This window comes from Phalacrocorax aristotelis, chromosome 1 (genome assembly GCF_949628215.1).
Source record: "Phalacrocorax aristotelis chromosome 1, bGulAri2.1, whole genome shotgun sequence".
NCBI lineage: Eukaryota > Metazoa > Chordata > Aves > Suliformes > Phalacrocoracidae > Phalacrocorax > Phalacrocorax aristotelis.
Window position 1 is genome coordinate 124,204,999 of NC_134276.1, and position 243,793 is coordinate 124,448,791.

At 43.0% G+C, this 243,793-nt stretch overlaps 10 protein-coding genes and 1 long non-coding RNA gene across 64 annotated transcripts; 4 read left to right on the top strand and 7 right to left on the bottom strand.

Moving 5' to 3' along the window:
* Nucleotides 1-49,612: 49,612 nt before the first annotated feature.
* LOC142062352 (uncharacterized) lies at nucleotides 49,613-60,393 on the bottom strand. 3 transcript variants are annotated; one of them, XR_012662431.1, is made up of 5 exons: nucleotides 60,191-60,393; nucleotides 54,714-59,191; nucleotides 53,180-53,358; nucleotides 51,687-51,863; nucleotides 49,613-50,739 (listed from the first exon to the last, which is right to left on the bottom strand). It is a non-coding gene; the product is annotated as an uncharacterized LOC142062352 (long non-coding RNA). The 3 variants fall into 3 exon arrangements; XR_012662432.1 differs by having other exon boundaries at nucleotides 53,495-59,191; XR_012662430.1 differs by having other exon boundaries at nucleotides 53,180-59,191.
* Nucleotides 60,394-71,428: 11,035 nt separating this feature from the next.
* On the bottom strand, nucleotides 71,429-79,906 carry NFKBIZ (NFKB inhibitor zeta). 4 transcript variants are annotated; one of them, XM_075104637.1, is made up of 12 exons: nucleotides 79,579-79,906; nucleotides 78,967-79,106; nucleotides 78,014-78,050; nucleotides 77,811-77,914; nucleotides 76,922-77,685; nucleotides 76,371-76,476; nucleotides 75,887-76,033; nucleotides 75,473-75,536; nucleotides 74,651-74,820; nucleotides 73,888-73,998; nucleotides 73,605-73,772; nucleotides 71,429-72,945 (listed from the first exon to the last, which is right to left on the bottom strand). In XM_075104637.1, the coding sequence occupies exons 1-12, from the start codon at nucleotides 79,808-79,810 to the stop codon at nucleotides 72,892-72,894; spliced, it is 2,097 nt and encodes a 698-aa protein (XP_074960738.1). In that variant the 5' UTR covers nucleotides 79,811-79,906; the 3' UTR covers nucleotides 71,429-72,891. The 4 variants fall into 4 exon arrangements, with proteins under 4 accessions (XP_074960738.1, XP_074960729.1, XP_074960754.1 ...); XM_075104628.1 differs by having other exon boundaries at nucleotides 77,811-77,917; XM_075104653.1 differs by having other exon boundaries at nucleotides 79,640-79,813.
* Nucleotides 79,907-92,604: 12,698 nt separating this feature from the next.
* On the bottom strand, nucleotides 92,605-120,737 carry NXPE3 (neurexophilin and PC-esterase domain family member 3). 3 transcript variants are annotated; one of them, XM_075104707.1, is made up of 7 exons: nucleotides 120,597-120,737; nucleotides 115,210-115,261; nucleotides 113,021-113,233; nucleotides 105,127-105,887; nucleotides 103,055-103,128; nucleotides 97,621-97,827; nucleotides 92,605-96,683 (listed from the first exon to the last, which is right to left on the bottom strand). In XM_075104707.1, the coding sequence occupies exons 3-7, from the start codon at nucleotides 113,111-113,113 to the stop codon at nucleotides 96,133-96,135; spliced, it is 1,686 nt and encodes a 561-aa protein (XP_074960808.1). In that variant the 5' UTR covers nucleotides 113,114-113,233; nucleotides 115,210-115,261; nucleotides 120,597-120,737; the 3' UTR covers nucleotides 92,605-96,132. The 3 variants fall into 3 exon arrangements, with proteins under 3 accessions (XP_074960808.1, XP_074960800.1, XP_074960792.1); XM_075104699.1 differs by lacking the exon at nucleotides 120,597-120,737 and adding an exon at nucleotides 116,561-116,653; XM_075104691.1 differs by lacking the exon at nucleotides 120,597-120,737 and adding an exon at nucleotides 116,554-116,646.
* A 4,769-nt stretch (nucleotides 120,738-125,506) lies between these two features.
* Nucleotides 125,507-143,959, bottom strand: CEP97 (centrosomal protein 97). Its single transcript, XM_075104678.1, has 11 exons — nucleotides 143,663-143,959; nucleotides 138,340-138,482; nucleotides 136,852-137,010; nucleotides 136,358-136,459; nucleotides 135,643-135,756; nucleotides 134,476-134,642; nucleotides 133,209-133,373; nucleotides 131,366-131,499; nucleotides 130,114-130,846; nucleotides 128,956-129,031; nucleotides 125,507-128,366 (listed from the first exon to the last, which is right to left on the bottom strand). Exons 1-11 carry the CDS (start codon nucleotides 143,718-143,720, stop codon nucleotides 127,650-127,652), a joined length of 2,568 nt encoding a protein of 855 aa, XP_074960779.1. The 5' UTR covers nucleotides 143,721-143,959; the 3' UTR covers nucleotides 125,507-127,649.
* A 1-nt stretch (nucleotide 143,960) lies between these two features.
* RPL24 (ribosomal protein L24) lies at nucleotides 143,961-148,216 on the top strand. The gene is made up of 6 exons (XM_075104777.1): nucleotides 143,961-144,068; nucleotides 144,208-144,283; nucleotides 145,757-145,867; nucleotides 146,886-147,022; nucleotides 147,448-147,511; nucleotides 148,086-148,216. Exons 1-6 carry the CDS (start codon nucleotides 144,064-144,066, stop codon nucleotides 148,164-148,166), a joined length of 474 nt encoding a protein of 157 aa, XP_074960878.1. The 5' UTR covers nucleotides 143,961-144,063; the 3' UTR covers nucleotides 148,167-148,216.
* Nucleotides 148,217-151,446: 3,230 nt separating this feature from the next.
* Nucleotides 151,447-170,088, top strand: ZBTB11 (zinc finger and BTB domain containing 11). Its single transcript, XM_075104664.1, has 11 exons — nucleotides 151,447-151,883; nucleotides 154,308-154,543; nucleotides 155,214-155,445; nucleotides 156,623-157,437; nucleotides 159,796-159,975; nucleotides 160,463-160,699; nucleotides 161,087-161,231; nucleotides 162,305-162,422; nucleotides 164,480-164,638; nucleotides 165,121-165,296; nucleotides 166,663-170,088. Exons 1-11 carry the CDS (start codon nucleotides 151,574-151,576, stop codon nucleotides 167,196-167,198), a joined length of 3,144 nt encoding a protein of 1,047 aa, XP_074960765.1. The 5' UTR covers nucleotides 151,447-151,573; the 3' UTR covers nucleotides 167,199-170,088.
* Nucleotides 170,089-174,356: 4,268 nt separating this feature from the next.
* On the bottom strand, nucleotides 174,357-183,560 carry PCNP (PEST proteolytic signal containing nuclear protein). Of its 2 annotated transcripts, none has more exons than XM_075104756.1 (5): nucleotides 183,452-183,560; nucleotides 179,743-179,963; nucleotides 177,666-177,740; nucleotides 177,098-177,153; nucleotides 174,357-176,184 (listed from the first exon to the last, which is right to left on the bottom strand). In XM_075104756.1, exons 1-5 carry the CDS (start codon nucleotides 183,504-183,506, stop codon nucleotides 176,055-176,057), a joined length of 537 nt encoding a protein of 178 aa, XP_074960857.1. In that variant the 5' UTR covers nucleotides 183,507-183,560; the 3' UTR covers nucleotides 174,357-176,054. The 2 variants fall into 2 exon arrangements, with proteins under 2 accessions (XP_074960857.1, XP_074960867.1); XM_075104766.1 differs by lacking the exon at nucleotides 183,452-183,560 and adding an exon at nucleotides 179,987-180,180 and having other exon boundaries at nucleotides 179,743-179,911.
* Nucleotides 183,561-184,065: 505 nt separating this feature from the next.
* On the bottom strand, nucleotides 184,066-189,278 carry TRMT10C (tRNA methyltransferase 10C, mitochondrial RNase P subunit). Of its 2 annotated transcripts, none has more exons than XM_075104721.1 (2): nucleotides 189,072-189,278; nucleotides 184,066-186,747 (listed from the first exon to the last, which is right to left on the bottom strand). In XM_075104721.1, exon 2 carries the CDS (start codon nucleotides 186,714-186,716, stop codon nucleotides 185,469-185,471), a length of 1,248 nt encoding a protein of 415 aa, XP_074960822.1. In that variant the 5' UTR covers nucleotides 186,717-186,747; nucleotides 189,072-189,278; the 3' UTR covers nucleotides 184,066-185,468. The 2 variants fall into 2 exon arrangements, with proteins under 2 accessions (XP_074960822.1, XP_074960830.1); XM_075104729.1 differs by having other exon boundaries at nucleotides 188,921-189,138.
* Nucleotides 189,279-189,359: 81 nt separating this feature from the next.
* On the top strand, nucleotides 189,360-190,971 carry TXNL4B (thioredoxin like 4B). The gene is made up of 3 exons (XM_075104791.1): nucleotides 189,360-189,688; nucleotides 190,021-190,172; nucleotides 190,605-190,971. Exons 1-3 carry the CDS (start codon nucleotides 189,557-189,559, stop codon nucleotides 190,768-190,770), a joined length of 450 nt encoding a protein of 149 aa, XP_074960892.1. The 5' UTR covers nucleotides 189,360-189,556; the 3' UTR covers nucleotides 190,771-190,971.
* Nucleotides 190,972-192,029: 1,058 nt separating this feature from the next.
* Nucleotides 192,030-196,561, bottom strand: LOC142062417 (putative protein ARB2BP). Its single transcript, XM_075104742.1, has 3 exons — nucleotides 196,200-196,561; nucleotides 195,637-195,710; nucleotides 192,030-193,324 (listed from the first exon to the last, which is right to left on the bottom strand). The coding sequence occupies exons 2-3, from the start codon at nucleotides 195,667-195,669 to the stop codon at nucleotides 192,269-192,271; spliced, it is 1,089 nt and encodes a 362-aa protein (XP_074960843.1). The 5' UTR covers nucleotides 195,670-195,710; nucleotides 196,200-196,561; the 3' UTR covers nucleotides 192,030-192,268.
* A 76-nt stretch (nucleotides 196,562-196,637) lies between these two features.
* SENP7 (SUMO specific peptidase 7) lies at nucleotides 196,638-241,915 on the top strand. 45 transcript variants are annotated; one of them, XM_075104829.1, is made up of 25 exons: nucleotides 196,689-196,758; nucleotides 198,149-198,186; nucleotides 200,715-200,822; nucleotides 203,030-203,124; nucleotides 210,961-211,158; nucleotides 212,725-212,922; nucleotides 217,272-217,387; nucleotides 218,121-218,290; nucleotides 219,217-219,577; nucleotides 220,115-220,272; nucleotides 220,655-220,741; nucleotides 221,264-221,410; nucleotides 222,891-222,924; nucleotides 223,557-223,730; nucleotides 225,278-225,540; nucleotides 226,605-226,738; nucleotides 227,938-228,054; nucleotides 229,570-229,689; nucleotides 231,883-231,975; nucleotides 232,806-233,017; nucleotides 233,445-233,497; nucleotides 233,835-233,872; nucleotides 234,087-234,155; nucleotides 236,357-236,507; nucleotides 239,686-241,915. In XM_075104829.1, exons 2-25 carry the CDS (start codon nucleotides 198,157-198,159, stop codon nucleotides 239,821-239,823), a joined length of 3,264 nt encoding a protein of 1,087 aa, XP_074960930.1. In that variant the 5' UTR covers nucleotides 196,689-196,758; nucleotides 198,149-198,156; the 3' UTR covers nucleotides 239,824-241,915. The 45 variants fall into 45 exon arrangements, 42 of the variants coding, with proteins under 42 accessions (XP_074961003.1, XP_074961094.1, XP_074961131.1 ...); XM_075105185.1 differs by having other exon boundaries at nucleotides 196,699-196,758; nucleotides 198,146-198,186; XM_075105009.1 differs by having other exon boundaries at nucleotides 196,721-196,758; nucleotides 198,146-198,186; nucleotides 200,715-200,763.
* Nucleotides 241,916-243,793: the final 1,878 nt, after the last annotated feature.

Sequence of the window (243,793 nt, forward strand, 5' to 3'; positions counted from 1 at the left end):
TGCGTGACACATAGGCCGGTTCTCTACTGCATGTCCCTGTCCTCATGTCAGCTCCTCACCACAAAACTCCTGGCATGCCTCCCATCACACAGCCCAGCTGGTGAAACCCTGAAACCTGGGGAAGGTCTGGGAACAGGGAAGCAGGCACGCACAGCAACGGTTGACAGAAAGCCAAGGACACTTTGATTTTGCTTCCAGTGTTACTTTCTTCAGTTTAGTTTAAACACTGACACAGTCATTAACAGTACAGTAGTGGAAACTCCCTCTTGGGTCATCTTGTCCACTCTCCTGGAAGCCAGCTCAGGAGATCAGCACTGCTCATCTAACAGTTGTTGTATAGGTCTCATATGCAATGCCAAATTGGCACTGTTAATACTCTCTAGTCACTTGTCCAGTCTTCTGTGAAAATCCCGACAAAAGGGAGTTCTTCCACCGGGGCTTTGCCCTCCAGGCTGCCTGCAGCTGCCTCATACTCTAAGATTTCCTTGAAGTATTTCATTATTCCCAGTTGCACACTTATTTACTTTACAATGTTAATCATTTACCAATGAACCATGACTTCGATAGACATTTCCGTAAACATAAATTTTGTTATTTGTGGTGGTGGGGATTACCTGTGTTTGCATATAATCTTCTAGGCTCCCAAGCACCTCTGAGCTCTGTCTTTCATGTCAAAGCATAGAGCTGCTGCCATCAATAGCTTTTGGTTATCTGGACCAGAGGAAATGGAATAACCCAGATAAAGCAGACCAACAGATAATATAAACCCTAAACCTATTATGTTTAGAATAGTGACCTGCTTTTGCCAAAAATAAAGGAGAAAAAAATCGTGTTGGAGATGCAGAACTCGAACAGTTGTATTTCTGCCTGGGAGATCTCAGCTGTGAGAGAGCATCAGCAGTAGGGCTGGTCAGCCTGGACGTCTCAGTCTGAGCTGCTCTGTGCAGGCAAAGTGGGCACCTCTGGGATTTTGGGACACCCAGAAGCTCTGGCAGAGCAGCTGCAACTCCTCCCCACGCTGCGCTGCCAGATGTCAGGAAACCCATGGCAGATGCACAAACTTACCACATTTTGGGGAGTCAAAAGCAATATGTCCTCTTGTTGCAGAAGGGGACCATAGATGAGAAGCATTTTAGGGTGGCAGTTTGAATCTGCCACCCAATTCACACGGAGCAAAGACAGCCATTGCTCCTTGGGGCGACAGCAGCAAAGACACACTGTGAGAGTAACACACCTCTACATGACAAGACTGCTGGGCTCTGTTACCACTGTCTTATCACAAAACTCATAGCACTGTCCTTATGTCCCATATGGTGCTACACTGGTGTCCCAGAAGAGTGCTGAAGGAGTGCGGGTGCATGCAGGAATCACAGCACCCGCAAGCAGCACGAAGTGGGGGAAGAAAAGGACCCCACACAGCCTTGCAGGATCAGAGCAGGATTTAGTGTGTGGCTTGCCCTGCTTTTTCTGGGGCTTAAGCATGCGTGCCATCAGGGACAGCACGCAGAGGTCAGCCCTGCAGGGCACAGTCAGCCGCAGTGCCAGCTGGCACGACCTTGCACAGTGAGGCAGCAGCACAGGAACCCAACCCTGGGGGACATCTCCTTTCCTCGCGCCCGTGGCAGGCAGGAATGCTGGCAGTAAAGCACCCATCTCCTGCCTGTCAGGGTCAGCAGGGCAGCTCAGCAGAAGCGGGGTTAATTCATCCCTCCGAGCCATGTTTGGAGGATGCAGTGAAAAACCAAGCAGGATCGGCACCCCTACATCCCTGTTTATTTTGGACACCAGTGACTGAGGTTCAGAGTTTGTTTTCATTTCATTCCCATGTAACGCTGAGAAGTCCCAGTGCAGGGACAAGCCATGCCAAAATGGGACGATGTTTTCCAAGTCTCTAGCTCTGCCTCCACCGGATTAATGACATATTTGGGAAGGCAATAGAGCTGAGCCTTTTCCTTGGCCAAGCACAGACGGGAAGTGGCCTCCAGCACCCAGCCCTGCCACCGGTTGTGGGCACCCATGCCTCCCACCCACTGAGCCCATCTTCCCCCAGCGCCCAGCCTGATGCAGGGAAGTGGTGTTTCTTGTGCAACCGAAGACTGGCAGCCCATGCAGTCCACAGCCCTGGCCCTCAATGCCAGGCATTGCCTTCTCCATCCACAGGGACTGCCAGGTCGGCAGTGCCATGTTGGTGAGAGCTGGATTTTGGATGAGACTCCTCAGGGATGTCCAAGACCATCCCCAGCCAGAGTTTGCTCACTCAGGAAGAGAACCAGCTGTGTTTCATGCAACACCAGCTGCAAGCAAACTTCAACAGTGAGCAGCAGGCTTAATTACCCAATCTGACAAATCCCACACAGGCAAACTCAGGCTAAGAGAAGGAGAGGTGTGGGACAATTATTTTCTCCATATGTCTTAGTAATAAAAGGCATAATGCCCAGGGAGAGGGATTGTGCTAGTAAGCTAGCACTTATGAAAACAAGATTTTATCATCTTGCACTGTGAGAAACTGGGTTCAAAATATTGATGTTTTTCAAGCTTCTCTCCAGAAGTAAACAAAGCAAGCGTGTTAGTGGTCTCACATACAGTCACAGGGATGGAAACTCTACTTCTGAACACACCCAAATTTTCAGAAAGCTTGGGATTTTATGACTCAGATACTTTTTTCCACCCCCCATCCTGAAATGAATAAACACCGCTTGCAGTTGCTATTTGAGACTGTGTTTCCTTCACACATTGTGGATAAAATCCACATGCCGAGAGGCTGGGAAACGTGCAGTTGAGGACATCACCCTTGCTCTAACTGGCCATAACTCCACACCATTTTGTAAATTCAAAGTAACAATATTCTAAGCCAAATACTGTACTCATGATTCCAGTGTACACATTTGCAGCAGATTAATAAATACTTTCTGAAATTTTAATAAGTAGTAAATCAGCAACAGAAGATACAGAGACCAGCATAACAACAGCTTGTTATGTGTGTCATGTTACAAAAATTACTTCACTGTGGTCTGGATCACTTTGTAAAGGAGATGAATGGATGGGAATACACTGCTTTCCATTGCTGGCAGTAATAAGCAACACTACAAACTCAAATATAAAATGCTACATTGTGGTAAAGGTGGCAAATTAACAGAAAACAAAGAAAAGTCTTCTTGGTCCAATACCCTCAATCCCGTTCCTTTTAATTTCTGAAGGTATCTACACTAAAATGAGGCCTGAATTTATTTTTGTTTCTTTTTTTTTTAGATCAACCAGTCACCCACACAGATTTTGAGCCTCTCCTTATTTCATGGTAGAGCCGTTTGAACTGTGGTCCTTACTGCGAGTGGAGCAGTATGCTGATAATTTACCTCCACCTTCAAAATCGAAGGCTCTCCCAAACTTTGTGAAAGCAAAAATAAAAATCTGCATAGATCATCTTGCACACTGTTGATACCAGTGCTTTCATCTAAAGCCAAACGAAACTAGGGTTAAAGTTTAATAGTGGCTATTGCCCACATTCCCCCATCCCTGTTTCATGGTGTCCCTGCTCAGATGCAGATAGCGTGCATTATTCTCCTGGGTTTGTCAGAGATTTGCCAATATTATGGTCATGACTCAGATCACCTCCTTATGTCTGCTGTATATGCCATCAACTAATCACCACATTGTAGACTGAGACTTTTTATGATCTGTTATGAGAAGATTTTGCACATTATTGTCTTTTCCTTATCCTGGTCTTATTGACTAATTTCTTGCTGCATAATCATTACTCAGAAATACAAAGCAATAATAATCCCGGTACAAAATATTTACAGTCTTTGGGCTGTATAAATTTTGATTAATGGCACAGAGACGGTTCACATCATGACCCGGTTATCTAAATTGCCCAGTAGTGCTTGGCTTTCCCGATTGAATGCCATTCATGTGAATGGGAGATGTTCATAGACGTGCTGCGAGGCACCACCACTAGTACAGGACAGTTACCCAAACATGAACAAACAAGGAAATATCTTTGCAAGAGGGCAAAGCAGATGATTCTGCAGTATATGATGATCTCACTGATGTCTTCTACACACCAACATAACTGTTGACCTGCAGGCAGCCAGGTGACAGCAGCTGTGCCCAGCACATGGTTGCTGCACACGGAGGCTGTAGCTGTGGGACAGCAGGAGGTACTTGGGCACCCCCAGTCTTTCAAAATTGGGCCAAATTGCACAAAATCCTGAAGTGACCAGGAGAGACATATGCGCAAGATGAGTATACACCTACCACAGGACAAACAAGAAGAGTTTAAGGGAGAAAGCAACTGGCAAGGGACACTGGGACCAGGACACCAGTGATGCCTGTGCGTGGGACAGCCAAGCACGTTTGAGGCACGTTTAAGATGCTGGTTCAAACAGGGCCATGCTAGAGAAGTGAGGTGTCACTTGTGGTGCTGGCACGCGTCTGTGCTTACAAGGGGAGAGTCATGCAGACAGGCACCCCAGCTTCCAGCCCACAGTCTCCACAAAACCCAGTAGGGACCCAGAGAGGGGAAAGCAGAAGGTTTTAGCTCCCCTCTTTGCTTCCAGCCCTCCGAGAGCTGGCCCTGGCACCAGGTGACACGGCTTCACAGCCACCCTGCCTCCTCACCTTGTCCTGCCCCGCATTGCCACCACCCTGCTCCTGCCGCTGTTCCCCACAGGCGGTGGAAGATGGAAGCAGTCACCCTCCTCTGGCTCAGAGCAGTTGAAGGGCTATGAAGGGAGGGGGCAGAGGTCTTCCTTCCTTCCCTCTCACCCCGGAACTAGGTCACACCACATCAGCAGTTAAAGGAGAAAAACAAAAGGGGTCTGGGACCGAAGGTACTGTCTGGGACTCAGCAATGCTATCTGGATTCTGGCTGAGACCTTCTGTTTATTTAGTTTATCTGATACTTTGGTTGTCTTTGGTTTGTCTTGTTTATCATTCTAACCTATATAAACAACATTCTAACTTACATTATTCAGAGTCACAGGCCTGATCATGCCCTGGGTAAGCCCTTTGTTATTCGTGTCTAAGTGCAATAATTTTTTTTTTTCTTGGCCAAAACCATAAACGCTATAAACGCTATCCACCCAACTACTGCAAAGGGGAAACTACGGCTTAGCAAAAAGGAGTATAACACAAACAAACAGAATCACAGAGTCGTATATGGTGGAAAAGACCTTTAAGGTCATTGAGTCCAGCCGTAAACCTAACACTGCCAGTTCACCACTAAACCATGTCCCTAAGCACCAGATCCAAATGTCTTTTAAATACCTCCAGGAATGTTGATTCAACCACTTCCCTGGGCAGCCTCTTCCAATCCCTGACAACTGTTCCAGTGAAGTAATATTTGCTAATATCCAATTTAAACCTTCCCTGGCACAGCTTGAAGCCATTTCATGTCATCCTATCACTCATTACTTGGGAATAGAGACCAACCCACACCTTGCTACCACCTCTTTTCAGGTAGTTGTAGAGAGAAATAAGGTCTCCCCTCAGCCTCCTCTTCTCCAGGCTAAACAACCCCAGCTCCCTCAACTTTTCCTCATAAGACTTGCTCTCCAGACCTTTCACTAGCTTCGTTGCTCTTTGGACACACTCCAGCATCTCAATGTCTTTCTTGTAGCGAGGGGCCCAAAACTAAACACAATATTCAAGGTGTGGCCTCACCAGTGCTGAGTACAGGGGCACGATCACTTCCTTAGTCCTGCTGGCCATGCTATTCCTGATACAAGCCAGGAAGCTGCTGGCCGCCTTGGCCACCTGGGCACACTGCTCGTTCATGTTCAGCTGACTGTCAACCAACACCCCCTTTTCTACCAGGCAGCTTTCCAGTCATTTGTCCCCAAGCCTGTGGCGTTGCATGGGGTTGTTGAGGTCTAAGTGCAGGACTTGACACTTAGCCTTGTTGAACTCCATATGGTTGGCCTCAGCCCATTGATCCAGCCTGTCCGGATCCCTCTGTAGAGCCTTCCTTCCCTCAAGCAGGTCAATACTCCTCACAACTGGGTGTTGTCTGCAAACTTACTAAGGATGCACTTGGCCCCCCTGTCCAGATCATTGATAAAGATATTAAACAAAACTGGCCCCAACACTGAGCCAACAAGGAACCCCGCTTGTGACCAGCCACCAACTGGATTTAGCTCCACTCACCACAATTCTTTGGGCCCGGCCATCCAGACAGTTTTTAACCCAACAAAGAGTACACCCATCCAAGCCATGAGGACAAACAAAGCAACCAAAATGATCCTGTCCGTTGTAACAGCACCTCTAACTCCAGAACCAGAAGAGGAGGTCCCATTTAGGAGTCAGCAGGGGACTTGGACTCTGTTGTGATCCCCAGCATCTATCCCAAACCAGGAGTCTGTAAGGAGCCTGCCTGTCCTAAGTCCAAGCACACGGGGGTGTTTCCGGAGCCAGAGCTCAGACACAGACGTGGGAGCTGACCCAGTTTTGCAGGGGCACCAAAACCTGCAGGGCCAACACCACAGATCTCTGAGGGCCCATGTGAGTACCTGCCTGTAGCTCTCGGCCCCATCAGGGCGCCAGGCTGAGACAGAAGAAAAGTGATACAGTCACCTGGAAAGTACCCAACACCCCAGATTGCTAAAGGCCCAGTTCAGGCATTTTGGTCACTATCACCTGTTGACATAAAGGTCTGCTGCACTGTTAGGAAAATTATATACCTGAAAGCTGAAAGAACCAGGGGGAAGTGACTGAAGTTATACATGGCTCTCAGACGGCAGGGTTTCCCAACTGCACTGGGTCTGCTGATTGCTAGCATGTGGCCATTATTCGCCCTCTCACAGGAGCCAGCAGAAATGTTAGCCCCAAATGTGGCAAGTTTTGAGGGGAAGGCTTATGCAAAGAGACGCGAGATCACTGGCGGAGGCACCATGCCGAGGAGACAGAGTGTGTGTGAGTTTGGAAAGGCTGGGTCCCAATCCCCCCCAATGGCACAGTAACTGGTAGCATGGTGCTTTGAGGCATCTATGCCCCATCATCAGGTGGGTTTTCCCTAACAAAACACATTCTCTCTTCTCACCACCTCGCCCACAGCTGGCAGGTTTACCACTGAACATGCCTCCAACAAAGTAAAGCTCTCCCTTTTCCCTCTGAAATGCACCCAAGGAGTGTAAAAGTGGCTTGTCAGATGAGTAGGTACCATCAGAGTCGACAAGATCATTCAAACACAGCTTTGATCCAATCTCTTCCTATCTTTTTCATCAGCATATGTCATGCAGCGAGGTTTGCTGTAGGCCAGCTGCCAGGGCTAACAGAAAGAGTAGGAGACATGCTGCTCCAGCCGCAGCTGAGCGGAGAGCAGAGCATGTCTCCTCTGCCCTGCCAACACAACAGCCCATGGAGCCAGGACCTAACCCACTGCTACCAAAATGGTCCAGATTAACGTCTGTTACACTTGGGTTTGTTTTTTAAAGCAGATCTTTCATCTGAACTAGATTGCAGAGTCTAGATATCTATTTACCTGGCACGTAAGATAACAAAGGCAAGAGGCTGGGCTGATTAATTCTTCACGCCATGTGTACTTTAGTCCAAAAAGTGCATTGGGCAGTGGCTCAATAGGAAGAAAGGTGAGAAGTCATGGCTGAAAACACAGCAAAACAAGTATAATTTTTACCCCCACTGCCTGCCTGGTCTGTGTTTGCAACAAACATAGAAATCCCTTGGCAAGGAAGTCCATGAAAACAGTTATAAATAGAAACTTGCTTCATCTGTTAACAGCGGGAAGCAAAAAGGAAGGCTGCAAGTTTTACAGGAGTTGTAATTAACTGAAATCGAGAGCCAGCAGGTCACAACCTGGTTAGATCGGCCCTGCCAGAGCAGTGCCAGAGCCTCCTCTGTGGGCAGCAGAGGGTGGCTGCTCGCTCACTTGCCCTCCTCCAGGTCACTGACTCCAGGGCTGCGAGCTGCCAGCACAGAGGCAGCCCAGCGCTGCACGGGCACACAGGCATGCTGGCTGATTTGGTGTAAGTGCAGCCACCGCAGGGTTTACAAGGGCATGAGAGGCCACATTGGGATCCCATCTACTGCAGCAGCCCCTTGCCTGAGCCTCAGGAGCAGCCTACAAGCGGCGCCCACCTGTAGTCTTGTCTCCCATACCCACCCTCCCAACATGGGTGACTGGCAGCCCAGAAACATCCTGGGTGGGAACACCCCTTCTGCTTTCATGCCTTCTTAAACTAGTAGGACAGGAGCTAATAGGGCATGAAGTGACAGTGACAGTACTTTGCTAAACAGTATTTTACTGAGCTTTCCAAGTGCTCAGAATGCATCTCATTGTTCTCCACATACAGCTCTCCTGCTCAACCACAGAAGGCTTCACCGAGATAGTTTTTGCCTTGTCTCTTTCTGCTCCCTGCTTCAAGAGCTTAGGGAGTGTTAGTTCACACACACCCAGGTTATTACACAATGGCTGTGTTGTTTCAAAAGCAATCAAAACAGTGAAATCAATTTGATGCAATTATAGGTGGAAGTTGGAAGATTAGATGATCTTGTGACGAACAGCAGATAGGTCTGTGTCAAACTGAAATCTCTCTCACGTTATTATAACCTTCACTGCAATGCTTGCTTTGCAATTTAGCTTCCAGATCAGAGTGTAAAGCTCCAGTAAGGGCATAAATCAACTTAATCCTGATAACAGTGTTTTATTTTGAGGATACTAATGGTGGAGCACAGGCTGCCTTAGCCGCACTAACTGTGAGAGAAGCCAGACAGACTGAGATAACAAAAAGAATAATTTCTCAGTAAAGATCTCTCCAGAGGAAAGGGATGTGTTTTCTCAACCTGTATCCTAATTTAAAGAAGGAGGGGATTTTTGAAGGCAAGCAGTTTCCTGACACAAGAGGCTCACCCCAGGCAGAAGGGCTTTGACATACGTCTGGATGGGCTGAGCAGCTGAAGGGCACCAGGCAAAACCATGCCTCTGAAGAGCAGCAGCATCCTAACTTGACAGGCATTCAGGTTTTGTTTCTCCCAGCTGCGTAACTCTCCAGAAGCTCTGTTGTAAGCCTGGGTCCCCCCGCTTTCTGCCACCGTGTTGCTGAAGAGTTGAACAGGAGCCCAGACCTCCCTCAGCCAAGTGGAAATTTTGGGGGGAAATAACCTAGGCAGGAGGCCTGAGAAAGGGGTGGCATTGCCACTGGTGCCCAGGGTGGCTGAAGGCGAAGCTGGCGCAGGAGACCACATCTCCCTGACAGGTGAAAGGCCACACAGTTAGAAACTGCTGATGCGTGCTCCAGGTGGGACGGCTCAGCCGTGCTGTCCCAAAGAGCGTGCAACAGTTGCTTCCTGGAGACGTGCACGGTTTTCCATCTTACTTCCACAAAAAAATCAGCTGAAGGAATGGATTTGATCCTAACTTCAAGTTGTACTGGCTGAATGTAGTTCTGCTAACAACAACAGCTGTAACCAGTGGTGGCTGTGGCTATAAATCAAGGCTGAGTTTTTGTTTTAACATATCAGTTAAGCTGGGGTTGAAACTTTGCTTTTCTCCCGCTCCACCCACCTTTTACCCGGCTGAGGCCCCCATGATCCAGTTCAAACACATTCAGACACTGTGGATGGAGCTGTCAGTCAGCAAAGCCAAGAGAGTAATTTCTCTGGGGAAATGACTGGCACCTCTCCAGCTTAAGAATTGAGTTCATTCACAGATGTAGATTGTTTATAAAGGCAGGTTACTCCTTCCTACTTTGGCAGGCTGTATTACATAAAACAAAACAAGTGTACTAAAATAAGGAAATGTTTTCTGGTAGAAGAGAACAGTTTTGTAGCTGGGCAGAAGCATGATCCCTCACACTTGCCCAGACAAACCCATACACGGTGCCACTCGAGACTATTCCACATTTGCTGCCTTGCCTCCAAACAGAAGTGAGTGATAAGCCAGTCTGTGCTCCCCGTTCACAAGTTCACATCTAACCTAATGATTGACTAAGGCCACTTTCTGCCAGCTTCCTAATAGTGCAGCTTACTGCTATTCCAGAAGAGATAGGAGACTAACACAAAAAGGCAAGGAAAGAACCTCGAGAGGCTTTAATTCGTAAGGTTCCAGGTTGCTTTAATTCATAATTCTATCACAGTGCTGTAATTGAGATATAAATAACCTCCTTGTTCCCAGTCCAGTTACCTTCAACCTCACTGATGCCAGAACACATTCTTGAATGTCTCAGGTACCTCAGAAAGTTATTGCACCAGAAGACAAAGGTGGTTTTAAAAATAATTTCCACATCAGTTCAAGTGATAATGCAGTTGCATGGGTGTTATATAACTGTTAGTATATTCTTAGTAGCTTACTTTTTAGAAGAGAAGTATAAACATTTCCAGCATACATACTTACAAGAAATATGCTTGCAAAGCAAGATTACTTCCGATGAGAAAAAAACCCCAACACTCTCCTCTTGAAATGGGCAAACAAAATACATTTCCTCTTCCCATACCACAGTAAAGGCTTACACATGCATGTCACGTACACACAAATAAACAATCCCATGTGTAAGAACCACCACAGTCTAAAAAGGAAAGTGCCGTAAAAGGACCCTGTAGTAATTGGGCATCACATCGTGATGTAAATGAGTGTATCTCAGGAAAGCTGCAAGCATTTTTGTCTTGTTTTGCAATGCTAACCACATGCAGACACGCACACAGAGCAAACTACTTTCATGTTAGCTCAGTTCTCCTTCCATAAAGGTTGGTGGTAAAGCCCTCCCTGACATCCAACAGTCAGGGACTGATGAGGTGAGAGCTGATGAAAAGTTTTGAATAGCCAAGGAAACTGATGATTCGAAGAACTTAATTCCTCCCATCTTAAACAAACGCTTGTTTCCCTGGGAACTCATCAGAGCAGCTATTCTGAGAAAAAAACACCTTTCTTCTCCTTGCCATACCCTGTCCTCAGGACAAAAGGATTCTTCTGGCATGTAACTACTCATCTCGACTCCCAGTATGGGCAACAAAAAGGGATATGTAGTTTTGGGGCATTGTCTGTCTCATCCCAAAGTAAATATGCAAAATAGGTCAGATAAGTCACTCCCCAAAAATGCATCTTTCTCTCTATGGGTGGTAGAAGGAGGCTACCACGACAACCTTCCATGCAGACCTTGGAAGTGGACCATGCCCTGCCCCCACGGGCTGAGGATAGGAAGGAAGCACTGCACGCTTGGCTTGTAGGAAATTTCCTGTTCAGCTCTAAATCCAGAGACTAAACCCAAGGACACAAACAGGGTGCACCATTCCTCCGTTAGAGACCTGAACAGGACCACTTTTTTTACTTCGCCGTACATCCTGCCACTATCTATCCGTAGCCAACCTCCAGGGTGCTGTCATGGGAAGAGGAAAGGGTTTCCTCCCTGGTTCCTACATCCCAGCTGCAGAGGCATCTGAGTACAGGGTTTAATACAGGGCGATGTACAGTGACCTAGTCTCCTTTCCAATCCCTTTGGACGTGCTGGTTCATGGTTATCTGGGGACATGTCTTGTTTATTACTAAGAATCAGCTCAATAACTCAGGACATTCCTCTTGAAAAAGGATTTAGGTCCTTTCCCTCTGATGAGCTAGAGCCCTCTGGACTGATCCAGAACTTCAGTCTTTGAATGGTTTTACTAATTTCAAACATAAACTCCCTCATGACCAATTTCTAGCCAATTGGGTTTGTGCCAGTAGTGTCATTTAACTTAAATACTTCTTCTTCCTCTGCAATTTTGGCCCTCTCCTTGTTCCAAAAATGTATTTACAAAGAGCCATCATTAATGTCTCCAGCTCCAGAAGCCAGCTTCTTTTCATCATTCTTCCAAAGGAAGACATACCGTTCTTCTCAAACGAGTAGCAACTGTTCACATTTGATTAATCCTTCTAGAGCATGGGTAACCAAAGCTATATAAAATATTTCATTGAAGAATGGTTGTAGAAATGTACCGATACTTCACTGTCTTTATTCAGAAAAAACCCTCACCCGGTAATCAAATTTGTCATTGCCTTTTTCCTCCAGCTCAGTGGCATAATGGTGGTTATGGCATCCTTTCACTGATAAATAAACCTAAGCTGCTTTCTTCCTTCAGCTCACCCCTTCACAACAGCAGTTGCTGTGAAAGAAAAGCTGGACCTAGAGCATTGTCACCGCTGAGCACTAACTGCAAAGCAAGGACAAAAGAGACTTAAAGGCCTGAAAGGTTGGACACCAGAGGTGATGCCTGCATTAGCTGTTGGGAGAGGTGCTGTGAGATCTTGGGCTCCAGAAGTACATCTCCCTCTGCCAGCCCCACACAGACCCACGCTCCTTTCACTCCCCACTTCCCAGCCCAGTTTTATCTCCCAACAAAGGCATGGCCACAGCTGAATGGACCCTCTTCTCCCTGCTCCCCAGGTGGATGCCATGTTGGTGGGGGAGCCAGCAGCAAGCCCTCCAGCCATGCCATGCATCCCTTCCAGGCAGACAGGCCTTGGAGGAGACATGACCTCATGCCACCTCCTCCCACACCTTCCCATGGGTTTCCCCAGGAAAAAGGATGAATTTAGCATGTGTTGTGATAAATCAAATAAACGCGCATTTAAAATAGAGCCTCGCTCCCTTCTTGTTTCCTCACAAGCCAGTGTGATTCAGCCCTCAGTACCTTATTTATTTTTCACATCGAGAGGCCTTTCTCTCCTCTGTGATGAATGAGGAAAGCACAGGGCATGGCTCAGCCTTTCCAGCACGTCTGCTCCTCCCTGCAATGCTGGAGGTGTTGCAATATCTGCTGCTGGAGCAGTGCATCTCCTGCCCTCAGCCCTGTGCAGAAATGCTGCTGGGGCACCCAAGGCAAATGTATGGTTATAAGGTCCAAAACCAGCCTCCCTCTTGGGACTTTTATTTAGCCTGAGAACAAAGAGTACTTTTGTTTTATGGACTGGATTCTCATCAGGAGAAAGGAGAAGGAGGGTCTGAGAGGCTTCTCCAACTGCTTTCCCCAAAACCATCTGATTTTATTCCCCTCCATGGAAAGTATTTGTGGGATTTATGCTGAGGAACACACTCACCATTTCTCCTCAATACAACTCATGACGATGTGATTGGAAGTTGCTGGGGTTTTTTTCTGAAGGGGAACAGAAATGTGAAAAATGAAAATATCTAAATCTAGTTATAACTGCAGGAGTGTTGCAATGTCATTCATTTTCCTAAGTAATATCCAAATATTTTTTCTTGCTGTGCTCCGTCCAATATCCACTTGAGCTTTCATATGAGGAAAATAAAATAGATATGAATTATGCAAAGCTAAAAAACCCAAATCAACCACTATACAAGCTTAATGTTGCATACAGCCAATCTCATACAAAAGTATCTAACCTTTGCCATCATCCCCTGTTAAAAGGTAATGAGGTGAGGGAAAGAGGGAAAAGAACCACAATGAGATTATTCATAGAATTGGGTATCTCACAGGAGGTTAGATTAGCCCACAACATAGGCATCAGCAGTGTGAATTAATGGGATTATTGTTCCACTGAAGAAAGACCCCCACAACTGATCCTCGGCTAGATTAGTGCTTCTCCATGTACATCAAAGGAATCATATCCAATACACAGTGCTAGCAATTCCAGCTCCCTCAAACTTTCTCTAGTTTACAAGAAAACCAAATGCATTTAGAGCAAGCTACCAACCTTGTTCCAGGCTACTCTGTTCCACCCCACACCAGTCCTAATTCCATTAATTAAGGCAGGGACAGCTGGACAAGGTGGCCTTTGTTATACAGCCCAACAGCCTGGACAACTGCCTTCCAGAGGGAAAAAAGGGCAAGGAAGGTTTGCGATTAGATGAGGCATTGTGAAATAACTTACAACTATCGATACATAAAATTTACGCATTTCATACCTACCACTGGTGAAGCACAGCTGGTGACAGTGCTCCACACGCTGGTGGTGTTTTGGTAGCTGAAATATGCTGGTGGGCAGGCCTTCCAGCAGCATCCGTAGCAGAGAAAAGCTTGTTAACATCACATTGTGTGCAGCCTCGGTCACTCAGCAAAGGCTTTCAGCAAGGGCTTTGAATTAAAGCATGCAGGTTGTCCCCCTCAACAACATGCTCAAGAGGATGAGTGAACCTGGAAGACAGACAAAGGTATTTTTTTCCATCAGAATGTATTATTTTATTCTACTTGAACCTTCTGTCTCTTAAGACAGAGAAATGAGAATAGCCCTTTGGATATTTTTCTGGAAACATGGAAATGAAGGTGCAAAGACCTCCTTCCTTGCTGAACGCATTGTGCTAAACTATTTCTCTGCCTCCAGTGGCAAACTTCACATGGTGCTGCAGAGTCTATGGCGTAGGTAACTGCTGGATGAGGACTGTAGCTTTACTGATACTGTTAAACAACAGCCGGTGTAGGAGCTGTTGTGGTGGTAAAGGCACCATTACACAAGCCCTAGGCACCATGCTAAGTGACCAAGCCACATGAAATACACCTTTTGGTTCTTTTGCTAAAATAGCATCATAGGCTCCCAAGCCACTTGCATCATTTAAAAAATTCCTTTAAAAGTACTATTGGAGTTCAGGTCACAGCTGTTGTATGAAGCAGAGACTTTTGAAATGAATTCTTGAAAAGAATGAAAGGAAATATTTTGCAAATATTTTGCTGTTTGCAGTTCATTTGTGGGGCAGTCTTGATTCCCAAGAATGCATTAGTCATTAAGTTTCTTCCACCACAGAGGTGTCAAAACAGCTTGTAGCCCTACAGTTGTTTGCAAACAGTTGTTCAACTGTTTATAATTCATTAAAATTGTTTTGTCATGCCAGGATTATTTCTGCTTTTGTAATCTCTGACTGAGGCATTCTGAAAAGAAAAATATGAATAATGATCAATAAATAATAGCCCACTGACTATGGAAATAAATGCTTGCAGCCACACACAGATTCAGGCATTTGTCTGAATGAAAGACGGCTTGCTGAACACGCAGGCGAGCAACACCCGACCTGCCTGGAGCAACTACCTCTCCCTGTAAGCCTGGCCTCTTCTGCACCCCTGCCCCTTCCCAGCGGCACCACCGGCACCACAACAGCACAGCGGCGCATGGGGACACCGTGGCTGAGTCCCCACTGACTTTTCAGCACTGTCTTGCCATTGGTCCAACGGCAGGAGCTTTGCTATTGAAATACTGTCAGGGCTAAAGATCACCACCTCTTAGGTATGCGAAGTGACGTGGTCAAACAAGCATGATGAGGGCTGGGCAGCAAGGAAGCTTTAAAGGCTTGCCTACCTATCAGCTCCTGGGTGCTTTGTGGAGCGGTGGAGCAAAGTTTGGTTTTGCTCAAGCACGGTATCTGTATCCACTTGGTCGCTGGAGGCTCCGTCCCTCTCCATCCACCTGGCACGCGGGTGACCGTGCTGTAGGATGCTGGCATGAGGACTTTCTGCAGCATGGAGGGGAGCCAGCCCTGGCTCGCAAGGCTGCCACATCTCCCTTCTCTGAAACCCAGGTGGCGGCCACCTGCTTGCTGAAAGTGGCTCCCTGGACAGACTCTCATTGCTGAAAAATTCCTGGTTAGCAGCTTACAAATTCAGATCGTGCTGGTAGGGACAGAATTGAGTGCTTTTATAAATGGAGATGACCTGCACAGTGGGAAAAAACAAACAGGAACAACAAAAAAATAAAACCACCCAACAGAAAACATTCCTATTGTGTTTAGCTCATTTTTAATTTAATTTTCTAAGAAAATGACGTTTATGCAACCGTGAGCTGTCCCTGGGCCTCTTTACACATCTGTTCCCATCCATCCTCTTAATGCCCCATCACCAAACGCAGACAAATTTCACCAACACCGAGCTTTCAAAGACAGCAGTTTCCTAGAAGTTTCTCAAGGAGGCAACCAGCGACACGAGGAAGACCAGCATCCCCCATGTGCCCCCAGCAGAGGGAAGTGGCACGGAGCCATCCCTGGCCAGGCAGCAGATCTCCAGGATGCTTCTCTCCAGTGCAGGAGCCACATCAGCCAGCACCTGCTCCATCCTGGGCCACAGCGCAGCAAACCACAAGACGCAAAGTTGTAGGAAACCAGGTTTCACCCACTCTGGAAGTGGGTTACAGAGAAGCGTGTCATGACCCGGTTGCAAGCGCAGAGTAGGTACGTGCCTGTACGTCAGCGTGGGCCAGTGGCAGGAACTGCTGAGAGTACACACTGCCTGGGTTTCCACTGCAACAAAGACTAGGTCTGCTTCATGATCAGGGGGCTTGGTTTCCTGCTGCTGCTGACCAAATGCTCGAGAGAGGGGGATGGCAGGGTGCTTTTGAGAACAACACAGCTGTATCTATATTCTGTGGTGCCCGGTCATTTTGGCAAGGAAAAAAAAAGCATGGGGATGGGGGGGAAGGAGAAGAAGTACTTACCAAGAAGCACAACAAAAGCTGTCAAGTGCCTTGCACTTATTGAACAGCCACTTCCAGTCTGCTGCTCTTCAGGCCCATCAGACATAAAGAGTCAGCCAAGGGGACGGCAGGCCAGGGTAAGCACTCCTGCAAACAGACAGACCTGCACAGAGGAAAATTACTTTGGAAAATGTTTTGGAGGAAGCTCAGTGACTGCCATACACAGTACAACACTGCATTGAACTGTCCACAAAAAGAATCCCTAATTACAGGTTAAAATCTCCTAGGAGCTGCTTAGAGTAGCAGATGGAGCTATTTTCCAGTAATTTTTATGGATCTGAGTGACTTTGGCAGTGGGATACAGTTATTATGGAGTTGCATTGGGTTATAAAGAAAAGCAGGAAAAGATTTGTTCTGCAGGAGGTTTTTTGTTACTGGGGGTTTGAGGGCTACGACACAGTCATGGCTGAGCTTCTGCCTCCACGCCTGGGAGCAGAGTTATCTAACAGGGAGGGCAAAAAGTATAACCAAGACAGTGGAAGGACCTGAACATGCTCCTGAGCACATCAAATCTATGGGTAGGGTCTGAAGCCATGGGCAGTCCTTCTGCCTTGCAGGGAACTGGTCTGCTTTTAGATTAGTTTTGTCCAAAGAGCATTTTTTTCTGAACAGGCCATTGCTACCACCAGGATGCTGAGGGGTGCATCAGTGCCGTAGATCACAGAGAAGATACAGCTGAGTGTTGGAGCCTACCTCAGACTAATGTCATCCCTATCATGCCTGGCAGCTGCAGCACAATGATCAGTCTTAATGTGAGAACCATATGATTTCTCTCCTCCACATCCATCCCCTAGAAAAATAATGGCTGAAAACTTGAGCCAGAGGTACTTGTATATGTCAGGCAAAAGAAATTGCATCCAGTGTCAAACCTTAAAAAAACCCAAACAAAAACCCAAAAATTTTCTTAAAAATTAATTTCTGTGCTAAGTCCACACCATCCATATGTTTTTTCAAACCGGTGCTAACATTTGCATTGCAATAAAAGACTGGGTTCCCTGGTAACACAGGACAGCCCTTGGCAGATAAAGAGGCCTGAGTATCTACCATGTAAAGCTAAGGGAGCTATATTCCTTTACAACCAGCCAGTTAGTGAAAACTGAAGTACTCAGCTGGGGGTGGGGGAGAAACGAGACTCAGTAGGAGTCTCAAGTAAGCAGTTTTTGTTGATCTGATGTGAAGCCGAATGTTCTTCTCCGTTTCAGCTGATGCATGCTTTCCACTGTTGTCTGAAAGTTTTCATTTTCCATTTTCAAAGGCTATAGATTTCCATCTTGTACCCTAACAACTGTTTCAGTTGTTTATTATTTTTCCAGACCCTCCTGATTTGCTCAGAAAACACAGATAGGCCAGCTATAATAAACTGTCACAATAGGTGCAAAATCTTCACAAGAAAGAAACACCTCCAGCCTCTTGCTGCGCCCACACACAATAGAATCACAATGAAACATTAAACAGAAACCAGTCTGCTGTGTGCGGGAGAGACCTGATTTCAAATCTAAACATCCTTTAAGCTTTCTGAGCTCTGTTGAGAAGTACATCAGTTGGCCTCGTCTAGGGATAAAATGCCACTCAGAGGTATAGCATTGTTCTGAAATGACCAAAACCTTCAAAGGATGATGTCTTGCCTGTCAAAACAAAGTTGTGATGAACCAAGAGTACAAATTGTGTATTCTATTTTAAGAAGGGTGCATGGTCTTCGTTTTTCAACGCTTACTCATCATTATTTCTAAATTCCCAGAAAGAAACGCTGAAGCCATATTCATCAGCTCATTACATATCCTGAAACAGCCCTAGGCAGCCATTCCCTCTGGCCACTCTCCTGGGAGTCACCACTTCATTTGGCAGCAGAACCCATCCTGACCTGTCACTCCGATGTTCAGCAGACTTCTCATTATACAAATTATCTGTCATTACCAAGCAGATACAAAGCTCCAGCCAAATGTTAATAAAAGGCTTCATAAAAAAGCAAAATATTCCAAACAGACCAATGTCGCACTGTTGTCCACCTTTTTGCAACCATTGGTGCCAATGCAAAAGGATCAGATGGTGTTTTACATGCACAGCACTTTAAAAAACCTTTTTTGTTTTTTTTAACAACTACACAGAAAAGCGCCCCTGTGATTTGGATGGTAAGAGAAGTTGAGAAACATTACTAGTGGCTTTGATTTAAGAAATTTTAACCCCATAAGGCTCAGCCACACAAGGGAAAGTGTGACGCTCACCCAAAACTGCCAAGCGCCATGTTTTCTGCTGGCAAAACCATAGCACATTCAATCAGAGGTGCCTGTAGGAAACTCAGTAAGTTCTGCTGAAAGAAAAAGAAAGATCAAATTGTCTGTTCCGCTGACCTATTTAAATTGAACCTGGCAGATGGGCTGATCCTCAGCAGACACTTCTCCAGAAATCACCTTGGTAACTTCCAAGGTATTGCCAGCCTGGCCATGGCAAAAGGCAACGACTGTGGCATTACGAATGACAATAAGGCATGCCTGAAATCCTCCTAGTTTCTGCTACTTGCCATGTTTTGGACATAACTGTTCAGAGGGGCTTCAATAATTCACAGAGCTTCCAGGAGGCAATGCAACTTTGACGGACAGGCTAATATTTATAAAAGGAGGAGCAGTCAAGGTTAATGGCCCTTTTCTCTAGAAGAAGCTTTGAACAATAAAAAAACCTCATGATCATCCAATAAATTCTCCATATGGTTTCTCACAGACAAATAATTCTTGAAGCAAAACATTTTCAGCATAGGAGCTGAACATAAAAGTAGGAGTGAAAGATTGGCAAATATTCTTAAGGAAGCTCTTTCTTTCCCATTTATCTGCCAGAAAGTAAAACCAGTGCAGCCCTCCCTGTCCTCTCCCTCCATGAGGAGTCCATAACTCTTTTAGATAGAAAGGCGGGCCATGATCATTGCTCAGGTCTGTTCAAAGTAAAGCTAAGAAACCGCTGGAGAGACACCCAGAAGACTGATTATTTTTTTTTTAACCCCTGTCTATTAAAAAAGAAAACCTGCTGGTTTGCTAGGGAACTATGTAAACTGTGGTGTTAGAGTGACGGCAGCCCAAAGAAAGAGCAGGTAGATTAACTAACTGCTTGGCCCAAGGAAAATAGCCTCAGAGTGTGATGTGGAGAGACTGAAAAAAAAAAAACCAAAACCCAAAACCAAAACCCATCATAATCTTCTAAGTAAGAAACTTAACTGGGAATGCCTAGGTTCAATTTCCAGCTTGGTTTCTCATGTCACCTTCAGAACATCACTTAGTTGTCGCATCTGTTACCAGCCATAAGACCTCTGAAACAAGGCCCAGCAATAACCAATGCGGAGAAATGATTGTGGAAGTCAGGTAACTCCCAGAAACAAAGCCTCTAGTGCAGGAGGAGTTGGTGGGGGAGGATTGAAAGAGAACATAGAAACAAGCTAGTTACTGAGTGTTAGCAAGCCCGTAGTAAAATCATAAAGGAGATAAAGTGGCTGTGTTTTTTACCACAAGATAACTAAATGAGGACGACTTGCCTCACTCCACCCATGACTAACCTTGCTACCTTCTTCGCTTTACTGTACTTATGATATTTGCAGTGAGTAAACCACATGTAAACTGCAGATAGCATGTCCCTAATAGGCTGCCACGATGTGCATGCTCTTTAAATCAATTATATTAATCTTTTAATTAATGTAAAAGGTCTTAACTGATGGTTTTGAAAGCTTCTTTTCAAAAGGCTTCATTTTCCTAGGTGTGGATTGGCTTGCTTCTTCCATAGACAGAGACATCCAAAATCAGAGCCAGCCTTTGAAACGGCAGACCTCTTTTCCACACACATGCTTCCTTAAAAAAGCAAAAACCAGGGGCCGAGCATGGTCATTCACAGCCATGGCTCCACAGCAGTTTTTCCATGCTCTTTAGTCAGTAAAGTCTCAAGGGGAAGATGGTGTGAAAAGGTCATATACCACCATCTGTCTGTATATGGAAGTGTCACAGGCTATGGGGTTTCCCTGTCGGGGCTTGAGAACAGCTGTGCCAATAAGGGTTTGGGGTTTTTTTTTTTTAATTTAAAAAAATCAAAAGTAAGAGCCCACCATTATCAGTTGTTTTATTTAACGGGGCCTACTGTGTCCTCTTGTGCTTGAAACCTGAGGGACAGAAGCAGAGCAGGGTCCCTGGGTGGGACCAGGCCCAGAAGTGAGGACAGCCACCCAGGCTCAGCTTGCACACCCCCCCCCAGCTCTGCCTCTGCTCCTACCTCTCCTGCAGGGACCACCTGGCTTTGTCTCTTCTGGCAGGGAAAGCAGTCTGGACCACTGAGGCAATGAGAAAAAGAGGTTAATCACAATATCATGACTTTTTCAGGCATTAAGAAACCTTTCAAGAGCCCACTGTGTTTCAGCGTGGGTGGGGAAGGAGCGCTGTGCACTGCAGCACCCAGGACGGACTTTCCTGTCCCACGGTGGGTCCAGCGGAAGGACAGAACAGAAGTTAGGGGTGCCAAGAGCTTCCAGCTCCCCCCGTCTATGGGGGCTTCCTTGGAGAGCCAGTCCCCAGACCTCAATGGATGTACCAAGCTGAATTAAAAGGGGGTGGAAAAAAGTTGCTATCGTTCAGATTTGCAGAGAAAAACTCAGGAATAGGAACAGCATAAGAGCATTTGTAATTTCTAAAACCTTTTGCAGTACTTTGCTATTTTTGAGTCGTGGGACTGGTTACATGGGACGTGCAATTTGCATCACAGATCCTGATGCTGCTTCTGATGTCCAACAAGACACTATGACAGCACAGGGGACCAGAGCCCTGCAAGCTGCATCTCCCTCTGTGACCTGCATCTCACGCAGCTCCCCGGCACTGTGTTCAGCCGCTCAGGCTAGGAAGCAACACAAGCTTGTCCTCTCAGAAAGACCCAAACAGATTTGGAAACATTGTGTGCAGCCTGTCATCACAGCTGAGAAGGAAGCTTTGCTGGGAGTACTGCTCTTTGCATAGAGTAGCCGAGTTTGGGTCTGTCTGGGCCAAACTGGCTACTACCATGAGAGCCAGGTCCCTGATTATTTGCTAAAGCTTGCCTGGAGCACACGCTGCTCCCTCTCCCATCAGCAGCCCTGCCTGTACCTGAGTCAAGGAGCACCTCCTCCTCCTCCTCTCTCTTCCTGTTCCCATCCCCATCGGGCAATCCCCACGGGCTCCTGGCCCTTGGCAAGGCAGGTGGCAAGGGCAGAGGAGAGGGATGGCACCAACCCACAAGTGCCTTGGTGTGTCCACTTGCCTTCAGCAACACATGTCCAGGGGCTGTTGGGGTTGGAGGTGGAGACCTGGCCACGTGGGGCATTCAGCAGTGGGCTCTGCTGGGCCATATATGGCCACTCAGCGCAGCCACCATGTGCTGGAAAACAACAGAAGTTGATGCTGGAAGTGTTCAGCCAGAGCACTGCCAGGACTTCCCCACCGCGACCGGAGCTGGGCTGACCTGGCGCTGCTCTCAGTCATGCCAAGGTAGAGGACACGCTGCAGTTTCCCTGGAAGTGACAGAGCGAGTGACCAACTGTGATGAGAAACACTGCGTCACCCTTGGGAGGGGAAAACATTTATTTTCTCACTGCTGAGGTCACGCTGAGTTGAAGAAGGTGCCATATTTACTGACTTCCCTGTTGGAAAAGTATAAACCATATGTGATTTACCAGAATTCCTATTTAATATACCCAGTATACATAAACTGGAAACTCTGCCTTGCTGCAGCTCCTAGCTGTGGAACAGTAGCTGCCGCTTCTGTAATTAAGAGAAAAGCAGAGCGGTTTATTAAGCACGGTTGTGGGAACATAGCTTCTGTCTTCAGTGAGTTCATCTGAATATTTTTCCATTTCAGTTCATGTAAGTTCACGCCCTTTGTGTTTCACATAAAGCCGTAGGGTCTGAACAACACAAAATCTCAAAATCAAAATGTCAAGTTGAAACGAAACCATAAAAGGTATTTGGATTTGCATGAAAACGGGCCCAGATTTGCTTCAGGAGTTCCTTAAGCCTGGTAAAGCTTTTGAAGAGCCTAATCTGAGTTTTGTGGTTTCAGTGCAGACTGAAACCAGTGCAAGAGAGCAGATGGGCTCCTTTCAGGAAGCCAAGGCAGAAGAGAACGATTAAGAAGCTATGAGAACAAGAACCACAGGGGGGGGGAAATTTTTTAAAAATCTCCAAAACCAGATTTTCAAGTGCTGAACACTGCATATTAGGAACTGAAAGGACACGGGTCATGTTTAAGCACTACAAGAAAGCAACTCTTTCTGAGGATAAGGCCCTGAATGGGGATATAGCAGTCTGGAGGGAAGTCCGGTCATAAAGTGCCATACACCCTTCTGCCCGTATTCTGAAAATCCTTACTGTTGCATCGCATAATGCATACCCTGAGAAACACAAATCCTGCAAAACTCTTGTTTTCATGGGGATCTTGTCACCTTACAAATAGTCCTCTTCCCACAGTACTCCAGCCACACATGAGGTACGAAAGCAAAAGAAAAGAATAATCTAACAGTTTTATGCTCTCTGGTTAACATCTATAAACCTGTCCCGACATTAAATATTTTAAATTCTGGCTTTGATCTATTTTTTGAAAGAGTTCTTTTCATTTCACATGCTCTATAGTTATTCTTGTTGCATTTTTTTCATGACATAAAAAACCAGTTCAGAATGACAAGTCAGTTTAGTAGCTCACTTGAAAAGAAGCAAACACTAGAATAAATTTAACAGAAAAATTAAGTTTTCTTTCCATTAACAGTCTATACATTGCCCTCGATTACACTTTTTATGTTAACATCACTTACATTGACAGGATGCAGAGGAGGCAACTTCCTGAGTAGGCACTCATTGATTACTTCAGATTTAGCCTCCTGGCTGAGCAACTGCGTGCCTTAAACACAATAATATCGCGTCATGACTGACACAATATGGGTACAAAATGTTATGAACAACATCAGCAAAAACTGTGAAACTCACAAGTATCTTGCTTTGAGAGCATTTTGCCTCCTAACCATGCAAAAATTTAACTTCTAATCTGCAAATTAAACTTTCAATCCCTTCTTTATGCCTTTTCTAAAAAAAAAAAAAAAAAGGAAAGACTAATAAATTTGGCTGAAATGCTGGGGGTTTTTCCCCGTCAAAAGGATATTTACTTTCACATCTGCTCAAGAGTTCATCTTGCCAGAAAAAAATCAAATGGTTTCCCATAGCTTCAGCATTTGCTTGAATTCACGGGAACTTGGAGTGCTACTCAAACGCCATGTTATCCTCCCAGGAATACGCACTGGGGAGTTATGACACTCCCTGCTGATGTTCTCATGCAGCACCGCTGCGGATCAGCCAGTGTGCTGATTTCCAGCATTTCATGTCTATGGTTGGCAGAACAGGATAAATCAGTAGTTTAGTGTCCAGATTTCATCTTGCACCAACATTTTATGCTCTCAGAGGTTTCCTTTTCTGTGTTAAACTCATTTAATCTATCAAGCCATCGACTTTTCTCACCCTTTCAGCAGCATCTTTTGCTATTTAAACAACTTCCCATTAGTGTGACCTGATGGCACAGGCTCTCGCCTTGGCCACATCTTCTGCTTGAGAGGCCATAACAAGAGCTGTAGTATACTGCAGCTATGCCTTGGCTGCAGTCCTTCATCAGAGAAGATGATTAGTTCCTTGCAACCTTGAAAGCTTTCTGAATCCTGTTAGCTAAGATCAGGCCCTGGCATTCAAAGGATGCTGAATCACCACTTCCACTGAAATCAGTGGGGGTTAAGTGCTTAAGCAGGCTTACAGGCCGGGTCAAACAGTCTCTGCGCCTCATCTGTTGGATATAATGACAAATAATCTGTCCCATATTCCTGCATTGAAAAGATAACTGCTAGGTTTGTTTGGAAAACTGGAATGGGGCTGCCTTGCCATCTGACAGCTCAGCTTCAATGTTTCCAGTTACCCTGGGTCAGGGTAAAAATGACTTGAGGGGCAAAAGTTCCTGTACTCCAGTTGCAGCCAACCAAACTGCTAAGGGATCTTCCTCTTTCCAAATGATGATGTTTCAATATGTTTTCATTTAATTTTGTAGAAATAGGCTATTGTAAAATATACAATCTTAAGATGTAAACCAAAACCACAACAATTTTCTCCATTTAAACAAAACTAAAGAGCTTAATTTTCTCTCTTGGCAGGAAAGGTTGCAGAGGGTAGTCTGAAGTCCTATTTTTCAGACATCTTAGACCTTTGGGGAGCAGTTTCAGAAAGAAACCCCAAACAATCCAAATTCTCACACCTTCTATAAGCAGGATTTGAGTGTCCAGCCTGGCCCCAGGCAGGGATTGCAGAGCATGTAGGAGGCGAGCGTAGGCAGCTCTCCATCCCTTGCTCCTGGCATCCCAAACAGCTCAGTGTCTTGTAGGGTTACTGATCCTTTTATGGTCACCTTTTGTTTTTTTTTAAAAGAAACATCATCTTCAAAGTACCAGCTGCTGTGGCAGCCAGGCAAACTTTTTAATAGCTTCCACGTGGACTTCAGCCTTCTCCTCAGAGAAGAGAAATAAAAAGATGCCCAAAAAGCCAAGCACCTCTCCCTGGGTCTGTGGGCAGCTTGCAAGGTAGCACAGGCACCACTGCAGGTGTTTCTCACCTTGCGGACATGTATGGTCTGTGTTAGTGTTGTTGCTGTATCAGGGGCAGAGGGGGGCCGTAAGGAGGGTCTTGTAGCTGCAATCATAACTGAATTACAGCTTCAGAAACTGGAAAGCCATTAAACGTGTTACCACATGGTAGTGAGCAGCTGGTTCTGGCAACATCTCTGCCAGTTTCACAGAGTCTCAAGAAGCCATCGCCACCATCCAGATCTCAGCTTCACTGTAGATCATTTAGCAGTCCTTAAGTAAAAGAAGTGGTAGAGGGAAAAGAAAATCTTTAAACTGCATTAAAAACAAAAACAAACAAACAACCAAAACCAACAGAGAAGGAATCTTTGCATTATCCATCCAAGAACAACGCCTAAAGGTCACAGCAGAAAAAGGGGGAAATGGGAAATAAAAACGATACGGGAAAGGGAAGTCACTGTAGGCCAAAGCTGTGACCTGAAGGGTAGCTAATCCCCACCACGTGGCTGCATGCATGAAGCAGAGTCTCACCCGCTTGCTTGCTGGTTGTTGGCATGGAGAACGCTGCCAACAGCCCACTGGACTTACAGTACTTGCTCTGAAATTTGTCTCTGCTACTGCATCTTGTCCATGGCCTAAGGCAAACCCGAAAAACAAACAAACATAAAGCAAACAGAAAAGTAGTGAAAATGTTACACCTCAATATTATACAAAAAGAGAAGCAGAGCTGGAATCATTTTGAGAAGATTTGGGGTTTGCCCTATGACAGCTTCATCTCTGTGGTTTTTCTTGGTATCGATGCAGTGAGGAAAGCGTACGGCTATATTTCCCTTTTTAAAAATAAACACACCATCCTAAGCAGAAATAATTCGGTATGCGAGGGAGCTGATTCTGCCTGATCTCACCTAGCTGAATGGGCAGGAACTTCCCCAGGGGCACCATGTTGGTCCCCAGGAGAGCCACATGTCATTGCACAGCCCTGGAGCAGGTCCACAGGGGCACTGAAGTCTGTCCCACTTCATCACCACTCTCTGAAATGGGCCAGGCGCCCGTTTGGGAAGAGCACACGAACAGCGCAAACATACAGCAATGCCTCCCCTGAATCCATTCCCAGCCTCCAGTAATTTCCGGCTCAGGGACTTCCTGAGCCAGAAGTAGTTTCTGTGCACTTAATAACCTCCATTAGATTTTTTTTATTCCACAGCAAGGACCCACCTTTTTCTATTAATTTTAAATATGCCACTGGCAATGCCTGGCTCTCCTCAGGTTTTGCAGAGTGCAGGAACAGCCTCGTCTCCCCTTGAAGAGGCCCAGAGAGCTGCAAAGGCCAGCCAGGGCCAAGGGCTGGCACTTTGCCTCTCCAGGAACGTGGCTGGCTGTAGTCGTCAAAGATGACATGCTGGGAGAACATGATCCCACCCTGAGCTGGGCATTGTACCAAAGGATGCAGCAAAGGGCCAGGAAGGCTAGGCTCAAGGCTGAGCAGAAGACATGAGCCATGGTACCCAAGGAAATGCAGCTCCTGTAGCAAGGCACCAAAATTCCTCAGGAGCTCAGTGCTCCAGCAGACACCTAAATATGGGGCCGGTTTTTCCCAGAGCTCAGCACATCAGGCACGGGCTCTTTGGAAAACCTGACTCACAACATTACAAGCAACATCAGCAGCTCAAACCCTGTTATTTATCTGTAGGACAACAACGTCTAGAGGCCCCAGGCATGGCGTAGCATTGCGCCGTCCAGGCACTGTGCAATTCCACTGGCTGTGAGCAGTAGCTCCAGGAGAGCTGACCTGGCATCAGCACCTACTCTCAGCTTCTCGGGACGCTCTTAAGCAGACACAGCTTCCTGCCGGCCACAAGCCATCCCATTTCTCTTTTCTGATCAACCACATCACTGCAGAGAATATTTAGATTTGAAACGACAGCACCAGCCTCCAGCAGTTCTGTTACTGTTAGTGAGGCATCCCAAGCGCATATCACTCAGCTTAATTTCACCCCGAGCAGACTTATCGCCACTGCGTTTGCGTCACAGGCAAGACAGACACAGGCAACCAGCATCCCTTTCTGTGGGTCATGTATGCACTCCTAATCCTCTATCAGCCTTTGGGGAAGAAGCTGCCGCTCCCTCCCTGAGCTCATGCTTTGCTTCAGCACATCAGGGGTTTTTGCCAGCATCCACTGTGGGTAGGCAGTGTGGCATTTTCCCCCTCTTGCTCTCCAAGACCTCCTGAAAAGATCCAGCTGTGACTTCTCCCATGTACACACAGTCGGGGGGTATAGTAAAATAAAATTCATGCCAATAGGGAAACAGAATTCAGCTGGCATCAGTTTCACCATAAAAAGGACATGGAGCAAAACTGGGGGGCTGCTCAGCCTTCTGGCCAACATGAGGAGAGAAGAGAGAGCTCACGGGCAGACTCTCCCAGGGGATAGGCACTGCTTAGTGACCTGCATCAGTGATCCCATGGTTTCAGAAGCCCTGTGCAGAAGGAAACGCTTGACAGCTGCAGAGAGGGACATTTTGAAATGCAAAGGAAATAGGGGTCTTCCTCGAGCAGAGGAAAGAGAGGAGGAAGGCAGGTCTGGCAGATGGGGAACCAGTGTAGCACATCAAGATCTAGATATACTTCTTTTTTTGCCTGACCTTCCTTGTGACCTTGGGCAACCTGTCATCATTTTCTTTGCAGAAGTTTTGAGTAGTTTCTGCATGAGCTGGAAGGGCCAGTGCTCAGCACCGCGGCAGGCAGGCTGCATGCCCACCTGGTCCCCATTTGCCATGCTGGGAATGGCATCATCTCACAGGGACATGGAGAGGAAGGAGCCCTGGCTGGGGCAGGGCCACAGGCAGAGACACCTTTTGTTTGCAACGCTTTACTAAACAAGAAACATCCTGTCCTCCCAGAACATGTTGCCATCAAGAGGACTATAGTCAGCTCCAAAAAGGCCTAGGAGCCTTTTGCTGGAAGTCAAACTGTTCTTCACCATCCTCCCAATCCTAAAGTACAAGGCAAGAGAGGGGACCACTACCACTGCTACAAGACATTCTAAGTCTCTCCTACCTATCTGGCCCACAGCAAAGTAGACCACAAGAAGAAAACCCCTTACTGAACCATAACAAATGGTACAGCATGCTCCCTCTGACTCAGACCAGGTCTAGCAGCCCTTCCACCAAAATTATGGGACATCTCCTTACCCTATATGAGTCAGCAGGAACACATGGGTTTACGTGGAAAGGAGGAATGGTTCCCACAGATACATAATAAGACATACCTGTATGCTTTTGGTACCCAAACAGGTACCCATAGTAACCCATTAACCAGAAACATGTGCTTCAGCAAGATATCTGAAGAAACGGACCTGCAGATTAACTTTTGGCAGAGAACGAGCAATAGGATAGGTCCTTGTTTCAAACCTACGCCTCTAAGACAGGCCTTGGAGATTTGTTACTGAAGGTGAAACTATTAGCTCAAGCTGAACAATAGAATCAGGAAAGTAATTTGAAGAATCATTTGTTAAATAAATACTCAAGTTTCAGAATACACAGTTGAGAACAGATGCATCTCTGAGGGCTCCAACACATGGGTAGAAATACCAAGTCAGTATTAGCTGTATGCTGCACACCACCATCAGCCTGCTTATGTTTGCCTTGCTCACTTCCCAATTTCATATGAGCTGGAGCGTGAGAATAAGCCCTAACTATTAGATGGATAGCAGCAAACAGACATTTGGATTCTGCTTTTGCATCACAAACAGGAATGGCTCTGAGCTGATTCATGCTAAAAGCAACAGGGGACTTTTGGTATTATCACAACACAAGACGTCATCTTCCTGTGCCGGCAAGAGTGATTGAAAATGACCAACCTGACTTCATAAAAACATCAGCGTGTGTGTGTGGTGTGTGGTCTGTTGCTCTTCTACACTCAAGCTCCCTGTGGTTTCTGGCCACACAGCAGTAGTCTGCCTGCTACAGACTAAACTAAAATATAGGTTGGGAAACCAAAAAGGTAGGAGAGGATCCATGCGTGCATAGATACAAGATTTCACAAGGACAAAAAGAGAAATGCCTGGACAGATCTGCATCCAGCTGAGGCCAGCTAACATTTGTGGCTGAATCAGTACAAAAGAAGAAAATGAATAGGGAAATAATAATAATTTTTTTCCCTCTAGTACACATGCTCTCATATTTAGATTTTCAAATAAATGTCAGATGAAATGACATCAAAGGAGGGATGGAAAAAGCCTGGGAAAGACCTATTTTTTTGTTTGTTTTTCCTTTGCTTTCTTCGCATAAAGGCAAAAGTTTGCCTTATTTCCACATTTGCATTTTCACTGAAATAGTTTCAGTGGTACCCGAAATTCAGAGTACATCACTACAAATTATTCAGCAACACGGTAGGAAAATATTTGCACAGGTTGAAACCACAGGTTACTTCAAATGAAAGACTGTTATCTCATTAGAAGGATTTCACCAAGAGGAAAAAAGTGACAGGAGCCAGTGCATAGGAATTACTTTCTCCAGAAAGAACATAAAAATAGTTTTTTAAAAAGTTGGTTTTCCTTACATAATCCATCCCCTGTCTTCTGCACATAGCTCATTTTCTACACTACTGGACGTGGTGGCACCTTTCAAAGCTTCTTCACTGCTTTAAAGCGTTCCTATCAAATTTAACAGGCTTGGTGCAAGCAAAGGCAATCTTATTTGTTTCTACATTGCTCCTTTATTTCTCTTCAGTTTCTGATTCAGCCTTGGGTGGCTTCCATTTCTTTTCACTCTAATGTATTCCTGAGTATCATTTCAAATCTACCCTTTAAAGGCAGCTTGTACAGACCCAGTGACCCCTATCCACTCCACTGATGGGCTGGGGGGAGAAGCAGAGCCCTCTGGCTGAGAAGGATCCAGCCTTGGGGATGGAAGACAGTGAATCAGAGGTAGACTCCTTCCCAGAATTTCACACTGAGCAGCAGCCGCTGGAAAGTTTCTGTTTCATGGACTTGCTTCTCAGGGATGCTCTAATCCCACCAGGTCCCAGGGCTAATACTGAAAAACCCCACTTTGGCACAGAGAGGCACAATAAAACACCTTGCAGATAGCTAAGGTTGTGACATACGCTACCAGAAACCAGAGATAATCTGAATTCCTCCACTCTGCTCAACCTCGGTCTGATAGCCAGTGTGCACCAAGTGCTCACACTGACAAGCGGTAGAAAACATAGGTACAAAAATGGTAGCTTTGATGATACAGTCCTGCAAGTCAGGTCTTGTGTGTAGAGATTTGGCACTGCACAAGAGGCAGCAGCAGCTTGAAGTAAATATCCAGCAGCATCTTGCTCCCTATATGGTCTTCTCCCCAGAGCACCACGTTAGGGACCAATGATGAAATACAGCTTTAAAGGACTCACACCCCAAACTAGCCTCTATCCTGAAAACTAAAACCAAACTCTGCCCAAGTTCACTTTTTGAAGAGCAGAAGAGGGCATTGGTCAGGCCCATGGACCACAGTCCCAGAGGCTTTTTTCTGGAGAGTCCTTCTCCCTGCCAGGCTGGGGTGGCGTCTGTACTGACAGCAGCCTGCCCACATGCTGCGGGATTTTTCTATCAAAGGATCCCTCTTCGCTGTGTTTGCTCCCTAGCCAGTGCTGAAACACTATCAGCTTCTTTGCATCCATGAGATGGCAGAGGTATTACTAGCTTTAAAACAGTGAGCACAACCTCTGCAAGATTACAGCCACAGAAGTTCAATCTGGCTCAGCCAGAGCAAGGTCTGAGCAAAGCAAGCAGCCTTCCATCAGCAGCCCCGAGAAGCAGAGTAACTCATCCCTAGGGAAACCCTGATTAATTTACCAGCTCTTTTTAAATCATGGTGCAGACCCGTTTTGCTTTTAGGAAGCAGCCAAAATGTGCATATGTCTCAACCTATTTCAAGGGAGCTTTTGCTGAGTAATTCTTCATCAGATTAGTTTGCAGCAAAATGGCTCAACGGGGCCTCCCACATTATGTAATTGCGTGTAGTGATCCTCTTTGTCAAACTGCACTTTCTGTTTTTAGAGGAAGAGAGAAACTGAGAAGATCACTCTCATTTTTCTAAGACACATTTGTTGTAAGTGTTTTCAGCAATGTAGGAAGTTAACTTCAGAAAGGCAGGTTGTATGATTCAACTGAGCCAAGCATCTTGGTAGTCACTGGTTTCCCCTTTGCTCTTGTCACTTCCTCTTTTGGTGGCATTTATTCATTTTAAAAGTGTAGCATAATGCCTATTTTTTAAAAGGTAGAAAACCACATGGATTTGTATTTTTCTTTCTCTTCCTTGAAACCAGAGCAGTGGGTACTGGTATCGGAGAAGCCAGTGGAGCTGGGGGAAGAGAAGCACCTTCAGGTGACCTGAACACCCTGAAATAAGAGGTGCAACCTGCCTGCACACGCAGCACTTCTCCGGCTCTTCGGAGAGAAACACAAGAGTAAAAGTGAGATGAAAAGGCAGTGGAAAGGGCAATACTAAACAAATATCCTTGAACAAGCCTGCTTCAGGGTTTAATGCACAGCATCCAAAGCAGGGTAGCTGGTGTATAGGTAAGAGGCTGCAGGGTCTGAGCCCCGTCCTTCTCATGCAGGAGCTCCACTGAACCCTTTAATGCTTGGCAATGCCCATGCTGGCACTTCACACTTAGCCTATTCCTCCTCCTCCCTGCGCCTGTCTGTGTGTCATGCCAGTCTCCTGCCCTCAAGCAGAGGCTCACCAGCAGTCAAGCACTGCAAATGGGACTGACTCAACAGATCTGCGGGAATTGCTCTGCACACCCACACGAGAAGATGGCAAGGTTCATTCCATTGCCAAATCCTCACTCATCTCCATGGCACAAAGAAGGAAGCGCCTCTCATGAGTCAGCAGCCATCACCTCCAGCCCTGGTGCAGCTACACGAGCTGTGAGGGAGGATTTGCCACCTCTGATCAAGGCTGAAGGTCCTACTTGCTGCCCATGATGCACCTTGCCAATGCTCTTTCTAAGAGGGGAGAAAAAAAAAACCCTTCCCATGTAAGAAAGGAGGAAGGGAGAAGCCTCAGGGTGAGCTGGTAGGTTGAAGCAGGACCCGAAAGGAGCCCCCAGCATGCCCGGTCCAGGGGCAGCTCCGGTGCCAGGCAAAGAGCCAGCTGGCAATGGGGGACGGCACTCCCTCCTCCCACACTGTGCAGAGAGACAGGGCTCCTGGAGAAACACCGGGCACGCATGGGGCTCAGTTGGCTGCTACTAAAGCAAATCAGAAAGAAAAACAAATAGGAGCTGCCTGCAATGCTTTGGTTCCTGGGTTTGGCTTGGGTTTTTGCTTCATGTTGCAGATGTGTGGTGCCTCTCCCCTGCACACCTCCCTGGTGACACTGTCCTAGCCCCACCGAGAGCAGCTGCTGCAGCTGCTGCTCCATGTTTCCCTTCCCTTTCCAGTTACACAATCAGCAACGCTCTTGTTAGAGTGAGAAAACATCTATCATCTGCCAGACTACCCAGATGTATCAGATGCAATGCTTAAATATTTTGCAAGACCTGATCCTGTTTCTGTGTAAATCTGGTTTAGACAAGAGCAGTTTTCACCACCTCTGGAGGTCAAGCAGAACATTTATAGAAATGGTTTCTCAAGTCAGGGCGAAGTCTTCCTGCCTTGCTTTAACCAGTGGCTCCTGCAAATCACATTATCCATGTCAGGAGAAAGATGTGGGGTCCTTCAACAACCCCACAAACACCATCCCTGTCAGAAACGGTGGAGGGATGAGCTTGGTTTCCCACTGGGCTTCCTCTTCTCTTTCCGTTCCCTGATGCTGCCAGATCCTGCTCCTCCCTCTCTGCCATGCTGCAAGTGTTTCAGCACAGCCCCATGCCTCACATGCATGTTAGAGCCACTGAAAGGGCTGGTGAGGGGAATCGGGCCCTGGTCACAGTTTCAAGGCAGATCTGCACCTGGAGCAGCGCACCGAATTGCAACCTCTCCACGTGCCACATTCACAGTCATGTTTGCGGATATGTGTGTTTTGGAGGGAAAGTTCATCCTCAAGCCAGAAATTCATTAGGGCAGTGTCAAGCTAGTTAGGATGACAGCAGCCCGCTTTGGCCAGCTCATCCTCTTCCTCAGATGCAGTCAGCCATGAAGGGTTTTGATTTGAATTCAGTTAGCAAGCAGGATCTTTTTCTGCAGTGGTAATGATTACCTTTAATCAAAGTGTGCTTCAAAAGTTTGCATACTGGCCAGCTGCTGAAACGGAAACCCATTGAGACATGACTTTTAAGTAGAGGACAACGGATTCCAATCATGACATCTTCTGCTAGTTGGAAAGGGCTCCAGGAGCCTCCCACTGAAAGGTTAATTGCAGGTGTGCAAGGACACCACTGGTTCCCGATCAGTTACTTGCCGAGGGAAATTCTAGCATTTTTCCCTCCTTTCCTCCTGCTAAAACCTAACAGTGAAAGCCTCACTGAGAACACCAGTTGGGGGAAAAATGCTAGCTTTGGCCATGGTAGCTCCCCAAGTGCTTTAGTCAGAGAGACTCAAAGATCAACACCAGAAATGATGCATCTGATAATGAGAAACTACAAACTCCTTGCTCTCCAGCAACAGAATCGCTGCTTTCATCACATATGAGATAAGCGGATCTCTGAGCTGTGAAATGTCTTTTTTGACGCTAAAGCAAGGAGTCACCGTAATACATAAAGATCACAGGCAAGAGTTGAAATGTCTTTGGTTGTCTTTCCCCATAGCCTTTTCACATAGCCCATGGAATTCCAAACACAGACACCAGTGTTTCTTCCCATCAGTCGCAATATCATTCTGCAACTTAAAATATCTGAGAGCTCAGGTTCCATTTTAACCACAACAGGCATGCAAAGATTTGCTGCCCTTTCCCTCCTCCACCATTTAGAAATACCATTGGGCACCTTCCCATTGCTGGGGTTACAACCAGCCTCTCTTGCTCCCAGCCCAGCACTGCCTGGGGTTCATTTTACTGCTACACACCACAGCCAGCTCTAACTCTGGAGTCACATCTTGCTGTGTCAGCTCACCAGCTTAGCATCCCGACATGCCCATAGCCTGCTTTCCTCCCCAATGTACCTCAGACACAATGTGCTCATTCAAAGAGTTTAAATAGGTAAACGGGGCTCCTTTCATCTCCAGTGGGTTACAGATAACAGGCGGTTTTGCTGGCAGATCGAGTCAGGGCTTCATGTTGTCTTCCTGCCCAGTAGCCCTGTGCACTCATGCTGAGGGCAAACCCTCAAACCACCAGAGCCAGCTGCTTGCTCTAGGCAGGGGGATTGTGCCTGGGAAACGCTCACAGGGATCCCACCGTGACACACGGAGAGGGCTGTCACTCCTGCAGCTGCCTCCCTCTGGCACAGAAGCAGTAACCAGCAGACAGGCAATGGTAATATCTTCCTTTAGCACAGCTGGTTTAGAGTGAACTGGCCTTAAATTATAGCTGAGCAAGCAATATTGCTTAGCCAGGTATTTAAAGGAAAAAAAAGCCGCCTCTGAAGAAGTAACTAATTTATAGTCCATCTGTTGCTTATACAACTTAATTTTGAGGTTATTAATTTTGATGTTATAGATTCCTTTGTGCAAGACTCGGATGGGAAGTTCACTTCTAACATGATAATACCTTTGAGCTATGAAGCAGATATTTTATCTACGCCAGGCAAGGCATTGATAGATATCTAAGAGGAAGGGGCTTTTGGCAAGGAGGATTTATCTTTTTCCACTGATGCAACAGAAACTGTATTTTTAAATACTGTCTAATATCAACCAAACGGAACAGGCATCTCGGACCACAATCTTGAGGCACACAAAGAATACATGAGCCCTCATTTCAGGCTCCAACAAATACTTGCAGAACAATGTTCAGCTTGGTGCAGTTACACAGGAACAGGCCACTTCGCAACACTGACTGTATGTAAAAAGGCCTTTGGGTGGAAATGGAGGGACATATAGAAATGTGAATGTGGGTAAAAAATGTGTATCTGGAGGAGGGATAAGGAGGATCATCACACTATCTTAGGTTAATTTTAGGCATCTAACTTTGGTGCTTATACCAGCCCTAGGCAGTCAGCAGAGAATCCAGAAGGCGACTCAGATCCTCAGAGCCCAAGTCTGGACTGTGCCTCCCCAGGTGGGCTGCCCACGTGTGCCCCTGGCACCACAGACACCACAGGTACCTGTGGTTCTGCAGAGTGAGGAGCAGAAGCCTGCTAGAAGAGCATCAAATCAAACCAAGGCTGAGGGAACAACAGGAAAATACATACATATCACCCAGGCCCAAAGAGCTTGCCATATAAGTAGACTAGTGGTTGCAGAAATAAAAGGCACATTGCTTTTATGACAGTGGAGGATCTGAAAGCAGAACCTGGAGCTGCCGAAACCCTGGTCTCTGCTCAGATGTCCTCCTGGGATGCCACTAGGAGATGTCCTGCTCTGCACCACCACCCACCCTTGCTTTGCTGAGGAAACAGTGCTACTCAACTCAAAAGTGGCCCCTGGCCGGTTTTGCCTTCCCTGACAAAGCACAAGTGCTCTCTGTGTGTCACAAGCTGGGACAAACACCTAAATACGGGCAGCTTTAGAGGACCACCAGCTACCTGGCACAACACCTCTTCCAGAGAGGTGAGGGTCTAGAGATGGAGCTCTACTCAGACCAGCATATGCTTCCTCCCCGCTTTACAGTAGCCACTTTTTGGGAGGAGGTGAGACTGAGCTATACCTTCAGCCAGCCACCGGAATCAGCTCCTCTCCAGGATGCACAGGTACCTATCCCAACTTAAGAAATGGATATCAGACATTGGACTGCAGCCAGAAAAGCATGCTGAAGAGCCTTCTTTTCAGGAATAAACATTATTCTCTCTAGGCCATGAGCTGGATTACGCCACCCAGTTACAAGGGAGAGATTCATTATCAATACTCAAATTACCTACTGACATGTGCAAGTTTCTTTTTCATCTCTGCTGTGTACACATACACACACAATCACAGTTCGTTTCCGCCACCCTCAGCAGCACCTGCAAGCGTAGTTCACAGGCCACAGGCACAAGTAACATTCACAGGGCCCACAGCTGATCACTGATGGCCACTGTGAAGCGTGGCATGCAAAGGTGCAACCCCACAGTCTCTGCCCCTCAGCGAGCTGTCACACTCTGCAAGGAGGCCATTTCAGAGATGTCAGTGCAGATGGTGAACTGGCCACCTCGTGAGCTGGACACAGCACCCACTGCCTGTGGGTGTGGCTGTGGGAGATGCTGCGTGGAACCCAGTGTGAAAGAGAGGACAGAAGAAGAATGCTTGAACTATCTGACCCGGAGACCTGGCGCTATAAGGCAAGAGAGGCTTTCCTGCCATAGCAAAGCTGGCTAATGCATGAAGGGCAGTGCTGCCATAGAAAAAAACCCTAGCAGAGATGCAACAAAAAGCTCAACATTTGGTATCACCATGGTGAGCCCCAGAGTCCCTGAGCCCAGAGGCAAACTGTAATCCTGAATATCCTGGACCAACTAAACACTAGGTGAATGTGAAGAGTGTGGAAATGCCACAGACCTGCTGCGACCCTCCCTTGGTGACAGAAAGGAAACTGTGGGGGAACGGTGCATTGATTTGCAAAAGTCGGCTTAATTCCCCAACAAACTGCTTAAGCAGTGAGAGCTTCCCTGGAGCACACGTTGGGCCTCCAAGTGTCTAAAGCCATTGCTGTTTCCCATGTCATTCAAGACTATGTTCCTGCTGTTGCTATAAAACAACAAGGACTGGCAGGAGTCAATGGAGATCCGCTGTTTTACATCAGCTGGAAGAGCACACTTGAGTTACTACAGTGCTGTTTCTCTCACATGACTACTCTGTATGACAAAACTTCTAATTAACTACATAGTAAATGCGATGGGAAGACTCTTCTGCTAATTATTTCTGTACATTTAGGCAACAGAATAAAATCAATCAGTAGCAAGAAAAAAATAATTTAAAAACTTTGGCAACTTGACTGTAGAAAATTAACAGCGTGGCAGCAGATGGGAATGCCATCACAAATCAGGGTGCCAATGAAACTGGGCTTCAGATGTGTGTCACCCACCAAAGCCACCTCTGCTTCCTTCGATACGGCCTCACAGCTCCCTGCAATGGGGTCCTACAGCCCCCTCCTTCACGGCTGCTCTAGGGAACGTACTTGAAGCAGAGTAGGATACCCTACGCATTCTTATATTGAAAAGTCTATGCTAAGAGTTACTTGCTTTAACTCTACTGGAACGGCCAAAAGTAGGGGAAATGACCTTAGCAGCCACGCAGCAGTACTGGTGTAACATTGCTTGTTATTTCTCACAGGGGAAAAAGTTGTTGGATTCAGTCACACTTGTATAAAACTAGGGCTTACCATGGTGTAATTCAATGACCTCTCATTAATAGTACCTTCTCCCACATGCAAGGAAAGACTAGATCTAAGTATTTAAACCCAAGAGATTTGTTATTTCAGACCCTATGTTTTGCTTTGCCCACTTTTATTCTCCTTGAGAGGATCTGCGCTTCCAAAAGTCGCTGAAAAGTTTGGTTAAAGTTGGGCACTCAAAACCTGAACCAAGCTAAGAGTCATGTATGTCTGAAAACCTTAGTACGTTAACCTTGTTTGTCAGCCGCGGAGTTAGTTTCATTGATCTGAAAGCAAGATAACAATTTACAAAACAAAACCACAACCACTTGTTAGCTGTAAGCATCTTCATATACGCTGCATTAATTCAAATGTGAATTAGACCGATTAGACATGGAAATGCAGCCAAAGCGCTCGGTGCTGGTGGAGCAGTGTTCGCTTCCAGACTCCTCGCATCAAGTCCCGTCCTGCCACGTTCCCATGCCAAGCTGGCAAGGGCCCACGCCCCGCCAGCAGATAAAGTTGGCTGCTGCACGAGAAGGCGCATGCAGAAGGCATGTCTAGCGAGTACGCTCTCATGACTAACATTTCATTTCTGTGATAACACGCTCGGCCACCTACACAACTAGCCCTCTGAATATATACTTTGCTGCACGGGTTCCCATGAGTAGCAGACCGATGGGAGAGCAAGATAAGCTTTTGCTGTCGCTCTCACAGGGGTTTGCTAGGTCTGGTCTATCTTCCAGATCTCACACACAGAGCTCTTGTAACTCCATTTTCTATCAGCATTAGTCATTTTGGTCAGGTCCACTTGTTCACTACGGAGGCGCTGGACCACTTCTTTTGTTCATACGTCACTGAGCACAAGTTGCAGTGCCGCAAACGGGATAGCACAGTAAAATCCCTTCCCATTAGATGACAGACAGACATCCATCGAGCCAGATGAGCTTTTCAGACCCAAAGCTTAACAGCTCCTACCTGGTAAAGGCACCCCCCCCACCTCCTTTCCACCTTTTCCCTCCCTCCACAATGTCCCAGACCAATGTATTTTGAAAGGCATATTCCATGGATCCATACTGTCATCACATACCCCAACAAAAGCCTTTGCAGCTTCCAGATCTTCAACAACAGAAGTTTCCTGGCTTTCATATATAAGATCACAGACTTGTTCATAGGAGTGAGTTTACATCAAAGCAAGTCATCAGCATAATTGTATTAACTGGTACAAAATAGGCATGTCCAAGAGTTGGCTTTTCTATCAGCAACAGTCATTGCTTCCATTTCCTCCATGTTACACTCTCAGCGCTGTGGGTAAAATAACCAACTCTTTGCTCCCAGGCCCTGAGCACCATGGCATCATCTCCACGACACAGGACGGGCTAGCTGGGAAAAGCCATGTAAAAATCACTGCATCCCACACCAGGGGTCACAGCTCTGCAGAAGGGGATTTGCACAAATCACCCTCAGCAGGCATCAGGGAATGAAAAGCAAGGGGACCCTGCAGAGAGTGGGGATGCAGCAGGGAGATCCAGGACCATGCCCACATAAATGGACAGAGCATTCCCACTGTCACTGGTGTGGAAGGAGTCCATCCACCAAAACACATCACACATTCGGGAAACCCCCTGGGAGTTTGGGGACAGTGGGATCCCAGCATGGGCTGAACAGATGGGCAGATAACCTAGGCAGGGAGTGACAAGTCCATGGGCAGAGTATACCCAGAGTGACCAGCCCAGAAAACAGATTGACTGGAACTGCTTTTAAGTTGGGTTTTCGGATGTCTGCCATTGCTGGGCAATGAGGGGTTGGTGCTGGGTGGAGGAGGTGAGACTGGCACAGGCAAGCCCACAAGCATCCCAGCCACTGGCGCTTACTGAGCCCAGGCTCTGTGCAGGAACCTGGGTGGACCACCATTACAATCGTAGGCAGCTTTATTTCTCAGGGCTTTTTAAACCTGAATCACATCACCTCTTTTTTTGGTTGTACGAGGAGCCTCCTTCCCCTGATATCTTTAATTAAGAGGCTTGTGTGTTGTTTTTCTTTTACTGTGTGGTAGCTTTTATCTAACACATATATGTAAAAAGTGTGCCTGAGGGAAATCATATTCATGGGAACAAACTTAGCAAAGCCACTCTAACCCGGCTGCTTTTTTAAGAAGCTCCTCAGGGCAATCCCTTGAAGATATTTATGCTCCTCTGGTGAGTTAGAGGCTTCTGAAAACTCCCACTAGTCCTGCTTCCCTTTATTCCCCTGGGTACAAGCAGTGGGAATCACCACTGTCCCTCTGCTCTCAGTCTACAGCATTCATGAGGATCTGCTTTAAAGCAAGGCAGCGAGCTCCACCCTGTAAACTGCTGAGGGCCCCAGCCCCTTCCAGCACCCAGGGAGCGCTCCAGCAGCCCAGAGGCTTCAAAAGAAATTGTGAAACTCATACAAATCTAAATATCTGCATAAACTACTGCTGACGAGATGCCTCATGGGTACATCACATAGGCCAGGTACACATCACAAACTTTTGTTTTGCCAGGGAAGTTGTCAGTCAGGGGTTGTGATGTCTAAACGGTACAACTTGTCCTGGCAAAACTCCAGGAGGAGGGGATGTTTTAGGTTAGGGCTGGAGACTGGAGAAACACAGGGTATTTTTGCAATTTTTCCTCATTCCTTTTGGATAATATCAATCTGCAATATCATTTCTAGATTAGACTTAATTTTTGTTAAAAGTCTATACCAGCTACCTTAAAAGCTTGATCCAGATCCTCCTGAAGTCCACATCAAAAGGATTTTCTGGAGGGGTCAGCTTCTTCCCAAGCAGCCCAGGAGCTCAGGCCCATGCTTTTGTGGAGGAGTGACCCACAGCAGAAGGAGGGGGAAATGCAGTCATGGTGAATAACACAGCCCTGTTGCTAATTTCACCAGCTTTAAGTATTCAGAAATTAAGGGCCAGCCCCTTCCCTCTCCCCCACATAGACCTTTCCCTACTGGTTGAAAAAAATCCCCACAAGGCTAGCTTGTAAATTCAGGACTTGAAGAAAAAAAAAAAACCAACCAAAAAACCAAACATTTGGGCGGTTTCCCTTCAGGTGCCTGAGCGAGGGGAGTTTTCCAGCCACAACTCCAAACGTTTTCACCGCAACCCCGGGGGCCAACGCAGCTCCCTTTCGACAGGCACAGAGGGGCAGGCGGCTGGGAAGTCAGTGGAGGCTCCTCGGCAGCTGAAACCCTGGGCTGCAGGGTGCGGGGGAGCAAGACAAGGGAAACTGGCCTGGTGCAGCTGCCATGAACCGTGACCCAATTGCAGAAGCTGGCACAGCTGTGCCAGACTCACCGGCATGTTTTCGCCATCTGCAGACAGGGTGCCCTGCGGGGAGAGGGAGGGAGAAGGGACCAATTGGGCATCTTTCCTCAGTGGAGGCTGGTGGAATTAAAACTTGCCAAAAACAGGCAAAAAATGGGGAGGGTTAGGCAACTTAAATTTAGGCTGCATCATCCAGCAGCCACAGAACAACCCTGTGCATGGAACTGCTGGTAGAGAGGGAGCCATGCTGTGAGGGCCCCACCGGCATTGCTGCTGTTGGGTTTTATTGCCTGCGCTGCACCCAAACAGCAACAGCCCTTGGGAGAAACAGTCTCAAAGCACTTCCAAAAATGCATGCAGGGCCTTGCTGCTGAGGAGGCTACAGCTCGCATGTCTGCTCCCCTGCCTGCGCCCAGGGCAGTGCCAGGGTTGGTGCTCCCTGTTCCTGGGGCACGATCCTGTTCCACATGTGCCCCACTAGGATTTGACGCACTAGCGCCTGGCCACAGAACCGGGAGCACAGGGGGACAGCGGTGGGGCACAGGCTGCTCCCCTCGAGCCAGGCACGCTGCAGGAGCGGAAAACTCCCACTCGCCATCCCCATCCCATGGCCGCTGCTGTGGGGCAGGGGCAGGACCCTGAGCCAGGCAGACCTTTGGCCTGATCCCTTGCATGTGTGTCTTGCATTCACGTCACTTATCCCATGTCTCTGGTCTAAAGCAAGCTCCAATTTTTACATCTCTGCTGAAAATGCAAACTGGGAACTCAACTGGTGGCTTCCAGCTGGCTCCCCTTGGTTGCCTTTTGACATTTCCTATCCTCTTCCTGGCCGGTTACTTCATCACAGCACTTTTTCAGCTCCTTTTCTGGTTGCAGCACAGTAAGACGTTGCATGAGAGGGAAGGAGCAGAAGCTGGGATCACTGCTGACAGAGGTGTTTTCAAACCCTCTCTGGCTGCTGTGGCAAGTTGAGATGGGTATTTGCTCAGCGCACAGCCGCCCTTGCTACCTCTGCAGCACCACCACCAACAGCCAAATCCCTGTGCACAGGCTATTTGTGGGAAAGTGAACACAGGAGTGTGAGCACGGTAAAATAAAAACCATTGAGCATTCACACAATTTTCTTGGGCCTCATTTACACTGCAAACATGAACAGCCAAGACTGGTCTCTTTAACTGTTGTTAAGCCCGGAAACAAAAGAGGCCAGGTCTGGAGGCCAAGTGTCACAGCACGGCTTGCTCCCCTGCAGCCAGCCTCTCTCTCCCTGGCCAGATTGGGACCTGCCTGTGCTGCCCTGGGGGACAGCCCACACAGACATGCTGCCCCTGCCCACCCCAGGGTCAGCGCTGGGCTCACCAAGGCACCACACTGGCAGCAAGATGGGATGGCTGCTCAGGGGGCATGCTCCTGAGCCTGCTCTGGTGCAGAAGTAATTGTTCTTTCTGTGTTTGCGCTGGGCATTTTACATGGGGGCCTCTGGGGACCACTTTGGGAGCCCTCTGCAGTCCAAATCCCTGTCTGGCAGCCCTGAGGCTGTTGGTCTCACCTTTGGGATGATACGCACATGCCTCTCACGCTCAGAGGCACAGCAAAACTATCCTATAGAGCCCCTTGCTTTGCCAACACCAAAGGTAACCTTGTGGCAACACAAACAGACTTACAAGAGGCCTGGAGCATCTGCTGATGCCAGCCTATCACCACTCCTCTGATGAAGATTGGGCAGGGAGTCTGCTGAGGTTTCCAAACTAGGATACCAAAATACAAGCATGTGCATATTGGCCAAGTTGGGCTTTTGACATAGAAAGTGGAACATTTTTTTTTTTTATTTTTTTTTTTTAATTACCTGTTTCCAGTCTTTCTCCGGTCTCTGCACATAATGATGTTCCACAGAACATCAGAAGGTTGTTCCTGTCCCAAAGAGCTCATCCCAGACCACAAACTAGCAGCCCAAGGTAGCACAGATAAAATCACAGCTGCATACTTTTATGTTCTACCACCAGCCTGGGCTGGCTGGAATGAGCATCACCGGACTAAATCTCCTAAAACAGGCACTGGAGCTCTACCTGAGCCATACTTTTACATGGGAACTGAAACACAGTGGTCTAAATCATGCATCCAGGCATTTTACACTGCAAAACACCTCTAGCCCAGGGTTATATGTTTAAATGTCAGTCTACGCTGTGCTTTTGTATCAAAGGGCAAATGCTGATGGGAGAGAGGCAGAGAAGTTCAGCAGAGGTAAGTAAAGGGAAAGGCCTTAAGAGGCTCCTAGCTGCCCTGGTATAAAAGAACCATCTTTCAAGCTGATAAAAATAATGTTACAACAGCCTGTGATAAGGATAATCTTCCAGGCTCTGATAAGAATATAAAGAGAACAAGCCTTTTACAACAAAGGATTAGTGAACCACAACCCCATCCTGCCCAGAAATACCCTTTCTAGGTGCCACTTCCTTTTGTTCTCCAGCAGCACAAGTACTGAAAAGAGCTACTTTAGCTTTCCTCCCCATCTAGCAAACTTGAGCATCGCAGCCAGGAAAGGACTCGATGGGCTCCTCCCTATTGAATATGGAGCAATTCTCACTCCAAAGCAACTAAAGCATGCAAATAATTGCATTGACTTCAAATGAAATTATTCCTATATTTAAGTGCTCTACTGAATCTGGGCCAGGGCTCAGCTCTCTGGAGTATCAAGTCTTAAATGTTTTGGAAGGCTTTAAGTGAGAGGGAATGGTTTGGGAAATAAGGGGGAGGAAAGTGGGCGGGAAAGGAGTTCTCCCACTGAATAACAGATGATTATTTCTGAAGTTTGTGATACAAATGGAGGAAAGAAGAATGGTGAAAGGTCTGTATCTGTTTGGACATTTGTGTTAACAGTGAGCTATCACCTCATATCCACACTGACCCAGCAATTGGACTGGCTATATGGTTAGGAAATTGCATTACAAAATACTCCTGTAATAGCCAATGCACACAATTTACCTGCTTTCTCTCCCTATTTTCACAGCAATACAAGAACGTGTTCAGCCAACCTGTTCTTCTTGAAGGGGTGGAATGACTTCCATGTCACTAAAAATGGCTGAAAATCTGCATGTCCCAAGCTGAAAAAAGTAAATGGGGGGGTGGGGGTGTTAAAGTCCATGAAGCTCCATGAAGCCATCTAAGCATAAACACCTACCCATGACCTTGGGGGTCATCTGTAATGCCAGGCGGCAGCTCAAAGGCCCAATACTAGGCACGGTGGTAATGCCAAACAGGACCTGCTTTGCTGGGTAGGTCACGTTCACAGTGGCGAGCACAGAAATGGTTCCCCCAGAGCCATTGGTTTGGCAGGACAGAACAACACAAAACCCCATGGAAACAACCTACTGAGCTGGGCCACAGCTGAGTGAAATACGGGTGTTTGGCTGCAGCCACCCAGGGGGCCTGCAGGAGAAGTTAAGGAAAATGAGAAGTGAGAACGTAAAGCCATAACCTCAGCTTCATGCCAAAAGACCAGGAGTATCCTTCGCCATGTTACTCTCTTAAAAGGTCTCATCCCAAGGACCTGGATGTACCGACCAGTTCATTCCCAACCTCTCCCAAGCACATCACTAGCTTCCTCCTGCCCTAACAGACATAGTTTGCACTTCTCACGTCTGATCCCAGTTTATTCCAAAAACAACAGATGAAAGCCAGCAAGCATTAAAGTAAATAGGAGTTTTGCTCTCAACCACATTTGGAGGAGAATTTGACCCAGAATTAAGAGGACACTTTCTACTGGGGATTCAGCAGGTTTCTGATGCTGTTCCAGTAGCTCCAGGAGGCACACCTGCTCTTGGATCTGCATGGCAATTTCTGTGGTTTGGCCACTGAGTATGGTTTTATATTATTTCTAAACATTACCATTAAAAACAAGAAGATTTTTTCTCTTTTCCCTCCACTTCACTTGTTTTGCAAAAAGGTTAGACAGAACTGAATAACCATACAGGTGACAAAACCATATAGAAAATATTCTCAGGGTTGTGCACAGAAAATATTCTACCACCGCTGTTCATGATACTTCACCCAGCCTCAGCCTCTCACCCAAGGCCCCTTCCCCCAGCCTCCCACCTGCCTCTTGGGACTGACCCCTAGCAAGCCAACCCTATCAGAAGTTGCACTACTGGTGTGTGTGGTGTGCTCCCAAGGGACCTCAGTACCTCTTCCTCGCTTCTCTCCCGCTAATCACAGGAGTTAACTGGCAGGTGATACCAGGCTGATAGACCCCGTAAGCTTTGCAATCCACCTGTGTTATTGTCCCATCTTACACACAGGGAGACTGAGGCACAGCTGCTGACTCACTCCACATCACAGAATCAGGCTGGGTAGGAGGCCAAGGCTGCGGTCTGGTTCTTCCCATCACTAATCCTCAGGATACGTCTTATGCTTTGACCATTGCATAAATAACCGCAGATGGCATTTGCTATAAATGACCAAATCAGCAGTGAAAACATTTATAAAAACATATAAAACTGCCTAAAGTGCTATTGAGCAACTGTTACAGAGGTTTTCCACAAGTATTGCCAGTGGTGCAGAGGACAATTCCAGTTCAATGCGGAGCACACAAGTCATGATGAAACAAGCTAAACTTCTACAATGTGCCTGCTCCAGGAGAGTTAGGCCAGGTACCTGAATGAAAAGGAGAGTCTTTAAGCCATTGAATATGATTTTAACAGTTTTGGATAATAACAAAAGTGTGTAGAGTAAGCATACATGAAATGACACTCAGACAAGCACCAGAAACAGTTTCTACGTATATTAGGAGTGGGGGGGGGGAAAAAACCCACACAGGTTTAAATCAGAGCAAAGGGCACAGGAAAGAGTATTTCACTCCAAGAGAAACAAAACGCACCTTTCAATACAGCCTACCTATGGCAGAAGCGCAGCACCTGGGGAATTTGCAGGCCTGACTGCCACCAGGATATGGAGAGCAATAATAGTCGAGCAGGTCATTCCTGCCCAGGAGCCGGCAGCAGGGCTGAAATTGGACCCCGGCATTTGCGTCATCACCAAACAATTAGTAATTGCTTCAGGTAACTCGGGCGACCAGCCAATGGTTTGAAAATGTCTGTGGCTGGATAAGGGCTGTCATATTCCTGATGTCAACACTGAGGCTTTGCAATGAACTCTACATGGTCACGTAAGAGCAGCCAGGCTGGCAGAGAAAAACGCCTCCCAAGGTAAGGAGCTGCGCAGGGTAATGGTAGGACGGATTTGGGACCGCACGGAAGGAGACTCGGGGCCAACTTGCTTCCCGCCAGCGTGCACAGGTCCGGTTACGACGGGGATTTCCACAGTTAAAGGCTTATAAAGACAGCTAACCACATTCACAGCTGAAATGCCCACAGCTTGCTGATGCTTACATTGGCCAATAGAATTTGAAACACAGGAGATGCTCCTTCAGCCAGCTTAATTTTTAGCACTTCGCTAGTCAAACTTGCCAAAAAGCCATAGCATAGCAAAACTGGGGCCATTATGGAAAACAATTTGACATCTTCTATAATGAGACATTTTCATGACTCAGCCTAGATCCAAAGAGAAACATTTCTATTATGTGCCGCAAGTTGGCCGATCCAAATAACATCTGTGAGATGTGGTGTCTCTCTCTCTGGCTCAGCAGCTCTCTGTTCTTCATTTCTCCATCATCAGGTAGATGTGTCAACAACCAGAAAAGGCTGTTGCCCTCTCAAAGAAACCTGCAGACCCCAGTTTTAGCCCTACCAAGGAGGCAAGTATTTTTTTTTAATCATGTACAGAGGCAATTTTTGGTGTAATTTCAAAAACAAAGAAGGAAAAGATAACATTACTGCCATTTCCAGATAGACTTGGACAGACCAAATCAGAAGTCACCATCTCCACTAGCAACAAACACTTACCTTTTTGCTGTGTTGCATTTTCAACTACTTTTGCACTTTCTGGGGTATCAGAGAATCCACACAGCCAGACAAGATAGGGATCAGTGATAGGGAGAGGTGTAGGGAAGACCTTGAGAGGATTTTAGACTTTTAGTGTGGTGGTGAGTTACCACACCAGATGCAGAGGCTTCCCTGTGCATCAAGGACACACGAGGAGCATGAGCAGGTGAGGCAGGCTAAGGACAGTGGCTCTCAGCAGGCTGAATGCAGCAGAATTTACAAATCAGAGATTTTCAGATTTTGCTTTTCTTCCTTCAACAACAAAACATCAAAAGTTGACTGGAGAACCAGCGGCAATTAATATAAAATTTCTTTCACTCCAAATCCACAGTTTCCCTTTAAAAACTATATAACATTATCATTCAAAAACACTTCAGGAGAAGAGAGGGAGCAAAGGATCAATTACCCCAGTCCATATGGATAAAAAGAGTAGTGAGAATTATTGCTGTAAATGTGTGGAAGAGTTAGTCGATATCTGTTTCAGGTCTTAAAATAATCCTATTATTAGCTTGTTAGTCTAGCCCAACTTTTAGCTTATTAGTCAGTTGAGCTCATAGGCAAGATAATCACTGACTTCCACATCTTTTGGATTAGATCTTTAATAGGGTTTAGACCCTGCATCTGCTGCCTTGTTTACAAGCAAAACCAGAAAAAAAAAGTCTTTATAAAACAATAAGAAAGGCAAAGAAATACAAATACTAAAGAGCTGGAAGGGACACCAACAGCTTAGCAACACCTCCATTTTCCAGTGATCACTACCAGAAAAAAAAATGTTATCAATATGCACATATTAATTCTATATAACATATATTCATATAACCCTTAGATGTTTTCTGTGGATTAAGTCCACTGCTGATGTAACAGTGTGGAGCTAAGCAGAGCTACACCTACCATCGTTTGGGTTCCACCTGTTTTTAGGTAAACCTGACTTCCTGCTGTTAGGCATATCCCTCTTCCAAGAGCCAGAATATGAAAACAAACTGTTTTGTCTTCATTGTTTTGCCATCACTGAGTTATGTTGTCATAAAATCCAGAGCCAGTTCCAACAGGCAGCAAAATTGTAGCACATAGCCAGGATGGAGGGCTATTGATGCTGACTGTGCCAAGCAGGCTTGGTGATCCATAGGGTGCATGTGCAAGTATTTGCTTTAACAGATAGAAAGGGCGTATTGTAAGGGTGCAAAAAATATTTCTGTGCCACATACGGAAGTCTTAGAGAGAGTAGGGGAGAGGAAGAGAGTAGGGAGCTGTCAGACTAAGCTATTAGTGCCTTTCTCGAGAGGACCTCGTATTACTGCTGTTCCTTTGCCATCACAAAAGCCTTTGTTTGGGGAACTCAGAGTATATATCCACATTACTTACCATCAAAAGAAAACTTCTATGCAGGTTAATGGTAACACTCACCTGCACACCCAGTCTTACAAGATACTGCATGTCCAAACATCAGTTATAACCCCTAGACCCCTTGTAGTAAAGTAACATGATAAAACCTAATCCAAAGCAAGTGGTAGGACTGAAGTCCACAACAGCCCTGCCATTACACTGGGGAACACTGCGCACATCCTAGGGGTCATAAATCAAGATATATATAGTAATCAGAGAATATCTATCCAACCATGGAGAGATCTATACTTAACAGGAAGGCTTAACCTGGGCTAGTGATGGGAAAATGCATGCCCGTTGGGAAGATCTCTTCAGTAGCAAGTAATGAAATCCATTTGATGCAAATGTAAGCCCCTATAAAGAAATACAAACCAGGCATTTTGCGTGCATTTCCAAACCAGCATAGGTGTTTTTATTTTCATTCTGCATATATCCCCACAGATTTTCAGAAGAGGTTTTCAGCTATCTGGATTTTACTAGTCGAGACATCCTCAGCATCTTGTCTTTTTATGCACAGAGTTGTTTAGTCTCATAAGCAGCGGTATGTGCACTTTGCCCCTTCAAGTATCCAACATTTCTATTTTCCGTAAGGAACAAGTCCTTTTCTACTCAGTTCAAGCAAATTCTCAAGGGAGATGATGATCTTCATGCACTCCCGATGCTTTTCTGTACTTTCACTGCTTGCTCTAAGCCTAAAGCTGAGGTCATTCTGGGCAAATATTTTTCCATCTGAGAAAATTATTTTTCCATTCTAGGGTTATAAACCATTAGCAAGCCATGTCTCAGTCAGGAATTAACCCCTGCTGGAAATGAAGAAGTGCATGAAATGCTGGGAAAAGGAAGTCTCTTATCATGAGAAAATCCCTCAAATTAAAAAAGGCAGGGAGAATGCAGAGCCTCTCATTAGCTTAAACTAACCAGAGCACCAGAGACCATTTGGTGCCTCCTCTTCTGCTAGATAAGTTTGCCTACCAGAAAATGGCCCATTAAAAATTGCTTCTTATCCATTTCATTTTCATAGCTTCTGGCCTCAGGGAGGTGGTGGGAGTGAAAAAGGGTGGCAGGGTTTTTGGACGTACCCGCAATCCATCATTTCTCATTTCAGTTTCCTGCGTTGGCACAGGGTCGAGCAGGTGGCAGCCACTGGAAGCCCCCACCACCCACACCAGGTAGTGAGCGCCCCGGGGCTCCCCTGGAAAAGAACAGGGAGCGGCGCCATGCCGAGGATTGGGAACAGATCCCACCCAGTGCTCCTCCAGCAGAACATGAAACACACCCTGGCCACCTAAACCCTCCCTGCATGCAGCCACAGGGCCCCGGGCTAGGCTCTGCCAAAAGCCAGGCTCCGTACGGCCAGGCTGTGCGCTGGTTCCCAGCTGAAGCCGCGCTCTGCCTCTGCCAGCTGTCACCTCCTCTCTCCCAGCATCAACTGACTTGTTGGTGGAGTTGAAGTTGCATATTTGCTAGCACTCCTTACTTCCCAAGAAAACCAGAAGCACAGCTGTACCAGAAGTTTGTATGCTTATATGGAGAAAAAAAGGCAATACAAAAAATAACCAAAAGTAGCACACTATGTCTTCAGGGAAGCAAATGCAAGGAGCTAAGTTGAAATCATTATATTTTTATTCAGCAAATAAAAGAGCAATTTATTCCACTTCAGTCCAAAGTTTATCAAGCAGCATGTCGCATGCAGCACAAGCTTCATCTGAAGAGTTAACTGTATAGATACACAGATATGTGTGTGTAAGTGTATATAAACACTCACATTAACCAAGATATGGGTGTAGCTTGGCTTTATAAATTGTATAATAACGTTACCTGCTCTCCGTTTCTTTGCTATTCCAGTTGTTATACAGAATCCAAATATTTAACTGGTTGCATGTTATTTCAACTGATAGAGGCATCCACCATAGAGCACAGACAGGGTTTATTAATAATCCATAAGAGGTTTCGGCTTACCCCAGCCAGATCCCGCATGCTGTCTAGCTGCAAACACAGACACTGAATATTAGTTTTGTAAGTGGATATGTAGCAAGTCAATGGTACATAAACGTCTAAGGCTACTAAGGATTTCTTCTGAATAGGCAGAAATTAGCTAGATTTACACCAGGATGAGAATATGTAAAAGGCACCAATTTGCTTTAAAAAAGGAGAATAAGGTCAAACCATCTGTGCTCTGGCATCCACATGATCATCCAGCAGCACTGATTTTGACAGACTGGAAAGAACCTGAGGCAAGATAACATCTGAGTCACTCAAAATGCAAGCTCGCCCTGCAAGACATGGCTGGAGCTCACACAGCTCCTGCAGCCCATGATTCACCCCAGCTACACAGAATTTTGTCTCCATCCAAATTATCCCAGTGCACCAAACACAACTGTGATGGGCAGCTAGTGGCAGAGCCAATATTGCAACACAACGAAATGGCCTGCCATTGCGCTGGTCGGCCTGCTATGATTTCTGACGCCTCATGCTGAAGCCTCTACCCTACCTGTATGCGGCATCTTTGCTGAGTTTTTTCCTGAAAAAGTAGAGAAAAGGAAGGCAGGCTGACTAAGCAAGAATCCTGCACCTGGGCTGTATGCAAGGATTAGAGCAGGAGATCCCTGAACCCTTAGAAAGCCAAGTCAGGTAGGATGCACAGCACACTGCCAGGCTGCTCCCTGTCATCCTCCCCGGTGATGCACTGGTGTAGCTGGAGACATCCAAACTCTCAGCCTCCACATGCCAGGAGCCAGCAGAAAGAGGAGCCCTGAGAAAGATGGGTTTCATACAGCGTCAGTATTGAAGGCAGGGAAATAACCAGTCTAGCAACAGGAACGTCACCCACCTACCAAGAGAAGGATGAATCACCTAGTACTAGTTCACAAACTATATGAAACCTTGATTTATTGGTAAATTACAACAAGCGGGCTCGGCGGTTTGTCTCCTAACGCACTCTGCTGTTCAGGTGGATACTCCTGACGTCATTTGCAGCATGGAAGAAGTGCCAGCACAGAGCTCCCGAGCTCATCAGTGGGAAAGACCCAGTTTCTTCAAGAGCAGTTTTGCTTTGAAGAGTGACTGCCTTGAAAAGTTACCTCCCCTACACAAGCTGTCTCTCTGCAGAGTGAGTCAGAGTTTAATAAACGCCTTTGGTGACCAAGATAAGTTTGCATGGCCAATCTGTACTGTACCCTGCATTCTGAGAACAGAGCCCAGCCATGGCTGGGGGTCAAGACCACTGCCCCTGGGACAGGCTCGCACCCAGTGATCCAGGTGACACAGCAAAAGCTACGCCTCATATAAGGAGCCTTTCATTTTCAACTGCTTTGTATTTATATTTAAAGTGCCTCCTTCTGTTGCCTCCAGATGCTTTTTACCTTGCAGTATTAAACACAAAAGCAGTCACAAAAAGCATGCCATTAAAATGCAGGAGACCCGATTTCTGCTTTACACAACACTAGTAAATTATAATAATACATCACCACCATTTCTTAATAAACTGGATGTTCAGTCCTCAAACGAGAGATGTGGCAGGTATGGAAACAAGTGCTTCCATTTTCTTTACCCTGCGTCTGCCACATCGCATAACCGGGTTACCGTGGATCACAAAATTTCCTCTGGAGTATTAGGTTTTTGTACCCCCAAGATCCACGTATGTGCAGTGGCCTGAAACAACAGATTACTATCACAAAAACATGTTGTGTTAAAAGTCACCTGGAAGAAGAGGGAAAACGCAAGTTCTCTGTTCTGCTGCTTTGACTTGGATGTCCTTGTTGCTCTTCCCCAGAAGAGGAGGCAGTGGGATTCTCCAGCTGGCTTTTGCTGTTAAGCACCAGTCTTGTCTGCCACGTTTTTCCCTGAAGGCACCAGAGCTAGCACAGAGAAGAAACCCTGAAAAATAGAAGAAAATGCTTGTTGGAGACCTTATTTTACCACATAGCTCAAATACCTGAAAATACTTAGATAAAAAGGTATTCTTGCTTGAAAAGAAAACCCTGCAAATTATCCATCAAGGCTCAAGGAAAACTAGTCACTGTGCTTAATTCTTCATTAAGCCCCTGAGCATTTTCCAAGGAAATATACAGACACACGCTGTGTTTTTAATGTAGCCAAGTTATTAAAATGGGGAACACTTCAGGTCTCAAGTCAGCAATCTCCTTCTTAAGACATAAAGTGCCAGAATCAGGCTGGAGCTTGAGAATGTCCTCTTTTATGTTTAATTTAAAAATCCTAATTAAAGTTTCTTCCCTTTAGAGTTTCTGAAAGGGAAAAAAAAATGCTTGAAAGTGGGACATGGGGATACCCTAAAACAGAGGGGAAAAAAGCGCCACTTCAAATTGCCTTCAAATTAAGTCGTTCTCCCAAGCCCAGGTTCAAGCTAATCCTGGGTTAATACTGGCTTGACAAGATCAGCACTCTGTGAAACCAGTCTCCACTTATGTATCAAGGTGAGGAAAAAGGAATGGGAAAAAAACATGAGCCTATGTATGAGGTCAGATCTGTCTTAAGAAACCAAGAAACACCTGATTTTTTTTCATCTTCCACCTTGCCTTTCTTTTCTTGGGTGCTGCTTTGGAGAATACATACAGGGTTACATTATCCACACTTATGGCCCACACTGGGGGCTCACAAAAATGAATGCAAGCTTTAGTCAATTCACAGAAACAGAGGAAAGCCAAAGCCCAGGCATGAGGGCTTTGATATGCTGAGATTTGATAGCAGGCTCCGTGGCAGAGACAGGCGCAGCTACTGAACACGCAGATTTCACGGCTGGGGAAACATCCCTGCCGGAGGGGCAGTAGGGGCTTCGGTCGGGGTTCGCACACAGTGCAGTGCGGGCAAGAGGAAGCCCTGTGAATCACAATGGGTGCTCTCCCAAGGCCTTCTTGGGAGATTTACAAATCTAATCCTAATCGTAGTTTTCTCAAGCATGGCCATTCATGGAGCTTCAGATATACCACCCCCTCCTGCTCCACCCTCACACTCCCCAGGCGGTCATCCTGGCTCCCAGCCATCTCGTGTTCCAGTACACCCATGTCCCAAGGCTCCAGCCCAGCACTCATATCCACCTCCACTGCCTGGGACCCTGCCCCATGCATGGCCTTTGGGAGCCAGGAGCTGCCCACACACTCCCTTCATCACCAGCCATGCCTCATCTCCACACTCTGCAAGCAGGGCTTTTACTGGAAAAACAAAACAAAAGCTACCCTCATTTTGCACGTGGTGGAAATCTCGTGGTTGGATCCGCCAGTTAGCATGTTGGTGGAGCTCTGTGAGGCACCCATGATGCTTCAACAGGTCTTGACCATGCTGCTGCCCTCTCCTCAGCAGGCCAGCTCGCCCAGGGCTGCATAACTCTCAGGAGATAATTCAGTGCCGTGCAGAACTGGGGACAGAGAAAAATATGAGCTCAGGACCACTGGTTTACATGAAGAAAGGCTGACAATGGTGGGGTGATCTGTACAAGGGACCCAGCCTCAGATGTGGGAGGCACAAGGAGAGGGAGAAGCCCAAACAAGTACCAGCATATCTACAGAGGAGGGAGGGATGGTACTGGGACCAAATGTCTACAGCTTCAGCCACAAACTGATCTCCATCGGCAGATTTCTGGGTAGGGAGGAAATATTGGTACAAAACATGCTGGTCAGAAAAAAAAAAATCACTCCAAGAATGTGGGCAGACTAGGTAGAGTATATGAATCTCTCTCTCTGAAAACACCATCAGTGTCATTGATAGAATAAATTGCCATCATTTAACAGTTTGCTCAGCCCTCCAGATTGTCACTGACAATTTCATTTTTTTCAGCAGAAATAGTCGTGCTGTATATCGTTACACTTGCCATGAGAACCACAATCACCAGATTATCTTCCATCTAATTAAAACAAGCCTAAGTATTTCACACTATATATATGATACAGCGTTCATGTGCCAAGCATCAAGATACAGAGTGCTTTGGAGTTTATATTGACATCAAATTTTTGCTTCAATCAACATATACCTTTTGGGTCAATACATTTTTATGTTTGCTATAACAGAAGCTAGAATCAACATGCTTATGCCTGTAATTATTACATTTAACTCTTTCTGTGTTTGAAAAAAACATTTGCAAGGAAAAGGGAAAGCTAAATACAAGCATGCAGTGGCTTTGCCTGGCCTTTCTCTCAGTTAAATCCAGAAAAATGCTATTGCAGGGCTGTTATCTGGAAGAATCGCCTTGCTCTTTGCCAGGGCTGGCACAGAATATATAACAACATTGCCAGTAATATTAAATACCAGTAATAGCCCACCTGAATAGCCGGGAGACAAACATTCAGTTATTAAAAGTGATGGTACAGAATTGCCTCATTAAGCCTGGTAGCTTGCTGTTTACAATGGGCTAGAGCCAAAAGAAGAACACGGTTTTATAGGTTTTATTGCTATTGTCTCAGTGCATTGAAAAAGTAGTCTGTCTTCAGATAACCTACAAAAAAACCCCGATTTTAATCAACATGAGGTATTTGAACTCTGTGGCCATCATTTGATTCAACGCTGCTGAGATAAGTAGAAGAATGAGTGTTCATCTGTTTGGTTTACACAAGAAGTAAGTCAACTGTTTGCTTTCGTTTACCACACTCTGCTTGCCAGCGTTGTACACACTGGCTCAAGCGCTGGTGGGGAAAACAACATCTGCCCAGGGATATATGGTCCATGCCATGTGCCACAAAGGCCAGTCGCAGGTAAACCACGGCTGCAGGTACTTACGCCTTTCTCAGCACCACCATCCCAGGCAACGATTTCATGTCCCCAGCCATTCAAGCCTAAAATGGGCTCAGGATGAGAAGAGTACAAAGAGATGGTATAAAATATGCAGGCACGGTCACATGTGCCCTGCCAAAAAAATACATGCACGCATTCACATGGTAGGCTTGTTGGCAGACTCTCCCTTGCTTTCTTTCTCATGTGTATCTGCATATATGCGTATATATGTGTATATCTACATATATATGTGTGTATATATATCTTTTCTGTTTTTTCTGGGCTGCAAGTCTTCCCTGCAAGCCTAGAATTGCCAAAAACCCCTTTCACTGGCCTTGCTCCAAATCGTTGACAAGACCAACAGCTGTTCTGCTCCAGCAATAACAGGGAAGTGAGGAAAAGGCACGCTCTACACACAGCGGGGAAGGAGGGACAGTAGTGGAGAGAAGAGGAAAAGCATGGAAGGGGTTTCACCCTTCACAGGTAAAGCACACCACCATGGAGGTGCAGTACCCTTTGAAGGGTGTAACCAGCACTTTCTAGGCATCTCCCTAATGCAGCCTCTCTCCATTTCCAGAGTGGGAACACTATCCCCAGTTTCTCTTTGGGATGTGGGCAGGGGTGTTTCAGTTGCTGCCTGTGTCCAGGGCAGAGCCCTGATGCTGATACTGGGGCTTCTCTTGTGCAGCACCAGTTTTGCACCTCCCTACACTCATCCCTATCCCAATCACAGCTCCTCAAAGCAGAAGAGAGAAGGAATGTCAGTGTGCTCCACTGCAGACTCAAAATAAAGATTAAAAAAAAAAAATGTAAAATTGTCTATTAGTGCATGAAAGACAAACACTGTTTCCCTCACTTTCCAGTAACTCACTACCTTAATGGCAGAAGATAGACTATTAATAGTGTGGCTTCCGTGTTAAATCACATTGGAGGCTATGGCTTAAACCCACTTTAAAGAAACTAGGCCAATCATTTTATGAGGCGTGGGAATTGTTAAATTGGGCTATCCCTTCTGCTTCATACAGTTGCATGAAGACTGATACTGTGGAGAGGTTTTTAATGAAGGCCTTATATAGCTTTAGGTCAGGACATTTGCATTTGTGAAGATTACATTGAAAGCACAAGAAGCAAAACAGCATGAACAAACAGCAGTGTTTTCATCTTAAAAAAAAAAAAACACACACACATTCCATCCGTGGGAATACGGTACGAGCAACTGGGAAACAATGGTTTCTATTTCCAGCTCTGCTGTCAGCTTACAAGAGTCTGACCTTAAGCAAATCATTTTACTCTGGAACCTCATTTATCTGCCTCGGGTGTGTAGAGGCTCATTAGTACCCTTACTAATGAGCTTCACATAATCATATGCAAAGCACAGCATTTTAGTAGATTTTGGAAGACTAAGATTTGTAAAGCCCTTTGAAATTCAAGATGATGTAGATATGTAAAGATCTCCCTCTTACTCACTCCCTCTCTCTCACACACACTCTCTCCATGTGATAAAGACAAATCCCATTTAAAAATTTGCAGTTCCCAAGCACAAACAGTGCAAACTCAAAGTCCAGTTTTTGAAGTTTTATTACTTCTTTGAAACAACAGTGCTAACACACACACTCAAAATCCAAACAGCAGCAAGTTACTGGAACAGTTGGTCCTGAGTGAGCAACAAAAGCCTAAACAAAGTTGAACTTTGGATTACACGCAATGTTGAGTTATTGAATTTGACAGGTTAATTTGTTCATTTCTTTGACCTGATTTATACACTCACTGTATACTTGCAGAACTCCTCCTGTTCAGGTGCTACTTTTATACTTCTTGCCCTGTTGTAGCTTCAATAGTACAGAGGCAGTCACCTGCTATGAGTGCACAATTGCAAGCCTGTGCCTTTTATTAAACAAATTGGTACAGGTGGAAAAAAAACTAGTTTTCATGCCTACAGCCCCAAAGCAAAGAATGACTCTGTTCCCAAAAGAGCGTCTTAATTTTTTGTACTTGTAACAGCTGGACTAATAAAGGCCTTTAGTTTTACCTACAGATCTAGTCCACCCAATGTCCTTTGAACAACGCACTTGTAACAAAATACCAGGATAAAAGCTCTGACTTATTACTCCTCTACACTGGAAACAACAGGTGCACAGGTTTTGGCTGGGATAGAGTTATTTTTCTTTAGAGCAGCTCATATGGTGCCATGTTTTGGATTTGTCACCAAAACAGTGTTGATAACCAAAGGGATGTTTTATTTACTGCTGAGCGGTGCTTACACGGAGTCAAGGCCTTTTCTGCTTCTCAGGCTGCCCTGCCCATGAATAGGCTGAGGGAGTGCAAGACGATGGGAGGGGGCACGGCTGGGACAGCTGACCCCAACTCACCAAAGGGATATCCCACACTGTATGGTGTTGTGCTTAAGAGTAAAAGCTGAGGGAAGAAGGAGGAAGGGGGAACATTCAGAGTGATGGCATTTGTCTTCCGAAGTCACTGTTATGCTTGATGGAGCCCTGCTTTCCTGGAGGTGGCTGAACACCTGCCTGCCCATGGGAAGTAGTGAGCTAATTCCGTGCTTTGCTTTGCTTGTGTGCATGGCTTTTGCTTTACCTATTAAACTGCCTTTATCTCAACCCACAAGTTTTTGAACTTTCACCAGTCCAATCTCTCCCCCATCCCAGCGGGGGGGGGAATGAGCGAGTGGCTAGCAGGGGCTGAGCTGCCCACCACGGCCAACCCACAGAAACAGGCTATTTCTAGCAACCTGTCTGTGTACATGCACAAAGGGCTGGAGTCCAGCAGTGCTGCTTTAACCAGAGCAAACTGTAGTTACTTACACTACTTTAAAAAGGTTGAAGTGGAAAGCTGAACATTTCCCACAATTTAATTTAACTGCTTAATGGGAAAATGGAAACTAAAATCAAGGGGGCTTTCTAGGAAGGGAACCAAAAATTGCCTTACAACCAAAACGCAATATCCTTGCACAAAGCAATGTCTCATTTCCCTTTCCATGCACAGGGTGCGAAAGGCATACCTCACTGATTTTTATTATCCTTGGGTCTAAACCAAGAATATGTCTACCTACGAACATTTCCAGTAGAGCATGCCGGTAAGTGTCCCCTGCGGAACCAGATGCATGGAATCACAGAATAAAATAACTCTTATGTGCAAGTGGAAAGCTGATTTGGACACTGGGCACTGTGGCAGGGCTTAAGCAATCCATCTGCTATGCTCACACAGCCTCTCCTCTCTCGCTCCTGAAGACCCCGGGGAAGGACCACGGCCATTTCACAGACATGAAGCTGAGGCCCCAGTGCCATGGTTTTTTTAGGATATGTAGGTACAATGTGGAGACTCCCCAATCTCCTTCAGGTGCCTAACCCTCACAGGTAGCAATTGCTTTCAGAGGTACAGCCAAGGCAGACTTTGGGCAAGCCTCCACATGTGGGCACAGAGGAGAGCCATGTGCCAGTTTCACCTCTGCTCTCCACCGGCACAGGCGAGTCCTCACTGCTCAGGGAGCCATGTGCCTGCACTAAAACTGGAGTGCTTTCCTGGGGGAGAAAGGAATGATTTGCTGTGGGAAAAGTGGCCAGAGCAGCCCTGTGTGATGCCTCAGGACTCCAGTGAGCCACAGCCTCCATGCAAGAGTATCCTGGCTATTTGAGAGCAAAGAATAGTGTTGGAGGATAATTACAGTGGTGGGGAATTCGTCCCAGTTTGTTTGGTGCAAGCTTTGCACACGCTAAATATTTGCTTGACTGGAGGCTTTAGGTGTTAAAATTAAAGGGGAATAATATTTTTGAATGATAGATGAGGCAAAGGTCCCCTTGGCAATTGAGGTTTTGCCAGGGTGAGGAAGTAGCAGAAAGACCACCATTTGACAGGAAATGAAATCAGATTCTTATCTCTGTTCAGTTTTCCACTATTTGTTTTTTCATTGAAACTAATTGCATTATTTTGCATTTATCCTTGGGTAAGGAAAAGGAAAGTAGATTTAAGGTTCAATTTAAGAGAAATTAGGTAAGGCAAGGAGGTCAGAAGGCTTTAATTATAGCCTCATCTCACCAACTGAATAGCTTTGCTCACCCTTTGCACTTGCCGTAACCCCTCAGAAACACAAGGAATGCCCTCCACACCTTTCTACAGCCAGCCCAAAACCTCACCTCCCTCCACATCCCAGAGGACCTGCAAGGCTCCCTCAGGCTTTCACCACATCAAGAGCAGATCTCAGACTATCCCCTGGATCCAGTGGGCTGCAGGGCTCCTCGAGTTGGCATCGCTTTGCCTCAATGGGCCGAGTGATCTCCAGTGCAATACCCTCACCCAGCAATTTGCAGAGAAGGTGGCTGCAGCACAGTAGCTGGCTTTCTCCTCCCATCACCTTCCTCCCCCCGCTGCTGCTCATCCATACCCGTGCTGCAGGGCTCATCTCTCTTAATGGCAGTTGTCGTCCATGGGACCAAATCTGACAGCAAAGGCACCCAGGTTAAAAATAATCCCTGAAAAAAATTATAAAAGCATGTGGGAGAAGTTACTGAGGCCATGCAACACCTTGCAGAGCCATGGAGTTGGCCATCAGTGGGAATGGACATGAAGAAGGATGGGGCACAACCCAGCATCTCAACACGTATCCCTGGAGGAGTCAGAGCTGGGGTCCATTCCCACCACTTTATGATGTCCCACATCCTGCAGAAGGAGGCACTGGTACTTGAAACCCTGGAGGGATCAGTACCAAGCTCCCCTTGGTGAAGACAAGGCTTTCCCTAAGGGCAGGGTGATCTGTTCAGAAAAACAGCCTTCAGGGAAATAAAATTTTTTTTTTCCCCAACCAGGGCTGGCAGTTTGCCACCGTGTCCCTCTCTGAAACAATCCCATTTAGCATTATTGACCCCCACTCCAAGCCAGCACCCACAAGAAGCTGCGTACAGCTGACACGGGGACAGAGCTGGAAGAGTCACCTGGACTGCTGCCAAGGGAAGCAGACAAGCCCGAGGGCCTAGCACCCAAGGGAGAGGGTGCTGCTGGTGCTCAGCACCTTGGCAGCCTTTCCCACAGTGGGAGAAGGGAGCTGGCAGAGCCTCTGCACCCCTCTTTCTGCCCTATACTGACCTACCCCCACTATGCATGATTTCTCCTGGGAGAGGATGCCCTTGGTGTCTTCATGCCATTAAGGCAATGGCTGATGTATTAAGAAATGTCAAGAAGAAAATGGGTTTAAGGCATGTTGTCCCCCAAACAGCTGTGCTAGAGCCACACATGCTGTAAACTGGACATGGGTCAAAACGGAGAGGAGACTGCAGTTCCCCTTCCTCTGCTGCAGAAAGATGTCCTTTTCCTTCCAGACAGGGATGAGCCAGTGTGAGGTAGGGCTGTCAAAAGTCCCTGTGCAGCTTGCAATTAGCAACATGGTTGTGTTGCCTACTTCTGGAGCCAGGACTGACGCTGGGGTGTTTCCTGCCTCTCAGGCCCAGACAACTAACAAGCCCACCCACTCTTACCTTAAGGGAAGGCTTGTTCCCTGCTGGGTGCATGAGCTGGCTCTACATGCATTTGCATGTCTTCTGATAGTGCCTGGAGAGTCACTCTTCCAAAATCCTTGCACTAGAAACACCATGAGTCTAATGTGATGTTATGAGGATTAACACCAAACTCAGTCCCCATCACGCAGACCTCTATCCCTGCGCATACCTCATGAGCTTGCACACAGCTCCAGGACAGGCTCTGTGTGATGATATGCTTTCTTTCGCAGGACAAACAGCACGTTTGTCCTTCAGCCCCAGCCTTTCCCACACACTCACACATGCATTTGCACAGACAGCTTTGGGAGTGGGGTCACCACCAGAGAACAACTTGGGGATCTGAGAGCACCCTCCTGGTGCCAGCATCCCAGGTAAGCTTCTGCATGGCCCTGGGATGCAGGAGGTGCTTTGCTGCTCCTCTAAAAGCAAGAAAGGGAGAGGCAAGAGAAGGCTTTAAGAACCATCCTCTGCTATCCTCACTGCTGAGGAACTCTTTCACTTGCACAAGTGTCCCTCCCTCTCTAAAACAAGGTTTAGCTCATCAGAAAGCAAAGAAAAGCAATGGAGAGAAGGAGAAATGGGGGCTGAGCCACAGGGAGAGCCAGGGCCACAGCCTGGCATAGCAGGGGAGAGCAAGCTGAGCCATGCTGCTGAGAGCTCCCAGGCTCACATCATCCCCCACCTGCTTCCACCGTTGCAGGCAGGGGCCACACTGCTCATGCTGCCATGGTGCCAAGGCGTATTCCCCCACACATACCCCTCCTACTCTTCACACATCCCAGTGCAGAGTATGCCAAGGCAGACAGGCATTGGGCTGTGACCAGATGCAGATTTTTTAACTTCATCCATTCATCTTCTATTCAGCAGCCCAGTGTCCACATCTGCAGCTTAACCATCAATGTCAGCACCACAAACCATCCTCACCCGAACCAGCCACAGGGCACAAGGGATCTGCAAGAAAGGGCACCCTACACTGTTGCTCCAGGGTTTTTTAAGGGAGTTATGTATCGTACAACAAAAATGACCAGATATTTCCAAAACTGTTCAGTGAGGCTTTCTTTTCTGGTTAGTGTGTCTCATGGAGAAAAATCAAAAGGTGGTCTTTAACAACACCGGAGAACAGAGCACTGTGGTGAAGACCAGGAATTCCTCCCCTACTGCCATGAGTACTGCCAAGGTGTTATCAAGTCATGCACCAAAAGAGGCTGGTGGTATCAGAAACTGGATGTGAAGATGGCTGCAAAAGCTGCAGCATTTCTCTACATTGCCTTTCCCCCAAGGCACTTCCACTTGGAAAGAAGTTCCCAGCTGGGCTGACAGACTTGGAAGCTGAACTTCTATTTAGCAAGAGAATAGGCCTAACACAGATTTCCCCATGGCTTTCTGATAAGGTCATGACAGTCAGGAACCACACCTAGGAGGGGGATCTTTCTGGGCTTGTTGCAGTTTGCAAGGGCTCTGCCAGCCTGGCCAAGGACGGTGCCCGTTGGGTGGAAGGGAGCTCCGCTGTCCCCTCTGCAGCAGCCCACCAGGATGCCCCTGGGCAGCAGCAGCCTCCCATCTGCTGGGGTATGGCCCAGGAAGAGCCAGGCACCACGCTCGCTCTCAGGCACGTTTCTTCACAGAGGGAGCAACTTCCACAGGGGCATTTTGAAAGTTTGCTAAGATTTATCATTAAGTCAACAACTTGTTTTGCAAGAGGCCCTGTGAGATGTAACAGGAGCTGGTAGCTGCTGTGGCACTACAAAAGCAGAGTCAGAAAGCTGCGAGATATCAGAGTGGTTTTATACCTTATGTCATGCACCTAATATGTTTCAAAGGGACAAACCACTGGGCTACATCCTGGCAACCCAAGATGTTAGCTCTTCATTAAGAGGGAGACCAAAGACAGACAGACAAGGACGTGCAGGGAATTCATTGCTAAAAAAAAAAAAAAAAAAAAGGAGAAAATATAACTTTCTATGGGAGACATAGTCTCCCCACAGGAAGAAGTAGAGGTTTGTTTTAAGTGGGTTTATTTTTTTTAACATTACAAGTATTTTGTTTTAAAGGAATGGCGTTTCACCTGCAAAACCAGAGTTCATTCTATCTCCACCCACTCCTCATTAATCAACCTCAAAGAGCATTTTTACAATAAAGAGATACAATATTAGTTAAACTAATGACTTACATAGGCAGAATCATTCCTGCAATCTCACCAAATGCTTGGAGCAAGCAGACAGGTCCTGAGAACTGACAGCGCTGGCCAGGGGGAATGAGGCTGTTGAACGAGGGTTGCACCACGGAGGACTCCCAGGTCCCAGCAAAAGCCCCCAGCCTCACCAGCCTCCATCAACAGCATCAATGAGGTACACGACCTAGGCCACAAAGACGTGGCAGAGCAAACCAAACACGCTGGGTGCATGCAGACAATAGCTGAAAGTGTCTATGTCCAAGCTTTGGGAAAGAAATGGCAATGCCAAGGCAATTTCTGGCCCCCATGTTGAGAGGGCAAAGCAAGTCAGAGGGGCTATTGTCAATAAAGTCCCACGTGCAGAGCGGGCAGGAGGGTGAGCTGCAGACTGTGGCCAGCCTACAGCATAGGTGAATGAAAAGGCACAAGGGCTGAGAGACTGCATGAGCACTGGGACCTTCACATGGGGGAGAGAAGCAGGCACTGGACATTTCAGCAATGGGTTATGACCAGAGGAATTTGAAGAGAAGTCTAAGATGGTAGAATAGGTTAAACAGCAACAAGGGTTGGCTGTTTCTAGCTTTGATCACTTTTCCTTCCTCTTCTAGTCTCCCTAAGTTTCAATTTGCCTTCTCCACAGCCAACACTTTGGTAGTAACAGACACAAAAGAAAACACGTCACTGATGCTAGAAAGCAAAGATTAAGCTGGTAGGATTTGCACAAGTGGGAAAATGGGCAGGGGAGAAGATGACTGGGAACAGATGCAACTCTGGGAACAGCAACACAGCACGACAGAGAGGGTGGTGATGGAAACCGAATGCTGTAAAAGCGCAGGAAGCCTGAGCTCCACAGAGGCGAATCACTCAAAGGCCCCAGGAGAGGCAGGATCTTACTGCGCGAGCACAGACACGGTGGGGAAAAGCAAGTACCAGAGCTAGACACGGTGGACTGAATACAACAGGATGGAGGCTCTTGGGAATTGCTCAAGAAAAGAGGCACCAAAGAGGCATCAGCACCAGTCTTGAGCAGAAAAGCAGGTCTCAAAATGAAGCTTGGCAGCAAAAGGGAAGAGGCAGTTGCAAAGTGTGTCCCACCAAAGCAACTGGGACAACAGCAGAAAAAATCCAAACCACTAGCAAAGCAAGAAATGTGGGAAATTGGACAGGCAGAGGACATCAGAGCATGCATAAAAGCAGAAAGAGAGAAGACAGAGCAAAAGAAATCCACCAACACCCCTCAGCCCCGAAATGGCAGATGTGACACAGGCTGTGGAGGAACAAGGCTGCACAGAACTGGTGGCACAGGATGAGCCAAGAGGGTTGCAGTAAAACCATAAAGGCTCACAGAAAAGGATGGGGATGATGCTCCATAGTATCAACACAAGACAAAAGGAGATGGGAAAGGAGGGGCAGGGAAAGATGAGAAAATGGCCAAAGCAAGCTGAAAGCAAAGCTAATGGATTTAACAAAGGGACGGAGGAGTCTCCTGTAGTATGGCAATACTAATTAAGGGGATGTGGCACCAAGATATGATGGCAGCAACTAATTAAAGGTTGGTAAGAGGCAGTAATTTAAGGCTAATAAGAGGCAGTAATTTATCAGGAGCCAACAAGAGTAAAGAGTCCAGGACCAATAAATTCAACAATGGAGTAAAAATAAACAGGCAGAGCAAGAACCAGAGCCACCAGCACAATAACAAGGGCAACGTCACAGCAGCATATAAACTCTGTACACAAGTGGAGAGCAGGTGATAGAGGCCCAGATGGAGTTGCAGGGCCTTCTCCCTCTCCTTATTCAAATCTTCCCCAAATACCTATCTGCTCCAAGAGGCCTTTGGGAAGACATCAAGCCAGTGACGGGGAAAGACATCTTTCTGAAGTAGGGCCCCTATTGCACTTGTCCCTGCACGTAGAATCTAGACCAAGAGCTCTTTGGGGCAGAAGCCGTCACAAGAGGCCCACCGTGCATGGGGTGGACAGGGTGGGGATGGATGCAGGGCTGGCAGGGGAGGCATTTCCAGGTGGATGACAGTGACCAGTAGATCCCTGCAGGAAGGTGCCATTGCTGGGTTTGTGAAGCACAGGCAGCACGAGGAAGGGCAAGAGGGCTTAATAAATAGTTGCAGCCCCAGCTAAGGAGCAACAACTAGGAAAGCAAAGGGCCTTCCTCCCATGGGAGTCGGGGAACAGGAGCCCAGGCATCAGCTGGGGAATGGGAGGGAAAGAGGAGCAGGCTGCCTTCCCCCACAGCTCTTTCCAGCACCTTCCTAGAAAGCACATAAAGCTCTTATTAGCCATGCTCCTGCTCCCTCCAGCCCAGAGTAATAGGGGACAATTGCCATTGTCCCTGCAGCAAGGATACCTCTCATTTGCTCATGCTCAAGGACCAAAGCCAGGCAACTGAAGGTATGCATCCACACCATGGCTCTCTGCATCTAAGCTTGAAAATCCCAATCCCCAGCTCAGGCTGTTCCAGAGCAGTTCAGTGCCCAGCAACAGTATGCCAGCAGTCAGGTTTGCTCCAGCACTCCCTCCCATCAGCTGTCCCAGGGCTCAGGCGCAGCCACCACAGCCCAGCCTGCGCTCACAGCTGGGGACACAAGGCGTGGAAAGAAAGGGCTGCCATGAACTCAAGAGCAGTGCCTTGAGACAGCAAAGTAGACAGCGTGGGAAAGAGGCTAACGACATTCATGTTCATCAGGAGACAGATAAAACCACTACAATAACAAAATTTCATTATGACAGCTACGGAAGAAGAAACAAAAATTCTTTGTTTACTGTGTCTATAAAGTACAAAGGTATCTGCCTCTGCACTACTGGTTGCACAGGCAGGTTTCAGCCCTGGGTGAGGGCTAGAAGTTTCTTTATGCACTGTATGTCATTTTCCAGGCAGCAGATCAGCCCTTTGCAGCGTTAAGTTAGCCCTCTGTGCCACAAGGTGCACACAAAACAGGTTTCCTGGGGTCCTTATGGGAACAGAGAGAGGAGACTGCAAGATTTACTAGTTCACACAGACTTACAGATTTCTAAATTTATTGAGAGAAATTGGGAGGGTCATTAGGGTCCTCACCGATGGATGAAGACTATGCTTCATCCTTACTATGCATGGGAGAGTCAATGTTGGCATCCATTCTCAGGATATAAAACCATTAGAAACCTAACTTCTATTCCCCATAGAGCTTTGTTTTTTACTGCAGGTCTTTACTAGTGCATTCCATTTGCAAATCCAAGGGAATAGTATGGGAAAAGTTGCTATTTTTAACAAAAGAAAGTAAAAACTTCTGAAGTAATAAACTACTGGATAAAAAGACTAATCTTCTTGAAAGAGTTTTGCTGCCTTATGTACTCCCACACAATACATTTTACATACTTATGTTTTGCATGCATATATACATACAATTCCCCTACAGAGTTGCAAAAATAAATTGATCCATATTATAAACTTACTCTACATATGCATGTTTTTTTATTCACAGACATGTGTGAGAAAGTTTGAGAAAATGAAAAACCATACCAGCCTGCGACTAGGGCCAGGGGCAAGGACAGAGCCAGATAAAAACTGTATATTCTCTGCAGTAAATCATCCTCTCCTGTCTGCTCACTTTTAAAGACAGTCTTTTCCCCCTCCTCTTCTTATTTTTGTTAAGAGAAGTCCATCTATCCTGAGCACCAGAGCAGCTGACCCAATGGTATAGTTAGCTCCTGGTGAGTCACCCCCATCCCAATAGGAAGATTTATTTTATATAGGTCCATCAGAGCATTCGTGGTAATGTCTTAAGCACCATTAAAAGCCCATACCAGTAAGACGAGTGTTTATTCCTCAGTTTGAATCACCCCCCTTCTTTTTTGAGAAATCCATTAATGACCAAGCATGTTTCACAACCAACTTTTTAAAATGTCTGTATATGAATTCACCTCACTTAAAAAAGGCCTTCATAGTTTTGCCTAAATGTTCACAAAATGCAATGAGACTAGAGATGTGGGTCTAGGTCAGAGTTCCCTGGAGTCACAGCGTACTGAATTTGCCTTAGTGTAATTTTTCTTAGTCTGGGTCTGCTTTTTTCTCATCTTGTTCCAGCAATCTTGACTTAGAAAGATGAAATTTTTCAAGGAAAAAGAGTTTGCAGCACATTTTTGAGTTTTTGTCTAATGGCTGATCTGAAAAGTCTGGCAATCCTAGCAGTGAGCAAAAGCAGTATTGCAGGTAGGGTCTCTGATCAAAGTGAGTGCACAAAAGACATGAACTAAACGTAAATGACCTACACATCAGTCCTTGCTCACTGCGTTATTCAGCAAATTGAGAAAGAGCAGGCAACTAGAAAGATAATTGCAAGCCTACAACTGCCTTTGGATGAAGTTCCTGTGGTTCCTTGAGTACCTTCAGACAAGCTTCTTTCTTTCTCCCTGCCTCTGGTTTCTTATCTAGCTGATGGGATTAGCTATTATTACTGGCTTTTGAAGCCACCTGGAAATCTACTGATGAATAATGATAATAGCACACTACTATCTTGGTGGCTTTCCTCAGATTGCTCCTAAAACACTTCCCTTAAAAATGTATATGGGCTGCCACTGGTGACCCAGTTCTTACACCTACACAGTACACCCAACTGCAGCAGAATGCAAAGGACAAGGTCATAGTAGCACCGTAAGCATCCCTCAAGATCTTTGATTGCTGTGACCTCAGATTTCCAATTCTTCTTACAATCCTTCTTTGCATCACTTACTGGGCTGGTTTTAGTGGAGTGAAAGTCCTTGGGAAAGGACCTATGGTCTGCCTGAGGATAATGCACCTGCTCAGCTCCGCAGGGTTTATTGGCTAGCCATGAACAGCAGTGTTTATGTAGTTCCAGGTCCCTTTTATGACAAGCCTGAGTTTGAAGCTTACAGAGCAGCTCAGGGCCTCCCCAGAAAGGCCTTGAGAGCCACATAAGCAATGATTGAAGCCCATCCCAAGGAGCCACGGACTGAAATGATCCAACTTCTGCCTCTCTCCCAGGTCAAGTCAACGGAAAGAGCTCAGCGCTGCTGAAGAGATCTTTAATTTGGGGCCTAAAAACCAGCCACAGGAAGCCAACACCAGCAGTAGGTCCCATGACCTACCATGGTACCAAATGATACCTACCATGGTACCAAAAGATCAGGTATGTGACCGAAGTCATCTGAACAGAGCTACAAGTTTTCATTAAACTTACGCAAAAGCATCTCTACACTGCATCCATGTGAAGACATTTCACTGATTCTTCACAGTCTGACTCACAGCCCAGACAAGTTTACAGAAGCCAGAAGCAAAGGGCAACTTCTTTCAATTGTCTGCTCCCCCTCCTAAATCTAAAGTACCACCTTAGTCATCTTTCCCTCAGGCTCTCTGACTAGCAAAGGGGGAGGGAGATATTTCACCAGTAACTAAGAGGAAAACCACGTGTGAACTATAGGTTAGTTAGTGTAGCAACCACTTTCTCAAAACAGCTTCGATTGAGTTTTCAGAGTTAAGAGTAAGATTTATCAGGTAAAACAAAGACTTATCGAGTCAGCCTCTTAATCATAAGATCTGAAAACAAATACACACTAAACAAACACAGCCCAAGATATATACCTCTCTCCAGCAAGACCAGGCACCTCAAGGAGAAACCAACGCCCAAATCCAACTGTTTGAAAAGAGACAACCTTTGGTGTAGCATCTCTGTACTAGTGCGGTTCACAATTTCATTAGCGCTGCCTTGAGTGTTTTGCTAACAGTGATCGGATCTAAAGAAATACTGTAAGATTAGACACTGGTCCATTAGCCAGCAACACTCGGGAAACTGCCATGAAACAGAGCTGCCCATATGGGCTTTGTGTACAGATGAGCATTCCCAGATAGCAAGGCCTCCTGTCAGGAACAACTTCATTTAGGGGCAAATTCTGCCTCAGTTTTAGAGGGGGAAATATCAGCAGTCCATCCCTGAGCAAACTAAACCTTTCTCCTCTCAAATTAGTATTTCATCTTCTAGAAGAAAGTCAAAGATGCTAAGAGAGGCTTTCTCGCAAAATGCTGCCAGGCAAGCCCTCACTGCAGCCCATGGGGCAGTGGGGAAGAGAAGTGGGATGCTGCTTGAAAGGTGCCCTGACTTCTGGGGGTGCTGCTTGCCTTTCTAAACCCAGGCACAGGCCAGTGTCTGCAGCAGCAATGCTGGGCCTTGTCCTAACCATGAAAAGTGAAAGGTAGCAGTATTGGAGGTTTGATGACACTTAACCAACTTAATGAGGAGTCAGTTGCATGAGTCTCCCAAGACATCAGTATCTCAGGCCAAGACCACCACCAAACACTCAAGAAAGGTAATGGATAACAATAGAAGGACTTGTTTTGAATGCACTGAAAGACTAGGTCAATTTTTGTCAGATGCTTAATTGCAGGAACATGTTCTTTAGCTTCCCATGGTTGCTGCGCTTTAATCATCCTCAGCTCTTCCCTTACACAGGCGAGCACATATATTTTTAAAAGAACAGCAACCAGATAAGCAAACTGTCAGGCGAGAACAAGCAGTTCATGCCGTGTCTTTGAAGTCACTTCTACCACACCCAACCTCTCTAAGAATGCACTTCCTGGATATGTTTTCTTTTTCTGATAAAAATATAACATGAGCAATAAATGTGGGAAGTGTACTTTTTCCATCCCCAGAAGCAGAACACATTTCTTGTAAATCATGGATTGCCACCTTCCACAACTCCAGCCAGATGAATAGCCCACAAAAATCAAAAAGCAACCCTTTCCTGAGGTTTGGCTTACTTAGACAAACAAATCATAAACATCCTAGGAACAAAGCTCCATGTGTCTTAATACCCTTACTTGGACCCAAGCCAGAGTCTCTTCTACCTCTACTCCAAGCAGAGAAATAAATGTGTCTGTATCTGCGTCAATAAAAGCTATTCAGCACTTTCCCGGCACCATAAGTTTTCAGCTAAACACTATTAGCCTTCTAAATATTTAGCATCACTTGTCCTTCAGTAAAAAGGGATTGTTTCTAATAACTAGTTATACCATGTCAGATATGCCAAAACTTCCCAATATCATAGGAGAGAAAAAAAATGAGTCAGCAGGGACGCTTTCTTGTGAAACCCCCCACTGAGCCCTTGAGACAATGAAGTTAGGCTCTAGGTAGATAAAATTAGCTTCAAACACTTCAGTCTCCCCTCAGGAATTTTCTAACTTGGAGTGCCCCTTCCAGAAGGGAACAAGTGCCACCAAAATCACCATGTCACTTGCTAAATGCCTTTCACCAGCAGCACCTACTTCATGCTCAAACACTGACTGAACACATGGTTATGCTCTGCCACACTTACAGGCCCAAGGTACTTTATCCCTTTGTGAGATGACTCAGTCAACACCACCCAAGAAAGGTGTGCCAGGCAGTTAGATCAGGCTGATCTGAAGGCCAGAATACCTCATCAGCAGTTTTTTCCCCCCTGTGTAAATACCTTTTACAAAGAAAATGGAAATGAAGCAGCAACAGTCCTATCAGGCCCCTTATACCAAAAAAAGAAAAGGACCCGAGACAGTGTCACTTGCAGTGAGAGATGCAGATGACAGCATCTTCAACTCAGTCTAGGACAGATTAGCTGTTCACATAAAGAGGTGCCATTTCATCTTTGCATGCCCTAACTAGAAACTCAACTCCATTTCCAGTCTCCATCATCATTTCCCACTCTTACCTGCAAAACAACATACAGCCTCCTCTCACCATCACCTTATCTCAGCAACAAAAGCCATTTTTGAGACTTCCAGGGACAAGTTTTTGCACACATGTCATGGAGCAGAGGATCTGTGAACACTCCCCTGAAGCACTCAACTAGCTACAAAATGATTTTCCTATTTTTTTCTTCTCATGAAAGGTGCAACCAGTGTCAGTGGAGCCAGACTGAACCCCTATAATTTAGTCTGGTATCAGGTCTGCCAGAGTGCGCCCACAGAAGAGATGAGAGCAGGGCAAGTCTGCAGTACAGTACTTCACCCTTCAACACAAAGAGGACTGCCTCACATAGTTAATCCCTTTAGTAACTCTCCACAAAAAGGTACTTCTAAGTATGTACCCAGGCCCTCCCCACATCAACAAATGTCATGTCTACCACATTTTTAACTATCTCAAGGAATTGTATCGTATTGTCTGTTGTATATTTGGTATCTATCTTCAATACCTCCATCTCTCATGGTGGAAGGGACAGTGAGTAGTTCATGCCAAGGCAGTTTCTCTGGCCCAACATGACTCTGCAGGCTTTTCATGCCTGCCATCAGCCATTGTATTTGCAGTTGAAGAGCCCTTGTCCGCTCTGTCTCCCCACAGGGGAGTGCTCCTCCACACCTCTGGGCCTCTTCTAATCCTAAAACACTTTTGCCTGAGGGGACAGCCCAACCGTACACAGCAGTAAGGCAGGGGTAGACAACAGCATACAATAGCATTGGTTTTCTTCAGTTCCTTTCCTACAGATCCCAACGCTTCATCTTCTTGACTGTTGCCACCTCACCAGCTCAGTGCTCAGCAAGCAGCGTCTGATGACAGCTCTTCCTCCTGAAAGGTCACAGCCAAGTCAGAGCCCATCTTTTTATCTGTGAAGCAAGGAGTCTTCCCCACATGTATAGCCTCATTTGCTCATGCAGACTTTCACCTGTGCTAAGGTGACTGCTTGTACCTGAGTTGTAAGAATTCAGGACCCTTGGTCATGAAATGCAGGAAGTCATGAGGGAAACCTGACATTGTCAGAACTGATATTCTTTCAAGTTACCTTGAACATTTGTCCCTGTATACAACCTGCAATCTGGACAACCCAGTGACTATTTACTCTATTTGGGCACATCTAAATACACAAGCAATACAACCGCAGGGTGCATGACCTAAAACACCCAAGCATCAGCTTCAAAAAGAACAAAAAAGAACACAAACAGCAGGATGGAAAGACTTAATTTCATCCTTAAAAAAAATGGACCTTCAACAGTCTCACAGTATTACCACGCTAAATCAGTTTTATCTCAAGCTTGATTTCATCATCATTTGTATCACAGACAGTAACCACCAAAATTTAATTAGCATGTTTATTCAAACACAAGTTACATGAGACCCTTCAAGAAATACACTGCAGCTAGGCCTCCACATACCAGATTTTTTCACTTAGCTTGTCTACAAGACATACTTTGTCAAAACAGCACAATCAGACTAATTACAGTTATGGCAGAGAATTGAGTGTGATGCAAAAACAGCTTAAGAGCAAAAGACCAAACAGAGAACACATTACTGGATTACAGTCCAGCATGGATCATTCAGAAAGCAACAGGAAGAAGTTCTCTCCAACAGAGCAGAAGTATACAGCATCATTCGTATACATTTTGCATTATTACCCATAATTATTAAAAAACAGAGAAATGTTAATTTCAAATATTACTTGGCTAGCCACTATACCTATAAGGTAAAACCATAAATGGACTAACTCTGCTCAGGAGGTGAAGAACACTAAGTCTCTAGAATTAACTAGAGCCCAGTTCAGCAAGCTACTTACACCTGTGCTGAAGTCCTACTGACACTAGTGGGGCTTACACATATTGAAGTTTTATAATTAACACAGAGAGACTTCAGCATACATCAACAGCCAAGTACACACTAAATACTTTCACTGAATCAGGACCATATTCCTTAAAGTACAACAAAGTTATATACACTATAAAAGCCATGACCTTTCTCCCTCAATCTATTGCCCCATCAAAAGAAAAACCTCTATGGGTATGAGAAAAACTGATACAGTCCCCTGAAGAAGCATGGCTTTCCATGTTTAATTAATAACTCCAAAAGCATGCACAAATCAGTGCCAGGGACAATGTATCTTAACTGTACTTTCAGTCTTTCAAAACAAGAAAATTTACCTGATTTGCACCAGTATAGTATTAAAACTCTATATGCAGATTGCAAGTTCGGGATCAAGGAACTTGTTTCTTCAGTTAATTCTTAGAACTATACAGCTGTACAATAACACCAGTGACTATATACAATCCTGCACAAGATACCGGAAGAAAGCTACAAAGTTGTATAAATAAATGTTCAACTTTAAAAATATTTGATTTCTCTTGCACTTAAGTGTTATTAAAAACACAACAAAAAAACCTCTGCAACGTTGACGTGTTTCAGCCCTCTCTAAATAAAAAGATTCCCTGTACAATTGTCCTTGTCCAGAAGTTATCTGTATGGCTGTTAAATAAAAGTCAGTCTTGCCGTAGCTACGAAATCCAGGTATCCAGGCAAGTGTTCCACATACTTGGGAATGAAATATTCCCATTTGCTTAGAGGAATTTGATTGTTGGGGGTTGGTTTTTGTTATTTTTTTTTTTAACTCTTACATAACCCACTATATGATAGTGAACAAGATACTTTTGTTTCATAGAAACAACTAACATTTGCCCACCCTGGGCAAATGGTCTATTTACAGATACATTAGGACTGCCTGACTGACAGTGAGTGTGAGTTGCTGAACTCCAAGAAACATGGAGCTTAAAACGGCGACACTCTCTGCTGAATCGCCTTCCCTTTCAGGATACGTCTTATCTGGAAAAGAGAAAAAACACAAAACATTAGTATTCATCATCCTAAAGTCATAATCTGAAAAAAAAGAAAGCCACAGATCCAGTTCTGCGTTCCTCATTTATCTGAGCCTAGGTTCTGAGTTCAGTTACACCAGAACTGATCCAATTTTACAGCATTTGAACCAATAAAGGTGACAGAATTACTCAGTTGCTTAAGTTATTAACTTCTTAGGTCAAGATCCGCCTCTTTCATCATCTATTTGTATAGCTCCTAGGAAAAAGGGATTTTCATCATCAGTTGCTTAGAATGGCTTAGAACTGCCATTGCTAATTATGACAAGAGAAACAAAAGCATGATCTCAGACCATACTGAGATAAACAAGAGAAGTGATATTACCTCCAGTATGTTGCAAGGTTACAAAGAAAAAACCTAGCTTGACAGGAAAAAGCTTTTGAGGTAGAAAAAATAAAACCTACCAGTGAAACCTACAATTTCAGGTCCTTGTATATTCTGCCTGATCCTGACATTAATACCAAAGATCCCTGAATAAAATGGCACTTCTTAATCTTTTCTTTACAAGCTGCAACCCCAAACCCAAAAGAAGCTTTTGGAAAGAAATAAGGCTTTTGTGTAGATGGGGACAGATGGGAGAAGAGGAGAGGGTCGTTTGCCTTTTTTACCTGTTCTCCTACAAGACCATCAGGAACCAGATGAACTGGCTGCTCATTCTCCAAGTTTCTGGCACTTGGATCTGCTCCCTTTCGCATTAGCAGGCGCACAGCATCCAGCTGACTCACCCGATACTGCAGGCTGGCAGCCACATGGAGTGCTGTGTTGCCATTGTAAGCCTGGAAAAGACAAAGCAACTCCATGAAGGAAAAGCAGGGGCACAAGTCTCAGAACACTCGTGGTGCCACACACGCACATCCTGGATTATATCTGCATTCTGGGAAATGATCGTACCTTTGCATTAACAAAAGAGAGACAGTTGGGCAGCTCCAAAAAGAGACGAATGAGCTCCAGGTTCGCTTCTTCTGCTGCCAAATGTAAAGCAGAGCGACCACTTTTGCAATCCTATTAAAAAAAGGAAACTGTTAGTCTTCCCTGAAGGTGCTTCACCTATCCAGGGTGAACATGCAGACAAATGAAACAGAAAGCAGAGTAACTGCAGAGTTTTGAACAAACATATTTGCACTACGGTTCACTGAAAGTCAATCTGAATATATATTTTAATATGAATATCTAATGAACAACAGACCAGATCTCATTTGGCAGTAAGCTTACATAGCCAAAATATCAAATGTTATACCAAGTAATGATCTGGCCCAGCACAAACCTCAATTGGACAGGGAAGCAGTTTTTAATTAAAATTTGCAGTTCAAGAACAAGGTATCACCAGCACTCTATTACTACGGATACCTCAGAGTGCTCCAGACATATTCTTACTTCTAAGACACAACCAGCTGCAGCCAGCATAGCACCATTCTTAGTCCAGAAAGCAGACTGTCACCTCCCTGTTTCCCCATGCTTCATTTGCACTGATAATATCTTGTTCTGAATAAATGTAACATTGTCATTACATTTGGGTAAATTAAGCTGTAGGGAAGCTTTCAAATTAGTCTACTTCCTTTGTAATAAAGCTGAGATATGGCATGGGAGAAAGGCACATGTTCTGTTTCCACATTCTGTCTGGATCTGGCACTTCAGACAAAGCTGTTGTACTTACTCTTGCTTCAACAGAGGCTCCCATTTGTATTAGAGTCTTGATGGTTTCTACCAGGCTCTTGTTTCTCAGCATAAGCTCCTGGACCTCAGGGGAGTGAGGTGGCTGACTGTTTTGTAGTTCATGCAGCACAGCATTATGGGCCAGAACAGCACAGTGCAACGCTGTCAAACCTTAGCATTAAAAAAAAATAATCATTAAGGAACAAGCAATACAAAAGTATTGATCAGCTGCTTGGCTTGAAGAATGGAAAGAGGAGCTTCTCTCCCTGTCAAGCCAGAGATAGTTCCACATTTGTAAGTGACAGTGATTGCTCTTGAATGGCTCGGGATTTGGGTTCTCCATTGCCAGAGGAGTCAAGTAACAACCTACTGGGAGCTCTCAGCCAGCAGAGAAGAGAATCTATTTCTGATTTTTCCTTTTTCTTTTTTTTTTTGTACAAGATGTACTTTAGAAAGAGCTATTTGGAAAGTGGTTCAATTAAAAGAGCTCTCTGGTGTGAAAGATTCTGGCTTCTGTATCCAACAACACATCACTGGCACTCACACATTTTTAACAACAGCCTATTACCACATACACTCTCTTTGCCTAACACAGCAGTCACATGTAAGAGGGAAGAGGTCCTGACAGGCACAGACTAACCATGGTTTAATCTGACAGATATGCCAACCGTAATGAAGTTACAATTGTAATTGTAAATTTCGACCTGGCAACGACATACTGCATTTTATGGCTTCTCAACCCAGGTTAACATTCACATCAGCAGCCATAAAACATTATAACATCCAGTAACTCTGTAAATTATAAACTCTTTTAACAACTCACCATCGTAGTTTGTTGCCTCAAGGTCCACATACTGATTGCTTCCCATGGCTCCCTTTTGGATCGCCTACAAAAGTGGGAACAGGTATGCATTTAGGTCTTATCCAAACCACATATTGTTTCCTCAAGCTTGTATACAGTCTTACTGCAACAAAGTTGCAATAAATAATGACATTAAGAAAAGACTTGTTTACTGTTTTTATAGACTAGAGGATTCCAAATGACTAAGACATTGGTGAAAACCTTAATGTGAACTCAGTCTCACTTTAAGCCATTGCTGTAGAGCCCCGAGACACACTGAAAAAGCTACACGGAGAAAGATAAAGGGAGAGGGGTGTTTTCAGGGTTCCCCAAGACAGCTAATATGAAGTGTAAGCATTAACGGTCACGGCAGAGCTACGCCTGCCTGGTTCTTACCTGAAGGACCTGGGCATGTCCCTTCTCTGCACAAACATGCAGTGGCGTTCTACCCCAGCAGTCTGTGGTGTTGACTTGAGCCCCCAAGCTAACCAAGTCCTGCACAATGAGATGCTGATTGGCAGCCACAGCAACCTGGAAAGCGCTCTGCAAACATTGAGAAGAAAATTCAAACTGTTAGTCATCTAATCTCTAACAGGAAAGAGCAACTAAAACAAATAAAAAGCCTAGCTACCTGGTATTATTTAAGCAGCGATTATGAATACCAGGAAGCCAGGACAAATGAAGCAGAGCACATAGTTTTACCAGCTCAAGGTGATCAGGTGATCCCAAGAAGTATTAATAGCTCAAGGTTAATATTAGTATGCAGGCTAAATCTCAGGGTTAATATTAAATAAGCATTTCACCACATCTTCCTGAAGGTCCAGACATGCAGAAGCACTCAGGTGTGCAAAGCAGGTGCAGAGATTTTTGAGAACCTCACCTGACCATTGTGCTCTTTAATATCCAGCATGTGCAGGGCAGCCATCTTCCTTGCAAGAACGTAGGAGAGAGCTCGTCGGCCCTGTGCAACCGCAATGTGAAGGAAGCTGCAGGAAAGAGGGGAACAGAGTTACACCACCATACAAAACAGGGCTCAAATCATTACAGAGATCCAGACATATGGGACTGGTGTTACGCTGCCAGCTTCAGACCTTCTCTGGGTGACTAAGACAGGAAGACTGGTACCTTCTTGCCAGGGCAATTTAAAGCATCTAAATTAGAATCTTTTTCTCCCCCATTTACTAGATAAAGGTCTAATGATAAGTACCTGAAATTAAGGTGATACTAACACCTTATCTACTCAGTGTGCTGCAACTCTGTGCATCACAGCCCATCAGCAAGACCACGCGTTTCACTTGATTAGCGAAACTGCACTTGTGACACAAACACTGCTAACGACCTGCTTCCATTACAAACCCATGGTCCACCAAAACCCAAACAAAACATTCCCCAGCCTTCCACATCAGAAACACCGAGATATGCAGCACTCACGTATCTCCATCCGAGTCTTTTGCAAGGAACTGGTCTTGAGAGATGTTAGCCAGTTTGTTTTCCTCCTGCTCCACTTGCCATTGAAAAAATGACTTGCCCAGCTGGGTTGTGCTTCTGGCAATGCTTTGGTCAGGTAGAGAGACATTCAAAGTAGCCAAAGAGGCACTGCGCTCCAGACTACCACAGATGTTATTGGAAAGCAAGCTGAAGTTCGGAGCATGGGGGCTGACATCAGCTTGCGGGTGGGCACTGGTTAGTGGCTGGAGGGGAGCAGAGATGCCCTCTGAGCTTTCAGAGTCATTCAAAAGGGAGGAGAAGCTCTGCGATGGACAGTACTGCAGTTCGTGGCTCTCAAAGGTATTCTGCTGGTAGCCAGGAGGCTGGTCATTGGCAGCAAATGGCCTGTACTCCAGGGAGACATCCGAAGGATAGCTCTGTGACAAATCCTGGTTCTGGGACGGAGGGAACTGGTAATGCTGCGGCGGATCAACCATATGCTGGGAGGTGTGATCTTGGAAGGCTTGGTACTTCTGGGATGGGGAGAAAGCCTGTGTTCCCAGGCTGTCCTGGTACTGCTCACCAGGCGAGCTGTGACTGGAGACAGTGTGCAACCAGCTAACCTGCACCGTGCTCAGAGAAACAGGGCTCGACTCATTCTTGATGTTTATAATGTTCTGAAGCAGATCAGAATTGCTGTCGTGCTTTGGGTCGTTTTTATGAGCCTCTTCCATGTTATCCATAGAAGTTGGTGTCTGGGGTGGTGTCTGCCAGGAAAAAAAACCCAAAATAAAATCAAAATAAGCTCCAGAAAGTTAAGAGATATTACTGTATCTAGCAGTTTCTGATTACACAAAGCAAACAACAATAAGGCATGGAAAAAGTTACTTACCAGGAGGTGTGGGTGAACATTAGCTTGGCGTTTGAAAGAAGGTCCATCAGAAAGGAGCTCGGGAGCCTTTCTTTTGCCACTGTGACCTAGTATGCTCTTCAGCTCTGCTGAAAAGAATATGAATTTAGAATCCATTTAGAGGTTACTCTTACAATCAACTTTTACACTCTTGTGGCAGGGTACTTAAAGAAAGGATTTTTTACCTGTATATTGCTCGTAGTTCACCAATCCTCCTTGTGCCTTTTGAGAAAAAGCCAATTATTCCATTAGTATAATGTCATTTCAGGAAAAAACAATTAAAAACAAAAGCCAAGAAGAAAGAAGCAGAGACTTGCTTCTCTAAACACAGAATATACCTTACAATAATTCTAGTACATGATTGTCTAACCCTAATTTAATTGCTTTTAATTAAGGTTAGAAAATGGAAGGACTTTTATGGAACTTAAGAAAAAACAGTGGTTTTCATTTAAGGCTTTTAAGTTATTTGTTGCAATACCACAGAACTCAAAGTCTAGAGAAAGACACTGCTCCTTACTAAGGTCCGAGGGTTTCTTTTTTTTTTTAAAAACATAAACATGCCAGCCATTTTTATACTACTTCAATGCCGTGAACTTTTCTATGCAAAAACTTTGCCGTGACAACACTTATCCAGGAAGCTCACAAACATACGCTCAGAAAAACTATTTTTAAAAGTCTCCTTTAATCATCCTAGAATTTGGTTTGGATTTTTTAATATCTTTTAAGACGGGAGGAATCTGCCTTTATACTGCATGCGCCACGCAGAGGAACGCAATAGCATGACAAATATTTCTCCTCTGAGAAGATTCCCCAACTCTTACAATGACCTCATTCAAGTTAACAGGGAGTTTCTGTGGTTTCGTAACACAAACATCTCTTTATCCAAACTCCATTTAGAAAATAAAGCTTAGTGAGAACACTTTTAAGTGCCTCCTTCTCCTGCAGTAAACCTTCTCACTAAGTTCCTCCCAGCTCTGTTCTTCCATTACATATGGAAAAGGAAATAACACCTACTCCATCCACATCAGGTAAAGCAGCAAGATCATTTCTAGCGTTATCGCACGCCTTTTTTTGTTTTTTAAACCCACTTCAGTAGCCACCAAAAGCGATTATGTCAGTGCTGAAAAATGCTGGTTACCTTGCCTTCCTCCGTGGCGGAGCCCGAGGACATCTGTTTGCTGCTCCTGAAGTGCAGCAGGAGCTCCTTCACGGAGTTCTTCACGCGGACCCCCTGGAAAGGTCCTCTGTGCTGCTTTCCCCCCGCCATGTGTTGTTCAACTGTTGAGACACGAAAACAAAACCCGATTTTCAGCCGCTAGACCCGTTTTCCATTAAAAAAAAAAAGAGAACAGACAAACGACCAAAAGAGTAAACCCGGCAACGCTTGCGGAGAACAGCCGAAATTCCTGGTTTGGCAGAGCAGAGCCGGGCCCAGGCGACGCCCGCACTCGCAACCCCCCGCCGCCGCCTCAGCCGAGCGGCTCCCGCCGCCGCCCCCTCACCCGGGGAGCCCCCGCAAGGCCGGCAGTACCCCGCGCCGCCGAAGGGCTCCCGCTTTCCACCGCTTCGGGTGTTTCTAAGCCCAGAAGGGTCCGCGGCCGGCTTCGGGGCGACTCGCCCGGAGGGGACGGAGCGGGACGCGCGGCTTCGCGCCCTCCTGCCCCCCGACACCGCCGCCGCCCGCCCCCCCACCCCGCCCGCCCCCCCGCCGGGCGCAGGGCGCCGGGACCGCCGCCGGGGCACGCCGTACCTTGCAGCGCGGGGCGGGCGCCGCCCCGGGGGTCCCTCCGGCCGCCGCCGCGGCTGCTCACCGAGAGGTCCGAGTCGGATCCCGGCGAGCCCGGGGCGGAGTGCGCCGGCGAGCAGCTGCCCTCGCTGGAGTGGGGCGAAGCCCCGTAGAAGTAGGCGAGGTTGATGGGGCTGCTGAGCGCGCCGCCGTCGCCGCCATCGGGCGCCGCGTCCCGGCTGCTCTCCACGATCATGGCGGTGCCGCGGGGCGGCGGCGGCGGCGGGCGGCGGCGGAGGGCGGTGGGCGACGGAGCGGGCGCGGGCACAGCCAGAGCTGGGCGAGCGGCGGCGACGGCGAGTGGGGCCGGGGGCGCTGGCGGCGCCCGTTATAACGGCTCCGCCCCCCGCGGGGGCGGGGCCGGGGCGGGGCCGCGCTTCCCGTAAGGGCGGTGGCAGGTGGCCGCGCCCGGGGCGGGGAGAGAGGCGGGGCTTGGAGACGCCCCGCCCCCGGGAGCGGAGAAATGGGAACTAGAGGGGGCGGCATCACCCCGCTCCCCCAGCCCGGGCATGGGGTGAGATGGGGATGGGTGCTACTTCGCACCCTGTCCTGCAAGTTTAACACCTGGAGGACCCCTGCACCTTTTGCAGCCCCCCCCCGCAACGCAACCCAACCCCACCCCACGTTTCCACCCTTTTGTGGAGCTGCAGAGATGGAACCCGGGCGCGTCGCTCCTCGGCCTCCCGCCGGTGCCGCTGCGGGCTCGCCTTGCTCGCCCCAGGTGAGGCGGCAGGGGAGCGTTCGCCCTGCTCCTGCCCGGCCTCGGCCCCCGGGACACGGGCTTGGGAATATGGGGATTTTTTTGTTGGCCGGGTGCATCAAGTGAGCTGCATCCCGAGATAAGGGGAACGTGAGCAGTTGCTCACAACAGAGGTGACTCATCTCTTTTCCTCTGTTATCGGAGAACGTAGTAGGCAGGGGGCAGGCACAGAAGTTATTTTGGTTTTAGGTTGCACCATACTGCAGTGGCAAAGCCTCTCGGTTGAGGCCGGCACAGAGAAGCGCGTAAGTAATACAATGCCGAAACGAAAAGTGGGCGAAACTGTGTGCCTGCAATTACTGTTAACAACCCTACTGAGTTATTACCAATATCCACAAGCGAAACTTCTCAGATTTCTACTTTTTAAACAAATACTTCTGCTTTTCTCGTTTCCGCTGAGGTCACCATCTTCTAAAGTACAAGCGTGCATTTATGTGCAAGGTTGCGATTACGAAGTTTTTAGCTCTGCAGCTGCCTCAAAAAATATGTAGTAAACCAACACAGTATTTCTAAAGTATGTTATGCAATTGGAGGTCTATAATTTAGATTATTACACATATTTTAACTGTATTAAAAAACATGGGGCAGGTGCAACATGAAATTAAATTAATCAGCCCATGAGGAGGCAGGAGGGAATTACTTTATATTATACAAATATTTCTTCCACTGCCAGGTGAAGGAAAGCATTCACTGGGAATAGAAACTAGGCAGTTTTCTATTCCAAAGGCTGTTGGTTTATGTCATAGATTGAACTTATGCTGTCACAGTAAAATTTGGAAATGTAACCCATAGAATGAAATCAGACATCAAGTAGAACCCAAAATAGCATCGTCTAATAAAGGTCAAAATTCACTTGCTCCCTAATCAGCAGCTATCTCCCAAGTGTGTGTTCTCACTGATTTCAGCAAACATCTTTATGCAAGTCAGGATTTGTGAAATCAGGCCGTATGTTTTAAACACGCAAGGAGATGGTTCTCTGTTGTTCCTCAAGCCTTAGATCTCAGTCACGACACCTTAGCGGTAGGTAGACATTTTAAGTGTTTCCCTGTTGAAAAGCACTTGTGGCTTAGCGATCCTTTAGCCCCCAAACGCTCTTTGTGCACTCAGTGGCTGATGGGAGGACCCCAACCCAGCTTTCCAAAAGCAGATCTGACTGATCAACCTTTGCATTTGCATCCCTGCCAGGTAGCCAGGAAAGCAAGTCATTTTAATCTAGCCGGGAGGGTCTCCAACTGTGGCAGCAAATGGATCTTGTCCTTCAACATGCAAATGGTAACAAGAATCTGAGAAGTCTATAATCCAGAAAATCAGATTTGTCACCATAGTTGCCTGTAATTCCCTTAAAAATGTCAAGATGAAAAGTAGATTTTAAACCAAAAGTGGATTTCTTTCATTGTAGTCCTACTGGGTCAGGGAAGGTCCCTAAACCACATGCAGGCAGGGACAGACAGCACCTTTGTCTTTGCTATTCAGTAATTGTTTGGGAATGGATTTAATTGAGGATTACCCACTGTGTATAAATGAAAACTATTCTATAAAACAATTTAATGAGGTTTTTGTCTTGAAGAAAGCATGGAATTTCTTTTTGTCTTCTACTCCAAAGCTCTTGCTCTACTGAAGACTGAATTGCTGACTTGCCGTCATCTTACCAAGCAAAATCCACTTCGGGCAACACTCTGATATCTCCACTCATACTTGTTTCATCAGGAACATCTTATTTATCAGGTCTTTTGGCATAAATCTACTCCCAGTCAAAGCAGATTAAGACAAGTCTAATTCCACCGAGCTCTGTAACAAAAGGCTCTTTCAAAAAATACACACACCCATCGGTTGCACAAGATGAGCCGGCTCCCAGCAGGCTTGTACTCTCAAAGTGCTTCCACGCAAGTTACTGTTAAATTATTGCTACATCTGCAAATTATAATTATTAATGGTGCAGACCTTGAGCATCTGTTTTTTGGCCCAAACACTATGTAACATCTGTGGCGATCCAAACCCCATGAGGCATCTTCAGCCGAAGAAAGTTCCTCCTGGGCAGGGGGGTGAGCAAAAGTGCTTGTCACCTCTTCTCCCGACAGGAAACCCTGCGCAGCCAGTACAGACAGCAGCTAACTGGGGAAAAGGGGGGTCAGCTGGGAAGGCATCACAGGGCTGCGGTGTCCAGGTGGTTTCATCTTGCTTTGGCCAGGCTGTAACACAGCACAACCCATCAACCTCCAGAGCTGGAGAAGGCTGTGAGGCAAGCATGGAGGAGGATGCCTCAGCTCCCCGAGCGCTGCCCCCAGGTTTTTATTGCACCGCCTCCATTTACTGGGATGTATCAATAATGCCAACTAGCGGCCAGTATTAGCAACATTTGTCCTGAAACCTTTCTTACATACATCAGGAAATAGTGAGATGTGCTTATCTTGGTATCTCAGACCACTACAAAAATAAGAAACAAAATGCATTTGTTTCTGAAAACTCTGCTCCTTCCCTCTCTTCAGAACACAGCCTGGACAAGTGTTGTGGAGTCAAAACTGATCAGCCTTGGTTTAGGATATACCGATATACTTGATCACTGAAACAGCTTTGACTACCTCTTCCGAGGGTGCGAGTTGTGCACACCTGTGAACTACTTTGAAGGGATCTGAAAATTCAGTTAAGAACAAAAGAAAATCCTGTTGTCTCAAAGCTTACACTCGCTGGGTAGAGGTCTCATTGCAAAAGTCAGAGTGGTTGAAAGCCAACACCTCAGACCTTCACCACCAACTGAACTTCTAGGCTAATCACAGCCATGTATCTCCCTCTTGGTACCCTAATCAGAACCAGCAGAGAGAAAAGATGCACCGGACCTGCTGTGCTGGGCTTCCCTCAGTAACTCTCTCCTTGTTACACAGAAACAACTGAGCCACTACCCTAAGTCAAAGCAAAATCAAGAAGCCTGCTCAGTGCTTGGGGGTTTTTCTGTTAAAAGAGACCTCTACATTTCAACACCCTTTTAAATTGTAACCATGAGATTTTCTTTCATATCTGGGCCCTCGTACTGATAGCAGCATTTCAGTAACGACAGCAGAAAGTCAGACTTAGCAAGAAATTTTACTGCCCAGCTTTCAGCCTTCTCTGGTTTATCCTTTCTGACACAAGCTTTGCAGTCTGAGCTGCAATACTGCGAGGCGGGGGACTTCTGGGCTGATGTGTGTAGTGGCAGCAAGGCAGCTGAAAGGAAACCTCCAGCAGAACCGCCTGTGATCAGCTCAGCAAAGCCCATGCACAGCATAAGGGAGCAGGGGGGTACCAGGCAGATGGGTTGAGGACTCTCAGCTCAGAAAAATCTGGGCTGCAAAGTTCAGGCAGAGATTTGCATGTGCTTGCGAAGACATCCTCCCAACATCCTATTCCATCCCCTATAGCTTCATACGTAAGTGATTGCTGCCAAGCTAACCCCTGATGTATCTAGTATCTACCTCTATATGGTCAAATGATGTGGCCCCACAGTTTACCCTCATGTCCTGGTCCCAGGATTGGTAACAGTGCTCTCTTAAGTGAGCTCAATTCTGGGATCTCTGGTAAGAGAGACTATCTCCTTTGGGTGAAGGCTAGGTATGGTTTGCTCCAGGGCTGCTCCCTAGAGACAGCATGAGCAAGACTCCACCAGTTGTCTCACTCTGTGTTAGCTTACTCTCCAAAAAGGCATCCTACCTCCTCTTCCCCCTCAGGAAATCCCTTGAAGCTGTGACTCCAAGTAACACATATAACAGTTGGAAAGAAAAAAAGCCCAAAAGAACAGAAGATGCGTCCTGGGGAGGCTACGTGGGGCTAAGAAGAGGCTGAGGCGGAGAAAGGGTTATTACAGTATATGGATGTGGCCAGTTGGCTGTAAGGAAAGGGCTAGCCTTTACAGCATCAGCGTGCCCACACTTCTCAGTCGCTGGGGCGTGTACTGGAGTGAACGCTATAGGGGATGTAGCCTTTAAATAAATAAATACATAAATAAATCAAACCCAGAAAGTGAAGCTTTGCCTTGACTGTAAAGCAGCACGTAGCCACTCTGCCGACCACGCAGTCCCTCCTAACTGAGACCAAGGAACATGCCAGATCTCAGACCAGCTCACAGTTCAGCAGGTATGGGAGCAGAATAAACACCTCTCTTCGGTCCATCCCCCAAGCAGCAGTGCAGGACAAGGGTCAGCCACTAGCTAAATTGGCAGAGCACAAACTACTAGTAGCAAGAAATTGGTTTTGCAACACAGCTCTGGAGCAGTATAACCTTTCTGGTATTTCTTAAATTGGAAATAAAAATGGTCATTTACAATCCAGTTGCTTAATGCAAGTGAATATTTGCTGTATGGATGTCAAATGTCCCTTATTCTCCAGCAGGTGTAATTAGCCTCCTGCTGCACACTGTGAGTTGAGGTGTGTGAACGCCACCGCCGCACCTCTATACCCTAGCAGTGTTTCCACACAGAACACAAACCCCAGGCCACCCAGCACAATGCTTGGTTTGCTTTTAGAATAACATCGAGAAAACCAGAGGTAAAAGCTGAGTAACTCTTCAACTCCTAGAGACAGATCAGGATCAATACCTGTGTTTGCTTTAACAGTTTAGGAGAACACACGTCAGCAGGTTGGAAATGGGCCACGACACGGTTTTTCTCTAAAAGCCAGCACAGAGGAGTCAGTGTTTCTTCTCTCTTTGCTATACTTGTATTGCTACATTTTTCCTGGACGTTGGTCTCCAAGACTGACATTCTGGGATTAGCCTGAACTTCAAAAGGGGGCATGTATAATTCTTCATATTAAAGGAAAACTCAGACAATTTATTTAGCATATGTCTTTTGGATCTTGCTCCTTTGATCCAAAGAATGCCCTCGATTCTGCTTTTTTCTCCCAGGCTGTTTGATATTTAAAGGGGGGAAAAAAAAAAAACAAAAAGTGGGGTTGCTCTTAAGTAGATCCTTTCACACTGTGTATACAAAGCAGCTGAAATCAGTACAGGGGAAAAAGAAACCCCAAACCCAGCAAGTGTTACAAAGCTGGCTAAGTGGATCTGATTTCTGCACAAGTAAACAGTTTCCCTGTTACCTGCATCTTGTGTTGTGGACATTCCTCTCAACGTACTCACTGCCCCGGTTAGTCATGTTTTCTTGTAAGCTTAAGTATCTCATAAGTTCATTAGCACCTTGCAGTAGGAACACATGGCTAAGAAATACACATACCACTGATGTCACAGTGTGTAAACAAGGAGCAGAAGGCTGTTTCCCCATAGCAAAGGGCAATATCATATGTCACCTGTAAAGGATGCTGTGTGTACATAGAAGAGGTACATAATGCGATTTCTTGCCTCAAAATATTTTCCTTGTTACAATACTCTGGTTTAGAAAGGGAGTTAGCACAGTTTCTCCATGCTGTTAGGGAGCCTAACAGGTCTGAAGGGCTAAGCATCAGTTTTCCTTGTGACTCATGCTGAAGACCTTTTTCCTCCTAACCCAGGTGACCAACCTGGGCCAAAACCTGTCATTCTGAGCCCACGTTAATTTTATTTTCTGCTGTCAGACGCAGAAGCCTGTGCTGTAAGCACAGCAGGTGAGTTAGGCTCTGGTGGATTTCAATTTCAGTGTTCCCACCTTCCACAAACAAGGACTGCTTCAAGAACCTGTGAAATGAAACCACTTTCTAGCAGGGACTAGACGGCTGTCCCAGTGCAGCATTACCACTCAGCATTTTAGTACAGGAACGGGAAGAAAAACTGCTTTATCTCAGTGAGATTTTAACCCAGAAAAATACAATTTTTCAAGCAGCAATCTATCCAGGACCCTACTTTCCTAGTCTCTCAGTTAATGTGTAGTAATGGGTAACCTAGCTAAGGTTAAGGTTGCCATACATCCAGGCTTCACAAATGTGTGTTTTTCTGCTCAAAAACGTTGTCCAGACAGATTTTGAAAATGTAGCCACTTCTTGGATGCGGCAAACCAGTCACATCTACTGGACAGCAGATCTAACTGGGTTGACTAGTCCAGAAATCCCAGGCACAGTGTCAGCACACATGCAGGTCACCTGTGCTGTGGTTGCATTGCAGAATCAACACCTGCAGGAAGCCTCAGCACTGATTTGCACAATCCTGAATAGCCTATGACCATACCATCAGCTCAAGGGTGCAGAGAAGCGTGCAGGAAAGCCCAGGCAGAAACAAGACAACCGCAGAAAAAGACACTTGTACCATGTTAACGCTGCAAAGATCATTGAAGGGAATGCCCTCGTCTTATGTCTTGATCTTATTTCATGTTTTCCAGTTTGTAGAGTTTAAATGCCTTCAGTTCAGGCTTCCATTCACTAGAGAAATCCCAGGTTTCAAAACACATGGCTGGCTGACCTTGGGAAAGTCCTGAAACTCAGCTGTACAGCTGCCCTCCATTAGTCAGACAAAAAGTCAATAAACAGGAAATTTTCTCATTTAAAAAAGCACCTAAGCCAAGGCAGCCAAATCAAATTTTATTATGGGAGGGAAAATGTTAGGTTGCTTCCAAGCAGCGGTACAAAAACCTTCCTGGTGCTAGGGATGAATTGCATATACTAGGGCAGGTTTTATCTTCAGTTAAATGTGTGCTGGGACAACATTGCTCCATCTATGGGTCAGAATTTGTTGCCACATAAGTCTCAACCACAGATGTCCCACATCTGCATAAAGGATATTAATATAATGGAAAGGACACTAATACCATGCTCCTTCTTGCTTCTACAGACTTAACAGCTAGTTGCTGCACATTTAGATAGAAATTCATGACAGCAATGACAAATTTACAGTAATACTTAAATCGTGCACGAGTTAGCATAAAACATCAAGAAACTTGGAAATAAACTCTTTGATTTGGTGGGGCATAGTGCAAAGCTCTGTTCCCAGGCATTGGCTCCCTCCTCCTGTTCTTAGCTGGGAAAAGACACTGACTGAAGGCAGACGCATCCTGTCTGACAGGATGCTGCTCCGCACAGAAGCTAGCCCATGGATGTTTAAGTTTCCTTTTAATTTCCTGCCAATTTCTTAAGAAGAAAGCAAGAGTAAAGGCAGCTGTTTCTGGCTTGCATGTTTTGTCTCAGGAGCTTGTCACTGGGAACATGAAAAGTCACACAGGGGTTTCTCAGCAGCACCATCAGGACTGTGTTTTGCTGCCCCTGAAAGCCTGGGGCTAGAAACAAAGCCAGGTCAGGCTGTCCGGGCTGTGGCAGGAGGCAGAGCCGAAAGGAGGGATGGGGCTGTGCCTGCCACCCCACTGCTCAGGGCAAGCCCAGGGGTGGGAAGGGAAGCTTCCCAGCACCCAGGAGAGCTCCTGGAAGCCTGTTTCCAACAGCTGGTTGATGATGATGATACCCTAACTGCTGCCTCCAGGGCGGCAGCAGGGATCTGGTGTAGGCAGGGCAGGGTGCAGGGCTGAGGCTGCTCGGCTGCCCCAGGCAGCCCAGGGCTCAGCTGGTGCCCAGCCCCCCCAGCACCCAGAGGCAGAGGGCATTTCCTCCACACACACACCCTCCTCCTATCCACTGCCATTACACACAATGGGAAACACGTGGCTTGCTGTAAATAAAGTCAATAAAAGGTCCTACTAGCCAAAAGGAGTCACTTGCCCCAGGAACCGAGCTGATACCGGAGTTTTGTTTGGAGCAGAAATATGGCTTTCTTCCCAATGTCCCTAGGTGACATTTGTCCCTGACCAGTGGTCACCCAGTCTGGCTGAGGGACAGCACACGGTATCACCCTTTCTCTGCCGGCTATGTGCCTCCAGGCAAGCCACAATGTCCCAGCTGAAAATACTTGGCTTTCATCTAAAGTACTTGCAAGCCACCCATCCGCAGCCATACGCTAGTCTCCAACGATACCGTGGCACAAACACTCCCCCAGATTTTGGGGGTCTAAAATCCAGACCGCATTTCCTCCTCTGCAAGCAGCTTAGTGGTGAGCTGTCCTCCCTGGCTGCCAGATACGGGCACTGGTAATAAACCGGGGTGCTGCATAATTGACCTCATGTGGGAAGCCAGAGAAACCCTCACCAGGCAATGAAAAGAAGTTTATGGTTTGGTTTAATAAACCCCTTAGCATAACAATTTTTAAAGTGAAGTTTACGTTCATTGAAGTTACTCTTTTTCTTTCCCACAGATTTTCTGCTACATTACAAGAAAATAGGTGCAGATCCCAATTTTTATATATGTTTCCCTGTGTTGTCTCACACTACACCACAACAGTTTACTCCTGTCCCACTGAAGCTGGCAGGCTTGTTTGCTGATGATGCTCTGCTATTCCAAAATTACTGATGAGCTGCCAGGAAGAAACTGTCATCAAGATTATACAAAACACCTGCTTCCACTAACAAAGCTTCTTCCATTCAGTGCTCTCAGAGCCTAGTTTCCCATCCATCCATCCATCCTAACTCTGCAAAGCTACTACATCCTCCCCTGAAAAAAGGAGATTGTTTCAGAGACAATTGCCCAAAACAGCTAAGCTATTTAGGGGTATATTGCCCCTAGATCCACTGTGGGCTTTCAAAAATCCAGCCATTCATTGTGGTTTCTTCACACTCGGTTATTACCCGTTAATTTCCTAAAAGCCAGCCTTTCTTCCCACCCGACCCCAAAACACACACAGACAATTATAGCACAAGCCACTTGCAAGGCTATTAGAAGTAAAAAAAAATAATGAGAAGACAATATTGTTCCAATCAACTACAGGTTTTAAGTAATAAAGCAAATAAAATTATAATAGTGTACCTTCATGCTGGAGGAGTGAAGTTAGAATTAGCTCTATGGAAAACAAGCCCGTTCTTTGCACCCCACTGGCAACTGATTGTTCCTTATGGCCACGTCTGTGTGAATGATTGAAAAGTTCCTCTGAGGTTTAACGGTATGAAACAGAGAAGCAACAGCGAGGAAACTTTTTTTCCCCTCCCTCACAAAAGTCCTGCTTACTCTGGCTTTCTGGTCACAGAGGAAAGTTATATTAAAAAAAAAAAAAAGACACCCTAAACAACCCACCCCACCCGCCAAGTTTATTATAGGTCCAGGCTGAGTACCCACAGGGCTCTTTTTATTGCAGAGGATCACGCACAGCTTATCTTTCAGCCCTGGTTAACTGGGGTGGGGAGGGGGGATGTTATGACATGTGAGAGGAAGCGGCAGGGTGGAGGAGGAGGGTGGTGTGAGAGTGGCTGCATGGACTTTTTCTGCGCGGTGGAATTTCCCAGGCCGGGTAAGCCCTGGTGGGGACATTCCCCTGCCAAACTGGCTAGCAGGAAACCCCGGGCTGGCGTAACGCTGCCAAAAAAGGGTCTAGAAGACACTGATGCGAGATTCACAGTGAGAACAATGAAAAGGGGCTGTACAACATTGGGGCGAAGAGAAACCTGCAGCATACAACTCAGCGGGGTTTCTTTCCTGACAGGGTCAGGCTCTTCTCCTCGCCCAGCTCCTGCCTGCGGTGCTGTCTGTATGGCCACAAGCAGTCACGCTGTGTCTCATAGCTCTTTTCTGCCTTGGCACTACAGGGTAACCTGGACAAGCTGGTGCCTGCGTAGCAGTCATGTAGGAAGCGAGAGAGATGCAGTGTGCCACAGATTAAAAAAAAAAACCCCACAGCTCCAGCCTTTGGGAAGTGGAGCATGGTAAACACTTCTCCTTGGCAACTGCCTGGATTTCAGTGGGATTTTGCCTTCAGAAAGGTCAGGATTAATTTCACGGAGGATAGTATCAGCGTGAAAGCTCCATACAGCCAAAAGGCTGATTAAAATGGGGGGGAGTGGGGAGCTATAATAAAAAAGGGGGAAGGAAAAATGTACTCCCCTTTGTCATAGGTGTATCAGATCTAAAATAGTCACCGGCTCCAGTAGATACGATAACCTTCAGCTCAGAAGTTTCTAGGATTTTCCTGAAAGATGAGCAGATCCATCTGAATCATACTCCCTTTTCTTCTGCTTTCAGCAGTGGCACGGGCCAGGATTCAGCATGTTTGTGCAACATGGTCAGCAAGGACAGGACGCGCAACTCTTCTCAGAGCAAAGACCCCCTGCTTCAGTGCCTTGCATTACCCCTTGCCCAGCACAGTTAATGCGGCAGCTGGCACCAATAAGGCAAAGAGCACTGAACCACTTATACCCCTGGTTGTTGCATCCCCAGTGCCTCCTGTACTGGAACATAGATGTTAAAAACAGACGAACACAAACCCATCAAGACTTCACTGCCACCCTCGCCCTGCCTCGGCAAGATGCAAGAGGGAGGTAGGAGAGAACACCTCCTTCCCAAAGGTGATCATTTTGAAACCTTCCCCCTGCAGGCAGGAAACACTGCGTGGGCTCCATCTTCCTGTTCGTAGCTGTATCATATCACTGGAACATGTTCAACTGATAATCTTGATGGGCTCAATACTTTTCTTTGAAACAAGGGTGGTTTGTTCCAGCCAAGGCTGCTATTGATTGCTTGCTCATCAAAGGCCTGCAGGGCCCTCAGTCTTGTCTAACGTATGGCAGGGCAGTGCCCCAGCCAGACCCTTGCCCTGCTCTCTCCCACAGCAACTGTGGAGCACAGCGTGCCAACTGTCAGGGTCCTGAGAGGCCTCTGGGTGCCTTCACAAGGTACCAAGATCTCTCTTTGCAAAGAGGGGAGGCTGCATCCCCAAGAGGGGCAGGGATGGCCCAACATCAGGGGCGGTGGCAGCAGCACCTGGAGCACCACTTAGCTTATCCAGCTTCTCCACCCCTTTCTCCCCAGGTGTCACTGCCTCTTGAATTAGGGCAGCTCAGGTGCTCTGCCTCCTAAAGCCATGGGGGCACTTGTGTATCAGCTGTAAATGCACCAGAGGTCAGTCCCCCTCCTGGGCACCGCTCACCCGTGCAAACAGGCAACCTCTGCCACAAAGAAAAGGAAAATCCAAATAGGACAAGAAAGAAACTGAGGCACATAACGGCAGTGTAATGCCGCCACAGCCAAACAGCTCATGTGTGGCAGGGCAGGATAAAAGTCATGACTTCAGCCAGAAATCAAAATGTCTACTTGTAGCAATATTTGTTGCGTAGAAAAACGGGGACAACAGGACATCAGGAAGAGATTTGTTGACATAGAGAACCTATGTTTCAAACAGTGGATATGAAATTGTTGGGATTGGAAGACACACATATACTGGGCACATTTTACATCAATGTAAAATAATTTTAATATCTGCTTGTTACTGGAGCTCTTAGGTTTTTTCATTGGATTTTTAAGACAGTAGCTTTTTTTCTGTATTTTTTTTCTATTTTTATTTACCAAAGCAAATGCAAAAATGAGACACAGCAGAAGCAAATAACAATAATAGACATACACAGGGCAAAAATGATAAAGGTGGAGCAGAAAGAGAAGAAACCATTAGAAGGAAGAAACAGCTAAAGACAGAACTAGTTGCCTTGCCAGCAGCAAGTGACAATTCCCTGAGAGAAGCTGATTCAGCCAGAGAAAGAGGACAGGCGGGACCAGAAAGCGTGACTCACCCAGCCCAGGGAAAACCAGAGGGTAAGGAGGAGTGGAAAGAACTGAGCACAGAATGGCGAGGGGGGAAAAAAAAACCCTGTGAATTTGTTGTGGTTCTTTCACTGCAGGTACTTTTGCCCTGCCTCTCACCTGCTGAGCTCCAACGGGCACGTCCCACCTGGAAGCTCTTTTTTGAAATCCTTCAGATCAGGCTGCCAGAGCCATAGGGCTTGTCATGTAAGTAGTCCTGATCATTGCAAACAACCTATGGTGGAGATTTAGGGTGAAAAGGGAGAGCCCTGTATCAAAAAAATTAACAGGTTTGTACAAAGGGCCCAAGCATGAGGGCACTGGGTGAAAAGAACTTGTCTTTTTTTCAGAGCTAGCCGGCGAAGGGAGAGAATACAAAGTGGAGAGCAGGACAAATGTCTAATGGATGGCTGCACCAGGGAACACTGATGGCCAGAGCTTGGACTTGCTGTCAGACCCCACAGTCTGCTAAATTTTCCATACTGCAGGAAGAAGTGACTTGAGATGGACTGTTCTATCCCAGTAAAGTTTAGTCGTCTGGATACTTTTGTGACTTCGGGGAAAAAAAAAAAAAAACCCAAACAAACAAAAAACAGATTTAAGAGATTATTTAGGGCAAAAAAATCAACTTCTGAAGGACAGTCGTAAGCCAATCTAAGAGTTATCAACGTCTATATCATCAACTGAATTTCATTCTAAAATGAACTCTAGGTAACAGAGCTTCATCCAGTAATGTTCATGCCATTTATTTTGAAAACACAACTACCCAGGAGTTAGAAAATAAACCATCACCAAGACTATTACATTGTGGCTTATGTTTTTCATTTGAGAGTCCTCCCAAGCTCTTTTTCCATGCCTCAAGGCCCTCTTCTGGCCATGTTCATTAAGGATCCACTGATCTGTTAAGCCCACACCAGCTGACACAGTCAGGATGTGGGGGAAGGAACATTGTACTTTCACTTGGTTTTAGTTGAGGTGCTCACTCTGCAACTGGGTCTCATACAAAGTAACTCCCCTGCTCTTAATTCTCTCACATCCTCCTACAAAATCCCTCTATCCCATTCAAGGCAGAGAAGCTCCTGTGCAATTCACCATGACAGAGCAGACCTGCTTATTTCACTCCAAAAAAGGGTATGGAATACACCCACAAAGGGCTAGTTAACACCAACCACCAGTCCTGTACTATAAGACAGCTAATGTTAGAAGTTATGTAATACCTTGCCAATGGGGGATGCGGCGCTACACCATGGGATGAGCACAAGAAGCCCCATTTCAACCAGATAAGAAACCACGTGGTCTCTGCCAGCCCCCGCAAGCCTCCTGTCCCTCTGTCTGGCAGCGTGAGGTGCAAGGCCTTTCCCTGCCAAGCACCTGTGCCCTCTCTGAGTCACCACAGGCTCTGAAGAGCACACAACACAGGATGAAAGCCTGCCTGTGCACTGCTCCTTATTCTGGTTATAAAAGCTTTGAGTTTGGGTTTTTTTGTTTGGTTGGTTTTTTGTGGTGTTTTGTTTTTTTTAAAAAAAATTCTCCACCTAAGATACCTGTCATGCCTACAAACATGTGAAAACCCAATATACATGGCTTCAAACCAACTGTAAGCAGGAAGTTTGGAACAGTACCTAACATATGATTGCTATGACATTACTGTCGGGGAGGGAGCAGAGGAAGAGGTGGGTGAGCAGCCTGGGAGGGAAGAACTGTTCCTTTTTTGACTGGTGCAACTGGTAACAAGATGAGAATAGAAATGAAAACTCATTTATAGTTCAACTGAATGACATACGGAAGCATAGCAACCTCAGTCTTCACCTTAAAACATGAGTAACTACTCAGTTTCTCCCTTTCTCGTCCCTGTCTATTCCAGAGCCCAAAGAAGTGAAATATTGGCCCTCATTCCAAATTAACTGGCAATTTCCCTCAAGTTCATGACCTAAAAGTTAATGTTATTAAAATATTAATCTAATTAATCTAAAAGGCAGAGGTTCTACCAGAAGGCGATTAGACACCTTTGCTAATAGCAGCCTTGTTTTCTTTCCCTCAATTGTCGCAACCTTTTAAAAAAAAAAATCGTTCCTCCATATCTGTTCTTGGTAGCTAACTGCGATGTAAGGTTCCTGTTGAAGAGCAGCGGTGAGCACAAGAAACGTGCCACCACAACTTTCACACATGATATAACTTTGTGAGGAAACCCAAATGGTTAGTCCGCAAATTAAGTAGTTTCCTTCAAAGTAAAAGTTTGAAGTCTTATTTTCATTAACACTATTTGGATAGATTTGTTATGCAGGATGAAAGCCTTACACTCTACCTATTTTAAAAAACACATCTGGAAAAGATGAAAGATCATTTTGCATTGTGGTTGTTTACCTTCCCAGACCTGAATTGGTGTGGTCCCTCTTTAGCAGAGGATAAACTTCCATTAACATATTAAAGTAAGAAATAGTTACCTAAAGCTAATGTATGGACAGACACTATGTGAGGCAGTTGTCAGAAGGAACTAGCAAACAGAATCTCCTTAAGCCTGACTAGAAAAGCTAAGAATAAATGGTATTTCAGTGTATGCGACTCCTCCAGTCATTTTTAAACATTTTAAAACTGTCCTTTAAAATGAACAAAACAAAAAACACTATTCCTGTAGCTGATAGCATTAGGTCTCTTGAGGCTCCAGGAATAAGAACACAATCTTTCTAACATAGCAGCAACCCTGAAAAGTAAAGCATTTCAAATATGAAGACATTTCCATTATTCCATTCTGTGCAAACTACCAATTTGTCTAATTAATCTTCTCAGTTTGCTCACAAAGACTCAACTTGCATATTCTCCTTGAGCATGATGAGCTGCTTCAGAAGCACTTCACTACTGTTCTGACAGGTACCTCAGTAAAGCCACTGGTAAAGACTACCTTTGGCCTGAGTGGGACCAGAAACAAGACAACACGGAACACTTCTCTGCTGTTTGATCTGGGGGCTGAATTTAATCAAAATTTTTTTCAAAGCACTACTCGTTAAAACTATAGACCAGCTTAATCAAATTAGCAGCAGAAAACACCATGCCAAGAAGCCCAAGAGCCACCAGCTTTCACACTGGCAAAACCACAAATATTTACCAAGCACCTGTATGAAGGGCAACCATGTGTTGTTTGGCTTTTGGGTGCAATTTTTTTGACCTTTTATATTGGCAGCAATGAAGCTCATCAATAAACTATAAAGCTGCCAAACACAGAAGGGGCATCATTGCACGGCCTTGACGCTAGGGTGTGCCAGTTACCATTACCCATTGCCGAACACCATCAAGTGCCTTCAGGTCACTTGGCTTCTCCAAACAGACACAGTGTAGGAATGATGTCCAGCAGCAACTATCAGAAGCCCAGCTTTGCAAGAGCATAACAGAATAGCTTTATCTTACAGGGAAGGGAAATACTTTAATTAGTAAATGCTTCAAGTGGGTGAGCCTGCAGCTTGCACTTGCAAAAACTGCCTGAGACAGTGTTTTCACTGAGGTCACAATATACACATTTCTCCATAATAGATAAATCAAGTAGTAGTATATCAACGCTCAGAAGAAATTCAGTAGTACAGGAAACCAAACTAAAATACTGGCTATTTGCATTATTTAGCAGCCATCTGTAAACACCAAGGGTGCCTAACTAGTATGCTCTATTAAATTTCAGCACATTCTTGATGACTTAATACTACAGATATTTTGACTGTGCTTCCTTGATTGATATTTGTGATTTTGGTACACTCCCTTCATACTTCTAATTAGGACTTTGAAACAAGAACGGACACTGCACTTCTCTGACATATAACTGGAAGAGATGTCCCTCAAACTCCGGAACATCGAGAGAAAGAATGGTCCCAACATCTTTCCCAGGCTTCACACACAGTTCTGAGCAGCAAGACTCTGTCAACAGAATCTGTGTCATATGGATTAAATTAAGCATACAGTGCAGACAACTAGTAAAGCTAATAACCCACATAATTTCTTATTGAATCCTGTCAATTTAACTTAAGGTGCTCTCTAATAATGTCAGATATGAGTGATAAGGCTGAAAGGAATCAACCTCACAGGAAGATATGGCCCAATCAATCAACTCCTCTTTACCACCCGTCACAGCTACCCAGAGTTAAGGCCACCACAGTTCGTACTTGCATGCCAAGTACAACAACCAGAGTTCTCCCATACCATCCAGTATGATTCGATAGCTCCAACAAAGAGCAACTTTACTTCGGCTACAGCAAAAGTTGACATAGGGAAACCCGCTTGTGCTAAGTTTGCAGAGGGCACACATAAGATAAAAATGCATCTATTTGATTCTTAACAATAACTTCTTTTGGGTGCAAGTTATGCGGCAAGTAATGAGCCAGAGACATCTCCCAAGCATCCACCAAGTGCACAGCAATTCCTGAGAACATTTTCCTCATGACAGAATCAAGCTGAAAGGAATACCAGTCACTGTTAAAGAGGCTCACTTCTGGCCCAAGCTCCTGAACATTAGCGGTTCTGATGATGATTACAGTCTTGGGGCTGCGATCCAGCAGTTGAATAATTGATCTCCGAATGTTCCTCAGCCGCCGGATATACACTTCCACAGGGAAAGTGCTGAAGTGGGACCATATAGTAATGGCTATCACCGTGTTTCTCCCACCCACTATGCCATTCAGTTCATTGGCAATGTAGCGCAGTTCACTGCTAAAGACTGTTGAAAAGCGAATGGGCGGCCCGTGACAGCGGAACTTCAGTAGGATATTGTGCTTCAGGTCCACAGACATGAATGGGCCCACGTTCTTAGGACTCCCCAGGTTAAATTCCACTAGATCTGAAAACCCAAGAGCAAGCATTAGTGAAAGTTGGCATAAAAGATTAAAACTATCAACAAGGGCAAAAGTAGCAGTAGGTAAGGAAATCTGAACATAATTCTAAGAACTCCAAAATGAAACAGATGATGTGTGTCATCCATGTGCTAGCTGTGTATTTCAGAGTGGAGTCCATGGGTGTTGAAATTTGCAAGACAGCATACTTCAACTTCACAAGGCTGTCAATGCCTTTTCCAAGTTTCCCAAAGTGTTTTCTTCCCCCTCTCATAAAAAAGAAATTTTCTTTTTTTAAGAAAAAGGAAATAGAATAGACCCCTTCAGTCCATTTTACCCTATGAATCCAGTGTTCATAGGAACCCTTCTGGCAGCTTTAAGACTCCATTAAATTTAAAGATTACTTCAACATATATGCAATGAGGAGTCTCAAAGTCTCTCTTCTAACACAACTTTACTGCGTTAGGGGTAAGGGGTGAGGAAGGAATATCTAATTTGCTACTGAAATTCTGTTATTTATGTTAAAAGAAGGGAAATGCAAGAAAGGGTCCAAACTAATCAACAGTAATGGAAGTAATTTCCTACTTCATTCCAAAATGATTTGTGTCACTGGGATGCTGCAAGGCCTTCCGCAGGCACCCTAAGTGACTTCTGCCGTGCCCGCAGGTGGCCACTTTAAGTCACAGCCACAGCAGTGGTCCTCATTCATGAAATGTTTTACAAGGACAGCTTTGCAGATACTTTGCGGCCCCACTTCCAAGGCCTACATGTTTCTCAAACATTTGACTAACTGCCTTTTTGCCAGCACTTCTGGTGATGTTTTGTCTTTCCCCTTCCTTTGTTCCATCATTGTCATTCAGTAAGATCAATTCTGTGTCTGACATGAGAGAAATAAAGCTTTGCAAAGGTCTTTAAGAACAAAATCAAATTAAAAAAAAAATTAACCTGGAACAAATGCTGTCAGATACTCAAACCACTGCCTTATTGTAGAGTCTCCAAACAAGTGGATTACTTTTCCTTGTAAGCACTTGGTTATATCATCCGACTCGTTAAAATGATGGATCCAGTGTGTTCTGGACCTCCACTGGTCTTCGTAATAATAACCAGAAGGAGAAACCATACGATCTTCAGCTCTGTCCATACTGCTTGAGTCTGGAAGAGAAAAATTCTTTGAAATTAACATACAACAAAACCAGCCTCTGTAATCTTCATGGACACATAGCCAGTGATGTATAAACATCTTTGCTAGTTTAAAGTGAAAGAATATGATGTATGGTGTAGGTTAAAAAGCTCGATGCATCACACTTTTGTAAGCCTGAGTATTTCACCTCCTACTTCTGCAGCAGAACCTGCAACCACTGACACAGTTGGTTGAACAATTATAGTTTAACTTGCTTGAAATTAAATGGTATCTCTGATGATAAAATAAAAAACAGTAAGTATCTGACATCTTTCACCCTTCAATAGAAATGCTTGATCATGGGTGCTGCAAAAGGCGCGGAAAGATCAGCAGAGCACCTGGGGCTGCCCGCGCCCGCCGCCCCCCAGCCAAAGCGCGCTGCTCCCCTCTAGCGGCCAGCCTGCCCCGCCAGCACAGGGCACCCGCCCTGGGGTGACACCGCACACCACTCGTGCCTGCTTCGAACAAACCAGCCCACCCACCCGCCAATGGAACAACACACATGCTGACACTCCTGCTCCAACCACGCGTGCTAGAAGAGTCAAGCCTGAATCATAACGACTCCAAAACTAGGAAATGCCAGAATTAAAGCTATGACCAAGAATTTTATATGTGCCTTTTGAACTACGAGGGTGTCTAATTCCATGGATTTCATACTTTCTCTCTGCTATCTAGACCCTTCCCTTTTTACTGCGGGGGACAGGCAGCCCTCTGAGGAGTTAGCAGCCCACAGCAGGGAAGCCCCATTCCGTAGGATACCTATTTACCTTGCAGAAGTTGGATGATATGTTGCAAGCAAAGGCCAGAGATTACTGGAAGAGAGGGTGCCACCTCATGGTCACGTCAGTCAACATTGCCATACTTCTCTTAGTATCCAGCGTGCTACTAGTCAATCCAACTTCCACGAGGTCATTACAGATTCTTCCTTTACCGCTTATGTATTCAAACACCTCAACTGAACAAGCACAGAGGTGTTCCCCGGCACCAGCACCAGCTGTGCAGAGCAGCCATGTCCAGCTGTTTTAACATTTCTACCCACCTTGGTGTGGAGACTATATGTTAAGAACACTCCCTGCCCTATCCTAACTTACAACTGTTTGGCAAAGCACACATTGACATGGCCAAAATCATGTTGGGGACCATTCCAACTATGTAGAAGTATAGGCAGTGGAATTCCAGTGCCCAGAAGCATCCTCTGGTAGATGCTTCGTTATAACAAAGGAAGAATCCCATGGGCTAGGGCTCTGGAAGGCAGGGGGGTCCAAGAGAGCTGGACAGTATTCAAGGACCACTTCTTCCAAGCTCAAGATCGGTGCGTCCCCAGGAGGAAGAAGTCAGGCAGAGGAGCCAGGAGACCTGCGTGGATGACCAAAGAGCTTCTAGAGAAATTCAAACAGAAGAAGGAGGTTCACAGTATGTGGAAAAAGGGACTGGCCACTTGGGAGGAATATAGGAATGTTGTCAGGGTATGCAGAGGTGCGACGAGGAAGGCCAAGGCCCACCTGGAATTAAATCTGGCAATGAGTGTCAAAGCTAACAAGAAGGGCTTCTTTCAACACATCGGCAGTAAAAGGAAGACTGGGGATACAGTGGGCCCACTGCTGAACAAGTAAGGGGCCCTGGTGACGCAGGATGCAGAGAAGGCGGAGTTACTGAATGCCTTCTTTGCCTCGGTCTTTACTGCTCAGGCTGGCCCTCAGGCATCTCAGCCCCCAGAGAAGAGAGGACAAACTGGGACAAAGGAAGACTTACCATTGGTTGAAAAAGACTGGGTCAGAGATCACCTATGCAAACTAGATCCTCACAAATCCACGGGCCCCAATGGGATGCACCCTCAAGTTCTGAGGGAGCTGGCAGATGTTCTTGCTGAGCCACTCTCCATCATCTTTGAAAGGTCGTGGAGGACAGGAGAGGTGCCCAAGGACTGGAGGACAGCAAAGGTCACTCCAAACTTCAAAAAGGGCAAGAAGGAGGGCCTGGGGAACTATAGGCCAGTCAGCCTCACCTCCATCCTTGGAAAGGTGATGGAACCGTTCAACCTGGAGGTCATCTCCAGGCATGTAGAGGACAATACGGTTATCAGAATTAGTCAACATGGATTCACCAAAGGAAGATCATGCTTGACCAACCTGATAGCCTTCTACGATGGCATGACTGGCTGGGTTGATGAAGGGAGAGGAGTGGATGTTGTCTATCTCAGCTTCAGTAAGGCATTCGACACTGTCTCCCATACCATCCTCACAGGCAAGCTAAGGAGGTGTGGGTTGGATAAGCGGACAGTGAGGTGGATTGAGAACTGGCTCAACAACAGAACTCAGAGGGTCATGGTCAATGGGGCAGAGTCTGGATGGAGGCCTGTCACTAACAGTGCTCCCCAGGGGTCTGTGCTGGGTCCAGTCCTGTTTAATATATTCATCAATGACCTTGATGATGGGATAGAGTGTAACCTCAGCAAGTTTGCTAATGATACCAAGCTGGGAGGAGTGGCTGATACACCAGAAGGCTGTGCTGCCATCCAGTGAGACCTGGACAGGCTGGAGAGCTGGGTCGAGGGCAACATGACAAAATTCAACAAGAGCAAGTGCAAGGTCCTGCACCTGGGGAGGAACAACCCCATGCACCAGGACAGGCTGGGGGCTGAACTACTCGAAAGCTGCTCTGCTGAGAAGGACCTGGGAGTGCTGGTGGACAAGCTGACCATGAGCCAACAATGTTCTCTTGTGGCCAAGAAGGCCAATGGTGTCCTGGGATGCATTAAAAGGAGGGTGGCCAGCAGATTGAGAGAGGTTATTGTCCCCCTCTACTCAGCCCTAGTGAGACCACATTTGGAGTACTGTGTCAAGTTTTGGGTCCCCCACTTTAAGAAGGATGTGGAAGTCCTTGAGCAAGTCCAGCAGAGAGCTACCAAGATGATCAGGGGACTGGAGCATCTCCCTTATGAGGAAAGGCTGAGAAACTTGCCTTTGTTTAGCCTGGAGAAGAGAAGACTGTTAGGCAATTTCATCAATACCTATAAATATCTAAAGGGTGGGTTGTCAGGAGGATGGGACTAGGCTCTTTTCATTAGTGCCCAATGACAGGACAAGGGGCAATGGGCACAAGGTCGAACACAGGAAGTTCCACCTCAATTTGAGAAAACACTTCTTTCCTGAAAGGGTGACAGAGCAGTGGCACAGGCTGCCCAGAGAGGCTGTGAAGTCTCCTTCCCTGGAGACATTCAAAACCCACCTGGATCCGTTCCTGTGCCCCCTGCTCTAGGTGTCCCTGCTCAAGCATGGGGGTTGGACAAGGTGATCTCCAGAGGTCCCTTCCAACCCCTACCAGTCTGTGATTCTGTGATAATAGAAGTGTAACCAAAATCTAAACACTCAAAAAAATCAGGCCATAAGCATCTTTAAACACCCATTCGTAATAGGCATTTTTGCCCTCCCTATTTCTATACTATATTCTCTGTGCCTTGCATTAGTAGGTGTAAACCTCCTTAGATCTCACAGGGATACCGTAAAAAGCAAACTACTACTACATTTGTGTAACACAAAGCCTATAATCATGAGTACCACAGAAGAAGCCATTAGAGAATTTAATCTTTGGATGAGTCTTTAAATCAGGCATCAGGGACAACAAAGAGAGAAAAAACCCAGCAAGAATGATGACTCATCCAATATGTATGAAACAGGAATCCTACAATGCAAAGGAAAAAACCCTTCATGTGGTCACATAATTAAAGACTAATTCATAATGTTAATTCACAACTTCAGTTCATTTGTTTAAGTTTTGATGTAAAAACATTTCCATTTTTAACCTCTTGAACTGATTCTTAGACTATGCATATATAAAATGGTACTAGAACAACTTTTTGGTTCTTCACACTAAACCTAACACCAGCATTTCAATATGTGTACAATATCATACCAGTTTTGCTCCAGAGTTCAGAAAGCAATGGCTTTTGAATTTTGTAGCAAAGAGTAAAAGCTCCAGTCTGAAGTTACAAAGCAAGAACAGAAATAAAAGCTTATATTTCAGACAGTTGTAAAAATCAACTTGATCTACATTTACCCTGAAACAGAAAGGCATGTGCAACACCAACAGCAGAACAATGAATTCAGGGGTGCCATGAATCCTAACAAATACATACATCCACGATCATTATACCAATATATTAAGTTTATTTATTCAGAGACTCTTGGTCTCAGAAGGAGTTTCCCTGGGGAATACTGTGCTACTCCTATCAATGCTTTCTGACCCAGCATTAATCACCATGAAATGCAGGCAGGCTTTGATCATCTGTAACTCCTGAAAGAATGGCGATATAATCAATTTTCCAGCAATTTCTACAAGGAAATATGTAAGATAAAAAAAGCACCAAAAAAACCATGACATCTAAAGGATCAGGAGAAAGAAAGAGGGGAAGGCGCCACTGGGCCTATTAGCAGCACTCTATTTTTTTAGGGAGCAGCAAAACTAAAAGCATGAAATGTTGTAGACTGTCTTCCGTTAAGACCTTATTGCTCAGGTCAGAAACTCTACCTTTGAAGCCCCCTGCAACCTCATAGAAAAGACATCTGAAAAGCTTTCAGTTAAGAAGTAATTTGCTGTGTATCACATTTTATGCAGGCTTTTTAGAGGCACAAAAAGTGCACACATGGGTATGAATGACATAAAAACTCTAAGTCTAACTTAGTACAGACTGTCTTTTTGTTCTGTTTTTAGACAGGGTACAGAACAGCTAGGTTCTGGTCCAAAACTGTAGGTTCTGATATCCTCTGGTAATAAAAATGACAGCAATACTTAAACGCAAATTTTTCAAAATCTGTTAGAATTCTTAACAAAGAAAGAAATCAAGAAACACAGCACAGCTGGTTAACTTGAGAGTTTGGTGAGCAGTTACTGTATGACTTATTACTTCTCTAAGTAAATGTTAGAAAAAAACCCCACACTTTTGGCAAGAGAACAAACTTTTTAAAATTATTTTTTGCTAAAAACCCATTTATATATGTAATTTTAGACAATTTTGTTATTAGTACTAAACTTATATTACAGTAACACCCAAAAGCCTTTACCTTCTCAATACAAATTCAAGTTAACTTCTATTCCATCCTATGTAAACAAACAAATCAATTATTACCTCATGCCTGTTGTTCTTTTTTTTATAAATTTAATTACAAATTACAAACAAGACTCTTATAAAGCTCACTTTACCTGTAAATGCCTTGGGCTTTACAATCACTGAATCGGGTCCACTGGAGAGTATCGGCCTTTTGATATTCACATCACTTCAACGAAAATTAATAATAATAATTAATAATTATAATAATATTATAGTAAGACTGTACAAGTTGACGGTAATATTTATCTCCTTTTTTCTTAATCCACTTCAAATAAGCGCATAGGACTCGCAATAAGAATTTTTTACTTTACGTTTACTCTACTTCCTATAGCTGAATTAATTGTGTATTAATTTCTTTGAGACCACAATCACTGTTCTCAGTCAGAACTCAGAATTTCATAGCACTAGGACACAAACCTTGTGCACCCTTTTACTGGCACAAACCTAGATAAAGCTATCAAGCTATCAGAGTACCGCAGGAAGCTTTGGGGGATTTACCACAAAGATGGGAAGATCCCAGCTTGTGGAACATGTACGACTGCCAGGAGACAAACCACTGAAAGTGTAGGCTGCAGCAGCAGCTCCCAGCTCTGCCGGCTCTCGATAGGTGCTTAACACCGCTTTCAGCCCCCCGCAATCCCACAGCCTGCTCCGCAGTACATAGCGGAGCTTGTGGCAGTCCAGCAACACCACCACCACCAGCAGTCCTAGATCTGGACGAGGCTAGCGGTGGTGCGTGCTGCCTCTGGGGCAGACAGTGGTACTAGCCAACGTCCAACCAACTTCAGAGATCTCCAGCAATAAGGTCTTCCAGTAGGACAGCAATTTGCTGAATACAGAAACAAAGCTCATCCCCCTGAACACCGAGAGACCTCATAAGTATTTGTTTGTGGACATCAATGAATTCTGATAATTTTGTGTTGGTCACGCATCACTATTGTACAGTTGTGACAGATGCAGAGATTTAATACTAAGCTCTTGTTCTGTCTTTTGTTGCTGTTTTAACGAGAATCCCCGTCTAATGTTTTTCTCCATTTAAGAAATAAATTTGCTCAGAGCTGAGCAAAACAAACAAAAACCAAAACAAGAGAAAAAAAAAAAAGATTTCCCACTCCCATCTGGAAACATCACCAATCAATATCAGCTGTATTTTACAGGTGAACTGCCTGAGTCACAGAAAGTCAAAAGACCCACTTACAGACTTGATAAGGAATAGCCAAAAACCATTTCCATTAATATTTACTTTTGACTCTGGTCTTCAGTTACAAACATGTGCGCATGCTAACCCAACTATGTGGAGCTGCTGTAAAATCTTTCCCAATTTAAGCCTGAAGTGGATATACTGCTGAAACACTTTCCTTCAACACTTTTTTTGGAGAGAAAGACAGCAGCCTACAACTACAATTCTGACACTACGCAGCAGCTAACTGTGTCTAATTTCAGCTGAGGGTAGAAGCAGTTCTCTCATGTCTACCCATGCACTAAGAGATTTTTTTTTTTTTAAACACTGAATGCAGAAGAAAAAGACGACTGTAAAATTAATTTAGTCTGACACTTTATATAACACGCAGAGATCTTTTCCATTGCACAGGTCTTGATCAGCAGTTTGTTCTAAAAGGTGTTTTCTTCATGGCTGGCTTAAACTTATTCCTAATATTTGAAAGTCATACTGAGCAACAAGGAACACATTACATTGCACGTAAGATGGCTTTTCCTGAGGATAAGAGCAATTGGTATTTTGTGTAAAAAATAAGCCTAAAACCTGGACCTTCTTTAGGTAGTTCAGACTTGGCCAAAAATATATCTCAAAGCATTGTTATTGATATTGAAAGTGTAGCTGTGGAAACAAAAAATGAGGAAACAGTCCCCCAAACCACCACCAGATTTAGACAGCAAGCTCTTGGGAAATTTAGCAGGTGCACCAGGGTTGAATTCAAAGCAGAGAGAAAGGACTACACTCCAAGTTTCTTTAGTTTAAGATTACTGTGTTCTTGCACAGCTGAATGGGGAGGAAAAGAACAGTCAACAACTCACATCAAACACCTGCTTCTGCTGATACACGCCTCCTCTAAGGCAATCTGTCATATTTTACCGATAACCTAGAGTTTGGCTTCAAAAAAATTATTACTTGACCGAGTATATATAAATTCAACGACAGACATACCTTTGGAAAAAGAGGCTTTCCTCTTGTGACAGAAGACCTTTTTGATATCCACCCTTGGCATGGCTGATTCGGCTGGCACAGGACAGTTTTCGAGGCTTGTAACAGAACCATGGCTCACCCGTGTAGAGATCTGTGAAGTTACATACCGGCAGATCTCCAGACAAGCAAACATTGCACTCAGTGGTCTCCGAATACCTCCCAGACTTGAACGAGCTTTTGAAATAGACCCTGTCTGGCCTTTCTTCTCGTAAACGCAGGAGGACTTGGATTGCTTCACTTGGATGGACAAGTGACACAGAAACTTTGACTTCTCCTGGCCAAAGCAAGGTAAAGAAAACTTTGTAAAGGCCATTATGGCAGTCTACAATCCTTCCTGTTGCTCCAGCTTTCAGCAGAGGAGAGTGAATTCGTGCCTGTAGGTAGTCTCCGCCATAGTGCTTGGGTTTTCCTTGGAAATCCTTCATACGAACAAGCACCTCTAACTGATCACCCACCTTGAAGAACCCGCTGGGTTTCACAATCACAAAGTCACTATGTGCAGGATCAGTGCTCTGTATAAAGTCAATTTTGCCATCTGACGGTTTTGGCCACTGTATTGCAGCAAGCAACGATTCCTGTTCCGCTTGTTCTCTTTTGGACAAAAGCTGCTGCTTATAACCACAGTAAGGCTTCCTGGTAGTTTTGGTTGTCTGTGATAGAGAATGCTGGACATTGTTTTCTGTTATCCAATTTGATCCTGAAACTGTGTCATGATCCAGGTGCTGGGGAGGAAAAAGATTACCTGAAACTGTGCTATTAAATGAAATGCTATGAACAACAGGTGCTTTGTCAGGAAACGATCCCAAGAACTGGGCTTTGCTTTACAGAGCTTTGAAGTTGACCAAATGAAGCAACTTTACTAGAAGACACAAATCTATTACTTTGACCATGGGCTTTCTAAGGAAGCAGGTAGGCAACCTGTGGTTCCCCTGCTCCGGCTAAGAGGTTTTTATATAAATCAGGCCAAATACTTTCTGTGGCAGTGTTTTAGCTACCAGTGTACTCTGTAAATATCATCAGTGTGAAAAAAAAATTACAAAATGTCTATGATTAAATAGTAAATTGTAACTCATGTTTAATTTTCTTACTGCAGTGACATTTTAGTCTTCAAGCACAATGAGGTCTAATAGCTGCCCAATATAATGCAAGGAAATAGGGTTTCTATGAGATATTACACTGCAGATGAATCTGATGTACCCCCTGCACAGGCCTGCTAGAGAAGTCTGCTGCATGTAGCAGCTGTGGTCATTTATCTGGTCACACTCACATTGCTTCTTATCTAATTATGTGAAATGTGGGTTTTCCTGTAACATACAAATAGAAAGAAATTGAAGAAAAGAAAGGAATGCTTCAGGGACAATGAATTAATGAACTGGTGGGTAAGTAAAGTAGTTTAGGACAAGCTAGGACTAAACAGGAAGTTATTATTATTATTATTTTTAAGATTTTTATTTTTTAAATCTATATACAACTTCTTCTAGAGCCATATGAAACACAACCAGAGCATCCCCTAATCCACACAAGAGTTTAAAAATTAAGTCTAAGACTTCAGGGCTACCTGTGAGATTTCTAATCAGCAAATCCAAACTTACACCTCAAATATGCACAAAATCAGCAGTTAATGAGAACTTAATTATCAGGTGTATGTAGTAGAATTTATCCATACTCGTATTTCATAAAGAAGCAAAATACATCAAATTGTTTTTCAAGCAAAGATTAAAATTATACAATGTACCATTTACACGGAATCAGAGAATATGCTAGTTTAGATTTGAAAGAATGCTAAAAAATAAGAACTATGCTATTTGAAATTTTTTAAAAGGTCATGGTGCTTAACAATATCCTAGTGTTTTCAGTTTACTTCCTCCATAATTAACTGCTCAGTAATTTACTAAAATTCCCAGTACTTACATTACAGCCTTATTTATTGCTATAAACCTTTCTTAGTCGATTGAAATATCACCTAGCGCACATGTAGATACTAAGTAGTTTTCCCCTGCTACATTTAATATACTGGCAAATTCAAATAAAAGTCATTTGAACAACACAGAGATTCAATATACTTTTTTAGAAGAAAGGTAAACCTAACAAGTGATAGAAATGCACAGGCTTTTGAAGCCCATTATGTAAGAAGTTACTTTTGACTGGCTTAAGAGTAAGAGGATAATGAGCATGCTAGGATGTAGGATGGATACACAGAATCTTCTCTTTTTGATACCCCTCTTAACTATAAAAATATGGAATTGTAAATTGTCACATTTAACTATAAAATGTAAATTGCCAGGTACCCACAGACACACAAAATGTTGTTATCACAATAGAAGCTTTTGCTTCTGTTTTACATTTCAACCCAGGATTTAACACATTTTCCCTGAAGGCCATATGAGGCAACTCATAATTATTTCTATTTTCTATCACAACAGGCAAAAATGCAAACGTATCGCTGCATGTTACTTTTATTAATCCAGTAAATTTCAGGCACATCTGAGAATGAATCGCAGGCACAGTTCTACTTTAAATCTTGCCTACATGTATTCTTGAATTAAGCAAAATTTCTACTTTTGTATAGCTTCACAACCTCCTTTCACTTGCTCATTCACAAACATAACACAGAAAATACTGCATGGAAGTATTTTTAAAACTTAGCTATATATTTTGATGCATCCAACAAGCTGGTAACTATGTTTCAGTCAGCAAAAATATTTAAGCATTTTCTTAAGGATGGGTGGAGAGAGAAAATACATGTGTTTGATTAATTCTTGTGTCCTCTAAGTTCTCAAGAGAAAGTTTCTTTCTTTCAGTTGGTTCTTCAATAGTTGGTACCTCAATGAGGTGGGGGGCAGGACATTGAAAAAAAAAAAATCCTTTCAAATGAAGAAGAGAGACAGCTATCTAAGAAGGTCTTAAAGACAGACCTGTCATTGTTTTTAACCTTCTAAAATTTCTGCAGGGTTTTTAAACCAGTCTTTTTGTCAGAGATGTAGATGATCTCGTTTATGGCCTAGCTAGCCTTTCTGAAGTCTTTCCAAGGGCATACCTATATCTTCCAGGGGAAATGGATGCAGAGGACACCAAGCCAATGAACATTCAGAAAACAGGGCAGAGAGCATAGTTTGATGTCTCTAAAGCAGCACACCTACACAGACTTTTTACCAAAGCACTAGGCCAAAGCTCTTCACTTGTATGCAGCTGAGGTCCTGGACAAGCACTGTCACTTAAACTCCAGCACCTCCAGGTTATGACCCATCAAGCAGAATAGATTATACCACAAATATTTTCTCAGTCTTCAAGGTGAGAAAAAAATAAATCTCTATGAAGGTAAAACCAGAGCTTGTTCAACATCCTGAAGGACCATTCTTTCTGCAACATCTTTGTTCATCTTTACAGGCCTCTCCCAAGCCCAGACAGGACCATGTATTGTTGCAGAATTGTAAGCTTACGTGTGAAAGTAAACTACATCATGTATGCTATTCACAGGAGAAAATGTCACAGAGATTCCATTTTCCAGTTAAAGCAGGGAAAGCTTCAGAGTCAATTAATATACTGAAGATCCTTGTCTGGAATAGAAAAGCTTTCCAAACCATCTTCTTTACTTAAGTGCTTCCCAGGCTTATCTCCAAACAAGTGCTCAAGCTCCCCTATCCCTGTGGATCCATATGGCTTGCCCTGAGGCAGATTAATAGCTTGGTCTGTCCCCACTCCATTCCCTACCCTCTCTTTCACTGGCATTTCCAAATCCCTCTGGCTCCTGTACGTTAAGAAGTCACACTGAGCCCCTGGAGAACTGTGGGCCAAAATAAAATGAAATTTCTTTAAGTAGGGCAGATAAAGAACATTTCTCAAAATTTCTCAAGTGCCCTCTTCCTTTAACTTATGACACAAGATTCTTTTAGTTATTAATACAATCTCCACATTGAATAACACTTGTCTTGCTTTCCTTATTTCCATATATACTCCATTCAAGGTGTCTTGATTTTGCATGCAATTCCCAAGGGGAGTTTTTGTTTGTGTGTGTGTTTTTTTCTTTTTTAGTTTGTGGGGGGAAGGGGGTGGGGGGTGTGGTGTAGGGGTGGGGGTATTTTTTGTTTGGGCTTTTTTTTTAATAATTATTTTTTATTTGCTGCATTCTGAAGTTAACCAGAACCCAAATGTGATCACAAAGTAATTTAATGGATGTCTGCCAAGTAACAGACAGGACAGAATGGAATACGTGTCAATTAAGCACAAACAAATCCACAAGATGTTTCTGGTGCATAAAAGATGTCATAAAAAAGGGAAAAATGAAGCAGTATTTTCAAGAGAACTAATGAAAGTTTCAATTCAACTACTCAGCTTTTAGCATGCCAACTAAGCAAAAGTTAGATTAACATACAACAACACCCAGGCAACCATGCTCTCAAAGATCCTCTAGAAGGGTCACAGGGTACTTAGTTAGGCCTGCAATGAACACTTATCCTCCATTAAACGCAATAATGTTGGTTGCTGATAAAAAAATGTTGAGTATTTAAATTGCTGCTGAAAAGGTGGAACTCCACCCCAAAGCCCCATATCTTCCACCAGCTCTAATGCTTAGCTTGGCCTAGTATGTTCAGAACAATAGCTGTAAACGTGCATATGCCACTAACATTAGAGCATGAAACATCACAGGAGATTCCCATGCGACAGGCATGGGGGGCAGGGGGGAAGTTCCAGTTTGCCCAATGGACGGTCTTAATTTATGCAGCAGACAATATTTGAAACTGAACAAATACCAATTACTGAAAGGTCAGTCATCTAATTTTCAGTAATTTTACACTCCAGGTACTTCATCCCTATTTGCTGCCTAAGACAGGCATCAGATAAATTCATGTTCTTTGCTGTCTCACAGCACTGAGTGGGTGCTGGGTTACTCTAAACGTCAGAGCCAATCCTCAAAAGCCACCACCTAACAGACAAACATTCCAGCAATAATCCGAATAAGATGATGCAGTTATCTTTTGTAGGCGCCTGCAGTTTAGAGGCAGATTTTATTTATTGTTGCATAGTTCTTTTGTTCAGTTTCAGCTGTTTGATTCCACACACCATTCCTTCATCCTTGCAAGAAACTTCCCCTCTCCCATACACTCTTTTCCAAGCACTTTTAAATAAAAGAATGCTCTCAACTGATCCTGAAATGGTTCTCTCAATCTGAAGACGACTGCTACAAATATACAAACTCTCCTGTATCATAAAGGTATGATGTTGTTTATTGGCAACAACCTGATACCTCATGGAAAATTATTGAATATTTTTTCTGGCTGTGTTTCTGTCTTCTGGAACTATAACGCAGTGGTCCACTGGGGACCTCAAGGGAGGAGCTGCTCCATGCTAAAAAGCAAATTAACCAATAAGCAGGCTATCAAATGTTTTGTGGACAGCTTGGGGCTTTGTTTGTTTGTTTTAACACAAAGTAAGAAAAGTAAAATACTGACATGGGCAAGACTGTTGAGAGGGTATCATTAGCAGCTTAAGAATTCAAGAGGGAAGATTCCAACATGAAAAAAATATAAAATCTGAAAGAGAAAACGCAGGGAGGCTAGGTGGGGTCAGCTGATAATTGCCTTAGCTCTTTAGCTTTAGCCGGATGGATTGGATGATTTGGGGATGAGAAGCATGTCTGATGCATTTACAAACACGTTTTCAACAGTAACCAACAATAAGCCCTCCTTCCAGAGCCTGAACAGATTTGCTTACAGATATTCTGTGAAAGCTTTCTAAGACTTTTTCTGGTTTTGGTCTCTGACTGAAAAAAATCAGCATAGATACCTAGACTGCCTGGAAAGCTGTGCCAAAGCCAGAAACCAATAGCAGAGCAGGTCCATTCAGAAAAGTCAAGACAACAAAAGGAGTTGCATGTTACAATGTAAAGATTTACCAGCAACACAATACTTAACTAAGTTTGAAATATCAGATAAGTAAGGGTCAAAGCCACACAGATACTCCTCATGAACAGTGATATGACAAAGCACAGTGTGAACACCCATACTGCATTTTTAATTTCACTCTTGAAGCTCTGCCAGAGCCCTTTTCTCTAAGAAATTTAATTTAAAAAAAAAAAAGAAAGAAAGAAAATAGTCTAAGATTCCTAAGATTCAAAATATCAAAACTGTTCTTCATGCAACATCCTAGGCCAAAAAACAACCCACAGAAAGAGACAAAAGAAGAGCTACCTTCTACGTTACACAACAAAGGTCCATCAAACACAGTATTTTGACTTCCAGTAGTTTCCAACAGCAGCTATATGGGAAAAGAATACGGGCCAAACATGTTGTAATACTACCTCCTGAAGACTTAATCCAGTTTCTAGCACTTTATGGGTTAGGGCCTTATTGAACACTAAGGTTGACATCTTTAAGATTTATTATCCCCTAATGGAATTTTCTTCTATTAATTCATCCAGACATTTTGAATATAAGCTTTTAGCAGCTACACAGTCTTACCGCAAGGACTTCTGCAGCTTTGCCGCAATCCATAAAAAACCACCCCTGCTTCCTTTGAATGCGGCATCTGCAGTTTTTATTTAATGTCTCCACTAGTACTGGAATAGGTAAAAAACATTCATTCTTTAGTTATTGATCCTATGCCACTTGTGATTTCAGACCTCTTAAACATCTTCCTTGCCCTTATTGGAACCTCTTCCAATTCAACTATATCTTTTTGGGAGCGAGAGGGGATTTTACAGCCCCTCTTTTGAATCGTTCCATTTGAGCATCACTAGCCAGAAGGAAAAAAACACTCTGCAAGCAGGATACACACAGCTTAAAAGCATAAAGCAGTTCTGGTTTTCCATTTGCTGATTCTGCCAATCAGCTAGCATGCATAAAAGATAGCTAGGATTTAACAAGGTATTAGGCTAAGCATTATTATCCTCCCCACCAAATGCCTCACTGGATAGCCTGGCCAGGCAGGCAGCCCATGGGCACGGCAGCCTCCAAGGCTCCCTAGAATGGATCCTTGGTGATTTTATCTGTCTTGACTTTAGTCTGGGGTTACTGACCAACCCAGTTTGAAAGCACCTCTGCACTGAAGTGGTAAGTAAAATGAAGAAACATGCAAGTCAGACATAGCAGAGGGAAAAAGCAAAAGGCAAAGAAAAGCTGCATCAGTACAGGCTGGAGAAGAACTAGCTAGCTAACAGCTCTGCAGAAAAAGACCTAGGGATTCTGGCAGACAGTGAACCGGCTTTGTGTCAACAGCAAAGCGTTGTGACAATGAATTAACAAGACCATAACCAGCTGACTGAGCAAAGTGATAATTCCCCTCGACTTCACCTTGGTGAAGCCCTGTCCAGAACAGCATGTCTGGTTTCTGGAGACACCAGCTAAGAACCCCTGAGATGATTAGGGGACTGGAATACATGACTGAAGAGAGACACTAAGGGAATCAGACTTTTTTTTTTTATTAAGTCTGGAGAAGACTGAGAGGGGATCTAACTGCATTCTTTCACTACCTAAAGGGGAGTTACAGAGGAACTGGAGTCAGAAGTACACACTAAGAGGACAAGAGGCAACTTCCACCTGCACATAAGAGAAACATTCTTCCCTATGAGTGGGGTGAAGCACTGCAACAGGCTGCCCAGGCAGGTTGTGAAACCTGATTGCCCTTGAAGGCTGTCAAAACTCAACTCAACAATACCCTGCGGAATCCAAGCTAACCTTGAAGTTAGCCCTCTGAGGAGGGTGTTGGATTAAATACCTCCAGACATCCCTTCCAGTCTGAATTTTCTGTGAATCCAAGTTGTAGCTAAGCACTGTCAGTCACAATTCTAACCTTACCCTCAAAGGAGAATAATGTTGCTCAAGCCCTCTTGGAGAAAAAAAAACCAAGTTCCACTTACCTCTAACTGAAAAAAATTATGGACCAGGACCACAATAGCCAGTACTGCCATAAGTAGGCAGAAGATTTGCAATCTGAACGAGTCACGCCACATTGTCCATTCATATCTTTCCCTCCCATGTTAGACGCTGACATGACTTCCATTCACCACAGATGTGAATGTCATTTCGTCTCAGTAGTGCACAAGAGAATTCAGCTGACTTCCACTTCATTCCTGCAAATGTATTTACAATAATTATATTAAGTCCCCAAAATATTATTAGAAGTAAAGTCAAGTTTAACGCGGAAAGCATGTAAATGGTGGAACTTCACACAGCAATAACTGGTACAATAGAACTGTTGAGACTGATTTTTGTGGCGTTAATCTGAACAGTACTATCTGTGATGTTACTTAGTTCTCTTGGGCATGTCAAGGCAAAATCTTATCATAAAGCCACTCTCATCTGTATTTGATAAAAAAAACAACAAACCAAAACCAAACAACAGAAGAGCATAAGATTTCTTTCTTAAAACCAGAACAAACAAAATCACTCTATTTATCCATTAGGCCACACTATCACCATCCAGCCATCACAAGCCCAAGGCTTTTAGCAGAAACTTATGTTTTTAGACATCTCCCTATTTACCTGGTTAGAGATTCCAATAAGTTGTTATTAAAGACTAAGGTCTGAAGCAAGTCTGGATAAGCAAGATAAAAGATACTTTCTCCAGTTTTCTGCTGGGGAGAGGGGGGAAAAATAGCTGTAACACCTATCAGTTAAACAGGAGATACCCAACAGAGTTGAATGTGCTAAAACTGAGCTTCAGGAATCTTCTATAACACCAGACTACATCCATCTTGTTGGGTTTATCATTCCTTTTACATCATGTACTCTTACACAGCTCTAACGGTAAAAAAAAGTAGACTTCTGGGAAAAAGGCAAGGGATTGGGTTTTGGTTTTGTTGTTTGTGATTTTTTTAAAAATAAAATATAGTAATAGTCATGTTTTTATTAAAATTTAATTTTTATGAAACATGTTGTTTCTTTGAGGTTGCTTGATAGCTGATCTGTTATAAAAATCACAGATTTAACAACCATTGATAAACGTTTCTCACAGCCTAATGCTTGTTCAGTTTGACTCTCATATCTTCCTTTTCTTTTAGAGGGACAATTCTGAGGCAGTCACTTTGCAAGCAAAAAGGGTACCGTTCTTGCAGAAGGAGAAGCTCTAAACTTGGAAACAGACAACAGATGGCAAGGAGAGACAGTCAAAAGACACCAGTCTCTTCAAGCCTAATATTCTCAAAGCAGCATTACTCATACAACCATCCACTAAGTGCAACAACATAATCAAATGAGTAGATAACCTTTGTGTGACTTTCTATAAATAGTAGTGTAACTGAGAAGTTATACTATTTATTAAGACTATATGAAGAATGCTGTGCAAATTTAAATTAAACATAATATGTTAAATATCAAAATTAGCTAACTAAATAATTCATTAAATGAACATAGACTAGAAAACTGAAATGTATTACTCGCATAACCAGAACAGTCTCAAAATAGACCACAGATGAAATTGCTTTACAAGGATTATAGGGATTATAACTTCAAACGCTTTGCTGAGAATGAGAGAGATTGCATTCCTGACTGATGAACAAGCACTGAAAGAGCAAGATGTCCATCAAAGTATCAAACTGACAAAATTCAACAAAAGCACAGCTTTGTGAGAACAGTCCTGTGCTAATATAAAGTGTTAAATCTGTATAAAATATCAACTAGGATTTTAAATGATAACTGAAAATGAATACACCTAAATATATAAAAATGATAGTTTAAGGCCATCTACGACCATTTGAGGAACAGAAACAAATACATTAGAGAAAAGGGGAATTTCCACTTTTGTCGCTAAGAATTGTCTTGAAATCACTGAAAAGCATGAGGCACTGAAAAATAACATAATTAATTTAATTGTCATTTCATATACCTAAAAAGGCCATGGAGGCTACTCTCACATATTTTTGTGCCAAATTTTCTGTATTTCTATGAACATCACATGTTCTAAGGCATTCAGGTGCACAGGTTTACTGCTTTCTTTATACTAAAGACCTTAACGTACTTCCAGTTTCACCATTCCTGAATAACTGACCTAGTTTGGTTTTTATATAATGGAAGCACATAAGTACGCCAAAAAGCCTTAGATTCTTACCCTATGCTTGGAGCATTCTCTGAAGCCATCCACGCAAAAGGCCAAAAATAACCTAGGAAACAATACAGAAAAAAACCACACACAAATATTAATAATAAAACCTCACGTATTGGTGGTTTGCTTGCAGCAACACAAAATAACATGGCAGTTAAGACTCCCTACCTGTAAAATTAATTTTGTTTCTAAAATAATCCAGGCATTTTTTTTTAAGTATTTTAATTCTTAACTTCAGTCCTGTACCTTTGAATTTTCTGCCATTTATTGTTAAAGTATTGGTCCTCTCAGCTTTGTTCCACATTATTACACACCCCATTTTGCCCGAGGTTAAAAACAAACAAACAAAAAAATCTTAGTGACATTTTTATGAAGATTCTTCAAGTTCTCTCACGCTCAGTTACAGGACCGGTTTTTTGTTTGTTCGGTCACTAAAGGTTGTCAGCTCTCTATCCCAATGCCTCTCGAAGTCAGCAGCGTTACAAAACCCGGTATTAGCGCAACTAACTACTTCCAAGAACCTTCACGCAAATCGCTAAGGCTGACGAGCCACTCAAAAACATTTCTCCGAGGCACAAAACGCTTGCGTTGCTGCGGTGACAGAAAATCACATTTGCTCCCGTTTCTCCCCTAATCCAGCCCCGCTCCCCGAGGAGCGGGGGTAACAGCCCCCACCCCGGCCCGCTGACATTCAGAGGTCACCACGGAGGGTTTGCGGGAGCTGGGCTTTGCTGCAGCTCCCTGCAGCAGCTCTGCTCCAGGCGAGCAAGCGGTCTGAGCGCTGCCCAGCCCGGCGGCTGAGGACCTGGCACCCGCAGACAAGGGACGGGGGGAGTCAAAAGCGAGCAGGAAGTACTGCTGCCGGCGATATAGACGGTAAAGCTGTCTTTTACTGCTTGGGTGGTACTTTTTATGGCGCTCATCCGCTCCGGAGCACGCCTTCCCCCGCGGCTCGGCAGCCCCACGCAGCACACGCCGCGGGGCCGGCCAGCCTGCGGCGCCCCCGGGGGGCAGCACAAGGGGCTGCCCCCGAGACCCGGCAGCCCCCGCACCGGCAGGAAGCGCTTTCGGCTGCCGCCGCCGGGACGAAACCCGAGGGAGGCAGGCGGCGCGCCCGCCCGGCAGGGGCGGGGGGGCAGGCGGGCCCAGCAGCGGGGCGCCGCAGCCCGGGAGGAGGACGGGGAGATCAAAGCAGGACACCCGCCAACCCCGGGCACCCCCACACCCCGCCACAGCTCCCCGAGGCCCCCGGGCCTCCCTACCGCCGCCCCGGCCCCGCTGCCGCCCCTCCGGCTTCCCCTGACAGAGCCGTGGCTCCCCTTCCGCCCCCGGCACCTCGCGCCCCCTCACCGCACACCCCGGCCGTGCCCCCGGGCCAGGCGGCGGCCTCACCCCCAGCCCGGAGGCGGCTCGCTGTATATCCCCCGGCCCCGCCGCCCCTCCTTACTCCCCGCCCCCGACGCGAACGGCTGCTGCCATGGCCCCGCCTCCCAGCCACGCCCTACCCGGCTAACGGCCGCCCGCGGCCACCTCCAGCGGCCCGCGGCTCGCCAGGGCTGCGGCCCCGGCCCGGGGCGGGGCGGGGGGGGGGAAGAGCAGGCCGCGGCTGAAGGCCCCGGCCGCTCCTGGCTGGACCTGGCCGTTTTTTGTGCTCAACTACAGGGACACAGGGATCCTGTGGGGAAGGAAAACCGTAAAACCACGTGCGCTTATTTCTGGGCACCCTCTTTGCTGAGAAGGGCCTCATAAGGGGGGGCCCTTTGTGTTCCCCTGTAATTTCTGAGTCACAGTAGGTGAAGGCAAAGAAACCAGGACAGAGGAGGCTGGTGCAGAGTTCGGGTTCACAGCCCAGGTGGTGTTACCATGGTCCTATCCAGGGCTACTGCCCCAGGCAAGACATAAGGCTCTGACAGGAACCATCATAGTTCAAACATTGCTGAGCCTGGGCATGAAGGTGAGTATGGGAGGGAGCTACAGCAGCAGGGGCTTGAACAGCAAGATGATGTTAGAAAATTGGAAAAAGAAATGAGGGGTGACCTTATTGCAGTCTACAACTTCCTCACAGAGGGGGGCAGCAGAGGGGGAGGTGGTCACCTCTGGTGACCAGCAACAGGAAGTAGAATGGAATGAAAGGAGCAAATAGAATGAAGCTGAAGTAGGGGAAGTTCAGACCAGACATTTGGAAAAGGTTCTTCACTGAGAGGATGGTCGGTCACTGGAACAGGCTCCCCAGAGAAGTCATCATGGCACCAAGCCCATCAGTTCAAGGAGTGTCTGGATGTCAGCCATGTGGTTTAGTTTTAGGTCATCCTGCAAGGACCAGGGAGTTGGGCTTGATGATCCTTATGGGTCCCTTCCAACTCGAGATATTCTATGATTCCAAGATTACAAAGGGGGGAGAGGCTGGCCCGTAGGCCAGCTGCAGGGGCTGAGCTAGGGAGAGAGGAACAGGACAGCATAACTGCGCAAAACCAGCAGCCTTAAAGGCAGGACTTCAAAATGCTTGGAGACGCATGCAGTCAGTGTTGAGTTTAGCACCCTGCACCAGAGCTGTGTGGCACTTTCAATCTGGTAGCAGGACATCCATAATCAGATGTGCCATCACTCGTAAACACTGCTCAAGTTTGGGAATACCTCTTTCCAGAACATTCACCTGCTAGCAGTTGTCAGCAGGAGTACAGGTTAAAGGCGCAGTCTTGTTTTTACTAAGGAATTCTTGGCTTGCTTAAAACCAGTCACACAGAGACAGAGCAGCTGAAATATTCCTGTGCATGTAATACTTTAACCATTATCAATAGTAAATTCCTCCTCTAGTCTCCTGCCCCCGCTCCCATCAGCCATAGCTATTTCAAATGAGTTAAAAGTGAGATCACTTCTACTTTTCTCCTTTCCCCACATTACAGGCGTGATTCCATGGTAGAGATGGAAAGCAGAAGTCTCAACAGGCACCAGCTTTTATTAGTACTATAGATGGTCGGTCAAGAATTGAAAGCCATCTGGCTGTGTAAGCAGAACACTAAAAATAGAGTATATTGAAAAATACTCGGTATTGATTTTTTTTCCTGCAATGAATGCAAAATTCCTGCAATTTTGCAAAAATGCAGAAACCAATTTCCTGCAAAAAGTCACAGGAATGGGTACAGATATGCTATTCCCCACATTTTACATTTCACCATCCCTCAATGATGAGAAGGGATCCCCCCACTACTTTTCTCCATAAATTCTTCAGTTGTTTTAGCTAGTCTTGTGAAAACCTAACAAAGATTCATATGTGGTTTTCTAGTCTCTAAAGCGGTAAGCCTTTGTGCACAAAGAGGCCATAAACTGATCCCTGAACATCTGCCCCCACACCCTCTAGAAGGGACCTTGTAAAGGGCTGTTCAGTTTTAAGCTATTTGAATGTCAATGGCTTTGGTAAGCTCTGTTCCACATGCAACATCTAGACACCATTAGCCCCCAAAAACTACAGCTTTGGCAGCTGTCACTGACCTTGCATCCCTCCTGGTTTATCACACCAGAAGCACTTGGCAATTATTTTGAGATGAGCATGGAAAGGTAGTGAAAAAGAATCAGTGTTTCCTGATTTCTTTTTCTGGCGTTGCATGCAGTAAGGTGAAGTTATGCAGGGCCCTTGGCCCCTTTGCCCTTCTACCCCTTACCTGCAAATAAACCTCCACAATACACAACACGTTAGATAGTGCACCTGGGATTAGTAAACTGATTCTTAATTTACATTGCATTGGCAATGAACAATGCATTGGACAGAGTCCTGGACAGAGTCTGCAAAGAGCACAACCCACCCTGTTCCCTTTCTATACACATCTTTGATCAGTCCCCTTTTGCCACATTACCCTTGTATCGCTCCTTCAACTATTTTCCACTTATGTAGCCATGAGGCGTTGTCCCCCCGCAGTTCCTATAACAGCACGTTTCACTCTGACCACGCACACAAGTTCAGCACGTCCCCTCGTTTCGGCATAGCAACAACTAAGGTATATTTGACTTGGTTGCAAGAAGTCTTTTGCTGATCTGCTGCTGTTCTGGCCCTTTTCACATTATCTAAGGCTTGTAAAGGTATAGAGTTTTTGCCAGAAGAATCCTTTTCTAGCCTCAAGTCCTTTCCCAAAAGGTTACAGAGAAGCTTCCTGACAGGCACCAAGCAGCCTTTCCACCTCCCTCCTGCACCAGCAAATCTCAGGCAGCTGTGCAGAATTCCCCACGCCAGGGACATACAGGAGCACAGCTTCCCATTGCCCCCGGTAGTTTTGTTGTTCCCCTTTGGGGCTAATACAAGCTTTTCCAGGGCTCCCTTTCCTTTTCTCCACCAGACAACGTGCATGCCCACAGCCATCTCAGCCAAAGGCTATCTGGAGCATATCCAGCAAGTTTAACATTAGCACAGCTGCACCAAAGAAGGGAAAAGCATCATGCAATTGTGAATATCAAAAAGCAGGTGAGAAAGGTAGCTTACGTGTCCTGCTAGCAAAAGAATAGCTACTTCATGTGCTTAAGGCTCTCTGTATCTGTGAGAAAAGCCACAGAATCAAAAACCAAAAGGACAGCCAATCTGCCGTAGAAAATGTAGCGAAACAGGGAACAAGCAAGCCACAATGAGGAGAGGACAAGTGAATGAACTCCACTCTGGTAAGCTCAGCACTACAAGACAGCTGTGGAGTAGATCTTGTAAATATGAGCTCCAACAGCATATGCATTTGCCTTTAACTTCAAGCTGAAGGGGCTGTAGGAGCTAGGGATAGAAGGAAGAAAAGAGTTCAGGCTGTAGCATTTCTCAGTGTCTCTTGTTTCTCCTCAGGCCCCACAGCCTCCACACACATGAGCAGCAGTAACTTCTTCAGCTCATTTTCTATGCACTTCCCACACCAGAAAATGGGCTGCAAGTTCTCAAGGGACTGGAGAACTTCAGCTGGTGTAACAGGAACAGCCAGGAAGAAGCATCACAAAGGCTGCTGCTTGAATGCAGTTTAATACAATACTAACAAAACAGCCCTGGCTGCTAGACTGCTGTTCGTCACAATGCGGCATTGTTTGAGAATTGTTTAGGCTTTTGTAATGGTTTATTGCTTTCAGCCCAACACACGAAGAATTTCAACACAAAGTGCACAGGTTTCACACTTCCCAGGGCATCGTTCATGATCATGGGCTTCCCAGTTTTTACAGACAAATTTAAGAGTCTTGGAGGTCAAAGGCTGTGACTGGTTTCATATCAGCATCCTTTGCACAATTTTCTGCTATTTCTTCCCTTGTTCAATGTTGCCTTTCAAGTACCAGAAAGAGCAGGCAAACAGGCTATTGGCAAGGAAAAGGGGGATAGACCCGAGCAATCCCAAAGCCCTCACATTCACAACTTCTGCCAGAAACGACTTGGGCTGTACCTGAAAAGGTCCTAGCAATCCTCAAGAAGTCCCCACTGGAACAACAGGCATAATCGCACAGGGTGGCAAGAACATGCCGGATTACTTGCAGGACTTCTGGCAGTCACACACAGCTTTCCAGACCTACAAGAAGTTATGATGGAGTGTCACAAGGGACGTATCTGAAAATATCCTCATGTACGGGCAAAACCCATGCCAAACTATAGAGAGGAAATGAGAACGAGCTCCATCAGTGGCATGGATAAAGCTGGGGAAGCCTGTTAAGATCTGTCAGGATCTCTATGTGCTGTCCCATGTAGACCAAAGTAATACTTTCCTCTACCCGTACCCCAAATTGATGCATTGTATCACCACAGATCCTTCACAAATGCAGTATTATGGCTTGAAATCAACAATGTTCTGATACAAGCTATACTTGGACATAGTGGTTTGTGCTTTTGCAACTGTGTCAATACAGCAGAGAACAGTTTTCACACCCTAAGGCCTGAGTAAAGGAGAAAAATACCTTACCTACTGTATGGGCATAAAGTTAGATAGAATTAACAGGAGTTTTTCAAACCACACTATCACATGCAAAAGAAACTCAGCTCCCAGCATATGTAAGGATTTCAGCCCATAAAATTCAAATTAACTATTTCCATTTGGGCTAAATTGGGTCTGTCCACTAGATAAATCTATCCCTTTATTTTCCAACTCTAGCCAAAGATTTTAATGTCTGATCTTATTATAAATATGAATAAAAACCAGGATAGTGACTACAACACTGCAGGAGCTCAGGTTGAAGGTTCCTATACCTGAGCTCCTGCAGTGTTATGGTTACCATCCCTATAATACACAGCGCATTGAAACTTAGTAGTACAGCTTTATGGTCTTAACTCTACTCCAAGAGGAAACAGCACCGTGAAGTTACTTTAGCTATGCCCATTTCTGTCTTTCAAATATCTTCATAGAAAAGCAAGAAGAGTCTCACTTAAAAACCTCAGCTGAATTCTTCAGCATCATGTAGTGGAAACACTTAGTAAAGAGTTAAAAAATTCCCACTAACCTCCATGTGTGAAATGAGAGTTGAGCAAAAAAAAAAAAAGTTGTTTTCGTTTGGGTTTTTTTTTCTTTTTACCTTTGAGATGACTGTCCTGCAGTAAAACATGATTTTTATATGTGTCTGAGCTCCTGGTCTGTTAAAACCTGAAAGATGTTTACTCTTCAGTTATTTAAGCACACAGCAGGTATCTGACCAAACCGGAAGAGTAGGAGAGGGAACAACATGCTTTGCAATTGTATTTCTCTTGATAAGCCCATAGCCTTAAATCTCTTTCTAGAAAGCCCTGTACAGAATACCACCACATCTTTTCATTTAAAACAGAGTAGGGAATTAAGAACATGAAATAGCAGGCCAGTGATAGAAAACAAAGGCCTGCAAGTCCCAAATACCAATTTCAGTGGCATCTACTAATCAATTGGTATATAAATTTTGAGTACCGTACCACACTCTTACTATCTTCAACACCGAGACAGATGCCTCAGCTGTACCAAGCCATGGACGCTAATGCTTACCTTGTCACCACTGTTCTGTATTTCTAAACTTTTTATCTCCAAAAGAGCCCTCCATTGGTAAGACAATGTCTATTAGCTGTACGAGTCAGGACCAAGTACACATTAACATTTTGAATAAATGTACAAATAATTTATTTAAAATTCAAAACTCAGAGGTACAAACAAAATATTTAAGAAACAATAAATCCAGAAATTTAAACACTTATAGAAAATATACAAACTGTACCAATTTAACCTCCCACCATTCTTCACAGAAAATGGTGAGAAGTAGAAAGACAAATCAATGCCTAATAGTTATTTTTTTCAGATTCTAGTTTAGAGGTAGAATACTACTGTGAAAGACTCAACAAAATTTACTTCGGTAGAATTATGCTACAAGTGAATTTGGCCCATATACTTATAAATGTAATGAAGACAGAAAAGAAGTTTGTTATTGAGAGCTTTTATCAATAAAATTTGGCATGGCACTTCCCAAGAGATAAAGCACCTTTCCTGATAAATACTGTTTTATGCTTTTGGAAGTAAAGGATCCTGTGCTTTTTCCATTGCTGACATAAGGAAAGCATTTTAAAATAGACAGTCCCAACTTTTTGGCAGGCATAGAGAAAGCAAGTGTTTTTCAGTAGCTTGTCCAAACTGGGGGGAAAACCCCCTGTAACTATCAAAGAAGACTTTTTGAAAGACTTCGTGAATATTTGATGCTTACTTATTTGGGTGGCACAGTCCTTAAGGGGAAAAAAAAAGTTAATACAATAAGGAAAAAGTTTCTTTTCCACTGCCTGAAAGCAGGGGAGCTAACCAGTTTTCACATTTTATGTCATTGAGTCAGTGTCCACCAACTGCTACAATTCTATCCTCTTAGGGAAAAGTGTATCTATGTGAGACACACTGTAACTTCAACTGCAGTAAAAAGTACCCAGGAAGTCTCAAAGGAATGTATCCTCCATTTTTGTTCATCAAACAACCTGCTACAAGTCAAAATCAAGATTGGAGCTCTTCAGACAATATATACAAATTAATAAAAACCAGGAACAATTTGCAAGCTCAATGACATACAACATTATTCAGAAAAAAATCAAGCCTATTTTTTATATACAGACGGACTGGCTGCTAAGTGCATTATTTAAATTGCTGCATGCAAATAGAATCTCTGGGTGTTTAAGGAACTTAACTATAAACAAACTGTTAAGCTTCTGCAGTTTAGTTTAACAAGGACTTTCTCAAGTATTTGCTGAAAGATATTTGTGTTTTTGAAGCAAAAAAAAAAATTTGCAATCTTAATGCCTTCTTACTTTGTGGTGTAATAACACTTCTAAAGAGGTAAATATGATCAAATCCCAATTTAGACAGCCAGTTCACAAGGTCTCCACTTAAGCATGGCCCTGCTTCTTTTAATGAAAAGAAAGCAGAGAGTTAGGCCAATGTTCAGTACCTTTTAGAAATTCCATCCTTGCGCCACACATACTTTATTTACAAAATAGCACCAACACAGCAATAGTCACCACAAAAATGAAGATAAGAGTTGCTGCGTTCATTCAGCAGCTAAATCTCCCATTCATTTAAATGACGGTTTTAGGTATTTTAAAAAAAAAAGTTGTGACCATTAATCTCAGTTCATGGAAGAAGGCAGAAATAGAAATGGACTTACTGTTATTAATGAGGCATTGCCTTGTGTTCTTCTTGAGTAAAGAAGTTAACCAACAGAGAGGAATCAACACAATCCAAACACCTTTAAAAAAACCCTTAAAATATAAAATGTGAACAGGCCTGCTTTCATGATATTTTCCTACCTTTCCAAATATCATCTGGAACAGTGTCTATCAAATATTACATACAGTAGGAAAAAATGCATTCTTGATTACAGGAAAGACTGACATTTGTAAACTATAAAAATAATTGGGAAAAAAATGAACTAGCAGTCATAAAAGAGTTGGTGTTACCATCACAGATTGAACCTGAAAACACAGATAAATGTATTTCCACCTTCCCCCTTGTCCCTACCCTCAGAAAAGCAGGCAAGAGAGTAATTTCTGCCATAGGCTAGCTGAAAGAGGTTTGTATGTGCCAAACACCTCATTTGGAGCAAAACTGCTTGCGTGGCACAGTTTAAATTGTTAGTCTGAGCTATATTTAGCTGATTTTTCTGAAGCAAATTAAAGATGTGCTTAAACTGTACTCACGGCAGAGCTGACAACATTGCCTGACAAATAACTATTAGTAGCCTCTTCCATCAGCACTGGAGGATCAACCCAGGACAAAGAAAAACAGACAAGCTTTACTTCTACACAGTACATTCTTCTGTTGAATATGGAGCCTTGCAAAAGGAAAATGCTGAAAGACACACAATATTAATTCAGGAAAATTGCAGACATGGATTTTCATATATTAGGCCTTCTGATTCCGTTATAAATGTCCATCACATCTCCAAAGGGAGCTGTGCATCCCTATCCAGGTAAAAGAATATTACATACCTAGATTAAGAAAAAAACTTACACAGATGAAAAAGATTAAAAGTTAAGCCATATACTATGATACATCATGATTCTTTGAGAGCTCAAAATGGACTGAAATAAGCCATTTTTAAGTATACATCTAGTTTGATTCCTTATTTTTCCGCTGCATCCTTCATTATGTCTTTCCCTGTATGTATTATAATGGTCAGGATGAAAATATTTTGTGTATATACAGACTAATTACATTTAATCCTGTAAAAATTAATCCAGAACTTCATTGTTCTCTGTATATTTAGGCAATTAATCTTCTACACATGCAAGATACTTTTCAGAACATCAGAAAAAAAACTTTCATATTTCACAGCTTCCCCAAAAGAGTAAGATAAAGCTGGTTATATGTTGGTACACACTTTGCAGTACCTTCATAAAATCAATTTTGGATATACAGGTGACAAGTTTAAAAAAGCCAACAATTGACCTAGTTAAAATAAGCCTTCTTGTGTTTGTGTTTTCAAGCCATAATAACAGAGAACATGCCAAGAAACACCTAGGGCTTCCATGAAAAAGTTTCACCAAGTTTTCCCCCTTTGATACCTCCAAAATTAAAGTGGTTTCTCCTCTTTTCTGCAGCAAAAGCTACAATACAAACAGCAAAATATGTATGGTCCCTCAGTGTCTTCAGTAAGTGAAACATTTTTATCCAGACAGTGGTCTGTTTTCTCCTGGGTCTTACATATGCTAACGCAGCACTCTGCCACAAAAGAGAACTTACTGTTTTATTACACCTAACCACTGCCTCCAGAGTGTAAGGTCCAATAATTTTTGGGTTTTGAGAGAGAAATTATTTCTGTCTGTGAAACAAAGTCTCTTTAAAGGTTTACACAACATTTTTTTTTTAATAACAGATTGACAGTCAAAGAGCCAAATCCTATGAACTGGAAATCTCCAAGCATGGCAGATTTAAACGCAAGTTGAGAACCTTCAGGGGACAAAGGTGTGATCATGTATCCTACACACTTCTTTGCACAGTTAATTAGGTGTTGTGATACATTAATGCACCTGTACCACTTTCAACACCCAAGCACACTCATGCTGTAAAATCTAAATATGAATGAGGTTATGCTACAAACATGCTGTAACTAGACCGAGTTAAAAAGCTAGCACATTAAGAATCTACCACCTCAGTTCCTGGGTTTTTTTCTGTTTTGTTTGTTAAATGCTCTCAGGTATGCAAGGCACAGTCAAAGTCAAGTCACAGATCTTGACTTCGTGACTGTAGTGATAGCTCTTTTGAGAAGTTAGTGACCTAGAACTTTTGGTTGGTTGGGGTTTTTTTTGGGGGGGTGGGGGGAGGGGTGGAATATGATGGCTACTCTATACACAGAGGCAAGAGTTACTCTTCCAGGGTGAATTTCACCACTGGGCAGGTGGGTGGTTACAAGTCCAATACAAAATTTATGTTCTAAATAAAGACTATTTTGAGGCCTCAAGCAGATAGAGGCCTTATTCCAAGCTCCTGAGTAGTGGTAAATTTCAGCTCAGAACCTAAAGTAGGCAAAAAATCAAAGCTTTTAGAAAAACTAAATTATTTTACATGGCAATGTGGTCATAAGAGTCACTTTAAAACAGCACTAGTTGATTTTAATGACACCATAGCACCAGAAGTTAACCTGTGGATTCAGAGAATTACAATATGTATGTGTCTTTATATCTGAGACGTTAATATTAGCAAACTATTGAAACACTGGCCTTCCAGTGCACACTGCAAAACACAGCATTAGCAAACTTAACTGACAGAAGTCACAACATCAGCTTTACTTTTACTAATCACATGGCAAAACAGATTTCCCTTGCCACTTTTGCGGTATACTAAGATACCTGATCTTTTTCCATTAAAAAACACAACATAGCAATGGCTACGCAAAATACACACCCTATTGCTTCTCCAGTGTTTTAGTGGAAAGCATAGCCTAAGTAATTTAGCATACTTGCCAACAGGGACGAAATACATCTTTTTATCCACATCTAATTAGAATGCCAAATACTGGACATACAGAGAAAAAAAAAACCAACCAAACAAAAAACCCAGTAGAGATATCAAGAAATAGTTTTAACTCATGACATTTGCTTTTAATATTCCTACCTGTAGATAGAAGCAGTGTGATCCATCAAACACACTAACACCTTGAAAGCCATGCAGATCCAAATACCAAAATGACATTAGCATCATTGTGAAGGCAAACCACGTATCACCAAGTCTGCTGCTGTAACCCAGCAGTGCCGTCTTGGAAACTGTATTCCCAAATCACGTGCCCTTTTGAAATTGTTATTTAGTAAAGGCTGCTACTGGTTCCACTTTGAGTCTTACCTGAGAAAGCAGAGAAACTCAACCCCAGGGCAAACAAAGGTCAAAGTTAGTTTGAAGATCCCTAAGGTCTGACTCCTGTAAATCCTTGTTTCAGTGCGTATGTAAATGACCTAATCCCAAGCCAGCAGCTTCATGTAAATGACAAAAAGAAGTCACTGACTTGGACACTGGTTTCATGGCATGCATCTTTGAAATGCTGACCAAACTACTACTCTTAAAGTCAAAAGAAGTCTGAAAGGCAACTGCTTTCAGCTTTCTCATCAGGCTCTATCCATACATGCACACGCTGCCTGTATTGACTCAATTTCCTCCTCTTTTGCAAAGTAAGAGCTCAGTCCTGCTTTTTAGAAAAAGATTCAAAACATAACGCATTCACCAAAGTGAATTTACAGCAAACACCCTACCGCCCCCAACACCCCCAATCTTCAGAATTAATTTAATGGAAGCCAGTTATTAGGATATCAGTTTTATGTTTGAAAATAAAGTGCATAATGACTGTCACTGAGAACTTTGCTCATTTCAGGTTAGCATAGTTAGTGTCAGTCCTCAGCAACATCATTGGTAACATGAGACAAACTCTGAAACAGCACACATGAAAAATAAGTTTTGTATAAATGGGAAGCAGAAAGAGAACTGCAAGTGAAATGGAATCCCTGGTCCTTTGTGGAACTGAGCCTACTATACAGCTATCCCAACATGCAGCATCTGAAATGAAGAATCACAGTCTGTTTGCTTCCCTTCTACTATTCCTGAATTCAGTTTGCAGCTTTCTGGTGTCTGACTGATTTCACCTCGGGCAGGGGAAGATGTATCTTGAGGGAGACCTAGAGAGACAGTGTCAGACAAAGAATCTTGGCTTTCTGCTGAAACAGTGATTTGTGGCCAGCTACCCTCTGCTTCCTCATTGCAATTTGTCCCTTCATCAGCCTCCTCCAGCTGCTGAACAGACTTCAAATACTCTTGTATTAGCCTGTTGTCCTGCTCATTACTAGAGCTCTCTTTACTTTGCCTACATTCCCCATGGTCATCCTCCGCATCTGAAGAATATGCTGAAACAGAATTGCCACATTGTTTTACAGTTTCCACTGAAAGAGAGCTCTCGGTTCCTTCCGTTAAACTCTTTTCAGAGCTACACAGGTCACCAGCATGAGCATGATCCCCCATGGAAGAATGAAAACCAGAATCTGGGAACTGCAACAAAGACTTTTCCTGAAGAGCATCACTAGCTGGAACTAACCAAGCAGAATCACGATCTGGTGGGGCTTCTTGCTCAAGTCTGGATGATGGAATAGATGGTTCAGGTGGACAGAAAGTACTGGCTGAAGGGATCACAGGTTGCCAAGTGGCACCTAAATTTTGTGTCACTGACAGCTGCCATTGTTGAAGGGATTTGACCTGTAAAGCACAGAGATAATTTCATTATGAAATGCAATGTTCTTTCCACTGTTAAATAATGGCTTTTAAACCTAGATGCCCAGCACAGACAGAGCACACAAGCCTCCAACTTCACGTACCTGAAGAAAAAGGAATCTGCTCTTAAAAACAGAAAGGGTGGTAAAATAACCCATGCTTAAGAAAACAATCGGTCTTATTTTTGGAAGAATAGCTTATTAGAAGATGTATTAGTAACTTTTCTGCTTTAGAAGTTAGTTGCTCAGAAGCAACATAGTTTGACACCGTTTCATTTGCCCTAGGCATCTTCATTCTTCACACTTCTACATTTATTTAGCTTCCCTTGCGTTTTGTCCTCCTCCTCACACCAGGCTACAATTTAGCCTTTTGCAACAAAACCAGTGTTACTGCACTAATACTTCTGGATATTATTTTATCCCAGAACAACACAGCAATTAAATTCTTATCAGCCACCCATGTCATCATTGGAAAAAATGAACCACACTGACTATCTCTTCAGGTTCTACAGTATGAAATAATGCCTTTCAAGCTCACATCTAAGCAGAAAAAGAAGATAACTAAAACTATTTACCTGGTTCCAAAGAAATCTGATAGCTTCCTCCTGTACAAGCCTCTGAATCTTATCTTCCTCTCTTTCTTTTCTTAGTCTGCAAGAACACACATCCAAATTTGTGCAGCTTAAGTAAGCAACATTTGGGTAACCAGATCAACAAGAACACATAAAAATGGCTACTTATAAAGCAGCACTCTTGAAAGATACAACAGAGCCTAACATTAAGACATTACTGCAGTCTGGCTTGCCATCAATATCCAGCTGCTGACTTCAAGTTTCTTTTTCAGTTACATTAGGATTCTGCTTCCTTTTGCTGCAGAACATTTATTGACTTGCTAATACTTTAAGTGCCTTTTTGTAATCTCAACCCAAGCTCTTCATTTTAAGTAGATTTGCTTCTTTTTCCTGCACAAAAAGAAAATCCCAAAATAGTGCTGCTTCATTTGAAATTATGCACTCCCCAACTGATATCACTTGGATGCAGGCATGACATGGAAGCATTGGGAGTTTCTAGAGGTTCACTGAGGGCTCAACTTGAGTCACAGAACTTTTGTCACGTGTGATAGCAAAGGAAGTGAGCCTGTCAGACCACCGGTTCCTAGGCTGAAAAAAATATTAACTAAATCTGCAATTTGTATCTTACAAATTGAGGAACTTTGATAGCGATCCCCTCCAAACGTGGATTCATAGGATCAAAAAAAACCAAAAAAACCCCAGAACCAAGCACAGAATTGCATTTTAAAAATGTATCATGCAAGGCAGAGAGAGAATTATTCTTTTCACCGGGAACAGAAGAATGACTCTCAACATGTACACTTCATTTACAGACTCTCTAATTGCTAGGAGACAAGTAAAAAAACCCAAAAAGCAAAATCACATAGGAATTTCTATCTTGGTTACGCAGTGCAACATGCAAGTCCTGCTAACAGAGGAACAGAAAAATTTATTTTAACCCAACCCACTCACAGAAGGCACTCTGAGAATATGAACAGCTATGCACATAACTGCTTATCTTACAGGAAGCGATCCTCTACTGTAATCACAGGTTTATATTACCAACGCTAGGTTCTACTGTGAGTAGTTAGATCAAGACCCAGTTACACCTGTTCTGAAATATCCTGGAACAATGATTATATTCACTCCAATTTGAAAATACACAACATGACCTCAACTTACTTTTCTATTTCATCAGTTAAGCAAATGATATGCTCCTGCATTCTGTTCAGTCGAATTTCATACCGCACTTCCTTGGCTCGGGGATGATAGTTCCTTGTGTAAAATCCTCTCCAGCAGGCTTGAAGCTTGGTAGCTGCTTTAGTCATTCTTTGCAGTTCAGCTGTGCCTTGATCGACAACAGCTAATGAATCAGAACTCTCTCCTGCCATCTCATCAGGACAGAGAGTTGTAACTCCCGATTCAGCGCCTACTGAGGTGCTGGTTTCAGAGGATGCTGAACAGTTGCTAGTATTAGTAGTCAGGCTAGCTGTTACTGGGTCAGAAGGCAGCAACGGCATATTCTCTTTGATATTCTCTTGAGTTTCCACACTTCCTCCTGCTCTGTTCAAGTGCTCTCTTGTAGCACATGAAGCTTCTTGCTTGTTAGCCATTTCTCCTCTATTAACATCTTTCACACATTCAATCCCTGTATTGTTACCATCTTCCAGGCCCAAATTCATTCCATGTAGTTTCAGGTCCAAAGTAGGAGACACTGGAGACAATCCTGAAGCAACTGGCATGAAAGTAGACTCTGAGGATAAAAGGCTGCTATTTAGTTTGTCTTCATCTGTCTGTATATCTTCAAGGTATAGCTCCTTGCAAAAACTTCTTTCAAGAAAAGTGTTCTTTACTGCATAGGAATGATCATCATTTGCACTTGGTCCAACCCAAGAATTCTTCTGGATGATAGGTTCTAGACAGGCAGAAAGCCGTATTCAAAAGTGTGACAGTATTTCAACAACATATCTTCTTTTAATTCATAAGTATTCACAATTTGGTTTAGATAGCTAGAACCTGGGTGTGTAAGAAGATCTAAAATGCTAGTAAAGATAAGCATTATTTCTATATAACAATAATGACAATAACTACTTATCTCAGAAACATCCATAAACTTTGCAAATACTGGGTATGGTAAATTGCACAAACTGCTGCCCCCTGGAGAAGTTACGCTTTTATCAGATGGAACACTCTAACTACTCTTCAGTTTACTGAATTGTGTTTTTCGCCTAACAATCTTAGTAGCATTTCAAACATGAATAAGCACGGAATGTACTTTTAGAAAACAAAGTATAACTTCAGTTGAAAATCTCCAAAAATCAATCAAATAAAATAATAACAGGGCCTTGTTCTGAAATTCTCTCCACAAAGTTATCTATGTTCAAAAAAAAAAAATTTCAACAGGTTAGATCACAGGTGCAGATTAGCTTCTTACCACTTTCAAGAACACTCTGGGGTGGCTGGGCTGGACTGCTGTGTTCATAAGTAACTGGCAGTGTTTTGTTGGGAGTAGAGGATGTAGGTGGCCCTTCATTTTGGTTTTGATGCATCAACTGCCTCTGGTGGAGCCTAAGGACAGAGTTTCAACAGATTTTATATTTCTTTTGAACCTTTTTGGTAAGGAAGACATCTAGAAGAAACTATAAACTACTTTAAAGGAAACAAGTGATCAAACCATTCTAAAACAAGAGGCTAGTTAAGCAGACCCTACACCTACAAGACACTACTAACACGACTACTCACAAAGCAGGGGATTGCAGACTGCTCCTGTTCCCCTCCCTCCTGCCCCTTTTTCTTTATGTATTAAAAAGAAAAAGAAAGAAAGAAAAAATCCCACGTGCAATTCTGACTATAGACTGAAAACCATGAAGTATTTCTAAACAAAAGGAAAGAAGGTATGCAAATATTTTAAGTGTCTACTGCAAGATATGTTATGCTTGTGTGCATAGAGGAGGTTGAAGAAAGGAAGTGTCTTCTACATCAGAATATGAATGAATCAAGGAAAGGGTATCCCTGTTACGAAAGGAACAAAATCCTAACACAAATCAGCAAACCTTGCCAGAAACATAAAATCATCCTTTACAGACTGAGAAAACAGGTCGTTTCAGCCCAGCTAAATTCAAAGATCATGAGGTAGAGGTCAGAAAAGCCAAACTGCCCTAAAAATCATACATGTGTGTGCATATACAGGTAGAGATTTTGGGGGTTTGTTTTTTTGGAGAGGGTTTTTTTTTTATTTTTAGAGTTATATTTTGCAAGTCAACTTCCTGAATTTTCCTCAGAAAAATCATGTGAATGTCAGAGCAGTTAGCTGGAAATTCCAAAGTCAATATGCTTCTATTGTACCTTCTCTGAAACGGCCCCGACATAATCTCCTCCTGAAGATCAGTCTACAGGGACAAAGTTTGCAGTAGCTCCTTCCAGATGCTCCCAAGTTTCCAGCCTTTTGATGAGATGTCGCCTTTCTGCTTACCACAACACTTCTATTGCCCAAATTTCTACCCACACTATGCCACTTACGTAGCCTGCTCCTCTGAGCTGAGTCTTCTGCAAAAGGAGTTTGTCAGTAGGTCCTGGGGAATAGGGATACCTGTATTGTTACGTTTTTTGGCTTTTATTCCCAATTAGTTCACCTTTTCATAGGAGGAAGGTGCACCACAGTAACTCTCCTGATCTACTTGCATAGACCTTAGCAAAATGGCTACTGCTGGCAGAACCAGCTGGCTTTATAGATGCCTCTGCTGACAGACCCCAGGTGCCAGATACAGAGATCGTCAAGAGCATCACTGGGAACAGTGCCCGGCAAAGGACACCCTTAACTTTAGAACCAAGAAAGAACATGTTAACAACAAAGTGGCTAATACACCAGCATACCACAATAGTCTTAATTTACAAAACAAAAAGTTAAAAAAACAAAGTTAATCTAAGCTCCTTTTTGAGGTTTTCCTCACTTTCTCTGCAGCAAAAAAATCTCAGTAAGTAGCTTGTTTATTTTAATCACAGTCCTAACACAAATTGCCTTCAATGTCCTACAGAGCACAGATTGAAAAATACAGAGATTTTGCCCCTCTATGACCCAGCAAGCAGGAAAACACTCCTGCTGCTGCTTTGCCTCTCATTCCCCTCTAGGATACATCCTGTATCTCCATTATTCTTCCCATCTCCAGCCCTCACTGCTGTTTTGAAATACTTAGAAGCAAATATTATTAAACCTAACACATAATAAGATATACAGTTATGTTCTCAATTACATTCCTTAACAATAGAGAAGTTCTCACCTTTGCTTACTTAGTATTTTTTCCAGTTTGGCATCCTCTTCAGTCTGGAGTCCGTATGTAGATATAAGAGGACAAACAGTAGCCAAGTACTGCACTAACTGAACATGCTGTCCAGGTCGGTATAATCTTCCTTTACCTTGACTGTAGAGCCATTCTGCTTTCAAACTGTTGGGAAAGGGGAAAATGGCTACCACTAATGCATGGTATAGAACCCCTAACTCTGCTTTGATTACTGTTCTTCTAGTTGGTACCTAAGAGGTAATCTACAAATCTAACAAGAACTTGGAACATGAGCAGTGCCCAAGGAACTGGGATTTTAATTATTAGAATAATGAATAAATTATTCCCTCACATAAACATGGATGAAACAAAAAAAGATCTGACAAACACTCTGCAGTCTCTGCTTTATCTATGTGTAGTCTTTGAGCACTGAAAACACATTTGTGTGAATCAATTTGTCAAAGCTTTCACAGAAACTCACACAAACATGCCAAATAGCCACAGAGAGCAAATCTTGCTGAGAGCATTCAACAATTAATATCTGTTTCTAATTTAAATGCTCTTCAGTATGAGAACATTTAATATAATATATTCTTATAATACCATTAATACAGAAAACTCCTTTAGCTGTTAAAAAAAAATCTAGAACTCTTACAGGCAGCTTTTTGATAACCTCATAATATGCTATGGTGAAACAGAAACAGGAGTTGTTTGCCTTTGACCAGAAAGGCAGCTTTTTATTTTATTAACTGGGAAATGAGACAGTAATGTCCTGGACTGTGTTAATGTATTGGACTAGAACGCATTTATACTGGATAACATTTATACGCGTGGACTGTTCTGATGTCAAGAACTGTAAGACATCTCTACCGTCATACAGATATCATACTGACATAATGACCACAGTGATACAGTAACGTGACATGAGCAAAGTGATATTTAGCTAACTGATACAAAGAAATGCCAAATCTAGAAATCACATGAAAATCAGACCCTTTATAAAAGAGCACATTTGAGCTTCCCCCAAGGTAATAGCTTTAACATTTCTGATTGCCCCATTCTGCAAATTCAAAGACCTTATACTTGGAAGGGATAACAGACCACTGATAAACTGCTAGCACAGTTTTGCTCTGTAAAAGTGCTACTGTGAGTTGAGTAACAAAAGCAACCTTAACTTTATATTTCTACTTAAATAAACTTGTGATTTCACACAATAATTCCAGTTTAACAGATGAAAAATTTCAGGGATTTAACAATATGATGTCACCTTTCCTTCTGAGAAATCACATATCCGTCAAGAACTTTAAGGTTCAGACACCAGCTGACAATATATGGCCTGTAGTCAAAGCCAGGGATAGAAGGCGTGGCCATCACACAAGGATTATTCATAATTGACAGCTGTTCCAATTGACGAAGAGAGGCCAGGAAAGAAACCTTGAGAAAACAAGATATATTAATTACCTGAAGAGAACCATTAAATGCTTACAGAATGTACCACGTTTCTCTAGTTACAGCTAGAGATCTCACAAAAAACGTCACAGTTACAGATAAAATTAAAATCACATTTGCTTTTTGAATATAACGTCTTCAAAGGACCTTCTATCAACTATTGCCACTTTCCCTTTAATTCTCCTGTAGGTACTATAGCCCTTGAGAAGTATTAGCTTCTCTTAAAATCTGGGAATGGGGCTTTATGTATAGAAAGGTACAGTATTTCTACGATTCCAGTTCACCATAACAGGTGTTGAGATTTTGACAAAAAACAAACGGGGAAAAAAAACCAACCTAGCAAGCCAAAAAGCTGAGAAACTCTGAAGAAGAGAAACGTATTACCAAAACAAGATTTTTCTTCCAACATGGAAGTCCAACTGACAGTAGTTTTGGCTGCTACTTATATTAAAAAAAAAAACAAAAAACAAAAGAAAAAACAAAACATAACAAACAAACCAAGCCCAAACCCAAGCCAATAAAGACAAAAATCACAGGCAGAATCTTTGTTTCTCTTACATGATGTTTGCAAAATAGGTGAAATAACACAGGGGCCCAAAAACATTCAATTGCAACAAGTGCAATTCAAACCTCTGTTCTAAACACTGCAGCTACAGAAGCTCTCTACAACAGTTAATCAGCTCAGTTTTCAACATTCACACAATCTTGAAAAGCTCTCTATTAATTTAGTCCTCAAAGTATACTTCTGACATCCCTGAATAAATATAAAAACAAAACAAGAAGGCAAAGTTTCTTCTAAGGACAAATTTTAAGGAGTATCACCTAGCTTGTGCAGCACGTGAATAGTATAGTTATTACATATAAACTATTAAAAGTAATTTCTGTCAACATGGGTCATGTCAAAGTAGGGAGCCCATTTCATTCTTATCCAACTATCTCCTTTCAGTCTACCTAAAGACAAGGTCGTAGATCTTCTATATCTTACCTCATTTAAGTCTCTGATCTCATTTTCTGCCAAAGAAAGAACAGTCAAATTCTGAGGTAGGCAAACAGGGGCAGTGCGAAGCAAAGTTATAATATTTCCATGTAGCAACAGAGTCTATAAAATAAAAATATGGTGATGAAAGGTATGTTTACTCAAAACCCTCATATTTTTTGTTCAGGCAATACCTGCACAATACACACAAAAGAGCTATAATTAAGGCTTCCTGGTATCATCAAAATTATTTTTGTTTATTCCAAGGGAAAACTAATTTTTATATTTTAGAGAAAAATCTTCTCATTTGAAAATGCAGAACTGAAGTACAGTCACATTTACAAAAAAAAAGTATGTGGAAACATTTTTTCTCTACAGTGTCTGGAAACATTTTTTTTCTCTAGAGTGTTCATGCTGAGAGAGTTAATACTGTTTTGTCTTGATTCATGACGTGGGACAAGAGAACTGAGACCTACAAACAAGGTCTCACCACGTCATCTTTACCAAAATCATTACAGTGGTTATAGAAAAAACACTGCCTCTGTTCCTGCAACTTGAAAACATGGAAAAGAACTCTTACATGCTTCTCTCTAGAAATTATAGTGATCAATTAAAATGCTTTAAGAGTTAGTGTTTGAAAAATGAATGCTTTAAAAGGCAGCAATTTTCAAAGCAACTTACTTTATGCAAAGAATGTAACAAAACCAGAGAAAATAGCATCTACCTTCAGCGACGTAAGCTTGGAGAGATCGCCTAATTGAGCTATGTTATTGTCTGACAAATCAAGATGCTGAAGAGATAGACAGGAATTGATTTGTTCAATGGCCTACAAAAATAAAGTAGTTAATTACTCACAGTAACTCTTTTTTAGTTATTAAATAAAACCAGGTATCAACAATTAATTATTTCAAAAGCTAGAAAACACAGGATAAGTAACCCAAAACAAGAACCATGTTTTCACGCAGTTTCATTTTAAAGATGATAATCCTTCTCCTATTTTGGGGACTATTTCCCAGTCTCATTACATTTCAGTATCAAAGCTTTTATTTTTTCCTAGACAATTCCTGTCTGGAAGTTACCCTCATAAACCAGTAGGCACACAACTTCAAGATTTGTTCCAATCAAAACCAGAAACATATTCAGATTTCTTTGCAGCATTTTCGAAATTTCTACAATGCTATGTTCTGGAAAAATGTACGGAAAGACTAAATACTTTACCTTAATATTATTTCCTGCTAAGTTCAGCCATTCCAGGTGCACCAAATCCTTCAGCCCTTCCACATACCCAATACTATTATGAGGCAAGTTAAGCACCCGGAGCTTAGTCAGTTTTGCTACACCCATCATTCGCACCAAACGATTGTTGGCTACAGAAAGCTGCAGATTGACACACAAACAAAAGAAACAGTTTTAACTATTAAATTGCACAGACAGGCTTTTATTTTTAAAAATCTAATTCAACAGGAACTATTTCAATCTATGTATTCTATTTTCAAGCAAATAACAGATATGAAAATGTTTAAGAGCCAGGAAATAAATTACTGATCAAAGAAAGCAGTCTTCACAAGTCACTCTGCAAACTTAAGATGAAACCTTCCTCCTAGCAATAGCTAAATAAAGGAGAATGAATAAGGAGCCATGTCATATGAGAACAAGATTTAAAAATCGGAATTGCCAAATCATTGTGCAAATTGTTGCACCACTCCTGGTGTAAAATCATACTTGCTGTCAACTTGGCAAAGGACAAAATATATTTCACACGATTCAGAAAAAGTCCTGTGCTAACAGGACTAATCACAAACGTTTTAAAGGATAAATCCTGATTAGATGTACACATCAATAGCACGACCACCAAGCTGGCATACTGGTGAAGGTTAGCTGCTGCAACAAAACCCACCTCTCCTATCTCAATTTACCTTGTCTCTAGAAGCTATTAGGTGACTTCAAGTCTATCTGGAGGCACTTTCAGTGATAATTAGCATGGACTTGTACAGCTTTTCCCCGGAGGGATCAATACTCTGATTTTTGCAAGCACCATGCACATGCTTAACATTGTTATCACTAATATGCTCATGAACTTAAATGGACTGTCGCTAGTATTAAAATTAAGGATAAGCACTAGCAACATCAGGGCCTACATGAATCAATATGTTTACAAGATTACACAGATCCCTCCCACTTCATATTTTTGTATGTGCTATTTCTATATTAACCCAATCCACATGGCTTTTTTTCTTCTTCTAAATTAAGGCTACCAATCCTCTTCCTTTGTGAAGAGTTATGAAACTCAAATGGAGAGAAAACTCCTGCATGTATGTCTGCACATCTACAATTACACAGAGAAAAGATAAAACAAAGTTATTTTTAAGGTTACAAAACTCAGGTATTCAAAAGCTAACAAGTATCAAAATTTGAGTTAGTGACTTTTCTAGGCATTCTTATGATGTGTCCCCCCCCCCGCCCTTAGGCTTTATTTACTTCATTTTTAGTTACCTAGGCAACTAGCAAAACAGACTCCCCCACTACCAACTGTAGAGCTACACTGAAAACAAAGTTTTCTATTTTAGTTAGCCATCATTTATTTTCCCGTGAAGACAGTAACTGCTAAGTTACTTCAATTACATAAAATACTTATGCATTAAGGTCATACTATTTGGCATCACAGTACCATTATTTCATAGCAAATCCAAGTCAAGTAACACTGACCTGCATCAGATTCCTGCACTTCTCCAAGTGTTCCAGTTTAATTATCTGGTTTTTGTCCAGAATCAGCGTGTGAGTATCAGCATCGCAAGGTATGGTTGGACCCAGTTTTTGCAATCCTTGACCTGACCAGTTGACTGCCAAGCCTGAGATGGGAGAAGAAAAAAACAAGAGGAAAAAAATAAAAAAGCAAGCCCCAAAGTCAACACTTATATATGAGAATGTGTACTGCAAAAGCAAAACAAGATAAACAGATTTGTTTTACAATGCATGTAGATAGTTTGCAAATACAAATGAACTTTCATTTCCACGTAAAAATGAAGCAAATTACTTCATACCAAATGCATTAGAATAACTGATCCAATACTGGAAGACATAAATTCCAGGCCCCATCCCAATACAGAATTCTGGTGCAATTCTGGGAAAGTCAGTAACAGATCCTCTGAAGTGGGAAGCAGAGCAAAATTTCAGTAGGTAAATTTAAAGGTGTGATCCTCAAACCTCCAAATTCCAAAATCCCCATAATTTTTAAATTTTTCAAAGATTTCAAGTTTTGAGCAGCTTGACAACTACCTATGTGTAGGCACTATCTAAATTCCTGCTTATAGGCAAACCCAGAACATGCCTAGCACACCTCTGTAGGATCACACTCCACACACAACAGCACCCATATCTGTCACTAAAAAAAATTGTATAAAGGGGTAAAAGGGTAAGCAGCATGTACCATTTCATCAATCAGAATGTGGGAAACTTGATGAGGATGCAAACCTACAAACTTTACTTCCTGGAGAGTTCCATCAAACACCTTGCTAAAATATTTGAAGATTAGGGTACTTAACTCAGAAATGTGAAATGCCCATGTGACAGTCTTCAGCCTGAGGGAGAGAAACAGCCTTACCATAAACAAGTCTTCTAAAAGCTAGATCATTGAACAAAAGCCTACAGTTTTCTCTTTTCCTCTCTCTCTCTGGAAAAATAATATTAGCCTACACCACTTTTTAAAAGGGCAATCTAGGTCCAAACTCAGCATGGAGGTTTCAGTCTGTGAAATCAGAACTGACACCTCTCTGTTGTCAGAAGGTGAACGCTTAAGCTTCAGAAAAGAAACAAACTTAAGATTCAGCCCTCCCTTTAAAATTTCATAGAATAGAATCAAAGAATGATTAAGGTTGGAACAGACCTCTAAGACCATCAAGTCCAACTGTCAACCCAACACCACCATGCCTCCTAAACCATGTCCTGAAGTGCCATGTCTACATGTTTTTTGAATGCCTCCTGGGATGGTGACTCCCCCACCTCTCTGGGCAGCCTGTTCCAATGCCTGACCACTCTCAGTGAAGAGATTTTTCCTAATATCTAATCTAAACCTCCCCTGATGCAGCTTGAGGCCATTTCCTCTCATCCTATCACTTGTCACTTGGGAGAAGAGACCGACCCCCGCCTCGCTACAACCTCCTTTCAGGTCCTTGTAGAGAGCAATAAGGTCTCCCCTCAGCCTCCTCTTCTCCAGGCTAAACAACCCCAGCTCCCTCAGCTGCTCCTCATAAGACTTGTTTTCCAGACCCTTCTCCAGCTTTGATGCTTTCGTCTGGACATGCTCCAGCACCTCAGGGTCCTTCTTGTTAGGGAGGGGCCCAAAACTGAATGCAGTATTTGAAGCGCACCCTCACCAGTGCCAAGTATGGGGGCACAATCACTTCCCTACTCGAGCTGGCCACACTATTCCTGATAAAAGCCAGGATACTGTTGGCCTTCTTAGCCATCATATCACATCATATATCATCATGTTCCTATCACATACATTAAGATATGCAAACTGACTGCTGCAAAACCTAATCTTAAGTATTTAATTTATTGGGTAGGCAATGTGTCTAATTCAGAGCAAAAGACTCCACTGCAAGACTTCACTGGCCAAATACTTCAGTGCATCTCACCTTAAGATTTTGGTGCTTGTGTCCTCAAATTATATTGATATGCTAAACATTTCATATACCAGTAAAGCACCTAGTGAAATGTCAGAACAAAAACCCCATTCATATAGCCGTAATACAGCACAGGTGACATATGGGCAGGAGCAAATTGTAAATAGGCTAGCATATCATTCATTTAACGGAACACACAATTAAAATGTATTATGCAAAAACTGCTACTATATAAAGTTAAGAGCTAAACATTTGCCATCTACAAGGAACCTGACTCACTGGTACCATGGTGACACCTGCTAGTAATAATTTATATAAATTAAGCCTCTGCTGTGTGATTTACATACACACACCATTCTAGTGCTTGCTCATCTCTTACTATCTGCTCTGTAGATAAAGCTACCTTTTCCAGCAGCACATTCCAGAATATTGTTCTTAGCCTAACATGCATTATATACTAATATTCTTGCAGTTTGCAGGCTTTTAGGGTTCAGTTACACTAAGGATGGAGACAAACATTTTTAGTGTACCATTCTGTCGACTAGAGAATATGCTTTTCTAAGAAGCATCTCTGACGATATTTATTACATTTCCATTGCTTCTCAATCTCCCTCAAGAGTACTGAGTGAGCTGGCAGAGGAGCTTGCCAAGCCACTCTCCGTCATTTATCAGCAGTCCAGGTTAACAGGGGAGGACGCAGATGACTGGAGGCTTGCCGATGTGACATCCATCTACAAGAAGGGCCAGTCAGCCTGACCTTGGTACCTGGGAAGGTTACGGAGCAGTTCATCTTGAGTGAGCTCACCAAGCATGTGCAGGACAACCAAGGGGGTCAGGCCCAGCCAGCATGGCTTCTTGAAAGGCGGGTCCTGCCTGACCAACCTGATCTCCTCCTATGACAGGGTGACCCGTCTAGTGGATGAGGGAAAGGCTGTGGATGTTGCCTACCTCGACTTTAGCAAAGCCTTCGACACTGTCTCCCACAGCATCCTCCTAGAGAAGCCGGTGGCTCATGGCTTGGACAGGTATACCCTTCGCTGGGTAAAAAACCAGCTGGATGGCCAAGCCCAGAGAGTTGTGGTGAACAGAGCTAAATCCAGTTGGCGGCCAGTCACAAGCGGGGTTCCCCAGGGCTGAGTTTTGGGGCCACTCTTGTTTAATATCTTTATCAATGATCTGGATGAAGGGATCGAGCGCACCCTCAGGAAGTTTGTAGACAACACCAAGCTGGGCAGAGGTGTTGATCTGCTCAAGGGTAGGAAGGCTCTACAGAGGGACCTGAACAGGCTGGATCAATGGGCTGAGGCCAACTGTATGCAGTTCAACAACACCAAGTGCCAGGTCCTGCACTTTGGTCGCAACAACCCCATGCAACGCTACAGGCTTGGGGAAGAGTGGCTGGAGAGCTGCCCAGCTGAGAAGGCCCTGGGGGTGTTGGCTGACAGCTGGCTGAATATGAGCCAGCGGTGTGCGCCCAGGCAGCCAAGAAGGCCAACAGCATCCTACCTTGTATCAGGCATAGTGTGGACAGCAGGAACAGGGAAATGATCATGCCTCTGTATTCAGCACTGGTAAGGGTGTGCACAAAAGGAAATGGCCTCAAGCTGCATCGGGGAGGTTTAGATTGGATATTAGGAAAAATGTCTTTACTGCAAGAGTGGTCAGGCATTGGAACAGGCTGCCCAGAGAGGTGGTGGAGCCACCGTCCCTGGAGGTGTTCAAAAACATGTAGACATGGCACTTCAGGACATGGTTTAGGAGGCATGGTAGTGTTGGGTTGGCGGTTGGACTTGATGATCTTTGTATCATTGAGGCTGGAAAAAAACTTTATGATTCAAATCCACAGCCACAAGAGCAGCTCTGAAGAGAAGCAATGCCAAGCCAGCAGTACCAGAAACAGCCACACTCCTCTCTTTGCACGTTTATGAAGAAGGTACTACATGTTTTGCACTTAAGTAGCCACCTCTGTAACCTGTCACGGTTTTTAGTTGCTAACTGAGGCTGAACCACGATAAACCACTTGGTCACTTTAACTAAATAAAGAAATTTTGCATCTGCTCATTTATCCAAGTGCTTGTTAAAAAGATTTTCAACTGCCCATGCTGACCAAGGAGAAGGGCTAGGATGCACAGTATAGAATTACAAGAGCAATTCTTTTTTTCATGTGCGTGAGGTGTCCCATTCAAACTGGGGCACCCCAAATGTGGTTTTACATGTGGTTCTTATACCTTTATAGCATTCAGGTACATGATTTGACTAATCGCTACTTAACATACGCTACCATTTACAAAGCAACTATGTTTCTATGGCATCATTATCCACCTGATTCTCTATTGATCTAGACAACCCTACAGTTACTTATCTATGACACCAGATAATGGAAGGGTTTCACAGGCATGCTAGAGGGGCTAGGATATTGATGTTATCACCTCAGTTGTTCAAGGGTATCCTTTATCCTTCGTGGCCAGCTTTAAGATTCTGAGAATCAAAGGTGGTCCTTGTCTCAGGGACCAGGGCAGCTGTCCTTGTGATGAGCTCGCATCCTTTAGTTCACTTAAGCATGACTATTCAGTATACTATGTAAACTATATAAATATATATATATTAAGAGAGGTAATAGTTTCACACTACAAAGACTAATTGGTATAACAGGGAATAAGATTTTCCTAACAGGCTCTCAGTACCCAGAAAAACGTTTCAGAACTGCTTATTACTCATTTAGCAGGTATGTACATCAATAGACAAAACGAGGTTCCCACCTCAGAGGCTCACAGATTTTCTTTTGGCCTCTGCTCGCTCACCAAGTCCTTAACCCTCCAAAGCCAGACTTGCATTATTAAAACACACAGTCCTTTCAGACACAGCTGCAGGAGACAAGGTGCTGCCCCCCAAGATGTATCTACCCTCAACAGAAGGGAGCAAGGGGCCTTATTTCAAGCCCTGTCCTGCCTCCCACACGGCGGGGGGCGCACCCCTCGAGGGGCCCGGGCCTAGGCAGCAGGGGCAGCCCCTCCCGGCGCCCCCGGCGCCACATCCGCTGCCGTGCTGACCCCCGCCCCTCAGGGCGGGCTGCCCGGGGGCGGGAAACCATGCTGACCCCCGCCTCCTCGCCCCCCACTTTCCCGGCCGCTTGAGCCCCACTTGGGGACCTCAGATGCCAGTCGTCAGCGGAGTGGGGGGCGGAGAGGGGAACGGCCGAGCCACCAAAAGGAGGAGGCGCCCCTCAGCTCCCACCGGTCAAGATCCCCGCACACATCAGGGGCCACGGGGGCTTTCGGGACTCGTAGCCCGCCCCCGCACTACAGCTCCCGGGGTGCGCTGCGCGCCCTCGCCTCCCGCCGCGAGCCAAACAAACCCCCGGCGGTGCCCGCAAACCCGCTCGCTGACCCCGACGCTCCTCTTACCCCCTCCGCCCGGCGAGGCGGCCTCCGTCTTCCCCGCAGCCCCCACGGCCGCCGCCATGCTTCCCGCTTTGCCAACGTCGCCAGGCAACCGGGCGCCGCACGTTCGATGAGCTGCCTCACTTCGCCGCGGAGAAGAAACCCCGCCCTTTATTCCCGGTACGACGGAGGGTCCCGCGCGCGGGGCTGCCCGGCGAGACTGTAACCGAACCGGCGGGGAGCCCTGCCGGCCCGAGCGCTGCCGCAGGGACCCCCCACACGCCCGCCCGTCCCGTCAGGCGCGCGCGCGGGGGGAGGGGCGGGGCCGTCCCGGCGTGCCGCGCGCGGCGCACAGAACGCCGCTTACCCGTCATCCCCTCTTTCTCTTCGCCGCGGCCGCCGCCCGCTTCGTAGCCGCCACCATCATGAAGTAAGATTCCCGGCGGTGGTTCCCCCGCCGCCCCATCCGGGGCCATCCGCGGCCATCCGCCGCGGGGAGGCCGCCGGAGGGCCGCCCTTTGCCTTCTCCGTTAACCCGCTCTCTCCTCTCGCTCTCCTCTCCCGCGCAGGGTCGAGCTGTGCAGTTTCAGCGGGTACAAGATCTACCCGGGTCACGGGCGCCGCTACGCCCGCACCGACGGCAAGGTGAGGCTGGGGAGGGCCTGGGCGAGCCCCTCGGGGAGGGGGCAACCGCGGTGCCGAGTGGCGGGGACCGGCGGGAGCGGGCCCTGCCGGAGGGGAGTGTGGCAGGCCTGAGGGAGAGGCCGGTGCGGTGCTGGGGGAAGCGGAGGCGACAGCTGTCGAGCCTGGTCTGTGGGAGAGCCGCGCTCGTGCTCTAGCTTGGGAGCTGGAGTCGGGTTTTAGGTTGTGGTTCGGGCAGGGTGTATTAGAGCGTGTCGTCTAAAGTACCAGAGTTCTGTAGAAAGTGCTATTTAGGCGTACTGTATCCAGTGCTGAGATTTGCTGACGCAAACATCTTGGACTTCCAGATAACTTGGATGCGGATCATTGGGATAAAAGAGGGAAGAGAGCCCTTTCAGGCTGTCCTATCTTGTACAGATAGGCCTGTTACAAATAAAAATATGCATTTGTCTATCAGGAAAGGCTGAGAGACTTGCGTTTGTTCAGCCTGGAAAAGACAAGACTGAGGGGGGATCTCATCAATACCTATAAATATCTGAAGGGCAGGTGTCAAGAGGATGGGACTGGCATCTTTTCAGTAGTGACCAGAAACAGGACAAGGGGCAATGGGCACAAGTTGGAACACAAGAAGCACCACCTAAACATGAGAGAACTTCTTTCCTGTGAGGGTGCCAGAGCAGTGGCACAGGCTGCCCAGGGAGGCTGTGGAGTCTTCTTCCCTGGAGACATTCAAAACCCACCTGGACGCATTCCTGTGCCCCCTGCTCTGGGTGTGCCTGCTCAAGCAGGGGGTTGGACAAGATGGTCTCTAGACATCCCTTCCAACCCCTGCCAGTCTGTGATTCATACCTGCCAAAGGAAGGTTTGGGTTTTGGATAGCCAAATACAGTCATGTTGCTGTACAGCCTCTCCTGGGAAACAATAGCTAAGTAAATAGATTTAATGCTTGGGTGCTTTCCTGGGAATTAGCTTATACTTTTAATTGACTTGTATAGCTAATAACAAATCTGCCTGCTAATTCTGCCTATTATCTGGGCAAGGTCAGTGTAACTATGCAAGAAGGAACTGGTCACCCTGTGTTCCTTAGGCCACGTTTTGACTCGCTTACACATATGGGAAGTGCATAGTTACTTGGGTTCAGGCACTTGAAAAGTATGATGCTGGATATGGCTGTTCACGCTGTGCCTGGAATACAGTACAGTAGTAGATGCAAGTGGTAATTTGAGCTTTCCTCAGAAAAATGAAGCTGCTTTGGAATGCCGTGTAAGAGAACAGTTTGATCAACAGAACAAAATTCCAAACTTGAAATTTTTTAAAGTATCTTCTGAAGTTTTTAATTGTCAGAGATCCATAAAGAAATACAAAAGCATCACTGTTGAAAAACACTGATCCAAGGAATTACTTGATATGTTAACATAAACTCTGATAACGTCTTTCATAGAAACAAAGCTTACACAAAACACTTTACCTTCCCAGGTTTTTCAGTTCTTAAATGCAAAATGCGAGTCTGCATTCCTTTCCAAGAGAAACCCCCGTCAAATCAACTGGACTGTTCTGTACAGACGTAAACACAAGAAAGGACAGTCAGTAAGTATATACCAACCAGGCGCTCTAAAGTTTTCTACCAAAAGATGTGGTGGCTGGTCTATTAGAATAGAGGTAATTTCAGTGTCCTGGTGTGCAGCAGAAGCGTAAGCCATATATCTGGGATAAAGACTGGCCAATAATGGTGAAGTTGTGAGTGCATTGACATGAGTTTGTATGCTGCTTTACATTTGAAAGGTAAGCAGTTCAGCAAAAGCATTTTATTTGTATCATATCACTTCTTTGAGGGACCACTCAGAACCACAGTAGGTTTTAACAATTGTATGAATGGCATACGTTTTAAAAAATTAGTTTTAGAGAAGGTGGGTAATGCTGTTTAATATGCAGACTTTCTAAAAGCTGGGACTTGTAAAATTCCTGAATGGTGATAGCTTGGAGAGCTGATTTGGGCGTTAAAGGGTGGGGAACTATCACATACCCTTTTTGAAAACCTTGTGCTGTAACTTAGTAGGAGGTCTTTCCTATGTAGTTGTAATTGCATGAAAAAGATAAATTAATAAGGCATGTAGCATGAGGTATTTTCAGTGCTCTTAAACTTGCACAGCAAAAGAGCATTTAGAAAGGCTGATGTGTGTGTTATAAGCCAATATTTTTACCGGTTTGTTTGGAGAAGGAAGGTTGATGCTCAATGGCTTACACCACTGCCCAGCACTGTCAGCCCACTTGAAACAAGTGGGAGGTGTCTTCCTTTCAGAAGATTCCATCAAAATGGATCTTATCCCTCCCCCCTTTTTTCCTGAAACAGAAACCTGAACTTCTGACGTTCTCTAACTATTTTAATACCTTGCAAAAGAGAATACACTGTTCTTTTTTTAGCTGTTCATCAGCTTTGGCAAATCAAGAAATCACTCATATCCAAAGCAAGGAGTAGAATTCTACTTACGTATACAACTTTATAATACCTTCAGTGTTAATAGCAGCTTGGTTCTATAATTGTCTTTAGCCTTTTATTTAATGTGTTGTGATACTAATTGTCTGTCTTCTTCCTTTGCCACTTTAGGAAGAGATACAAAAAAAGCGCACGCGTCGTGCTGTTAAGTTTCAGAGGGCTATCACTGGTGCATCTTTAGCCGAGATTATGGCTAAACGAAACCAGAAGCCTGAAGTACGAAAGGCGCAGAGGGAACAAGCTATTAGGTGAGAAATCGGAGATAAATGGAGCTATCCCAGGCTTTTCAAAGATTATTAACGCTTTTCATACAAGAGCTTAAACTCTAGATGAGCTCCATGTTTTAAAAGTATTTTGTGGGTTTGGAGTTGTTGTGGGTTTTTATTTTGTTGTTTGTTTTTTTATCAGTATACTTGGAGGTAATACTGAGTAATCTCAGCAAGAGATGATAGCAGCAGAGAAAGGTCTCTTCTTTGTCCCTTTGTGAAAATAATAGCTTTTGTCACACACAGTTCTGCTGCCTCTGTAGTAGTCTCCCTAGAGGAGGGAGCGAATGCAGAGGATAGCCCTGAAATAATGCATCCCTTAATCTCAGGGAGTTCTTACAGTGCTGAGACAAAGAAACAGTGAATGGCAGACATGGTTAACTGTTACTCTTTCTGTGAATTAACAGGGCTGCAAAAGAAGCCAAGAAGGCTAAGCAGGCAACCAAGAAAACAGCTGTTTCTGCTGCAAAGGTGAGGTGCACTAGGTGGACAGAAATAATGAAATGGAATCTACCGTGTTTTAACGCAACATTCTGTTGCAGTGCTTAATTGGAAATTCCCATTTGTGTCTGGAAGAAGCATTTGGTTACCTATTTTGATCTGGAAGCACCTTAACCAAACTTTTGTACTAAAGTTAAGCATACCTAAACAGCTGAATAGAATGAACCTTTTTACAGAAGAAATAAATATTATAGTAAAACAGCTTTCTGACCATGTGTCAGATCCTGGGTAGCTAAAAACTTGTCCAGATGCGACATCTTCACTGTCTAGAACTTAGTAAAAATATATTGATGAATGCTAGCATCTATTTTATTATTACTTATGAATTAATACTGTATGTTGGCACCATACGTGCTGTAGGCTCACAGCGGTATGTGAGTAACAATCTGTTAACATGATTCTAATCTGATAGATTGTATTTCTAATTAATTCTAATCTGATTTAAATTGCCAGATTTCTGTCAAGAATCTTAAATACACAGGGATGCTTTCAGGACTGCAGATAAACTGCCTCCCTTTGCTCACGCTTTATTATTTCTCTACAGGCTCCTACAAAGGCAGCACCTAAGCAGAAGATTGTGAAACCAGTCAAGGTTTCTGCTCCCCGTGTTGGTGGAAAGCGCTAACTTGCCAAACTGTTAGTCGTGCTGAATAAATATCTGACTGGCTGTCATAACTTGTGCCATGTTCTCTTCAACTGTGTGAAATATACTGAAGAGAATTAATCTATAAAATAACCACGTCTGTGTTTGCACACTGAAAAACACAGTCTTGTCAGAAAACATTTGGTTTCTTAGATGATCTCCTGTACTAGCACACACTTCCAAAGTCTTCAGTGAATGACCCAGGTGGGAGGGAAGATGGAGCTGGTGTCTGAGAAGCTGTTCTTGCCTGAAGGACAGAACAGCATCTATGTCAAATGGCATAAAAAGAGGTTTCTAAGTTCAGAGATGCAAACTAAGGGGTGTGTGAAGCAGTACTATCTGTGACTTAAAAAGGCTAATGTACTTCTCATATTGTGGAACGCAGATAGCAAGACGTTGTACGGGATAAAAGGAGAAATAGGTTGAAAAAGGGGAGTGGATGATTTCACAGATGGCATGGCTGTTACATACAGAGGTTCAGATGCAACTCCTGGGTCAGGAAGTAAAAAAAAGTGGATTACTGGAAGCTGTTGTCAGGAAAAGGATGGGTGTGAAGGTCCTCCCTTGCGCTCACTCACTGAACTAAACTAAACGGGTTTCTGGACCCAGTTTCGCCATTCTTCTGCAATTATGATCTAATTAGCAGCACCTGCATCACTGGTAACAGGTTGAATGAGCTTCAAATGCAGCTGATGGTATATACTTCAAGCCCATGTACGTTCATATTTAACTTCCAGAATGCAGATAGGGGTTCCCATAGTAATTTCCCCCCCGCCCCCCAAGGGAACGGCCATCTGTTAAAAGTCTTCATGTGAATATGTATCTGTCTACTTTAGTAATTAGACTATGGAGACAGTGTCCCCAAACTCCACTGTAGTTTTGTTGGACAGTCATAGTCTTGGCAAAGCACGGTCCTCTGACTTACTAGATGCATGGGAGAAAAGTCAATCTCTATTTTCTGGATCAGATGCTTCTCAATTTATTGATCCTACATCTTAATGCCTATTAGCTTCACTAGTCAAAAAAGCAGCTGTCTTTTCATAGTTTTGCTTCCTGCAGTTCTTTTGGCCTTAAAAAAACAATGGCTGTAATGGGCACTTTGGGTTATGGGTTACATTTTGAGTTGTATCGTACTTAGTTTTGGGTTTCTTTATAAAACAGACATCTGGGTAAAGGTGGCAACCCATGTAAAACAGGTCTAGCTTGATTACATTAATGGAATGTGCAGCATTATTTTCCAAACAATTATACTTTTTGCTGTAAAAACCATAGTAGCTACTCATGTTTAGAATTAAATTGAAGGCTTTTAAACTGGTTAACACACTTGAAAGCAAAGGAGCCACAAACTGGAGAGGAAAAGAGGGGAAGGAAAGCTGCATGTTGTTACAGGGAAAGGAATTTTTGATCTTTTAAAACTGAAGGCTGAAAACACCACTGAAAGTTACCTATGCTAGTGATGCCTATATAAAATCCTGATTGTATCAGTGTCTTGCATAAAGCACCTGACATGCTACATGTGTGGTTGTGAAAGCTAAAAAGATGAAAGTGAAGATGAGCTTTTACAATCTGTTTGAAATACCCTTAATGATACAAAGGAATTGATTCGGCAGCTTCGGCTGCCTGGTGTTACTGCAGAGGTGCACGGAAATGCTTTAAGATTACTATCCTGTGCTGTTTATTCATGAGTTCTGACTGATACGGTGAGATGGAGTAAAGAATAACCCTGTCAGGTTACTCCTCTCACAAGCTATGCTTCAAGCGAGTGAAGCAGGCTGTTCAGAGCAGGGTGTTAACCTGGTGTAACTGCCCATTATTCAGCTCAAACATAGATATAATGCAATGAATTACCATGGAAATGAATGAAGCCCTTGTGTTCACCTAATGTGAAGTAAGTGATCCTCTATTAAATATTTATCACAAAAAAATGGAATACTTATATTTTTCACAGACCCGCCGAATAATTTAGGTTGAAAAGGACCTCTGGAGGTCATACAGTCCAACCCCTTCCTCAAAGCATGTCTGTTTAGATCTGGTTGCTCACTGAGCCTTGAACAACTCCAAAGACAAGAGTTTGCCTTCATCTTCTCTGTACCTCCTAGTGAGGTAGCTGTGGACAGCAGCAAGGTCCTCACAAAGCCTTCCCCTTTTTAAGGCTGAAAAAGGCCGGCTGTCGGCCTTGCCTCACCCGTCACGTTCTGACGATCTTTGCGACCTTCTGCCAGACTCGCTCCATCCCATCAGTATCTTTGTATTTGGGGGGATCATAGTGCTCCAGACACCGCCTCGCAAGTACTGAGCACAGGGGAAGGGTCGCCGCCGCCTGGGCGCGGGCATCCTGCGGCTCCTGCGTTTCGCCTCTCATTCTGGGGTGTAAAATAAAATCATGTCAGAACTCGGACAAGGAAACCCAGAAGCTGGCGTTCAAAAGATTTTCCTTCTTTCCGTTTACGAAGAGGGAAGAGCAGGCTCAGCGCACCGAGACGCGGCCGCTGCGCCGCCCTGCTCATGCTGCTGCAGCCGGCACCGGTTGCGCTGCTCCCGACAGGTGCGCTCACGCTGCAACCTGAAATCACGCTTCCAACTTTTTCGTGGCTCCTACTCCCGAGGCGATTTTGAGGCGGAAGCTGCTCGCTTCGGACCTCGGGCTATGACGGTGTTTATTTAGGAGCGTCCCCCGCTCCCAGCGCCGTGCCCGCCCTCATGGGCTTTGCCCGACTCCAAGATGGCCGCCCCAGCCTTCCACTTGGCCTCTCCTTTGCCCGGTCCCAAGATGGCGGCTCCGTTCCCCCACCGAGCTGCGCCTTCCCTCGGCACACGCCCCTTCCCCGCCCCCTCCCCTGCGCGCGGGCTTCTGACCTCACTTCCTCTTGTGCAGCAGCCATTTTGTCTTTCCGTTGCTGCTGCTGCCCGAGCTTCTCCCTCCCACCCGCCGCCGCTGGCCGCGAAACTCCAGTTCCCCCCCGGGCCCGGCTCCCGCCGGATCGGCCGCCTGCGCCCTCCGGCCCTCCTGTGCCGGGGCCAGGGGCCGGCGGAGGCGCGGAACGGCCCCGGCCCTCCTTCCCTTGGTGGCGCCGACTCTCCCCGCCTCGGAGGCGCCCCCGCGGACCCCCGGCGAGGGCTGGGGCGCCTCTTCTTCCCCGCGTCCCCTGGCCCGCCGCATGTGCCCCGCAGCTGCCTCCGCCCCGGGCGCCAGAGCCTGACCTTCCTCCTGCTCCTCGTGCCCTCCGGGAGCGGCGTGCCCGGCAACGTGCCCTCGCCCAGCGGGAAGCCCGGCGTGTCGCTGAGGGCGCCTCTTCATCCCCCACCCCCCGCCCTCCTCCTCCTCCTCCTCCTCCTCCTCCTCCTCTTCCTCCTCCTCCTCCCGCCACCCCTCTCCCTCCCGCCTCACCATGTCCAGCGAGGAGAGCTACCTGGCCATCCTGCGCTACCTGACCAACGAGCGGGAGCCCTACGCGCCGGGAACGGAGGGTAACACCAAGCGAAAGATCCGTAAGGCGGCCGCCTGCTACGTGGTGCGCGGCGGCACCCTGTACTACCAGCGGCGGCAGCGGGACCAGCAGCGCTTCGCCGAGCTCGAGGTGGTGCTGCAGGCCGAGCGCCGCGCCCGCCTCATCCGCGCCGCCCACCTGGCGCCCGACGGCGCCCACCGCACCCGCCTGCAGACATGGCAGGGGCTCTCGCAGAAGTACTGGTGGCGAGGTGAGGCGGCGGGGAGAGGGCGGCCCCGCGGCGGGAGAAGCCGCACCGGGGCCGAGGAGGGGGGAGAGGGTAGCCGGTGGGGCCGGGGTTACGTGTCCAGCGGCGCTGGGTCGGTGGCCCGGGTTTGTGAGGAGGGTGGCGGCGTGCCCGCGCCGGAGGGTCCTGTTGCCAGCTGACTGACTGGCTGGCTGGCTGAGGGGCGGGTGGGCTGGCGGGCTGACGCCTTGAAACACCCCGTCACAAAGTCTAGGCTGCGGGTCACTCCTTAAGAGGCAGGTTTTGCTCTGTGTGTTACGCCTTGGTCAGCCAATTGTCCTGTGGCTTCTTATTCAGAAGTGCTACTTTGAATATGTGGAAACACCAAGGGTGACTGTCCCCGTTCAGGTGTTGCATACAGCCACCTTAAGGTAGCGATTTCTCAACCTGTATGCTTTGCGTAGGGCAATAATTCGTTCCATGGGACTTAGTTCAGCTGTTAACCTCGTTAATACCTTTCCCAGCTAGCGTGTGGATGCTGTTCACGTTTAAACAGTGAAGCTGCCAGTGATGGTTCATAGTCTTTGCACTTGTTGTCATATTTGTCTCTTTCTTCCGATGAGAAGCCAAAAAGACCAGACTAATTCCCAGTTGGGTCCTGAGTGATGTCATAGCTGTTAGAAGCGGTAGTGTATGAACATTAATAACTCCCAATCAGGGCCTTCTTTCAGCTGGGCCAAAGACTTGGTATCTGCGTTCCCTTTGGATCTGGCGTTCTGCTTTTACTCTGATGCATACATTAAACAAATATCCTGCTTTTCAGTTGCCCAGGGCCCAGTTTCTGTTTGTACTGCTTCTCTTGACCTGCTTTTTTTATCCATCAGCCAGCAAGTCTGCCATTTCAGCTTTAGATTTCCCAGTCATAATTTGGAGGCTTTTTGCTCTAGCTGCAGCCTATCCTTTCAGTCCAGATCTCACTGACTTGAATATCTTTGATGCAAAAAAGGATTTGGTGTCTCAAAGTTGATACATCCATTCTGGATGGCAGTCTCCTTGTCTTTATCTGGGTTCTCATTGTCTGCCCAGTATTGGACTGTTCTAGCATCTGCTGTCATCCTATGCTGGAAACTTCCTTAATGGACCACAGTATATCTTCTGTATTTTAGAAGGAGGGCATTCTGTATTCTGCATCTTTTAATCTTATTGGTCACCTTTATTTGCATAACCTATATTCTCTTAATACTCTTGCACTGAGAATACTAAAATTCATGCCCTGCTTTCAGTTCAAACTTTGTTTCTTATGTGTGTCTCCTTTAAAACATCGGTTTCCCTACTGTTATAATACTCTTCTGCTGCTGCTAGTAGACAGCAGCTTTGGCCCAGTTATCATCCTGAGGTGGATGCCAGTCTGTTGCGCCTGTCTGCTCTGTAACTGGGAAGCCATGGGCTAGAATATGGCCCAGTGGCCAGGAAGGGTGTTAGGTATGTGTTTTGAAGACCAGAGACCTTCTGTCTTGAGAAATAGCCCTGGTTTCAGATTAAATCAAGGAAATGTAAAAATGTTTGAAATGGGCATGAATGTCTTGGGTCGGAATGACTTGGGTTACCCAAAGTCTGTGTTTTCCTGATCTTTAGATAGATATGTATGTGTTGGTAGTGCATCTCATACTCTGAAAAGGTGTGAGCAGTGCAAGTCTAACTCTCTGCCAGCCAAGTTTTTGAGCTGTGCTAGATTTTTAACTATAGAGACATAGCTGTCGTTATGTGTGCTTTTACATTGTCCTAGTGAAGAAAATTAATTTAGCTTGAAAGCCATACACTGAAAATGCTTTGGTACCTAGAAGAGGACCCTGAGCTTAGGAACTATCGAGTATCTAAGATCATTTAGTTACACTGCTTAAAGTACTGTTGGGAAATTTATTTCTTTAAATCCCCAAATCATAAGCAGTTGAGTTAAATCGGTGTGTTAGTAATATGTATTGGCATCATTGCATATAGCATGGTTGGTCCCAATTTTGCAAAAGTCCTTAGGTGAGCCTTTCAGTTCTTGTCCCCTTCAGTAAGGACAAGTTGAGATCCACTTGTGTGGGCTAAATGCAGGGTTAGGTTAAAGCTTTCATTGTCTTGGGATTCTTAGGGTGAATGTATAAATAAAAATACTTTTTCTAGCCTTAAAATCTTTCTAGGAGGGTCTGCCAAATATGGTGATGTTCTAAATGTTCTATCTGAAATTAATGACGGATTACAGTAGTGACGTACAGTATCATATAATGGTGCGAGAGGAGCAGAACAGGTAAAAAGAAATCAGAGAAGGGAAGTGTAGATGACTGACTTTTTCTCAGTAAGCTTGTAATATTGTTCTGCTGGTCACCTACATATTTAGTTATGTGTTTAAGGTAAATTGAATGAAGTTTAGGAACCTAATTAAGCTCCATTATTTTCTCTTAGGTATTCTTAAGCAGGTTAAGGATTACATTAAAGAATGCAGCAAGTGCCAGGAAAAGCTAGATCGCTCTAGATCTCTGTCAGACCCTTCTGAAATGCTGGAGGAACTAGGACTGGATGCAAAATCTCGTGAAGACAGTAATGAAACAGATGATGAACTGAGTAATACTGCATCAATCCCAGCTGCATCACCAAAGCCTGTGAAGAAGCAGCCAATAGCGAAGCATGAGCTTGTATTCGTAAGTACCATTGTTTACATCTGCATGTATTTAAGATGTTTGTTAATGTGTTCTTAGTCACATACTGATTTTCCATTGTCGTGATAATCTTGTAATAATAAGACAACGTTAATTTTGCTGAAGATACTCAATACGTGGAAACAGGTTAATGATATATATGACATGAAATTGATGATAGCACATCATCTTTGGAAAATAAAATCACCCCAACTCCTGTTTACGTATATAGGACCCAAGGGAAAATGAATGGCAAAAGTATAAGTAGTAAAGCATCACATACAAGATTCTCATGGACTCTATATCTGTTCCTTAATAAATGATGATATGTTTGTGTATGAAAATCGGGGGGGTGGGGTGGTGTCATATGAACATAAAGGCTTTTGAATCGAGAAACCATTTCAGACTGTAGCATTGAAAAATACAGTCAAAGAACTATTTGAATATCCATGTCTTCCCATTTTTCCAGTTGTCTGTTTTAACTGTGTTTGGAGGGAGGGTGAAACTTGATGCATTTAAATAAAGAAAACAATAGTAAAGTTAAGCTGTATATTATACAAGCTTGAACTGATTGTGCGGTTGCAGAAAATAATCCTTTTCTGTGTTTCAGTGTAAATGCTTAAAAAGGCACAGTCTAAATGTAATGAAGTTCTTATAATGTTGTTTACGACAGGTTGACAGTAAGGGCCTTGTGAAGCAGTCATCTTCCAAACATTGTCTGTCAGTCTTAAACCAACTGAATCAGCAGAGGCTTTCCAATCAGTTCTGTGATGTGACTCTGCTGATTGAAGGAGAGGAGTACAAAGCTCACAAATCTGTCTTGGCAGCCAACAGCGAGTACTTCCGAGAGCTCTTCATTGAAAAGGGCGCTGTCTCTAGTCATGAAGCTGTAGTGGATCTGTCAGGTGAATTGTTGTGGGTTTCAAAGCTAGAAATCATAATATCTTAAGTAAGGTATACACTATTTGATTCAGTGTTTTTTGAGTGTTCAAGACGACCAAGTATTTTATCTTGCTTTTTTCTCTCTCTTAATCTAGAAGTATTTTGTGTGGATTTTAATGCTAAAATGATCACTCTGGTTTTGCATAATCTGATCTTCCATATTGAATGGACTGTGGGATTTCATCTTAAAATTTCTGAGAAGCTTTGGATTTATTTTTTTTTACCTTGCTTAGGTGTGTTTTCTCCTTGTATTAGTCACAAACATTAAAAAAGGAACATAATGAAATGTGTGAATACATCGAGAGTGGATGTTGACTAGCTTCTCAGAGAGATGTTTAGCTGAACAAACACTTAAGTTGTTTCTTATGTCTGTGAAACGCTATTATACATGTTTCTGCTTCTTTCTCAAACCTTCTGGTACCTTGAGGATAGGAGCCTATCCTAAAATAAATGTTCTAAAAATAGCTTTGTAGTGATGAAGAATACTGTACAGAGCATGTGCCTACTGCATTGCTTTCTCGTTAGTTTCTTAACTGTATCTGTCTCTGCATGAACAATAGGCATGCACAAACAATAGATGTCTGTTCTAGTGTGATGGTCCAGAAGGTCCTCCAAATTAAATATTTGATTTGTGATTTACAGAACTGTGGAAAATTATACCCAATGCTTATTTTCAAGCATTTCTACCTATCCATCAATATCTTTATTTCATTACCACTTTCTTGTCTTATTTTTCTGCCACGTCAGTTTTTGCTTCAGTCCTGACTACTTTCTGAACGTAGCAGGCCCAGAAAGGCTTTGGTTAAATTACAGATAATCTGCTTCAAAAATACTGTGGCTCTCCCAGCATGCTGAAACATTTTTGTAGAGAATTTTATTGTGAAACTACCTCAGTTCTACTTATTGGAAAAGTTATCTGGCCTTACTTCCACATAGAAAATACACTAGGAGGATGCTTTTGTGTAAATGACAGTTAATTGAGTCTCAGTGGAGGGGCTTCGGTGTTAATTGCAAGTGTGTTTTTCTCTAAATTTCAGACTTAACCATAACAAAGGTGAACTGTTGTATCCATCATGGGATATTTTGGTGTAATTCGGGGCCATCAGTGTTTGCTCTAATTTCTTGTTTTATTCGTTGTAGGGTTCTGCAAGTCCAGCTTCTTGCCTCTATTGGAATTTGCTTATACTTCAGAATTAACTTTTGACTTCTGTAGTATGGCAGAAGTGGCCATGCTTGCCCGGCATCTCTTCATGTCAGAGGTCCTTGAAATCTGTGAAAATGTGCACAAACAGATGGAAGAGAAGCAAATTACGGTGTACCAAAAGGGAGATATTCAAACAGTAGAGTCAACGCAAAATTTAGCAGAGCAGACTGAAGTTGAGACGCAGCCTGTGGACGGTGCTGAGCAACCTCAGCTCGCAGCCAGTGAAGCGCCAGTAGCTGTGAATGGAGCTCCTTCCTCTGCTGGGACAGAGGAGGCAGCAGCACCCCAGCCCAACCTCCTGCCCCCAGAGCCTGCAGAGGACACTCCGGATGGTCTTTCAAAGCCTGTGGAGCAGTGTGAAACAGCTGAAAATTACATCAAGATGCAGCTGCTGGATAGCATTTCAAATAGCGCCGTGTCTGTTGTAGAGTCTGAGCAGTTGGCTGTGGAAGTCATGGACATGCAGTGTCAAGCAGAAAATGAGGCAGATGAAAACGAAAGTGGGAAAGCAAATGTGGATGCTGCTTCTGAAGACTTCTCAGAAGCTCTCAAGCAAAAACTTGGCAAACAAAGTAAAGAACAGAGCATTTCAGTTTCACAGCCAGAAAGCCTTGCTTCCAGCCAAGATGATACTTACAAAAGCAAGCTTCGCCAGCGTTCTGTTAGCGAAGGGGGATATATCAGATTGCATAAAGGAATTGAAAAAAAACTGCAAAATAGAAAGACAAATCCTAAATCTGCAATACAGCAGGTATTCTATCTGTCCTTAGGCCTGTTGTCAGTAATCATCCAGTGTTTCAAGACCAATATGAAAAGACTGTTTCCCAATTCCAAGCACTGTCTGGCAAAAGTTTTTCTTTTTTGAGCAATTAACATTCACAGCAAACCAAAGTAACTTCTAAGATGTGACAGTTTGGGGTGTGGGGATGTGGTGTGTGTGACACCAAACAAACATTGGCATCAAAATTCCTTTCGTATTGAAGATCTTTAGAATGGTCATTGACCTTAGCCCTGCTCCAGTACCTTCTCACGGCTTCTTATGGTTGGACAGAAGGTGTATCTTCTCCCTAAAATTCTTAATGATCTGGGAATGTAATTCTTAACTAGCATGTGTGTATGTCAGTTGTAGACAAATGTATTTATTAGAGAAGTGAGACTCTACATTTGTTAAGACTTAAAAATAGCATTGGGAATGAAATATTTGACATCCTGTGAAGATCTTAAGACATAGTCATAGGTCACAGTAGTGCAGCCCTGCTAACTTCAGACTGGGGTCAGTTAAAAAAAGGTTCGAAGAGCACTGGTATTAAAAACTCTAGCACTCAGACTTATTAAATGTTTAGCAATTGAACTAGTTTCAGATATTTTTTTTTTTAACAAAATGGTTGTCTTTCCCCTTCAGGAGCCTTTCCTCTTTTAGCGCCTGTGGATAGCTGACATTCACCTCACTGAGCTTTAATACATGCGTTTTTGTGACAGAGTAGTCTTTGCCTTACTTATTGCACATTAGCTAAGTCTTATGAAGAACCATTAATTTTCAGAGCTGTTCTGTCTCACATGCAGGGGGATAATTTGTTATCATTACAGCAACCTCATACGTAGAAATTGTAGCACTAGTCTTCTTTTAGAGATGGACAACTTAAAGCCCACATGTTAAAACTGGCACGATCAAAATATTTGAGCAACCTATCTATGGTGGTTGGAAAATGACAAGTTTTTGTTCTGTTTTGCATGGGGGAATATCTACTGTCAGGAACAGCTCCTGTTAACTTACTTTCCGGTTTTTAGACCTCATCACCAAGCGGCCAGATTTACAGACAGTGGCCACCTATCGAAAAAATAAATTGGTTTAGATAATTGCTCAGAGTGAGACACAGGAATAGGTTTTTGCTTTCCTAACTCATTTAATAGCTTTTAGCGTTTTTGTCTCATGCATCCCTCAACTTCCCCCCTGCTGCCATAGCACTGGATGTTGTATAAGCATTGGGAAGGAGTTGCTCCTTCTTGAGTTCCCAGTTTTGATGCTGGAAGAATAACAGGAAAGAGAGGCTGCAGGAAGAATGCTACTGACTTTTGAATTACAGTAATTCCAGTTGGCATGGAAATGTTGGGGATGAAGCGTGCTTTGTGTGAAAGGACTATTTTCCAAGCTCTTACTAATAATCTACTGAACAAAATTATTTTGGTGGCTTCACAATTTAGGCAAGTTTGCATAAGTTTCCAGAGCAACAGCAATTAAAAAGAAGTTAAAATGTTGTCTCTATGTTGAGTTTCATGTTGTTTTTAAGAGACATGGAAGGGCTAGCATGTTCTCAAAAACTCTTGGATACCTCACTTATTGAGAGAACAGGAAGAAGAAACGGGGATGCTTGTACTTTTTTCCCTTGCTTTATTCTCAGAAACCTGAAGGGGAGATACCTGATACAGGCAATTTCGGCCTCATTACTTAGTTTGGCTTTTAAAGAATTTGACAGCAAGTTTCTACAAAGGAAAAGGAGATTATCGGTTCCAGGTAGCACTGCCAATAACACAAAAAACCCCCCAAACCTACTAGTAAAGCTGGAATGCTCTTAACCAGAAAGAACTTCACTTAAGTATTGTAACTTTTTTTACAGGTCTTTAACAATTCAGTTTTTGCTGGCTGGTAACAATTAATTAGGCCACTTTTGGTTTTTTTTTTTTAATCTGATGACTTGTACTAAAGCAAATGTGAATCCTGAAAAAGGAAGGTGGAGTTTAGGAAAGGGTTGGAAACATTCGATGGAAATTGTGACTGGCAGTACTTTGCAGTTCCTCTGCAACTATCCCTTAGCTCTCACTTAGGCAGTTACTCGGGGCTGAAGAGTTAGTTGTCTCTGAACTGGTTAGTCATTGTCTGCCTACAATTATGAACAGTTTATGGTTCTAAAACAAGACCAGTTTTTTACCACCATGAGATCTGTAGTTTTAGAGTGAACTGAAAGGGAACAACTTTCTAGCAGCTAAGTCAACTGAGAAAAATTAGGTGATATTATAACACAGAAACATCAGCTTTTACTACTAATTTGCAGAGGAAGCATGAAATACATTGTAGTAAAGTTCATTCAAGGGTTATGTTTTTCCAACTTAGGTTGCCATGAAGCTGGTACAAAGGGGGAAAAAAATGAAACAGCCCAGGAGAGAGACCATGGAAAATAATGAAGTAGAAGCTCAGCACAAATGCACAGAGTGTGGAACGGTGTTCCAGCGGCGCTATGCACTTATAATGCACACACTGAAACATGAAAGATCTAAAGATTATAAATGCCCAGTAAGTAGGATTTTTTTTGGTCTGTAAATCTCTCTTTTGATGAAAATTCATCCAGTAATGACATTACTAATTACTTTTCTTGCCTTTTCACACATGTATTTGTTTTCCTTATGGATTTCAGAGACAGATGCAGCCCTGATCTCGATGGGATGGGGTAAAATGTTGTGCAGCCCCAGGGCCTGACAGCACCATGTGACATGGGAGTACGCTTGCTGCTCAAGACAGTGCTGATGTGGGCTTTACCTTTAACCTTACCAGTAAATTTGCAGCTGTGTTTAGGTTAGCCTAGGAGTTAGCCTCATTGGGAAGTGATCAGTGGTTCTGTCAGTAGCCGTAAAATTCAACGCTTACAACTATTAATGAACCTGGGATAAAATGCCTATTGGAGTCAGGTTATAGACCTAGCTAATAACCTTCAATTACCTTTTATTTGAAATCGTTTTGGAGTATTAAATGCAAAGTGAAGTTGTAATATTTTCTTTTCCAGTTGTGTAAAAAAGAATTCCAGTATGGTGCCTCCCTGCGAGCCCATCTTGTCCGGCACACTTGGAAGACTGAAGTGAACACTGCAGCTGCTAGTGTGGAAGAGACAGGTGCATCTTCGGTGAAAGGGAGAACTAAACGGGAATTTATATGCGATATATGTGGGAGAACTCTACCTAAGCTCTATTCTCTCAGAATACATATGCTCAAACATACAGGTGTAAAACCACACGCATGCAAGGTAAAGAGAAAGTCCTTTTACTCTGTAATCAAATTAGTAATGTTTTAATGATATTTTAGTATTGACACTCTGTCCTAAAATTTAGGTTAACTTGGGTAACTTCAGAATGGGGAAAACTACTGTAATATTCCTGATGAAAATTCTTGTAGTCCAAGACTGAGAAAACTAGAATGAAGCTGAATCATGAAGGTTCATATTCCTGTGCCTAGAAGAACGTCTTCCCTTGAGTATTCTTCTTTAACAGACCAGTTCTGCAACTGGTGCGAAATCATAGGCTTTGCTATCCTGGTTCCCAAGAAACACAGGAGGTTTTGTTATTTGAAGTTAAACATCTATTGCATAATAAGTTTTATTTGTCACATTCACTGGCTATGGATTTCTTTTTAGGTTTGTGGAAAGACCTTTACCTATAAGCATGGATTAAAAATGCACTTAGCTCTCCATGAAGTACAGAAACAGTTCAAGTGTGACTTGTGTGAAAAGTCTTTTGTGACAAAAAGAAGTCTTCAGGAACATGTGAGCATTCATACAGGTAAGTGATGAGGAAGAGGACCCTTTTACATGGGTTGGCTGTTGTGTGCTGCTGAACTTCAACATTGTTGTTCAGTGTCAAAGGAACTGTTTAAAAAAATAAATGAATAGTAGTTTTTCCGTTTTCTTCTACTGGCCAGGCAGCTGAGAACAGGGTAACTGATCATTTTACATTTATCTTCTGGGCTGTTTTACCATAGCTTAATATTATTATGCAGGTGTTCTATACAAGAACAGGGAATCGTGGTTGGTCTGTTCCTCTGGTTTTATGTATGTATTTATGCCTGTATCGTGTCAATTCAACAAAGATAAGCAGCAGGCTGGAATATTCTGGAGCACTTGCACTTCCAGCCTATCCTTTCAGAGGAAAACATGCTAAGCCAAACCTCTGAGAATCTCCATATGTTTTACAAGGCTTGCTGTACTAATACTGAAATTTTATAAATCCTGGTATCTTGAAAGATCTTAGCATGTGAAAGATGACAATGTAATAATGGAATATGAGCAGAGTTTGAAAACTGTAATGTGTGGAAATTGTCTGTGTTCCTTGTTTCCTGAGTTGGGGGAATCAAAAGTAAGAGACTGTTTCTATTAAGACAGGTTTTTCCAGAAATGAAGGAATCTATATTAGTACTCATCACTCCTAAATTGATGAACTGGAGTGGAAAAGTTTTGTTTTACGGTGGTGTTCCACAAATTCAAGATGTAAGTCAGCCATAAGCAATGCTGCATTACTGGAGAAGTTGCATAGTATATGAGCACAGGCAATTGGGGTTTTTCACACAAGAGGGCAATTTTTAAGGCTGTTCGCCTTCCATGACTAGTAGCTGCAGCATTGTATCTGCGTTTAAAAACATGCCATAAACTAATTTAGAGTTGCTTCTCCCCTCCCTGTCTATTATTACAGTGGCACAGACAAATTCCGTCCGTATGTAATTAAACCACCTTCTCTTTGTAGCACTGCTCTGATTACTTAAGATAAATTATTTGAGAAGGAAAAAAAAACGCTCTTACAAAGCACTGCAGGGACATGGAGACCTGGCTTCATAACATGCTTTGTTTTGGTTTTGTCAGGAGAATCCAAGTATCTTTGCTCCATCTGTGGAAGATCTTTCCACAGGGCATCAGGACTCAGTAAACACATAAAGAAACACCAGCCAAAGCCTGAAGTTCGTGGATATCAGTGTACTCAGTAAGTTGGGTGGTGGGGTTTATGGTGGGCTCTTTGTCTTACCATCAGTGATCCCAGTAATTTTAAAGATTAAAAGCAGCTCCTTGTAGCATAAGCTGTTCACTGGCCTGGAATAAGACTTTTAAAGTGTAAGAGTGAAAAATGCACTCTTGTTAATACATGCATTGGGGAGCAAAAGCTTGGGTTTTAACTGTTACCTAGCTCTAGTTTCATACAGTTCTTTTTTTAACGAGTGTGTTTGCATTTGTAGCTGTAATCAGTAGCTACATGGTTTTAAAGCTCCCTTGTAGGACAGATAGAGTAATAAGCTTGTCAGAGGTGAATAGCCTTCAGCTTGTTCTTGCCCTCTTTTACTGTGACAGTTGATTTCAGTTTAATTTTAAAACTTCCTGTAGTCCACAACGTCATGTACTTGTGTAGACTGCAATACACCTGCGTTTAGCAAACAGCTCTGCAGGAACATCATAAATTAAGGCTCACTGACTATTGCAGTTAACTTGATTAAGTGGTCATATGAGTTTTATAAATATCTTTACATTATGGACCTTAGCTTAGCAGAAACTCTGTAACTGGAAAGAGCGTGTCTCCTAGTGCATTAGCAAAACAGTGATACTTTTTCCATGACCAAGCAGACTACAGGAGAACCTTTCAAGTGACCTGCAAAAGCACAAATGGTGCTTAATTTCCAAACTGTCGATTAAGTGTCTGGAAAAGCCTCTTGGGTATTAAGAGGGGTTGTACAATTTATATGATTGCCTGTATGTAATTCATGGTTTTAACAAAAGCTTTAGTCTAAAGTAACTCCGGTAATGCCTGCTGCATGGTAGCAAACCCAGTATTTTCTAACTTCTCAAAACTCAGTTTAAATCTGTCAGCAATGTTTTTATTTAGTGCTCTGTAATGCTAAAAGTATCCATCTCCAAAATACAAATAATAGAGTTAATAGGGTCCACAACAGGGACAGAACTGTTTAGTGAAACATACTAGAGAAGGAAACCCAGAATCCCAGAGAGCACCATTTGAAGTGGAGCTGTCAGTTTTTCTAGCCGAGGAGGAGGTTGGGTGGGTAGCTCAGGGACCATCACCTTTCCTGCCCCCCCCCCCCCAAAAAAAGAAAGCTTTTTTCCTCTCCAGAGCACCCATTCTTTGGGAAATGTGATATTAAAAGTTTTGTTCCTGTATGGAAACTTTTTTCGTCTCAGATTCCATTGGAGGTAGGGAGTTCTGAGATTCCCTCATTCCAGAGGTTGATCAGCTGTAGAAGGTGAATCCTCCACCTTTGCTTGCTGGCGTTTCTCTGCCTCTGTCCCTTCTTGAATCATACAGGTATATGATGTTACATGAGGAAGAGATGCAGATGATCAGCCAAAGATACTGAAGAGCAGAATTTCTTTCAAAGGCAGAAAGCATGTCTTTGATCAGACTGACTTCTGTAACTTTCATACCGAGAGGAGCTAGTGATTACTAATTTTATATAGTCATACTATTGCAAGATATAGATGAAGGAAAACTAGGAATTTGTCTGTGTTTAGATGTATGCAGGCAGCAAGCTAAAGAATAAGTATCACCGCTTTCAGATGCTTTCTTGTAGGATTCTGAATTTGGTTATTAGTTTCTAAAAAAAATACATTTGAGCATTACAAACAACTAATCCCATTTATCTTTTTATCAATCATTAATCCTTTTTGGTTAAGAGAAGAAACAGTTGTTACTATCCTCATAAGTTTGTGTGGTATAATACAGATTTGTGACGTATTCCAGTTAGTTTGCCTTTGATTATTCCCCGTAAAAATAACAGAAAAGATATAGTTACCCATAACAGACAAAAGCTTTTCAGAAGTCCTCAAGTTATATTGCAGGCTGTCAGATAAGCTGCTGTTCCTTTTAATTTTCTCTAGTTTGGAAAGGGATTGTGCTTTATATAGATATTGATGTCACAGTGGGTGGTGTCTTCTCAAAGGCTTCAGTTGCCATTAAAGATGACAGTTCCAGTGCCTTTGAAATCAGGATCACCAAGACCTTTCTTATGTGGGATGCTAAAAACTTTACTGTTACAGGTGTGAAAAGAGTTTCTACGAAGCTCGAGATCTTCGGCAGCATATGAATAAACATTTAGGTGTGAAGCCATTTCAGTGTCAGTTCTGTGGAAAATGTTATAGTTGGAAGAAAGACTGGTATTCTCATGTGAAGTCTCATTCTGTCACAGACCCTTATAGGTAAGAGAAAATTCATTTTACAGCTGAAACGTACTAATTAATATGAGGTTATGCAGATCCACAGCTGGTCAATGAGGAACTGCCTAGTCCACTGTTGAAGTACCAATTGATTGATGTTGGCTGGGGTTTTGAGTACTTGAGAACATATGGGTGACTTCAGATAGTGTTGTCCAACTGTTAACCTGCTGGCACCTCCTGGAACTAATCCATATGAAGTTGTAAGAGGAGAAATATAATTGATGAAGTTAGAAGTGCTTTGTATCTGATCTTACGTCTCTAGAATGGTAAATGGAAGCTTTGTGGCTGTGAATAAGAGAAAATGTAGTTCAGTCCAACAACATTACTTCTAATTATAAAACTACTTGTCATGTGAGACAGTATTCCCATTAAATTTTGCCTACTGTAATCAAAGTGCATTTTGGTTTAAAAAGCATAAGCATAGAATAATCGTTTAAATAAATTTCTCACTTAACACATTTTAGGTGTAATATATGTGGTAAAGAATTTTATGAGAAGGCTTTGTACAGAAGGCATGTAAAGAAAGCCACACATGGTAAAAAAGGAAGAGCAAAACAAAACCTGGAACGAGTTTGTGAGCATTGTGGAAGAACATTCACACAACTCCGGGAATATCGGAGACACATGAACAATCATGAAGGTACGTAGAAACAAGTAGTCATGACATCCATCAACCCCTGAAAACATTATGGAGAAGGGGGTAACTGTTCCTTTGAGTCTATGTCCTGCGTTGCAAGATGTGTAGAAGTTCTTAAGGATTCTCCAGTTTTATGCTAGTCCTGGTTTGTCAACTTGCTTCCCATGATTCCCAGAAGTGGCTGTTGGGATTGTGCTAAAGCTGCAGTCGCACACAGGGTTGGTGACGATCTGTCCTTCTCAGAACTTTAATGGAAGGGGAACTTCTTTAGAAGTGATTAAAAGATGTATATCTGGCAAAGAATGGGATGTAGTAAAGGATTTTCCAGTTTGAAAGGTGCACACGATTAACAAAACGTTCTTCAAACAGGACAGTGATTGGCCGGATTTTAAAAAAAAAAAAAAAAGACCGACCACTGTTGGAAATCGGTCAGCTTCTTGATTTATAACAAGTAGTAAACTACATGATGTTTGGGGAAAATATGAAAACATTTTATAATTTAAAAAAAAAGTATGGGCATTTTTACTTTAGATGTGAAGTATGATATTGATTTTTGAGCATTTGGTTGTTACAGCTGTGTTGGAAGTCTATATATATATTCCTATCTTGGGGAAAAAACCACTTTTTTGAACATGTCTCTTTTTAAAGAGCTGTTATGAATAAATGGAAGAGCTGTCAAACTGTTGAAATAGAGATTTTGTGTTCATTTCTAAACAGAGAGTGTGTCCTGTACTGGGTGCCCAGCTGAAAACCCGGTATTGAATTTAGTGTTTGTCGCCACCCCCATGCCCCACTACGTACTGCAGACCACAGAACTCGGATGTTGTGAGGGAAAATAAGATCATACAAACAGCAGGGTGGCATTTGAACACGTGGTGTGGAGGAGGAGGGAAAAAGCCATAGATGGCGTTATAAGCTAACTAGAGCAAGTATTGTTTTGATGAGACCTGTGTAGTAAGATTTACGGAAACAAAGCGTGACTAGGAATGTAAGTGACAAATTCTATGAAGTAAAACATGGTTTCAGAAAGGCGTCACCAGCAAAAAGTGATTAGAATGTTATTAAGCAGTACATACTTAAAATAGGGCAGAAACTGCATTAAAAGGAATTCTGAAAAGAAAAAATTTTTGAAAAGTTAAATGTTAGATTGGCCAGAGCACTTGTGGAAAATCTTACCATTTAGTGTATTATGCTTGCATTACATTGTAGTACAGAAATGGTAAACAAGGTCTCTTTCTTACATGGAAAAAAGTTACAGTATTTCTCTGGTTCTTTTATACTGCTGTTCTTCCTGTCACTTCTCATCATCGCTTATGCCTGCTTCTGCACGCTGACGGTCGTATTTTCCTTGCTTTCCCGTTGAAAACAGGTGTGAAGCCATTTGAATGTCTCACTTGCGGTGTAGCCTGGGCCGATGCGCGTTCATTGAAGCGTCACGTGAGGACGCACACTGGGGAACGACCGTATGTCTGTCCAGTGTGCAATGAAGCTTACATAGACGCCCGGACGCTACGGAAGCACATGACCAAGTTTCATAGGGACTACGTGCCCTGCAAAATTATGCTGGAAAAAGATACTCTTCAGTTTCATAACCAGGGGACGCAGGTGGAGCATGCCATCAGCATTTTAGCAGCAGACATGCAGGAGCAAGAAGCCGAGATCAGCATTGATGGTGGAGAGATTGAGACTGTGGTAGTGACAGGAGAGACGCTTGAAGCCATCGAAGCGGTTGCAGCTACTGAGGAGTGTACATCAGTCTCTACTCTTTCTGACCAAAGCATCATGCAGGTGGTAAATTATGTGTTGGCGCAACAGCAAGGACAGAAGATGGCTGAAGTGACACAGGCCATTGAAACTGTAGAAGTTGAAGTGGCCCATGTTACAAAGACTGAATATAGTATATGAGAGGGCAAGAAGGGTTGAGGTCTTATGATCTCTGCCAGCTAAGTATTTAACTGGGTATCTGAGGCGTACAGCGATACCTACTTTCAAACAGTTAATCCCCAGTACTGAATGTCTTGGTGATGAAATACTGCACTGTGCATTACAGGGGGGGAAAAGTTAAGATGCTTCATTGTGGGCCAAAGCTTTGAAGGCTAAGGTTTCCACACAGGCCATAACTGTAAAAAAAAAAAAAAAAAAAACCAAAAAAAAAACAAACAAACAAACAAAAAAAACCCAAAAAAACAAAAAAACACCAAAAACAGAAGAACAAAACAAATATGTTGGAATAATGTTTCCTGTGTCATAGAGTATGTATCTTGCTGTAACTTTTAAAAAATGGAAAAAAAACCCAAAACCAAAACAAAAACCCCAACAAAACAAAGAGGCTGCACTAAAAACTAGAAATGCACGGCTATCAGTAGCATTTTTTTACTTTTGTTTTTATGTGCATTTCATCAAGTTTGTGAGCAAATTACCTGTACTGGATTCTGCCTGTTTACTCCCCAAGACAAGGGGATGTTAGAATGCTTCATGCAGCGAGTGGTTCGCGTGACCTGCAGAAAATGTGAGGCTTTTTACTTTGGGTAGATGCATGATTGCCAGTTGGTGAATCCCAGTTTTGAAGAACTTACTTAAATTCCAGGGTGGTGGGTGGCACGTCCAGGGTTCAGCAAAATGCTGTAAAATGTCTTACAGATGGTGGGCAGGGGTCCACTGGAGTCTGAGCAAGGGGTCCTCTGAGGTGATTGTGACTTTAGGTTGACCGGAGGACAGCCCGCTGCAGGGAGACTGCTTGGGGGGAAGTAAACCGCTTTTTAATTTGAAGCGAGGAGCTTACGCTTCATCCTCTGTGCACAGCTGTGTTTTGTTCAATGATGTTTGGTTGCGTAAAGGAAGCTATTGCCTGCGTTGTGGTATGTATCCAAAGCAAGCAACCTAATGATGGATGTTTCTAATTCTGCGTTACATTTGATGTAGAAACTCTCCAATGAAAAAGGTCTAATGGCACACCACTTTGGGAATATAAATATACTGGAGGAGGTCCCGCTAGTTACGATCTGATCTTGTCTTGTATTGTGTTGAAAGGAGGAGTCCTGGTAACTCCCAAATGGGGGACACAGCAATATCAGGATGGAGAACTATGAAAACCTTACTATGGGGTAAAGATTTAAATTTTCTCAAAATACCCAAGTCTCCAGAAGTCCCTATTACTGCTGCTATAAGAAAATACTTCTTGGGGCAAGCTAATTCCTGGCATTGCACCACAGAGATGGAAAAATTCTTACTAGGTTTTCCTGTGAGGAAGCATGAATCACGGCCATGCTTGGCCAAAGCTTCAGTGTCTCTGATTTAATACCACAACCAGTGGTATCTTAACCTGTACAGGGTGCAGGTTCTTTCATCGTTGTTTGTGTGGGAGTTCTTTAAGCAATAAACATGTTGGTCGAGGTAACCGGATCCGCTACGCACATGAACAATCAGAACTGTATTCTTTAAAATGTTCTCAGTCTACAGTGTTCTCCCGTTTCCCAACTTTGACAGCAGCAGGCTATCCAAGGAGCCAGAAGCCTGTAACATTGCAGGGTAAACTTGGTAAATAAAGTTAGGTGCATGTAACTCTGTACTACCTGTGAAACAGACCCGCTGAACAGAATCTAAGCAAAATCTGTGACAAAGTAATCACCTCATTTGAATTAGCATTTCTGCCTTTCATCTTATTTAACTCTTTGAGTATCTGTCTACTAAGCTACAGAATGGACTGGTTTTTTTTTACTTTGCAAGTGTGTAGATAAGCAGTTGTTTGAAAATTTTTTAAGCAACATGTAGTTTGAGTTCCGGCCTTGGATCTGAATTAACCTGTAGATTACTATTTCAAAGGTCAAGGTCTTCCTGCAGAGAAGTAACGTAGTTATTTATACATCCTGCAGCCCTTTACAATGGTATGCTTTTCTAATTACCAAATGGAGTAAAACTAAAATGAAAACTTAAAAAAAAAAAAAAATACTGCTAGCTGTAACTCTTGAATTTTTGTATGGTCAGGAATCTGGAGATAGCCATCCTGCTTAACGTTACAATACTGCCATTATGATGAAAAAAGATTTAAAAGAGCACTAGGTAAACTTTAAAAGTTACTTAAATGTTTGTACCTTGCAAATAATTATGTATTACTAAAGTGAGGAAATGTTCAAGGAAAAATAGCTGTAAATAGTGCTAGAACATTATTTGTATATTTAGTGTGTTACCTTACAAGAAGAATATTACCAGCACCTGAGTTTAACCTTCGGTGCATTTATTTATTTGCCCAACCTACGGAAGAGACAGAAGTGAATCTGCATCTCAGAGCCTTGTTTACCCACTGTAAAAAATGCTGTGACTTGATGGCCTGCCATTTAAAAATGAAAAACAAACAAGCAAACAAAAAAAAAAAAATCACAAGAAGTGGTTTCCTGAACAAGACTCAGCCAGGAGCATCAAGGCTAAATGTTGCGGCACCCCTCTCGTAGCATTCTGTGCCTTACCTTTCAGAAGGGCATGAGGTAAGTAGGGAGTGTCACCCTTAGCTTTGCTGTTCCTGTATGCATGAAGTTGCCTTATGTTTTAATTTAGATTTCAGCTCTTCAAGATGTTCACTGCACTTCTGCAACCTATTTCAAGTCAGACTGCAAATGTGCAATTGATGTAATTTGATTTTTTTAAATAAGGATCAGGAGACACGTCCATTTATAAAATATTCCTAGTGAATGCCTGTACATAACTGATTTGATCTGTACATTCTGCTGTTTTTATTTAGTGTTAGATGTATAAAGTTATGATCATTTCTGTCATTAAATAAACTGAGCTTTGCCATGAATTACTCTTTCAAGCAACTTTCTTTTTTGGTCGGGGGGAGGAGTGTTACAGAATTATTTGTTCTGCTTCAGTATTTAACCTTCCATATATAGATACATGTCTGGTCTGAACGGTTCTAGTAACACCCAGGTTTTTCTCTTTGGGTTTTTTTTTCCTGAAGTCTCCTCATACAAATCAATTTTTTGAAAGGAAGCCCACTGCCCTCCTCAGTTGTGTCAGACCATGCCTATACCAGAGCACAACATGAACGAAACACACTACATTTTCAGGGAAATCACTTTGGCTGCAAGACATGAGTGGATGAGGCTTCCCCTCAGCCCTCTGATACCCAGCTGTAACCATTTTAGTTTGTCTCTTAACTTTGGGTGGCAGTATTGTACAGACAGCAGAAGCAAGCATCCTGCAGCACTTCTGTCTTGGCCCCTGCTCAAATATTCGTCCCGGAGCAGAGGCCGTGGCTTCAAAGCCATCCTCCTGTGTTGCTCCCTGGGCTGCAGGACAAGCCGTACAGCTGCTTCCCCAGCTCTGGGCACGAACAGTGGGCTGTGCCCTTCCATTTGCTTTCAGAGCCACATTCGGGCAACATCCATGTTGCAGAGAAGGTGATTGCTTTTTGTGGTTCACCCCAGTGCCCTGGGGAAATGCTAGGAGCGTCTTAGCCTATTAACGCTTCTGGGAGCCTCTGTGGGGCACCAAGCTAAGTGGCAAAAGGCGGAGTGCTGAAGGAGCAATGGGGCCTACTGTTGAACAAATGCTACTAGATAGGGATAGAACTAGTGTTGAACAACAGCAAAGTGATGCACGGATAATTTTTCCCTACTTTGTTTCCACTGGAGCCCAAACCATGTCATTCACAGCTGTTTAAGGAAGAGCCATGCATTTCTAAATTGGAACAGTGTATATATTTAATATGGTAACATTGAGGAGCCAGCCTTACACTGCTGCTGACAACACGGTGGAACCTTGCACCTGTCGAGCAGTTCTTTACTGAGAAGAGCGCCCGCTACTGCAGGCAAGAGGCCGCAGGTCACGTTGGTGCCAGCCTCAGGCACAGGAACACGCTTACAGGTCCAGCGTGATTCTGAAGGTACTTCTCAGAAAGCAACAGTTTGCCTTCCACCCCTACAAAAAGTCTTGGCCTTAGGGCAGTATTTCTTGTCTCGGGTAAAGCCTTACAGATGGTGCCATCAGTATTCGCTTACTCACTGCTTTTAGTGTCGCCCAAGCTCTTGTCACAGGCCTCAATTTTACATGTGACCAGGACTGCGTTAAACAAGCATCTGAATAACAAAAATAAAGCACAGGCTAAGATACTTGCTGGTTTTGCAATTACTCTTTACACTACGCTGCTGTAGTTGATGCCTGCGATTCCATATAGCAGGGGTTGGTGTAGGTACGAACATGAAAGGCTGCCACGGTCACACTTCTTTCACAAAAGCAAAGGCAGAATAACTATTTTATAACAAGCTACTGAGCACAAGCCAACGCTTTATATGCAACTACTACGCTTACAAATTATGGAAGGCTGGGGGAGAAAAGGAGAGATAATTATGTTTTTATTACGACTTGCATTACCTTAAATTAATACACTTGTACTGCAAGGAAAACATAAACATAGGCTCATGACTTGAAGTTTCAGTGGAGCGCTTGCTACAGAACCACAGACGCTTTATTTGTGCATCCGTCTCATCAGGAAATCCAATCCCAAGAACCAAATTTAAGAACTAAGTCACAAGATTAGCAAAGGTTTTTAAGGTCTCACTATACGCCACCGAATAAAAAAAATACTCTGAATGCGAGCTGTGACAGCCACTGCCATGCCTACCCACTCTACCGAGCCTCAAGGTAGCTGGTATATGTATCTATACCACAAAAAGTGTGCACGGTAGAGTTTATAAAGGTTTGCTTTGGTAATGGAATCTTGCTTGGACTCCCACCGCTACGGACTTTTAAGTGGAAGTCCATAAAGAGAAATCTAACACGCCACATACAGGCTGCAAGTGTAACAGTTCATGTTTCATGCTTTTAATTCTATGGATAACTATGCATCTATCCTGAGGCGATGGCTCCAAATTACTGAACGCAAGTAGCTTTCCAAAGCGAGCACTACGTAGTTTTTAAGATGTCGATATGTCAAAGTTAGAGAACAGTAGGAGATCCCTTTGTCAGTAAAACCAGAAGAAATAAGGAAGGTGTTGATAGGATAAAGTAAAGAGCAAAATGTTAATTGTCCAATTTTTATGGTGTTATAGTGACTCTTGGCAGAGGAACTAGACAAATCATGGTGACTTTAGAATGTAACCTTCGCTTTGGTAGCTTAAGGGCAAAGCTACGAAGCATTCCTCAATTTATAATGAATTAAAAAAAAACCCACACAACTTCTTTTTGCAGAAGACCTTTTAAGGCCACTGACTACACAGACAAAAAGCCTTCCTGAAATTCTGTTGCTTCTCCAAACAGATTTATCTTATCTTACAGCAGCCTAGAAAGAGTTCTAGTTACACCAGTGATTTCCAAGAGTTGAAAACCTCATTTTGCCTCCTCAGGAAGCAGAAGCCGCCACTTTCTCAACAGCTGACTTTGCCTCCAAGTCGCCTGACAACACGCTTTGGCAAAGCCGCCCTCAGCACGCAAAACCCCGCATGGTCGCGCGAGTTCTGACAAGGCGGCGCTCTACAAACCTGGCAGGCACAGAGATCAAGCGCATCGGGCCCGAGCGCAGCTGTGGCCGCTGCCACAGTGGTCACAGTAGGGCATGACAGTTGTTGGTTTTGTCAAAGTTGGCTGAATACTGTAATTGGGTCATCTATGCCATGGGAGCGAGCCCATGAAGTTAAAAGGGCATCCATCAGTTGCCCTACAGACAGGCTGGTTGGGTACTTCTTTCTGCTGACAAAATGCAGATACTAAGGATCTGGGCAGCCCACCTCCTGCGCGGTTAAAGGAGTGAAATGAGGTGTGTCGGGGGCTACAGCCAGGATTGCCTGAAACACTGCCACTAGGAGGTGACTGCATTTTCGTCTTTTTTTTTTTTTTTAATTATTTTCTTAATATAATTAGCATTAGATGAGCTCTGATCCGTTTGCAACCCAGCAGGCTCAAAAGCAGTCTAGCTGGGGTAGCACAGAGAAGGTTACTGGGTAACTACTTATACCTTCACCTAATGCCTTGAATGTTTTGCACGCTGCTCAGGTGCTAAGTAAAGCTTTACTGCTAAGCAAGCACAAGCCTTTGGAGATAAAACTGCACAAGTTACATGGATAGACATTTCAACCACGGATAGGTAAGGTATACATAACTTGCTATACTAAGCAGCTAAAGGTCTCAGCATATCTCCTGGAAGCACTTAAGATAGCTAAATCAGGCAATTTACCACAAGTTTTAGAATTCCCAAGTATTCTTAGAAAAAGAACAAAAAAAACCCCAAAATACACACGCCCCCCCCCAAGAGGATCTTAATGCAAAGATCACGACTACTGTAACAAAAGCCCAGAACTACAAGTGAGGTTCTAGCTAACATTTGCCTTGACAACACTTTTCAGATCAGTTCCTTCCTGCAAGCGTCAGACATTAAACACCAGCAGACACCCTTGCAGCTACAAGATCATGCTTGTCAGGCACTCAGTCCTGAGTGGATTTAGGCCACCCTGATCAATTTTCTTCCATGAAGCACTGAGAAGGAAGAGAAATCATACATCGAGTGAGGCAGGATCTCTGCTCACCTTCAGCTGAGATCTAGAAGCTGTTGCAGTCTCTCACACAGTCTAGGATTACATTTATGGACCCTGGGAGCAAGTAAGATAAATATAACTTTAGCTCTCTCACTTCCATGGAAGGTATTTCCTAGCGTGTCTGCTGCTCTTGCCTAGCAATTTCCTAAAGGATTTTGAAGTACCAGAAAATCCGGTTGAAATGAACATCTGCTTCAGCCAAAGATGTGGAAGACGTTGTTGGTGGCAGGTTAACTAAAAAAGAATAGGTCCCAAAGTCATCCTCCTATTCTTACTCAACATTCCCTTTTGCTTTTTCCTAATACAAGTGACCGAGACAGTATCAAGTAACTACTGAGGAGCGAGATAAAATTCACTGTGAATTACCACTATCTTAAAGGGATTTATTTCAACAAACATAACCACATGTAATAAAAAGAAGTAAAAAGTAAATGCTTCATTTTGCCTTGCCTAGTTCCAGTAATGCCCAAATCAGTTTTGGAAGACCTGAAAGTCAGTTTTGAAAGTGTTTTGTTTTAAATAAACCAAAGATTTCTGCTACGGAAAAAAAAATGTATACGTTTTTATGTTACGTTTATAACAAGGCTTTTAAAGAAAATAGTTACAGGTATTCAACTGCATCAGACTTCAAAAGAAAAAAGATTACACATACAATACAAAAATACAAAAAAATATTTTTTAGAACTTACAAACTCAAAGGTCTAAGTGGTAGAGCTTTCCTAAAATTTAAAAAAAAAAACAAACCCACAAAACAAAACCAAAAAACAGACCACTTCAAGATGCACTTTCCTTTCTGCACTCGCAGGTTCAACCTTAGCATGAAGAAAGGTTTTAGAGGCAGGATGAAACCAATTAACATGTTGAATTCTACAACCAGTTCCAGGCTGAAATTCATTTAGTGGCCAACACTATCAGGTGTTTGAGTTTAAAAAGAACCTTATGGTTGGTGGGGCAGGGAAGGAGGCAGGGGTGTGTTGCTGTTGGTAACTTTTTGTTTAACAAACTGTTTGCTAGTAAAATGTTTTAGAAAAACGTGATCTGAATTAGACTGAAATTTAGACAGTCCTTACCAGGTTTGAAATCCTACAGCACCCTTCTGCAGTGTGAAAGCCAGGAAATTAAACCGACCAGACTAATGTCATTGTTGACAATTACTGCAAAAGGCAGGCAGGTTGGAAAAGGTAGAGTTTTATTTCCAAAGCTGACACTTGTCAGAAGCATTAGGACTGCAAATACAGTATTTTTCTTTAACCTGATAGTGTCCACTGAGGCCACAGGCATCAAGGCATTCTGTTTTAAATGGCAAGACAGGGAAAGTGCATCTTAGTTTTTTCATAGTTAAGCAATGAGTTACTGATTTTTGGTGTGGCTTTTGTTCCTTCTAGGCATAGTAAAGAAAAATATTTCAACCAAATGTGGAGCTTAATGTACATTAGCTTGTCTTTTTGGTGGTGGCTTTTGTGTACCACGAGGAAAGGCTAACAAGCACTACTCAAGGTAATGATTTAAGAGGAGCACACTGAAAATACTGGTTTACCTTTGTAGTGAATATTCTTTACAGACTGTATCTAATATACAGACAAGGCCCATCTCCTTAGGATGAAACAGGCCACAGAAGGTTACACATCCTACATGAAGTTTTAAACAAAATTAGAGCTAAGTTACCAGAGCCACTCAGAGCAACATAATTCCTAGTTTGCAGAGACTTAACAAAAGGTGACTGCAGGGAGAAAAAAAATCCAGGTTCTTATTGTTTCCTGCATAATTTTATATTCAAATTAATAGTCCAGTAACACTTCTAGCACAAGACAATGCTCACTTTCTTTAACAGTATTCCTAGGAGTCAACTGTTTTTTCTGTTACGAAGAGGGAGCCAGAAGTGAGAATGCCAGAGCATTCAATGTTAACCTGATTAAAGAGACAGTAACCTTTTTCATCCACCTTAATTAATCACTGACAAAAAAAAAAAATCTTAAAAAGGTACCACTCCAATTTCTTTATTATCTGTAACCTTTTGAAACTAATCACATGGAACTACAAAATTAGCAAATGCCTTGAAATCTGTATACAAAACATAAATTACCTCTAATTTCAAACTCAGTTATTAGTGTACCACTCAAAATCTTAAAAAAGTGGCTCCAAAGATAGTCTTATACCATTCTTAAAAAAGGAAACTGTTCCTTTAACGTTACACCCTCCCCTCCCCCCAAACACCCAACTCTCAAATCCACATCATTTAGTTATTTTCTTGGTCATGGACATTTCCAAGATGAGATTTTATATTTCGTTCCCATAGCTTCTGGTTGTCAGAAAAACCATGCTTTCCTTTATTGAAGGAATTTGGTCCTGCTGAGGTTGGTGTATCCCTGTGAAAAGGAAAACAAGATCAGTTGAGAAAATCAGTTCAGCTATAGTAGTTTGTGCAACATGACACTGAAAACACCAATTTCAAGCCCAACCTGCTGCCAGAAACTACCACACATTTCTCTCTTTCCTTCCACAGCCTCAGGAGCCCTCACCATTAGCAACTGTAAGGTGCCACAGAACACATCTCTCTGTAGCACATCAAGACACAGCAATGAGGTGGGGCAGCAGAGGTGGGAGTGGCAGTAACTCCTGCCAGCTGTGAAGAATTTGTTGCAAGAGCTACAAAATTGAGAATCCAAATTTGCTGCTGGGAAAAAAAAAAAAAATCCACTGAAGAGTAGCGAGCCTCCAGGGGACTGGCTTTAAAAGCAGTCTATCATGATAAACATCTTTAAAGTATACATGCTCAAAATTCATCCCTAACTTAAATGAAGCCTCCTCTGAAAACATCCCTATTCATTTTGGGATTGGCCAAAGAGTCACGTTTGTGGCAAACAGAAGAATTAGATATACTTGTTTTAAAAGTAAACAAGCTATGCTTTATCCCTCTGGAAGAGATGATTCTCATCTTCCTCCTGCATGGGAGTTTAAAGATCTGAGCAGACTGCCCTACTTCAAGGCCGTTTATAAAATGGAGAACAAGAAAGATACAAAGTTTAGCTGCAAGCAGTAACTCCCACCTATTACCTTTCCAAGAAGCTAGCTAGCTTCTATTTAATATAGAATTAACTTCCTCAGAAAGAAGGCAGCAAATAAGATTGAAAGTGCAAACGTAGATGTACTACTTTTAACATACAGTCGAAACACTGGGAAATGTTTCTATTAAAGTTTTCTTGTTTCCAGAGAAACAATTTTGAACCTAGACAGGTGTTCTCATACAATAGCCATAACCATAGTTAAAAGCTGACCTACCTTCCAATGTTCTTCATGCGCATCTTGGCTTCTGGAGGCATTTCTTCTGGTTCACTCTACCAGAGAAAAAGGAGGTTAGAGTGCAGCTGGCCACTATCCTTTGACCATTTCAAACACTTGAGATGATACGGTATGGACTACAGCCCTACAGGAAAGCAAAGTGACATAGGACAAAACAGAGGTCCTACACAGTTATAGGAAGAAATACAAATTGCTTTGTTCAACTCTGTGTAAGATGGAACAGTAACACAACAATAAAATATTTAGCAAACCAGAAGACGTGCTACTTTTCTTTGCCTCCCCTTTATCAAGCCCAGGGAAAGCAACCATGAATTGAAATCATGTTGTGCATCTCATTTTCAGGGAAAAGTTACCAGCACTTTAATGATTTCTTAAATGAACACAGAGCTACAAAGTTGTACGTTCTTAAACAGAAACACAAGAGATGTTTCTAGATTGAAAATCCCTGACATTTATGTAACAAGCCTCAAGCAACCCACTCTCCCTGCCTAACTCTAACCCGCACACTGGTACTTTAAGTCGTGTTGACCACTAGCTTGTTACTCACATCTTCATCTTCATTGAAAGCTGCTGCTACGGACAGAGTTTTTGGAGCAAGGGTTGGAACAGGCTCTTTAGGCTTCTGAAAAAAACCAAATGCACAAGTAAAGTAAATCTACTAACTCAAAACAGCTACCCTTGGTATTTTAAATATTTTTGTAAAATGAAGTCAAACATCTTCATTGAAATGGGCAATGAGGGGGGAAAGTGTTTCTGTTTGAATCAAGCTGAAAAAGGTTTCTCTCTAAAGAAAAAAAAAAAGGCTGTTCGTTTGTGCATTATAAACTCTGAAAAGCAAGTTGAGACCTCTCATATGGGGAATTGTTATAAGCGAGTCTTAACTTTCTAGCACACTGCAGGGGTATGCAGCCACTGGTGCACAACATGAACAGTTAAATCAGAACCTGAACAAGTTGTGGTATTCAAAATTTTACTATGTCACCATTTCCATTATTCTTTTGGAGTATTCTTAACCATTGATGCCAGGAAGATGAAGATGTTTATTTTCTTGTCTTTTAAAAACATAACAGCTTTCTGGCTTAGAACAATTCAATACTTTTTAACTAGCAGCAGCATACATCACACAGTACGATTAATATAAGGCTCCATGAAAAAGTATTATTTTGATTTCCAATACCTTCCTCTATTTAAAGTGTAAGAAGCTACCAAACCCTCAACAGTCACACATAATACAGCAGAGATGATACTGAAAGTAACTCTGAGACCACTATGAAAACAGAGTCATCACTAACAGTTTGCATCTACAGTGCTACCGATTATCTAAATCAGTCACATACAGTGCTTCCTCCAGTTTGCATTCGTTGGTGATTATTTCAGATACACTCAGAGTTTCGAAGCAGATACTGCAGCAGAGTCCTTATGCAACTGTCTACAGCTACTCCTCACCAGCAGTGCACACTGTATAAATATCGTGCCATTTTTTAAAGCGTCAGCTCCACAGGAAAGGCTCACATACTAAGGGAGTAAAAATGACTAAAAAGAAACAGGATGAGTTTCAGCACTGTCCAATCTGCTGCACTGCCAGCCACCCACTAAATTCAGTGAGCCAGAAATCCTGAGCCAAATTTATTGCCACTGGAAGTATCTTCCTACACGAGAAATCAGAGCTTGCTAGTGTCTCAGAGAAGGCAGCTTTGTCAATTTTTCCGAAGTCTGAGCTGACCTGATTGCACTTAAACCCTAGAATGCTGCCAGCCCAGATCTCATCTCCCTCCCATCTCAAAATAACAGAGCACTCTTTTAATCTTTTGCAGATCTGAAAATGCTGGCATTGCAGGTGCAAGCCTTTCATGATTACAGTTTGATTTTAATCAGGACAAGGATTTACAATGCATCCATCATAGTGGTACGTGGGAAGTGTAAATGAACTGTATTAAATAGAGAGGCAGCATCTGCCTTGCCCTTGCCCAAGCTAATAGACGACTGACTACTTTGGTAGTAAAGAAAAGCATCAGATTCACATCTGAACAAGCACAAGGATACCTTGTACTGGACAATAAAGGGGATCAGAATTCTTAGGAATCTATGTAACAAAGCCTCATCTCTTGCATATAGGTATAAATGAATCATACTGACCTTGCAAAGAACAGTCAAAGTCATTGAAAAATAAACTATAGCTCCCCACACAAAAATAAGATCTTTGGAGTGGAAGACGACCTATTAAACCATCTCGGAGAGTACTTCCTTTCTCGTAGCTTTAAGCATCCTATGCAATAAGGCTCCCAGCACTGATTTCAAAGTAGCTCGAACAGTTTAACAAGTCTGCTCATTCCCCTTAGGAGATTATTCCAGGCTTACCAAATCTCATTACAAAATTATTCTGTATGTTCAAAGATCTACAGTTCATTTCAATCAACTCTTATGCTTCCTGAGATAATTGACCTGGTATTAATCACCTTGAAGTACTTACACATGCAAGACTAGCTGGCCCCGCAACACTTTCTTGAACTTTATCCAAGTTACCCACATGCAATCCAAGGCTTTTCTTCTGCAAGGAAGCCTCCCCAAAGTAACTCCCCCTTTGCCTCGCTTCCCTTAAAATTAAAAGCCCTCAGTCAACTTACATTTGCTCCTAGTTTGATGGATATTGCAGATGCCTTCTTTGCTGTCTGACTGCCTATGGAAAATCCAAACTTGGACATTTTGGCAGGAGCAGGCTTTGTGGTGAAGTCTTCAGCTTCTTCATTAGCTGCCCGTTTCTCTGCGCTGCGACTCGAACTTTCTCCTCCATTACTGGAAGAAACAGTCTTAGTTTTCACAGGTTTTTCTGCCTCTTCTTCAGGTCCTGGTGAAGTCGAAACAACTTACCAAGATGAGCTATTTTTACTGAGCAGATTGATGGGAGCAGCAACCTCAAAAAGCATTATACTTTGGGTGCAACAGGTAAGGTGTTTTTAGTGACAGCGGTTGCCACCAATGTACATTTAGTGGACAGCAAAACACAAAGAGAAGAAGAAACTGCAAGCACTCCACTACTTGTAAAGAACTTCTTGTGTATGAGCCAGGAAAACAATCTTGAAGCACCATCTCTTTATTTAGTATGGAAGTCAAAGTTCATGTAGTAAATTAAATGTAGATGACTAAATCTTTTTAGGGTTTAAGTTGCCATAGATAAGCTTTCATAATTGGAATCCCAAATCGAAATCTAGAGTAGATAATCTAGGTTAAAATTAATTCTACTAAATTTCTACATAAACATGTCCACGCCAGTCTCTAGGCTTGTCTGGCACAACTCTAAAATCATGGAAGTAACTACAGTGAGGCCGGCTGTCTCAATCACGTTTCAAGTCACTGCTTGTCCGCATCTCATCTGTAATAAATCTGCCAAGCTCTGCTTGAGGAAGGAATCAGCACTAGAAAAACATATATATATTTCAACTTTTCTGGTTTTGTAGAAAGTCATGAGAAACATAGCAGCTCAACAATGATCCACAGAGAAAAACCACTCAAATCACATTTGCACTCCTATACACTCAGCTTCTTCAGCTACACCAAGAGACAAAGGTGTCCTCAGAAAACTCATACGGAACATAGTAAATACTTCAGCAAAAATACATTCTGCTGCTGCTGCAATAAGCAAACCACTGCAGTAGCAGAAGGGGGGGGAAAAAACCCAAAACACACGCATTGAGGAATGGACAGGAAAGCACTCATACTATCAGCCTAAGAAAAACTGAAGCTAGCACCCATTCCTCATTATATCAGGCAGAGAACAGGACCCTCCACACACAGCAAATTCAGACCATTGGGGAAAAAGCTCTTTGCACTGCTCTCTTAATAGCAAAAAGCTATTAGGTAAGATAGAGCAATGGGAGACAAACTAGTCTGAACTGGGGGTCAGCAAGATTGTAGCTTAGAAAAAAAAAAAGGAAGCAAACAACATCAGGAGAAAGAAAAACTAAGGACACCATCTATTTAAATTTTTCTTCTACTTCCCAAATCACATGCAGCGGAATATACCCTTTCTAGCCCACTCTTCTGGCTATCAAGATAAGTGATTGGAAGAAAAATGGATTTATTATTCACCTTTGGAAAGGCAGATAAAAAATAATAGCTCTAATCAATGTCACTCTATTAAAAAATGGTACAAGTCTGCACCACTAGGAATTTGACCCAGAAAGTACAGATATAAAAGTGATAAACAAAGGAGGAAAGAGAAACAAGCAAAATTTATACAAGTGACCTTGGGTACTGGTTCCTGTCTTAGCATAGTTTTCCAAACAGCAGTCTGCAAGGCTATGTATGAGAAGCTTTTTACAGCTAGTCCATGAAATCACATTTAACAGAATATCCAATTACGAGTCCAGTCTAGGTACACTATAGACTGTAAGGTGATTCTAGGGTAGGTAGAAGATTCATTGGCCTTCGAAGTGTTGGAACTGTGGGCCTAAAAGTCTTCTTTTTCATAAGATACAAAATCCACAGCAGCCCCAACCTAGGGCACACTGGACTAGTCCAGGTTCCTAAGCTAATGCTAGCTTGAAACTAATTACACTACAGCTTACTACTTTGACTGCAAATTCTAGAATATTGGTAAGCACAAGATGAAGTCTAACACAATCTACGCACATCTGTTTTCTCACCAAAAAATTATATAGCTTCTCTCTCAGAATTAGCTCCTATCACCGCTGCACTCTGAATGTTATTCTTCTAGGCTCTACCTAGGATGAACTGCAGACTGCTGAAAGAAATAGCTTCCTTACAAAAACTCTTAACTCGCTGAAGGAGCTATAAAGGGCATAGGGCAATTGGGGTAGGCGGTGAGGGAGCTGTTGTGCTGTCCCGTTTCTACAGGTAACAGGTACAAATTAAGACATCTATTATCCATTAAACAGGTCTCTCCCATCTTCCATGCCAATGCATATACATTTTTCACAATATTAAGGCTTCTTTACTTTTCCTAGAGATTTCAAGGAAGCCATATTTTGCGTGCGGAAAGCATCAGTACCATTTTGAACACTAGTCTGACCAGTCTTCTTTTCATGGATTACAGCAATAAAAAGCTATTTCACATATTAATTTTTCTCATGAGTGTCAACAAGCTAAGTAAGTGGACAACTTTCACTGTCTAGGTTTAAGTGACAAGACCGACAGTGCTAATTGGACAGCATTTCAGGATCTCTTGCCCCTGGGAGTCTGACCAGTGGTGGTGGTGGGAAGAAACCAGTCACAACTAAGTCAAGTTTAAGGTAAACCCCACCAATCTTGGCAAAAGCTAAAGACTCTATATTGCTTTCAAAAATCATCAAGGAGTAATGATCCTTCCTTAGGGCCAATGTACCATAACTCATTAAGATCATGCTCCAGCACACCAAGCAGTACACAAGACGGTACAGATAACTGACACACTGATGCTGCCCAGTTACTGTATTACTAACACAAAAAAAAACCAAAACCCAACCACCCCAAAAAAACCTGAGATAGAACCAAGAGTCAATGAACTAGCTAAAATCAGGTATTACTGTTCATATCTTAGTGATTATCAGAAATAACAATCACTGTTGAGGCTACACTAAGTGGTTTACAAGCTTGATTTAATCTTTCAACAGATCAGAGAAATGCCCTCTGCCACAGATATACTTAAAAAATAAAAGAAAACAGCAGGAAAGGGAAGCTCTATCTTAGCAAAGACACTGTCTTCTCAGTTCTAAGCCGGGGAAGAAAGTAGGAAAGATATGATTAAGAATTTTAGGAGAACTGATAATAAGTACTACAGAAAATAACGAAATTTCCAGTCATAATATAAATAATATAGAACCAAACAGAAAACTTGCAGATTGCTTCCAAGAAAGGAAACCGGGGATGCTTAAAACGGGAGATAAGGAATATTCACTGTACCTATTTTTAAAAGGTACCACAGCTGTTAACAGCTAATCTTTAAGGCGTTGTCTTCATCCTTGCCAGCAGCAACAGCCACATTTCTCTCAATACACGGCAGAACTACTCCGCATATTTTTTTTTACCGAGAGAGAAACAACGCATTTACGTGCACAAGGAGAAGCTGTTAGATTTGAGGGGGGAAAAAACCAAACTAACAAAAAAACGGTCCTGTGAGGCTGAGGCCGACCCCCAGGCGTGAGGAGAGCGGGCCCAGACCGCGGCCTCCCCTCCAGCGCAGCCCCCGCAGGGCCGGGCCGCCCCCTCTCCCCGCAGGGCCGGGCCCGGCACGGCCCCACACGGCCCAGCCCAGGTCCACCCGGCCGGCCGGGGGCGGCACCCCGGCATCCCCCCACCCGCCCCGCAGCTCCGCGGCGAGAGGCGCTACGTGTTCACCTCCTCCGGGCTGCGGCCGCTTCGCCTTCTCCCCCTCAGCTCTGCCGTCCGCCATTTTCCCCCGCCTCTGCCTCCGCCTCCCGCGCCGCACATGCGCATGCGCGCCGCCCCGCCACCACCCCTCCGCCCATCCCTCCCCACGACCATAGAGAAAGCGCGGGCCGAGACCAGAGCGGCCAGGCCGGCCCCGCCTTTCGCGGCGCAGCGGGAATGACGCGTCCGGAAGCTCTGCTTTCTCAGCCGGCTAGGAGGGCGGGGAAGCTTCGAGTGACGCCACTCTGATGCGATTCCGGCGGGTAGTCTGGGGGGGGCAAGGGCGAGTGACGGGACCCGGCGCACGTGGGCACTGCTTCCCTCCCGGGGGCTGGGTTGGAGGCTTAATGTCACACACTCCCCCCACCCTCCCCCCCCCGCTGATGTCACACGCAGAATCCCCACGTCACTGGTGTTCAGGAGAGCCACATCCCTGCGCAGCGCTGGCGTCTGCCGCACTCAATGACACAGCCTCCCCACTGGTCATGCTTTAAAAATTATCTTCCATGTTTCACCAACCTGAGCTCAAGCAAGCAATTACGTCATTTTTTCCCTCCCCAGAGCAAAAATCAGTCTGCAGATCAGGAAGAGGATGTTTTTATGGAGAAACAGCAAATAACAGGAGGCACAGCCCAGCAGCGCACAGCTCTGCCTTGTCCCTTACCCATGTGAGGAAAGAGGGTCTGTTTGAGCAAGGCGGCTGCACACTCACACAGCCAGTCCTTGCACCCAAGGACTTGGCAGGGAGCTGGGAGGCAGCCCTCAGCCGCACCTGGCGTACTAACCCGGGATGAAGCTGTGCATACTACCCAACCATGCACAGCCAGGTCTTTCTCGACACCAGGGGTTCACCACACCCAGAGGCCCCTGCGCTTCACAGGCAGAGAAGGGTAGTGCTGGGGTAGTGCATCCTCCACTTTCTAACCCCTCCTCACCACAGAGACCGAATCATAACTAACTCCAGGTATATTTGGAGCCTACCCTTCAAAATTACATTCCCCACTCATAGTTTTTGAACTTTCAGGACAAAAGCCACCATCAGCTATCACTGACTTCAAGTGTTGGGGTAGTCAACTAGATTAAATCAAAAAGATTTAAGCACCCGTAAAGGCACCAAGGAATCCCTCCTCCTCCTCCAGACTGCAGAAAGGATTGTATTTAACAACACGCCCAATGCAGCCCTGCAGCCTCAACACAGACTTTCACAGAGAGACCAACGGACACATTTTCAGCTGTGAGTAGTACAAGACCCTCTCCTCATGTATTTACTAAAAGAACCGTGTACCATCTGAAAAGTTCCAGCACTTTGGGAAATCTACATTACATGGACTGAAAACACAGGCATTCAGGGATAAATGTCTTACACAAAAGTACACAAGGAATTTTTTTGGCAGGGTCAAGAAAACTTGGATTATTCCTTCCAGATAGGGACTCAATTTGTGCCAAATAGAACACCCAGAACCAAACAGAGCAACGCCCCGAACTCATGCTAGGTTTAAACCATTTGGTTTTAGCCCGCCTATCAAGAGTCAATTAATCTACACCCAATAGAAAATCCAGGAAGTAACGGGGAAAGGTCTCTTCTATTTCCCCTTAGCTAACTTTTCAGAAGACAACCGTGGATGGCCTCCACCTGCAAACCCAAAGCACTGAGGTATGCTCTGAAGAGCCACCTTTGCATTCGCGCAGTCACCCTTGTCCCAGCATGACTGAACTGAACAGATTTATATTCTTTGTACAAGGTAATTTTTTAGGACCCATTATCTCATTTCTCTTACATAATTTCAGTCATCTGTGAATAAATTCAATCAGCTGGAATACTAAGGTCATTTTTAAAAACAATCCCTGACAACAGTCCTTTCAAACTTGACCAACAAAGGCATTTTTAGAGATAAATAGCTGAATACAGTTCCAGAAGTCCCATGAAACTGGAGCACTGAAGGGCACAGTTTCCTCGTAATAAATCATTCTCTTCCCCATCACTCTACTTTTGCCTTAGCTTCTTAGAGTAGTTCTTGGCAAATAGCTTCCGTACTTCTTCCTGTCTCTTTCCAAGTTTAAGCGCGTTAATCAGGTTTAAGGTTTTTTTCAGTTCATCCACAGGCTTGCTTACAAAGCTGCAATATTTCCTTTTCGGAACAAATTCCAGAGCCTTCTTCCAGTCTCCAGTATCTTTCAAGGTTAATAAAATATGCATCATTTGATCCAGAGTGAGATTTTTGGCACCGGAGCTCCAAAGCAAGTACTTCTCCAACGGAAGGGCTGCAGTCTCCAGCCCCAGTCGCTTTGCCCGTGCTAAAGAGACTCCTGTTTTTATGCTCCTGTCAACCATTGACCCAATGATATAGATTTTATCGTGGTCAAATGTTTTCATTACTTTGGGAGAATCAGCAGTCAGATAGATAAGCTTATCCTTTGGAAAGACATCTGTGTAGCACTGGTCCGTCACAGTGATAAGCAGTTTGCCCCATGCCTCTCTATAGTGCTTGAGAAATTCCTTGTGATAGAGGCTGTCATCTTTGAAGTTACAGAAGTGGATGTGGAACGGATCCATGGACCTTCGATTGCAGCCTTCACTGAATACTATCTGTCTCACTGTATTTGCAACTTCTCGGATGGACATATCTTTTTCGTAAGACATGTCAAATACTAGAGGTTGGCCGAAGACCATAGACTGAGCAACCCTCCAACTGTATGTTTTATCCATACCACTGGTCCACAAACACACAAATGAATTCCTCTTGGTCTCATCAGTTTTTGAAGCTTGCTCTTGTGTTTCCAGCCTCCTTTCCCTTTTCTCATCCATCTTTCTTTTGTCATTTTTCTTGTGAATTTCTTTGAGATGCAAATATTTCAAATACTTCTTTTTGGCTGACTTGGAAGGGCACTCCATAAAGGTTTTTAGCTGTTCTTCGCTGATGTTTTCTGGAACCAATCTGCCAGCCAGTCTCCACATCTCCAAAAGCTCACGTGCAGCAGCCAAAGCAGAAAGCTCCTTTTGCTCAGGGGCCGTCTTACTGACTTCTTCTTGCAACCCAGACTTCATTACCTTCTTCCACGCATCTAAATCTAGTTTTTCTGAGGGACTGCATGAATTGTCCTGCTTCAGGCCAAGCGATAAACTCAGAGTTCTACTGAGCGGTAACAAATCCTTTTTCATCCCATGCTGTCCAGCAAATGGAAGGACAGAACTTCTTACTATTTTTTTCAGAAGCACATTAGCAGACTGCATGCTTAGGCATGTGCTGTGTTCAAACAGTTATCTGCAAAACACCAATAAAGAGGGGGTTAAAAAAGACAACTGTCAGAAACCTTAAGGAAAACACACACAGATTTTCATCCTTAATAATGCTGACAATAACTCCCTTCCTGAGGAATACTAGAAATTCCTGCTTCCACTATTACTTTCCTACTGTTTTCTAAATGAAATTAGCATGTGTGGCACTGCTGTGAAGGGACATGCTTAGCTCTGCTGCTTAAAACAGCTATACTTACTGAAATTCAAAACATGGTCAAACAACCTTTAAATATTGTACGAGATCTATTTAGATTATCTGTATTGCGTGACAAGCAAGAACCTTCACAACCAAAGCAGGCAAAATGGTGCATGGAGACCAAAAGTATTTTTATACACGTCCAGTGGTGCTTATCTACTTTACCTATACTGTGAAAACAGACAAGATGCTTCATCTTTTAACATTTACTGGCAAATCTCTGTATCACAGAAGACCACATTTTTGCTTTCACCATTATATTTTGGGAAAGCTCTACTGGCAAACTTTAGTACTAAAGTTTTTCCTCTTCTATGCATTTCCACATTTCAGGTCACCGAAACTACCAATGCTGTAGTTTTGCTAAGCCAACACTACTGCCAACAAAGGCACCCTCATGTCCCCTGAGCCCCTTGTTCCTGGGTCTGTCAGCAGCGCAAGCACTTACACGGCCACACTATGAGCCAAATAAGAGAACTGATCTTAGGGACAGCTAACCAGGAGGTGGAGAGAGGGGGGGAAGAAAAGCTAGTTATCATCCCACCAAAATGAGTTACCACACCCTATTCACCAGACACCTCCTAGAAAGGAGAGGAGATGGAAGCATAAACTAGTCTAGGAAAACACCATCTTTCTTCTTTTTGCTAAATTGCCTGTCAAGTTGATATTGGTACATAAAACTACAGACATGAAACCAACAGTCCCATTAATTTCATACACATTTGTATTTAAATGTAACAGGTCTGCAAAAAGAAAAAAAAAACACCACAGAATGTTTAATATTTTCCTTGTCCTATACAAACCTACTGAAACAAAATCAGTGAAGTTTCAGTGTTTGAGAAAACACAATTTGGCCAAAACATAAAAATTAGCTCCAGATTTTAAAAGCAAAATTCATAATCTCCCTAATAACTTACCACCTGAAAATAATTTGATATACAGAAGAACAAGTTAAATCTAATTTTGGACTTTTAGATATATACCTGCCCAAAGAGCCACAGAAAAAGCAGTGTATTATTAGGAAACATTATATAAACTGGCATGCATTTTACAATACTGTAATAGGTCAGATGGGTGACTGGCCTTTCATTTTCTGCTGTTATTAAGACAAAATGAACAAAAACCCCTAAGTGTGTGAAGTTAGGAGAAAATTCGTAAGTGTTATGATAGAGGCGTTCATAATTTTACATTTCAGCGTTAAAGATACTGGCAAAAGTAATAATCAAAAAAGTATGTTGTCCCACTTAAAGGAATCAAGGGATGAGTTCCTCAGTTACCTTACATTGCTGGAGCGCCAATTAAGCCAACAGCTGAATGGCAGATTTACACAATCTAAACACTCAACAACAGCTTTTGATAAAAGCCAAGTTACCTTTCAGTGTATCCAACATTCACCCTACCGTGTCATTACTACAAGAATGACTCTAAATCTCTTTGAAGATCCTAGATTTGTAGGACTGAAAATATTTCTGCCACTTTTTTTTTTTTTTTTTAGCATGACTTTACTGTAACTAATCCCAGGAACAGAAAAAACCTTCGCTGGTGTTTCAGAGTAACCCAGTTAATTCCCCCGGCCCCGGTGCCGACCCCGGGGTTGGCTGTCGGCAGCCCGGACCCCCTGAACAACTTTTAAACCATCCCGCAACTGAACCGAGCGGCGCCAACCCAGGTAACGCCTCACAGCGCCGCGCCGCGCGGCCCTCCCGGGGACACCGGCGGGGGAGCGCGGCCTCCCTTCGGGGCACTGCGGCCTCCGCTGCCGCCCGGACCCGCACCCGCCGCGGAAAGCTGGGTTGGGCGGCAAGGCAGGGAGGCGGGAGGGTGCTCCCGGGCTCGCCGGAAGGCACCGGCGAGACGGGGAGGGAAGCGCGACGGGGCACCTGGGGCGACGGCGGGAAACACGGGGCGAGAGAGGCCTGCCCACCCCCGGCGGCTGCGCCCCCACCTGCCCGAGCTCCGGCCGCGCTGCAGCCCGCCTGGCCTCCGTCTCGTCCGACCCGGGGAGGGAAGGGAAGGGAAAGGAAAGGAATCGGGCGGCAGCAGCGATTAACAGCCACGCGGCAGCAGCGCCCACCCCTCCGCCATCTGCAGCTCACCCCCAGAGGAGCGGCCCGCGCATGCGCAGGGAGGGGCCGGTCCGCCGCGCTCCTCGGCTCGTCCTCCGGGGTTCCGCGGCCTCACGGCGAAGGTTCCGGCCTTCTCTCCTCCCGCCGCCCCGCCGGTTGCGGTGGTGCCCCGGGGCCGGCCCGGGCCGGAGGGACGGCCTGCACCGGGAGCGGCCTGCCGCTGCCCCCGCGCGGGGAAAGCGGTTGAGGCGGGCGGCGGGGGGAGCGTGTTGCGCCTGGGCCCCGCCTCCGTGCGGGGCCAGGGCCGGGGCCGGGGCCGGGGCCGGGGCCGGGGCGTGAGGCGGGCGCTGGGGCCCGAGGGGCGTTTGTCAGCCTGGCGGGGCGGCCGGTGACTTCGCTCTCTCTCTGGTTTTTTTTTTAATAGCGTGGAGAAGTTTCGCTGATTTTTGACGCAGGGTTTGTTGTTTTTACTAACCGTGAGGTGGGGGTTTCGGTGGAAGCCGTGGTCCGTCGGGATGAGTTTTCTCCTGCCCAAGCTGACCTGCAAGAGGGAGGTGGATCAGGCAATAAAAAGCGTGGCCGAGAAGGTTTTGGTTCTCCGGTTTGGAAGAGATAACGATGCTGTTTGCCTGCAGCTCGATGATATTGTAAGAGCGATTTTTTTTAATTTATTTCAAATAAACTCTGCTAGTGTATGTTGTGTACAAGACCGTCATATGTTGCTTTTGGGTAATACAGTGTCTCGTGAAAATTTTGGTGACAAATATTAAATAATACTAGATTCGTAAAATGGTTTGAAAATCAAGCAAATGTTTATGTTATTGTAGGGGTGTACAAAGTGCTTGAAGTAGATAAGACAGGATATCCTAGCCCTGCTTAAGCTGATAAGACTTAAGGGAAACGGGCTTTATGAAGCTTGCCACCCATTTTCCGCTTGTCTCTCAATCCATTTGCCATCCGTCTTTCTCACTCTTTTCAGCTTGCAAAGACAGCACACGACCTAAGCAAAATGGCGGTCATTTACCTGGTGGATGTGAACAAGGTTCCAGTGTACACCCAGTATTTTGACATCAGCTATATTCCATCTACTGTATTTTTCTTCAATGGACAACATATGAAGGTTGATTACGGGTATGTTGTCCTACCTGGCGCTACGTATTATGTCTGTAGGAATTATCCATCTTTCTGTATGTTACCGTGGATGGGGAAGGTAACGTCTGGAAACTAACATTGTCGCCAGCATCTGCATTGGGAACTCGGTAGGAAGCCAGAAGGACGTAAAATTAAGAAGTATTTTGAAACATGCTTTGATGTCATAAGTAGGTTTCAGCTGTGAAACATGCCTGACTCTGCAAAAAAATAGTATGGTTAAAGCCTTAGATATGGTGCTGCACCTTTTTGGACTGTGGAGGTCACAGTATATTCCTGACTTGGTTATGCCATTACTGGTACAGTTCACTCTTTCAGAATGATGATATCTTTCATTATACATCTTTTCTTGTCTTTGGGTATTTTTGCTTTGAACACTTTAACCTTACAATTCTACCTTTGTCTTACATTTAGGTCTCCAGATCATACCAAATTTGTGGGAAGCTTCAAAACAAAGCAAGACTTTATAGATCTGATTGAAGTGATTTACCGTGGAGCAATGCGTGGAAAGCTTATTGTGAGAAGCCCTATTGATCCCAATAACATTCCTAAATACGACCTTCTGTACCAAGGAATTTAAAGGGTTGACCTGAGAGAAAGAATTGTGGGAACGATGTTCTAGATCCCTTTTTTCCTTCAGCCATTTTTAGCCACTTCTGACAATATGGGAGAGTTTGAGCATTTATGTGGAAGGATCATATTGGTCGTCTTCTGGAGACAGACGTTCTGTCACCTTATACTTCTCTTGTAAATAAAGCTACATGTTTGTGCATAGAACTCATGCAAGTGACTATTCTCTGAGTTGCATGCTGACCAGCACCTACAGACCAGGCAGGTTGTATGTATCCTCAGTGACAGCATCTCCAGTGCAGCTTTCTAAAGTGAACTAAAGCACCATGTAGTCTATTCATTGTCTATTTAGTACATTTTTCATTCAGATGCAATAATGGTAAACCTATCTTTATCTAAAAAGCTAAGCTTACTCTCAAGAGCATTCAGCTGACTGTGCCTTTCCAATGGAATTTTGCGCTTTTACCCATTACTGGATAACGGGACAGGAGCTTTTTCAAGTGGTATTAGAAATGACTGAAACCTGAAATGGCTATAAACACAGAAGGGAAGCTGACACACTCTTTTTTTTGGTACCCAGTATTATTGTTTAACTGTTTCTTTGTCTGGGTGGAAACTGAAGGTGTAGGACAAGGTTTTATCATCCTTCAAAGCTCTTTTGCAGCCACTGAGCACTTCCAGTTCCCACAGGATTAAACTGGAAATTCAGAATAACCATTTTGTTTACATTGGCTTTAAAGGTTATTTGACCTTCTGCTTGTATAAATTGCAAACCTTGAGCATGGACATTTAAAAACTCTCTCTATTTCCCACCTCTGTTTAAAATTAAACAGCTGAGAGAAAACAGCAGTGTCATTCTTTTGCATCAGTTTGGTAATTGCAGGTTGCTGGAGCATTGTATTTCTATGGCAGCTCCTGCCCAGTAATCTCACTGGCTTGGTTGGCTTCAAAATGGAAATTACTTTAGCTTGTGCTCTCATGTTTGGGGCTTACCATCTCTGACTGGAGGGAAGGTAGGTAGCTCCCTGAAGTGTCGCTCAACTTCACAGTGAACGCTTCAAGGAGGAAGGTGAATGTTCCAGCTCTTGAAAGATTTTAAACACTATATAGTGTATAGTGGGGAGGAAACAGATCCTGTACATGCTTTTGTGTTATGGACTTCTCCTTTTAATGAAAGCTAAGAAGCGAGTGTTTTCCTGATAGTTTAGTCTGATCATAGAGCCATAACTGCAGAATGTTTATTTTTAAAAAATGATACAGACCAGAGTTGGTATACCTAAACATCTTTATTTTGTGCAACTTCAGATTTCACAGCTAGCCGAAGGCTTTCAACAATGCATTTCTTTCCTAACAGTTAACTCCCATTTGTGTGTTTTTCAAAAACAAACTAGCTTCAAACTTAGAACTGTAAGTTGCTCCACAGTGAGAGGAAGGTCCTTAGATGATCGAAAGGTGCAGGGGTGGTTAGGAGAGGAAGAGACCACTACCAAGAATAAATCAGTGTACCTTTAGTTATTGCCTCTCTTGCTTGCGCTGCTTCTGGTTGCAACAGGTGAATGCCTAAAGGCTGTCATGGTCTTGGCTTTCAGCATGCTCTTCAGGTACTTAAAGATGGCATGTAAGCAGCAGGAGGCTGCCAAGTCATACTTTTCTGTTCCAGCAGAGACAGTAGGACAATTCACTTTCATGAGAGAACCTACAGCTTTACCTAGAGGCTTACTGTTTGACACCCATTCACGGCAGTACTTCTGTATCCATTCTTGTATTTGTGGATCACTTCTAGTCTGGTGCTGTATGTTGTGCACGGAGTCAATGAACGCCACAGAGTACACTTTATTCATTACCTCCTGTTTTCTCTGCACCAGGAGATCGACAAACACCAAGCCACCATAGCCATGGGCAATGAAGGCCACATTCTCGGCCGCGCTCTTTGAAATGAAATGATCCCATACATACACGGTGTGTTCCTCGGGGCTGCTGCTGCCCCTCTTGGGGATCCACCAGATGGACCGCGTAGGAGGCAGTGATTCTCCCCTGGTAGAAAAATTTAACTTCTTTTCAGTCTTCACATCAACAAAGTTGTCATTGGGATTCAGTACAATCACTCCCCTATGGCTTTGAAGGGCCATTTTGATGAATGGAATTTGTGTTCCATGTTCCAGACCTTCACTGACAATCGTCCTTTGCCCCCACTGTCCGGCACGGAAAACTCCACGGTCTTGCAGAAGGACAATTAGGCTTGAGGAACTTGTTAGTGCATCCTTGCTCATGAAGAAGAAACTTCTTGGTTCATCCTCTGTAGCATCAATGGGAATATAAACTTTCTGCAGCATGCAGACTCTTTCCAGGAGCTCATAAACATAGTGGGTAATCAAATGTCCCAAAACTTGATAGCGTTTATGATTCTGCTCATGTGCATTCTTGTAATAATTGAAAACAAAGGACTCATTTGTATCCAGATGCCTCAGTTCACCTTTTACGTTGAAGTCGTACTTCAGTTCCTCTTGATACTCTGAACCATCTATTAGTTTCCTCAAGCTTAGTTCATGCTGTATTTGTAACCACTAGAAATTAAGACGACTATGTCAATGTAGTAATAGGCCTCCATACAACACCTACCTAAAGAAAACCTATTGTATTAGGATTCAGATTTAAAAGTGGTTACAAACAAAATACTCGTTGATACAGACTATCTCTTGGCAGCCTGCAGGAAGCCAGCTGCTTACGGAGCCTCTCACAGATTTCAGTTGCTAAATTCCAACAGCAGTACATTAATACTAACCTCACCAGTTATTCGTTCATCCTTGCAAGCACCTGCCACACGGAAATTGTGGGATGGATGACAGAATAAGCTAACCACCATGACCCAGGTAACAGGAAAAAAGGAAGTCCATACAGCAAACTTTCGTGAGGTTAGATGGAGGTCTCTGGTTTCAGCTAAGATCATTTTTCAACTGGTATGACCAATCAACTGATCAGAATTATACCCAGAAGTGGTTTCCATGCAACTGAAAAGTGAAGCTTATCATAACCTTCCTTTTTTCTAATAACTCTTCACTCTATTACTGATTTTCCCTGGCTGTAGAATGGTAAACATGGGGTAACCTTCAGTATGGTTAGAATCCTGCTTTTATAGGATTTTTTTGTCCTAACAGCAGAGGTTTGCAAGCATTAAATTCCCACAATTATCAGTATTTTTAAAATGAATTTATCACCTTAAAACAGTAATGTTGTTTTGGCAAATGGTTTATATGAAGTTTTGCCAAATACGTTAGTACAAGCTACTAAATTTTTCTTGCTGAACTGACAGAGGTTTTTAAAACACAGTAAATCCCAATACTGTGTTAAACATCACTATGTTAAAACTCATGTACCATCTGATAAAGCTGATTACCAGACAGAAGGTGATCTGAAAATTTTCATGTAAGTGACTTGAGCTGTAACCCACTTTCTTTATGGGATGCAAGTTTCTTTGAGTAAGCTGCTTAGCATATTGAAAATTATTACAGTTCCAAATTTAAGAAAAAAAAAGTCTTTGCTTTCAATAGAGCAATACCATATACCTTTTCCTTTTGAGCAATCTCCATTGGGTCAGAGATGTTAAGTAATCTCTTCAGGGTCATTCCTCTCTTCTGCCTAACAGAGAGGAAGCTAGAAAATGCTACCACCTTCATTTTTATCTCATAAGTACACATAGGAAAGGAAAAAAACTCCAGATTTTACAATATATATGAATGATTCTTGCCAGTTTCTTGGACAAGAAATTGCAAGTACACACCTTCATCTGTGATTTTTTCATTCTGCAGGAAGGCAGGAAAGACACAAAGGAGATGGGAGGGCAGTCTGCTGTACTACTGAAATGTGGGCAATTCCCACAAAAGAGGTAATATTTAGTAGGGAGGAAGGAACATATTCATGTTGTTTTCCCCATGCAACAAAGCGGGAGAAAAATGGACATGGTTTAAGGAAAGATGTCTGTGGAGAAATGCGAAGCACAGAGGAAGCATTCCATAACAATTAGGAATAGGTAAATGCAGTTTCCTCACAGAGCAGCATGCCGTCCTATGGTTCTTTCTGTCCCTTTCTCTCCACACCCCCAAAAGGTTGGAGACTCTTGTTTCCCAATGGAAAGTTACCTTGCTCTTACTTCAGCTACTAGCAACAACATTGCTTTTTCAGTTCCAAAACAAAATAAAGATACATGGTGCCAAATTAAACACTGTGTGTATGTAATATTGAACAGCTGCTGAAATATCTACCTCACAAAGCATTGTGAAAGGTTTCTGAAGACTTCAGGAAGCAGAAGCAAAAAAATACAGTTTTATAATCAGGCATAGGTATGACTTCCCTTCCTAAAATTGTCTTCAAGGTGCAAACTGAAAAGTTTTGGGGCAATTTATAGTAGGTTATCACTTAAAAGGTGACTTGAATAGCAGCACCTTAAAATCATATACTTATTTTTCTGGAGGACTGATTTTATCATAGTAGTGCTACTTATAGAACCAAAAAGCACCTATAGGTTGTTCTAAGTAGAGCTGCATAATGCATTTACTTTTTGGCAAATGTACTTTCTAAATCTGTTGACTGATGCTTGCGCTTCATCATCTATACATAAATGCCATATTCAAGGGTGTTTATTCCAGCAGCCTTTACAATCACTATTTTGATTTAAAAATATTACCATTGGGGTGAGGGGGAGAAATCCCTCTTCCCCCAGCTTTTCTGTTTGGATTATAAGATTCTTCAGCTGTAAATTCAGCCAGTGTTTGTTACGGCAATTGGCATATTTGAAACACTATTACAGTATAAGCATTACTCTTTATGAGATTTTCCATTTAAAAACAGTTTCCTCTATTCTAGTAAAGCCCAACATTACCGTATGGTCTCCTGTAAAATCTGCCATCATCATGGATGGAAGTCTTTTTCGCTCTGGGATTGTAGGCAATTTCTCTGCATGAAAGAAAATAACTGCATCTTAGTTCAGATTTCATTATTTTATATACTTTGTTCTGGGGTGTATCTATAAAATGTACCAGTTGCTGATAGCTAAGCCCATCTGAAGTGTTTCAGATAGCTCCCAGGCATAAGCTAATATCTCACATTTGTGATTTACACCTGACCATAGATTAAAGCTAAACCTCTTTGGTATGAAACTAAAAAGTTGTCCAGACTGGTTTTGCACAGCTTCCCATTACCTAGTATAAAGGCACTACCAAGAGGACAATACAAAAAGCTGCACACAAAACTTACACTTCTGAAGCTACCCTAGAGAAACAAAAACCCAAAGTCTTATAAAACCCAGCAAATAAATCCTTGTCTCCACCTGGCTATGGAAGGATTTCCAAGGCCATGGACTGAAAACCGCGGTGACAGCTGGGGTTAGGAGCGGTCGAGGGCGCCCAGCTGTGTGAGCTGCCCCCCGGCAGAGGATTAACCCACCTTCTGGGGGGGGTTCCTCTCTGACGGGGGAAACGCGGCCAGTGCGGTACAATTTAAACCCAATTCCGTTGGGTCGTGTGTTACTTCTTTAAAAATACCGAGGTTTCCTTGATTGCTTCCACAAATTTTAGCATTTCTCCCATTTCCTGAACGTTTGCTAGCCTGTGTATCCGTTGACTGTAATTTATTGCCTTCGCAGAACTACCAGTTTTGTTACCGCTAATCAGTTTGTCAGGTGCAGGTTGATGTGTGTGGCAGCACACCTGTGACGCTATAATTTGCCTCACGCCATTCACATGTTTTTTTTCCTCTCAGCGGCTCAATTTCAGGCTAAACCCAAGAAGGTTAAAAACCGGTGAGGCACAGCTGCGAGGGGGAGGTGGGCGGGGAGCAGGAGGCGGCGGGACACGGCTGAGGAGAGCAGGAGAGGGTGGGGCGGGAGGCGGTTACTGCCGTTACGGCGCGGGCAGAGGCGGTGCCCGGCCCGGAAGTACCAGGGGAAGCTGCGCAGGCGGCAGCGGGGCCTGGGTAAACAACAAGCGGTGGCGCAGCCGTGGCGGTGAGTGTTGTGCGGTGCCGCTGGTGTCGCTTGCACCCTGCCCTTTAGCCGCTGACAGGCGGGAGAGGGGGTGAAGTTATCCGTGGCCCGGCGGGTCCTGCGCGGCCGGTGTCCCCTCTGGTTGGCCGGGGCTGGGCTGTTCCGCACCGCACGGGGTGTCTGTTGGGAGTGAGCGGCCGGACACGGGGGTGGGATGGGATGTGAGGGGAGGTGGCGGCGATGCCGTTGCTGCTTCTTTGTGAGGAGGCCAAGGAGAGAGTACTGAAGGACAAAAGTGCTGCCCCTCGGTCCGTTTGCTGGTGGGAAGCCCGTTCCCTTCCTAGCGTGAGGGACCGGCGGCTGGGTGAGGAGCTGGAGGTACGTGGTGGGACCCCGCTCTCCTTCGGCTCGGGGGCGGGGTCCTGCGGTGACAGCCCGGGTGGTGCCACCCCTGAGCGGTGCTTCTCTTTCCCTTCAGGGCTGTCAGAAGGCCCCTGTTCGTCGGCTTTTCCTCTTTGTAGGCGTCGGAGTAGGCAGTAGTTTGGCTTTTCTTTAATACTCTATAGGTGTTGCTGTTCTCCACGCCGAGGGACTGGAGCTGTAAGTTGAAAAACGGCTGAGCTAAATGAAAGTCTCTTGAGAGACTGAGCTAGCTGGAGGGTTTGAAGGTCTTACTGGAGTCATACAGAGTATTTGTAAAGAGAATCAACTCCTACGAATGCTGGAAGCTCTGAAGCTGTGTTCTTCCACTGAGGAATTTTATCTGTTAACAGGAATCCTTGAACTTTATCCTTGGAGCTCCTGTAGTCTTACAGATGCCTTCTGTGACTCCTTTTTGCTTTATTGGTAATGTGCTCGCAAGGGGATGAACTTAAGCAGTAAACGCCTTTGCTAAGGCTGAAATCTAGTGAAGATATTAATGATTCTGTCCATGCTGATAATCCAGAGCCCTGCCCAAGCATGCATGTGTCTTATATTGTGGCTGTCAATGAATTTTTACCAAGGTCTGTAGTGACAGGACAAGGGACAATGGTTTTAAACTGAGAGAGGGTTGATTTAGGTTGGACATAAGGAAGAAATTTTTCACAATGAGGGTGGTGAGACACTGGAACAGGTTGCCCAGAGAAGTTGTGGGTGCCCCACCATTGGGCATATTCAAGGCCAGGTTGTATGGGGCTTTGAGCAACCTGATCTAGTGAAAGATGTCCCTGCTCTTGGCAGGGGTTTGGACTAGATGCTGTTAAAGGTCCCTTCCAGCCCAAACTGTTCTATGAGCGAGTTTTCTTTGTGCTAGCTTGCTCAAAAATGATTTTCTTGTTCTCGCTTAGTACCTACTACTGTGGCCCTGCTTCCTTCTGAATAAATAACACTCAAATAGTTAAACTTATTTTATATCTTTTTTTTTTAGTAGAAAAAATCATGGAAGGAAGAACATCATCTTCATGTCATGTAAGTGCAAGTGTTCCTACAATTTGCAACAATTTACTTGGGGGCTGTGGGTATCTTAGGGTGTTCTGATGTATTTGCACAACCAAATTCATCCTTCAGTAGTCCAGCTTTATCTTTGTTGGAGCACTGTCTCCAGAGAAACAGTTTATTCTGGTAGCAGTCAATAGTAATGTCTGCTGTTAAGCATGTATTAATACATGATAGGTTTAACATGATTGCACATAAACAGTGAGTTTTCAAGGATATTTTAAGACCTAAGCTAACATGTAAAATATTAAGAGTAATGCTCAAGGAAGTAGAGCAGCTGTGTGACTGCATCATATTTAGTTATGAGCAGAGATGTGTTCAGAGACTACTTATGCTACTGTTTATTTTCTCTAGAATATCCCCATTAGTAGTAGTTTTTAGCAGTGGAAGCACTGGTGAAAATAAATTGTAGGCGGAGCAACTGGTTTGATCGGGTAAGGTCTGGACTGTCTAGTGTTTTAGAAAAGCTGTTTCCAGCACCTTGTTTATGTACTTTCTATGACCCTTGCTCCTACAGGTGGGAACCTTCAGAAAAGTACTGCTGGTTTAGATGAGGAGTCTGCTAAGTGCTTATGCATGTGTATGTGTTGAGTTAGTCACTTTCGGTTGGCAAAAAGCTGAGGCAACTGCCTATGTTGATCCTTACTGTAGATACAGACCTCAGCTGGTGACCTCTTGACTTTGTGCTTGTTCTGTAAGTTAATTGTGGGCATCATCTTAATGAGTGCAAGCATTGGGAAGATATTGTACAATGAGGTAGAAATTTTGCTGATGAATCCATCTGTGCTTTTTATCCCTTTCTGTCTGTCCATCTCTTGCTGTTTTCTGAGGCTGACCTTACTTATTCTCAGTGTTATCTGTTATGCTATTACAGAGGTTACCTGAACCTCTGTAACTTTAAATGCATGTTAGAATTGTAGATAAATACATGTTCTTAGGAATCTCATAACAGAAACCACTAGTCAGGCAGCAGGTGGAGTTCTGAAGTAAGAAGTTTGTACCTGGCTATTAAGGTGCAGATCAGAAGAATGCATTCTGAGTGATAAAACGTGTTTATAGGCCACTTCTCAAAAAAAAAAATAATCAAACAATCCAATTGCAGATGTTCTTGAATAATAAAATGTATATTTCAGTCCTTAAATGTTGATTGAAAGGGAAGGGAGGTACTTATATTAGGAGTTGTTGCCTGTGCATAACATTTACATCATTTATAATTTGAGGAATCCGTTACTTACAGGCATATTTGTTATTACGGTGTTTGACCACCAAAAGCAGTGTGAGGTATTGTATAGATATACAGGTCTAATTCATAAAATAAAATAAAATCTTTCAAAGAAGTGTAGAGAAGGAATAGAAGCGCAATTCAGACTGAAGGATTATCTCATTATGGTACAGTATGCTTCAGTTATGGTCTGTCTGAAGACCACCGACAGACCTAATGAATGCAGCTGCTGTGTTAATTATTAAGCTGTTACTGTCACTGTTCTAGAGTCCTTGCTTGTAATTTCGTGTTACAAGGTAGGGCATCTGGCAGCTTGCAAGTTAAGTTCATAATACACTTGATACTGGCCATCATATGGAGTAGCTTCAGCTTTTTCCTGGCTGAGATAGACTCAGTTGTCTGAAAGATGTAAATGTTGCATTCCATCTCTGATATGTTCTAATCTGGTCGTATTTGCAGTGTAAGGTTTTGCTTCTCAGAATACCTGGAGAAATGGCAAGGCTCGCACTTTTATTCTTTCAGTTGATAATTCTTTAACTGGTTTAATTAACTGATAGGAAGTGTCACCTTCTTTCTGTGTTGAGATGAACTGGTAGGAATTTAGTTTGACGATTTTTGTTTTGAATTTCAATGCATGAACATTATTTCCGATATATTTTTTCTGAATTGGTTGATTTCTATACATTACTAACTGCTTTATCTTTCAATAATTACTTTCGGAACACTGGTTCCATTTTTGTGAAGGTTGGCAGTGACAACAGCTGATACATTGTGGTATATTGATGTGAAATTATCATACCGAAATACTTGCACTATTCTAAGACATAATTGCTCTTCATCTTGAATTTTTTTCTGAGACAGCCAACCTGGTGTGACGTTCATTGTGACACTCAGCTATTTTGTTTTCTTTTTATTATTCTGTAAGCTGAGATGATTAAACAAGAGTATGAACAAATCAGAGGGAACTAAGAAAACTTTAAGGGCCAGTAGATTGGTTCTTGCCTTTTGAAGTTGTTGTAAAGTTAATGGAACAGGAGGATCTTTTTCTTGCTTTTAAGACAGTTAATATATTAAAACTAGCTTCTCATGTGGTATGACACATGATTTGGGATCAAGCATCAGGGAGCAATGCATTTAAATTAGTCACAGGTCAGTGGATCCCTTGCAAATTTGTTATTTTGCCTGACAGTTAAGAAAATTTTGTGCATGGCAGTATGTCAGCTCATAGCATCAGTGGGTAACTTAATTTTATCATGTGTGTAACATCATCTATTTTCAGTTTCGTATACCAAAGAAGAAAAAAACCACCAAGTCAGAGGATGTCCAAGGTCAGTCCCCTTTGGCAAGGCTCCCAGGCTCCCACCATTGGGACCACCCTTTAAAAGAGGTAAAGAGAAGTTCTTCAGAGTGTAAAGTGTGTAGGAGAATGTTATATGGGTTTTTTGTTCTAGTTTGGAGGCTGGATTTTTTTCAATATGAGTGCTGCCTTGTGACTGATATCTGACCCAGGTTGTCTTGGATACAGGTGTGGAGGTCTGAAATCTACCTGCAAGCATAGTTACAGAAGTGAAATTCTCAGTGCTGTGTTGCCAGCCTAAAGCATTAAAAAGCAGAGTTGGTCTTCAGGTATAGATTGAAATGATCTTGAAAAACAGAATTTAAAGGCAAATACAATTTTTTCTTAGTTAATTGTCTTCTGATTCCTGAACTTTTATATTCAGGTGACTTAATCTTTTTGTTATGATATGGAAATAATTTTTATGTTGAGTTTTCAACTAGTCATTATTTTTATCCAAGCGCTTAAACCTCAAGATAATAAATACTCGATGACTTTTGACAGAATTTTAGGTGCTAATACAGAAATAACTGATTCTAGTATTAAGACCAAAAGACTGGAAGAATGTTTTTGTGGCATTTATCATAAATTACTGTCTTGATCATCTCAGTCTGTATAGAAGCAAATATGCTTCTACAAATCTGTTCCAAATTCAGTAGGCATTTTAGAAATGCCTAGTTTTAGGAACGTATTTTGCTACTCTTGACTCCTTCAGCTGAGCACCAAGAGTTTGTTGCTGTTTGTAGTGCTTTGAGTCATGGGTCTGGATAAACAGGCTCCCCCACAGAGGAGTTCTAAAAACCTAGTGAGGCAAGTTAGGAAGTTTTTGGACTTGCGGTAGTGGTGATACTGTGAGCCAGGTCTCTTGGTAGGCCTGATTATTTGAGCATGCTGCAGTACAAACTCACTGCGTGGTTGTGTTCTATACTGTTAATAGTTTAAGTGAGCAGAGCACCCAATTAGAGTCAGGTTTTGAAGTCCAAAGTAAGGTCTCCTGTGGTTACTAGCAGCAGCCTCTTAGGCAGAGCCAGTCAGCACTTACATGGAATTCTTCCTGTCTTTCTGCCTCTAAAACCAATGACTAGACTGGATGAATTGAAAAATACCTTTTTTCTTGTTATTTCCTTTGTATCGTCTATATTTCCATTTCTTATTTTTCCTACATGTGTCTATATTTCAGACTTATCCATGTGGTTGAAACACTGACTAGTCTTCATATTCTGCTTCAAAAGAAAAGATTGCTCATGAGGCATCATAATTAAAAGAAATATTACTGGTTTACCCATAGGAAGATCTGTCCAGATTGTATTTAGTGTTGCCAGTTTGCTCCATGTGGTTTGAGAAATTTTGTTGAGCTTTTAGTGATTTGGGCATATAGGTGTCTGACATGCTTGAAGGTGAAGATGATGTTTGAAGGCAGGAGGAGGGGAGAGCACCTTCAAGGCAACCTCTTGCTGCCAGCTGTTTTAATGATGAGGGTGTTTTCCATTACAGAGTAAGCCCCTATGATAAGGCAAATATTAATTTGGGATGCTCCGTTCAGATTTCACTAAAGAATGCCAAATATGCGTGGGCATGAATTTTTCAGATGCCTTTTTAAGCCATGCTTAAACAGAAACGAAGACAAGTTTGTCTGGTTTAGCCTGACTGGCATAATTTTCAAACACCTGTTTGCTTTATTATCTTTTATATTTTAAAATGTGAGGAGAGATGAGGAGGTAATGGCAGAGGGAGATAGGTTTCTGGAATTGCAGAAATAACTATATGACCTGGTGGGGTTTTACTTATTTAGTTTGAAAATACAGCTGCATTCTGCTAAGGTAAGAGAACTTGGAAAAAGTAGAGTCTTGCTGTTGTGTTCCAAGTACCAAACCTTCAAATTCCTTTTCCCTCTCAGAATTTTATATCTTTGAGTGGAACATAATTTGGTTAAATGCATGGAGTTAAAGAAAGTAGAGGTTATCTTGTGTAAAACAGGCCTAATATTTAAGTCTCTGAGATGGTCCCCCTTTAAATAGGGAAATAATTGAATTGTCCTGTACTGTCAAATTTCTTTAGGAAGAAGAAAAGTTGTATTCAAGATGAGGTGGTATGCTTGATCATTCATTGCCAAATTGTTGTATCTACTCTTTGTGGCTCTGCTATATTTGATCAGTTGCATTGTTTCAATGTCTGGCATTGTTCCCTTTTTCTAATGTAAGATCCATTATGACATTTATGCCTATTGGAACCCACCAATTTTATTTGGTTTATTTCAGTGGAAATTAAGTGCTAACAACAGAGAACCTTCCACAAAACGAAAAAGGCAAAAGGACCGTGGCAGACACAGCTCTAATAATGAAGAATCAATTGGGTAAGGAGTCCTCTCAAAACTATGACATTGTGAACGCACAGAGAACAACTAATCTTTCTTGAAGATGGGTATTACTGGACTCTAGCTAACTGTGTCATGCAGAGATGGTTTTCAAGCTCTTAGGTAGCCCACCTTCGGAGAATCATGTTCCAGTGACGTAATGGCATTGTCAGTTATGAAGCAACTTTTTCTTTGTGGTAACACAAGACTGCGACATCAGAATGGGAATGCAACACTTACTAGAGCAATTACTGCTAGCTGGCCTGCTTGGAATCCTGAAAGGTGTTTGTTACTCTAAGTGTAAAATATCATTCTAGCCCTAGGTATTTAAGAAGTTGCCCAGATTATCTTTTGCTTGTCACTTTTTTCTCTATAGTCCACAGTCATTAAGCTAGCTTTATCCACTCTTAAAAACAACAAAAAAAACCCACCAAGCAATATGATGATTAGTAGGGGGAAGGCAGTAAGAAACTAGAGGTGTTTCACCTCTATGTTACAATCAAGACACCTAAGTGAGTAAATAAAGCTGCCCATGTGCTGCCATTTAGGCTCTGTTGCCAAGAGCAAATATCTGGGTTTCTTTGAGATGCTGGCAAATTACTTAAAATCATCTCTGTGAAGCTGTCAGCTAGATAACTGTTTATCCAAGAAAATTTTGAAGCTGCAAGTGCCATAGTTGACAAATAGAAATGAAAATGGAGGATTAGATTCATTGGCAGCAGCTAGGAAGCATAATGACTTCATGATTTAATTATATTTATCTTAAAGAAGCAATTGTTAGTCCACAAATCATTTCAATCTAAACAAATATGAGTATGCATTCTCTGTCCCATTTTCTAACTGGAACTTAACTTGACTGTAAGGAGGGGCTGTTAAAAACAAAGTGCAGGTGATTTTGACACTGCTGAATTTGGAGTTTTTGTGACCTCTGAATAGTCATCATTTAGCTTGGTCTTTATATTCAGAATGCTTCAAACTGTTGCAGGGAAGAGCTGAACTAATAAAAGATTCTGAATTTATTTTTCATACCTCCTCTGAGGCATAGGTGTCAGTTTACGTGGAGTTACCTCAAAATGCTTCTCTTAGTAACTTTAACTGAGGGAGGGGAGCACATAGTCAACCTAGCAGAATTTAAAAGCTATGTTAGTTGTAGTTTCCTGAGTTTTAATTAAGCTGTGAAATAATTGATATCTGATCTCAATCTCTAAAGGTCTTTCAGTAAACTTTGAATTGACCTTTCAGTGTTGAGGAGCTTTAAAAAGAAAAAAGCTACCTTTTGGTTCCGTTACATATTTAATTTGCTGTTACATGTGTTAATTTTGATACATGAGAGTTTCAAGCAGCATGTGTAGGTGTTCCATCATTTTTACCAAAATTCTTACCAGCACATTAGTGAGGAGTGATTTAGACTGTAAAAAGACAGTAAATATTCCGATATTAAACCTATGCCTTCTTCACTTCCTCAGAAAAAATGTGTGTCTAGAGACCAGCTAGAGGTTCTCTGTAAAATAAACATTGTCTACTGACTGCAATAAAGCTTGTTTTAAGTATTCCATTTGGGTACTCAGTGTTTCTCAGTAAGTCAAAATCAACATACTGACCTTGTGTAATAAGTAGAAAGAGCGCACAAGTTCTAAAGAGGTGGTGTGTGTTTGAGCAAAAGTCTGAGAAGTGACAAAACTCAGAAGAGGTAAGTGGCATGCCAAGAATCTTTCTCATGTATAAGTTTCTCTGCTCCTTCATCCCAGTGAGGAATTTTTTTCATTTGCTTGGAAAAGCAGGAATTAAGTCTTAATAACAAACTCCTGCTAGCTCCTGATGTTTTAAAGTAATCTTTATTGATAGGAGCTAATCTCAAATATTTGGGGAGGCATGTTTCATCTAAAGCGTTGCTTGAGCATTGTTATTGCCACTTAGTTTTAGTCAGAAAGGACAAAGTGGATGTATTAGCACAAACCCACCTTCACTTGTGTTTTTAACTGAAGTTCTGGGTTACAAAATCTGGTAGTTGCTTGCTTCTGTCAGTCCTGCTGTGATGCGAGACCATGAAGGCTAGAAGCAGCAACCACAGCTGCTGTCACTTGAAAACCTCTGCTCATGGTCTTGTGAAAGGTCATGGTCAAGGGATTTGCTCTTGATCCTGGACAGGGCTCTCAGGGCAGGTTAGTTCTCTAGTCCTCATACACTGGAGGTCTTTTAACCTGTTTTGTGACACAATCGTAGGAACACGTAAGACTGTAATGAAAGATGAACAGTTCAATTTATTAGTGTCATTGCAGAAAGCTAGGTGTGGTATTTGTGTAATTGGTCAATGTTATGTATCCCACTTACAAAACTTTTTTTTTACTGTCAAGGAAAGGGATAATGCTATTTCAAGAGTAGCTGTCACCACCTGGAAACAGAGCTTAGAGGTGTCAGCTGACCTCAGCTGTATTACTCCTACATTCTCTGAGAGGGAAATAGAGGGGAATAATAAAAACAAAAAGGAAACAAAATAGAACACTCTTTTGAAGTTCAAGCTGCTTGTCCTCATCTGTCAAGTATTCTTTAGGGGTGGGTGGGAAGAGTACTTAAAAAGACTACCTAAATAAGATGTGTGTGATTCTTTCAGCTCAATATTTTTCATGTTAACTGAAACACAGGTCATGGCTGAATCAAGTACTGACCCTGTTTGCCATAAAAACCTGACTGCTATCATTTACATACTGGTTCCCCTTGCCCTGGCAAGTGCATTTTGGCAGTAACTTCCTGGTCCAGCAAAGCAAGGATATTGGTAGGGGTGTTTATGTTTGGTGTTAAAACATTGACTTCTAATCATCTGAAGAAAGGCCAGGGCCTTGAAGTAGGAGGAGAATGGATGGAGGCTTTTCTTCTCAACAGGGTGTAGTCAGTGAATGTGGCAGTTGGAGTTTCCCATTAATGATAGTGCATCGGGAGGCCAAGGACCTCCTGAGATGTGCATGTGCTGCAGAAGCTTAGACGGCTGAATACACATCAAGTCTATCAGTGGCTTTATTCTGTAAATCCAGGACAGATGTTCAGCCTTTATGGGACCTGATGGAGTGACTCTCACATGGTATGTGGCATCCCACTGTCAAAATATTTATTTCCCAAAACCTGGGTTTACTAGTAGAAGAACGTAGGCATGAAGATGGTGGTGCACAATTAATAATAATTTACTCCAAAAGGAGTCAGTAGTGTCCAGGTCTCATTTTGATCACTTTCTAAAGCAAATTTGAGCAATTTGGAGCCAGAGGTTGCAACACTGGTATGTACACAAATATGACCATTGAGAAAGGAACTGGATCTAGCAGCTCTGATTACTAGGTGAATTAGAGGTCAAACATTTTCCCCAAAGGGGTACAAACAGTTAATAGCTCTTGGTCCTCTGCTCTGTAAGGTAGGATAATCCTTTTTTGCTTGTGAAAAGTGATATGAGACTTGCCAGGAGCAGCTAACAGCATCTTTCATAATGTATATTTTTTTGTCTGTTCCATCCTTACATGATCAGGTATGTTTTCATTAGTTTTGCTTACGTATTTTATCTGTTTTGTGGAGGTAGATAAGGGGATACAGTAAGTAATTTAGAAATAAAAATAATTGCCTTTGGTTTTCCTTCACCAAGATGCCTCCAGTCTTACTGTTGTGTGGGTTACTTGCTGGGTCTGCTGGTGGGACTTGCTTTTAAATGTATACTTTGCTTGCCTTTTTTGCTGCTTGACACTAATTTCTATCTTTTGAAATGTCTTTTGCATGACTTGCTCACTTTATTCTGTGGACAATTTAACAGGTAATTTAGGGATCTGTGTCCCAACCATCATTTACAGATGTACAGGTTGGCTTAAGTGTAGATGTTTTTCCTGAACCTGTTTGATGCCCAGTCTTAATGACATGATTTGTCAAGAAATGCCGACAGATGCCATTCCTCCTTTAGACAGGGAAGCCAGTGAAAGCTCTGAAGCCACTGTACAGCTCTGGAGATAAGGTCATAACCAGCTCTCCTGTCAAGGTCTTCGGTCAAAAACTGGTGCCACATAAGAAGTGATGCCTTAGCCTGGCGCTGACATCTTTAAGAATAGACAAATGTATACTGTTTTCTTCCTTGTTCTTTGTTTGAAGGTTCCTCTCCTTTGCACAGGTTTCCAGTGCAAAGCTAGTTGCATGGGTGTGTGTGTACTTTAAATTGTAAGATCATTTTTGCAAAGATACTTGCTGAAAATGTATAAACCCTATTTAAATCAAGGGAGTGGGAAATGTTAAAAGTTCTGTACCTAATAACAATCAATAAATCAAATTATGGAGGGATCCGAAGCCTGTCGAGGTCTAGCCTGATGTGAATGTGAGCAAAGGATGTCAGACCTGAGTTTCCAAGGTGGCCAGCAAAGTATAGGTAATGAAATCCAGTTTCACTGGAAATTCTGCTTCTGGCTCCTTTAGCTCCTGCTCTGGGCTTTCTCTGTCATGGTGGTATTGTTAAAGACCCTAAAGGTTGGAACCTTTCTTGTTATCCTTACAAGTCCTGATCATACAATTAAAAAGACTCTGTGACCATGTATGTTCCCACCAGACTAATTATCTTGCAAGTTCAGGCTAAACTCAGTAAAATATAATTATGATATCTTGTGTTGGAAAAAAAATCTAGCATTTCTGCAATGTGGAATGATGAAAACCAAAAGAATTTAGGTCTGGGAAATAGACTGTTAGGCTCGGTGTAATTCTAGTGAGGAGCACTGAAGTGTTGCATAGAGAATAACACACATCATCTCATGGTGCTCTACGGGAATGATTTTAAAACACTTTTTTTTTAAAGGAGAAACAATTTCTGATTCACATCTTCATGTTGCTAGGGCCCGCTTCTGCAACTGTTTTGTATTTGGAGGAAGAATGCCATTTAGATAAATCAAACCTTGAAGTGTAATTTCAAGTCCTGCTAGAGGAAGAGGGGAAGTATCTGGCTTAGTCTTTCATTGCTTCATCTCTTCTGGTACCCCAAAAGATGAAATGAATTTCCACTACAGTTCTTTAGTAACTGGGCCTCTAAAGTAGTTTCGTCCTTACTTATCTCTGAGGAAAATAAAGTACAAGAGTGAATGTCTAATTTCATAAGATGAATTTGCATGAAGTATGTGACTTTCACCTTGAAATTGCTTTTAACCGCTTCAGCAGTTTCTTGACAGTATAATAGGTTCTGCTGTAGCTGAATTCTGAATTTTTATCACATTTCTTAAACGTGTATATTCTTTATTTACTTTATTGCTTATATACTCATAGCTTGCAGTTGGACAAAAACCAAATGATGTATAATTCTGGTCACTGTAAGCTCTTCTGATGTATTAAACTATGGTTCATGTATCAACTCTGAACATTTGAGAAGCCTGGAAAAAAGATAGAACTTCTGATTTAGCGGGGACTTCCATAGAAAAGTAAGTCTCTTGCTTCCTGTGCTAAATCAAGAGCGCCATGTGGGCTTGGTGTATGCTCACTAGGCTGCTGCAGTTGGGTTCCACCATGTAAGACATTAGTGTTACTAAATTGTCCTTCATGACCTGTATTTGCTTTGTAAGCTTTTCTGTAGCTAAAGCATATCTTTAAATGAAACTCCAATGTCTAGATCCTTGGGAGTGTAGAACAAAACTTTTTTTTTTAAGGTCTACAGTAGTCAAAACACATGCTCAGGCTCTGTAATACAAGTACTGAAACAACAGATCTTTGCGTTAGAAGTCAGAGTTTACACAGGCCTAGGTAAAAGAACAAATGCGTACCTGCCTTTTTTTGATTGCCTAAACGTTCTGGAGCAATCCTGTGGTTTAGGTCAGTCTAATGAGACTGTTTTTGTACATATGACTTCTAGTTGCCTTCATAGAGTCAGTCTCACTTCAGAAACCCTGGATTGTTTCCCTCAGTGTTTGGTTGTGGTGGTTGTTTTTTTTGTGGTGTGGTTTTTAGGGTTGTTTGGTTTTGTTTTGTTTTTTTTTTTCAGACAAAGCTTTAGCTCTCTACCACTTAGTTTTTCTTTGGGAAACTTCTAAGAGAAGCCAAGAGAGTAGAGGAAACTGCCTTCATTTGTGCTTAAGTTACTTAGCTTTGAATGGGGGCCATTTATTGTCCATAGTGGTCTCCAAGGTGTGGTGTGTGCAAGAAAATATATTGGGGTGCAGGAAGGGAATATTTTTTGTACAATTAATAAATAAAATGTTTTTCATCTTTATCACACCCTTTTAAAAATTTCTATTTGTGTATCTTATAATCATTAGTACATCTATATAAATTACAATTAATATTGAAGGTGCATGCTCAAAATATTTTTACTGATGGGATGCATGATCAAAAAAGCTTGGAGACCACTGGTCTAGGAAATGCATAGCAGAGCTCTAAGAGAAAACAGATCATTTTATACACATGATGGCATTCAGTGATGCAAATCTCTGCTAAGATTGTCCAGTGTTCATAGCTTGTAAGCAAGGTCTTCAAGCTGTGCTTAGGAACCTTACTGTATTCTCAAGTTCAGTGAGGGGTCATGTGTCTTGTTAACATGGTAAGTAACCAGGGAAAAGACAGCATGCAGCAACTACTGAAAGAGCAAAATATAAGGATTATGTGAAATGTCTTTTCCAAGTTCAACATGTTTCACTAGTACAGCAGTTCCAAATTTCTTTTTAGGTTTGAACATACCTGTTCTTCAGCAGTTTTCTTGCCATACGTATTTGTTCACCACTAGGTACCATGTAACCATGCTGTTGAGCTGAATGCAGCATGTCAGTGGGACAACTATAATTTCTTAAAAGTTGCTTGCACATATGTCAACCCACTGAGGAATAGCAGCCATTTGCTTAAGAAACGTCACTGCAGCACACATGTAACAGCTATGTGAGTACTAAAAGGTTTTCTGTAGCTTAAAAGAAGGATTCTTGCTCTGCAATATGGAGAATTTCGTTTGTTAGCAAGACATGGAATAGAAAAAACAATTCTCGCCTCGGTAATCTTTTAAAATCAACAAACGAGTCTGAACTTCAGTGCCATCTTAGGACCAGACCTTGGAAAACAAGTCCAATTCTCATCTGTTTGAAAATAAAATCAGTCCTGACAAATCATCTACAATATATAATGCTTATTGGCTTATAAGGAAACTGTCCAAATTACTGGCCATTCTGCAGGATTAATTCTTTATGTGAAGACTTCAGTACCAATCTAGCAGAGTCAGCAATGTATATATACTTGTTTAAAGAATTTCAGTAGGGAGTTTTTATTAACTTTGTAATTCATAATTGTATGTTATTTCTTTAGTGAAACTGAATAGAAATCAGTTGGAGCCTCAAAACTGAGAGGTTATGCTAGCTTCTTGATTTTATTTTTTTCCTTTCCCCCAGCAAGATTGTAATCTTATTTGTGATATAGGAACCAATAATATTCAAGGTTCTAAAATAAGATGCCAGAATATGAGTGCTTGTTTTCATATCCTGTAAATGCTCAAGTGTACGCTTCCAGAATAGTTTGTAAGGCCATAGTGACCACTTCAACCTCTTGCAATAAAAAGATGCACCAAAATTTCCATGCTTCTGCACTGGAAGTTTACCTCTTCAGAATCACACATGGATGTGGTAGTGATTGGTGTCAGAAGAAGAAACCTTGAAAGGCTGTCCTGATCAAGGGATGTGTTTGTGATTCCTCCTCTCCAAAGAGAATTGCTTTGTAAATTGTCAGGGAAGTGAAGTTAATTGTACTGAAGATATAAGGTATGATGCAGAGACAGTAAACTCATAGAAAAGCTTTTTTGAATTCATGTGACTTAAGAAGTTCTCAGCACCCTATTATTAATTATTATTGTATGTATGGCAGGCAACCCAAAGTTATCTTGACGAATGTCCTGAGGACGAAAATAGGAAGAAAATACACACAGGCGCAACTTAAAACTGGTGCTGATTTGTCTGACGCTGGCAAGCTGCAGTCAGATCAACCACCCTCATCATCTGCTGCCAACCTAAAGATATGGCAAATTTTAAATCCTACTCTCCAAAGCCTTTTTCTGTCTAAAAGGTATGTTGTCTTCGCCTCATGTTGCTGAACAAAATCTTCTTTGCAGATGTTTTATCATGAGAAAGTGTTCTTCATGGTACTGCAGCTGTCTGTTCATGAACTATAGTCTCATTTTCATGCCATCTGACTTGATTGAATTCCCTTGTACCTGGTTCCTTTTGATAATCATTGAGGGGGATGGTACCAGGCATGATGTAGTGCATTTTCTGATCAGATGGCTTCTAGATGGTCCTGTACTGACAAACCAATTCTAATTCAGCCATTGGACTTTCAAAACGTTTGTGGGTTTGTTATTCTTGTGAAAAGAGTACACTTGCATTTAACGGCCCTTTGTTCTCTGAGGAGGGATCGAGGTGTATTTTCACTGTTAACAGTTTCAGACCCCTCATGAAAATACAAAACTGGCATAAAGGGTCAGAAGAAAAGCATTATCAAGTCCAGTGTCTTCCTCCCCGGCCAAGCAGTGGTCAACTGCAGATACTCAGGGAAAAGTATGGCTAGAGTGAATGCTTTTTTTCACTGAGTTTTTTCTCCAAGCTGCTGCTGCTAAACAGTTTAGGGGCTTCCTTTGGAGGTTACATCATATCAATCCTCATTGCATATCACCTGTGTGCCTCTGCAACATCTTGTCTGTGAGGTGGTCTCCTGATTAAAAACAAATGTACATCTCTCTGCAAGAGTGCTCCCCAGACATCATGCAGTCTGTGCTGGAATGTGCTTCGTGGATAAATAGACAATAGGACGAATATGCAGTTAATACCTAAAAGACAATGTTGTTCATATCTGACTCAAAGAAGTCCATGACACTACTTCCTAATCAAAAAAAATACCTCCAATGGAAGTGGTAGAATTTAAATCCCAGTTGAGAAACTAAATGGGCTATACAACGAGCTGGCTGCAGTGGCATTATATGAAAAAAAATTGTGCTGCTCTTACACATCTGCTCAAGCCGGCAGTTGTATCTTCATATTTCCATTTAGTTTCTTTTTGATGCTTGTCTCTTCTAACACTTGCAGATGTATTTTGAGCCTTGGAATTGCTATTCTGTAGAATTCCACCTGGAAGTTGAGGAGGGAGAACAAAATCTAATGCTACTTTTTTGTGTGTGCTGCTTTTCTATCTGTTGACTAAGTGCTTGGGAAAATTCAGTCTATTTTACTGGAGGCTTCTTGTTCACAGGAAAATCAAGATTGTTTGCTCTACAGTTCTGAGAAAAGCGTACAGATATTGCATGAAAGCTATTTAGAGATAAGCATTTAAGACTTCTTAAATAATACTTGGATGATGCATTAGAGGCGATACAGTGTGAATTGTATCAGGCTAAGGTGAAATTATGTGGCTACCGTTTCTTATCCTGGTCTCGTGTTACTTTTTTGTGTTTATCTGCTTGCTTTGGATTTTAAGTTCCTCATTGAGATTTCTTTTTTTGTTCTTTTTTTTTTTCCCTACGGGACTGAAAGTAATGATGTTTGATTATTAAGCCTCTAAGATACATGAATTTAACAAGAAGTTTCTTTCTCTAGATTTCAGTATAGTACTTATGACTTACTGTTATATATGTGGCAGGCAACCCAAAGTTATTTTGACAAATGTCCTGAGGACGAAAACGGGAAGAAAATACATAGACAGCCATGTAATAATTGATGCAGATTTATCTGATGCTGACAAATTACAAGCGAGACAACTACCCTCGTCATCTGTTGCCAGCCTACAGACATGTCAGATATTAAGTTCTCCTCATGACAGTTCTTTTCTGTCTGAAAGGTATGTTACTCACTACTGATTTTGCCAGTCTTCCTGAAATGACATAACTTTACAATAGAACAGAATTTCCCTGAAACAATTTTTGTTATACTCTTGTCTTGAAGCAGATCAGTTTCCTGAATGCAAGCTAACGTGCTGCTCCAACAGGCTGTTTTAACATTGCACTTATTCTGATTCGCTGTACCTGATGATAACAGGCAACTTTTCATTCATAGAAGTAATTTCTATTTACAGTAGATCAGTGTTTTTGTTTGTAAAGATGGCGATGTAATCCAAACACATTTAAGTTGTTTTTGTCTCCAGAACCAAAATCTGTTCATGTGTTCTAGTATTATTTCAAGTAACTTTGTTTTTTTCAAAATTTCTCCAAATTCCTCTCTGATAGCTCTTTTCACATTAATCCATCAGTGTTATCAATTGCAATGGAGTGCTGTTGTTTAAGGCCTCTGTGTGTGTCGTCTTATTGCTTAACATCTACTTTTCCTTTTCCTATGTTTAGGTTCACTGAGCATCCAGTAATACTTGACATATAAAACTAGCAGAAATCAGATGTTAGAATTATATAAAGTTTGATTTGGTCTAAGATGGCAGTTGAGTTCAGAATAAGCTGTTTCCTCTTGTCTCTTATGGCCGCCTCTGTACTTAACAGCAAAGTATCCACAGGACCAAATAGGAAGAAATTTGAGGGAAGAAAACAAAAAGAAGGAAGAGTGATTTGTGAGGGCAGGAATAATCAACAGTTTCCAGGTTAAAGAAATCTTAAAAATTCTTGAGAGAAGTCATGTTCTTCATTCTGATACATGAACATCTGACAGAACCTAAGTTAGTAAGAATTCCTTTCTTTCTTTCTGTTGGGGTCCCCATTGCTGCTTAAATTAATCTGACAAATCTGTAATTTCAGTGAGGGATTTAGAACAGTTTATTAGACTGTCTCAATTTATAACTCTTACATTTGTTGCTAATAAATAGTTTTCCATAACTTTAGGCTGATTGAAGCGTGGGGAGTTTATTTGGATTGTTTGGGGGGGTGGGGTGGGGTTGTTTTACTACAAAATCTTTAAGATCTGTAATTTTTAATAGTCACTTTTTCCATTTGGTATTGTTTTGGATGTTTATAGAATCATAGAATATCTCAGGTTGGAAGGGACCCATGAGGGTCATCATGATGGGAGGTAGTGGGTTCATAGAGAGGAAGACATGAACTCTTGTATGTAGCTTTAAACCTGAGGAAACATTTTGTATATTTTTTTTTTATAAGCTCATATCTGAAGAGCGTCTGAGTCTTATGTTAAACACAAGAATGGTTTGAACTAGTCAGGTTTTTAGGTAGTTGGTGTACTCAACTTGCTTTAGATTTGGAGTGGTTCATTGCTTGAAGGATTAATTTTCTGTTTCTAGGATATGCTTTTCTAATGCATTAAGTAAAAGGCTTGTTATTAGGAGGATTTTTCACCCCTCCCCAGTGACCACCATGTTAGTGCAAGTTGTAATAGATGTCACATGGGAAGTGGAGAGTTTAGGAATTATTTCAACACAGATGTGGTTTGATCCTGGTCACGTCTCTGTAACTAAGGTCTGTGCATAAAATACACTTGGCACTGATTATTTTGGGGTCTCTTCTTTCAGAGGAGGGTAAAAGCTCCCCTCTTACAATGGTTATGTATATATACGCACATGGCCATATAGAGCCTTTCATATCATCAGAGTACCTAGAATGCATGCTCTGTTTTAGTGAAAATCGTGCCACTTCTGTACTATGGAAATTTCAGATTAAGTCAAAGAATTGTCTGTGATCAGAACAGGGTGGTAATAAGTTGACCTTTCTCTATCAGCTAGAACTTGCTGTGAGTTCCCTGTTTCCTTTCTTGCTTTTGGTATGGCAGAATTGGTGGATTTTGCGTTGCTTGTTCACTGCAACCCAGAGTGAAATGTGTTTGCTGAATTTAGCACTGACCTATCAGTATAACTAACGAATTTGAGGTAGGTCTTAAATGTGAAAAAAACTTTAAAACCTTAAGTGTGTTTTGTACATGTTTCTCATGGCTATTGAGAACACTTCAGTATATACTGCCATAGCTCTTTAAAATACACCCCTTAACAGATATGTGCATAAGCTAAACTGAGTTATCAGTGAGTATTGGAAGTGAAAATAAAATGTGCGAGATTTGTGTGTAAAATAAATATGTTTAGGGAAGTCAATGAGCTGAAACATTCCTATTGAAATGTTTCCTGTTGTTGAAATGCCTGAATCGTGATGTTGGTGTAAAACAAATGCTAAGAAACACTTCAAGGTTTTGTATGGTCTTTTAAGGCAGTCAAATCTATATAGCTGTTATGCATACAAACGTTTAAGTTGGGAGAGGGATGTGGGTTCCAGAATCAAGTTTCTGTAGCAAGGTTATTCCTGAAGTAGAGCTGCCTTATCTGTGGAAGACTGTCTTGTTCACTATACAGAATGAATAATAGCACATACCAGACACTTCTTCTGTATATGGTGCAGTTCATGATTTTTCGTGAATGGAAAGATAATCAGTAATTTCTTCATGGTGCTTATATACTGTTCATCATTGCAATATCAGAGCACTTGGGAAATCTTTGTCTTTACGGTGTTCCAAAAGAGCAATGATACTCCATTCTACAGATATGGCACTGAAGAATAGGCATCTGTTCAGAAAGTGTCCAACAGTTTTGGGTATCTAGTAAGAGATGTCAAGAATGTTCTTTCCCGTGGTTGGTGATGTTCTTTATGGGTCCAGGCTCAGCTGGCAGTGACTTCAGTCATTCTGGTGATTGCTTAGCTCTTTGCAAGTTGGAGACTGCACCGTTCTGAGTTAGGCACATTATAAAACAATGAGCACAAAATCCCTTTGGATTAAGTGAGGTGGCAAAAGGAAGAACGGAAGAGATTTTCTAGAGCAGCATTAAATTGTTTTATCTATGAAATCTTCCTTATTTTCTTTTTATTTTCCAACTCTCACAGAAAATGAAGCAGCATTGATGAAGGTTAGTTTCTTTTACCTTGTAACCTTGATAAATTTTTGGAAGTCTTGCGTACTGAATGTAATTAAACTCATGTGAGAAAATATCACATGGACATATAACTAAATGTTATCCTATGCATACAATAGAAACCAAAATACAGTTATGTAGACTTCTGTCAGGTGTAACTAGCCTCCAGAGAAGTTGAGAGTATGTTTGCCAGATCAGACCTCAAATGTGAGGATGTCATACTGTTCAGTCTACCAGTACCTCCAGAATCACAGACTGGTAGGGGTTGGAAGGGACATCCAGAGATCATCTCGTCCAACCCCCCTGCTTGAGCAGGGACACCTAGAGCAGGGGGTATAGGAATGTGTCCAGGTGGGTTTTGAATGTCTCCAGGGAAGGAGACTCCACAGCCTCCCTGGGCAGCCTGTGCCACTGCTCTGGCACCCTCACAGGAAAGAAGTTTTTTCCCACATTTGGGTGGCACTTCCTGTGTTTGACCTTGTGCCCATTGTCCCCTGTGCTGTTGTTGGGCACCACTGAAGAGAGTCAGGTCCCATCCTCCTGACACCCACCTTTTAGATATTTATAGGTATTGATGAGATCTCCCCCAGAGTCTTCTCTTTTCCAGGCTGAACAAACCCAGGTCTCTCAGCCTTTCCTCATAAGGGAGATGTTCCAGTAGCCCCCTGATCATCTTGGTAGCTCTCAATATTCTCCAATTTTAAAAATACTAATAAAATAAAAAAACCCAAACTGATTACTTTCTTGCATGTCCTTTTTAGAATGAAACTACAAACTCAGCTGAACGCTTGTGGGTTGCCTAGTTTCTTGTACTGTAAACCTTTTCTGTTTGTTCCTCATTCATGTCCTGTCCTCTCCCCTCCTTCAAAGGCCTTTTTGAGCAGGAATTTCTATTTAAAATCTTTGGTCATTGCAGGAACTTCCTCAGTGGATCCTATTAGTAGTTCTAAATCTAAATTGGAAATATACTACATTGCCTCATTCCCACTGCATTAGTGAGAAAGGCAAGGATACACTCAACTGACTGTTGTTCTCTTTTTTTTATTACATGTTCAAGTTGCAGTCATGCTTTACATCAAAATAATATTTGTGTCTTATGTCAAGCATGTGAGATTTTCATTCTTTGTTCCTTTTAGAAGCATCTGTTTTCATTAATAATGTCAGAGTATCTGTGTGTTTCCATAACGGGAACTTGAATTAGTTTGTGTTTCATTTGCTAAGCTCCACATGCTTACAAGAGAGGCAGAAGTTTGTGGTCCAACCAACTGTTGTGTATGTTGGGATTTTTATTCAGTGCTCTTTAAAAATTAGAGATCAGTCATAGCTAATATTCCTTACAGGTCTGAGCATTGCCTGAGAAAGACAGATGGTGATCTGTGTAAATTGACCAAGGCTTCTAAGGAACCAGAAAAAACCAATGTCTTCAATTTTAGAAGATGGGAGCTGCAGAAGAAAGGTTTGTAGTGAGCAATAATCTGGCATTTAAATATGAATTTTGGAGAGTGTTGGGAAATTTTCTTTTTTTTAGTCTAGTATTATGAGGAGAGCACAGGAAAAAATAGGCTTTGCATGCAGTGTATGTGTTTCCTCAAAATGCAATTTTTTTTAGAGATAAGGTGAAATATATGAAGTAGCTGTTTTTTAAATAGGAATAAAGCTATGGTGTATCAGATCTGTGGAAGAAAAAGGAAACTGAGGGAAGCCTCACAGCACCATTATAATCCTGATTTTATTAAAAGTCTTATACACTCAAGAATGTAATACATTAAAAATGCTCTAAAGGTTTGTGAACCCTGCTAAAATGTTTATGCTATATGACAATATTGGTATCTATGGCTGAAAAATTATGAGCTCTGTGCGGAGTGTTCAGGGAGAACATACTATCTTTTTAATACTGGTTAGTCATATTTGCAGATTAGAACAGGAAATGGAGAATATTGCATCCAGCAGAAGATAAGACTGGAGTATGGAGTACTAATTCTTACTTTGCAGGCAGCTAATTGTGCAATAATAATCTTTCCTTAATTATTTTAGGGAATATATTTTGGCAGCCACTCACAACTAAAAAAGGAAAGAACTATCTTGGAAGGTATCTGCTTCCATACATTTTATTTAAGTCGTAGCAGATATAAAGAAACACAGAGGCTTTTAAGGATAACTCATTAAATAACCTTTTTTCCCTGTCACAGAAAACAAGAACTATGATGAACTGGGAAAGAGGAGCAGAAACGTCATCAGCACCACTCCTAGTCAGAAGGAATTGGGCTCTTTTGATTCTGAGAAAAGGAAAAGAAAATCTAGTGGTCATATTTCTGATGATTGTAATGCACACATTCCAGAAAAATCACTTCTATTGTCTGTAAGTTACACTGAATTTTAATGTATATGTTTTTGTACACAAACACTTTAGCAGCAGCACTAGAAACATCCAAAATAAAAGATTTACACCAATAAAGAGGTTATCTAGGGACACTGTTACACCTGTTGAGGGAAAGTAGTTCAGTGGTGCCTCAAGAAGAATGAGTATATGTACTTCCATCCACAACACCAGAATATGCTGCTTGTAACAGAAAGGTTGTAAGGGATGAGTGACAGTGTTTCCTTCAGACATGAGTACAGAGTAAGACAATTTTTGAAATCCAGCATCCAGCTGCTTAAATGAAGCTTCTTTCACAGATGGTATGGAACTAATTAGGGACTTGTATCCAAGAATTACAAAGTATACCTGGGGTTATTGAAACCTTGCAGATGTCATCTTTCTCCCTCCTCCTCAGTCTATAGTATCCTTCCCTAAAGTTTTATTCTTATCTGTCATTAAGATTTGGAGAAAGAAAGAAAAAAGGCTGAGGGTGAACACAATAAAGGCACCTCTGTGATATTCTGATTAAAGCCCCACAGAAGTAGGTGGTTGCCGAGTCCTGTTCACCCAGTTGACCAGCTGACATTTGCAAAGTAAGGAATATTACTGGTCTTGAATGAACGTCACAAGACATCGGTCTTTCGGTGTCACAGTGAGAGAGCTGCTAAAAAATCAGAAACAGTTTCTTGTTCAGTTTGAATGGGCATCATAGTAGACTTTTAAAAGGTTCTCCCTCATACTTTTATGTAATAACCTTTGGAATAAGAGGAGGCGGAACTTATGCTGACTTGAGCTCTAGATGCAGCTGCATTAAACTATAATTATTCTGTCTAGCACATAGCTAAGTCTCAGTGATCGCTGATCTGAACCATCATGGAAATATCAAGAAATAAATATGTATCCTGTCTCCGATTTCTGTTTTCTAGAAAGAGCAAAAATTGAGCTCAACTCAGTCTCCTGGCTGCAGAACATGGTGTGAGGATGGACAAAGTTGCACATCTAACACAATTCTGATGCCAGATTGTATTCCACAGCCATTAGAGAGAGACTCTAAAGGCATTTCCACGTGCAACCACTTAAGGCTTGGTCACAGCTGCACAGAGGAACTTGGCTCAGAGTCTCCTCCCAGAAATTTGTCCGAGAAGCAATTTTCTGCCACCAGAGACGATGTGATTTCACCACGAGTTAGTACCATCAGGAAACTCAAGATGGACACATCACAGTACCTGAGCAAGCTGCGGAACAGAATCTGCAGGGGTAATCCGCAACTTGTTTCAGTTGATCCAAGTATGTACTGTGCCTGTGCTGCTGACCATTACTATTGGTATACTTAGGTACTAGGAGATCTCATGCATGACTGACTAGTTGAAACATACGGAACAAAAAATTGAAGACAGATCACGTTGTCTGTAATGCACTGTGCAGGTTGGAGAACAGCTGGAGTGTAGAGGGTCTTGTGCTTTAGAAGCAGGTTAGGCAGCAGGATTTTCAAATTCCGTTCCTTATTTTGCAGCTGATTTTTGTGGCTATGGAAAATTCAAGCTTATACTTTTTAATGATGCTTAAACTGAGAAAAAAATATTATCTCTTCTTTGAAGCAGCTATGTTGTGGCCTGTTTCCTGTAATAATCAAATAATTTTGAGGATCTTGGGTAAAAAGTGTTAAAGGTACAAAGCAGTACTTATTGCGTACACTTTAATGCACGCAGGCCTTGACTGGTCTGGGCAACGTACTTTATTGCATACCACAAGAGAGAATTCTTTGCCACAATGTTCTCAAGTCTGCATCTTGTAGTATACGTATACTTCTTTTTTCCTTTTTAGTTGTTCTTTCCAGTGATGATGAAGAGGGACCTTCTGAGCCAACATGCACAGTGCTGCTGCAGGATAAAGTCTCTGACAATGAAGAAACAGACCAACAGCCTGAGTTTGGTTTCTCAGCAAAGCAATTGGAAGACAAGATGGAAAGTCACACAGAGCTGGTAGTCCAGTTTTTGGCCTATGTATTTGTTGTGCCATCCCTTTAATTTATTTCTTCAATGTTTGGGTGGGTTTTTTTGCAAGTTAGAACAAAAGTGAAATGCTTAGAGCAGATATGATTAGTCCCAGGAACAAGCAGTAGCTACAGTAATTTATTTCACAGATAGAATTCTGGACAGTCTTTAGAGAAGATATCTGGCTCTGAAGCTTTGAGTGTTTTTGCAACAACAGTGTATTTCGTATTTTGAAAATAAGCATTTGGAAATGTTTAATATTACAAAACAGGATCAAATAGTAATCTGAGCTAGAGGTGAACATGAGGAAGAAACGTTTGAAAAGTTGTTTGGGTCTTTTTTTTCACACAATGTTTTATACTGATTGTAGTTCAAGTCAGTAGTTTCTTCTTGTCATCCAGTCCTCTGTTGTAATTCAGTGCAGGGAGAAGTTCAAGGATCTTTGACACCAGAGAGGGTAAGATTCCCTTTCCTGTGTGGTTAGAAGTGAAATTTGAATCTAAAACTAGCCATAAGGTTGTGACCCCATTTTGGATTGATTAGCCTTGTGGTGCTTGCTGTGACCTGGATTTGGGTTATCTCTGTAATCCTGAAACAAGTCGGAAGAGCCATTGCTGCCTCTTCTCACAGATGCATCATTTTAATCATAAGCATTGAATTGGATTCTGTACCTTTGATTCAAAAGAGGGGTATTTTTTGTTGCTCTGTTGTTTGGGTTTTCACTTGGCTTTAGATTAGTAAAGAGCATGGGTTATGTCTTGGCAATGGGAACCTTAGACTTGCAGTAAGGTACTGTTATGCTCTTAAGGACACTGTCAGTGATGATTGCAATAACATTTACAGCTTTTTAATATGGAATTCTTATATGGAAGTTGGCTTTGGGAGTAAATTCTTACAAACATAAAGAACAAGTTCCTAAGGCTACAGGAGGGAAGTTTTTCATTTAAATCCCTGTAGTAAACATTTTTTTTCCCCCCAGTTTTTAACAGAGTCAATTGAAGATAAATGTCCTATCAGCTTATCTTCTGGAAGCACACCTAGAAAAAAGATGAACCTAGCATTGGATGTTGAATTTGATAGTCTATACATTGGGAAATTTAAATGGTTATCAACAGGTCCTGCTAGGGTAAGTTCTTATATTATGGTGATATTTTGAGAATATTTAAAAACTAAAATTCTGGTTAAGCAAAGCTAACGGTATTTAGTGTGGAAGCACAGAGTTGATTATTGTTATTGCACTTAGCCAAAGCAATCTGATGATAGTGTGTAGTCCATTACGTCGTATGTTTTGCTTGCTGTCAGTAGAAAAGCTAACTGGGGTTATATGTAGCCCCAGTTTTCAGAGGTAAAGGTTCTGTATAAATGGTGTACTGGAACAGAAATCGTATTTAGGAAGCTTTTCATGAATTCTAATGGAAAATAATGGTCACGTTAGAGTTACTGTCACTTGAAAAACACCAATTACTTTTGTCAGAAATAGTACAGATATTAGAATAAAGTAATCAATAGTGATCAGAGTTCAGATATATACTATGCGCTAATCTTTCCTTTTAAACAGAAAATTGCTTGGTTCGTAGTTTTAAAGAGCATAGAAACAACACTAAAAGAATTATTGCACAGGCAACGTGCTACTCACAGGGTGTAGAAATGTAACTGAAGGTGTACTTTAAATGAAGTACCAACTGCAGGAGTTTCAACAGGTCTTTGACCAGGCTCAGTCTGTATATTGCAATTGAGAAGCAAATGTTTGAACACATTTATCTTTTTTGCTTACAGTAAGACATTTTGGATTGTAATGATAACTTTAAATTTTCAAAAAGAGCAGCTTTGTGCAGCAGTTCTCATGCTGTAATGAAAATATTTCTTGCAAATTTCCTAAATAAATATGCAAAAATAATTTGAGGGATGACTTGAAATAGTTTTAGAAAAAATGGTTTTAGGTGGAAAGTTAAATTTTTCTTTGGAAAAAAACAACTTTGTGCTTACTGTGGTAACATAAGAGAAACCTCTTCACTCAATGACAGCCTTCTTTCAGTGACAATAAAGCATTCTTTATTTAGCTGACCCTTTTTAACATAGCAGCAGTGTAAGTGGAAACTTTAAAGGCCTTTGAATTAAAGGTTAATGTAACTAGCAAAGTAACACCCCAGTGTTGGACTGTTTATATAGTATCCTTAATTCAAATAATACAGCTGAGAGCCTTTATCATGGGGTGCTTACAAGTAAGCTCCTGTTGTCCCAAGTGTTCATAATTTTTTTCTTCTTCTTAAGGAGCCTGTGTAGGCAGCTCCACAACTTTCTGCTGATTGCTCGGTACTGAGCACTTCTGGAAGTCAGTTTGCTGCCATTTAGATCCTGCAGTATGTATTTAGGAGTGTTTTATGTGGAACAGGCAATATTAAGTCTTAAATTAGGCATATTGTACTTGCCAGTGTTAGGTTAACAGTTGCACTTCATGATCTTAAGGGTCTTTTCCTACCTAAATGATTCTATGATAAAATTTTCAGTTTATTTGGCTATAAGCAAAGATAATTAAAAATTTTTACTTTGCTTTGATCAATCTGTAAAAAGCAAACTAATTTGTATTTTTTGGAATCGTATTTCAGTTTACAACCAAGGAGATTACAATCCCATTTCAGGGTAAGAATTTTTTTCTTTAGTTTTCTCTTAATTAAATCTTTCAACTATAGCATTAAAATAGTATGTACTTTGATTATAAATTATTCATAATCTTATTTGCTTTCACAAAGACATTAAATAACTTCTAAAATTTACATTTTTCAACAAATAGAAGTATTGGTGTCTATAGTGTAAGCATTTGTAACTTACCAGCTTCCTACACTTTTAAGGTGAACTTGTAGTTTTAATGGCCTTGCCTCCCACATTCCTGCATATATTAAGTGTTTAACTACAGTTAATATGACTGCATTTTTTTGAGGCGAAACGTGAATCTTTTCAGATTAGGGTTATAGACCTGTAAGTTTATTAAAGAAAAAGGCATGAGTTGACTAAAGCTAAGAGGAATATAACCATAGATTTGCATTCAGTCATTTTCCGAAGATGATGTGTTATAACTTTGGTTTACATAGTTTGATTTAACTGATTTAAGTATTAAATTCTCAACACATTTTATGTAATGCCAGGAATAAAATCTACAAGTACTGTTTTAGTAGACTATGATCATATTTAGTCTTAGTATGTAATTACTATAACATGTATGACTTTATAATTGCCTGTGGTGTGAAAGATATTTTTAATTCTGTTTCCTGCAGTAGCTCTTAATAAGAATATTACGCTGACAGTGGATACTCTGGATCTGAGGAGATTTGGCTTATGGAGAAGCGGTGGTGGCTGTTTAACAACAACAATCATTTTCCTTTGGTTTTCTGTGGATTATGTAGAAAAGATTGAAACCCAATTAGGAAAGTTAGTTATCAGCGAACCATGTGAGTAACCCCTTTCCTTAAATGCAACGAAAAGGTCTAATGTATCGCATGTCAATAAAGTGGTTATTTTACAGTTGTGCTTCTGGAATACTGAGGAAAGCCTATAGCTTTTTAAAGACCAGTTTTGATTTTCTAAAATGCCTCGCTGTACTTGTATTTGGACGAAGAATCTAACATAATGGCATTCAAAACACTGCTACTTAGTAGAAAGACCTTGTAATACAGTTCAGTTGTAATCTGTGTGAGGAGGCCTTCTGAAACTAGGCTTGTATGTAAAGTGCTTCTCCCTTTAAAACAAATGGAAAGTTTTAAGTGTCCTTCCTCTTTAGTGATGTATATGCTACACAAAAGGCTTGTCAGCTAAAGGTTGCTTTGATCTTTGACAAGGCTGCATTGGGCCATTGCATTATTACTGGAGAAAATTTCCACTAAAGACCAAATAGGCGATTTACTCTGTAGGGTCTTATGGACTGGCTCTATTTGTTTTTCTAGTGTGAAGGTCTGTAAAACTGAATATAACTTCGGATCGAATATTCAGACTGGCACAATCACACGAAGTTTTTTACATTAGCAAAATGACATCTAACAAAATGGTGATGTCAGAGTTGCCTATCTGAAATTTAACAGTATGTTTACCCTGTACAATCACTACCTGTATGAAGAAAAATTATAAGTTATGTCCCAAAAGCTGACCCCACTAGCCTCTCATCCTTAAAGACACACAGGCAATCTCACAGCCAGAGCTGTCCATTAGGGACCTGCTCACCCCCTGGCTCCCAGGGCACTTCACCTGTTCACCTAGTTTGGCTTGATCTTCGCTAATAATCACACACTCACTTGTACACACGTGCTCACTCCAGTTGCTGTGCTCAGACCCCCATATAGGCACATCGAATAGAGGTTCCCTTACCCAGGAGAGAGTTACAAAGGAATTTAATAAGAAGACAGGGCAGACTGCGCTGATCAATGAGCATGGCAGGGTCAAACAAGTGTACTGACTAGCAAAGTATTTAGATGCGACTGGTCCTTTTTATGCCCTTAGACCTCCATTCTTCCACACTTGTTCCTCCCTAAATCACTTAAGTGCCTCCCTTTACCTGCCTTTGGTTCTTCCCAGAAACATCCCATAATAATTCCTGTGCAATCCCAAAATACTATTCCCCTGCATCCCATCCTGTGTGCTGCACGCCTCAGCAGCAACCCCCCCTCACTCTGAAAGGTGCTCTGGCATTGACTCATCTTGAAGGGTTTCAGGTCTGCACCCTGGGGCTGAGGCTGTCCTGCAACAGCCCTGGGAAGGGCCCAGACCGGGTGTCCCTTCCTCAAAGTCCTTAGTTCAGGTTTCTGCCTGCCACTGTGTCTCTGTGCTCTTCTGGGCTTGTGGAGGTGGGCCTTTGGTGGGCTGATGGCCCCTGTGATGAACCTGGCAGGGTATTATTTGGGCTCCCCTTCCTGCCGTTGTCTCTCTATGCTCCTTTGTCCGTGTTCAGACAAGTTTTTATCACATAACCTAATAGTTAATACTACCCATTCTTTCCTTTTTCCAGCCAAATGTAGTGAATTTGTATTTCTTGAACTGTCCCAACCATTCGCAGAATGGGAAGAAGACAGACTGACTGAACTGATTACAGATGTGAGCAAGAAGAACAGAGCACCAGATCTCCCTGACTTTTTGTCTTTGAAACAAGCATTACCCTTGTTTAAGGATCTTTCTCCTGAAGAGAGCTCTTTTTTGAGTTCCAATAAGGATCTACTAAAGCAATGTATGCCAAAAAAAAATACCTCAGATGCCTATCAGCCTGCAGTTCAGGTTAGTGAGTAGCTGTTGCTTGATTCATCACCACCTGTTGGCATTCACATGTTCGAGTAAAATTTAGATCAGCCAGTTGCAGAAAAGAAATTCTTTCTTAACCCATAGCTCAAAAAAAAAAAAAATCAGTCATGTTTGTTATTTCTCTCTCACAATGGGATAAGATTTGTGGTAAACTAGGTTGTGTCCACAGAAAGATAGCATATAGAACTCATGATTAAGTGGCTAATAACTGAAGCTTTAGGCTGGATTGAGGTTGTGTATGCCTAGAACCACAGGGATTTCCTGCCCATGTGGTGTCTCCAGGGCAGCAAATTTGAAGTTAATCAAGTAATAAGTGATGGAGTAATTTTTCAGTTGAACTGGAAGTGAAAGGGTGCAGCAGAGGAGCAGCTGTGTGTCTTGCTCATTCTGGACACCTCTAGACATTTTTGTAGGGGCTCCACAGCTTGAAATGCCAAATGATTCCTAAGGCTGCTGAGGAGGCAGGGCTGTGCAAGTTAATGTGTTAATACACCTCCCTCTGAGGAGTAAATGTCTCAACCCAATCCCACATCATTGTCACTTCAGGAATTACATGTTTGTTCCCATCAGTAAAAAGCACAGTGACAAACAGATCAATCTAGGAACTTAAAAATCGAGCAAGCCAGTTCAAATCTGTATCATTTTTAGGCAAATTAAGAACTAGATTTTCAAACATTCCAAGCATACATAGGTGCTACTAAGACAGTCTGATACTTGTCTCTGTCCTTTCAGGTCCTGTTTATTCTCCAATCCTAGTTCTGCATCAATCGGCTGAATAATGCTTAAACTGTTTTAGGGAGAGGTTATGAACAGATGAAGACCTGTCATCATTTTAGAAGGGACATAATGTTTTTTATAGTCTGAGCAATGGCACACTTGCCTAAATACTGGTGTTTACACTTATGCTCTCCAGCAAGATTCCTTTCCAGTGATGCAGGGTACTCCTATGGACTTCAGGCTTGGTTTTTCTGTGTTCCGTTTTACATATCAAGCTGTGTAACACTTTTTACTGTTGTTATTGTTTGAAATCTTTCTGGTAGGAATCAAAACGAAAAGTGGTCAGGCCCAGTTATGCCCTTGCAAATACACAGAATAGTGGTTGCTATTCTATCTCTCTGTCCTCTGCGCTGAATGAAGAATGGGAAGAAGTAAGAGAAACTGGAGCAGTTAAGAAGTAAGTCTGTTTCATATAAATGAGAAGGTGAAAGTAAAACAAATGGAATAAAAGCATCTTCTAGCTGATTTGAAAGTGCTGTGTGAAAGATGGTCTAGAAATCTAAAATATCACCAAGTAGGAATGTAGTCATTCCTGTTTCCATCCTAATAGTTAATGGACAAAATGGATGTGTTACACGATGATAGAAAATCTCCCAGAAATTAGAGAATACCTGAATTGTGACTACCAGCTCATATCAGGGATGCAGCAATGGGAGGGTAGGGACCTCATGGCCTCTGTGAGTGTCCATCTAAGTCCATATCACAGCAAAACTCTTGCTAACTTAAGATGAGCTCTTTTTTAATCTAAACAATGTTTTCTTTCACTGTTCTGTCACACTCAATCTATTTAAATTAGTTTGTCATACAATTTACTAGTTAGTACAGGAGCTTGGTTACCAAAAGACATTAGAAAATAAGAACACACAAATGTGTAATGCAGCAAGATATTATGAGAGTGCTGACATGCTTCAGTTCTGTCTGCACTAGCCTGTTAGTCGTCATACTTCTTGTACGGCAAGCATTAGCGAAGTAAATTGCTCTTAAGAGCTCTTCCCCTTTGCCATCGCTGTTTTTACTGACAGTATAGCAGTTGGTTTTGTTTCCACAACAGCAAAAATGCTCAGTTCATGGTTTTGCTTAAGTAACATAGTCATTAATCTAAAGCTTTTTAAATACATTTAAAATATTACCATTATAAGTAACTCGGGTAGTTTCAAACAGCTTAAAGTACATATGCTGCATGGTGGCACGGTAAACCCAAGTTTCCTGCTTGGAAATGTGGGAGTCCTTATTGGAATCTTAATAGAAAATCAGTGTTCATTCATACCATTTGAGAATATGTCCCTAGTATTTCTTCCCATTTTATATAGCCATTTGCCAATTCTATTAAAAATAGAAAACCAAAATAAAGGTTAAAAAAAATCGCCTCTTCAGAAATTTTCTTAATATCAGTGTGCAGTGGGGTGCGTGTTTCTTTTATAACACTGAACTATTGGAGAAGGAAATGGTAAAGGACTTTCGAGTTAGTCAACAGTTTTGAGAACTACCACTTTTAACAGGTTTTCTAGAAGATCTTCTATAGGTGGAACAGCCGTATTAAGAAGAATGTCATGTAAAACAGTTTGTCACTGTTGTAACATGATATGTGTTTTCTAGTTTAATTGTTTATCCACCCCCACCTGCAAAAGGAGGACTGGGAGTCACAAGAGAAGACCTAGAGTGCTTAGAGTATGGAGAGTTTCTCAATGATGTCATCATTGATTTCTATCTTAAGTAAGTAATCACAGCCTTAACTGGACCCTTCTTTCTGGATCCTGATCTGGACTTGAATGTTAATGTAAATGTTCGTCACTAAATATGATGCAACAGTTTCAGAAGTAACAGTATGATGAATTTGTAAGTTGGGCTTTATTAAAGCTTTTATGTAGTCTTAGCGGTTTCACTTTTTTTCTTCTTGACCCTCTAAAGGGCTGTGATGCATCCCAGACAGAATAGCTGAGGGGAAAAAAGCCTTTTGGTGACCTCACAGAATGGAAAGTGCTGAGCAGTTTTAAGCAGGCAGTTGAACAAAGTAGAGGGTCTGTACTAGGTAGTTTATGAAGTCTGCATGAAGTGGAGCATCCTCTGCTGTTCTGTGCAAGAATTCAGGAATTCTTCTCAGGTACAGCTCCTGCAGAAAGGAACACAGCTAATACTTCTTGAGGAAGTTGTGCTTGGCTTACCTGCTTCATGTCATCCTGCTGAAGTTGCTTGTGAAAGCAAGTGTTCCAGAACCAGCATTGTGGGCCACCATTCCCTAAACCTGAGCTTTGTTTTCCCTGTGCTGACTTAAACCTAAGCAGAATTCTTGCCCTTTGGAGGGTTGTCTGTATGAATTCCACTTTGCTTGGCATCTAGCATGGCTGCGGTAACTGTGAGCAAAGGAAGCCAGTTAAAACTTCTTGTCTAGAGAAGTGGGAAAGGGAACGTGTACCAGAGTGTTTCAATGTGGTTTTACAGCGCAGCCACCTGTATTTTGTTCTAAACTAGAAATAAATAATGTGGCATGGTCCTCCCAATAGCTGCAGCTTCATGTTGCCAGAAGAGGAAGGTCTGAAGAAAGGAATTCAGTGTAATCATTGCAGAAGCCCCTCTGCTTTTTAAATTTGTTAGACTTCCCACATTCTGTTTTCATTGTGTTGCAAGCTGTGTCATGTATGACTGTGTTGTCCAAGCCATCATGTGAAGCTGGAGGCACCTTGTGTAGGATGACTGCAATTATGAGAGCTTTGGCCTTCTAGGATGACAGAATAAACACTCAAGCTGATGTTTATAGTAAAATGATCAACCGTAAAGTCATACAGAATGAGTACCTGTAGAATATTTGTCTTAACTTTCAGATGTGTAACCTGAAGAAGTAAAATGGACACTTTATAGTACCGAACTCTTCTGTGCTTTTTGTATACGTGTGAGTGCAACATTCCATAGAGTTAAATTTGGTTAGGTTTTCAAGCCTGTCTTAATTGCAAGGGCTAGAAACCTAACTCTAAAAATAAATCCAGAAGCCTAAACACTGGAGCACAAATCTGAGATTAAAAAAACTGCATTCTTAGTAGTTACTTGGCTTTCACATACTCTGATGTCCACCCATGTGCATATTGAAAATAGAATAGAGAGAAAAGTTTGGCATGATCAGCGGCTGTGAAGGCAACTGAGCATAAGTCATTAAAATAATTGTCCTTCTTTTTTATTGGTAATGGTACTTTCTAGAAAAGGAATTTAATAATTTCCTTCTTTTTCCTTTGGTAGATACCTCTTGTTGGAGAAGGTGCCAAAACATCTTGCTGATCGTACACACATTTTTAGTAGTTTCTTCTATAAGTGCCTGACCAGGACAGAAAAAAACTCTGAGGGGGATCTCAATGTTTCGTAAGTTCATTTCAGATGCCATCATGACCAGAAGTAAGCTATCTATTGATGCCACTTGGAAGTTCTGTGGATCATCTCCTAATACAGCACATAAAATAGTAATCTGTGTTCCCCAAAGCATTAGTCGTTAAAAGTTGTAACTCACAATCTAAGTATAGTGGTGTTTTTCATTTGAAATCTAAGTGTGATTCATACTGAATATGAATGCAAATTTTATTACTTTTCTCCAACTTTATCTGAAGCTTTACTTCAGACAATTATTTATGTATTTTGATCTTTTAATGATAAACTCAGTTTTGCAAGGTATGCATCATTTTAAGAAATTTCTTTTTACATATTGGTAATAAATTATTGTCCAAATTTTTAGTAAGAAATTTTTTTACACACCAGGTTTACACATTTGTTCTTAAGTGCATGAGCGCACTGGAATTGGAGAGTTTCACAAAAAGGTATCATTAAGAGCTCAAGAGCACTGTATCACGTTGTGTGTCCTGCTAAGTATATAAAGGGTAGGACCATCCCTAGCACACTTTCTGTTCCATCTCCATGCTCATGTCTGAGAGTGGAGCTTGCCCTGCCACATCACTTAAGTGATGATCTACCAGCAACTTTCATTCAGTTTTCATCATTCAGCTTATCGAAATTGTTTGGGTGTTTTTTTTTATTTCTCTCAAGTGATTTTTCTTCGGTTATCCATGAAGTCCCCAGGTTTTTCACTGTACTGGCAAATGAGGCCGCTGGCACAGAGAGCTATGCCATCTTGTTTGTTACAGTCACTAGCGGGTGAAAGCTATGGTGAAGGGGGATAAAAAACGCAGCTTCTGTAATATTTTCAAAGATGTCTCAAATTGCAGGAGCTGTGCTTGAGAGAATGTCTTCCATTATTTTTCTGTCTTCTGACCCTGAATGTTCTGAGGTGGAGACTAAATTATCCATGTTAAGAATACTGTTGTGCCTTGATCTGATTCCTTTTACAAGGCAGGACTGTTCATAACCTGCTTGAGGAACTAGAATGGCACTCTTAATTCACCATATTTCAAGGACTGTAGCTGATCCAGATCAGGAGATAGCTTTGGAAATTCTAGTTTTGTATTTGGGCTTAGATGCTTACTTTATGATTACAAGTAGTTTTGGTTTTCTTTCTTTGTTTCTGTGGGGTTTTTTTTATAAATGGATAGTGGAAAACTGGGCTCTGTACTGTTGTAAATGAAATTAGCCTCAATTTGATGTAGCTACTTAACTTAAAGACACATTGCTTCTCTTTCTTTACACTGCTTAACCAGTAGATTGAGGAAGCTCCTTCTACGAGTGCTTTCCCAGGCTGCAAACATGCCTTCCCCTTTTAAGTTCCCAGTGCTTCTTGAGTCCTGTAGCAGAGGAAGTTTGCAGAAAGTCTTCACTTAATGCTGGCCCATGCAGAGTCCCGCAGCAGCTTGGTTTCCATTCCTCACTCCTTTTCTCCCGTTCCTCCTACAGTGAAGTTACGTTTCGTGATCAAATATCGGGATGGAATCAGAATGGTAATAGGGGGTGTCTCCCCAGTAGAGTGAATTTTGCTTTCAGATCATACTGGAGTAAGGTTCTATGAATCTATGGTTTCTGTTTCAACTTGTGCAAACTAAGAAAATTGAAAATCTAAATTTAGGTTTCTTCTCAAATTATTCTTATTCTCCTAGTATCCTGTCTTCATACTTTATGTCTGTAGGACTAGAAATAAAATGTGCTCCAGCATTTAAAGCTCAGGACTGGAGGGGATCTGTTTCAATTCTGGCTTTGCTGCAGGTGTGTTGCATGACCCTATGCAAGGCATTTAGCTTTTTCCTTCAAAAGATAAGGTGGTTTAGGCAGGTCTTCAAAAGTGGTATTGTGAATTTTTTACACTGGCTGGGATTTAGTTGAGATTTTTGCATTTAGTATAGTAAATAATAATTACTAGACAAATAACTGCAAGAAATCCTTTCAAATATATGGATGATGATTTTTCCAGAAGAGTTTAAGATGGTTTGGAAATGGCTTGTTAGTCACTTAGACTTCGTGGTGTGCTGATTTTTTTTTTTTTTTCTGTCAGGGAAATTTCAAGAGTAAATGAAAAACCCATTGAGGGATGGGGAAGATGTAGGAATACTAATCCCTATCTCTTGCTTTAACTAAAAAGAACAAATCCGAACAACAATTGTCATTTGGTTTCTGCAGAGTGGCACAGAGAAGACATAGAAGAGTAAGAACATGGACTCGTCATATAAACATCTTCAGTAAAGATTATATCTTTGTTCCTGTGAATGAGGAGTAAGTCTATGTTTTAGACAGTTTCTGATATTTAAAGATTTAAATATTTGAACGTTGTGGTGATAAAAAGATTGATGGCTGTAAGCTTGGATCATTGGAAATAAACGCATTAGATTTTGAAGAGGTAACAGGTGTGGAATGAGTAATTTTTAGTCTTTTCAAAAGTTAAACTTTTTATTTAGTTGTCTTCAGTAAAGTCTGCATCACTGGTTTTTGTTTTAATGAAAATTGCATTTAAGTATTTTTCAAAATAATTTGTGTGGCATGATGATTCCTGTGTGCTTAAGTAATATTTCTATTAAAAAATCACAGCAACTCATAGTGTTAATGGATCAGGAGTAGTACTTCATGGTCTGTGCCTTGGCCTAGTTGAATAACTGACCTCTGTGTGGAAACTCCAGTAAAACTGAAGTCATTGAGAGTCACCTGTGCAAAACAGCTGTAGAAAGAAATAAGGCTAGAGGGGTGTCATGCTCAGCTATATTCAAAACTGGGATCACCATCTCAGATTATTTTCTTACTATTTTTTTCCTTTTTTACAGTGTGGGATGGGTGGTGAGAAACTGAATAATTGCTGTGGTGGGTTTATTGTTTTTTTTTTTTTTAAGCAGTTGATACTTACTTTTGCAGTTATACCACAATGCAAGATAAAAATGAGTGAGAGGATTAGTACAAGATGCCATGAAGGAACATGGCAACGATGGTTATGTGTCGTTGAACGGTTGTGCATGAGGTCTCAATGTTATAAAAACTTTTCTTATCCTTTTCAGAACCAAATGTTACAGTTTTGACATGGTTTTTTTCCCCCCCCTCTCCCCACTGCTGGGCAGGTCTCATTGGTACATTGCAGTTATCTGTTTTCCTTGGTTAGAAGAAGCTGTGTATGAGGAGTGTCCCCAGCAGAATCCATTATATCACCAGCGTCAACAATCTTCACTTCGGTCAGAGAGTGAGAACACTAGAACTGATTCAGTGTTGGCCTTTCCTGGTAACTGCAAGGATGAAGAAGAAATGGATGCTAACAGAAGTTTATTCTCAAAAGGTAGGTAGTCTAGAAGAAAATTGTCAAGCGTACACAGTTCTAACAGCATCTTAATTCTTGAAGGAGAGAGATGGCATCTTAAAAAGTATCTTATACGTCAAGATTGATGTAATATGTTTTTGTATTACCATGCATAGCAAGGACTGTGCTGCATTCTTGTCTGCAGCTCTGGAAAATATTGGAAGGGATACATAAAATCAGTGGTTCAGATCCCATCATGAGTGGAAAGTTCTTGGATTTCAGTAATAATTTTATCAGGAAGGAAGGCCCTCAGTAACTCTGCTATTTTGAACGTTCAGAGGGGAAGCAAAATTAGTTTATACTTCATTGCTGAATTTTGACTATTAATAGTCATGAATTTGAAAATTAAAATATTTCCGTTAGGAAATAATTTCTTAAGACTTTTAAATTTATTCTTTTGTACTAGGTGGCAATGAAATTGCTGCTTCTGCTTCAGTCCTGGATTCAGGTATTTCTAAAGTAAGTGCCTTTTTGTACTGACAGAGGAAACATGTATCAGTCTATTTCTGAAGGCTCTGAGACTTGACCAAGTGATTTTGCGTCATCTTTTTTGCAGCAGCTGTCGACATTTGTGTGGCCTGTGGCATGTGCAAGGCACTTAGAATTAACCTAAAGTCCTTCTCTGCCTACCTATCTTGCCTATACTATGCTTTCACATGTTTTAAAAAATTATTTTATTGGTTTCTTCCATTCTGAAGTAGGAGCTTCTCTGGCTTTACCATTAAATCTGTGAGGACATTTGAGTTTATAATTGTTGTGGGTTTTTAAAGGTTATTTTTATTTTCTCTTGTCCCAGATCTCCCTAAGTAATTCCAAAAGCCAGATTTGTAAAAGGTACGTTTCTGTTTTCATATTGTATCATTAAGTTATATGAAGTTCTGCAGTCATTCAGTTATTTGTCATAAAGCCACAGCTGTAGGAATGTGTCCATTTTTTCATGCTTGTTCAGATATTGATGCTCTTTTCAAGCTGTATTCAAACAAAATGCTTGCTTCAGTAATGTTGGTAATGAAAGACTGCAATGATTTGTTTTTTTTGTTGCATACAGGCCTTGTATACTCATCTTAGATTCTTTGAAAGCTGGTTCTGTGCAGAAAACAGTTCAGGTTTTAAGAGAGTAAGTAACTACAGTTTCTGTATATTAGAAAGAGATGCTGTTGGTCATATTTTATGTTCAAAATACTTTTCTCTATAAAGGCGTACATCTCTAATGCTAAAGGAAAATCCTTAAAGAGCCACAACGAAGAAAATTGTAATAGCAGTACAGCAGCTTGTGTGAAAGGCCTGTCTTTGTACCGCAGCCCAGCTATAATGCAAAAACTGTAAAGTGGACAGTCTTTTTGAAATGAAAAAAAAAAGATTAAAGTAGAGGGGAGTTCGGGTTTGTTTGGGTTTTTTAATCCCTTCTGGTTCAGTAATGGAGGGTGTTTTTAAGGGTAGGAAAACAGATCCTTTAAAATGAATACTTTGAAATATAAATGATTAATTTTCCAAAGGGCTGATCATTAATTTTTTTTGATGGAGCTTACAGAATTAATGTTAGATCCACTCCTATCTATGTCCAAAAAAGTAGAAACTAGCCTGAAGTTGTCTGAAAGCTTGATGTGTCAGTACAGTTGTATCGGAATGGTATTATTTGTTTTGAAAAGAGAGTAAAAATATATTCAGTCTTTTATGTGATAAATATGTAAGTATAGAAGAACGTCTTCAAACTTTCAGTACTTTTACACACTCCTAATGACTTCAACATCTATCAACGAATTTTTAAAAAGTTGCTAATATTAAATAATTGAAGGTAAACAGAATTGTTCTTTTTGTTCTCTTGTATCCACTTTACTGAAAGGAACAAAAATCTCTAAAACAAATAGTACGTCCTTGTAAAAGTAAATTCTTCAAAATACTGTGTGAGGGTTAGGTAAGAGTCAGAAATTTTTGTGAAACCATCTTTTCCTTAGGTAGAGAGGGTTCCCCAACATGTGTGTCTTGAGAGGAAGAATGAAATAGCAATTTTTTTCCCCCTTTTTTTAATCTCTGTGGGATGTATTAACTTAGTGCTCTATGCTTTGAGCTACTCCTGGGGTTGATATTCCAAAGAGGGTGCTTTCCTGAAGTTCAGAGAGCTGTCAAGAAAAGTCAGAAAACAGAGGTGATTTATGGAGTTGCAAGATCAGGGGAGTTTGGGAAGCAGACCTCTTATTCCTTCAGTTTGCAGTTAGACCCTGAAAGCAGAAGTTGAAGGAAACTGATGCAGGGGTTCCGTGACCTCTTCTTTTCCTGAGTTGATTTTTGTTGTGTTTTGGGCAGTGGTCAGGCTCAAACAAATTCATTTTGAAGTCTACAGTCGTAGGTTCTTGCAGTTTCTAGGGAATGTGTTTCACTGAACTCTCTTCATCTTTGAATTTTTTCATGTTTGCTGCCTTTTCACAGGTGCCATTTTCCTCAAAGGTGTTTTGGGTGTTACATGTATTTTTATTCTCAGAATTGCAAGGACGTGGTTGGGGCTTTTAGAAATCAGACACAAGGTCTGACTTTAGGGAATTAAAAACATATACATTGAGTCAGACTTTATGTCTGATTTTGCACAAGCTCTGAATCTTTGCAACTCTGAGTGAAGTCAGCAAAATATAGGTAACTGTTGCCTTTGAAAATCAGACCCTTATGCTTTCAATCCCATCTTCAAAATCAGTGGCCGGCCCGGAATGTGGGGTCAGTGAGTTGCTACTGAAGCACAAGAACAACAGAAAAGCCTCGTAACAAATAAGTCATAATCATTAAAAAAGTGATCCCTTAAGGCTTTTAACGAGTCTTTGTATACCTTGCACACTTGTAGGTTGCAAGGGTTATATTGGTGAGATTGTAACTGAAGTTGTTCATAAGGTGAATTGAAGGGGTTTTTAAATAGTTTGCTTAGGTTAGAAAGCTACTGCTGGCCCATTAGAATGAACTCAGGAAAAATCTGTGTGATAGCCAGGAAAGACTACTTCAGTTCTTCCTTTAGTTAAGGTTTAAAAATGTCCTGATATCCTAATAGCTTGAAGAAACTCAGCACAAATTACTTTGTTTTTAAATAACGTTGTGCATCTTTGTTTCATATATTGCATATTATGTGGTAGAGATGTCTCTGAGTGTGGTAGAATATTGGGTAGTGGAAATTGTTTTCCTTGTATGAATTTCTTTGTCAGATTCTGTGACAGAAATTGGTTAAAGCTGTTTTAGCTTTTTGGCCAGCTCCAGGACAATATTGAGTAGTATCCCAAAATGCATTGAGCTTGGGAGTTTTCTCAATTATTTAATCCGTTTGCTTGCTTTCTTTTGTAGGTACCTTGAAGTGGAATGGGAAGCTAAACGAAAAACGCATCGAGTTTTCAATAAATCAACTATGATTGACCTGTGTCCCAGGGTGCCTAAACAAGATAACACCAGTGATTGTGGGGTCTATTTGCTGCAATATGTAGAAAGTTTCTTCGAGGTACAAATGGAGTATAAGTACAAACTTTGAGTACAAACTACCTTCCCCTTTCCCCAAAAATCACCTTAAATCCAAAAGCCTACTTCTGATGGAAATAGCCAAACACAAAAGCCAGTGATGCTCAGCCTCTAAAAGCATCACAGCCATTTGAGGAAGAGGAGGTGAAACCCATTCTTCAAGTAGTGGCAGGGGTCTTTGTTTCTGGAGCACAGTTTCTAATCTGGGTGTGTTGCTTTTACATTGACACATTCAGTATCCCTAACTATTTGGGTGTATTTGGAGTCTGTTCAGTTTACACGTTTCTGGCCTACAGATATTATAAGGGCATCTTCTGTGTACGTCTCTTCTTGTAGCCTCTCAAACCTTGGTCAGCTTGTGCATTGGCCTTTGAGTGGCTGTGTAGGAAGCAGCTTCTCTCTGCAGGGAAGGGGGGATCCTTAAAAAGGAATGCACAGAGCTAAAAGAGCCTCTCTTTCCTGTTCAGCACATACCTCTAAACATATGCAGATGCTGGGCTTCAGGCATTGTCTTTTAGGGTGTCTGCAGCTGTTCCTCCCCCTGATCCAGGGCACTGCTCTCTTGCTCTGTCCTTTGAGTGCCTCTGCTTGTTTGATGCTTATACATGTGGTACACATTCTGAGAGTCCTGTGTGTGGGTCCTTGGCCAGCAGACAGATTTTTCTTCTGTAGTAGAACAGATTGCGATTGCAGAGCGTCTCTACCGTAATGCACACAGCATGACAAATAAATGTGAGAAATTAGAGATACGTGTGCAGTTGCAGGGCTATGATCTTGTTGAGATCACGGGGACGTGGTGTAGCTCACATGGCTGGAGCACTGTAGTGGATGGATACCGGCTCTTTAGGAAGGGCAGGCTGGGAAGACAAGGAGGTAGAGCTGCCCTTTATGTGAGAGAGCAGCTGGAATGCACAGAGCTTTGCCTAGGGTTGGATGAGGAGGCAAGCGAGAGCTTATGGGTAGTGATTAAAGAGCAGACTATAATATGGCTGACATAATAGTGGGCATCTGCTGCAGGCCACCTGATCAGGAAGAATAAGTGGATGAGGCCTTCTGCAGACAGCTAGAAGGAGCCTCACATTCACAGGCCCTGGTCCTTGTGTGGGACTTTAACTACTCTGACATCTGCTGGAGGGACAACATGGAAGGACATAAGCAATCCAGGAGGTTCCTGGAAAGCAACGATGACAGCTTCCTGACCCAAGTGATAGAGGAGCCAATGAGGAGAGGTGCTCTGCTGGACAGCATACTCACAAGCAAGGAAGGTCTGGTTGGGTATGTAAAGGTCAAAGGCAGCCTGGGCTGCAGTGACCATAAGATGATGGAGTTTCAGGATCATGAGAGGACGGACCAGGGCAAAAAGCAAGATCACAAGCCTGGACTTTGGCCTCTTCAGGGATCTGCTTGGAAGGATTCCATCGGATAAGGCCCAGGAGGGAAGAGGGGTCCAAGAAGACTGGTTGATATTCAAGGAACACCACCTGCAAGCTGAAGAACAGTTCATCCAAACAAGCAGGAAGTCAAGCAGAGATGCCAGGAGGCCTGCATGGATGGATGATCAGCTCCTGGTGAAACTCAAACACAAAAAGGAAGTATACAGAAGACAGAAGAGGGGACAAGTAATCTGGGAGAAATATAGAGACACTGTCCAAGCATTCAAAGATGTAATTCAGAAAGGCAAACCCATCTGGAGTTTAATCTGGTTGAGGGGATGTCAAAGGTAACAAGGTCTTCTATAATTAGGTAAGCAGCAAAAGGGAGAGTAGGGAAGATGTGGGCTGACTGCTGAACGGGGCAGGGACCCTGGTGATAGTACAAGAGAGAGATGGTGCTATCGGAGCAAGTCCAGCAAAGGGTCACAAAGATGATTAAGTAGTGGAGCATCTCTCCTGTGAGGAAAATTTGAGAGAGCTGGGACACTCAGAGAAGGGTCAGGGGGGTCCTATCAATGCATACAAATATCTGAAGGGAGGGTGCAAAATGGACAGAGTCCTCTCTTCAGTGGTGGCCAGTGACAGGACAAGAGGCAATGGATGCAAATTGAAGCACAGGAGGTTCCCCCTGGATGTAAGGCAAAGCCTTTTTTTTTTTTTTTTTTTACTGTGAGGACGACCAAGTGCTTGTACAGTTTCCCTAAGAGATCTTGTGGAGTGTCCCTCCTTGGAGATACTCGAAAGCTGTCTGGACCTGGTCCTGGCAACTGACTGTAGGTGGCCCTACTTGAGCAGGGTGTTTGGACTGGATGACTTCCAGAGGTCCCTTCCAACCTCAGCCATTCTATGGTTAAGTGATAGATGAGTTGAGCTCTTGTGTAGGTGGAAAATTAAATTCTTTACCAATGCTTTTGAACTGCCCATTCTCTAACAGTGGGATCATGTTCTGCTTGCAGAAGCAAGGTCAGGACAAGATGGTCATAATTTGTCCTAAACATACCAGTGCTCATGGACCACAAATCATGATGTATTTTTCACTTTGCTTTTTTTCACTTTTTGTGAAAGTAAAATACAAGCATGACAAAGGAATGAAGAGGGAAAGAGGGGAAAAAATTGACTTTGGCAGATCAGATGTGGTGTTGTGGTCTTGCTGCCAAACCTGCCAACATGTCTCAGCCATTTCAATTTGCTATCCTCTCTTGTTCTGAATTCTCCCCTCTCATGTCCTGCTAAAACTACTAGCATTGTTCTTGTTTGTTTTTTTTTTTTATTGTCTTCTAGCAGACAGACCAGCTCATGACAGAAAAGCACATGCCCGTGGCAACAAAGCCTCGTCGTCCTTAAGTGCTGTATGCTTGATCCTGCCCTATAGTGTGATTGCATGTGTGTGTGTTGTGACCAAAGTGCATCTGTCCCTTGTTAGGTATCAAGAGTATGTCTAATTGTATCATAGTACATGGAATCTGCCTTGAATATGTGCTTATACTGATGTATCTTTAAGAGAAGTGGTGATAATCTGTTTGGTGTTTACCATGAGTAGCTTGTGGGAAGGGTATGTATGTATGTGATTACCACAGGGGAACTGGAATTTGACTTTGAAGCCTGTCACTGTCTCATGGAAACTTGTTTGTGCCTTCTTGGTCTTAGCGGTAATGGAAGGGTTTTAAATTCTTTTCAAAGGTTGCTTTAGGAAATTCATGCTGTAAATATTCCTTTTTCTGTTACCAGAATCCCATAGTTAACTTTGAAGAGCCGCTGCAGCTGGAGAAGTGGTTCCCTCGTCAGTTGATCAGAAGCAAAAGAGAAGAAGTTCGAGACCTGATCTTGCAACTGCACTTTCAACAGCATAGTGGCAGCAGCAGCTAATAAATCTAATAAGCCAGACCTGGCAAAGAACATTGGTGTATAAAGTAACTGGAACTCTGCTTAGCAGCATTTGGGCTCTTTCTGCCTTGCAACGAAGGAGAGGAAAAAAAAAAAAAAAACACGAGAAGTATTTTGTTTGTTCACTGTGTATTTATTTAAAGAATTTTTTTCATTTGGGTTCTATGGTCATAGAATGCAATTGTGGGGGGAAGAGGAGAAGGTTGTAGATAAGAGTGTAAATATGTAAGTTAAAACTAATACATATGGATTACTAATTGATTCTTTACTTGGAATATGAAAGCTGCATACAGGTACGTGCCACAAGGATGTAAAAATATTGTCATCTTTTGGAGCCTGGTCTTTACACTTCTATATAAACATGGATGATCATGTAGGAGTCAGGCCTGAAGACAGGATTTTGACCCTACGCTGTGTGTCTCTTGATTTTGCAGCTCATACAAATACAATGAATACTGTGTATTGTTTTAAGGATCTAATATTGACTCTCTGTAGAGATGTGTGTGGTTTTTTGTTTCTGGTTATATACAGAAATAGTCTGCATGTGTCAGAAAATTCTGCCAAGATTGGAGGCTGCTGGGTTTTGACACCCCCACCCCCACCCCCCCAGCATTTTCATCATAAAAATTTATTTCCGTGAGTGGAAGATATTTGCTTGAGAGTGACCACTGAAAGCTTTTAAAGTTGAGAGCAGATATCTTAAAGTATTGTTTATGAATTGTTTTTCTTTTCAGATTTTAGAAGAAACCTTGCTCTCAAAGTACATGCTAATACAATATGCATAGGCAGTAGATTTTAAATCCTATTTGCCTTATTTTTGGGAGTTATACCTGTGAATCTTATGGCATTGCTTGCGTTATAAAGGCAAGCAGGTTGTGGCTCAACAACCTCAAAGCTGGAGGTGTTTTAATGAAAAATAAGGCCCCTTTCATTCAAAAGGTCATTATGTTGTATATAATATGTCTTTAAGAGATGTAATTTAAATATAAGACAAACAGGATTTATGCTTTGCACAGGAGACATGAGTAAAGATGCCTGAATATTTGAGTGTTTGAACTCAGAATTGATTTGATAAATAGCACAAATTCATTGTTGTCTTAATATTTATTTATTTAGTTTTTCCTCAAAAAGCAATCACATAAAACTTCAGTAATGTTTTGACATGTTGCACACTTCCTGTAGTTACTGTGCACGATAGAAGGTGACTGTCTTAAGAGGATACTTTCTCCTGTTCCCCACTGTAAGTAAACTTAATGTCATCACACCCTTTAGAAGACTGTGTGTCAGATTAACCACCTGTGTGTCATAAATGTATCTACAAAACCAGAGCTCTTAAAGCTGGAAGTAGGCTAGAGAGTTAAAAATTGAGGGCAACCCAAAGATGTTCACATCTTCGTGGCATCACAGAATTCTCAGGGCTCCTTCCCTCAAGACCACTCTGAAAGCTAGCGTTTCGAAAATGCAGTTACTACTTCAGGTTCTGTACAGTCGTCCCAAAAAGTTCCCCCCATTGTTTCTCAAACCAGGAAGCGTTCTTTCTGAAGAAGAGAGGCAACTTTAGAACAAAGTGATTTGCTGAGCGCAGTTACCTTTTGTATAGCTGTGATCAGCCTAGTGCAATTACTGTGTAGTTTTTGTCTTTGTTTCTCCTTTAATTCTAGGGTTTGTCACTACCCCGTCACCAAAAACTGTCCCCTCATCCCAGAGGTTTTGTGGCTTTCGTCACCTAAATCACAACATCAGCATTACTTAGAGGGATAATCTGTGTATTTATTGTAAGATGAAAGATGAAATGCAGAAATGTGTGCCCTTTCTCTACATCTTTTTAATTGATGCATATTTTCAATGTTTCCTTGCGACAGATAGTTTGGGCTTTTTCTTATGGTAAAGTTAGTTTTTGTCATGAAGTAATTTGTTCTTTTTAAGATCGACTGGTTTATAGATATTTAAAAGCAAAAGTCATGTAAAAAATTTTCTAAATTGGTTTTATAACATTGAAGGATTGCCTTTGTAGGTTTGTTAGATATGTGCTATGAGGATGCCAATACATTTGATATTAAAATTATCTCCAGAAGTTGCTGAATGTGATTGTTACCGTTCTTTTTCCAGCTGCCACCAGCAGCCAGTGAGCTAAGCCGGTAAGATAGGCCATCTTACTGCTTTTAAGGTATATACATAGTATGTGTATCTTAACCCAATTTGTATCAAAGTGATTATATGTTCTTCAGTCCTCATAAAGGCATGCCGCTAGTTCACAGCTTCTTGTGGCAAGCAAGGCTGCTTTTTGAATGAAGAGCCTTGTGATTGCTTGCTGCAATTAGACTAACAGTCTTGACAGCCTGAATGACTAGCCTCGGAAATGCCTGCATCCACCAGCCACAACCCACCACTTCCCAGCCATTTGCATTTAACAGACGTGAATGCTAGGAGGCGTCTGTGGGAAGAAAGTTACTTTCCAGGTACCTTCGGGCTTCCTTTGTAGTTGCTAGAACTCCCCAAAGGTAACTTCTAGCATATGTAAGGCACCACACTGATGCAGGGACCTTTTTGCACATCTCCTGCATCTCCGTTGCCTGTATTAATCCCTGTTTAACTGAAATGGAGTGGCATGATACTTCAAAGCACGCCAATCTTTGTAAGGCTCTTTACCCTACACTGTGTAACTTTGGTTTAAAGGCAATTAATTGTGTTCCAAGTGTTAAATGTAGCTATCAGTTTCTTTAAAAGAAACTCTTACATTCTGGCTGTGAGGGACCAGAAACTGGCTTCCATGAGTCATGGAGATCCGCTTAAGGCACTGTTGGCAAGCATGATGCAACAAACAAGGTGGAAGAGAAGTAACCTGAAGTAAAAACTCCAGGAAAAATATAAAAAAGACCCTAGTTATCATCAAGGGCTGGAGAAGTGAATCATGAAACTGCAAGTGTCCTCTTCTAGAAGTATCTGTGGACCGCTGTGTACTTCCTCTGGAATTGCAGGCATAGGTTAATTGCAGTCTGTCTGTCCTTTCTGGGACATGCCTCCTAGAATGTGACCCTGAAAGGAGCTTGCAGTACTCAGTACTACACCTTGCACAATAATAAAGACTTAAAAGCCATGGTAGTAACACTTCCGATTGTGACAGGGAAACAGAATGTTGCTCCTGGCAAACCCCCCCACACCACCACCCCCCACCACCCCCCCAAAAGAAGTCTCTGGTTTCTAGATGGAAGAGCGAGAATTGTAGAATGAGACTTGGAAGGTCTCGGGATTGAAAATGCTTCCGTTAATGGGTGAATAACCAAGACTAACAGCAATAGTTCTGTCCAACCAAACTGAATTTGGAAACGCTGTTCAGAGATGAAGCACAGGCACCGTGATCGCCTCTGACTGTTGAGCAAGGTAAGAGATGCTTACCTGATCAACAGTTCAGAAAAGGAGGAATGCTGAGAATAGGCTTACGTTACAAGGACAGCGTAGATAATGGAGTGTTAGATCATTTTGGTTGACCTTGCTTCCTGATTTTTCTCCTCTGAATACTTTACTATGTGGTGGAAGAAGTGGCAGTGTGATAGGCTATGGTGGGCTGAATTTGCTCAGCTGGAAGGCCGAACAGCCTCAGACCTCGCTTATTTCTTGGGAGACAGTTCCTCAGAGAAGTCTCCGGGAGCGCAAGTAAAAAGTGTTAATGGTGAAATGCTTGGCCACAGCAACCACAGACACAGAACAAGTGAAAAGGTTTTGTCTAAGCTAGTTTTCTCAGCTAAACTGACTGGGGAATTTCGTTGGTGAGTCCTGTCAAATGCCATAAAGTCAGTTGCTGTAGTCCACTCACAGGAGACAATTTATAATCTTGGTATTAAGCCCTGTAAGCTTGGAGATAGGGAGTGTCTGCCATTATATGGCTCTTCATTAGAGGCATTTTCACTGAAGCATACCTTTATTTTGTGTTGTTTAGCTACAGAGGAGTGGC

Excerpts from the sequence above, each read along its gene's own strand:
- NFKBIZ (XM_075104628.1), bottom strand. The coding sequence starts at position 79,810 with ATGATCGTGGAGAGCAGCCGGGACGCGGCGCCCGATGGCGGCGACGGC. Across the intron at positions 78,051-78,966 it reads CCGCCACGGAGGAAGGCAAG|GCACAAGGAGGATTGGTGAA; the intron begins GTAACCAGCATT and ends TTTTCTCAAAAG. Across the intron at positions 73,999-74,650 it reads GAGCCTCTGTTGAAGCAAGA|GATTGCAAAAGTGGTCGCTC; the intron begins GTAAGTACAACA and ends TTTTTTTAATAG.
- NXPE3 (XM_075104707.1), bottom strand. The coding sequence starts at position 113,113 with ATGTGGCGTGACTCGTTCAGATTGCAAATCTTCTGCCTACTTATGGCA. Across the intron at positions 97,828-103,054 it reads AAAGCCCAAGGCATTTACAG|ACTCAAGCAGTATGGACAGA; the intron begins GTAAAGTGAGCT and ends TTTCTCTTCCAG. Across the intron at positions 96,684-97,620 it reads TCTGACAGCATTTGTTCCAG|ATCTAGTGGAATTTAACCTG; the intron begins GTTAATTTTTTT and ends TTGGGTTTTCAG.
- CEP97 (XM_075104678.1), bottom strand. The coding sequence starts at position 143,720 with ATGGCGGCGGCCGTGGGGGCTGCGGGGAAGACGGAGGCCGCCTCGCCG. Across the intron at positions 133,374-134,475 it reads GTGATTTCTCAGAAGGAAAG|TTTGAAAGCAGAATGGCTCT; the intron begins GTGACATCATAT and ends CTTTCCCAACAG. Across the intron at positions 129,032-130,113 it reads TTAACTGATGAAATAGAAAA|ACTAAGAAAAGAAAGAGAGG; the intron begins GTAAGTTGAGGT and ends GTGTTCTTGCAG.
- RPL24 (XM_075104777.1), top strand. Across the intron at positions 145,868-146,885 it reads AACACAAGAAAGGACAGTCA|GAAGAGATACAAAAAAAGCG; the intron begins GTAAGTATATAC and ends TTGCCACTTTAG. Across the intron at positions 147,023-147,447 it reads CAGAGGGAACAAGCTATTAG|GGCTGCAAAAGAAGCCAAGA; the intron begins GTGAGAAATCGG and ends GTGAATTAACAG.
- ZBTB11 (XM_075104664.1), top strand. The coding sequence starts at position 151,574 with ATGTCCAGCGAGGAGAGCTACCTGGCCATCCTGCGCTACCTGACCAAC. Across the intron at positions 151,884-154,307 it reads GCAGAAGTACTGGTGGCGAG|GTATTCTTAAGCAGGTTAAG; the intron begins GTGAGGCGGCGG and ends ATTTTCTCTTAG. Across the intron at positions 165,297-166,662 it reads ACACATGAACAATCATGAAG|GTGTGAAGCCATTTGAATGT; the intron begins GTACGTAGAAAC and ends CGTTGAAAACAG.
- PCNP (XM_075104756.1), bottom strand. The coding sequence starts at position 183,506 with ATGGCGGACGGCAGAGCTGAGGGGGAGAAGGCGAAGCGGCCGCAGCCC. Across the intron at positions 177,154-177,665 it reads CTTTCAATGAAGATGAAGAT|AGTGAACCAGAAGAAATGCC; the intron begins GTGAGTAACAAG and ends TTTCTCTGGTAG. Across the intron at positions 176,185-177,097 it reads CGCATGAAGAACATTGGAAG|GGATACACCAACCTCAGCAG; the intron begins GTAGGTCAGCTT and ends TCCTTTTCACAG.
- TRMT10C (XM_075104721.1), bottom strand. The coding sequence starts at position 186,716 with ATGCAGTCTGCTAATGTGCTTCTGAAAAAAATAGTAAGAAGTTCTGTC.
- TXNL4B (XM_075104791.1), top strand. The coding sequence starts at position 189,557 with ATGAGTTTTCTCCTGCCCAAGCTGACCTGCAAGAGGGAGGTGGATCAG. Across the intron at positions 189,689-190,020 it reads GCCTGCAGCTCGATGATATT|CTTGCAAAGACAGCACACGA; the intron begins GTAAGAGCGATT and ends CACTCTTTTCAG. Across the intron at positions 190,173-190,604 it reads CATATGAAGGTTGATTACGG|GTCTCCAGATCATACCAAAT; the intron begins GTATGTTGTCCT and ends TCTTACATTTAG.
- LOC142062417 (XM_075104742.1), bottom strand. The coding sequence starts at position 195,669 with ATGATGATGGCAGATTTTACAGGAGACCATACG. Across the intron at positions 193,325-195,636 it reads ATTTTACAGGAGACCATACG|TGGTTACAAATACAGCATGA; the intron begins GTAATGTTGGGC and ends CTTAATTTCTAG.
- SENP7 (XM_075104803.1), top strand. The coding sequence starts at position 196,978 with ATGCCGTTGCTGCTTCTTTGTGAGGAGGCCAAGGAGAGAGTACTGAAG. Across the intron at positions 217,388-218,120 it reads ATGGGAGCTGCAGAAGAAAG|AAAACAAGAACTATGATGAA; the intron begins GTTTGTAGTGAG and ends TCCCTGTCACAG. Across the intron at positions 229,690-231,882 it reads GAGGGGGATCTCAATGTTTC|AGTGGCACAGAGAAGACATA; the intron begins GTAAGTTCATTT and ends TGGTTTCTGCAG.